The 288,358-nt window shown below is 41.5% G+C and overlaps 7 protein-coding genes and 1 pseudogene across 11 annotated transcripts; 2 read left to right on the top strand and 6 right to left on the bottom strand.

The window, feature by feature from the left end:
- Nucleotides 1-46,251: 46,251 nt before the first annotated feature.
- LOC133000334 (MICOS complex subunit mic25a-like) lies at nucleotides 46,252-103,037 on the bottom strand. 2 transcript variants are annotated; one of them, XM_061070237.1, is made up of 8 exons: nucleotides 102,765-103,037; nucleotides 100,268-100,364; nucleotides 99,152-99,206; nucleotides 97,842-97,998; nucleotides 78,937-79,020; nucleotides 70,217-70,287; nucleotides 57,977-58,112; nucleotides 46,252-46,429 (listed from the first exon to the last, which is right to left on the bottom strand). In XM_061070237.1, the coding sequence occupies exons 1-8, from the start codon at nucleotides 103,020-103,022 to the stop codon at nucleotides 46,406-46,408; spliced, it is 882 nt and encodes a 293-aa protein (XP_060926220.1). In that variant the 5' UTR covers nucleotides 103,023-103,037; the 3' UTR covers nucleotides 46,252-46,405. The 2 variants fall into 2 exon arrangements, with proteins under 2 accessions (XP_060926220.1, XP_060926221.1); XM_061070238.1 differs by lacking the exon at nucleotides 57,977-58,112.
- Nucleotides 103,038-106,525: 3,488 nt separating this feature from the next.
- On the bottom strand, nucleotides 106,526-116,488 carry tpra1 (transmembrane protein, adipocyte asscociated 1). Its single transcript, XM_061069516.1, has 11 exons — nucleotides 116,303-116,488; nucleotides 114,997-115,180; nucleotides 114,741-114,873; nucleotides 113,609-113,695; nucleotides 112,655-112,727; nucleotides 112,454-112,533; nucleotides 112,224-112,334; nucleotides 112,063-112,123; nucleotides 110,638-110,740; nucleotides 110,149-110,229; nucleotides 106,526-108,628 (listed from the first exon to the last, which is right to left on the bottom strand). Exons 2-11 carry the CDS (start codon nucleotides 115,167-115,169, stop codon nucleotides 108,358-108,360), a joined length of 1,173 nt encoding a protein of 390 aa, XP_060925499.1. The 5' UTR covers nucleotides 115,170-115,180; nucleotides 116,303-116,488; the 3' UTR covers nucleotides 106,526-108,357.
- Nucleotides 116,489-117,641: 1,153 nt separating this feature from the next.
- Nucleotides 117,642-120,294, bottom strand: trim107 (tripartite motif containing 107). Its single transcript, XM_061069853.1, has 2 exons — nucleotides 120,240-120,294; nucleotides 117,642-119,454 (listed from the first exon to the last, which is right to left on the bottom strand). The coding sequence occupies exon 2, from the start codon at nucleotides 119,441-119,443 to the stop codon at nucleotides 117,884-117,886; it is 1,560 nt and encodes a 519-aa protein (XP_060925836.1). The 5' UTR covers nucleotides 119,444-119,454; nucleotides 120,240-120,294; the 3' UTR covers nucleotides 117,642-117,883.
- Nucleotides 120,295-122,224: 1,930 nt separating this feature from the next.
- Nucleotides 122,225-134,710, bottom strand: zgc:123305. 2 transcript variants are annotated; one of them, XM_061069036.1, is made up of 20 exons: nucleotides 134,624-134,710; nucleotides 130,774-130,974; nucleotides 130,258-130,353; nucleotides 129,894-130,153; nucleotides 129,484-129,591; nucleotides 129,220-129,334; nucleotides 128,172-128,946; nucleotides 127,970-128,063; nucleotides 127,415-127,602; nucleotides 127,231-127,324; nucleotides 127,055-127,124; nucleotides 126,768-126,860; nucleotides 126,410-126,468; nucleotides 125,285-125,435; nucleotides 125,032-125,180; nucleotides 124,820-124,906; nucleotides 124,226-124,378; nucleotides 123,841-123,955; nucleotides 122,903-123,006; nucleotides 122,225-122,414 (listed from the first exon to the last, which is right to left on the bottom strand). In XM_061069036.1, exons 2-20 carry the CDS (start codon nucleotides 130,963-130,965, stop codon nucleotides 122,264-122,266), a joined length of 3,054 nt encoding a protein of 1,017 aa, XP_060925019.1. In that variant the 5' UTR covers nucleotides 130,966-130,974; nucleotides 134,624-134,710; the 3' UTR covers nucleotides 122,225-122,263. The 2 variants fall into 2 exon arrangements, with proteins under 2 accessions (XP_060925019.1, XP_060925020.1); XM_061069037.1 differs by having other exon boundaries at nucleotides 129,220-129,331.
- A 1,945-nt stretch (nucleotides 134,711-136,655) lies between these two features.
- myl9b (myosin, light chain 9b, regulatory) lies at nucleotides 136,656-140,946 on the top strand. Its single transcript, XM_061069038.1, has 4 exons — nucleotides 136,656-136,738; nucleotides 139,100-139,303; nucleotides 139,774-139,935; nucleotides 140,024-140,946. The coding sequence occupies exons 2-4, from the start codon at nucleotides 139,120-139,122 to the stop codon at nucleotides 140,197-140,199; spliced, it is 522 nt and encodes a 173-aa protein (XP_060925021.1). The 5' UTR covers nucleotides 136,656-136,738; nucleotides 139,100-139,119; the 3' UTR covers nucleotides 140,200-140,946.
- Nucleotides 140,947-144,465: 3,519 nt separating this feature from the next.
- On the bottom strand, nucleotides 144,466-149,210 carry LOC132999564 (iroquois-class homeodomain protein irx-5). Its single transcript, XM_061069257.1, has 4 exons — nucleotides 149,159-149,210; nucleotides 146,667-146,905; nucleotides 145,122-145,868; nucleotides 144,466-145,047 (listed from the first exon to the last, which is right to left on the bottom strand). The coding sequence occupies exons 1-4, from the start codon at nucleotides 149,175-149,177 to the stop codon at nucleotides 144,466-144,468; spliced, it is 1,587 nt and encodes a 528-aa protein (XP_060925240.1). The 5' UTR covers nucleotides 149,178-149,210.
- Nucleotides 149,211-155,666: 6,456 nt separating this feature from the next.
- Nucleotides 155,667-182,379, bottom strand: dlgap4b (discs, large (Drosophila) homolog-associated protein 4b). Of its 3 annotated transcripts, XM_061070277.1 has the most exons (13): nucleotides 181,371-182,379; nucleotides 181,165-181,340; nucleotides 180,782-180,993; nucleotides 179,447-179,548; nucleotides 178,588-178,738; nucleotides 176,750-177,005; nucleotides 176,254-176,406; nucleotides 166,970-167,409; nucleotides 166,430-166,518; nucleotides 165,212-165,696; nucleotides 162,751-162,842; nucleotides 157,359-157,529; nucleotides 155,667-155,903 (listed from the first exon to the last, which is right to left on the bottom strand). In XM_061070277.1, the coding sequence occupies exons 1-13, from the start codon at nucleotides 182,377-182,379 to the stop codon at nucleotides 155,667-155,669; spliced, it is 3,573 nt and encodes a 1,190-aa protein (XP_060926260.1). The 3 variants fall into 3 exon arrangements, with proteins under 3 accessions (XP_060926260.1, XP_060926259.1, XP_060926261.1); XM_061070276.1 differs by having other exon boundaries at nucleotides 181,165-182,379; XM_061070278.1 differs by lacking the exon at nucleotides 176,254-176,406 and having other exon boundaries at nucleotides 179,459-179,551; nucleotides 181,165-182,379.
- Nucleotides 182,380-228,476: 46,097 nt separating this feature from the next.
- On the top strand, nucleotides 228,477-230,177 carry LOC133000217 (tripartite motif-containing protein 16-like; annotated as a pseudogene).
- The last annotated feature ends 58,181 nt before the right edge of the window (nucleotides 230,178-288,358 follow it).

Below are 288,358 nucleotides of genomic sequence, written 5' to 3'. Positions count from 1 at the left end.
AGACTCTAGTGAGCACGGTAAACATCCAGTAGGCTCCCTCATCTAAACTGAGACTATCTGAGCATCAGCAACACACACTTCGTGCCGATTTTACTGACAGACTGGGCCAGATACAGTCTATTCATTTAGAGGTCAATAGATTTCCTCTGAACCAGTGGTTTTGGTGTGCTTCACTGAAAGGACACTTATGAAGACAGAACTACCGTAAACCATGGTTTAAGGCAAATGGTGTCCTCTGAACGTTGCTCAGAAACTGCTGACAGTAATAGAAAAATGAGTAAGAAACCATAAATGGTAAGTTTAAATTTGTAGTTGAATTAACTTTTGTTAATTAGTTAAAAATAAACATTTTTTTTATTTCTAAAGAGCGTGAACTAGCATACAAATACATAGTTGACAACGCCTTCAAAATAAATTGATTGTGGAAGTGATCAGACTGTTCAACTTCCACCTGACCATAGCTTAGTGTTACTGAGGAAATTGCAAGATCCCCTCAGTGGAGATCCACGTGCTTTAACAGTAAGCATCTTATGTATTTAAAATGCTCCTTCCTACATTACCTGTACCGCTTATCCCTTGAGGGTTTGGGGGATGGGTACGGATCCAATCCCAGATGACGTTGGGTGAGAGGTGGGGTACACCCTGGACAGGTCGCAAGCATATCACAGGGCCAACAAGTAGAGCTTAACAACTATCTATGCAAACATTCATACCTATAGGTTACTTAAAGTCTCCACTCCACCTAAGCTGTATGTCTTTGAACCGTGGGAGGAAGCTTGCGTGCCCAGAGAAAACCCACAGAGACATGGGAAGAACATGCAAACGTAGCACAAAAAGGCTTCAGTCTGCGCTCAGGTTCAACCCCAGAACCTTCTTGCTGAGAGGCAACAGATGACCCTTTAAAATACTCTCTTTACAGAAAACTACGAAGAGAGAAGAATAAATTACACACGAATGATCACCAAAACAGAAATTAGGAGGTGCAAACTACCAGACCCGCTGTCCACCACAGCAATAAAATTACAGGACCATACAGATGATAGGTTTTGTCTAATGTTACAGGAAGGAACTGTGACATCCTGATCGATAGTAGTCCCCACCTCTTCTTCACAGGAGGAAATGCAACAAGAGAGGCAATTTTTTATGTCCATGCAAATCTGAGACCCAAGCCGCCAGGCTGAGTCAGTGTCTGAGGGGAGATGGACAGAATGCTGACCAGAGCATTAGCATGCCACAGAGGGAACCTCATGTGCTGTGGCTGTGCCCACAAGTGGCAGAGGGGGTGATTTTCTACACAAGGCCACCGGGTCAGAAGTGGAACCAGGGTCAGTCCTGCATCTTTGGACCTTCAGGCAGAATCTTTATTCTGACTGTTAATTCACAGCTGTGATGTGCCACAAGAACACCTTTCAAATCCAACCAATGGCGATTTTTCTGTATTATTTGGACCAGAACCCAATTCACAAACCAGAAGGTTATCAATTTGACAGAGATAATAAATCCAATGCAGTCCTCCTGTCAATAAAAATGAGCTGCCCACAAAGCGTTGAGCAGGAGAATGTATTCATGCGCTGCTCTTCACTCTGCTTTACATTTCAACCAAACTCATCAACATCTCTCTGAACAAAGGGACACAGTGTAAATTATGTACTCCAACAGAGGACACCGAGTTTATTTTCAATTTGCAACCAGATTAGCTGGCATGTTTTTGATACTGTCAGAATGGCAGAGATTTTACTATTTCAAGTTGTCTTGAGTGAGTGGCCTTTTTAGTGCCTGCTTCAAAAAGCAACCCCGTACCCGAGCAGCTGTCACTTTCAGCAGGCACTGCCGAGGACGGAAGCGGGGGAGGGGTGCTTTGAAGGAATGGTTAAAAGTAGGCGATAAAAATAAACTGGGAGAGAAGAAAATTAATTATACATAACAGACAGTTCACTTGGATGAGCACGGCAGAGACAGAGAAACTAAAGCTGCTTCCCTCAAAATAAGCCATTTTCTGGCTGAGACATTTCTTCTCTGCCGCCACGGAGGTAATATTTAGTTGGCTGCATCTGAAGTGAGGGATGCAACAAAGAATATTTTCAGAGAAGGTCAAGCCTTCAAACAATACGGACCTCGCTTTCATTTAAAATTCAACACACTGGCAGTCCACACTTCATGCATACTCTCTAATTCAGGCGGTTTCCAGGGACCAAAATAAAGCTGCCAGCCCTGAGCGCTCCCTTCGCCTTCAAAATGTGATGAAGCTTGCAGATACCTCGGTCTACTTTTAAATTCGCTTCTGATTGGCACTGATGAGGTTTTATGCAGCTGGCTCGCCTGCAAACTCACCTCTTGATATGATTCGTAATGCACCAACGTTCTGCAGTGCAATACCACCCACTGACTCCCAATCCCAGCTTCTTACACAGGCCAAATGGAGGTCATTCCTACTCGAGCAGTCAGTCAAGACATGCCCGCCAGGTATTGGCTAGTGAGTTTATTTCATATTAAGGCTTGTCGGCTGGAGAGGTGTTAGCGCCACGAGAGCTGTGGGTGTGTGTGTCTGCAGATGTGTGCGTGTGTACAACAGCAGGGCCTCCGGGTAGAGGCCCGCTGCTGGTCCCTCTTTAGTGCGTTTTAATATAGCTGCTGCTGTGCGGCTCCTAGCCTCAGGGCACCTCGCAAACCCAGAGAGACCAAGTAAAAACACTCAAATAGAGGAAGAGATGATGGGACCAGGTTCAGGAAGAGATGGAGAGGTGACAACATGAAGAGGTAGCAGACGATATGACAGAAGCAGGGAAACATCAAACAAGAGGAAACCATGAAGAGAAAAAAAGCAAGAGACAGAGACGCACAGAATAAAACACACTTGCAGCAGAGCGCCAGCATCGCATCTAACCTCTTTAAGAAGACTGACACAAATGAAAACTTATGTAATAAAAATACGCCATCTCCACCAGCTATGATATGAAAGTAGATGTTGCATTACAGCGCAGCTGTGGCAAGGAAGCCCTCAATCACACACGGGGGACAGAGTTTAGACCATGACATAACCCACACTCTCTGATATAGCCCCTGCGCTGGTTGGGGAAGGGATCCTCTTTCGCTAGTAGTAAACGCTTCACCCTGCACCAAGCAGCAGCAAATGACTGAGACTGCCAGGCTCAGAATTGTAGCAGTGGAAAACATGTAGAAAAATGACTGCTGGAGATTGTGCTAGGGAATCTGGAGAGGCTCAGGAATAGACTGATGATGTTCAAATCCTTACATGTGGTCTTTTCTCCAGAAAGGTAAAAGAAAATCGCAGGGAGGGGGGAACCAGCATGCAACTAGAAAAGGAGTGCAGGTGCATGAGAGAGAGAGGGAGAGAACTGGGAGGTGGTTCGGAAAAAAATCCAATGTGTGGAAAAGTAAGGGAAACGACTTCGGAGCTTAATTTTGCATTCTAGCCTCACACACACACACTGCACGCCGTGAGTGTGAGCACAGTCTATATAGCGGCACGCAGCATGAAAAGCCATGAATCACAGCACAGTATGCCCTGAAGAATAGAGTTAGGCACTGAAAGTCTTTTCTCATATATAAACAATTTCACTGACCCAGTGAAGTAGATTTTCACTCCAGCTGAGAAACTCCCACGTGAGCTTGAGGGAATTTTCATTCAAATCCAGCCCTTCATCAATATATGCACTAAAACTAAATATTTAGGGCCAAGCTTAATGTGCCAACTCACAATTCAATTCTCACTCGAGCACAGCTCTTGGGCTCTGTCATCCATCTACAATCTCATTAGACCTTGAATATGCCGCTCACCGAAAAGTCCTGCGGAATGTGACAGGGGGGCAAACCACACAAAGGCAAGACCAGAGGGGTGCAAAGTGCACATGTCAGCTTGAATTCCAGAGTTTGGACACCGCCGATTTACCCTCCACGGCAGCAGACGGACCGGACAGGGCAGACTTTCAAAAATTCACGACACTGCTGGTCTATTGTGGGGCAGATCTGTATCATAATTAGGGAAGATTGAGGCAAATTGCTAGTAATTCTCTGGCTGGGTTGCCAGCTTTCATGTGAAATGCCATGCAAGGTCACAGGTTTGGAACAAAAGAAGGAACTTCTGAAGAAGTCGGCTGTATGAGGAATGGAAATAATAACGATCGAGGTGAGATTGTTGCCTGCAGATTTTCCGCAGTATGATAGTGAATTCGGTCAGATACAAATGTGTGTTTTTTGGACAGCTGTAAACAAGAACAAACACCCCTACGATCCGTGGCTATTTATTGGATAATCACTGTTTCTCTTAACGGGAGCAAATAATACCATTTGGTCATTTTGGAAATGTGCCAGCGAAATAGAAAAGGTGGGATTAAAGAGCCCTCACAAAACCCCAGCTGAAGGAGTTGGGCACACCTCTGTTGTGTGGTGGGAGAGATGTCAGCGAGTCTGTGGTCGAATGATTTAAAGCTGTGACTGGGCACCACCTCTTAAACAAACACTCATGTCATGGTTCAAATCCCACATTTACATGTGAATGCTGCCCATCACATTCAACTGTCAATAAGGAGCTGCTGCACGGGTGAGCTCGGGCTAAAATGGGTCACGTCACTTATGATAAAGAGTTGGCACATTAGTCACGTATCGCCTGCTCTCAAGTGGTGTTGGACTAGTGGCAGAAACTTGGACTATGGGCAGAAAAGGTCTCCGGTTCGACTCCACGGAGAAACAACAAAAAGACGAACCTGGATTGATCTGTCCAAAAAATCCACCCTACCCTGTCTAGTGCCCCTGAGCAAGGCACCTTACTCCCCCAACATCTGCTCTGTGTGTCCTGCACCAGATGGGTTAAAAGCAGAGGTTACATTTCCCTCCTTGCCTGAGTGTGCTTGTGCATGTCTGTGCATGTGTTTGGGACAAATAAATGTATCTTAATCTTATATGCTCCGTTCTGGCCCCACTCCTCATGCTGCTCCTCCAGAAACAAGGCTCAAATCGCGTCTCAGCCTCTGCTCGGCTAATGTGACTCACGAACACATGTTGAAAAACGCTCCGAATGAGTTCACGTAGCGTGCGTGGTGGTTGGCTGTAATTTGGTTAACTGGGATTTGATTAAAAAGCCAGAAGTGAGGAGAATCCTCTGGAGGAGCGAGGAGGTTTTCAATGCGCACTCCTCACACCCACAGACAGATCTCTACGCGCTCACACGGGGAATTCAATCGCTGTCGGACAACAAAAGCCACAGATTGCCTCCCCTTCGTTAGCAGCAGATTAACAAGCTTTTCACGCCGCGCCGACACAATTTCTAATTATTTCAAAGCTAATAAAGGAATCGATTTCTTTTAAAAGCACCTCCTCCTCGCTCCCAGCCCTCTGGAGACATCCAGCACAACTCCTCCCTGAGGTCCGTTTAGGAGAAGCCAGGACAGGCTCCGCTCAGATGGGAGGAAATAAACAAGCAGCCTCACCCGGACTGTTTACCCGGGGCACAGCGGGCGACAGCTCCGTGGACACCTGGGATCACACCGGGGGAGGTGGCGGCGTTTCAACAGCCCCATGTGCCGCCCCCCCCCCCTCCCAGCCCGGGTTCTCCAGGGGCAACACTGCACGTTAACACCCGCAAAAAGTGCGGCTTCTTACCGCAGCAACTCACCTCCCGATGCACCAAATCCCACGCAACTTCCCCCCAAAAGAGACGAGGAAAACAAGCAGCCATTCCTCAGTTTGCGCTCCAGGTGTTCGGAGTTAGATAATAACGTGTGAAAAGCAGGAAGTGTTTAGATTAATTTACTGAACTAAGAGAGCGTGTTATTTAGTTCAGTGTGGGTCAGTCACACGTTCTCCACAAGCCGACACACACACACACACACACACACACACACACACACACACACACACACACACACCTAAATAACGAGCTTCTCTCGTCTTTTCCACGACCCCCGGTTCTTCTCGGGTCTCCCGGCTCCTCCTGGAGGAGCCAGCCCCGGAGAGAGAGGGGGACTTGGTGAGACAGAAAGAGAAAAGCCCCCCACGACACGAACTCACTCCCGGAGCCGCCGACAGAAACAGAGAAGAAACCCCGTCCACCTCGACGTGTGCCCGGCTCCTCCACCCGCCGGCTCCCGCTCCACAGCTGCTCCCTCCCCGGTACTTACAGGTTCAGGTGATCCTCAGGACGCGGGTCCTCGCCATGTTGTTTGCTTTTTAAATTCCAAAACTTGCGGACGTTTCCACTCAGCTCACAAGGAGTGGAGGTGCTCTCTCCCCGGCTGCTCCCTGCGTGTGAATGGAGAGGAATGCGGCTCCGCTCGGAGCAGGAGGAGGAGGAGGAGGAGGCGCTCCGCTGCTGCAGTACCACACCGAGCCCATAGAGGGCGCCCTCAACCGAGGGTTCTGGTGGAGAGGGGGGGGGGGGACTTCAGATGAGATAAGATCGAGTTGATCGATCCACACACCGGGGAAATTCACTTGTTACAGCAGCTGACAAGAGGTGGACAAGAGCCAACTAATGTAAAGAGGCAATACAATAAAAATAAGAATTTTGGAATTTGTACCTTATATAAACATTTCACTCCAGAAATGTTATTTAGTGGCACAGGATAATTGCACGAGCATGTAACAAGTGTATCTGTGCATAAGTAGGCCACAAGGAGATATTGAGATGACGGGCCCATAAATGCGCAGATTAGACCGTTTATACGTATATAGAAAGAGATATGATCTACAAAAAGAATATGAGTATATCATGTTGTAAAACAATGGAGTCTGAGGGCCCTGCCACAGCGGTTCCTATTGGACTGAGCTTCTCTGGACAGAGGCTTCACATGTTGTACCTCAGATCTGCTTGAGCCACTCCTGAGTATGGATATAAATTCACCATTGTAAACTAAAAACAGTATATCTTATGTTAAAGTGTTATATAATTATATAGGTTTAAAACATATTTTTAATTAGAAGAAGAAGAATATATAATACATGACACTGATATTCTAAATAGTTTCCCACACTAACAACATTACAAACAGGCACTGCAGTAGTTTCATTAAAATATGAAAAAATTATCCAAGGACATTTTTTTCCCAAGCGCATACAAACTAAGTTCCCTTATCAAACTGTTCCCAGTTCATGCTGACATCCAGAGAAAACAGTTAGTTTGCAGCCTCAGATATTTGAGAATAGTGGGTGAAATAAAATGTGGTGTGTGCTCTGACCAGTCTGAAATGATAACTGCTGCAAGAACCACCCTCAAAGTTCCTGAACTTCTGAAAAATTCCCCTCCCCAACCAGGAACTTTTGTTGAGATAACATTTTTAATCCAGATCTTAATTTAGACCCCAGTTCCTGCAGTGGAAATGCAAGGAGTTCCTCCAAATTCCAGGTTAAGTTCCTGTGGTTGAAGCATTAAATTGTGCCCAGCCCCCATGGGCTTACAAGACACTTCAAGCATGGTGTAAACAAAAAGGTGTAGTAGCAGAATCACAGCAAAAGGAACAGGTTCACCTTCATGCATGTTAGACTGTCACAACCTCCAGATTAGAGCACAATCCTGCTTATATATCAGACAAATGAAGCATAACTGTGGCAACTCTTACTATTCAGATCAGGGCAGTGGTGGTGGGAAGGGGCAGAGGCTGTCTACATGTTTGCAGGACAACTGACTGACATTAATAGAAAGTAAAGCCCGACAAGCACAATTTAGCCTTGATGTGGTGCAGAACACTGAGCACCTGCAGGTTATATGTAGGGCAGAAAACATCTAAGCTAAATCTACAGTGAATGCTATTTACAATAGGAAATACCCCAGGAGTCAGGTTTGGTTCGCAAGCTCAACAAACCTATAGGCTGGCTCCTAATTAAATGAGGAGGCCCCTGGCCGGCCTGTCGCCTCCCATCAGCTGACACATTCACACAGACTAATTTACACCGAGTGACACTCTGATTTTAGATACAAGCTGTACCCATAAGGCCACTCATCCCATTTTAATTCTTACTCCTTTCTTACATGATATGCGACCTTACGGCAACAAAAGTGACTTTGAAAGCTGAATATTCATCTCACATCTAGTGAATATCAGGAGCCTGTACAATGTGTGTACATGTTCCACAATGTCTGCCCAGCGAGGAAGCTTTTGTGATAACTGAGTTATTCAAACAGGCAGCTCAGGTTACCAATTGCTCTCAGGAGAGCAGAGAGCAAGATCTGGCACTGACCACACCACCTGGTCCCATATGTTGTGTGTGAGAGAGAGTGTGTGTGTTTCTTAGAAGCTAGATGGAAAGTGTATTTTTGATTAGGAAAGATAAAGACAATTGCGTGTGTTTGTTGAATGAATAAAAGAGTAGCAGAATTTCAGCACTCGCCAGAAACTGTTCCTAGAATCTCTCACACCACGCAGCTTTCAATGGTTTGCAAAAGCCCACAGTCTGCCATTAGAAATGGTTGCTTTGGCCATACAGTAATACGAAGAGATTAGCCTCACTTACCATGCGAAAGGCCTCTGGACAAAGCCATTCACCATCTCACACTGAAACACTAGCACATTGATTTGCTGTGCGCTGGTGCAGTTCATGTCCAACCTGTTCCATATCAGGCCTTTACTGTAAGTTCCCATGGGGATATTTTCAAGAAGTCTGAATCACATCAGTCCAAGAACAAGGTAAGACTTAATGTGGACCAGGATCAAAATACCACATGCAAAATAAGCCTTGAAACACAGCAGATACATACCAACAGAGACTTGTGTAATAATAATTTCAAAATATAACACACGGTATCTTATAGATGCGTAAATAAAATGTAAAAATACTATATCCACAGTGTACAACTAAAAGTTTTTTGCATACAGTTCTCAGTGACTTTTTTTAATGAGCCAGATTAATCTTTGTTGTCATGATTTGACTACCAGACAGTGCACAGGCTGAGCAGCTTGGGTTGAAAGCACACAGAATATTAAATAAATTTACGCTTGGCTGTTTTGTGGTTGGCTGCTGTTTTGCTCTCTATTTGCTTTTGTTTTTTTATAATTCATGAACTATTAATGGGCCTGTGTTCGGAAAGAAGAGCAAACATGTTTAAGCGAGCGGAGAGATAAAAGAACTGACTGATCATGGAGACGAAAGACTCCCAGTTGTCCTTGAAAACACACACACACAAATAATGCACATAACCTGCATTAGTGCAGACACTGCACAGCACATTGTACACACAGTTGTGTGTAAACACACTTAAAGGACAGAGCACAAATGTATGCATTATAACTGTGCAAGTCGAACAGACCCTCTCACTGATTCTGCAGCTTTTCTATATGCATCATCTGAATGCTAAAGAAATAAAAGATGATCCCAGCCTCATGCATTGACACCTACTTGTGTCCCTGCGTCATTCTTGATCAAAAGACAAAAACATGTGAGGACACAATGCTGGGCATAAAAAACAACAAACATAAACCTGGGTTTTAATGCTCCAAAAAATTTTTGTTTCTTTATCAATAATCCATGCTGTATTGTAACTGGATCCTTCGAAATTTGCACCCATTAAAACTAATCCGATTCGAGGCAGCATGTGAAGTGCAGGCTTGACGGCTTTGTAACCTGAGGTGGCACAGCTCTGTCTAAACAGGTAATGGCCCATTAATTGGCTAATAACAAGGAGGCTGATTGTCAGGTGGCACAGTGACAGGATCTCATCTGGCTAAACCGATCTGACCTGTTTGTACTGTCGCCCCAATCCAATTTTCAGCACCTTGGATCCTCGGCCATGATGGAACCGCGCCATCTGTGCACGCGACCAACAGACAGTGACACATAGCGCATCTTGAAATACGTGTTGGAAACTTAAGTGCATTGCCGACAAAAATACTCATGCTGTCAATGTCTATTAAGACCATAATGAGACATTTGAAAGGTAAATTAGTACCAGGTACAATCATGAATCCAAGCTCTGGCTGTGCCCACAATGTTCTTTCTATAAAGCACAGACAAACATTTTAAGTATGAAGCCCATAACGATTTAATGATGAAAACTGTCACAATTCTTTGCTCTGTTGTTCAGTTGAAGATTTTCTAAGCATTATGCACAAGATGCAGTGAGGATGATTGGCTACCTGCACTGCTAAATTAAACTGCATTATCATTGAACCTATAATTTCAAGCTGACATGTTTATCGGTTAAAGTATTGAGTGTCTTTTCATGTACTACAGCACCTACATGGCAGCTTGGAGTGGCAGTTGTGCAGGTACATAGTAACTTTACGCATTTCTGCAAATTATAATTGTTTCACAAATTGAATTACTCTAGTCTGAAGAAATGAGACAATGGAACAAAGACCAGGATGTTTTATTTGTGATTACTAGCATACATTCACGTACACATGCGACGATGTGATACTGTAAAGAAATGTTCTTATTAACATGGGGATATATACCATATTGCCCGGCCCAATTAATACACTGTAGTAACAGGCACTATACATGATGAATGTGCTCCAGTCAATATGCTTTAAATAGGTTTTTCATTAGGAAGAAAAACTTTCTTTGCACCTGCAAACATGAAATGCAAAATGTGTGTACTGTAGGTCAATCTCTGTGGGGTGGTATTCATTGGTGGCACAAATAACCAAATCAGACATTGATTTATGTGCAACATTTTGCAGATGATTAATGTTAAACCTAAAAAAAACCCTTACATTAAAGTAAATCCCTTCTCAACAGGTGGGCTCATTAGGAAAGGCACTGATCAAACAGTAACATAAGGAGACATCAAGTCATTAGAGGCTCGAGCAACCTGGAGTTGGCAGAGGTTAGAAATGTTTATGCATTTGAATGTTATTCACATGTTTGTAACTGTGATGCCTTAAGTAAGGTAATACAAGTCAAGAATATTTCCGCCTTAATTATTCATCCAGAGTGCATTTCAGTTGTGGGAAACCTTAAGAGACTCTGGAGACTAGTTCTATAAATTGCTGCAACCTTATAGGCAGGCTCATTGGCCATGATTTAATGTGCATCTTTTCATAGACCTCAATTATCAATTAGCTGAAAGTGTATACCACTGGGAATATTATCAGTCGTGTCCTCCACATTAACATCCATTAGAAGTGAATCACCTGTCTGAACTGAAGCTCCTCAGCCGCTGAATGTTTTCCTCTGGGTTTGAATCTGTCATACTGTGGGGGAGAAAAAAAGATGTGTATGATAATATTTTGCAATTGCTCGTGAATCATCTGAAGGTACACGCAATCTCAATCCTACAGGTTTGGATCGCACCGAAAATGTGGTAAGCCTGAAAAAAAAATCTCTAATCATGAATGGGACTGAAGAGCAGGACCCCTGTGAGAATAATGCAAATTAGTGATGACATTTCCGAGACCTTAGATGTGCTGTTGCAGTGGAAAACAGAGGTTTATCACATCATCAAGCTTTTCCAACTCAATTAGAGACATAAACTGTGTGACTTTGATATTACACAAAGAGCACAATATGAACAGAATCGTGTTATACCAGAAAGCAATCCTCAAAAGACACCGAACCTTGAAGGCAACGTTATAAATTTCCCAGGTGCTGTGAATTGATTCTGGCATGCTTACCTAACAGCTAGCTATATGCTAAGCTAGTTAGCCGCTTAGCCTTCTCTCCCGTTGCCCACCTTTTTTGGGGAAGCTTGATAGAAGGTACATGGATATTGGGTGTGTAAATCTTTCATTATAATTCTTATCTAGGGTGGGGGTGGGGTGCATGTTAGCATACTAGTGCTGGTAAAAAGCACTGCTGTGACCAAGTCCAGCCTCTACAGCTGTGGATTTAGTTACAAGAGTTTAGTGTTTCTTTAAAAGCTTTACTGTGTTTTCATAAGGCGGAGGTTAACTGTAAATATGTCAAATACATAATGTAATAAAAATAGTTTGGTGCTGAATCCTTTGACCATTCTTTATGCTTTAAGACACATAACGTGAGTCATCAGTTCTGATCCTGGATCAGTTCGGCCTTTTACATCATGAGGAATAGTTATGCAGTTAGGGGACCATCAGCACTCCTGCTGCAGGAGACTTGATACGTTTTGGTCCAGACCTTTTCCTGAGTACCTGTGGGAGACAGTGTGTCAAAACATCTTCCCCTAATGACTGCTTACTGCCTACTTTGTCTTGCTCATTTTAAACTGGGGGCATTATGCCAAGCCTTTGCCCATGCCAGGTCTGGTGACAGTAACAGCTTTAGTCATATCTTGGCAGGTATGCTTATGCCGAGGGTTTTACTGAGCAGGAAGGTTGGGGTTTGGATGGAGCTTTATTAACAGGGTCTGTCATCTCAGCTGGGCCCGGAGCTGAAATCAGATCTCACACACCTCTCTGTCCACAGTGATGGATTGTGTTACCTCTGGACCATTCAGAACTTGCAGAGCAAAACCAAAACCCAAGGCACACACTGAAGTGTATAACTGAAGTGTTGCACCTGTGTTTAATGATTTTTTTTCAGGTGGACAGTTGAGTGTTTGCAAGGAGTTGCCGCTGATGCCGTCACCATTCTGAAGCTGCTTTGTGGTTATTAGGCAGTTGAGTTGAGTTCTCAACGGAAAAAAATAAAATATCGTCGCAATGCTTTTCCTCTGAAATTACCTGCAGTTACATCATCTCCCGGTGGCTGAACCTTCTCAGTACACACTGTTCCTGTCTTTCAGTCGTCTCCTGCGCTGTAAAACTCAGCCCCATCTTGCCCTTGACAGAGGAGCTTGTCGCACTCACACAGTAATTATACCAGAGCTGATGTCTCCTCTTTCCATTGAATAATTGAGAAGGTGGAGAGGACAAAAGATCCCATGTAGAGAGAGACAGCGCTGTTCTCATCCCGGTGGCCTCGGGGCAAAAACCCAAAATGGCCACTGCACAGAAACAGGCAGCCTGCACAAGATACAGTTGATTCTTTCTTTCCCTGCAGTCAGTGTAGGTCACCTGAAAAGTTATCAATCAATATTGCAAACAGTTTATAGTTGCATCCTCGACTGGGTGACAGTAATTTGAATTATAACTCATCTAATGAGAGGAGTTGTCAATTATGCACACAATCCTCTTTGTATGTATGCACGATTTATGGAACGGCAGATTATGCAGGATGTGTTTAGCTTCCCTCTGGCAACTTTAAACGACATGAGCGTAAGTGATTCCTAATCTGTGATGCCAAAAGAAATAAAGGGACTCTACAGCACAACAGCTGTAACACAATAAATATGAGACATGGTGAAATAAGATGGGAACTGCCATCCTTTTAGGATTGATATTAGAAATGTCAGCAGGCAGACCCCCTTCAAAACCACAGCATGTGCTTGTGCAGTGTCTCCAGATCGTAGCGGTGACAGTAGATATGCACGCAGCTTTCCTGAAATGCAGAGTAACCAGAGGTGCCTCAGCAAACGCTTGTTGGCAATAAGATGGAGTCCCATTTCAATGACATAATTTTATTGTAGCTCCAGCATTTGGCTCTTAATGTGTCAATTACTGAACAGATTGAACAGGCCAAGGACGTTGCATTACTGTGGAATGTTTTTTTATTTATGAGCGGATTTTCTTCTTAGTTCTAACGTTCAGCTGGCCTGGATTCAAAATCAAAGGGAAATCATTTCAACAAAAATAACAGAATTGTGAGGAACCTCCCTTGCAAAGAAAACAAAATACTGCACAGAATGACCTTACAACTACATTCACACCTTCCTCTTCTCAACCCATCTTGACATATCCTGGTTACCATGGCACCATGATGGTTGTAGTTCCTACACAGGTTCCCTTCATCCTCCCTCCTCTCTCAGTATCTGGATAATGATTTTATTTCTCATTTTGAAGTGAACCTTATGCTTATTAAGCTGTGGACTGAGGGGAAATTGAATCACTCAAAAGACTCTCCAGACAAATCAACAAGTGGTGGCAGATTTCACAGGAAGAAAAACTTCTGTTTGACAGGAACATCACTGTGGCTCAAGAGAACTGACATTTGAGCTAACGAATTTAAACAACAACAAGCTTTTTGGTGTTTTTTAAGCAAAGCCACATGAATTTAGATGTCTGAAACACTCAATCATTTCTCATACTTTCACCATTTCCCTCACCGGTAACTCAAGCTCCATATGACACATTTCATAAAACATTTTACGGTTTGGAGAATGTTGTTTTCCTTCAACCAAGGGGCGGGGGTCACATGATGTCACACTCAGTGTTTCTTATATAATCCACACAAGGGATATTACATAATCTATTCTATGGTAAAAACCTTGATGTTCCTGGCAGATTGTGCTCAAGGGCTTGGTGTTAGTTGTCCACCTGATAATTCTTCTGTATTTCTGTGGAGACACACACACAAACACACACACATACACACACACACACACACACACACACACACACACACACACACACACACACACACACACACACACACACACACACACACACACACGCACAAACACTAGAGGAATAATACAAACAAAATTCTTTCCCTCCAAGCTGTCTTCCACACAGCAAACCTACTACAGAGAGAAAAGGTGACATGGAGGAGTTTCTCAGGATTGCTGGCCTCAGTTCAGTGCCTCTGTCTCCACCCCTGACGGAGCAGTGAGTGGCCCTCACTCACAGCTGTCCTGGACTCAGTCAGCCACGCTCAGCTCCAACCTGGAAAACAACACGATATGCTAGGATGCTAAGATGCGCCTGGCAGTGCAATTTTCCTCCTGAAGGAGGCAGCGGGACGGGCAGTTATTTATATGCTAAACAATGCGACCTGTCTCTGTGACTCCAGACAGCTTCCTGATGACTTCCTGGTTGGATAGGTCACACAGGATGTGATGCATGAGGACAAAATGATTAAAGAAAGGAAGTCCTATAAAGATAATATCTCTGTGACTAATCAGAACAATTACAAATTTGTGCAAATGTCAAATGGAGATTCATTATCATAGTGACAATTACATGGAAAGCAATAGGCTAGAATATTAATAAACAACAGAATCTAAATAAAAGAGGTAATTACTATATAAATCTGTGAAAGTCTATTTGATCTTAATTGTATTGCTCTTTAAAGTCCCAGCAGCCTACATCATCTGTAGCCTGACCAGCTGAAACAAGTCGATCAACATGAGATATAACACAGAGCACAATTAATTCCATCTCTGCACAGCCTCCTCAAATGTGACAGACAGCTTTGTGCCATATGGAGGAGAAAAATACATCTTCTAAAAATAGGGAGCTTAATCAACGTTCATATATAAGAACAGTGCACAGGGCCATTAGCTGACGTTACAGCTAATGAGAGGGGAATAAATGTCATCCTGGATGGATGGATACTCACAATATTTGAGTTTTACAGCTTATTTCCTCTGACATCTGCACAGATGCACGTCCCATTACTGATGTGTTTCACGTCAGGATTCTGTGATTGATTCATTTTGTTGGGTAAATTCAGTGAATTAAACAATTTCAATTCAACATTAAGCTTTCACTTAATGGCACAAATTTGTTTCCCTCGACGGCTCAAGCTTAGAGATAGGGTGAGTAGTTTGGACATCCGAAGAGCGCTTGTAGCAGACCCTCTGTGGAAAGGTGACAATTGAGGTAGTTCGGGTTTCTAGTTAGGAGGCCTTCTGGACGCCTTTGGAGATTCACTGGGCACGCCACACTGGGATGAGACCCTTGGGTAGACACAGAATTCGCTGATACGACTACATATCCCGTGTGGCCTGTGAATGCGTCAGAGTCCCACAGGAAGAGCTGGAATGTGGGGCTGGTGAGAGGGATGTCCAGGATACCCTTCTTGGCCGGCAACCTCCACAACCGAGCCATGATAAGTCATCAAGGCAACATGTACAGGATCCCACAGTTTTTATTAAAAGGTTTAATAAACATATTGTACGGCTCAGGAAATTATAGAGAGCAAAACAAAGTTGAATGGAGACTTAATATTGGCTGTACATCAATCAGGCAGTCTGAGACATGACTCCATGTTAATGCAAAAGTTGTTCTGTATGCTGGTTCACTGAGTATAGAGAAGGGTGTGCTATCACCCAACTGACCCAAAAATGCAATGCTTGCTGTCTTAACTTTATATCTCGTAAACTCACAGAGGGCAATATGTAATGATGCCGACGAAATAGCAGAAAGGTTGAGAAATAAAGTGTGTTTATAATTGAGCCTCCGCTTCAGCTACCACTGACCCACTGCCCTCACACCGAACCCAGATGACTGCAGATATTTATAGTCAGCTCTTGAGCATAAAATATCCTCTCCTTTTTAGGTAGAGGAATAATTAACTCCCAAATCAATTAAAATCTATAAATCGTATTATCTGCCAGCTGCTCATAAAAATGTGCAAGTGCCAAAAACATTTTCTCAAGTTCGCTGCTCCATTGAAGCCAAAGAATCTTTTAGCACAAGGCATTAAAGGTAACTGCACCGATAATCCACCCTCACCACAGTTCCATATGGGTTTCACTTTGAGATAAACAGGCTGGTCAACGATCCTAAACCTGCAGCGGCAATACAATTTGAAAATGCAATTTAACAAAACACAAGTTGAAAAAAATATCAGTTGTACAGTACATGAGGATGAAATTACTTATGAATAAAAGCATATCTACACTGATTTGGTATCCACTTCCACCGAAAGGCCGAACTCTCCAAAAAGAGTCATCTGGACTGAGAACTGGTCTTTTGGTCAGAACAAATTTTGGTCCACTGGTTCTGACCACGGCCTGAGGCAACCTTCACACCTGTCCTTTTGTTTTGGACTAAACTGAAAAGCCAAAGAGTGAGAACACCCGAAGTTAGGTGTGAAAGTCTCTTAAGAAAAATCCTTTCGCCCAAGAACACCAGCACAGAGTACAGTTGAATGCGTAAGCAGTTGTTTTGCGATTGCAATGTGTTTTTAATTTGAAAAAAAATTAAAATTTTCATTTATTCTATCAGTCATTTTCCTTAGCAAGTATCCTATGACAGCAGGGAGAGGAGAAATGAAAAGCACTGGGTGTGATGAGAGGTGTGCGTACAAAGCCGATAGAGCTTTCTCTAACTGCATTTACTCGCTGTATGAAACAGAAATGATGACAAAATTGTTTTTCTATTCAGTTCTCTAAACGGAATGCAACTGCAACGAGTGTGACAAGCTGCAAATTGTCCAATCCCCAATGTTATTAAGCCACGCAGACAGGTAATCAAGACGAAGGAACTACACTGAGCTATATTGTTAAATGTTTCTATCTCATACTTTCCTTTGTCTTAACACACACACACACACACAGACACACACATGCACACACGCACACACACATTCAAATGCATGTGCAGAAAGCTCTTGAGCAACAGACGTACTTATCTAATGACCTTGTACACGTAGTAAAGATATCCCCGTTTGACAGGGCTAATTGGTCGACGTGTCAGAGGATGTTTAGCGGCTTAGGACATCACATCTGCCCATTGATTTCTGCACACTACTCCCCCTCCATCAGACATTGTGTTGCTTAATCCAGGCTACAACTCTATTGTTGTGAATCCTCAATGGATTCTCAGGGGGAGGAGGAGGAGGCGAGAGAGAAAGCGAGAGGGAGGGAGAGAGAGAGAGAAGCGATTAAGAGGCAATCGGGATGGGGGAGATAAATTAGAGACCGCAGGTTAGCGTGCGAGAGTCAAACAAGACTGTGGATGCAATCAGAGCTATCAGGATGCAGGAGCGAGGGAAGAAGGGAGTTTACAGCCACGCTCATCTTTTATGCTGAAGAATATTTAACAGCAGCAGGTTGTCATGCGGCAGTTTGCCTTCACATGCTACTGTGTCATGCCACTTGTGTGTGTGCTGAGCTGCTGTGCCAGCTGAGGCGTGCGAGGTTGTGCTGTGGCATCTGCTCCCAGCTCTGAGCCTCTCTTCCCTCCGGTTAATCAGGAGAGTTTCTGTGTCTCTCCGTCTCTATGTTGCATCATCGGATGCTTTTGAACCCACTTTCAGGGGGTCGCAGAGAACACACGCACACACGCTGAGACTGTCATCTGTGTAAATATGAGCTGAATTTCTTTAGGAACAAGTTGATTCAGCTATACGCCTTGAACAAAAACACCAACTACACACAATTCATTTCATTTCCACTTTTTGATATGGTTTTATATGTGGTGTTTTCTTGTATTTGAAGTTGTGAATTCAATAATATTTACATTTCTGTGACTTAAAATGGTAAATCATCTGTATTTCTATTGAGCTGCTCTTGATGGCCACTCAAAGTGCTCATATAACTGCATCTACGTGCAGCACCTTCTCTTTCATCAATCACACTCTGTTGGGACAACAGTCAGAGGTAATGTGGGGTTCAGTATTTCGCCCTGGTACTGGGAATGATCGACCGACTCTCTGGGGAGTGAATGACCCTCTACCTCCTGCGTCACAGCCGCCAGAAGACATTTGATGGACATTTTTGATACCTCAGTGGTGTCTATGTTAACAATCCGTGTATAGTTAGAATCTGACCTTTTTAACAATAGGCCAATCAAATCTTATTTTAGTTTTTAAAAATGTCACAAATTGAGTCTTAGTTTGATATATTATTTCATCTGTAGGAATTCTGCTATGAAAACTGAATTGTGCAAACTCTGATTCTGTTTCTTTTGGGAAGGGTGTGGATAGAGAGATATCGTAGAGATACAACATCTCAAAGCCTGGACAAACAGCATCAACACCATTTGCATGGCTTGATAACACCAGGGTTAAATGGGAAAATTATGCTTTGTTTGATTTTGGTGAAATTACACTTTTTTCTTTGTGTGTGTCATTTTGTATGCTTGCTTTGTATAGAGACACAATGCACCAAGAGAGTCACTATGACATATGCACACACATACACACACAGTCTCTTATAAGCTGCCAGCACAGTTGCTATGGAAACAAAGTTTGTCCGGTTCAAATATAAATAAAGCGTTACATCTTCTTTCCAACCTTGGCTTGGTGGCCATACTTGCCAGTTTTCCCACTGCAGCCCCCACTGCATCATGGTCCGCAGGAAAACAAAAACATGCAGTTGGTCCAAGACACAAAAAGGATTTGTTGCATCATCGCATTAAGTATAAGAGCACCATTGTGTTTTCAAAAAGCAGCAAACACAACAGTTTCTAGCCTCAACATCTGCTCGCAAACGCATTTAAAACACTTAATTCACACACACACAATAAACTAGTTTCAGGGTATTGCATTTAATTCTCATATATGTGGAAATGTAAACGTTGAGTGTGTCATAACGCGATGTGACCACTGTGGATAGATCAGACATTCTATTCCCTCTCATCATTGGGAGAAACATCGCTGGAGGAAAGCGGTAAAGTAGTAAAAAAACAACATCACAGAAGAAGCGTGTTCTGATTTTTCACACGGGCTGTTGTGAAACGTAGTGTTTTGAAACTGAGCTCGCCGTTGAATGACTGTTTACCCCCCTGGCTGATTCGCTGACATGTTGAGCGTCCCACAACTTCAAAGGGAGACGTAATAGTTTATATAAAATGGCTGATTTTTGTCCGTGATTCACAGGCAACAAGAGCATCCAAGCGTTTTCTATTCACTTTGCTTTAAAGCTGAAGCATTACAATGTCCACTGTAACTTTGCAAATGACTCTTCCAGCATAATCCACCTGTTCTCTGTCCATTCACATTCACTACTCTACTACACTGTCTATGTCCAAACTTGTTTGAGCACTGGACTGCAGACATGTCACAGAGATACCCTCAAAGAAGGGACACAAACTATTATTCAACATTTGCTTTTGATTAACTGACATAAAGATAGGATCACTTAAGTGTAAAAACATTTTATAATAACATCATTTTGTTTTCTTTTAGTTTGACTTTCAAATACAATAGTCAACCCTCCCCCTGAAATTTTGAAAGGTGAAATTCCTGAACGTTAAAGGGGATTATAAGTATGAAACACACATTTTTTCACTTTCAAAGCAATGTCTGACAAGCCAGCTATTATACAACCTCTACGTTATGATAACATATCCTGGACAGAATAAAACTTCCTCAGCGTGATAATTCAGTAAAAAAGATGAACCTTCAACATATTGAGGCGATGGAGTGTTCCAGGAATGAGTATTTGTCAGGTATTTCAAATTGTATTCCCTCACGCATGCAATATTCACCCCATATGTGTGCTGCCCAACAAATAAACATGTTTGCTGTTAGCAATGCAGTGTAAGTCAATGGCAACCACAAATACCCAACACTTGTTTACATTGGTCTTGAGTGTCCCTATACTGTAAATGTAGGGATTTTTCCATAGATTGAAATTGGACCAGACACTCTTCAGCTCTCAGACTGGATTGGGCTTAAAACGCTGTTGAGAATAGCAGCATAAGGTGTTAATATTGATGTGTGTGTCTGTGTGGGAGGGCGGCTGGGAGAAAGTTAGTGAGACAAACAGCAGTCATACATCTGGGTCATGTGCAGTGTGTGTGTGTCAAGGTTAAAGGCACTGCCAGCGGCGAGGCTGCCCTCACAGGTACTCTGCCTAGAAACACGGTGTCCGTGCATGTTTGTGTGAGTCTGGTGCAGAGCTGCTTAGACACATTCCTGAGCTGCCTGTCGGTGTGAGAGGCGTGAAGTCATGGTGCATCAATCAGCAACCTGCCGTCTGAGGTGCCAGAGCTCCTATTGAACCTGGACCATTAGAAACAGCTGAGACTGCACTTCATTCCTGGTTAAACACCATCCCCAAACCCTGAAAAACTCACTTTACAGATGCTGTCTAGAAACAAGCCTGGCTCACATGCTTTCACTAACTTTACTCAGCCCAGAGACCCCTGCTGCCCCCATTCATTTGCTCTATTTTACTAATAAAAGTAGAAATAGTTCAGAGCGAGAGGCGAATCATTTGAATCTGCATGTGTCCTTTGAGATAACGTGTCATGGTTATACCAGAAATGTCTTTACTTTAGAAGAGAGCGCTAGTGAGTGAAAGAGAGAGGGAGTGAGGAGAAATAACAAGCTCTCTGAAGTATACTGCCTACAGTTTCACATGTCCAATTTCAGGGTCAGGGGACAGATTGACCGACATGTTTTTGTTCATACTTCTATTTCATGCACATACACACAAATCCCACGCAACAGTGCATGTGCATACAGCTAAAAAAATTGGATTTGTTTGTGTGCCTGCCTTTGTAAACGTGTAAATTCACCCCCCTGCACCTGAAAACAGATTTGTTGCCTCTGATTACCTTTTTCTTTTTGATCTTTCTCTTCTGCAATATTTTTCCCTGTACAACGAAAAGCCACAGACATGATTGATAATGCATGCATGCCCTGCTGGCTGCTGGCACACTGCTTTGATCTCCAACGAAACTGAACGAGAGGAGCTGATAAAATGTAGGGCAACCCTCGTTCTGCTGGGTTAAAGGAAATTTAGAAACCTAACTGCTGTATTACTAACACACTAATACCCGATTTACGTGTTTGGTGATGGGATTGAAATCAGATTGAGCTTGAACACATGAGAATTTGGGCGTAAATGCCCCTAAACCTAAACCAAGTGTAAAACCAAATGTAAATGAAATTGCATTGTTGATCCACATACAACAACTACGTGGGTAGAAATAGTAATCGTACGCAACTGTTCCAAACTACCAATATTAGATAAATGCAGCTAGCAGCTATTAGCCTATAAACACAAAAACCATTCCCTCTCCTCAGTCCCGAACTATTATTCAAGACACTCATAGATGGAGAGTCTGCCTCATATTTGGTCTAACAAAATCATACCAGTGACATTACATCACAACCTGTTTTTATCCTCCAGCTTTAAGGACGGCCACCATCTTCTAATTTTCTTAATTAACTATTTAACTTTGCTGTTGTTTTTTGGACCCACATGAGAGCTGTGGACAATGTGAACATTAGCGACACATTAACACTTGGTGTAAATGTAATCAGGTCAAAATAACATCTAGATGTGATCGAGTCACTTCATTTCCAGTTTAAATGGAAAACATAGAGTCTTGGATATCATAGCTCTCCAACCCTGACTGAAATCCCAATCATCCTAGGGGCTGCCATGGCCTCTCCTTCACCCCAGTGGGATTTTCACCGACCACCTCAAGCACCCTCTCTCTGCTGGAGGACTAAAAGAAGCACGGGATCTGACGAGATTGTCAAAAGCCCGCATCTCCTCTTGTACACGCTGATTTAGACTGGATCTAAACTTCTGTGACAGCTTTGGCTTTTCCATAAGGGGCTTCAAGCCCAAGCAGTCCTTGGCACACTCACATACACGCAAACACACACAGCATCTCTCTCATTCCCTCTCTCTGTCGCTCCCTCCTCGCTCTCTCTCTATGTCTCTCGGTCTAACAGCGCTGCTAGAACATGCATGTATTATTCATTTAGCAACTATAGCAGGATGTGGGGCCTTGTCAAGAACTGAACCCACCACGGCAGCAAGCAGAGGAAAGCAGAGAGCAGGGGAGGGGGATGGTAAGGAGGAAGAGGAGAGGAAGAAGAAAGTGACAGAGAGACGTTTTATGTGATGAGTCAGTATCTGTTCAGCTAGTTACAGTAAACAACTTAAACTAGAGCAATGCACAGGCATGGGATGAACCTCATCTGCCATCTAGCCCTCCCTCAAGAGCAACATATCCTTATGCTCTTCTTTCCAACAGGGAGTTGAACCGACACATTTCCTCTGGCCCTCAGCAGAGCTATCGCTGCATTTGGAAATTGCTATTGAAGTTGAGGGCAGCCTCTTGTCGCACGGCGCTGTCACCAGAGCCAAATCTAGGTGGAATATTTAAACTCTCAGCAAGCAGAGATTGGCTGCTCTGTCTCCCCTGGCCAATCTTAAACAGCAATCCGACCGGCATTTTCTCCTCTCTCAGTCTGTCACTCAAGAGACGTTTGTGGTTGAAAGAGTCGTAACACTCGGTCAGAATGAGCCATTACTCTGGAGATGGGCTCGCAGGCTCCCAGTAGGGAAAGAGGCGGCTGGAGATAACAGAAAGGAAAGAAAGTGAAGAGAGGGATGCGAAAAGAGTGGAGAGCGGGGGAACGAGTGATGCAGGGAAAGGTAGTAAAAGGTCAGCAGGAGGAAGGGAAGAGAGGGGAATGATAAAGGAGAGGTATAGGGGACGAACACCACCTCCTATATGAGGATGGAAGAGATGAAAAGCTGAGCCCAAGGGAAAATAAAATTTGAAGATGGACTTTACACAGAGAGGTTTAAATAGGCTAAAGCCCAGATACCCCTGGAGGATGTTTGTGTGCACTGAGCATTTGAGCAGAAGGTGATGTGTGTTGCATGAGGTCACATTCTCTAGCAGACTTGGTTCTAAATTGAAGGCTGATGATTGACTGTTGCTGTTGTTGAGAAACTATGGATCAAAAGAAAATGTACAAGCATGCAAATAATGTTTCTTTCTGAAATTTTCCAGAGGAGACAAACGCTCTGGACATTTACCTCCTGATTTTTTCCTACCAGCCACATAGTAAAATGTCTGAGTGAGCACAAATAAAATAAAACAAGACCAGGAAAATGAACACTGGGTGCGTTGATAACACTGCTAACACGCGACAGATGTGAAACTGGAAGAATACAATTATCGCTGGTGAAGATGTCTATTTGAAAAGAGAACAAGGTGCAAGAGATTTTCGCCACTGAATTTATACAATTGTAAATAATGCCTCTAAGGTGGCCTTGGACACGAAATCATTTGTTTTCCTTATGATCTGCTTTATTGCAGCCGATAACATAACAACAAAAAGAAACAGGAGGAAGGAAGGAAGAGCAGGAGAGCTGAAATCAGAGGAAGTCACTTTTGATCAGCCTGGCTCCCCTGACAGACGACATTTGAACAAACAAAGGCCAGCACTGCTGTGAGTAAAAGCAGAGCCCAGGGGAGGGGCAGACCCAGAACCATGTGGCCCACCCTGACCCACCGCCCCCGAGAGCGAGGGCACATCAGCACAATCACATTATGCTAGATAAATGCCTGGCCTGCACTAAAATATGTATGGCCTCTTTATAACAGAAGGCTACCACATGGCCCAATTTAGAAAAACACTAACTTGTGACTATGAAGATAACACTGCATGCATGGGGGTGAGTGTCTGTTTCTGTGTGTGTGTGTGTGTGTCTGTGTGTGTGTGTGTGTGTGTGGCACCAACACATGGTTATTATGCCCCCGAGCAAGGCTGAAGACAGCTGCACAGTTGTGAAGACAGTGGAGAACAGAAAGGCCCCACTAAATGTGATTTCTCTGTACAGCGCACTAATAAAACGATGCCTTGTGGCCTGAGAAATACTTGAACTATTCCATCCACAGACAGATTGGGTGGCACAACAAAATTAATAACTTTTAGTGGCTTTTCCCCTTTTATTTTCAGGCTAAATCATAAGCAGCTTCGTCTGGTTTGGGCCGTGACATTTATCGCTGTACAGCACAGAGCAGCAGTGTGTGTGTGGTTGTGCGTTGTCGTACTGAAATGCTTTGCATGTGTACATCTTGTGCGATGAACCACTGGTGAGTCGAGGTGAGGAGCGGTACAAACCCTCCTAAGCCTGTTCAATCAGGTTCTCCCTTCAGAACAAACTGTTTGGCTTTCAACTGTTAATCTTGCCCTGAGAGTAAGTGAGAGTTGTTGGCATGTTGGCAGGTGTCATTACCCGACAGCCCACGGGGGCGAGGGATTCACAAACAGGAAGTGATGATATTACATTTCTTCTCCCCAGGCAGCGGATTCCTGTCAGGTCGGTGGGAACGCTGTTATTATCGTTACAAAAGCGCTTGTTTGCTCTTCAGCTCCAGCAGCTGAAGCTATTACTTTACACAGTGAAGATTAAAACGAGAATCACCTGCATTTTTCATAACCTTCCTCCTAATGTAATAACTCCTCTTCTGAATCATGACACACTCTTGTATGTGTAATTTGGTTTTATCTCATATTTTGAGTTGATTTTGGGGAGATTAATATTTTTGGATGAAGTGATGAGAAGCGAGAAGTGATTTCCCCCGAGTTGGACCTCCAGGCTGAAGGAAGGAGAGCTGCCGGTTGATTACCAAAGCTGGAGTGAGCCATGTGTGAGGAAGCGAGGAACGGGAGTCCCTCTGCCGGGCTTGGAGGAAGAGATCCATTCTCTGGGAATAAGTTAATCCCGTAAAGACTTCCGTGGATGGCAGGGTCGAATCGTCTTTCTTAGTTCGGAGGAGAAAAAGGAGGAAGGAGAGGCAGAGAAGGGGTGAAGCGGAGGGATAGAGGGGTTTGAAAAAGAAAGAGGGAGAGCTGGATAACTCTGCTCTACCCTGGGGCAGTGTAATTATATCTGAGGATGAGATAAATGTCCGTTTACACACACACACACACACACACACACACATACACACACACACACACACAGGATCACAGGTAACATATAGGTGTTTCAGACTTTGTGAAATTCTCCACAAGTCTCCGACTGAGTGAGTGATTTCTCTAAACTGCACCCTTGGGCCAACGTACAACCATAAGCCAGCCCGACAGGGAAGCAGGCCGCACATTTGGTTAACTTCCCAGTGCAGAAAAACACACACAAACACACACACGCACAAGCAATCTGGGCAATGTGGGCCAGCAACAGTGTGAGAGGGAAATGGGTGATAAAATCCTCATTTTCCTTTATTGCCGGGTCGTTTGTCTCCGTCGTGCAGGCGGCTCGCCAGTCATGGAAATGCTGGCCGGCAAACAAGAGCTGAGTCACGTCAGGCGATCCATCGATCATTTGACTGTTTACTGTCACGCTCACTCGCTCTTTCCTTGTTTCTTTCACTCCCTTGGTCCAGATGTCCCTCGCTTTGCCGCTGTCTCTCACTCACATGCACTCAGTAGGTTTGCAGATTGACTCCACACACCTTTTTTTATTCATTTAACACAACCCGAGACTCTAAAATGTCAGTTGAGGACATATTGAGAAAGTATTTGTTTCAGTTTACTGTATATGTGTAAAAAAATTGGCAGTAATTGTCTGAGTGAAAGTGTGAGAAAATCTGAACTGAACTCCCTCTGACGCAGGAATAACTCAGCCAACGATGGAAATGTCTCAAGCTTCTTTTTTAAATTTAACAGAATAACATGTTGATGCAACTGACTGTTCCCTAACCTACTTAGCCAGACAGTGTTTGTCAAATGATAGCTTAGCAATTGTTACTCGGCACAGCTTCCGCATGTTAGCACGGGGCTACAAGAATAACACTTACAGCTACAGTACTTTCAGACATGCACCGAACTCTCCTGACAATCTCTGGATGCGTCGTATGTGTGATTGGAAATGTCTGAGTGAGAAGTTATCTGGAGTTTCTCCTGCTAACCCCCTCATAAAACTCTGGATAATGTCCAAATCAGCCCTTGTGAGAAAACAGCAGGAGATCCTCCGGAGGATTCACCGTGAGCGAAGTGGGGGGTGTTGATGACGTCTCAAACATACGATTGGACCCTGGCCTCATTGTGCTGAAAACAAAAACCTGTGATCGCCACAGAAGAAAGAATTTGTCCTGCCTGCTGCAGCACCCATCACCTGAACATTTCAGAGATCTCTGTGTTGCTGTGTAGGCGTCAGAGTACAGAATCCTCTGCTGCATTCTTCATGTGTGAAAGCAAACCTGCGAGGAGAGTCCGGACTCAATTTTGTGGACAAGATTTATATCTGAAAGCTGTTTTAGCAAAGATTCCCTTCCGTTGATCATCTGAAAACGGGCCAGGGTTTATTCCTTTACCAAAGATCCTCCATGTACTAATTTAAAAGGTTCAAATTGAAACTAGCCACTGACAACTCGACAACTTTCATTACCTACATCTTTTCATCAAACTAAACTACACAAGGACGTCGGTTTTACACCAATTTAATTAATTCCAGTGAGAAAACGCAATGTTGTCATTTTAACAAGCAGCAAGTAAGAAAATCTGTTTTTTTTTTTCAGTTGCAGAAAAACACTGGCAGTTGCTGTGTAAAACAAACTGTTAATAAAATTACTCAGGATGAGGAGGTGGTAATTGATGAGAAAAACATAGCACAGTGATTGCTCTTTCACCACAGCGATCCATTACTGTACGACACATTTCAGACTCAGTGTTAATGTAATCAGAGGCAGACTGATAGAGTGGAGAGAGAATCTATCACCGACGTCGCTCTCATGCTGCTGCTTCAACAAGCTGCACAGGTGATGGAGTGAAAGAGAGAGCGGCTACGTGTAACACACACACACACACACACACACACACACACACACACACACACACACACAAAGAGCCTGATGTAAAACTCCCATTGGAATCCAGCTGTGTACAAGCAGGTGAGTGTATTTGGCATTCCTTTACCTGTGTGTGCGTGTGTGTGTGTGTGTGTGTATGTGTGTGTGTGTGCGTGTGTGTGTGTATGTGTGATTTTTTTAGGCTGAAGACTGAAGACTTACTGTGCTGCTCAGCTTGTACAAGATGACTCAGCAGCATTTTGCTCCCATGGGAACACGGGCTGCCTGTTAGCGCTCGGCTAATAAGACGGCTGCTTGAGGTGATGCATTACCATCCCACCTGAACACTGCGGAGAGAGAGAGAGAGGGAGAGAGGGAGAGAGAGAGAGAGAGAAAGCGAGATAGAGAGAGAGAGAGAGAGAAACAGATAGAGAGAGAGATGCAGATGTAGATATTGGAGCGAGGGAAGTGTCTTGAAGATGAGTGCATCTGTCTCCATGCACAAGCTGTGGCTCTTGTTCGCTCTATCTCTCATGCGATTGCAAACCCCAAAAAGAAATATACTGATATTTTCACTTTAACCACTCATAGGTTGTATATTCTTGCATACAATATAGCTTGTAAAACACAGGAAAGTGAAGTTGGACTTTGCTTATTTTACTGATTGTGAAAATCTCAATCCTCAACTTGGACCGGAAAAGTTGGATTTAAATGTCGGTTTTGGCCCAGAAAAAACCCCTCTGCAAACAGCCGATAACGAAAATACCTTAGAGGTTGTAAGCCACTGCCGGAACAACAGGTGACAAAATAACATTTGTGCTGAAAAGCCTGTATGACTGAGTCCCAGTGCTGCATTAAATTGCCCTTATTGAATTGAATTGACCGTAGCTGGCTCTGTGTTGTGTTGCATTGCGTAAAAAATGATGGACGCTTTGATTCCTGGGTAAAAAAACAGAATGTACCCCATGCACTGGTCAGTAATACAGTCGGCTCACAGCAGTCAGACATAGCTCACTCTCAAAAGGCAATAGCAAATCGCTCATTAACTGGCAAAGTTTCACGACCACCAGTGGCTTCTCACCTATGGAAAAAGGGACACAATAAAAACAACAGCAGAAGTTTTATTGCAAACGAAAGCACAGACTTTACAGACTCTTTCAAAGTTGACAAAAGACAAGCAAGTTCATCCCATAGAGCAGCATCAGTTCTCTATCTGGGTCGCACAATCTTTGTGGAGTACACCAAGCCTGTCAACAATTTGTAAATTAAGATCATAACACACTTCTGCTAGAATCAGAATTAGCTTAGTAAGTACGAGGTGTGCATGAAATGTGCTGTGATCACATGTCATTATCCAGACATCATATCACAGCCAGGGCCACTTTATCACCATGTTGTTTTTACATTTATTGAGATCAGATTGGTCTGGCTCATTATCCGGATCTACACCAAATGTCAACTGTTCATAGCTTTTAGCACTCTACATATTTTTTCCAAGATCCCAGCATTATAAAGAATTGCTGCATCCACCCCCTTATTCAAATCTGCTCCAAAACATAATGGTTTCTTCCTTGGCCCTAGACCCCACCCTTCCACCATCAATAAAATTGTTTTAGTATTTTTTACATGATCCTGTTAGAGAAACAGACAGCAAGAAAAACATAATCTCCTTGGCAGAGGTAATGTGTCCAGATACAGATCACACATTCAGAACAGGTAGGTGTTAATGGGTTCTTAATACAAAAAAAAAAAAAGATGCTACTTCTTGAAATGGCACTGGATTCTTACATTGAAGTTAGGCAGAAAAATATCAATCAAATAGGTTGTCAGAGAACGTCAGTGTCACCATTTTTTCTAAACTGACCAACCCAGGAATATCTCTCACAATGAACTGGCTGCATAGAAAACCTATTTGTGTAGACAAGTTTGCTGAGCACAATATGTCAAACCGGAACCAGAGAGTCAACTCAAAATGTTTCCAGAGATTATGAATTCATGTTTGCTGTTTGCCATTCCTTGACCACTGTTTTTTTCTTGCCTTCCTGAACTCCAACATGTTCATGAAGTTAATGAATAAAATGTTACAATAACTCACAGCACTTATTAAAGTCATGCCTGGATCCTTCAAAAACACCCACACACTGATACACAGTAAGACAGAAAGACAGGCTGACTGACTGACTGACTGACACACACACACACACACACACACACACACACACACACACACACACACACACACACACACACACACACACACACACACACACACACAGCCATCTTCTTGAGCCCGCCGGCAATGTCTGACACTTCCATGGACTCAGTCTCCGGATGAAGAAGACCATGTTTTCAGTTCAACCGCATGTATGTGTGTGTGTGCACAACACACCACAATGTGCTGGGGCGTTTGAGGTCATATTGGAGAAGACTATTCATAGCGCAGACGTTATCCAGCTATCCAAGTATCTGGTCCAGCAGCGAGGCACAAACCCAAATCATTTGCTCACACTGGCCTCATTCTTACTGCAGAGGAAGGGAAAAAAATGATTTTGGTGCAGCTGTGCAACAATTACACTTTTCTTGGCCGGTGGTATTCACAAAATGAAACTTTGGAGATTCCTAATTCCGAGAGGGAACACAAAAAGTTTTTCCAACCACAAAAGAAAAACAGAATCTGTGTGAATCGGACCTGGACTTTCCCACACAGATGTGTCATGGGGAAACATCTGCATTAATAAGTTTATGGACCAAAGTGAAATTTCCCTTAAAAAACTAACACACCCTGAAAAGCCAAAACAGAAATACATCACTCTGAAACACAGGCTTCTCCTCGCAGACAGTCGGTATTCCTGTCACTTCTTCACAGTCTGACAGAGAAGCAAACAAACAGAAATGTTCTAAGGTTTTTTCTTGTCACTGGTCATGTGTCGTGTTTGTGCTCCTGTCCTGTTGAAAACCTCACACACCAGTGCTGGCTTCCACATCTGTGGCTCGTTTACACCGACAGAAATTCAGATTATTTTTATATACACTTGGTGGAACAGACCTGATGTTCTCGTGGCTGACTACATCGAAAAAAGCAACAGGCCCGTGTCAAACCTTTCCATCTTCAGAGTCAGAAATAGATCAGGACTCCTGCAGGTGGGGGAAAAACAGATTCCTGTTCTAAGGGGCTTTAGTGTTCGTGACTTTTTTTTGATTTGTATAAAAATAATAAGCACTTTGAACAACCCCATTTTCTTGCATCTATCGCGTGTTAGAAGCTGCATCAACCCCCCCACTCGCTGGTGGTGAATGCAGCAGAGGACCCCCTGCTGTGTTTTCACATTGTATTATTCAGAATTTCTATGGACTTTATATTAGTGGGCCAGGTGGAGAATCCGTTTAAAACAAAGTACTGGAGATATTGTATAAATTTGACCTGATGATGTCCTAGGAGCGTTAGTGTCTGTGAGTGGCTTAAAAAGAAAATAAAAACCTCTCTGCTGTGTCGAAGAGCACCAGAGGTTAAATATGATGTGTGTGTGTGTGTGTTTGTGTGTGTGTGCGTGTGTACGTGTGTGTTTGTGTGTGGTGGACACTAGCGTCCACCTCATGAATTATAATGTATGCTGTCAAAGTGAGCATGTCTTCAGGTTGGTAAGTGGCCAGTTTATGTCAGGACAGGACAGCTCGGTGCTTTATTACAATCCTGCCTGTTAGCAGATACACACACACACACACACACACAGAGCCAGTCACACATGTGCTACCTCACTAGAAACCCGGGTACCTACAGAGCCACCAACACATTATGTCTGGTTAAACTACATCACAGCAGCAACAGTGCCACCCCAATTCTAAACTAAGTATTCTGTAACACCTCTACAACACCATTGAACACCACTGACACACATTTGTCTCCACCCTCCTCCAACCTGTCTGCCCTAGATATTCCTCTAACCCTGTAATTGTCTATATTTGTCATCTGTGTGCATGCTTGAGAGTGTATATGTGATTTGTGTTACTCACGCTCAGCTGCACCTCTGTGTTGTCTGCGAACAGCAAGTGACAGTAGGTACGAGACCAGAGCGGGGACAGACCCAAACAGGAGGAGGTGAGAGAGAGAGAGAGAGAGAGAGAGAGAGAGAGAGAGAGAGAGAGAGAGAGAGAGAGAGAGAGAGAGAGAGAGAGAGAGCACCCTGAGGGCTTTCCATGGCGCTGGGCAAGACGAGAAGGTCATGTCGCTAAGCATCAGATCAGCTGGGCCGCTGGCCTGGGCGGGGAGCATATCATGAAATGCTCTCCAGGCCTCTCAGTGTCTCTTAGTTTGTTTGGTTTGGCTGGTTGAACCTGAAGAATCAAAAAACAGATTTTATTTAAAATGCTATGAAGTTAAATAGTTAACCTAGGTTCAGGAGCAGGGCAACAACTCAACCACAACTGTAAGGCCCACTGTCGGAAAAAAGGAAATACCGACGCTTCCTTACATTTCTTTGTAATGGGTTCAATACTCATTTTTTGTTATCCAGTTGATTCTGCTCATGCAATGTGAGTCACTGTTTTGCCTAAAAGAGATTTAAACACTTTCTGGAGTGAATGAGCGGTCAGTGTTGCACATGTGCAGTAGAACACAGTGTCAAGTGTCAGGAAACATGACTTCAAATGAATGTAAATGTTGGGCTGCTGCAGAGGCAACTGTTTGCTAATAATAATTTGTGTTAACATCTTGTTCCGCTGCCTCCGTATGATAAAAACAATAAATCTATGAATCAGTCTTCAATCAGTCGTTATCTATTGAGAGTTGCTCAGTAATCAATCACAGACTTTGGGTGGAAACCTAATGAATCCAATTTGATGATTTGTATTCATGTCTGATGAACGATTACATACTTTTGGTGTGATAATCAGACTGAGTGCCATTTCATTATCACTTCATTATTCGCTGCAAATTTGGAGATATGCATGGAAACTCAGAACTCCAGTACAAAGCTAACGTGATTGTTTCCTCTGCAGCTTGGAAACATTCTCCAGCCTTTGCTCTGGATAAACTCAATTAATGTTGTATCTTGGCTTAGAGAGGGAATTTTTATCTGACAGATACAAAGTTAAATCATGGAAGGGGTTAAATCAAATTACAGGCACTTGTGACCAGATCATATTGTACCGACAGAGGCTGCACTGTGAGTCGGAGTGAGATGAGAGAAAGAAGGATGAGGACAGAAGAAAACGGCCTCGACTGCAGAGCGAAAAAAGATCTTTGCCGCATTGGACGACTGAAGTTACCTCGATTCTTCAACCCTCCTCATAAAAGTTCCCTGGGAGTGCAGGCAGAGCGTTTGTGTGCTCATCTGAGGGTGTTTGTGACTGAACCTGTCTCTGAGTCATCACGTCTCCTCTCTAGCATTTCAATAATAACCATTCCTAAAAAAATGCCCGCTTTACTCACAGGTCAATTTCCCGCAGCAGTCTGACGGAGAGGACTCCCCGGGGAGAATGGAATGAGTCAAGGAGCGCAGGCTGCTTTCCAATATCAAGAGAGGAGCTGCAGAAAAACCAGTAACGTATGACTAACCATTCAGGCAAATCTTTCTCCACCCTACCACCCTTCTGCTCTGACCTTCTCTATGAAAGATGTTTCGGCTCACAAAATCTCTATTTTTGGGTTAAGGCTGAAATAGCGTAGTCATTACACATGCATCAAATTCTACATGTATGTATGTAATTAGTGCTGCAGTGACAAGTCAATTCATCAGTTTGTCGTGCAGCTGCAAAATGAACCGTAGATGACTCTAATAATCATTGACGGTCATTGGAGTGTCCTCTCGGAACTTTTTGCCGTGTTCTGTTTCATCAGGGTTACTGCTCCTGCTGGAAACCTCCTCCCTCTCCCTTTGGGTACAGTCTTTCTAAACTGTCATACTTTTAAATACTCAAATTGATACACAAACAACAAATATCGTTCGCAAGCAGAAATGAACTGAAGTGAACTAACCTGCACTGAAAAACTGATGCAATGAAAGTGCAGTCTTACCTCCAGCTCATATACTGCACTTGGCCATCAGCTGATCATCAACACGTCAGAAGACATTCACAGGTGGAGCTTTCCTGTATGTTCTACATCATGCCTACATGTTGGTGACACAAAGGTCAAAGGGTGAACGAGATCACCTCCTGTGGCGTTGGGTGCTATACTATTTAATGGGTGACGACAGGAGAGTGCGGTAGCAGGCTGAGGGCGGTAAACCAGAGCGGGGGTCATGCAGGGGTCGAGGTCAGAGTCCTGACACTCTCACGGGGATCGGTGCCTGACCAGTACACATCATCTGCCCAAACACACTCACACACACACACACACACACGGATGTCACAGTAAAACATCTAATGAATGTGTTCCTGCTGTGAGAGCTATATTCATATTGCAGCATTGCTCAAATAGCTCAGCATATTGATAGATGTATGTATGTATCTACATATCTGTTCCTCACAAAGAAGCACACAACACATTCTCAGCTCTGCAAATAAAAACTACAAATCTAATAAGCAATCTCCGACCATGTGAATCAGAAAGCAATGATTTTTCTCACAAACGTGGGAGCAGCAAAATTAATTTTTCCAGTCATCAACTTATGTTATGTTATTTTATCAAACAGTCTGGAGTGGTTTAAGGGACTTTGGGGACCCTTGGCAAAGGGGATCTGCATTGAACAAAAAAGACCCCATTCAAAAATAAACATGATATCAAAACACATCATTCCTATCGTTCAAATGATTCTTTTAGTATCAAAAGTGACTGAATATACACATAAATAATGATGAATCTGCAGTAGACACAGGCTTTAAACGGGTCCGCCTCTGGCAGTGATGGGAAAGTGGCACCCAGGTGAACGCACTAATTTGGCACAACGGGAGGTGAGAGAATGAACTGTTGGTGCGTTTGTGTCGTTGAGGATGTCGCAGAGAACTTGCATATAAAAGAGGTATGATAGTAAAGTAGACAAATTTAAGTGCAAACCCCCACCACCATTCAGGACTCACATCATACACACACATTTAGAGATTAAGAAAAAGCTAATGGCATAAAGCTTCTTTAAGGGGTTTCTGTCGATTGTGTCATTGCAGTCTCCTGTACATCGCTGATCAGTATTATTCACAAAGAGTCTTTAAAGGTGCCATTCATGCAACAGGGCCTTAAATGAGCCAACACCTCATTAGATTATGTGGGTTTCTCTTTCAGGCAAAAGATGCAACACTGACCACAACATCCGGATTTACCTGACACAAAACTACATTTAAGTTTGTGACTGCAATGCTTTCTGAGTCCCACCACATCCACCACTGGCTTTTAGGTTTCAATCCAAACCATCTGTGGTATCTGCACCACTGCAAACTCTCCAACTGGCGTACTTAGAAAGTGGGGCAGCACATGCAGCAGTACCCTGTAAAAAAAAAACAGCTGGGAGACATGTCTTTGTGGCCTCGTCCAAGCAGAAAGCCTCATCTGCCTTTCAGGTCTGAGAAGAAGGACCAGTGTTCTCACATTAGTGTGTGACCTCCGCTGGTTGACAATGTGAGATCGAGCCACAGGCTGCAGGGAAAACACGTTGCATTTGGCTCCGCGGCGTGGATGGAGCTCCAACACACACACACACGCACACACACACACACACATGAACACACACACGCGCATTTCAAATCCTGAGAAACAAAGATGTGCACTCTTGCATTCACCAAAATGCCCACATGAACATTTTCAACACCTGCTTCCAAAGCCCCTAAAAATCACACAAAGCCACATAGGCACACACACAGACACACACAGATAATGTGTCTTGATAACATTATGGATGGATGAGTGAGCAGCTCCATAGAACAGTGATTACCGGGTGCTGTGTGTGAAAGGAAATAGATTAGTCACTGTCTCAGCTCTCTCCCTTTTAATAACACAATATATAAATACTCCTTCATGCCGTCTGAGGGGAAAAAAATAAACTCCCTATTCAATGTTAAGCTTGAAGGAAACTGCTTTCTAATAGTAGGTGCAGCACAAAGTGAAAATGATGTGAATGCAATCTCCTCTTCATCTTCTTCATCATAATGAATGTGTCTGAAAATCTCTAAAATCACCGGGGAACATGTTTATAATGTCATATTTTAAGTATTCTTTTGTAATTTGTCCTCAAAGTGTTTCGTAAGTCTTCTCTGAATGTTTCATGTAAGAGAATCATTACGGAAAGTGTTTCAAACAAAAAAAAGCAGAGACAAGGGAAAGCAGCGTCCTCACCGAGCCTGTTGGACGATGTATTCAGGGACACGAGGGGTTAATGGATGTTCCCTATAGAGCGCTCTTAAGCACCGCTCTTAGGTGTATTCTGGGCGGATGGGAGATGACCTCTGACCTTCAGCATGATTGGTGGAAATAAAACAGCAGTTCGACCCTCTCCCATGATTGTGTTGAGAAAAATTGCATCATTTTTCAATTCAAAAGTCCATTGTCTCACAATCCAAGCAGCGTCAGATTCCCTGGAAGGAGTTAAAATCCCTAAATGGGTGATGGTGAAGTTGGTAATGAGTTTGACATTATTTTCCCCCAACAGGACGGCGTGACGCTGATGATTGCGACGCAGCACCTAATCCGACACAAAGTACTGAAGGAGCACACACACACACACACAAACACGGTTAGGCTTTGGCAACAAAGGGTCTTGTTTATTAACGGAGCTCGTGTGGCGACAAATGAAGCATGAAATGAGTGTCTCGCACACAACACAGACGTAGCAGGTTACTGTGCGGTGAGGGCATGATGGGAAAGAGCCAGAGCGACCTGTGTCACGCAGGGAAAACACTCACAAACATACAGATAAAAAGAATCAATTTCATGGGTCGGGGTAGTAAAAGAAAAGCAGAGGCATCAGATCGAGTGACCCAGTTTTCACAGGTCGTGTGCAGGTTGTGTGCAGGTGTGTGCGGCCCAGCAGGCAGCCAATCAGATTCCTTTGGTTTAAAGGACTAGTTTGACATTTCTGCTGAGAGCTGATAAGATGATCGATACCGCCCTCCCGTCTGTTTGGTAAATATGTAGCATAGACTGCAGATGAAGATGGACGACATGGCAGCTCCCTGGAAGTGAAGTCTCTGGTGGCTGGCTGCAGTATCGGTCACAAACCCTGCTTCCTCCATGTCAGTGGATGGGACATAGACCAAACCAAGAAGTCAAAGAACACATTAAAAACAGATCCTCAGACATGTCATTTTAGGTGATATCACAATCACAAACAGGCTCTGGCTCCAAATGGCATCATCGGCAGCGTTCATATCAGAATATTCTGGCTTCACTTCTGGATAGTGGTAGGGAGCGGTGATGCATCAGCCATCTTTGGACATTTCCACCAATGAAATGTCGCTGAAGGCAGCAGCTGGCTAGCTTAGCTTAGCATAAAGATTGGAAACAGGGGAAGCAAACGGAACAAATTCCCTTACAATCACCTCCGACATTCATATTTTAGTGTAATATATACAAACTGAACTTTAAATCTCACATCATGATTAACATGTGTGGCAAGAGTTCTTTGCCAGGAAAAGTGACTTTGGCAAATTATTTAAATCATGATACTAACAAATGATAACAAATTGATTGTTCTGGCAAAATGATGCTGTCAAGATGCTTAAATGAGCTGTTTCCTTGTTTTAGCTTAATCACACCTAGTCCCCCTCACAGCTCTGTCAGATTGTTTCTGCAGTATCTCCCGCTGTAGAAACTGTATATCGTATAACATTTGCTGGTCACACAGAATTCATAGAACTGTAGTTACATATGTAACTCTCTTGTTAGCAGATTTATTTAAAATATATATATGTAATGTATATGTGTTGGGGCTGGGGGAGCATGTCGAGGGTGGTGTTGGATCAACATGGGAGCAGAACACTGTGTAAAATAGGTTTTGTTAAGTTCTTCGAGAAATTGAACTTTTATAAAAGCATTTTATTCTTCTGTTTTTCATAAAACCAAGTTCAAATCTCTCAAAATCCTAACCTAGTGTCTCAGCAGCCTCATGACAGGTGAGGTGGGCTGCCTTAGTGCTCTTGAGCCAGAGACTGAGACTCTAGCAACTCCAGGAACCTACAGCTTGTGTTGATGTCCCAATGGAAATCTTTATCTAGGGATCAGGAGAAAGTCTGCTGTGCTGCAATGAAACGCTTGTTAGAGGGTGTGACACGGGGACGCAGGAGTATAATGCTGCCATCTATAGGCAGAGGAAGGCTTCACTGATCGCTCCACAGCCAACACACACACACACACACACACACACACACACACACACAAACACCCACGCACACACACTCCTCTTCCTCTCATACCTGAGCATGTGTCAAAACCTGTCTGCTGCTTTCACCACAACCTTGTCCACCTGCTCCCACATGACTCTAATCTGCAGCTGCACACACACATAAAGCTCATTAAAACATTAGAAGAGTTCACACAACAGTTTACCAGCCCTCTCTCTCCAAACAACGGTTGAACACACATGACCTCCAGGCCGCTGCTGATTGGCACTCGGTTGCCCTGTTGGCACTGGTCACAGTGGCCAGAGCCTCACCTGGCAGACTCCCTGCCAGTCGGTGGAGAGGCAGAGGGCAGCATTCAGAGGTCCCTCACCCTGTCACTTAACTGCTCACTCACACACACACACACACACACACACACACACACACACACACACACACACACACACACACACACACACACACACACACACACACACACACACACACACACACACACACACGCAGAGTCACACACATCATGAAAGCACAAGAAAGCGGCTAAATATTAATTTCCCTCTGCTGTCATAACTAGTCGTGTTTGATGGATGCAGCCCACATGCCTATCAGCAGAGTTAAATTGATCACAGTGTGGCTGATGTGCATCATGTGGTGGGTAGAGAAAGCCTTTCTGCAGAGTGACTGATAGATAAAGTGAAGGCGGCTAATTGGAAGTTTAAGGTAGAATCACACTGTCAGAGGGGGAAGGAAATTGGCTGCGTTTAATTTATGCTCTGGCGATGATTCCCGGCTGAAGTTACAAGATGAGAGTCAACACGTATGGTTTTAAAGTCTGTTTTAAAGATAATTAATCACAAACAAGGAGCGGAAAAAACAAAGCAGCAGGGTTGAAGGGAATATTGGAAATGATTTGATGTACTAAAAAGTCAAATATTCTTTTAAGAGCAGTCATGCTGTGCCCGTCTGCATCACGTAATGTCACAGTGGAAATTGCAGTTTTAAGAGATATGAAGTCTACTGCCCGTCTGTGGTTAATCAAAGCTTCTATTGACATCGGAAGTCTAACAGAGGACGTCATGATACAACGGCTCAGGGTGTGTGTGTGTGTGTGTGTGTGTGTGTGTGTGTGTGTGTGTGTGTGTGTGTGTGTGTGTGTGTGTGTGTGTCGAGGGGACTGGGTGATCCACTCATACTCTCATCTCTTTGAGTGACAAACAAAGGTGATAGCACCGTCCACATGTGGAGATAGAATGATTAAAGACACTCTATGTAAGTGTGTGAGTGACAGAAAGAGAGAGAGAGAGTATGGAAATGGGAAAAGTAAGCGTGTGTGTTATAAATACGTCAGATTGTTGCCTGCAGGTCACACGTAAATTGACAGTTTGGTTCACATTCAACACAACGAATTGCACTGAGTGTGTGGCTTCACCCGTATGATTCATCAGGTGTTGCAATGCTAAGATCCACTTTTGATTATTTGATTGTTAATGTCAGGTTTAGGAGAGTAAAGTTACAGAGTGAGCAAAGGTTCATTCATCCTACAAACATCTGCTGTAGTAAAGGATTCTTCATTCATTTAAATCAAATCATCAAGTGTTCAAGATGCTGGTCATTTTTTTGAAGTGCATCAAATTGGCTCTCTCCAGGCGTTTACTTGAAAATAGCCGGGTTTATATTTTCACATCCTGGCCCTTCATAAATAAAATTACATGAATTTGTACAGTCCGTAAGCAAAGTCTCAAAGGGCAACACACTGGTTCTATATAAATGTTCTAAATAAACATAACATTCCCTCGACCCTGAACTCTCAGTTGAAATGAGCAATTGCACAAACAGGAGGAAGAAAAAAAGATTTTCAGGAGGATGTAATGGATGGAATCTTGAAGAGCCGACAAAAATTAGATGTACATCTAAAAAAAGATAAACTTGAGGCATCTGAGTGCTTTGATCACTCAGTGCACTTTTCACTTGATATTTTGAACACGAACATGTTCCGGGCAAATCTGAAAATAAATATTAAATAAGAATTAACTCACAGAGGGAAACAATAACTACGGCAAGTGAGAGTCAGAGAAAAATAAATAACTGATGAACATATTTATCTTTAGTGAGCCAATGTGAGTCTAAGACATTTGATGATGTTTGTGATAAAAAAACTGAAATTCTAGTTGCTTATCACAATGGCTTTGCTTTCATTACAGCATGTTACAGTCAAAAAAAAAAAAAAAAAACCATTTGGGACAAATCACCACAATAAATCTCAGATTCAACAATTTTTTGATTTCAGAATAAGAGTTGTGCTGAAAGGTAAACCTAAAGCAGTTGTAACTACTTTGTATATCACGTGGGCATCGCAGTGGCTGTAAACCAGTCTATGCTGTAAACACATCAGTGTCATGCAGTATTTTAGGGCCAAGGCCAAAAATCATCCAGAGATAAGAATGTTCAAATCAGTCGATATCAGTAATTATCAGGATAATTACAAGACTTTAAAGTTTAAAGGATGATTTTTTGCTCCTGAGTGAATGTTGTGTTTTAAACAGAAAAACATTTCATAAATCTGAGGTTGATTAATTATGTGTTAGACCTCGCTGTGCTTACACTATGCGTAAGTATTATATCAATATATACTTAACCTTTGTGATATTGCTATTGATGAAAATGATTTTGCAATAGTTACAATTACTCTTGTTGAGGATAAAGAACAGACGATGTTGCACATTGCTATGCCATGAGACAAATTGTGATTTGTGAATATGGGCTACACATATCAAATTTGATTGATTGATTATTGATATTGTTTTATCACCCAGCCATAATTTATGTCCTCATAAAGCCAGCAGAGTAACATTGAAGTCATGTCAGTGACCACATGAGGAATTAAAGCCCCATTTGTTTCTCAGGCTGTTTTAATCATTACACCCCGAGGGAAATAGCGTGATTCTCTGTTGCTAAGTGCTAACTCTGCCTGATGTAAGGTGTTGAGCTGGTAGTGTTCAGTGGGTTTGTTGGTGGCTTTTTTTTAAAAATATATAAAATAGCTGAACGGCTCCTTGGGGCTGAGATCCTGGTGACAAAAGCAAAAGTCAAGTTGCGTGAGTTGAAAGATGCAGAAACAGACGAATCATTTGCGACTCCCAGCCCATTTTCTTCTTCTCTTCGTTGTTAACTGTAAGACAGAAAACAGGCCATCTAACTTTAACACGTAAATCAACCCACTCAAAGAAAAGAACACAAAGGATTAGAATCACTATTGTGACATCACTGATGCTCTCTGCTCATCCTGTGGCTCTAGACCTGTTGCTCCCTTCCCAGAGGCAGCTGTAGTGACACTTCCTGTGCATAATATCACGCCTTGGCAGGAGTCGGCAGCGTGATTGCGGATGGCAGCAAAAAAAAAAAAAAAATCCTTCTTCTCCCAGAAAGCTCCTCTCAAATCCTGTTCACGACCTGGCAATAAAGAACCAAAGAAATGAAGAAGCCATGTTTTCCCCCCGTATTCTGCTGGCTGGCGCAAGAGAAGATTCCCGGCTAAATACAGAATAATGAAGCATTTAGGTCTGGGGCAGAGGAGGGTAATAATAAGAATGAAGAAAGGGAGGGGGGGGGGAGCTGTGGGGTGCGGCGGGAGAGGGGACAATAGTTTTCCCGAGGAAAGAAAGATTGAGGGAAGGAAGGGGGGGGGGGGGGGGGATAAGACTGGTGGCTTATCCTAGTAACTGGGGGAGGATTAAGTGATATGCCACTTTGGTTTGGCCAATGCGAGTGTGCATGCATGCCTACACACACAAACAGGCCCGTGCACGCCCCTTCCTCCCATTCAGATGCAGTGGGAGAGATGCACACACATGCAGGCGTGTGCTGAGGGGGTGGGGGTGGGGGGGGGGGGTGGGGTTAAGGAGCTGCGTGGCCCTCTGAGCCAGTCTTACTGGGCTGTAATGACTTTAGAGGGTGTCGGATTCTTTTTATCCAGCCGTCTAAGCAGGAAAGAGGGAGCTATCATATCTTCAAGCTGCCTCTAAAGGCCTCAGTGGACTCTCCCTCCGCTCACTCTTCTTTTTTCTACCTTCCCAACCCCCCCCGCCCCCCCGCTCCTTGTCTTTGCCCTGTTCCTCCCAGATGAAAAACGTTGTCCTCGACAACCTTGACCTATTTTCCACGTTCCCTTTCTTTACTCTGTCTCTCTGTGGTGCTCTGGTTTGTTCAGGCTTTTCTTTTTGTTTCCTCTCCTCCTCCATGACAGTGCAGGGTTCTTGAACTGCTCCACCCCAAGTCTCCGTCAGAGTTTCACTCCAGACACGTGGGTCAGCTCCCCTGCTGCTTCTGGCCCCTCTGGTTATCTCTCCAGCATCCTCTGTGTGCTGTCTCTCGCTGGATGAAGCAGAGAGAGTTTCTCCCTGGAGGTCAAATAGAGTCAGAATTCTCAGTGCAGCATCAAAGATGGACTGATGAAGGCTGATTTCACTTCATATAATCAAAGGAAAAGACGCAAAAAAAAATCAGACTAAAAACTAAGAATATGACCAAAAAACGACTGCAGATGAACCAATAAAATTACGTGGTTTGGTTAAATAAATCAGTATATACGCCATAGCCGTTAAATCTGTGTAATTATAATTATAGACTGCTATCAACTTTCTTCATGTACTCTCTTTACCCATAATATCTGTATGTAGTGAAAGGTGTAAATTATATCTCTGTATTTTTCATTTTTTATTGTATTTCTTTCATTTATATTTTGTACGTCTCAGTAGCTCCTTTGTCTCACTCTTTATGACTCTGGTGCTGTAACAAGCGGATTTCCCAGGCAATGGATCAATAAAGTTAATATCTTATCACATGTTAGTATCTGCACTGCAGAGTGAGAGGGCAGAAGCCACTGCAGTATGAGAGTAAGTGCCTGTTAGCTTTGTGCTTCATGGAGACTCTCTCATGTCTTGATAATAAGCCTTGAATCAGTTTATGTAAAATCCAACTCTCTAGTTTCGCTCCACCAGGTTGTCTATGTCAGTCGAAAAAAGTGGATCAGCAGTTTTCTACCACGTGATTCTGAGAACCTTCGACTGGGCCAAATATTTAATCGGGAAATCTGCATCAGAGTTAGAAAACAAGTGATCCACATGTGATCCGCTGCCACACACACACACACACACCTCTTTGTAGAGAGATGGACGACGTGTCTCCACTTCACCCAGTTCCCTAGACATGAACCCTAAATATGTCTCATACCGATACGTGTTTTGCCGCAGCTGATCGAGGGATGCAGCAGCTGCAGCAAAGTTTGGCCTATGTTGCATTAACGTTAACGGTTAATGACCTCTACTTCAGCCAGCCAGCAGGTGGCGATCAAGATGCTTCCGCTTTCCAATTTTGGCGAGCATTTGCGTTGGAGGTCTTGTCTATGACACACACACGTTTGTTCTTATATCTTAGTAAGGACACTCATTGACATAATACATCCCCTAGCCCCTTACACCCTAACCATAGCCATCCAAACTAAATGGCTTACGTTAACCCTAAATCCTAGTCTAACCCTTAAAACAGCCCAATGTCCTCACTCTGTAAGGTCTATGCTTAAAATGGTCCTCACTAAGATATAAGTACACACACACATACTCTCCCACTTACTAGTGGGATCTGACCAGTTTTGAATCGAGGTCCTGAGATGCAGCATGTGAGAAATAATTTGAGGCTTGTTGTGACGTGCTGTGCATAATGTGTCTTAGCCCTTTACCACCACCTGTAGATCAGTGACCCAGTGGGAAACTGTAGGTAAGAATGCGAAGGGCTTCTCCCACCCGTGTATGTGCGTCCTTATGTTTGAACAATATGAACAAATCAGGGATCTACTCACAGAAAAGCTGCTCTGTGGTGCGACTGCTTTGACAAACAATCATACAGCAGCTTTACATTCTGAGAAATATGTAACGACTCAAGTGCTAATATAAGTTTATAAGTACAGCGAACCCAACAAAACACTCACCTCTCACTTTCCTGTTTTCTCCTCCTCCTCCTCCTCGCTCTATGCTGAGGTTCCATCCATCCAACTGCTCCGCTGAGCTGCGTGTGATTCTGTGTTGGGTTGGGGATTGTAGTGGGGGGTCTAATTCAATTCACTCGCAGCCAGTTCCAGTTCACATTAACACAGTTTAATAAAAGACTATTCAATTAGCTAGAGAGCTCCATGTGAGGGTGTGCTGCATGCAGAAACAGAGTGGTGACTGTCAACGATGCAGCCACACACTCCAATAAGGCTCACTGTCGACTTATCACATACAATGCCAAGTTGGCCGAGGGGAAAGAGAAGAAAAGAGGAGAGGGAAACGGCGAGGGACGGAGAAAAGTGCAGGGGAGATACTTCGGCAGCAGGTTAACGTCATTGAGATGCAGGTGTGCATGTGTGAGAATGTGTGGATTTTATCAAAAAAGGACATGAATTCTACAAGTGTGTAAATTTTCTTTAAATTTATCCCCATTAAGTCTTTACAAAGGGCAGCGAGCCGAACAAAGGAGACGACTTGAAGCTACAAAAACACAACATTAGGCTCCGTGGCCGACCGCCCAACTCGTCTCCAGCTCGAGCCGCAGGACGTCTGACGTGTTAAAGCTGCGGCAACAACTCTGGGAATCGCTTTCCAGACAAACACCTGCACTTAAGCAGGTGGAAAAAAGGAAAACGATTACTGTGTGTTGTGCTGGAGAGTGAGAATTACACACACACACACACACACACTCTGCTTTATGCACGTTTTCTGCAAGCCGTTGTAGTCAACTCGGCCCAGTAATTGTCAAGGACTGGAAATCAATAGTGGCGCATTGAAAGGCGTGAGCAGCCATCTTCTAACCTCGCACCATGCAGCTGTCTCCCTCAGTCAAAGCTGGGCTAGTTACCATGGAAACCTCAATCCCATGTCTTTCACAGTAATAAGGCGGGAATAGAAAGGCATGGCACTGAAGGTGCGGGGTTGACATGGAACCGGAGGAGGAGGAGGAGGAGGGAGTGAAAAATAAATCAAGTTCTTAAGAGATTCTGTAAAAAAAAAAAAAAATAGAAATGCGGGCACAGAGTTTCAGCTGTGACTCATGTCCTGTGATGAGACTCGTTCGATCGAACAAACCTCAGCTTCCTAAAAAACAACATGAGCCCTCCATCAAGATTGTGTTTATCTCATTTCATCACCAAAGCACATTCAAAACATCTCATAAAGCCCAGTGTCCCTTTCTTCTCTTCTTCACCCATTGTGCTCTCTTAGCCAATATATTTGTGAAAAATCCCTGATATTTCTGTAATTCAGCCAATTTAATTAAAGTAGGTGGGTTTCTAATAAAAGCAAAAATGTCAGATAGCAGTGCCCAGGCTTTTCAGGAGCTCGTTTAATCAGAGAATTGCTGAATGCTAGGAAGCAATAACAGATTGAATAGAGGCTGATATTTGTAAAGAAATGTCACGGAGAGAGAGATGGGATATGAGAATCACTGGCTGAAACCTCTAATATGGTGCCAGCTTTAATATACGTAATATGTGCCTCACGTCTGCGAGGTGAGAGCCGGCCTAATCCCTGGAGAGGAAGTGGAGTCCGTGGTCCAAGGTGTTCATTGACTCACACAAGAAAGAGGACAGACGGGCTGATGGACGAACGCTCTCCTGAATCCATTCCTTTATCCTTTCATTAGTCTCTGTCTCTGTACTAGAGTTCGACAATAGAGCAGATATTGTATGGATCTGTCAGTAGCACTGCGCAGGTTATGTCCTGATCAATGCCTCGGCAGCACGCCGGAGTCAAACTGTGATCAATAGATCACTCCTCACAGCTATCATTAACAAATACACTCTACTACATTCATATCGACTGCCACTTGTGTGAATGTGGATTTATATCCAGGCGCAAGTACGTGGGCATATTATAAGACCATTAATATTCTCTGTGGGTCCGCTGTGTGTAAGTATGCAGTGTGTGTGTGTGTGTGTGTGTGTGTGTGTTTGTCCGATAACAAGCCTCCGTCATTCCGAGGGTGGCCAAGCATGTCCATATATAAGTGGAAATGCATCTTAACTGAGTCCCACTCTCGTTCAGGCACACACACACGGGGGGCGGTTTGGTTAAGAGTGTGTTTGCAGAGCAGTGCTGCGAGCTGTGGCTCTGTGTGCTGACCTTCAGGGTTATCTGGAAGGCTCCTCCACACCTTGCCGCGAGCATCAACCCCTGCTGTCACCATGGAAACACAGCTAGCAGGGACAATATGTGGCCTGTCCGGTGGTGTGTTGCTCACGTGCACGCATTCCGCGCCAGCACCCTTACGTGACGACACACACATACGTGTATGGGTTCACTATATAGACAGAGACACACGCACACACACACGTACGCGCACATATTAATGCATGCACACTTCACTATTCATCTGTCCTCCACTTCATTTATCCCTCATTTCCGTCCCTTTCCTCTGCCGTCGCTCTCACTTGATAAAACCATGAGCACGGCACACAATCAAGCCCCTGGGCCTGCACAGCGTGGTGAGGAGGGTGCACACGACCCCATTTTCAGTCGTGGAAGCATTATTAGGGTGCTGTGAGAGACAGCCATACGCCACCGCACCACACACACTCACACACTCACACACACACACAGGAATAAAAGACACGCAACCTGCAGTCTCATCACCGCCGGATCACTGGGATTTATTTCAGCGGTGGCAGGGATGTGCCGGCGCAACTTGACAATAAATCAACACATCATACACTCTGGAGTGACAAATCAAGATAATACACTCAAAAAAACAAGAAAGATGGTTGAGTGGGGGAGAGGAGGGGTTTATTCAGTGATGGAGACTGAAGAAATGGATGGATGGATATGAGAGGGACGGAGGGAGGGCGAGAAATGGACGGATTTGACACGCTCCCCCTTTCTTCACTTCTCTTGCTGCTCCGACTTTCTTCGGGTTCCTCAGCCGTGATTCGTCAGCGAGCTCTGGGAAGAGGTGGAGAGAGGCAAGGAGAGGGGGGAGGGTAGAGAAGAGAAGAAGGCATTCAATTATGAATTTACATCCAGAGAACCCAAGGGGAAACTCAGAAAAGTCAGGATGTATTATGGGAAATCTAGTCCCTCACAGAAAAAAACCCCACCAGGCAAAGAACTCACACTGTTTATTAAAGAAAATGCAGAGAAAGTTCCACCTTTAAATATCTAAATGTCACTTAAAAAAAACTCAGCACATATATTAGGATATAATTAAAGTGAGAGACAAAAATAGCTCCTATGGAACAGACTTGCCGATGTTTTACCAGCAGATCATAAAGGACGATGGCTCATGTGTGCTGAGGTTTTACAAAAGCCAGTCTGCAAAAGGTACAACTTCACATCCCCTGTGTCAATACACACACAAACACACACACACACTTAGAGAGAGACACAGGATGACCCAGGCTGAGTGAAGCATTAGTTTGAGGCTGATGGGTGGGCTAGTTGGCACGCTAACTAGCTCGGCTGGCACGCCAACACACTGGCGGCGGGCAGGTTAGCTGTTCACTTGCCAAGTGCATCCGAGGGCAACCAGCCTGTGCCGCTGAATCGGAGATGAGCTGCAAATGTGACAAGGGGATTTAGCTTTGCTGTTCCACTCACGTCCTCAGATATGAAAGGGGGCCAACGTGTGTGTCTTTATATGAGCATGGAAACACACTATCTGTGTGAAGGAGCCTCTGTGAGTGTAGCAGTTTATACAAGCTTTAATGTGTGTGTGTGTGTGTGTGTGTGTGTGTGTGTGTGAGTGCACAGCAGTATGACGGGATGTTATATATGCAAAGCGTATGAAGCAGTTATTGAATTCAAACTGACCCCTCGACCCTCCCCCAGTACACACAGCTCAGTCTGGTGCCCCACATCCAAATTTGGACTCTCGCCACAACCGACGCCTTTTTATGCACGCCACCTTGGGCAGAGAGGGCAGACGAGTGTTCAAGCTCAAGGTCTGCACATAACTTAAGACGCATCCGGGTTTAAATCTTTGTCTTCTGGACATCCGACTGTTTGACAGATCTCGACACTACAATGCATCATCCAGACATTACAAGGCAATACGATTATTTTCAGGTAGAAAAGTAACCACAATGTAATTTTGGGCTCTCTCATTCTTCTCTTGCTTTCTCAATCTATTGACATAGGTTGGAACGGTGCAAAGTTGAACCAGCAACTGCACTTCATTATTACTGACTTCCTGCGAGACGGAAAAGTGTCTGTGGAGATTAGGTTCAATACACACACAAAAAACAGGTTCACACACACACAAATACAGACACACAAACACATGTTTTCTTCCACCTGTCAGTTTTCTTCCAATTAGAGAGCAGCACGGCGTATAGAGCGCAGGAAGCAACAGTGTTCACACCCTGGGTATACGCTCCCACAGCCATAGTCATAAGCTAATGGGAGACATACAGGCAGCAGTCCAACATGTGGACACACATCTGTCCCACATATAATTAGACGCTGACTCACTCAGTCTCACTCACACACAGACACACGCTCACTAACTATCCATTTCTATGTGAAAAACAAAAATAATAGAGCAGTAGAAAATCAATAACTGTCTTCTCTGCTCTGTGCTAACTGCACTCACTTCTCTCTCTCTCTCTCTCTCTCTCTCTCTCTCTCTCTCTCTCTCTCTCTCTCTCTGGAGGGACAGAGACAGTTGCCAGGCAGGACTGTCAATCACACACTCACTCTAGACGCTTTATAAACACACAAGCATTCACTGATTACACAGTCACTAAGACAGCAAGACAGTCAATTAGTCAGCACGTCTGAGGAAGACTGAGTCAGTCAGTTGGTTATATGCACAGGACAGAACTAAACTGATCATTTAGTGAGTCTGCATGTCCGTCGGTCAGTCGGGGGTTTAGTTCAGTAAAGCAGACTGACTGATTGGACCAAAAACGCATCACTCACTGATTCAGTCAGACAGTTGTTAAGTCAGGTAAGCTGCAGAATAGAAGCAATCAGTGTGTCAGTCTGTAAATCATCAGCTAACTGGTTCCCTGTAATTTCATTTAAACTCTTAGTTGATGATTAAGTCGGATATAAATTATGTTGTTTATGGGGGAGCAGATAAATAAAGAGAAGGATTTAATCAGTGTACAGCACAGTGCTACTGATTTTATCATCCTCACCAACTTTCTGATCATGTTAAGCACCAGCAGCTCTCTGTCAGTTCACCACTTTCCACCAGACTATATCGTGCAGTATTATGCTTAATGTTCAAACTATTGATAAAAAAAAGTCAAATCAGGAGAAGACTCATGGCGGAAGGAGAAAAGAGCCACCTATTAAGTCTACAGGTGTCCTTCTCAACAGGTACATTTTGGGTGGAGCATCAGTTTAAAGTTGAATGGGAACCTTCAAGGACTGTTGTGTTGAGTGGTCTGAAGGACCTTCGCCACATCTCATCCCCCCCACTCTCTCCATACATTTCCTTTCTGTTTTTACCATAGACTGTAAATGGAAATGGAAGACATAACGGCGTCCTATAAGTGAAGCCAAAAGGGATGACACTGTGACTCCATCCCAAGATCACTAATGTGCACACTCTAAATGATGTCATCGGTGTAAGATGGCAGTGTTCGTATGCAGGATTTTTCAGTTTTAGATAGTGGAAGTTAAAGTACGCGTGTAGTTCATCTTTATAAACAGCCTATTGAAATTGTTCATTTTCCTAATATTGTTGTTTGTTCTTTTTTGTACTGGAATAAAATAGATTTTGTCACTTTGAACCCTGCATTTCAATCATTTGTGTTTTCCTCAGCATTTGTTTGTTTGATTGTTGGTTACCAGGATTACGCCAAAGCTACTGAACCTATATCCACGATATTTTGTGGACGGGTAGGGCATGATCCAAGGAAGAACCCATTCATTTTTGAAATTGATCCAGATAAACGGGCAGATACATGATTTTTTTCTCCCTTTTTTTAACATAGCAAGACAGGGTGTTGGCCTTGGCGGAGGTATGCACTCTCCAAGCCCCATTGTAGTTATAATTTGTTTCTATCTTACACTTCTGCACACAGAAACAAAATGCTCTCACTCAGAGTAAACACATACAATAATAATCCTGGGTAATGACAGAAAAGAAAACAAATCCTTTATCGCAAATCACATCTGTACACATGAAATGAAAAACAAATACACAGACGTCCTACAGATGAAACGGCAGCAGCAACATAATGACGAAGAAGAAAAGGACATTTCCATTCTCAGAGTAAAACAACACCTCGGTCTTCACCTAGCGAGACCCTTTGTCACAATTTACCCTGACGGCTTATCTGCAGCCAAATGAAGTAAAACACATGGCAGCTCCAACTGGACGGTGGGAGATTGATCACATGTAACCAAGATGGTGGTCAGCCAAGTGGAGCAGCACGGACCAGATGTTTAGCTAGATGCTGCTGGGAGTGTTATATAGATTTGAAAGAGAGAGAGAGAGAGAGAAAAATGGCTGTTGGACGACGGGGTAGAGGGACGTGAGAGAGAACAGATAATCTTTATGTGTGCCTTCACAGGGTGGTTGCCTTCGAGATGATGGATGTGAGGTAGAGCTGGGATGGAAGGAGGGGAAGCGAGAGATGTAAATATGTGAGCTAGTATTTGTTTGCGCGCCGTACGTAAGAGTACATATTTTTCCGCATTACTGAAGCACTATAGTGGCATGAAATGAAATGAACAGTCATATAAATAACAAGAGTGTTTTATAGAATGAAAATAGCAATGAGGAGGAACACTCCACCCAGTCTGCTCTCTGCGTAAACAGCTGGAAGCATCAAGGAGTTAAAATGATAAAAAGATATCTTGTATTTCGAGTGAAAACACTGCATAGAGTGTTTGGTGATCACCTTTATATTCACCTCAGAGTAAAAATAAATACATCATGTTCATATTGGTATAATTTGACAGTGAGAAGCTATAATCAGTGCAGGAGTCGAAGTTAGTCTTCTATGAGAGAGAGATTATTAACAGGGATATTACAACATGTATTACTGTGTGTGTGTGTGTGTGTGTGTGTGTGTGTGTGTGTGTGTGTGTGTGTGTGTGTGTGTGTGTGTGTGTGTGTGTGTGTGTGTGTGTGTGTGTGTGTGTGTGTGCGCGCTGCAGGACCAGATTGCTGCTGAGTAGCTATGTTATCAGATTAGGGTTTGCAGGCAGGCCAAGGCTCACAGTGGGGCCCCCCCACCTGCTACTACTGATAGGCGCACACACACATACACACACACACCTCTCTATAGTTGTGAGGACACTCCTTGACATAATGCATTGCCTCGCCCCTTACCCTAACCCTAACCATCACAACTAAATGCCTAACCCTAAACCGGATTCTAACCCTAATCCTAAAACCAGGTCTTAACCCTCAAACAGCCCATTGAATTTGTGAGGAGCAGACAACTTGTCTTCACAATGACGGTATTGATCCAAAATTGTCCCTCGTAACTTTAGATAGACATGCTCACAAACGCACACACACACACACACACTCCACAAAGTGAGTGACAGTTCCTCCTCCTATCCTGAATCCTTCCTGAAATTCCTTCATCTCTCCTTTTGACAACCTCTCCACTTGCGTATTCATCCTCTACATTCCTTCCATCCTCCACCCATGCTTACTGTATCTCTCTTACAGTTTTCTATTAACCCTTCCTCACTGACAGGTACTCCTAAGCCTCTTTCCCCCCCTGTTTTCCTCTCTTTCATCAGTCTCCATCCATTCCCACAGGCACCTTCTTTTCTCCTTTCATCCCCGCTACAAAGACTCTCACCTCAGCTTCTTCCCGTCTTTTTACTTGGAAATGGCAGAATTCATTCTCTTCCTATCAATCAACCTCTTCACCTGGTAAATTTGAACAGGTTCGAATGAGATGTCTTGAATTTCTGTTGCTGGGATTTTCTATGTCCAGAGTAAAAGCAGAGTGACTGAAGCCATTTCTTTTTCATGGGCAGTGGAGGTTTAAACATGTTGTTATGACTGAATGTTGTCTAAGAGGTGACCAAGATGCTCCTGGCAATACAAATAGAAATGGATGGCTTTCTGAAGATAAGCCGGTGAATTACTTTGTGGTTTAAACGTTATGAAGAGGAGGGAAAATCTCTATACTGACTGCTGCTCTGATGACATATAAATATACTGATACAGATTCATAAACATACACATGGCATTACACCGTAGCCCTAAAGGCAAGTCTTTACCTTTTTCAAAGGGTCCTCACTCTATCAGGTGACGTCCTAATTTATTTTCTGTCAATCAATAGATTTATAGATTTATCAGTGCACCTAACCAGAACCTCGTCTTAAATCCAACCCAACCTATTACACAGTTCAATGAAAATCAGCCAAATCTGTAAATTAGATGAAAACCCAAGAACCCAAACACATGTGCTCTTGTGTCATATCAGTGCACTATTCAACAGTAGCTGTACATTCTGTGTCCTTATGTTGTTGACATCACATTGCAACTCCAATTTATTCTTTATTATTGAGCAAATTCCACTTGCCTAGCATTTATCTGCAGTCGTGATTCCTCTATCCTGATTGTACCAAAATTGTCACATGACACACGCAGTTGAAAGATAATAAAGCAGGTGTAATGTTATACTTAAACAATCTGGTCCTACGTGTAAATAGAATCAGTTTTGTTGCATTAGTAAAGTAACTAATCACCTCAGGTGGATTTTTAGCTGCATTTCTTTCATGGTCCCTTCACTGTACCATTCAACTATATCAGTCATGTGTACACCAACAAAACGTGTGACAGTGACAACAAGTTTCCCTTTGATGGAGTGAGGAGAGTCAGGCTATTTTATGACAAACAGAATCATTAACATGCAAATCTTGTACTTCCAAAGTCCACCTATCAATATCCACATCAGCCAGGGCTGCAGCTACTGTTTCAGAGTGGTGTCGATTTGATCTGTGTTCATACTAAAGCAGTTGTTGGGTTTTTGTTCTTTTACATTTACATTGCACACTATCAGACCCCTACCAGGGACCCAACCACTCTACAGAGTCTATTTTTTACCTGTTGCAAATACTGATGCTGATTCTGATTACTCTTTTAAAAATCGCTCAACGAATGCACCTGTTGTTATAGCAATGCTCCGTACGCCTGGGTAATCAAGGCAGAAACAGAGTGGCACTTAACCAAGCATCAGAGGCCAGCTCACACAAACGCTGCCTTCAGAGGACCATGAGGTTCAAGTGGGTTAAGTATGTGGGATACAGTGGCAAGTGTCGCACTGGTGCGTTTGCCCCCCCCTGATGGTATTAGATCGCAAAGCGCTAGAATTAGAATTCTGCAAATAGTTGGCGCCGTGGCGTATTGATGAGCAAGGGGTATAAGGTGGACTCACAAACACACTCATAGGTTTCCACAAACACACAGGATAAAAACCTTCCCCGACAGTGACCATATAGTGTGAGATAGTTCCTGACATCACACCAAAGAGCCACAAAACCACAACACACATACACACACACACACACACACACGTAGACTTAAAGCCCCAAATGCATGACAATAGTGCAAGACCAGAGACGGTGACAGGAGAGGACCAGGATAGTGATAGTGGGGACACATTCTGAAGCAAGTATTTTTTAATGGGTGGCAGGAAGAAGAACGTGTGAGAAATGTGTGTATGTGTGTGTGTGTGTGTGTGCATCCATGATACATTGTACATAAAATAACTTTTGAGTGACATATAAGGAAAGCTGTGCCACTGTAGATAGTGAGTTGAGGGGACTTCAAGCGGGAGATAGATACTCCAGTGATGTTCAGATCGGGATGTTGGCTGAAGAAAGACAGATAAGCAACGCAGTGGTTTCAATGGCAGATTGATTGACAAACACAAAAAACCTGATGGAAAGTAACAGATATATTCGGTAGAGTTTACATGAATGAACCGTTGGAAAGTCATGAAAGCCAGCGGCAGCTGTGAGGAAGTGACAGAGCGAGACAGAAGCTGTTTCCAGACATGAACTCAGGAAAACGCAGCAGGATATTGTCCCATTCAGATGCGTTCAGAACAATAATCAACATTTGCTGAACTTTAAGGCAAGGGGTGGAGCCTAAATAGAGCATGTAGGTAGGAGGACATGACATACAAATTCTGCTGCACAAAGCACAACGCTTTTTCAGCAAGTCGAAGTTTGTGGGAGAAAAAACAACCCTGAGCTTGAACTGAAATAGTTACTAAAGGCAACATAAGCATGACTGTGCGTGCCAACACACTCTCTACATGGTTGTGGTAGCAGGTAACGTGAGCCTACCGTTGGCTACTGGCTACCTCAAATTCAAGTTGACAAAGCAACAAAATGCCAAAAGCGAGACGGTCTAAAGTGTGGCTGTATTTCATGCAAAAGTATTCTGACACTGGGACGTGCTGCAAATATTTGAAAACAATTCAGTGTAAAGGGAGGAATATGCCAACCTAATAAATCAACTAGGACGCACGGGATACATTTGAAAGCAGAGGAATGCTCCATGCTTGACTGTTTGTGTGACTCTCTGTGAAACACATCAGCCGGTGGGTGAGGGTTAGGGTTAGGAGACAATTTATGACGTGTTTGGAGCTGGTGTTTTTGCTGTAATAAGACACTGCTAACACTGCTATTTAGTGTTTTTAATTGTTGTAGTCGGGATATGTATGCAAATTTGTGAATATTTAAGGCACTGGTTCCATTTTAATAGTATAGATTTAGCACTGGTATCAGACAAAACCAAATAACACAAAACCATACATGTTTGGCAGTCCTAACGCTAACCCTGACCGGACCCATCCTGAGATACTCGGATTCTTCCAGTTTTACATCTGTTGCATGTTGGGAGAACATGCATCAACGTGCCCACTCGCTTACTGTGAATTTTCTGGAAATGTTCCTGCTGTATTCCCACATGGGATTACCAACACAGGCAGGACAATTTCCTGAAAACATCTGGAGCAACTGATTCAGGCTTTTGTGTTCTCACATACAGGTAATTTCAGGACAATGTCTGAAAGCAGCTCGAGTATGGGCCTGCAAATGTGTAATTTCTCCTTTAACTTTGCTTGAATGGGTATCCTGTGTACATGGGTGTTCTCATGTTGAAACAATGGGCAGAACATGACAGGAGAAAATAGAAAATACCAGAAAACTAAGGAAAAGAGTTGAGCTTCAAACAAACGGGATTTGATAGGTGTCAAGCTTCAAGTATAGTAAAAGAAAAAAACAGAGAGATAACTTTATGTTCAGGAAAAGTGTTTACCAAAAGGTATTAACTTCAGACAAAGATACATTTTTTTGGGGAAAATACAGCATTCTCCCTTTAATCAAAGAAAAGAAAAAGGCTGCTTTAGAAAATCCTGACAAGCACATACAGATAACAAAAGAACAGAGCTTTTAAGCTGTCTGGAGTTTTTCACCAGGCTAAAAGCTTTTTCATCTATTGAGTAGCTGTGTTATTGTTGCACAAAGCTGAGAAATGACTGCATCCAAACATTGTATGTTCTTTTCTTGCTCGCCACCTCGCTTGCTAGTTTATCTGCCCATGAGCAGCCAGTTTCTCAGCTTGTTACTTCACTTTGCTAAACAGACCTCTGTGTGGCTGGGAAGTGCATCTTGAAACATTTTGGTGGATTATTGCTGTCCTTCAGTGTGGAAGAAAGTGGTCTCTTCAAATTTACACAGCTCATGCCCATACTAAAGAAAGGGAACAGAAAGTTTTATTCCTAAATGAGATATCTAACCTTAACTAAATATGATGTTACTCTAAAAATGCCTTTACATTATACATTTTTTTGGTTATTTGTAATTAAATTATTATCTGAATGAAACAAAGGTTTGTTTCTTAATGAGTGGTGCTTTGCTATATTTTACACCAATTTTATCACCAAATCTATAGAACACACAGACACATCTGTATATGCGTTCCTATTTGCGGTATGCACTTCTATTTCACAGAATAAACAATGCAAACTTTTTACAGGAAATTTTTTTCATTTTCTTATTTATTTTCTTTTCATTCTTATATATTGGCCAACATATCTGTATCGGTAGTGTTTGCTCCCTTAATCAATTGGACTAGAAATACAAACGCTATCTGTCACATAGCATGGATGAGCTGATGCGAGGTGAATCATCAATCATAAATGTTAAAACCCTGTGTTTCACGCTGGAAACAAGCACACAAACACCCCTGTTTGGCGAAAGGTAAAACCTCCATTATTATGAAGTCTCAACCGTAACAAAATATTTCCTCAGGGCTCTGCAGAAAATGATATTTCATAATGACATACGATCCACTGCTCTCTCTCTCATGACTAAATCTGTGGAGCATATTGCTCCCTGTTGACCCTTCACAACCTGAAGCAATACTCAAACTTTTCCTAGTTAAACTCTTGTCCAAGTGCTCTGCTCCGCCAAGCTGCTGGCTCTGTCAGATCCATTTATAGACGGGCAGACAGCTGCCTGCGTGTCCAGAGGGGTCCTGGGACTGCCCACTCATTTCTTTTCATTAAGGCTGACTGGGAGCCTCCGGTGGCAGCGCTACTCGTCTCGCCTCTCGTTCTGACCCAGTCTCAGACATTTGGGTAGCGTTCCAAAGTGCTATTTGAATATTCACATATTTGACATTTTTTGAAAAGAATCAAGAAAGTCTTAAGTTCTACTGCTCATGGACAAAAGTTTTCAAAAGTAGATTTTTAATCTGTATAGTTTTACATGTTCTACATGTATGTCTCTGTCTGTGTATTTATGCCCTTATACCTTTAGTGAACCCATCTGCCTACTCATGTTGTACTACACATGACCCTAAGCAAGTTCACTGTGAATGTGTGAGTTCAACATAGAACTCCAGGCTGTGTGATTGTGCAGGTACAGATTGTGAATGAACATGCGACTGGTAGCGCCTGACATGTCAGCACATCCTAGCCAAGACCTAACAGAGCTCCACGGCCAGCAGTGCAGATCAGAGCTAATGCACTGGTTAATACACTGGTGATCGTGGTTTTAATGTAGGAACAGAGACCCGTGTAGAGCGACAACTAGAGGAGGAAGAGATGGATCAACAGTGACAGCAGCATGAAAGAACAAAGGATGAGCAGATGAAACACAAGATGGCAGGATAAGTCAGAAAGAAAGAGGTATAGGAGCGCTAACACAGGGAGGCAGCTTAATACGACATTTAAATATGAGGTCTTTCACATTTACCCGGTTATATCTTAAATCTAGGAACATTTATGTGCCTCTTTAAGTCTGAGCCTGGGACAGAGCTCTTCAGAAGACTTAAAGGTCAACCTGAATATCCCACCCTCTTCAAAAGACTCCCGCCGGTCAATCCTTTTTAGAGAAAGGTTAGATAGAAAAAGATTAAGGTGATAAAATGCTTCTGATCACGATTTTCCTTCTCCAACCATCTGAAACTAAAAAAAGAGCCACAACTTTAAGAGATATAGGAATTTAAGGAGGAAAAAGTACGTCAAAGATCTGAATATGGTTCAGAGATATTTAACAGTTTGGTGTGCAGAGCAGCCATTGTCAGACAGAATTTTATTTCTGGATTTTGTCTTTAGAATATGAAGAATACAGCAGGAGGTTCTTCAGCTTGTCTCCACTCTGCGCAACTATCTATTCTTTACACAAAAATAGACAAACTGAATTTATACAAAATGCTCACAAAAACGGACTCCTTTACAAAAGCAAAGACACTGTTTTTCCCCCCATAGTGCACCATCCCACTGGCAAATGGATCTTTTGAACCAGTTAAAAAAGACTGATTGCTTTTTATTGTGAGCCTTTGCCTTGCTTTTATCAAGTGTTTAAACTGCCAAATTCACCAGTTGTTGTTCTGTGCCTTTTATCTACTTTGGAGCCGTATCAGTGCATTTTGTCATGATAATAATGTGCAAATTGCTCCATTCATTATTGTTTTTGATGGAGAAATTGGGTAAAATAAGCACTTTGTAGATAAGCGCAGGGTCTGAGCACTATTTGGAAAAGCATCAACAGAAAGCAGAATGTATTCCAAAACTAGGGGATGCCAAAACTGATTTTAATACATTAATAACAGTGTAATCTTCCTATCAGAGAGTTCCAAAACACAGTGTGTGCCTGCTGACTTATAAATCTGCTTAATAAGCGTAACTCATTGATATTTGAGTGTCGAAGTTTGCGATTACCACAAGTTTTAAGATTTGAGGAAAGAGAGGTTTATTTGCCTCTTCACCTTTTTGTCCCACTGTCAGTGCCACTGTCAAGCTCCATCACGATCTGACGAAATACTGATAACTAATGTAACTACTTACCTTCCATTAAAAAAGGCAAGCAGCAAATGAAAAATGTATTTTCAAGGAAAGGAAGCTATACACAAAACTATTTCACTCATACAAATATTCACATATTAACACACGCACATAAACAAGAATTCACATGTAAGCATCTTAGCCCAAATAACCCTACTGACTCAGTTCTCCCACACATGTACAGTAAATAGCCCTTATGTACCTTCTTAGCTTGCTGGACGCAGGTCATGTATTGTCTGGCCAGGCTGGAGCAGTGCAGGGTCTGCTGTGGACTCTCTCTGTAGCACTGGAACACCTTGGCCTGCAGTTCAGTGCACACAGACGCAACCTGCCGAGGCCTAGAAGCAGAGGATGGAGAGGAGGGTCAGTGCGAGTACAACTCAGCTCTAGTAACTGAAAACACTAGTTATGCACTACAATCATCTTCTGGTCTTGCTCATTCAGCATTTCCTATATTTTAAACAGCAAGGTATCAGTGATAGTTTTCCTTTAAGGCCTCATTAAATTAAATGTTACAAGTTCACTATATAATATAAGTGACATATAAATAAAACATGGGAACATGACAGAGCCACTTCCACAGAAAGTGTAAATCTGGTCAGCACAGCTTTAAAGCTTACTGCAAGGGATAAGTATTATCTTCAATTCCTCTTAATGTGGGAAAACTTCCTGACAGTAAATTTGCTGTGACAGTTTTGGCTGTAAATAAAGATCGACGACTCATCTCTAACTCCACCCATTATCCTGAAATCAAGATAAAATATCCTGGATATGAACAGTGCAATCTTGGGCTGAGGATGTCATTTGAAGCCAGTCAGTAGTGATCACGAAATTGGAGCCGTGGTAACAAGGTCCCTCCAATGCCCATGCTCAACCAATCACCAGTCAGACTTAGCTGTCAATAATGACTTTTCACCCCGTTTGTTTAGAACCAAATAAGTAAACTTTTCGCAAAAAATTTGATTTCAACATAATAAGTGAAACCATGTATGAGAAAACATTTATTTGTTATGTACTTTGAATCTTTAGTTTGGTCTATGTTCCATCAACTAACATGGAGGAGACGGGGTCTATGCCCTGTAATGCAGCCAGCTAGCACCACAACAAGGGTGATCCAAATGCTTGGGATTCACTTTTGGGAAGCGGTTATGTCGTACACCATTACTTACAGTGGTTTTGCCCATCACCTTTTAAGTACCGATCTGCAATGCTGCAATCAGGCGTAACAGCCTCTTTAAAAGGACTGTTACAGTATAGGTATCAGCACAGTTAACATCAAACAGGTTGTAAAGGGCCATGAAACAATGGCTTTAGTTAGATAAAGCACTGTGACGATAAGGTTATATCATGTGCAACTGTAGTTAAATCAATATAAACTTACAGTTTAATTCACGCCAAATGGCAGCCTTTGTTGTTTTGAGGCAGTAAATTAATTAAAAAGCTATGGAAGTATCTACAAGACAGATTCTTGGCCAAATTGAAATTTCAACAGCATCCGGCTTCAAAAGACAAATAAAAAGACAACCTTGATTAGAGCTGGCTGCCCTGAATCAAGAAACAAGGTACAGGTGAGTAAACATTACTGACTCCTTGAAGTTCAGCTTAGTCAAAACTGTAGGAACGGTTTCTGGGTTGTGTCATTAAAGCTTATGACGTGCGGGACAAGAACAAAAACACATGAGATTGTTTGAGGTGGTTTGTTTTTTTAGTTGCAGTGGCTCAGATAGTTTCCGAGGCTTCAAGGTGCCGCCTGTGGAGAGCAATGAATTATGCAAAGACAAAGCAGCTTAAGAGTCAAAGTCAAACTTTCTCTTTTCTTTTTTATCTTACTCACACAAACAGTACAAGTGCATAGACAAAAGAATACAATTACACACACGCACACGCACACGCACACACACACACACACACACACACACACACACACACACACACACACACACACACACACACACACACACACAAGTGAATGCTAATCCTTCATGAGGGTAATCCTTGAGTGCTCTGTTGCAGGTGGTAATTTACCTGGTGTTGTGACAGAACTCGTAACTGGGAGAATTGGGATACGGATACGAACACATACAAATGCACCGACATACACACAACATCAGACACACATACCTCATGCAATCACTGTGTTTCAGTGATTGCATGAGGCATCTGAAATAGCCAACATGCCATACTGAAAGAAATTACACCAGTTCAGTAAATCCTTCAAACTTCAAATGTTAAATTAAAATCACATATGTGAACAGTAATAAAGCAAAGTTTCATTTCAGTTTCATTTTATGCAACAACATTGGATGTAAAATCTTAATTTCAGATAAACAAGGTAGGATAAAAAGAAATCTGCATCATATACATCATGAGTATAAAAAGCTCTGCACACAAACAAGAAAAAGTGACAGTATATTAGTTTGAGGAGGACTCACTGATGAGAAGCAGTACTCTGAAGTGGGAGCATTAACACAGGAGAGCGTGATTACAGATGTTAAAATTTTACTTTTTCCAGAGCACTTTAAGCAATTCTAATTCAAGAAACTGTTAGTGTTTTTTCAACACCTGTTCCTGAGTCATGAATTTAGTTTCAAACATGGCTGAAAAAATGTGTTTGTTTCAGAATAGAAAACTCCATCTGATGATGACCAAGTGATATGAATGAAAGCTCCAAAGCTTTTTCAACAAGGTAACGCTTTATCCATCCATAGGAAGAGAAATAACATTATGAACTTTAAACATCAACAAGATTAGAATAGAATAGGGATCTTCTGTACCTCTGTCTGCTCCATCTGTAACACTAGATATATTGTAGATATTTATTATCTTGATTTTAATTTTTTACATTTTTCTTGGTGAAACTTCGTAGAGAGTGGAGGGGTGACATGTCGATTTTATTTTCGAGACACACCTTCACTGAAATATGAAATAAATGTGTCGTCATCGAACAGTAATATTAAAGCTGCTCTTCAAGACTGAGCTGTGAAAGGAGATCCAGACAGAGAGTAGAAGACAGAGAATTATTGTTCAATTTCATAAGGTGACGCATGATTTCACTTGACATGATGGGACATGCCTTTTTATTTTGGGATGCTGACCACCTGAGAGTCACATGCGCAATCATGTGCACACACAGAGAGACAGCAAGCAATTATGTGTGTGTGCACATTAAGATAAACTGTACATAAGAAAGACTATGACAGAAATTCCTCTGCACTGAGTATGCGTGTATGAGTGTGTGCTTGTGCGTGCAGTGGAGGGATGGGATTAAAGAAATCACTGATGGAGAGAAAATTCATGAAGAGAGGAGTTAACCGCAGAGGGAGAACATGACAGAAAGAGAGAAAGAGAGAGAGAGAGAGAGAGAGAGAGAGAGAGAGAGAGAGAGAGAGAGAGAGAGAGAGAGAGAGAAACATGACAGTGACGTATTAAATGGCAATAACTCTCACAGCTTGCATTGGCAAACAGTAACCCATAGCAACCATCACTATCTGCATTGTACCTGTGCCACATCATGTGGTGTCACATTACTTTGTGCTAAGGATGGCAGCTGCACATTAGTTCTAAAAGGGATTTGACAGGGTTAGTAAAGAAATACTTTATATACAGTGAAAGCTGAAAATGGTTTTGTTGTGTTAGTCATTAGTTATGTTTTCACAGGACATGAAAAGAACCCATTCAATTTTTAATTGGGGAGAGATAAAGAATTTTGAAATGTTCCATCATTACTTTAGGAAATACTTATTTCTACTTTCATAACTGTCTTGGGAAATGTTTCTATTATTTATAGAGATGCCACATTCCAACCACAATAACTTGGTGGTGATGTGATGTGCCTAGAGGCTGATTGCCAACTGACATCAAATAACAAAAAAGCAGAAGAACATGTTACTGCCAAGCATTAGTAAAACACGCTGCTGTGACATAGATACTATTGTACAAACAGGACAAACAAGTAAAGCCAAAGACCACGACAGCAATCAAAGAGTTCCGTGTCCTTCAGAAAAAAATACACCATGAGGTGCATCGTAAATCTAGTAATTCATAACTTGTTTGTGTATTTTTCCTTGAAATGCCCATACCTAATTAAAATCATTTGTCTGGTTGATGTTTGACTTAGCGCTTTGAAAGCTGGCCAGCATTATGAATTACTCCCAAAAAGAAGGAGATAACAGCAACAATAGCCCCAAGGTATTAATCTAAGCTCAAGTTAAAAAAAAAAATTATTCTTTTCTCTATTCAACAAGAGAAACTTTCTGATAGCAGGGGAGTTTTAATAATGGAATCTGAAGCAGAAAATTGCCTCTGCTAATCTGCAGCAAATGCTTCGTTTGACTGAAATTAAAGGTGAGCTCTTATTGGAAAAACATTAGCCCCCCCTGATAGTTTGATAGCTAAATTTCGCAGGGAGAAGAAGGAATACAACCCTCCGACTGCTTTCATTCTGTGAGCAGAGTTGGGAGGGGGTTGATTAGGCTCAGATTGTTAAAGTTTCTCATTTGTTTTGTCTCACCTTGGCATCGTTTTTTTGTTTTTTTTTATGAAGAGAGCTCAAGCTTGCACGACTGCAAAGCATGACATTGGGGAATAAAGCAATAATAAGAAAAAAGAGAGGTCGTACAGGCGTCACATATTAGAATTCTTCTTCTAAATTGGCGTTATTTGTATTCTGTGCACGTATGTGCATGTGTGTGTGTTTGTGGGGGAATGGGTATCAATGACTTTAAAGCAGCAGCCACGGCATTGTTCTTTCGGTTTTTAATATTACACTGAGTGGAGGAGAAGAGAAGAGAGGATCAAAGATGTCACGGCTGGGGTGATATCAAAAGGAATGACAGAGCATGCATCTCTGTATTGTTAGAGGCTTTGTAAAGCCTTAGTGATACTACCATGAGGATGACATCCACAACATTATATTTCAGCTGACAGAAATCTTAACTTTCAGAGTCACAAAACCAGAACTACCGATTTAGTTCCTAAAGCCTGTGAAGGACTGACAGAACTCAGTCGCTGTGATTATTCTGGTAGTCATAACAATCACTTGTCCCACCTTTGCTAAGTAGCGGGGCACACTTAGATCCTAGGCTCAAGTCACCACAAAACCCTCCAATTTATCTCAACTCCAGGAAACACTTACAAAAGTCTGTGTCTCCAATGGGAATAGCAATCAAGAAAGAACAACAAGCTTTGGGCTGAAGACAGACAGAAATACGCCCGTATCTTCACATGCTGACAGCTGAAGTGCTGAGGGGAGATAGCGGCGCAGGAGAACAATTCACACTCTGTTCTCCTGGCAGATTTGATCCCCACCAAATTCACTTTGTGGGGAATACAGAGAGAGATGGGAGGGGATAAGGAGAGTGTTTCATTAAATCAGGTGACGTGCGTGAACAAGATAAGGCGCACATGTGCACATGTGGTTGCGTGCGACATCTCATCGCTGATAACTTTTCAATCAGGAAAGTGGTTGGACGACTCATTCGAGCCGGGGGGTGAATCATGCCCTTCGGAGCGTTTCGCTGCTATCGCATTCCGTTGTGTTTTTATCATCATCAATTTCAATTCCAGTTTTGTGTGTAATTAAGGTTCTTTTCTTTCAACAACTAAACTTTTCCTGTGGATGTTGTGAAGTGTGGCTTTCAAACTTTAAACACAGTGTAATGAATAGTGACCACATTATTTTAGATTTAGGGTTATATAAGGGCCATATTTCCGATGACTAAAATCGACTGTTACTACATTTATCTATAATTTTCCAGGAGCAGATTGTATAACACACAGCCTGCTTCATGTTACACAGCTGGCTGAATTCATACAGTGCATCAGGTGGGCTGTGTTTGAGGTCCTTTATCCTTCAAGCCTTTGTAAGATCACATACACTATTCAGACAAAAACACATTCATCTCCTCTAATAAGTGGAATATCCCCATTAGAGCTGATAGGTTTCCTCCTCTGATCCATTTGAGAATCACACATGAAAACATGGATCAATATCAGGGCAGATACTGATCCAGGTCCGATCCACAATTAAACACAGTACCTTTGTCAATCTTATTCTAAACTAAAGTGTTTCAACTATCATTCATTCAGTTACGGCCCAGATACATAAAATGAGCCCAATGACTTCCATACAGCGTAGTGTGCACAATTTAAATCTGTGGAATAGAGAGAGGGGGGGGGGGGGGGGGGGGAGAGGAGAGCGCTGGAATAAGATTAGGGAATGGGTATTGGCAGATTTCCCTGAGTTGATGTATCAGTATCGGGAGAGAAAAAAGTCCAAAATCACTGCATCCCTGCATCCGTTTTACTGTAATAGCAAATACACTAAATCTGATTGTATATGAATCAACAAAATAAAAGGCTTGATGAAGCCAAGTCGAGTCAATTTTATTTATACAGAGCCAAATCATGATAGAATTTATCACAAGGCTCGACATGTGGAGGACGACTAAACTGTACTCAAATGGCAAAGAGGAAAAAGAAAACAGAAAGAGTAGAAGACGAACAACGTCAAAAACTGAACAGAATACATTTTAAGTGATGCAGTGTTTTTCAGAAAGTTTACTTTAATCTCTTCTACTGTATATACTGGTTATAACTAACTAAGTTAAACTGAGACCATACTGCCAGTCTTGGAATGACAACAGGTACAAATCTGAAATAATGATGAAACTAGAAGGCATTAGCTGAAAGTTAAGGATGAAAGAAACAGATGAACACAGTCTGATGTGAGTAGGGGGATTATTCCAGTGGAAGGAGACCTGATAGAAAATGGCCCTGCAGGCATCAGATGTGACTGATGGGGACAGACGTGAGCCCTGTAGTCTGACAACACAGAGCACAGGATTGAATATCAGGTTTAAGGAGATCAGGTATATGAGAGGACAAGTCTATTTAGAATTTCTTGTATGCCATTAAAAACACCTTAAAGTCTGATCTTACATGGATAGAAGAGAGCAAATACTGTAAATGAAGCTAGTATTTGGTATAATTTGTTCACACTTTCTTTCAATCTAAATTTAAAAAGAAACAGTATTTTGAACCATTTGAGGATTTTTAGTACTTCTTGATGCAACAGATTGAAGCATTTGCCGTAAAAGACCAAAATGATGAGGGGGAAAGGTTTTGATGGTTTCTTTAGTGTGATGATGTGCTGTTTAGTAACCTGAACTACATGGGCACTGGTGTGGTCATTAAGTGCTCCCAAGATATTAGGTTTAAGCACTGTGTCACAGAGCAATCAGGTCTGCACTTGATTCAGAATGCGAGTGTGCCGAGTGCACATTACACACCATTGTTTTCCTGTTAGGAGACACTGGTCTACTTCTTCACCTGTCTGTCCCACTGCACAGACCAGTAAGTCTGACCTGCCTGGGATTGTTATCTTTTGCTGGAGTGTGTGTGTGATTTTTGATATACTGTAGTTTTAAGAGGCAGCATGTGCAAGTGACTGCAGCGGTCTGTCTTAATGGGAAATCTTTGTTGGACCACAGTGCAGACAGGCCCTGTCTCTGGTAATGACTTGCAGTCTGCTTCTTTGGGGGGCACAAAGATCCCCACAGTAAGCTACCTGTCTGTTTCACTAATTGGACACGCTACCCCCATTCACACAAGAATAGAGCAGATATAACAAGCCCACATGAAAGTAGGCTTTTAACCACAAACTGTCAGCAGTTACTTCAAGGTGAATCTTCACATAGACATCCACCTGAGGTTCACTGATTTTGTGTCTTTGCTAACACTTTGAGGGTAGCAAGGTTTTTTTTAAAGAGGATTAATGGAGTTTTTTGATCTTAAAGTAAGCTCACCTGCAATGTTGTGGGTCTCTTAAGTGAGGTATTTTATTTGGGGGAGTTTGAGAAGTCCCATACCCCAAGGCAGGACTAATGGAATGAACTGCTCTAAAATGCCACATGTAGCTGGGCAAGCTAAGTAGCAAATGGCACTAGACAACTTTTTACCACTCACTGTCTCCATTTGAGGGAAATATTTTGGAGATCGTGAACTGTCCAGTGTGTTAAAAGAACGTAAATATACCTGGGACCTTCCATGTTGTTGTCTTGTTATCAACAACATATGCTCCTCTGGGGTAAGAGTCAGCTTTTCACACTCTAACTATGCAGGGGCTGGTCCTGGAACAGGTAACAGCAGCCAAGTTCCAGTTCTGTAACTTTCACTAAACAGCAGGACTAATAGTTTTCCCTATGCGGTTCTAAAATTGGGTTTACATAGCTAGATGAATGATTTACAGTTATGTCTGCAAGGCTAATAAACTGCCACTGTCTTTAAAGAGCTATAATATTTAGCCTGTTTAATAGTATTTTCTCTGGACAAGGTGCATATGTGAACGCAAATGACAGAGTGACAGGCTCCTGATTTTCTGCGGACTTTCGCTGCCTGTCCCCTTAGTGTAAAGTCCTTAGAGAGCCCGGAGAATTCAATGTGTGACCACATCAGGGGATCCTACACTGGATTCACCCCAAGCAAGTGAAGGGGGGGTGATGCTTCTAACACTGGACAGAAGCAAAAATGGAAGAAACAAAAATAAAATAAGCATGCCCAGGTGAAAGAGATGACAGACAGAAGACACCGACAAGGATGTCAAGAGAGTGAGTCGTGATAAGAGCTGAGGACGGTGTCGGGTGCTGTAAACATGTTCACGTGATCGCCGCAGCAGAACCTTGGGAAGAACGTAATGTTAAACTATAAAACTGATAGATAACAGTCATCAGTGACTAACATTTACATCTGGAGTTTTGGACACTAAAAATTGTAGTGTCAACCAACCTGCATGGTGACCTACCTTGGGAGGGGGTTCACCGAGTTTTCACAAAATAACAACTTACTATATAATCATTATTCATAAACTAGTATTTAGACGTTAATATATCTTGTAGAATATGGAATATAATACAATAAGAGAAGGACAACTGGAGACATAGATAGATACTAAGTCAGAAGAAACACACACACGCACGCACGCACGCACGCAAGCACGCACGCACGCACGCACGCACGCACACACACACACACACAGCTTCCCCCTCCTTCAGCAGTGGGTAAATAGAATAATTACTGGGTGGTCAGTGTAGTGTGAAATGACAGCATGAACACAGCACAATGAAACACTGCCCAAATGCTGACAGAACATGATGAGCACACGGCTGCCTGAATACAAAATGCGCCTGTGTGTGTGGCAGAGATAGACCATTAAGCGGGAGTAGAAGTTTGTGTGCATGACTTTGTGTGTGTTTAAAGAATAATGAGCAACACAAGAAAATGCTCCTCATTTGGCAATCTTGAACGGAATTGATCTTCTAACCTCTTCCAGCGGTGGACGACGGCAAATCATTGATAATCTTATCATCTGCACAAAATGTTGGACTTGAATTAAATGCTGTTGAACTCAGTGGTGCAGGTGCATGAGGGTGGCAGTGTCTTGGATGAAGTCGCTGTCCATTAGTGCCAAGCCGAAAGACCATGTGTATAGTTTTTATTCTCAGACTGCACTGGACTGACCGCATCATAAGAATGGCATTCATACATTTACTTCTACGTTTTACATAGCTTGTACTTTAGAGAGGAGGATGCCATGCAGTAATGTAGAAGTCACACGTATGGATGCATTGATAGTGGATGACGGACGTGCCTGATCCTGGCAATATCATTTTAACAACAACCAATCACACTTTCCTGCTCGGGACACGCAACATATATAGGCAGCGTTCCTTCTGATGTGCCGTGCTAAATGTCAGGCAATGCTAAAGGGAAGTAAATGGAAAATATAATCCCCCAACCAGATGAACATGCACTGGGTTCCCCTGCTGCCTTTGCCTCGTCTCTCCTGCCTCACTCTGACGTTTGATGCATTTGCGTTTACATTATTTAATTTGGCTAGCACCTGCACTTAACTATTTGTTTTAACGAGATTTGATTGGCTTCTGCCTGAGCTGCAGCTTGAAAAGTTGAGGTCTTCACACAGTACAGTATGCAGGGCAATCAAAGTGAAGCAACGGAACCACAATGCATTTCAGCAACCCATGATGTCACCCTGTGCAAATTGAATTAGCAGCTTTTCCGTTGAAGCCCTGAACATGTTCTTCTGAGAGCTGTGTAAATGTGCAGGCAGATTTGAAGGTTGCCTCTACATTGTAGAACCTGAACTTGCTAATGATGCCAGTAACACACACTGTTCTTGAGTTTGTGTCTTTCCCCCCCGTTGCTATGTAAACGTTTTTGTGATGATGTAAAGAGGTTGTTGAGAAGTCTGTCATTCACCTAATTTATAAGTGAATGGAGGAAAAAACTGATTTCAGATATTGTTCTTAAATATCAATTAAAATGTACAAATCATGATCATAATACTTTTCTGTGGAGAGATTCCTCATTTTATACCAGTTTTTGTTTTGTTCCAGGTGGATTTAATGAGTCAAATTTTAAAATGAAATTCAGCAGAGCTGGCAGCACAGAGAGAAAAGACGGCTCATACATCGTGATTTTAACTGGAGATCCCATCATAATGGTGTACAGTGAAACGTAAGAGAGAGGGTAGAAAAGCAAAGGCTTTGTGTTGATGAAAAAGCAAAAGGTGTGAAATGAGCATGCGAGAATAACATCTTAAAAAAAGATCTGAATTAATTAGCCATCTTTCATCCGTTTTGCGATACTCAATGCCATGTACGTGGGAAAAGGGAAAATGAATGGCTTTCTGATTAAATTGGATTCAGGGAGCGCACAGGGCTTTCTCTCCTTGCAAAAAGGGTGAGAATAGGTGTTGTAGGAGCGCAAATTGACAAAGCACACACACTCTGGCTGTGCCTGTGTGGTACTAGTTCAATGTTGAATGAAACTAACATGCTTTTTGACAGGAGGTGACGTCTGAACTGGGGTTGAGTATCACCACTGACAATAGCAATACATTCTAAGACACAGGGTACATTTGAAGGGTGATTTGGCAAACTCAATGTATGTGATTTATCGGTGTCCTTTGACATACCAGACACTTGACTTTAGTGAAGTTATGTTTCCTGTGCTCAGACTGCCCCAGTATCAGCAGCACGAATACCACTGGGAGTCATACACTCTGATGGTCAAACAAAGCTTTTGTTGTTTTCGTTTTGTTTGAAATACAGTGATTAGGATGGACACTAATAAATACAGTGTGTATTGTGAAGAGAAATTTCCAAGTGTCTGTGGTTTGGGAATGCCACTCCACTTAAAACTTACATGGGTCTTATGTAGCCATGCGGGTTCAGAAGCCATTATTTTGAACAAGGCAGTGTGAGAACATATGTCGCATTTAAAAGTTGTGACAGCCTCAGTTATTTTTTGCGCAGGTGGAGAATTGGATGATAACTTCCACACGAATCCCTCTCACCTGCCTTTAGCCTTGGCATTGCCTTTTCTCTTTTTTCTTTCAGGTAGTCAGATCCCATGTGGGAGTAGACGGACCTCGCAAGACTAATTAGATAAAGCTTCATACATCCCCAGAAAAAGGCCATAGACTGTAAAAGGCATATTGAAATGAAATATTGATCTTGGGATTTAATATACATTGGTTCATTCAATTCATAGAGTAAATGAATTGTGGCATTAAAAAGTAATAAGATATAGGTGTGTCCTTATTAAAAAAAGGAAAGGTTAGGATGTTAATGTCGAAATCATAATTTTATAATTATAATATATAACAACTCAAGCTGTCTTTGAGCACTGTCGTGTATTTTGCATTATTCATTTTTGTATTGCTATTTGTAATTTACAGATAAAGGAAAAGGAAAGGTAGTGGACTCAAACAGAAAGAAACAAGGAAACTGAAAAAATAAGCAGTGAGTCAAATCTGTTGACTTTAATAAGGCTTCACCACTTCATGAAAAGAGTTTAACATTTTGAAGTAGGTCAATACTGCACTTTGTACACAATTAATAATAGTTTGTATTCTAGTTGGGGGGTTGATGATAGTTTGATGAAGGGTCTATTGTTATGATTCATTTTGAGAGGGGGGTTTATTGAATGTTCATGACAATTTTTTGAGGGGGGTTGATTCCTATAATTGTGAACGCACACAGCACGATACTGATGTTATGCTGAATTTGGTCTGTCTGCCGAGCACAGTAAAAAATGTATTGAGGTTTTGATGATCCACTGGTCCACTAACACGGGGAAAGAGAGAGTGTAGCAGGTGCAGAGTTCACATCAAAGCATGCTAATACTGCAAACAGCCTTCACACTGATCTCTGTCCACATCTTGTCCCTGTTCTCTGGACATCCTCCCAGTCAGAGCTGGTTTCTTTCTGCTATTCAAAGAGTCTTTGCTTCAACTAATTTACAGGTGTATTCACAAAACTAATTTAGCCTATGATAGTCTCATAAATACAAAGCAGTACTGAGGCAGAAAGGGATTGACGGCGTGATGACTTTGCAGAGTCCTTCCACAGAAAGCACTTACCTTATGTGAGCCTCAGCTTTAGTAGCTGCCTGGTTGTACTGATCAGCCGACTCCTTGTAGATGTCAAAGTTCTGCAGGCGAGGACGACAAAAATGGTGAGAATCAATTCAGGGGTATTTTTTTTTTCTGCATGAGTTCCACTTCACTTTATATTTTGAATATAAAATAGGCTGCTCAGATGTATGCTGCTTTTATGAAATGGGAGCTTGTATCCAGGCATTATTTAATTTTTAGATCACATAATCTCAGCTTGTATCTACATTATATCACCAAAATTCCATCTGAACTTCAATTCAAGCTGTAATAAGTCAGCCCTGATAAGCAAAATGTAAAAATCATCATGTTAAATGTCACATTTGTTAAATTAGCGACCTTTAAATTTTACAGCGCTGCTTACAAATCCAAATGCTGATGGACTGCTGGTACTCCATAATATTTTTTTAATGCAGTGCACAGTGGCATTTAAACACCAATTACTGCTCAGATGGAGCTCGTGCCTAGAGGGCCAGGTCACATACAGCACACCTCCACTGGAGTAATCAGTGGCCACAATGTTAACAACGTTGCATCATGGTCTGAGCTGCTCAGAAGGTGATGCACTAACAACGAGGAAGTCAAGAGAAAACAGGTTGTGCAGTATTTTGAGACATAGTGCAAAGAATGTGTTCAAAATCATCAGCTCTGTAAGAGGAATGATAATCTTACAGGTTTTGTGTCAATGACCACAATGACCCAAACACAAGCAAATCTCTATTATTGACCTTTCATGTACATTCTCTGAGCATTGATCCCCATTTCAAACCGATAACCACCATGCACATGCTCTTGCTTAATATCTCCCTGTATTCCCGATAGATGGAGTGATAGGAAAGGCAGATAACTGAATGACTGAGCATGGGATGAAATTGGATCAAGTACAAACCTCCTCCACAATCCCTACTTCTTCTTCCTAGTCATTTTCATTTCTCTTTACTTATCGTTGATCCAAAGACATACGTTTCCCGATCTTAAATGTCTGGTGCTGGAGAGTACTCAAATCATTTCACAGACATCTTTTTCCTTAATACCACTTTCTAGTATTGTCTACAATAATAATTTGTCCCTCTATCATTTCATTTTCTTAAAAGAAAAAATTGTAAAACGTTATTATCTATTACATGCAAAGTCAATGTCAGTTTCTAACATTACAAAAACTGCCGCACCTGATAAAATAAATAAACCAATTTAAGAGTAGTAATTTCTGCATATGACTGCGTTTATCATTACACTTTGATCATTTATGGGGTCATCACAAGTCTATAATGTGAGAAATCTGGAAATGAGCCATAGACAATGTGCATTGAAAGAGAAATCAATTATGTGTCCATCCACTATTTAGCCCGTCTTATATCTTCTGCTTTTGACTTTCACAGTAATTCACAAAGTCCAGATGCCAAACATCCTTGGGTTAGACTTTATCCCTGCCCGTTCAGGATTAGACTCCTGTTCCCACTAAATCTCCCTATCCCCGATGTGTGGACCAGGCTTAAATATCAAACCTTGACATGGGGGTAATGTATGTAGCTCCAAATCCTGAATGTCAAATTTACTCCATTCCAGTTGCATGAACCATTTGAATAAAATGATTTCTAGACCTCTGAACTGCTGCTAAAATGTGTTCATCTACCAAGTGTTAAAACATTACCAATTAATACTTTAATTTCAAAGTGTGAAAAACCTAGTCCCGTATTTATGGACATGCAGAGTCATGGGGAGTTCGCTCATACTTTGCCTGCAAGTTAGCCACATGTTAGCGACTTATCCTTTAGCCCCAGGTCAAGGGCTCAGTGGGTACACTCTTCAGAAGAAAGCTGAGCTGAAACTTGAAAGTCTGTGGTTGCCTTGTGGGACATCCAGTACTCGAGCCAAGATAAAAAAGGCTCCACAGGGGTATAAACCCATGGGGGCCTTAGATTATGCAGGACATGGAGAGTATGGCACCAGCGAGGATAGCAGCAAGGAGGTGGTTTAAAGGTAAAGTGAGTCTCTGTCTGACAATTGGTGGCTCCTACTGGATAAGGCTCTATCCTGAAGGTTTTGAGGGGTCAGGCAGTATTTGATATAATGTCTCCCACTTGGATGAGGATAAACAAAGGAAAACATTTAAGCTGCTTTCAGACATGCGCTGAACTCCGCAGATACTCTACTATACTACTATGAAAACCCCCGCAAAATAAATCGAAAATCTCCTGGTGAAAATGTGGTTTCATACAAAAGACACTGACGAAGATGTCTAGAGAGTTTGTTGTGATAAGAGCCGGCGTCGGGGTGCTGTAAACATGATCTTACATGATCTCTGCAGCGGAGTTAATGTAATTTAAAGCAACACTATAACTTTTACTGAGCGACAGCGCCCTCTACAGGCACATGTGGTGATTAAATCTGTTGGGCTCAGTGTCTGACAGGCTGGTTCTCATGTAGAGAGAAAACCAAGCCTAGCAATCTGTTGACCGGAGCTCTGACTGTATAGTACCACTCACTGAACTCAAACACAAACTGAACGGTGGATATAACCCATGATCCTAGCTTCCTGAACCAGAAGAGCTGCCACTGTCACAAATACACCAAACTCTGTTTAGAATTCCCGATATTTTAAAAGTTTCCTCACTGATTATAAGGGATAAACACGTTTTTTAATGACTTCTAAGTATTTTTTTCTGACCTACAGTTCACCATTCTTGAGCTTGCTGGTTCTGATGCAATTTAAGCTGCAGTCAGTCACTAACGCACCGGAGATCGTAACCACTCAAAGTAACATAGAAGAGGCATTCAAAGTGAGGAATGGGAATGACACCATTCTCTCTATTTTGAGTCTGTGATCCAATAATCTGATTTTGAAGCTGCTTTTTATGTTAAACAAGTTGCTTAGTGTTTCTTTAATGCTATGTGTCAGAAAAAAATACTTAATTGCTGCTGCTTAACAAAAACAATGCCCTTAAAGATTCTGTCTGCTGTGAGTCCAACATAAAAAAACAACATATGAAGTAAACCAAGTGCTCTGGAGAGATTCTTCTGAATGAAAACCTTTTTTCACATTTCTGGTCTTTAATGTCTATCATATAAAACACACAAATCAGAACAAAAAAACACAGGTAGTTTGATAGTTATGCGAGGGATGTTGCAGCAGATGTTACTAAACAAACTGTGACGTCTTGTCTTACAAGTCAAACGAGGGAACATGGGGATAATGAGGACAGCGGATGTGAGAGGGAAGTATTTAGACTGGCAGGTGCAGCTTATCCTGTTCTCGATGGGGGACTGCAGGGCTGTGTGTTGTTTGTTTCAACGTGTTTTTTGTGTCTATTGACAGAAGAGACCCTGAGAAACAGCTCTCATGACACCAGAGAGGTGGCAGCACTATCACTGGCATACACACTCTCTGCTCTTCCCAGTCATTTGCACCCGTGGGGACAAAAGCCCAATGTGGAGAGTCAGGGGGGGGGGGGATGATAACTCTCAATGGGGGAAAGCAAGGTTTTGGGGGTGTTGGAATGGCTCATTCAGGGGATTAGTGTAGGTGCACGTGTGTTGCATGTGTGTGTGTGTGTGTGTGTAAGCTTGCATACACGCAGGTGTGTGACTAAATCTGTCGTCTGAACACCCTCCAGGAGAAGGCCTGATGTCAGGATTTTGAGGGAGGGGTTGCTTCACGCTCCACACTTGGACGAAGGCGGATTCATTTTTTTTTCAGAGGCAGTAGTCAACAAAGGGGAGAAGATGGGATTAAAAGAGGTGAATATTAAACCGAGAGTTGTTTACAGAGTCATAGGGTATGTTGCCACAAGAAAACAGATATACTCCACCTGTACACTGCGCAGAGATTAGAGAGGCTTCCACAAATAAACAAGAGAGGGAAAGAGGGAACAGGACGGAGAGAGAGGAGATGTGGAGGATGCCCTGGAATGCTAGTTTCACTCTTGGGACGTCTTATGTTGTGTGGAAGAGGGGCAATGCTAAGTTGCTCTGTAGATTGGCCACTCTATCACAATTACTTCGGAAGTGACAGCATGAGCACAAACCTGTCACATTCACAGCTTTTTGAGTTGTGTCGGTAGCGGACTCAGGCAGCATCCACAGCCTTTAGACAAACACTAAATCTATTATCTTTGTCCAGCCCTTTGGCAAACTGGACACCAGAGAGTGTTTTATACAGGTAACACACACACACGCACACGCACACACACACACACACACACACACACACACACACACACACACACACACACATGCACACACACACACACACACACACACACATTAGCCCATTAAAAGAGGCTGCCACTAAGCCAAGGTAAAATGTTGATTCAGAGGAAGATCACACACCAATTACCAGAGGATTCTCCTTCTAATCTGGCCGCTCTTACGTTTGGTTTAAATCACTGCCTCTGATCATCCATATGCAGCAACAGAATGTGCATGAGTGCTTGTGTGTTTTTCAATACAAAAATCAATATGGAAAAGGCTCTGGCCTCTGAGATTATTAGTGGAATAAAACACAGCCAGCCATTCACAGCCAATTGCAGCCGATTGTTTTGAACTCATTCCTTTATCCAATCAGTCAGCGATGTGGCAGCAGCACAATCCATACAATCATGCAAATACAGTTCAGTGGCTTCAGGTAATGTTCACATCGAACATAATCAAACATCAAAAAGGAGAAAAAAAATGTCAAATATCAGTGAATTTGACTGTGCTATGATTGTTGGTTCCTGACAGGCTGGTTTGAGTGTACGCTCAGAACAGTGTGAAAAAATAAAAACATCCACTGGACAGCACTTGTGCAGAAGGAAAATACTTCTTGGTGAGGGAGGTCAGAGAAGAATGCTCAGGGTGTCGGAGATGACTAGAATAAATCTGAGGCTGCAGTGGGCACAGGCAGAGCAAAACTAGATGGCTTGAGACTGGCAAAAATGTAGCCTGGTCGGATTAAATCTTGATATCTATAGATGGTGGGGTCAAATCTGCATAAAACAATGTGAGCATAGACTCTACATGAATATGGGCGGGATGAATACTCCTGAAAAGTGAAGCCAAAGCAAGTAACAAACCCCGCCTCCTCTATGTCAAATAAACTGTTGGATTCTGTCACTTTAGGTCGTTGTTAATTTGTGCTCAAGTGCAAATTTAAATTAGCTAATTGTGAAATCCATGTCATTATGAACGGCGGCTGTTGTGAGATTGAGGGGATGATGTTCCTAATAGATCTCTGTAGATCTGATACAACACTGGCGGTGAGGAAGGCCCTGAGAGAGAACATGTTCAGCTTTTCTTTCCCTGCTCAGATCATTAATAATGGGAGAATTGAGACAGATAACTGTTTCAATTGGAGATTTTATTGATGCATATGGTTCTGTCACAATTCGACTCTTAAGTGGCCCTTTATTTCAACCTAACTGGAATTTGCCACAGGTATGAAAGAGGGAAATGAAGAAAGATAAGCAGCGAAAAGGCGAGTGGGAATGAAAGGAGAGCTGGATGAACGGAGTGCTGGATGGGAAAATGAAGAGTAGCAGGAAGATGGACGCCAGCTCAGGATGGACTGTTTAATGCTCAGTCCATATAGCCTCTTTATCTCTCGCTCTCAGTCCCCCTCTTTCTTACTCCCTCATCCATATGCAGGTCAGCTACGAGCAAGTGAGGGGTGAAAAAAAGCGATAGTAAAAAAAAGGGGACTGTGGCGGAGAGCGGAGAAAGATAGAGCATCCTCAACTCTTCTGCCAATCAGTCTCCTCCGTCAAGCACTGCAGTGTGTGCTGCTTGCTGCACGGTGTGCAAGGGACCCTTCCATTTAACTTGGCTATGTAAAAGGTTTTCTCAGAGGCCTAAAGGAGGCGAGTGCAAAGGACTCGATAAGGTCCCCCGTCTGCCTGATGGGCCCCGCTGGAGGAAGGGAGAGCGACAGGGAGAGGGCTGGGGGGGCAGTCAAGCCCCATAGAGCGTCTACTGAATACTGGAAGGAGAGTAGTGGGAGTGTGAAGAGATGGAGTGCAGGTTAGGGGAGAGGTGTGTGTGTGAGAGTGTATGCGTGTCTACCTTCACCCTTTCACCCTTCATTCGTTCAGTCAATGTAATGTTAAAAAAAAACTAAATATTTGTCTCATCTTTCTCTATCAGGGATTTCAATCAACATTCAAAGAGGTCGAGATAGAGACAATTTCCTCCAACAAACATGGAACATCCTTATGTCTAGCTAGCATTATCATTCAGTGTTAGATGTGTAAACATCTCAATGTCGGCAACAACTCACTGTCAAGTCAAAGAAAGTATAACGCAATAATGGCATACCGTCAGTTTTCATATTCAACTGGAGAGATTATAAATATGTACTCTAACAAAAAATGAAATTGAAATTTTTTTTTAAAAAATGCTTAATTCCAAAAATAAGAAAAAAGTGTCTTTGTGGTAGTGGGGTGTGATCAGCGTCAGCAGCAGGAGTGAGAGATCAAGGATTTTGTTCGGGGGAACGGTGCCAGGGAGGGAGTCTGATTGTGCACTGGTATTCTGTGTTGGCTAATCACTCTCTCCCCTTTATCAGCAGTAGCGTGCTGGGGCCGGGCGGCCGACACATCGGGAGACTCTCCCAGACTGTGTGCAAGACGGCCAGAAGAGGGGTTGGAGGAGGAACAGTGAAAGTGTGTGTGTGTGTGTGTGCGAAAAGACAGAATATAAGAATCACTATATTGCAACTCACAAATCCTGGTAGCAGTTCAGTGACAGGGGAACCCACAGGTAGCAGATCACGTCTGTTACAGTCGTCTCCTTTTTACTTACTAATTCTCACCTAAAGGCCGGCGCATGCTTCTGCGTTTTCACGGGCCCGGAGACGCAGGAGCCCTTCCGGGCCCCTCACGCCCCTTCGTACGTCCTTACGTGCGTCGGCCAATTTTTCTTACTAGACGGCAAAGCACCGTCACCCGGCCGCAAGGGCTGTGATTGGTCTGCTGACTACATCATTTCCGGTTCATGCCCGGAAACCACGGAAGATTTAGAAGAACGAATATGGACCAAATAGAAGAGAACTTGGCAGAAGAGATCCGAAACTATGACCACTAGTATAACCCGTCACTAACCGGCGGATTTTTCCGCCAGAAAAAGGCTCTGAGGAGCCGCCGTGGCGATGTATATAAATCGCTCCTCTTCATGCCACACAGGAAGAAGAGCCGACTTCGACAAAAAACATTACTGCGCCTAGTGTTCTGGCGGGGAATTGCATGGCAACACGTGCAACGGTTGGAAAACCATGAATGACAACGAGTCCTGCGTTACAGCTGCGTGCCTGCGGGCCCCTGACAACGCAGAAGCATGCTCCGGCCTTAAGTCTCAAGCAATTTTCGAACAATTTCCAAACATCATAATAACTGAGCAGCTTTAACACCTATATATCCCATCCATCCAGATCAGGACCGCGGGTCACCTATTAATGAACCCTTTTCTAAATTTTTACAATCTACAGTTTTTGTAATCCGTGTCTTGCAAACAATTTCTTTCCTTTATTCCCTTAACTTTCACTCTATCACTTAAATCTCATACACTCATCATTTCATCCAGCCTCTGTAGATATTTACGAGAATGAAACAGCCTTTTCTGACCTGACAATAACACACCAGTTCCAAACGGGTCTCTCACAAAGTCCCTTAACAAAAACAGGTTTACTGTGTAAAAGCAAGCAACATTTACCAAACCACTGAGCTTTAAAAGGGTGCAAAATATCAACTGTGCATTAGGGCTCAGACAGAATGAACACAGGCCATAATTTCTTAAAAGCACTCCGCAAACCGCTTTTATCCTTTTTTTCTGATTCGAGAAAAGAACCAGCGGGATGTTGGCGAAAGGACAGAGTGTTAAGAAAAGGCACAGTACATTTGATTAGGCAGCTGAAGCTCTCTGAGAGATGGAGCGCTGTGAAACCTCTCCTGAGTGCTGGTCCATCAACAGCAAGTCGTGACTCGTGTCTGTCTGCTGAAACTTTCAATTCATTTACATTTACATTCTGACACTGGTGTGTGGGCTTGACATTTCCAAGATAGGGAAGAGTCTTGTGTCTCAGCAAGATCCTACTCTCCACGGAGAGTGAATACCACACTGCTTTATTTTTACTATTCCTGATGTGTGAAGACTTCCTTTCAGTGAAAGCCTACTGGATGTTTTTATCTCATTAGTTAGGTCTCGCTATTCATGTCAAATTTTTAAAGAGCTAGTATCTTATTCTCTAAACCCCCAAAAGAAATAACTCAAAAGAAAAACCAATGAAAAAAATGCTTGTGTCATTTTGATTTGTAAAAACTAATGTCAGCTCTTCAGTGATTTCATTCGGAATTGTAGCACTTTTCAATGCTGGTTTTTTAGTGAAAATCTTGGAATTTAATGAATGCAATGCAACTAATGGACACATTCTAGGAAGCCTCATTTAGCCATATTTAGGAAGACATTCTGGTGAGCTGTGGCGATTTGATTTTGATTGTGTGAATGCTCTTAAGATGAAATAGAATTACCACCTTTGTATGCCTCCTCCAACCAGTGCAATTTCCGTGTACATATTACTACATTTCTTTTTTCCTGATTTGTATGAGGTTACTGTGACCTTTGACCACTGAAACCTACTCATGTTATCTGTGGGTCCAAGTGACAACTGATCAAGTGTTGAAGGTTGAAGAATATATATATATATAAACAGTATCTACCTTTTTCTCCAGTGTTTCTAGTTGTTCCTTATAGTAGACAGAGATGCTGGCAAGTTCCTTCTCTTTCCTCTCCAGTTGTCTGGCCTGAATAGGAAAGAAGATGAAGGAGAAGAAGAGGGATTGAAGATTCAAGACACAACATTTCTACGACACAAACGAGTGAAAAACGTAAAAATAAAAGGTAGTTAAGTAAGTAATAAAGGAATGAGTATTACAGACAGACTGTCTTTAAGTCAAATTTGGATTTACTAAATATTGCACAATAATAGAATGAAAATAAGAGTAAAGAGAAAATGAACGAATAAATGGACATTGTTTTCTCTAAATGACCTGTGTGAAAACTAAATTCACGTCCTTCATTTATCAATGTTTAAGTTGATATAGATACAAAGTGGGTGAATGATGTTTAAAGATAATGGACTTCAGCATAAACACAACGGAAGGTAAGAGGCAGGAGGAATCAAGGCAACAGATGCAGAAAGCATGAATATAACACTGGTCTCTAATAAAGTGTATCGTTTCAACTTACAAACTCTGGATACACATCTCATCTATGATATGAAATGTAATTTTAAGTACCTGACAACTCTTCTTCATATAACATAACTAAACTAAAAAAACAACATATGTAATCACTTTACAACATAAACATGTCTACATACCAGTACGTAACAGAAGTTACAGGAAGTGTTGCCACTGCTTTGTAGTCATGGTGTAAGAAAGCAATTGAGTAGCTAATAAATTTATACTTTTAGCGACTGCAGATACATCCTTTCTGCAGCCACGTGAGAACAAAACATTAAGAAGTTTCCATTAACAAAAGACTAAGTTGGTAGACCATAGTAACAAATAGCATACCCTCCACAAGTGGTCAACTACAGCATCAAATTACAGGTATGTGTTTTCAGTGCATTATTATACCAGTAACTCATCTGTGAAGCACCTTATGGGCATAATATGATAATGCTTGATTGAAATATATGATAATTTAAAAGACATCACATCTATACCTCAAAGTAAAAAATAAAGGAAGGGTTATTTGATAGTTGGTCCATCTAATGAAAGAAAACTTACAAAACTACTGAGGTGGCATGAGACCTGCACAGCGGTGGCAGGTGCTGACATGACGATGACGCCATTACGATGAAGTGAAACCATTTAAAATGCCCTCTGAGCCAAGCATCATGCAAGCAGAGGAAGAGACAGGAAGCAGACGTCAAAAAGATGCACTGTGAAAACAAGTTGCCAGTTCAGCTTGAAGTCAGAAATGCACATGCAGTAGATATTCAAATAAACGGAAACATTTACTAGGAGACATAACATGACCCCCGCATTTTCATATTATTACAGTTTCACTAATTGGTACAAACAAATTATAAATACTAATTCATCATGCAATAGAAAATAGAAGGATTATGGTAAAAAAGGAGACAGAGAGGGATAGTCAAAAAAGATGAACACAATCAAAATTTGGTTTAGCTGAACGGCAACACACAGCCGTACACTGAACTGAGTCCATCTCATTTATATCATCCAATCACAAAATAACAATCAGATTTTCTGTTGGAGCATGAAAGGATCTAAAATAATTTTCATGGACAGTCAGAGTAATTTCTCTAGCCATTACGGTATTGTGCAGTCTTTTTATATAAACATTTAATAAATTCCTTAATATATTAAAATAACAATATATTTGAACCACTAAAAGCCAAAATAAATGGCAGCGAGCTAGATTGAACTGATGCACTAAATACGTTGCGGCGTGGTTTAGGATCTGACATGCATCTGTCAGTATTTTTAGTCATGCTGTGGAGAGTGAGCAGTAGATAAAGAAAGACAGCTGCACAATCTGATCCACATAAGATGGATAAAATGCATAAAATGATAGATAGCATGCACGTGGTGTGTTTGGATTCTCTCTACAGTGTAAACAGTTGATCTGTAGATCAATCAGGCAATGATACACATTTATACACACTGTTTAAAACAATAAGGGTAATGAGTAGTGTACTGCAGCAGTATGAACAGGATATGGTGCATCAGCACAGTGAAGCTGGCAGGGAGTGAGGCAGCAAAAAGCTGCAATGAGGCACGAATTTAATGTAGTATTGAAAGTATATATTACGACATACTATAACCATATTACCCCCCCAACACACACACACACACACACACACACACACACACAGTATAATGGTGACTGATTGCTGTACCTGATTTGTGCATTAGAGGGTGTGATACAGATCAGATGGAGCAAAAACAGCATCTTCCCTGCCTGATCTACTGATCTCCTGTGCACTCAGCTGATACGCTGGATACAGGCGTGAAGACGCAAACACAGATTGGCATTACATGTATTGTAATCCAGTCTAATCTTATCCGCATTTAACAGGCCCATGCATCCCCACAACAGCACATCTGCAAATCCCTGCTGTGGCTCACTGCACTTTCTCTTTCTATCTTTCTACAGGGGCTGTTTGATGTAAGGGCATTTTGTGTGTGTGTGTGTGTGTGTGTGTGTGTGTGTGTGTGTGTGTGTGTGTGTGTGTGTGTGTGTGTGTGTGTGTGTGTGTGTGTGTGTAAAATCACATCTGCCAGCAGCACAGATGATGTGTAATTTTCTAGTTGAATACCTCCCAAAGTGTTGTTGTGCGGAATGGTGGCGGCAGCACACTCGCTTTAATGCACAATGAAAACATGACATTTGAATAGAGAAGTGAGAGAGAGAGAGAGAGAGAGAGAGAGAGAGAGAGAGAGAGAGAGAGAGAGAGAGAGAGAGAGAGAGAGAGAGAGAGAGAGAGAGAGAGAGAGAGAGAGAGAGAAAGGAGGGGGTATAGAGAAAAGGCTTAAGAAACAGGAGACACCAGCAATAGTAGTGTTGCTTACCCAGGCATCCAAATCTGCAGGCTAGGGCAGAGTGAGGAGACGGTGGTTAGTGAGACAGCAGAGGAGATACAGAGGAAGGCAAACGGCTGGAAGAGATGGCAAAAGAGACAGAGAGGAAGAGGAGACAGGTATAATGAGGAAAGAAAAAAGGGAGGAGAAGTAGAGATGAATAAAGGAGCAGATAGGAATGAGGAGAAAATGAGAGCTCAAGGAGAGATAACAGTTCAAAAGGGAACAAGTAGGTCACAGGGTTCGTACAGCCAGTCACAGAATAATCTACAGACTACGTGTTAGTAGAGATCGACTGATCGCTCAGCTGATTGAAAGTATTGATTAGAGCAGTTGGTGCCTTAATGTTGCCGTGACTCTTTGAAGTTAAATGAGGTGAACTCACAAAAGCTAGTTCTACAGTGTGTTGTGTTGAGTAATCTGGTTCAGCCGATTAAAAATCGGTCCATAGTGAGAATTGTTTTATAGTAAATCAGCATTAGCTGATGCTTTAGCTAAGAAGGCCGATAAATAGTCACCTACATTTAAGCTAATACTAACTTACAGAGTTTTGATCCCTTGTGGACACTGTTTATGTATAAATGGAGTGCAGTGTGTGTACTTGAGCAGAGACAATGCACATTTCTAATTTTAATTATTTTTCCCAGTCTTTTTTCTGTCCAGTAAAACATTAGTGTTTAAATGTGTTCAGCTAATTTTGTGTCTCATTTGTTACTATTATTATTTTTTGTATTTTATCATCTGCAAAAGAAACAATTATTAAAAAGAACAACATAAGATTGTGTTTAGTTATAAAACCTTATTTGCCAAATATATAGTATGTAATTTAAACCCCCTTCATTCTGCAGCTGCAACATGATGATAACTTTTATTTGGGCTTGAAAATAATGTTTTTGTTCTTTTTTCCTGAACACTGGTCTCTGTATCTATTACTAAATTACTAACTCCGGCATGTTGACATTAGCTATTTGTTACATATGTTCATTGATTGTGCTTTGTCCTTAACAATCAAATAAACAATAAATAAATAAATAAAACTAATGAAATCCTAATCATTAATCTCCACACTGGTCAAACTGGTGGCGCAGACAGCAAAACTGTTTTCCACACAGTGAAGATGTTGTGACACATGACTCTCACTGCCTGTCAACCTTATATCCACACTCCCTGTCCAACCATCTGCTTTGTCTCTCTTCACTGCACCGAATCTAAAGGGCCTTGAATCCTGTTCATAAATCAGTACTTGTCAAACCTATATATTCAACTGCTTGTATACATGTACTGGCATATATGACAGACTGTGTATTTGCAGAAAGCCTAACAAACACTGAATATTGATTTCTAATCACTGCCATATTTCAGTCTTTAGTAAAAGGCGAACATATAAATGTGATCGTGCAATAATATGTACTATCAGTGTAGTGTTCTTTACCCTGCAAGTTTATATTTAAAAAAGGCAGGTGTGTGTTTATTGCCTATTTTATAGCAGGACTGAGGATTACCATCTCACAATCTCTTTTCTGTGATAATTTATAGACCTGTAAACGTACGAGTCTTGAAAGTAGCCATTAAATATTTATTGAAAATACAATATGTTACAATGCATTTATCAAAAAATCAAATAACATTCAGTTTAAGCAGTATATCGGAGACACACAAGAGACCATATTTGGGTGTGTCTAGCCTTGCCCACTCAAACCAAGTGCTCCCAGTCCAGCATTAGACACGGAACCGAAAGGGGTAGATTAGAGCGGTGGGTGGTTCTAATGTTGCCATGCTTCATAAAAACACTATTCAGTTAAATGAGGTGAACTCACAAAGCCAGTTGCTACAGTGTGTGTGTTTGTGTGTGTGTGTGTGTGTGTGTGTGTGTGTGTGTGTGTGTGTCTGTGTGTCTGTGTAATGGATACAGCCGACGCCATCTGTTTAACCTCCCCTCTCTTCTGTGACTGGCCCTAAACTGCAAATGTGCCTAAGTCTGACTGTGTGTGTGTGTGTGTGTGTGTGTGTGTGTGTGTGTGTGTGTGTGTGTGTGTGTGTGTGTGTGTGTGTGTGTGTGTGTGTGTGTGTGTGTGTGGCCTCCCACAGAGTGCTCACAGGAGTGTGCTGGTCCTATTTCCATAGATGAGCGACTTTAAAAGAGAGGTACAGGGGCTCATCGTGGTACTGCTGCAGACAAACACACACCCAAGTAGTTAGGTGCAGTCTGTGGGCTGTAGCGGACATTTCAGGTAGTTTCCCCTCATTGTTTTTGTGCTCCCCAGTGACCAACAGTCAGCAGACTCATTCTGGACAATAAACGCCTGGATCGACTGAGGTAGCAAAAACACAGCCAGGGAAGTACCAAATAAACTAAGGCTCATAAATTCAGCAAGAGGTTATCCAAAGATAAAGTAGTAATGTTTTATTAAACAAAATAATTGTGACCCCTGAGTAAAAACAAATGACTCCCGCTGTAAATGTGAAATCAAACAACTGAAAACCTTTAACGGATTTCAGTTCAACGGTGCATGGACATATCAAAACATAGCAAGAACACCTGTCTTTCATCCTACATTGTCAGAAAACCTACCAAACCCCGGATGATGGTTCCAACAGATGACCTTCTTCAAATGATGCAGTCACCCTCTAAAATGACCCTGACTGTCCCCTACATAGTCATCTAAGATGTACAATAAGGAGCTGATTCTTCCCTCCTTCTAAAGCTGCTTTATGTGTTTTGGTTTGGGATGTTCAGATAGCTTTTCCTCAATTGATTGGGGGGCAACAATTTCTGGAATTTTCTAACACGCACGACACGTCTGTCTCAAGCTCCCTTTTTTCATTCTTGCCACCATTTCTGTTTCTTTACATGTAATCAACTGAGGCCATTCCCTTAAAAGCCTGAAAATTTGCGATTTTGTCCCCATATTATAAGGAATATTGCATCTCCACCCTCTCTATGATGGCTGTCTTCTCAGGGGACAGGAAGAACCACCCTATAAAGACCTATGATTACAAAACTGTTGAGCCAGCATCTTCCCATACAGCATCAAGACTGGAGCGGCACTCAGAGTGCATGCCTCTGCTAAGGCTCAACAGCCCCTTGTCAAACAAGATTTAAATTAACTACATCCAGATTTTTGTTTGGATCTGTACCAAATTACATACTAATAAATGTCTGTCCCCTAAAATACCTGATTTTCTCATCAAGATTCATTAATTATTTACTGAGAACTTAATGAAAATCTTGAAATATGCTCTATCTCAAATATTAATTCCTAAATTCACCCCCCTGGTCCAGATCCGCACCAGGGTTTAATGATAATCCGTCCAGTCGTGTATGAGTAATCTTGCTTTAAAACAAACAAACAAACACACGTCAACAATGTTTAGACCCATGTTTGTTAGGGGTGTAAACACTGTTGACGTTTGTTGGTGTGGGGTAAAGTATTGCAGCATCATCCTGGTCTAAAATCTATGCAGATGCAAAATCACAGGGGGCTAATCCCACTCATCAGTAGGGATGGGCCCAGCTTCTCCTGGGTTTATGTAATGTCATCATTATGTCATGATGACAAATGGAAGCTGAGGTCGAGGTTTGCGTTCAGCTCCTGCCACAAGAACCACAGCATCCCTGCATCTACAAAACTGATTTACAGGTCAAATGGGCAAATATTTTACCAACATAGTGGAATAAATTATGTCCCAATTCTATAAACTCACCAATATCATGGATCACAATACATTTCATTATCTATGCTTGACTGAATCATGTTTGCTGTAATTGTACCATGAGGGTCAGCAGATGCACCAGCTCGGCAACACTTCATGCTTGATTTACACTTTAGACATCAGTGCTCTGGCAACACACTGTGTGTGTGTGTGCGTGTGTGTGTGTGTGTGTGTGTGTCTCATAGGCTACCTTAGGGGACATATTTTTCCCCAATTGGGAAAAAAGCTTTGATTAGTGGTTCAAGATTAAGGTAAAGAATTCGGGTTAGGTGAGAAGTAGTTTGTTATATTAAGGATTATGGTGAGTCTCCAGAAAATGACTGCAACAAAATGTATTTGTGTGTCTGTGTGTGTATCTTTATCTGTTTGGGAGTGACACAGAATAACAGAAAAAAGAGAGGCGCAGAATGTGTGTGTGTGTGCGTGCGTGCGTGCATGTGTGTGTGTGACAGAATGAGACCTTTTGGTCTAAAACATCACCTCACCTGGTGAAGAACGCTTCCTTAAAAATAAATTATGTAAATACGGAATTATGCAAATGGTAAATTTGAATAAATCTACATGTTTGGGGAGAAGAGATTTTGTTGTTGTTTTCTATGTGGAGTCAGGAGAGGGGGAAGAAAGACAGAGATGAGGAAAGAGGGCGAAGATGAGGATTAGGCTGGAGACAAACTGTGTCACTAGCAGACACAGTTCTTGCTGTCAAACTGCCGATTTGGCTTTTTAATTAGCCGGAGAGAACGAAAAATACAGACAGAGAGGAGAAAATGAGAGCTAATCTCATGATGAAACGTTACCAGTTTGACCGTAAAACATGGTAAAATTCCCAACGGTTGCTATTAACACTTCAAATTTGAATTATCATTAAAACCATGTCCGATTACTGCAATTTGAAAAACCCAGAGTAAATACTGTCCAGCATCAACCACAGCTACCAACAGTCTCAAAGCATGCACTGTGGATTTGTTCTGCATTTACGATGACATGGTGATATGCAGTGAAATCACAGAGAACCAAATGTGAAGTGTGGCTGTTGATGAAGGTGGTCAACTCATCTTCAGAATAGAAAGAAAATCCCTGCAAAAGGGAGCCCTGGTTTATACTTCTGCATAAGGTAGACACAAAGTCGTACCCTGGTGCGTACACGTGTGCGTCACGTGTGTGAGACAATAATAATAGTCTACCTACATCAATATTCATAAAATTACAATAACACTGATGATTCCACTGTATTGAAAGATTTCAATCTTTCAGTGACAGCTTTCTCCCTGTCACCTCTCTATGGGAATATGTGTAGTAGGCCCATTCATCATGTTTGCCAATAATAAAAGCTTTTGGTTCAGCTGAGTGCTTTAATTCCTTGTGTTTGGTCGATGCTGCTGCTTGGCTAAAACTGCAGATCCCCAGTGAGGTTCACATGAAAAGTTTTCAAAAAGTGTCCGGCTTTGATAATGTACAGATTTTCTTTTACAGTGACAGATTGTTTACATCTCAACAGCTAATTTGTGTTTACATCATATTTATCTTATTTTGCATTTTATGTCAACTATCCCTCATATTTCACTGAATTAAATAACGAAAAGAGAGTGTGAACAGAATCCGAGAAAATGATTTTCCCTGTTGTAATTTGAATTCACAAGTAGGAGATGAGGTTCCTCCAACATGGAGCCAACCTGCAACATCGCACACTCTCGCTCACATATATACAGAAAAGAAACCCAATAAAGAGTCACACATATTGGAGGTGTATGATGCAAAATTTCGCACCTATTGTTTTCTATATAAGCCTCCACTGTAAGTGTCAGCTGACAAGTCAAATGATGTACACATACCCCTGTACACCTGTCCAGACCCAACTTTTGGGTTTGTTTGCTTTTCACACGTGAACAACACAGCGGGTGGTTCTCTGCACAGACGCGTGCACAACAGCAACAAATCCTCCGCATTATTCATGCGAGAGGTGGTGCAGCAGGCAGAGGCAGGAAGTAACGCAGTAACGCATGATTTTTTTGACAGCACACAGACACTGATGTCGGCTCTTATGGCCCCAAACTCTCTGAACATGTTCGTCTGTGTCCTCTACGTGAACAGAGCCAAGACAAAACAAAGACTTCCTTCTGTCTCGGGGAATTGGTTTAATCTGACACGGATCAGAAAACTCTAGTATGTAAATCCTGCCCCAGACCAGGTCACACTTGATCCTGACCTAAACAAGTTTCTGCTATGAACCCCTTCTCCCTGGCCCTTGAGCATGTAAACCATTTTCCATGGCCACACAGTCCCACCTGATACTCCGGTGCTCCCACTACAATCCTCACTCCTTTAAAACAGAGGGAGAGCTCTGCTTCATCCTCTCATTGGATTTGTGTACATTGACATCCTGATTGACACAATGAGGAAGCTGGGAATGCAACTTTTATAGTGAGTGTACAGGCCTAGCACCTATTATGCCTGATGGCCTGATGATTGTTTGTCAGGACCACAATGCAATCAAAGAGATTTTCCCTCAGTATTACAGGGTTGTTAACACATATACCACAAATGCCTCAATCAGGAAAACAGGACAACAGTCCAATACATATGCATGAATCATCACCACACTGCGGATGACTCACACACCTGCATACACACATGGACTCACGTTTAACATGCGCACCCAGTCCAATAGAAATACTAAAGGCATGAATTGGTAAGTCTAGCTCTTTGCTCATTAAATGTGTGTGCTCATCTCATAGCTTGGGGAGGTGAAATGAATTAACACTTAATCATCAGCCTGCTTTCCCACCCCAGACTGTCTCCGAGACAGAGAGAGGAAGACAGACACCGAGAGGAGGATAGAGAGATAGAAAGACTATGGAGAGAGAGAGAGAGAGAGAGAGAGAGAGAGAGAGAGAGAGAGAGAGAGAGAGAGAGAGAGAGAGAGAGAGAGAGAGAAGAGATATTTGAATAAGAGGACAGGTTTTGTTAAGAAGAGAATGAAGGATGGGGGAAATGGGAGACGAAAAAATGTAGTAGTCAGAGAGAGCAATAGAGATAAAGAGAGAGAGAGAGAGAGAGAGAGAGAGAGAGAGAGAGAGAGAGAGAGAGAGAGAGGAGAGAGAGAGAGAGCAACAATGCTCAACAATTTCCCATTTAGCTTAAAATAGTGATGTTTGGCAAAGTTATAGTTCTTAACTTCTCCACTAATCAGTTTCAAAAAACTGTGCATAACCTCTAACCTGCTTATGTCGGTTAAACCAGTAGATATTTTTCCCCAATGAGTGTATTTACAAACTAAAAGATTATGGCTACCATCATTTTGCAGTGGTGGCCCAGGACCTTGTTCAATGCCGTACTACCCTGCCGGTAGCCCTCCCTCCTCACTCCCCCACTGTTAACAATAAAAAATAACACTAATCAAAAGTTATAAGGACACATGCAATCCTTCAAGTTTACTTTGTGTTTGTTTAATTCGCTCTAGAGTTTAGAGCTGGCATAAGATAATCGTTCATTAATCCTAAACAAAGTAAAAGTTTGAAATAATCGTGACATTGATTTGAAGTCATATCGCCCCATGCAGCTCTATGTCTCATTCATTCACATTCTCTTTAACCCATCTCTTCTAATCAGCTTGCTCTTTGCTGTTCATGGTAATTTAATCAGATTTTGCCTTGATCTCAATCTGCCAATCATGTCGGTACTGTCAGACTCAAAAATCGGTTCTCCTCTCTATCACTGTCATCTCAGTGATTCGCTTCGACCCTCCTCCTCCCCTGTCACCTCCCGTCTCCATATCCAGATCCCTGGTCAATCCCAGCCGAGTCCACTCATCTTATCAGAGAGCCTCAACATTTTCTAGGTCCCATCAACCACCACCAGTGACTAGACCCCTTGATAAAATCACGAGGGGTCTACGCGCCGAATAGACTCTCATTTCATCTCTTATTGTGCATGGCAATGAATTTAGTCTAGTTCAATTGAAGTCTGATTGAACTGAACGCAGAGTTTTGATTTTGCTTCAAAACAAACAATCAATGCCCCACCGCCCCATACCAACTTTCTGATAAAGGAGGAAACCAGGGTCAACTTGTGAGAGCACTGCCTTAGTAAATAAAAAAAATAAAAACTGCATTCACCTTCTCATCTGCACATAAATGTAAGATAAAGCAATATATAGAGAGCAACCAGAAAAAAAATAACTAACATCTTCCAACAGATAATAACATAGAACAACAGTAAAATGTGTTTAATAAAAAGTATAATATGTTTCAGGGGTTAAATGTTAAGCGCCTGCGTCACTCGGTTAACATGAAACACATGTGATTCAACTTGTGACAGAAAGAGAACAAATGTTAAAACTTCTAACTTGAACAAATCACATTCAGTGACGTGATACCTGCTGCCTGTCCGATGCCTTTGTTTTCGACAGCGATGAACACGACTTTAAGACGCTCACAATTTGCTTCGGAAAACAACAAAAGCCTACAAGCTGAGAAATCTTATGTGGGAAGTTCACATCCTTTGACCCGTGCTTTGATTGCTCCAACATAAATCATCATCTCCCTATGTGAGAGCAGGCATCAGGGAAGCATTATACTTTTCCCGCAGATAATAAGTCTGGTCCAGCTGTCTCATTACATCACAACCCCTCTCTGATGGGAGAGGTATTCCACTCCTACACGTTTGTCCTCTGAAGCAGATTTATGCCCCCCCCCAACCACCATCCCACCCCCACACTGCTCTGTACTGATCAAAATCTCCTCAGCCGGTGAGCGCTCTGCTCGTCAGCAATTACCGTTGCTTCAGAAGATGGGGGAGAACTGTATGTGTGTGCATGTCTTTGTGTGTGCGCGTGTGTGTGTGTGTGAGTGAGCGCGAGCACGCACAAAGGGCTTAGCTGCTTTAACATGCAGAAAAGATGTCAAGTCTGTGATTACACTGGCTGATAACAAGTGGTTTAGTCATGTGTGAATATGTACGTCTCAACCGCTATTGTATTTTACATTGACAAGGTTTTTGAGAGCAAAATTCAGGGTTTATGACTGAATGTGTGTGTGTGTGTGTGTGTGTGTGTGTGTGTGTGTGTGTGTGTGTGTGTGTCTCCTCAGTAATGTCTAACATACAGACTCAAAGCAGTGGCTACAGTGAAGGCTGACGTTCACCAAGTCAGTTTCAATGTAAAACTCTCCCTCTACTGTTTCATGTAATTTTCTTTCTTTTTCATTGATCCATCTTTGTCCCCTCTCCTCTGGCTTTTTACACCGGTCCTTTCCTCCCTCTCTCCCACCCTCTGTTTTCTGGCAAACAAGCAGAGTTGGATATCTAACCAGCGTACATATGAAAAATACCACAATGGATTAATTACAGGAGCTTCCAGAAAAAAGTATTATAATTTCTGTGTTGTTTTTTTCAGCCGATTTCCTGAACGTGTGTGAATATGTGTGTATGCAACCAATAAACATGGGATGATGATGTAAGGGAGGACCATCTTATTGTTATCCCACTTGTATTTCCTGGGCAATTATGTGCAATCATCTGCTAAAAAACAGCAGATTCATAGTCTTAATTTAAGATAAACATTGTCGTCTTAGGTCAAATGAAAAGAAAAATCCATCCGGAGATTATTTCGGGGTTGGCTGGATGCAGCTAAACCGACATGTCCATCTGCTGCTAGAAATCAAACACTCACAGCAGCTGAGGTGATGTGAACTGACAGACTGATCTAACCACAGGCTGGTTTAATGTGGACGGACGCAATAATGAGGTAGTGATATTGGATTTGCCATTAAATCGCAACAAATCACAGATCTGGATGTGTGATGAAGTAAAGGATGTTAGTGAAACATTGGGACAAAAAAAGATTAATAAGAGTGAGAATGAGCTAGAAGAACAGCACAAATCTATAACAGAGACTTTTAATTCATGGTGACAGACAAATGTCCTTTAGGCGTAGACAGCAGGGGGCCCTGCTGGTTAGCGAGAACATCTTGTAACTGAAAGGCTGCATATTCAGTGCAAAAACACACCATTTCCACCCTTTCGAGTGACACATCCTTGTATTTCTTCTATGCAGCAGCAGCAGCAGCAGGGCCATTCTGTTAATATGTGAGGCCATCATCCGCTGTGGTCTGAGTGTTTGTCATCGCAGGTCTGACTTTAATGAATGTCGGGCTTTTCACTCTAGTTTTCATCATCTTTCTTTTGGACAGTGTCAAATGCCTTGCTCTGAGTCATCGCTCACACACACACACACACACACACACACACACACACACACACACACACACACACACACACACACATCATGCTTTCACATTCACATACCAACAGACACACACACACACACACACACATTCAAAGGAAAGGGACTGAGGGGTTGAATAGAGAAAGATAAAAAAGAAGGGAGCCGGAGGAGGAGGAATAAATGCTGCGAGAACATGTTGCCCAGGAGCACATGTAGCGGTGAAGAGCAGACACTTTATCCTGCATCACTAGCAAACCTAACACACTTCAACAATGCCATCTAGTGACTACTTATGGAATGACCTTACCACACCTTCACAAACCTTCTTCATCCAAATACAACCAACTAAATACCCGTAATACCCACCTACATGTGAAATGTGGTTTAGAAAATCAAAAGCCAAATGAAACTGCTTCAACCTCGTACTGACACAAACGTTCACGACAAACACTATAACAGAAGTGCGGCTGATTCGCTGTCTAACTGCCCACACTACAATCCGAATGAGGTGTTAAAGGAAAAGACGAGGTGTGAGACAGCAGGGACATCAGAATGACCAAATGGACGCAACAGCTCTTATCACACGTTTGAGCTTTAACTGCATGACTGACAAGATTCTCATAACAAGGTGTCATTGTTTACATTTGACGATAATTTCTCTTTCCATAGAATTTGCCACAGCCTGCAGGTGCGTGAAATCTCTGCAAAACTTTTTGAGCATTTTGTCTAATTTGCATTGCAGGAAATTCTGAACTTGGTGGGAAAAAAATTGAGGGCAGTGTCAACTTGATTCCCCTGTTCTGTGATCAGTCTGTGGGAGTCACAGAAATGTCACTTGTGGATTTGAACAGACAGCATAGAATGAAGAAGGAGCAATGCTGTGTGATGCAAGAAGAGTAACCTATTTTCCACATGAAATCGCTGTGAAAATTTCCCCCGGAGTAAATCAACTTCTGGATGAAGTATCAAAATATGTATGAATCACCACAACATGCATAATTAATATAAATCTATACACAAATATAAACACAAAGTTTCGATATATATTTGTTTGTAAAAAAGGAGAAATACAAACTCTTGAAATGTCAAATCTATTCATGATTGTTTGCCTCTGCACAAATGCACAAGGACCGATTGATTTCCACTAAACTGATTACCTGTAGTCTGTGACGCTGTCGTCCTTAAATGTTTTTTATTAGAGACAGCAGATAAAAGCTTCTTATATACAAAACAAAAACCAAGAGTAACAACCAACTGGCAGGCTACAAACACTCAACCCCCACACACAGGTAGGAAAGTCGATTTTTCTCACCCACCCAGGAAGCTTCTGAGTTCAATAGCTTAAAGCAGATGCTTGTTTTTTCAAAGTGTGTGTGTCTGTGTGTGTGTGTTGCTCAGCACTGAATGCTTGTGCATACTAATAACATTTTATTTGCAGCACAAATGTCACCTCTGAGGTAGAGAGACTGGTCCAGGGAGGAAAACAAACACAGGAGGTGCTAATGAGAATAGGAAAGCGATAGGAGGAGACACAAGGTGTTAATGTAGCTTTGTCGTCTCTTCCGTGTCTTCACTCAATGTGTAACTGTTAAGACCTAAATTCAGTCTCAGAGCAGGTTGCAAAAATGTCAAGTTGTATAAGGGCACCTTTGTAGGTGGAGTGAGAATTTGGATGATGACACAGGGGGGAAGCAGAAGAAATTGACAAAAATGAAGAACAGTGGTAGAGGTTGCAGCCTACCCTGGTGTGGGTTTACATATTTTGCATATAAGGATTGTGTCATATTTGCTTTTTTTAAATTAAAGTTAATGCAAGTAGTTTCAGCATATTAACCAAAAGTTATTAGGTGTGTATTTTGAGTATTTTACATGAGTGAAGGTATGGGGTGGGTCATATCCTGATCCTGATTTCTGTGGCTCTATATATTATATATTATATATCACTCATACTATATATTAAACTGTTTTACACTTCTCACATAACATAAAAATTCCCTAACTTGCTGTTTTGCTCTGTCGCTGCAATGTACAGCTGTGGGCTTGCCGCATGCTAGCTCGCCCTCTAATGCTATCGTCCATAAAGTTTTTAAAATAATTCATAGTTTCAGCTGCAGCTTAGCTTCATGTGGAGTTCAACTTTGGTGAACTTTGACCCACGACATTCACCTGCATTCGAGTGTGCGTGACCGTGCCCTGTGTACCTGTCAGAATCTGTTCCATGTGTGCACCTGCGTGAAAGTGAATTGTGTGCCAAACAAAAGTTTTAATATATCAAATGATAAATAAACTCGAAGACACATTCAAAAATGCTCAGAGAATATAATATTCAATGAACTGTTAATGAACCTTACCAGTAGATATCCCCCTACAACACACACATTCCTCTGCTGTAAACTGACACACAGTCTAATGTGCACACGTGCAGATACCTACAAACAAAGACGTACTGTATATAGACACACAAACAGTCCCAGTGGTGTCGATTGGCGCTGACACAGGAGTAAATGGCTAAAGTGAGTGTTGATGACAGGAGGCCTGAGGCTGTGTGGGGAGCAGCTCCTCTCTCTGACAGGTGTTGCCTCCCCCGTCTCCCTCACCTCCCTCACCTCCCTCACCTCCTCGTCAACCAAACCCTTACACACAGGCCGCCTGTTAGGGAGCCAGGAGTGCATGTGGGGAAATAGGTTGGGGGTTTACTTGCTATATATGTGTTTGTGTATTGTGATAGCATTACAGCAGTGTGTGTCTATGTGTGTGTGTGTGTGCGTGTGTGTGTGTGTCTATGTGTGTGTGTGTGTGTGTGTGTGTGTGTGTGTCTATGTGTGTGTGTGTGTGTGTGTGTGTGTGTGTGTGTGTGTGTGTGTGTGTGTGTGTGTGTGTGTGTGTGTGTGTGTGTGTGTGTGTGTGTGAGTGTGTATTTGTCTACTCTCCTGGGAAATAAGGCAGCTCTCAAACCACTCAAAGTGGAGCGCTTTAAGGTGCACTGGGGAAAGAGATGAGGGGTTGAAGAGACTTTTTCTTTAAATCTCCAGCTGTGTTTTTGCCAATAGATGCAAGGTTGATGGAAAATGCAAAGAAGAAAGGGAAGCCCACCTGCTAGTCAGAGAGATTTGATATCGGAGGGAGCTCTTGAATCAGATTTGCACTTCCTTTCAATCTCCTCAAAAGTAGAAGCAACGCCATGGGAAATATCTAAATCAAGCCCATCTATCTTTTTCATCTTAGGAGTGAATTCTTCAAAGTTTCAGCAGCAGCAAGGAGGTGAGACATTTAAGACAGCAGCTAAATCAAGCTGAGGAACAATGGATGCGTCACACAGTGGAGGTGAGACTGAAGACTGAGGACAGGTGAGAAGGAAGAAAAGGTGGGAAAGGAGCAGTGATGGAGGGGGGGGGGGTCATATAAACACTCAAAGTTGAATGCTGTCTAGACTTCTCACACGTCTACTTCAACCTGTTTTCACATGACAACAACCACCTTCAAATTCTGCTTTGCACAGGCAACAAGCTGAACTCCAGCTTCCTTTAATCCAACCGCTGACAACACGATGCTCAAACACGTCACACACTAAAGTAGAAAAAGTAGCAATCAAGAAAACAAGGAGCGAGTTGTTAAGTTCCTCATTACAATGTAACATCATTAAATGTTTGGACCCATATCAATGGAAGCTTGCCAGTGTTTGTTATAGCTGGCTGACATATCGAAAAAGACGCTGTAGTACAAATCAATTGGAGGAGAGAGGGAGAGAGGGAGAGAGGGAGAGAGACTGGGCGCTGCAGGAAATCCACAGTGTTTAATTTTCTGAATGAGCTTAGGGAGTTAAAAAAAGTGTGGGAATAACAAATTAGTGATCATTGATTAATTATTGCTCATCAATACAACATGTGCACGTACGTGTTTGTACAGTTGTCTTAGTGATTACACTTAAGGCTCTTATATGCTTCTACGTATCCGTTTCTCGGAGAGGGCTCCACGGAGGGCAAAGAGTCTTTTTGATTTTTACTTGTCCGACCACTGTACGTCGAAAAAAATTCACCGCCAAACCCATAGGTGGCGTAACGGAAGACGGCCGGTTCTTGCACTGTTACCACCGCAGTTAGCATGGTGGCTAGCCCGCTAGCCTAGCCCACTAGCGCCGTTTTGAAAGCTCGTTATAACCGTATGTGACTGTGCACACATGCCGTCAGTGCTCTAACGAGCCACCGTCAGCCGGACAACTCCACTGGCTTAACACACACGTCACATTAATCGTAGAATCGTAGTTGTGTTTGGGTTTGATGTGACACAGGGAAGGAAACAGGAAGTTTGAGGTCCGGAAATGACGTCGTAGGGAAATTACATCGTAGGGAAATGATGTCGTTCGCGGACCAATCACAGCCAAGGGCTGTCCGTGGGCTCTCCGACATGAAGACGGACAGTTAGAAAAATCAGACGTGTACGAAAAGCTCTCCGAGGCGCTCGGAGAGGGCATTCCACGACGGATAGGGCGGTCTTATCTATCCGTTTTAAAAAATACGTACAAGCATAAATTGGCCTTTACCCTAACCCTAACCCTAACCCTTACCTAAACCTGAACCTAACCCTAACCCTTAAACCAAGTCTTAACCCACAAACAGTCCATTGAAGGGGGGGTCACAAAGTGAGGACCGGACAAAATGTCCTCACTCTGTTGAATGTAGACTCAAACTGGTCCTCACAAAGATAGCTGTACAATAGCACACACACAAACACAAACCCTTGAATAGATGGAAATTACTGTTTCTCAGTGAAACATTTCTATCCAGATCCTTGAGAAACTCTCTGTCTGTGACTGGTGCCTCTGCTTCCCGCCCACACTGCACTGCTGGTTGACTCATTATCTGTCTGATTCTGAATTTGACAAGACTGTGTCAACAGGAACATTTAAAATAAGCAAAAGCAACGCTGTCATCAAGTCAACATACTGACAATCAATACAACCACTGTTCACGTGCACAGACCGGGTTAATCAGACAACAGAAACACATGTTACACTGGTGTGAGTGTAAAATGCAAAGTAGACAGACAGCTTTGTTCATGTCCCTGTTTTCCTCCATTGTTCATTTCTGTCCTTTTTGATGTGGGTGATCATATCTACACACACAAAACAGGCTACAAGCATCATGCATGTTCTCTGCTCTGCAGGTGCTGAACACAAGCCCCATCATATTCATGATTATCAGCATTACACATTACTCACATAATCAAAGAAATTTAATTGGAAAGTTTTGATGTATCGATAATGACAATTAGACACATTATTTCAATGTTAGACTAAGGTGAAAAAAGAGAAAGTCAACCAACTGAGTCTGAGTCAAAGTTAAGCAAAATGAATGATAAAAAAATGGTGCAGTTCTGAATTATGCCCCAACATGATACTGAGCATATAGCATCTCCAGCTCAGTGTCATTAGCAATGGAAAATACAGCAGAGAATCATAGTCTTATTATCCTAATTAATTTTACACCAATTTTTAGTAGTCTGCTTTTAAGAAAATGCATTGGTTTGCCTTCTGCAATACAGAAACCAGGGTTGTAAATCATGCTGCAGCCGAATCACTTTCATTTCACCAGTGGTGCATTTCACAGTATAAACAGTAGAGGGTGCTGTTAACTCACAGAAAGAATACGAGGTGTAAAGAAAAATCTACTACTTTGGTTTAGAAGGTCTTTACTCTCAAATCCAAACAAGAATGGAACAACATGTCTTTGATATGACAGTTTAAAAAAAACTTCCACTCAGGACACAACTGTTATTGAAGATTATGTGAAACTTTACTGCCAAACTTAGATGAAATAATGATGGTGCCAACTTCTGGCCTGCAAATGCTGGATTGTCCTACTGACAGAGGTTTAAAAATCGGCAAAGACATTAAGCTGGCGGTTAAATAAGCTATTTTTTGTTTTATAAAATGTCAGTTAGATGGCGCCTTTGTATCTTGTGGTTTCGGAAGAACAAGAGGAAAAGAAATGAATACATTCATTCGGGTCCTATTATTTAAGGTATATGGTTACAGCTTTGACGTTTGATGAGGGATCCACATTATTTTACTCACCAGCATCTTTGCCTTCTCTCTCTCTTCATGTGCTTTCCCTTTCTCAATGATGAGGGTGGGCAGCAGCTCATCCAGGCCTGTGGCTGCGGCCGTCTCTCTCTCTCTCTGAGCCAGACGGGCCAACTGCTCCTGCACCAGAGCCTGCTGACACTCAAAGCTGAAGCAGAGGAGGATGAGAACCGTTTTAACCTTTGCCCTTTTATTTATCCAGCAGTCAATCAGTCAGTGGGGTATTGATCAATACCAATACCCATAATTTTAGGATGAACTCTCCAAAAGTAAAAATGATGGTATATCATTTTTCATATGGTATTTATTGTTTTCTTCAGTAGTCTATGTATTCATGTATCCAGAATGGAATTGGCTGGAATCTCATTAAAATCAAATGAAGTTATGGTTTTAAGACACACTGTGAATACATGAGAGATCAAACCCAGGATACTGTTTGCTATCTGGCTTCATTAAGCCTAACATTGGTTCTCCTGAAGTCCGGCTAAGGATATACTGTGAAAAAGAACACTCCTGAGAGAGTACTTTTGTTCTTGTGCCTGATTGTTAGTTTTGAACAGTTTGTGGATAGTTTTGGGAAGAAGGACATCAGAGGGTTTAGTTTTTATTTCCTTTTATTATTAGAGTCTTCTCATGTTATTCTGAGCTGCAGTCATAGAACAAGAGTATAAGCATAAACACTGTGAGGAACCAAACAATCTTTTTAATCTAAAATGAAGCTATGATCATTGTGCATTATTTATTTAGTGTTTGTCAGAAGCTGTTTTAAAACCTGAGTGGACATGTGGAAAACCTGGAACAAATATCTAAAGCTCTTTATTATTTTTCAGTTTGTTTAAATTCTGGCCTGAGAAATTACCATAAACAGTATAACATACCAAAAAGGTTAATCTAGTATATGAGCATTCCAGTGTTGGAGCGACATGCCCGACAAAGTAAATCAGTTCAGGCAGTGTTGACAGGTCACTCACCATGTGTATATTCCCCATAAACATTACACATTAGCAGCAAGTGTTTGCAATGTTACACATCTGAAACCTGAGCTGGTTAGAAATTCTATGTGTTGACCCACAAGGCTCAACTTTGGATATGTTAAAAATTATATTGATCCAATGTTCTGCAAAATCTAAAATTTACCAAGATCAATTTGCAATAATTAAGATAAATCTTATTCCAAGTTAGTCAATATAAGTGCACTATTATAATACATGATAAATATGTACACAACTTTGCATGGCTAGTCAAATATTGCAGGATACCAACAGAAAAAATTCTGTGACTTTGACATAATGAGCACCTACTCTTTGCGCAGCTCTTCATGTATTTCTGTGATGGATGGTCCTGTTGGTTTTGGATCTGAAATTCAAAGAAGATTAACATCACAACTATGAAGGAATTAGAATATGGACAGTTTTGAGGGCAGATCAAACTAGGATAGCACTCAGTAGAGCAGATATCTCCACAAATCCATTACAAAACCACTTTAAAATTCACCAGATCCACATTTTTATTTGGATCTGTACCAATTTTATGTAAATATCAGTCCTGTATATTCCTACATATATATACTGTATATATATATATATGTAGGAATCCAAGGAAAAACGCTGTTTCACTTTCACAATGATAAAGAAAGTTAAAAGAAATTCCTAAATCTGCCCCGGATCAAGATCTGCACTAAATTGTAATGGGTTCCTCCTTGGGTCATGCCCTACCCTTCCAAAAATTTCATGGAATCAGTTGAGTAGTATTAGCGTAATTTTTGCTGACTAACAAATAAAAAACATAATCACATAGTAAACAAATAGTAATTGCTGCGAATGGTTATGGTCTGTGAGCATGACAATTTTTTAACTGTTTTTAGTTTTACTTTTAAACTCAACTTTAACAAAGTAACAGGAAATGTAATTTCAATTACATTCATAATATTTACAACGTAATAATTTCTCAAAAATCAGAAAAATATTTGCGCAACAGTGTGGCAGCTGCAGTATGCAGACAGAGATTTTAATAAAGGTGAGCAAATGACACAATGTCCTTTGTCAATCTAAAAACAGCACACAGCAGCAGAACTGACCTTTATCCTGATAACATTCTTATCAGTCAGTGTTTGTGGACATGCACTTGGTTGTCAGCTTTTCAGGTACAACCAGCACAAACTAATGTTGTCTAATCTGTAACAGTTTTGTAATAAATCCTGCCTTCATAAAAGTTTAAATGTTCAGTATTTGATAAAACTTTGTGAGCGAGCTGTTGATTTAATTGTAAACATTTTTGGGAGAATATAGTCTGAGGAGCGGATGGAGATAGCTGTATGTTTTAATAAACTGACAGGTGAGTGGTGAGACAGTGAGCATCCCAGTGGGCCTCCCAGTGGGACCTCTGTGAAAAAGGAAGAGTCTTTGACTGGGACATACTCTGTTTTGGTTTGTGACTGTCTGGCGGAGACGGTGGCCGCTGGTCGCTGTCAGTCCCCTGAGGTTGCTTCATCCACCGGAGCACATCCTCTGAGAGCTGGACAGGAACATGGGAAAAACACAGGCACATAAATACACATATAAAAGTTATCTGATGGAGATGTAGGACATTTAAATTAAGGTCATTATTAGGATCCTTATTAGCTGATGGTTTGTCTCGTCCTGGGGTCCACACACTAACCATGACCACCACACTGCGGTTGTATACCTCCGTCACTGTGACCTTTGACCACTGAAACGTAATCACTTTATCTGAAAATCTTAGTCCAAGTGGCAGCAGATCAGAAGTTGAAACAATTCACTCAAGCAGTCTTGAGATATCACATTCAAGAGGCCAAACATTTTTCTTGAGGCCACCGTGACTTTGACCTTTGACCTCCAAGCACCAAAGTCTAATCAGTTCATCTTTTAGTCCAAGTGAACACTTGTACCAAATTTGAAGATATTCACTAAAGCTGATCTTAAGATATCATGTTATCATGTCATAACATATCGTGGGAGGCTACCATGTCCTTGACCTTTGACCTTTGACCACCACAATCTGATCAGGTCATCCTTGATTCCAAGTGAATATTTGTACCAAATTTGAAGAAATCCCATCGAGGCATTCTTGACATATCGCGTTCATGTGAATGGGACGGACGAACAGACAGAAGAACAACTCGAAACCATAATGCCTCCAGTCACTGGCGGTTGCCGTCACTGAGACATTAAACAACACTTAAAGACAAACAACTATTTTTTACACATAAAGCTAAAAGAAAGGAAGAAAATGTGTGTGTATATCTTCCAACACATTCCTATATTCTTTTTTCATAAAAGCAGCTGCTTGCCAGCTCGATCAGACAACTCGTGTTTCACTGTTGTACTCGTGTCCCGTGCCTCACGTTCTTCAATCCTCTTCATAAACACCCACTCAGTCTGCTTCTCTATTTAAAGTGCCACGGTTTCCCATCCCTCCCTTTGCTTGTCAGTGCCTCCCTCAGCCCCTCCACCACCCCAGCGTCCACCAGCAGGCTCGGACAGAGGAGCTAAAGAGATTTCCCTATTATATCTGCACAATCATACCGAGGGGAGTGATGACGTCAGAGGCCGGACACCAGACTCTAGCTTTGTTCTGCTGTTTCATTTAACATTTCAAACATGAGCTGTCTATCAGACCCAGAAAGCATACATGTCATTGTAAACCCTGTAAACAACGAAATCAGAAGTGCTGCTCGGATTTGGTGCATTCAAAAACAAATGAAGAAATTAATAAGAACAACTAGAATCAAGCTATCTGACCTCCTGTATTTATCAATTGATAAATCCTTATTCCTGAATTGCCCGACTCACAACCACACTGCAGACAATACATTTCTTTATATAAATACACAAGAAGGCATTTCCAACCAATCAACAGATAAATACATATAATATATATATATAATCAATATGGTCCTATTTATCCCATTTAGAAGTAACCCCCTCTTTAGCCTTGGTAAACACCAGATTAAAAGATCACAGGTAAACTAAGGTCTCATCCATCTTGCTGATGTGCCCTTGAGCAAGTCACTGTCTTGCTAACCAGCTGCAGATGTGCTCCTGCACAGCTGTCTGACCTCTGACCTTATTCAATAGTTGAAGTGCAGCTATCTGCACAGTGGAAGTGTACTTGATCACTTGTATTTATTCTAATACTATACAATGTGCAGGTTCACAGGTGGGACACAAATGCAAATTGTGAGTCGACAAAACTCAAATGAACATATTTTGTGACGTACGAAATTAAATATAAAGAAAAAGAATAACTTTACTCTAACGAGGAGGGAGGTATACAAGATTCAAGAACTTTATTGTCATTGTGCAAGCACAACAAAATTACGACAGTGTCATCCTCAAATTAAATTGTGCCTGTTATTAAAAAGTACACAGGATAATATACAAAGAAAAACAATGAACTAAATAAATAAAACAACGAAACAACAAACACTTATATGATCAAATGTAAGAAAATAACGTTTAAAATAGGTCCTTCTATCAAATATAAGTGAACATAAGTTGAGAGTTAACAATAACAATTGTTAACAATAAGTTAACAATAGTAGTAAAGTGATATAAATACTCATGATGAATAATATTACACAGGTTACTGTACACACACTCACTCACATATTGATGACGCAGCTGCTTTATAACGCATGTCACCTCTACAATATCCTTAGATTTGTGTCAATGTGCGCATGTTATTGTTATTCCTCAAGCTTTTGAGGTGACCTGTTGACCTCGGGCTGCGGTACGTGTCCCCAGAGAGGGGGGGGCGGGGTCGTCTGAGGACAAGGGACCTGTCACCGGACACGTTAGCCTGCTAAGCTAACACCTCTATTAGCGCTGCTGGCTGCGGCTCAGCTAAGTCAAACTTCACCACAGCAGGCGACATGCGCGGGTATAGATCTACCTTCACCCCCTCGATGACCGTGACCTTCTCGTCCTCGTCCAGACCGAAGGACACCCTCCGGCTCCCGGTTCCTCCCATGTTCCCCCGCCGGACAGGGAAGCGGCCAGGCAGCGACAGAGGCTCCTCAGCGCGGAGGTCACCCGGGGACACAGGGAGAGGTGAGGGCGGCAGGAGTCTCCTCCAGGGTCTCTGCTGGTCCTCCGCAGACTGTGGCTGGTCCTCACTGTGAAGCGCCGCCTCAGTGTTCTCAAAGCTCATTGGCTGCGAGAATTAAAGACATAATTCCCGATCCAACTGTTTATCGTGATGCATCAGAGTGGACGCAGGGCAGATGGGAGTTGTAGTTTTGGATGCTGACTGAGCGATGACAGGTCTGAGTGAGCAGCCCTGTACCTTCTGTCTCCAAAGAAAAAATACAGGAGATCTGTCCTGTCTACAGCAACAACACTGCACAGCTTCTGTCCATAACTGTGAATCTGCACAGCTTATATTCGTTTTTTTTATTTTGAGTACTTTACTGTGTATTCTAGTACTTTATTGTGTATGATTTACTGGGGAGTAATCAAAGAATAAAAAAAACAATCACAAGGACAGATGGATCCTGGAGATATGACACAACCGTCACGTTGAGCAGATAAATCAATTTTTAAGATTTGTTTTTAATATATCATGTAATGTTTCAATATATACAAAAACAATATTTGTATATATTTGTTTTTATTGTGTTTTTCTCACTTCCAATTTTTTTCCTTACAATGTTAGTTATGCTATAAGCAGCGATGGATCAGGGCCGGGCATTTTATTGCATTTTTCTTGAAGCAGAGTTATTGTACATCACCCAAGGTTTAAACTCTTAACCTTAGACACACAGGGCAAGTCATGAGTCACTACTACTGTAATTCAGTTATCAAGATTAAATTTTTTATCATTTCTTGACTTCATCTAGACCAGTGATGCCAGGGTTACGGCCCGCGGGCCGGACCCGGCCCGACTGTACATCACATCCGGCCCGAGGGTGATAAGGGGAGAATATCAATTTTAATTTAATTTTGATGGAATTTAAAAAAAAAAAAAAAATTAAAATTTTCGGTGGACTCCGTTAGTTGGTCTGTTGCTGCTGCCCGCCTCAGCTGCAGCAGCGCCGGTAGTGCTGATCGAGATGTTGTCAAATAAGAGGAAGGTCGACACTGAAGCTCGCATCTTTCAGGATAGATGGAGAGAAAATTATTTCTTTTGGGAAGTAGGAGGCAAACCCGTGTGTCTTATCTGTCGTGAACAAGTGGCTGTACTAAAGGAGTACAACATCAAACGACACTACGAGACCCACGCCGAGAAATACGGCGAGTACACAGGGCAACTCCGGACTCAAAAGCTAAACGAGCTAGCATCATCGCTACAGAAACAGCAAGCCGTATTCTCCAAATGTCGAGATACACACGAAGGTTCGTTTTATTTTAATACATATTGTAACGAACTGATAGTTGAGTTCTGCTCTGTTTGACTGCTTGATATGTGGTTGTTATGAATGTTCCGCTAAGTACACCGTGTTGAATAAGTACTGAGATGTCCTGAGTGTCTGTGAATAGGTCGGGGTCGGACATGTGACAGTTCTTGACCAATGGCTGTGTGGGATGACAGGCTCTCATTGGCTGGTTCGATGGCGTGTCAGGGGTGAATGAGGAAGTGGAGGGAGAGGATGGATGGATGGATGGATGGATGGATGGATGGATGGATGGATGGATGGATGGATGGATGGATGGATGGATGGATGGATGGATGGATGGATGGATGGATGGATGGATGGATGGATGGATGGATGGATGGATGGATGGATGGATGGATGGATGGATGGATGGATGGATGGATGGATGGGTAAAAAGATGGACGGATAGATAGATAGATAGATAGATAGATAGATAGATTACTTTCCGAAGGGAAATTAAGTTGTCATAGCAGCCGGTACATTTGAATACAATAAAATACAAAAATACAATACAATAGAATAAAATAAAAAATATTGAGGTAGAAAGAATAAAAAACAGATGGTAATGTTATTGTTAGACAGTATATAAGAATAGAACAGTATATATAGTATATAATATAACATAATATATATTTATATATGATAGTAATTATACCAATATAAAAGCAGTACATAGTAATAATGGCAGCAACAGTATATATAATAATAATAGTAATAGAGATATAATAATAGTAATTATAACATGTACACATGTATAAATATGTGTATATAGACTTATGTATACAAAGAATATACAGAGAGTATGATATATTTTATAATTTCCAGTGTGATATGGGGGGGAGGGAATAAAAGGGGCTGGGGTTGACTGATAGCCAGGCTAGTGCCATAAAGGCACATGGGTGTGTGGAAATATGGGTTGGTGACTGGTGATGACTGGCAAAGTTAATGTGCCCCATCTGTTATTGAGCCAATTTAGTTTTTAGATAGCTCATATTTGCCTATTTTTTCAAGAACCGTTTTGTTTTACTAATTCCTACTGGATATTCAATCACATGGTCTAATGTTGGACTACTTTATTCTGGCGCTTTCTTTCTGTGACTCGTTTAGGCCTACTTGGCCTGGCCTTCTTTTAATTGGCCTTATTTTGCATTGACTTGTTTTGTGTATGTGCAAGCCTTCAATAAATATAATAAAAGTAATTAACAGTTTACACTTGTGTTATTTATAGGAAATGTGTTTTGTTGGCACCTAGTCTATTTTGTTGCATTTCTAATTTATAAATGTAGGCTACTTGCATGGATAGGAAAATGTAACGTTTTTAGAGGGTAACTGTCTCCTGCTTTAGGCTATGTAATTTTAGGCCTCATTGTGAGGCTATTTTGGTGCCGATGCAATTTCTTATTGATGTGTAGGCCTTCATGAATAATTTCAAATAACCTACCTATCCATGTGTTGAGTCAGTGTTTGGCCTTTTCAGTCCGAAAGTGTAATCCGGCCCCCTGAGGTCTTGCTTGAAAAAATCTGGCCCCCTGTCCAATTTCACCCTGGCATCCCTGATCTAGACAGTATAGAGATGTTTGCAATTTATTTTCAAAAAGTTGAATTGCTGCATGAGTGAGAAACTGATGTTTAAAGATGCTGTATTATCATTGACTGCAATAGATGACTTGATACATTTCGAAACATTTCTAAAATTCTGTTATTGAGATAACATTTTTGGCAAGATCTTTCGGGGAAGACAATCTGATAATATACTGTAGCAAGTTTAGTGTGCATCGTTCCACAATTATGGGAGGAGATAGGTTTAATTAGATTTGTAGAGTATTTACTTCATAATTGCTTCTAATTTAAAGTCAATATAAGTTTTTGCTGAATTGGGCCAACAATTTGGCGATAGCAGTTTGAAGGTGAAAGTTTTAGTGCTTACTGTTAATTTGCTATGAATTTTCAAACTTTTAAACTTTAGAGCGTTGTTACAGTGCGACCATCAAGACTATTGGACCACAAAGCCAGTTGAGGACTTTTGGAATAGGACTGGACCCGTGTGCTTAATTTGGTTTATTTTAATTTATGGGAGGATGGATTTACTGGGATACTAATAACATTGACAAAAACAAGATAATAAATGACAAACGATTCTGACTCAGAAATAAATAAATAACTTGGGTGTAGTTGCCACAAGAAACCTCCAGGTGGAGTCCTATACCACACTTCAATATGTTATATTGCCAAAGCAGCCCTGGATATGGTGTCCAATCGCCCTAAAACAAACACATGACAGAGTCCATGTTTTATTCTGATGCTCATGCAATGCTCATCACATTGCATTATAACGAGTTGAATATTATACAATCAATGCAGTTAAATTAAAAAAGGCCATTTACATGTCATTTGCAAAATGATTTCATAAACATCTTGTGTATCCACACCAATGAACCCACGTAATAAAACAGAAAGCTAATTTTCCCAATCACTCTTTCAACTCTGAGTAATACAGCAGTGTTCACCAGTACTCAAATATGAATATATAATATTGTCAAGAGATTGGTAAATACTGTATTTTCTTTGTAATATGTCGCTTCTTAACAGTTTTTCTTTATCATGGTGAAAAAATAAATGCAATCTTACATTTTCTGCCGTTATCTATGAACCCATATAGCTTGAATTCAGTAATCTCAGCTAACATAATAGTATTTTCAGGGGAAAACCAACCTCATAATATCCACTTGGTAGGCATAAGTACATGTGATGTGGTTTCAAAATAATCAAGTATATTATTGTAATAATACTGCGCATGGCAGGTATGATTTCATGAATTGAGCCAAGACACAAACAGTGCAGTTACTTTATCCTCGACATTGTCTAAATTATCTATCATCCATCGCTGACTTAACTGCCTGAGCTGTTATTGCTCATTAGAAATGAGAATTATATTTATTTCATTAAATTAAATACCACCACTCGATACTAAAAAATTGAGCAATATTTTCTTTTTGGTCTAATTTTACCACTCTTCATAACATTTATAAAAACTCTTAAGAGATCAGCAGCAAAATAAAAACTCAACTTTGCATCAGTATCCTATGATGCAGCAAGGAAAGCTGAATTAGATATGCTGATGCGAAAGCAGCACAGGTCGGAATTTGAAGCTTTCTGCACATTTGTTGTTTAAATCACACACATGACGACACTTCCTAAAGGACTATGAAGCAAACAACTGTGGTTTCAGTAGCAGGAATGATTAATGAGGTGCAAGAAATTTAAGGAAAACCAAATGAATAAATAAAGAAGGAAAGACATGAGAGAAGAGAGCTTATGCCTGAGTTGCTATTTAACTTGTTAGAGAATTATTCTTGTCTCTGCCTCACAGATGTCTTGTGGTCTTTAAAATAAATGCAACGGCTGCATTTAGGAGACACCAATTTCTTCATTACATTGCCGTGACACACATCACGCTAACACGGTTCACATGATAACAGGATGGAACCGCACCTATTTCAGAAGACAAAGTACACGCGAGTTGTTGCCCTGGATAAAGAGGCACGGTGACACAAATCTAGAACAAGGCAGCAGATAACAAAGTCAGTAGAGATGCAGTTATTCAAAGGCTTCAGTGGGAATGTACAGATGCTGAGTTGCCATCAAAAGAATGTTAGATAGATTTGAAAGACTTGGGTGCTTAAAATGGGGCAAAAACACGTCATCACCGAAGATGCTGGAATGACAGAAAACGTGACGAGATGAGTCTGAAAGTCCCCACATCTAAAAAGCCAGTGGAACACAATCGATATGGAGTCTCTCGGGGGCCACAATCGGGGACAGTACTCCGAGTGTGGAGCTACAGCAGCAGTGCACTCTGGCAACAGTGTTAGGAAAGCAGTTGCTTAATTCAGTCCACCATGTAAATGCTTAGCAAAGGTTCCTCCTCAAGTGTCAACTTGTCAACTCATCTTGGCCTCACAGAAAGAACAAGAACCTTTCCTTGATGTCCAAATACTTTGCTCTGCTTTGCTTTTTTGGGGCAACTCCACTGGATGCCTCCCTGTCTAACACACGCCATGTGCATAACATTTAAATCAATCTGGAAAACCATCTCTCCTCTTCATTCTTTCACGCATTGATAGGTCTCCAGCGGTCAGCTTCAATGCTGTTAATGCTGCTGGAGCCGTAGGGTCCAGAGGCAACATCGTCCAGGTGTGCTCCCACCATGCGAGAGCTGCTGGGACCAGAGCCATCGATCTGTGTAGAGGAGTAGAACAGGCCCTGGTCGGTCAGCTCCTTACGACCAAGAGCAGTAGCCACTGTGGGGGGAAGGTGGACGTCGCTTTCGTCCGGCTCATCTACCTGCGACTTGTAGGAAAACAGTATCTTTGGTTCTGAGCTGTGGGAGAGGAAAAATAGGTCACATGCAGGAAGAAACAGGTTCAACTGATAATAGCACGTTTAATAATAATAAGCACTTTTCAGACAGTTATATAGTGCTTAACATGGTTGGAATAAGATTAAAGCATTACGGGACTAAGGCAAAAATAAGATCAGGGAATAAAATAATACAGAAACTACAATGTCCCTAAGTGGAGCGCATACCTTCTCCAAGGCCCAATAGTCCCTTTAAATTCAAACAAGCTGCACCGAATTTCACACACTCATAAACATCAGATCTTAAATGTGCCTGATTTTTTGATCAAGATCCGTTTATTATTCTCTGGGAAAATGTCGTAAAACACAATGATCAAGAATGTGGGGGAAAAAAAGGCCCTGGATCGCCCTCTGATCTGGATCTAGAACAAAATTTAATATGTTCTTCCCTGATCCATACCACATCCTTCCACCAAGTTTAAGGGAAATCAGTTCAGTTATTTTTGTGTAAACTTGCTTAAACCAACCAACAAACTAAACGACATAACCTCCTTGGCTGAGGGGATAATACTGTAACGGGCTTGGTTTATGTTTATGTGTGATTTTGATGTTGTGCAGTAAAACACTTAGTTTAAGGAGTGTTCTCACGTCCTAAGGTCGGTGAAGGGGTCAGGGGTGGGACATGTGATTGTGTAGACCAATAGGATGGGTTCTTTGGTGAAGAGGCTCTCTCATTGGCTGGTTTTGCGGGGGATAGCGAGTCAAGGAGGAAGTGGTGTTGTGATGAGTGCGAGTTACCGAGTGAAGCAAAAAGTGCACATGTTCGTGTAAAGGTTAAATAAAAGTTGTTAACGTCGAAGAAGCTTCCTGTCCTCTCTAAGTGAGGACGTTACAATACATTAAAATACACCATTAAAACAATAATAAAACAAACACCTCTAGGTGATGAAAATGTGAACTAGGATTAATAAGGTAAGTTAATATGTTTTTTTTCATTATTAGGGCCCGAGCACAGACATCAAAGGTGTCTGGTGAGACCCTATTGAAATTGTAAGGATTATTATTTCTTATTATTATTATTATTATTATTATTATTATTATTCAGGCAAATGAATTGGCTTTTTGAGGGCTTTAACATGCTCAACTTCTTACCAAAATTTGCAGAAAGTTAGAAAGTGGTGTAAATTTACATATTCTGAAGGAATTTTCAATGGGCGTCGCAAAATGGCTCAACGGTGCCCCCCGAGACAGCCCGAGACCCCCGGAAGGTGTTCCCATTGACCGATCTTCACAAAAATCAATACACAGGTGTATCATGACCAGACAAACAAAAAAGTCTCTTGGTGCAATTGTAAAAACAAAACAGGAAGCCTGCTATTTTGTATTTAGTGGCCATTTTGGCCATATTCCACATTTTTTCTTTGATACACTTGTACTTAAATATATGTTTTAAGAAGTCCCTGATTCTGCAATCCTCCAAGTTCCTGGTGCTGCATCAAGTGCGGTATTTAGGGTTTATTTCTCATGATTCGCTGTACTTACCCAAAGAAGCCTTTGAGGAATGTGACATAGATGAGCGGAGCAAATGTAGAGAAATACAGGAAGGTGGTGACATCCACACAGCTACATAAGGAAAGACAAAAAGCCCAATCAATAATTTGCTGCTTAAAGGATAAATGTGTCTTGTTCATATCCTCTCACTTTAACTCTAGTAAACATCATGGATCCCATCAAAATCAATGTCAAGCAATGACAAATAAGGTTTATAAACAGCCAGTAAGCTCCAGATCCTTAATATTTGCTTTAATAGATTACCCCGTATAATCCCCCCCAAAAGCTGTAGCTGCTCTCAATCCAAAAAATACAACGTAGATTATATTTCTCTTCGTACAACAGTGACAATAGCAGAACAATTTACTCAAAATTCCGATCATGCAAACACATAAATCATTTTTATATCCATAGTTATGTCATGACTGTTCTGTAAACAAATAAGCTGCTACACACAATGTTCATGAGAATGATACTGACCAGAGTCCCTCTATGATTTCAGCACAGAGCAGAGCGCTGCCCAGGCCTTGGACCAGGTTCAGTAAGGACAGGATGGCAGCATACACGTAGAAACTCCTCTTAGCTAAACGGAGGAAGCAAAACAAAGTGTAATGCACAGCATTGAACAAGTGCTTTCAATTACAGTCCAGACCATAACTATTTGAACAGCAGCCCTTTTTTTGTTCTTCAGGCTTTCCTGCTTATGTACATTCAATGTGAAGTAGGATAATGGAAACTAAATGAAAGTACCAAGTCTCAGCTTCCTTCAATATTGAAAGAATTGTGTGTGGGACACAAACCGTTTAACACATAGCAACAAAGATTCTAAAAGGGTACTGAAAGGTGTTTTGGTAGATGTGCGTTTCGATATTAGTTATGTACAAAAGAGCAGAGATGTGGCTCAATGTTGACTGAGAGTTTAAAGTTGCTCTTGAGAAGATAAAAAGCTTGTAAAAAGTTGGCTTGCCCCAAAAATTTGTTGAGTACTTTCTAAAAATAAAAGCAGATATGTGCAGGACGAGACACACATATTGGTGATAAGCAGAAAATCGATGGCGTGAGAAAAAAAAAGCGTGACTGCAGAGCTGGTCAAATACACTCTCCAGGATGCAGACTGTCATGTTTCCTTGTCAACAATCAAGAGAGGAATTCTCACTGGTCTTAAAAGGCAATTATATCACCTGATCCTCACTTCTCTCCATTTGCTCCCTATCCGTTTTAGAATTGATTTGATGATTTTACTGGCCCCAAGCTACATCACAGAATTTTTGACCCCTTATGTGCCTGCATGGAGCTTTAGATCCTCAGGTGAAGCCCTGCTGGCTGTTCCAAAGTCGAGGTTGAAAGCTAAAGGTGGCCGTGCATTTGCCATCAGGACCCCTCGGCTTTGGAACGGCCTACCTGAGGAGATAGGGCTGGCAGAGTCAGTGACTTCTTTTAAATCACCTCTTAAACCCCATTTTTATTGACTTGCTTTCATATGATTTCATGATTTTTATCGTTTTCTTTTACTTGTTCATTTATTTTTAAAGTCATTTTACTGCTTTTATACGTTCAAGTTTTAATGTGACATAGCTCTATATTTATTCATTTAATTTAATACCTTGTTACCAACCTAAACGTGGTTGTCTGGCCTCCTTGCTACATTGCATCTTGCTGGTTGTTATTTCTCATATATTTATTTTCTTGCTTTGCTGTCAAAGCACTTTGTAAGCTCTGTTTTAAAAAGTTCATTATTTTATTCCAAACTGAATGTGCCGATAGTCTAAAGAACCAAACGTGTATCTATCCAAATATTTATGGTCTGGATTGTCAGAGGGGTACAGTACATTATTGTTTCCATTCATTTACTTGAAATATAATAAATACCTTTTAAGATCTAACGTAATGAAATGTGTAACTTACATGGCAGAGATATCCTGTCCCTTATTGGAGTTTTAGGCAAGATCACAATCAAAGAGTACACCTATAAAAAAAAAAATGACATTGTCAATTAAACATTATTAATTTTGAGTTTTAACATGTTTCTTTATGTACCTAATGCTGCAGAGCTACAGGTTACTGACCAGGAAGAAGAAGATGGAACTGGCTAACCAGAAGTGGCGTCCCCCGTGGCCGTAGATGTTGAAGTCCTCAGCTGAGAGGTGACTGTCTGGATAAAGGATCTCTAGTGTGCCCTAAAATGTATAATTATGAATTTGAATGCATACATGGCACAATGATAAATATAGAATGTTTCGTGTAATATTATCATCATATATATGTCATTATTTAATCTCTCATCCTGTATCGTTACCTGTGTAATGGAGTAGCCCAGAGCGAGCACAGCAGTGATAGCCAGCACACGCTTAATGCTGGAATTGCTCTCCAGGTGACCTGATAAACACACAAAGAAAGAGGCTTGAAAATCCTCTTCTGAAGGAAGTACTGACATTACACAGAAACACCACAAAGGTTTGAACATAAATGAGAACTGAAACCAGCATAACAAACCAACCGAAAGCGAGTCCCAAGATCACAACGCTGAGCTCAATAGCCAACAAGAAGAATCGGGTGATTTCCCACAGCACCTACAGAGACAACAAACATCTTGAGAATCCAGTGTGGCAAAGACAACAAGCTGTGCTTTCACACACCACGTGCATGTGCATTACTTTACAGTAGAGATAACACTAAAGACTATTAAGTTACACATTTGTTTTTTTCCCTTCCAACAGCGCAGCCATGACAGAGTTCTGCGGGAACATTATGTCCGTCAGTGTGACCCTCATAGGGACCTATCTGGTATGTGAAGAATTTCAGCTATGCTTTTGCTTCTAGACATGAAAGCTCTGCAAAGTCATGCTGCAGCTCATATCACGGCCTCTGGCCACTGCATGAAAAAGACATCTGTGACAGGATATGGTGCCTGCTACTTCAACGAGGGTGAAGAATTTATGCGTCAATGCTGCATTCCGTCACACACAACATGAACAGTAAAGACAGCATGTGATTGGAAACCCTATCAAGTTCTTACATCAAATAAATAACATTACTTAGAAAGGAATGCCTTGGTTTCAACCCACTTGCCCCAGATTACATGTTCCCACAAATTAAAATCTGTCACTGTAGTTAGCAGAAAACATGGACATCTTGTGATGAGTGCAGATATGTTATATATATATATATATACTCTCATGTCTAGTATAATCAAAAGGTTTGACTTATTGATTTGGTTTTTTTTACCTCTGATTGTACCTGAGCATTCAGCTCCGTTTTACAGATTCATTTGAAAACATAACTGATGTTAAACAAACTTTTAACACCTTTAAAGACCTGTCAATCTGTTTAACACAGAAGGCACCAATACTGTGCTTTGAAATTTGGCCGTGGTGTCCTCACCCGTTTGTTTTTCATGTACAGACTTAAAAAACAAAACAAAGACAAGTTTACTTTACTTTTCCATGCTTACTTTGTCTATGATGGTGGCAGCACTGGATGCACTGACAGTCATGGACACTATGGCCCGGGTGATTCCAACTCCTGCTACGACAAAAACCTAAGAAATACAGAACACAACATGTTAGACGTCTTCTATTGTGTTCTACTGAATCAATATAACCTGTCCTGGATCCTGGAGTCACAGGGTAAGTATACATGATAGCAACAATGCACTGTTTTACACTGGTGACAAACAATGAGCAGTGTTCCTCTGTTGCCGGACACAACACGGCTGAGGTATCTCCTTCTTTAGAGTCTTGGTTTGTTATCATAGGAAAGAAAACCTGAGCAGACAGGTGCAGAACATTTTGGAAACAATAGTGTAAGCACCTGTCACTGAGAATGGACAGATAATACAGCAGAGCATCAAAAATAAAGAACCTTTTCAGTACGTGGTTCATTTGTCTTTGCTGTTAGGCAAAAGTGAAAGTTAAAGTCACTAACAACTGAATTACCACAAAGGATTTTTGATGGGAAGTCCACATTTCTTCTGAGTTTCGTTTTGCCATTTCAAAGAATAGAACATACACAATCACTGGTGTGAGCACAATTTCAAGCTTGATTCAATATCTTGAACTGGATCAAAAATACCAATGATATTATGCCTCTTTTACATACTCCTCAATAAGATTGTACACTATTGTGAATTTGTAAATACTTAATATAGTTATATTTTACTACAGTGAAATTATATAACAATAGCATTTTATAATAATATTCATATTGCCTACACACTTATAGCAGTCAAAGTTTGCACATGTTTATATCAATATCTCCTTATACATCGTGCACAAAAATACAGTATGTACATTCCGATGCAATCATCCTGTACCACTGCACTTCGCTCAAGTACATTTCTCTACTAATATTATTTGTGTCTGTAGGGAAAGGTAAATATTGTGTACATATTCTAAAAAAAAATGTATATCTATATGTTATTCTATTGCCTTTCTTATTGTATTTTGTACTTTCACGTTTTTTTCTCTACTTTTTTTTTACTATCTGCTGCTGTAGCAATTTCCCCGGCATGGTATCACTAAAGTCTTATCTTATCTCGTTACTCTGAATACTGTATATTGGTGTTTGTGTAATTTGTATCCTACCAGCAAGTAAAAGGTGACAAAGATGGGGCTCGAGGTGAGTCGAATCTTTGCCCTGGCCGACGGCAGCTTCCACATCAGGAAGACAAAGAAGGCCACATTAGGCACCAGCAGTAAAATGTCCCAGAACCGAACCCTAGGACAGAGAGAGGTGTGTCAGGGGATAGACAGTGTTGTGTAGACTGCCAGCCAAAGTCATTTTGATGCATTCAGGTTTTACTGAACAATTCCCTCTGCAGTATATTACTCCTTTGGTTACCTGGACTCTCCGATGTCCTCGTACAGAACTTGCAGACATTTGTGAGGCCTGGTGATGTTCTCTTCAGGAGCGGGTCTCCAGGTGGGGAATGCTGAAGTGTTCTCAAAGGGTGTGGGCGTGACACTCCCATTGTATTGAGCAAACCTAACCACAGCTGTCACTGTGGCTAGCATGGTGTCGGAGACTGAGGGAAAACAAAATCAGATATTCATTGGAAGTGACTCTTCACAGCAGCTGGGGCAGTCATGTTACTTCACACAAGACTAAGACTGAGGAGGGCAGAGCTTTTGAAATAAAGAGCTCAGAGACTCTGGAACACCCTGCCTGAGGAAATATGGCACTGGTTGCCAGTATCTTTATTCAAATCCAAGCTTTAATGTACTTTCATCACACCACATTTTTTACAAAATTCTATATCATTTCAAAGTTTTTATTTGTTTGCAAGTTCAAGTTCATTTTTAGGCAGGTTACTTTAAATTTTGTATGCACTTTGCAACTTTGTTTGGGAAAAGGCCATACAAATAAACATATGGTTATATTATTTCAACAATGAAACGTTTCCTCATCTAGGTGAATACAGGAAGGGGGTGACATCAGAAAAGGCAAAAAGCCCAATCAATAGTTTGTTGCAAAAAGGATAAATGTGTTATGTTCATATCCTCTCACTTTAACTCTAGTACACATCATGGATGCCATCAAGGTTTAGCTTTTGAAGTAGGGTTTGAGAAGAGAACATCCTTCAGGTCTACTCTTCTCTGAATGAAAGCGAATATGAACTGGATCATATTAGCACAGCACACAGACATTTCACAGACAGGGGGAGTTTAACTCTTGTGCTGTTGAACCATGGAGGGTTCCTGTCACAGCTTCCACCTCTGGACAAACATTATGTAACACGACTGGCTGCTTTCCCGAGCTGTGTTGTGTGAACACAGTAAAACGAATCTAACGCCATTAACATTTACTTACACGTATTCCACATGACTCTACCCACATGATCCCCTCTCGTCCTGAATGAAAACACTTTCAGTTCGGGTTTAACAGATGCTAGCTAACGATGCTACCTCCAGTTTGCTAGCTGTGGTCGGGAAGACCGGTTTTCAAATTAAAATCACATCCTCCTGGTGATTCTGACGGAGACAAACACAGCAGCGATAGCGTTGTTGACAGTAAACATGGCTCAGTGAATAACATCAGCTGCCCCTGGCTCAACGTTAGCATCAAAACAAACGTGATACTAGAGCAAGTGCAGTGACGCTGAGTGGACGGAGCGGAGCCGCGGCTGGTAAACAAGACAACATCTTACCGACTCAGCAGCACCGGGGTCCCAGGCAGCGACGGGTCGTGGAATGTTGATGGAAAGTGTAGAAGTTCAGCGCATGCTCACAGTGGCTGTAAGCGATCGACACATCGATCACCGATAGGAAACATGGCTGTTCCATAGGGCTGTTCCGGATAGTTTCGTTCACTAATTTCTCCGGGATCACCTGACACAGGCTCCACACAAGCGCCAAGTCTCGCGAGATCACCGTGTGACGTAGGGGGTGCTTTCAGAGGCTGGCTCGTGGTTTTATGTATTTTAGATAAATGTTTTACGTTTCATTTGACTTTTTGTTAACAATTTTATTGCTGTGTTGCTGTCATTTCTGTTTTGAAAAATAAAAAATTATTGTGTCTCCATCCATAGACTTAAAATGTACTATTATATGTATTTATTTATCATAATTTTATATTATTTTTTATAAATTTATAATATTAGATTTGACTTATTTATGATCATTTATTTTATTTGTTTTCATGTATCCATTGTTGTGGGACCATAAGTTTATATTTGTGTACATCTGTTTGTTAGCAATAACATGTTTGAGTAAATTTTAAAAAGCATTAAAAACAGACGGTGGATCTACTTCAGTTTGTTTAGATTACTTCAAATGAAGACATGTAAAATGCCTATTATGAGAGTCAAATCTCCGAAGGATGTCATAATAGAAACATTATGATAATATATTATAAAAACTTAAAATTTTCTTAGAAATCGTTTCATTAATTTGTCTGACAGAAAACATAATATATTTCAGTCTTCTTGCCATTACTCTAGGAGTGCATTAGTCTGTCTCGTGTTTTTATGTATTTTATATTTTTTAGATAAATGTTTTATGTTTCATTTGACTTTGAGTTAACAACTTTTTGTTGTGTTGTTATATCTGTTGTGACAAATACATATTTATTGTGACTCCATCCATAGACTTAAAAGGCACTATTATATGTATTTATTTATCATAATTTAATATTATTATTGTGAAAAAACTTCATGTATCCATTGTTGAGGGACCATAAGTTTCTATTTTTGTTCATCTGTTTGTTAGCAATAAAATGTTCGAATCCATTTTTAAAAGCATAAAAAAATATAGATCATAGATCTACTTCAGCTTGTTTAGATTAGTTCAAATTAAGAAATGCCTATTATGAGTCACATCTCGCAAGGATGTAATCATATTAACATGATTATATTTTATAATAACGTACAATTTTCTTATAAATCTTTTCATTAATTTATTTGTCTGACAGAAAACATAATATATATTTCAGTCTTCTTGCCATTACATTAGGAGTGCATTGGCAAAATAAATACATTTCTAGACAAATCATTTAAAGCACTGTATTTCATAATCACACAAAACAAAACCGATCTTATAAACAGGGGTTCCATCAGAATTTATAAATTATTTGAAACAAGTTATCTGAGGAACGAGGAAAGAGTTCTAAAGTATCAAACATTCTGTCATCGTACATTTCAAGTCTCAGATTTAATTTTTAAATATTATTACATTGTTCTTCAATGCAGAACATTTGCTAAGAAGTAAACCACATAGGTAATAGAAATGTATTAAGAATAAACAGTGACACGTGCTTTTGGGTGCCCTGACATCATCCTGTAAGCCATGTGTACAGGCTCGGTCAGGTTGGCCTTAAACGTGTACACATGAGTCTTCCCACTGATGGCGCTGATGTTGTAGAAGCTCAGCGTATGGGTCTTGAAGCTCAGCTTGATCTCCAGCTTGCTTGACACTGAGGTCTTCTTCAGCGGCACGTCGTGACCCTGCTCAAAGGCCGTCAGCAGGTTGTTGAACCACATCAGACACCAGGAGCTCCGGCTGCTTTCCAGGGCAGACGGCAGCCCGGTGCGTGCCAGCTTCCCACTGTAGCACACACCGATGATCCATGGGGAGCCTTCAAGCTCCACCTCCCAGCTGTGGTCACCTTCAGAGAAACTCTGAGTGCTGAGGACCTGATAGAAGCTGTTGAACCTCTGAGGGGAGGAGGGGTAGGGCTGTTTTGTAGCGCTGAAAGTGACCGTCTTCAAGTCCTCTGAGAGAACGAGGTTGGGATGGGCCGTGTCCTGGTCAAAGGTCACCTCTGAAGGGTTGAGGGTGCTGCGAAGAGAGCAATGAAGCTCTCCAAGTCTTTCCCGCAGCTCAGCGTTCATGTTCTCCAGCTTGGGACAGACTCGGGCAGGGTTGACTTTTGTCTGCACACAGTCTTTCTCTTCATCCACTGGTCTGGCCATTAACTCCACAATGTGCGGTTGGAGGCTTTGGAGCTCGTCATTGAATGCAGACTCATCTCCTTCAGTCAACAGGGACTCAGCCCTGAGCATCGCCCGCCTCAGCTGCTTAGTCAGCTCAGAGGCTTGACTGACTCGACCAACTATCGTGGCCTCATCTGGACCCAGCTCCTCCTCAATGATCTGCGTCACCTCTGCCACATAGCCCTGGGACAAATCCGTTATCTTCTCTAACAGCTTGGATGTTCTCTCCCTCAGGTGAGCATTAGCAGTGGCCACTTCTAACTCCCATTCCTTCTCTTTCTTCAAAACACCCTCTGCCATCTCCAACTTCAGGTTCAACTCTGTGACCTGGGTTGCCAGTCTGAATTTAGGTTCATCCATTTCCATTTTGGCTTTTTCACTGCTTTGTTCTTGGTCCACAGGAAGAGGACACCCTGTGGATCCAGACCCGATTTGAAAGCCATCATGCCCCTTGCCATCATGGCTCCCCCCGGCTGTTGTGGAGTCCTGGTGGTATTTTGTGTTTGATTTGTCCGTGTCTGAGTTTTCCTGACTCCTGACTGCTACCTGGCCAACGTTAGAAGTGGCAGTGGAGCCAATTTTCACAGCAGTGGCTTTGTAGGTCTCCACCATGCTGCGCATTTTGAAGCTTTTCACGAGGGCTGTGGTTCCCTGATACGCTGACTGGCACTCAGGGCAGCTGTGTTGGTCAAGGCCTTCTCCCATGGTCTGGAGGCAGGCAAAGCAGTAGACATGACCACAGGGAAGAGAAACCGGCACAGAGAAGAGCTGCAAGCAGATGGGGCAGGTGAGCTCCAGCTCCATAGCTTCTAAATGATTCATGTTAGGAGGGGTTGCTTCAGTCTCACTCGCAGACATGGGGTCAGGTACTGGAGGAAAAGAAAACTCATGGTAAGACATATTAACTAAATGGTACTAAAAAATTACATATATATATATATATACACTCCACTTAAGATTTGATCAGAGACAAAAAATGCTCATTGCTCCAGTTTTTATTTATTTATTAATTTCCTTTATTGTAACAGCCTAAAACACAAATCAATACCAAGGACTTAACCTTTTGTCTTCAGTGGTAACTTATCAACGTAGTAACTACTTCTGCATCATTTCCACCAGGAAACGCCACCAGCAAGCGTCACACAGCACAACGTGAGGTAACAGTACTGGATTTGCATGCATGGAAAGTAGCACTCAAAAATACATATTTCAAAATGTGGGTTTCCAGGCCAGAACAAGGTCGCATTCACTTATTTTCTATTCTGCATGATGGACCCAAGTTGAAGGAAAATGTCTCTAATGGCTATGACTTGCAAAGAGCCTCTACAGGTCAAACCTATTTCTGCATCTGTTTACTTATTGGTCGAGTTTCGTTTTCCTGGATTTCCAACGGGACCTCAAAGCGACTGAGATCTCTGTTAAATCAACCAGCTTTACCTCGTCAGCCTGACTCTGCTGCTTTAGAACACAAATCTCATTTCAATCTAACGTGGCGTTGATTCCGTGTAATAACAGGACATTTACTTTAATATTCGTAAACACGTGCGCACAACTACACGCACATCGCAGCTGCGTAATTGTTTACGAAAGTCTAAATATAGAATGTCCGTCATGAAAAGGAAAGAATAACACATCAAACGCTTCAAAGACTTACCTGAAACAACAGCACTGTCTCGTGTCAACTCTTCCTGGTCTGAAGAGTCAATAAAACGCACTGACGCAGGCGTGCGCATTCAAATCATCAACGTCTTTATCAACAGGACCTCAGTCAGTCCCAATGGAGTAGTCAACTTTAACTCCTCATTACTGCCTGACTTCTTTTATGCGAGTTAACGAGAGCTTTGTTCACTCTGCTCCACCATCTAGATTAATAATAATAATCATAAATATTATTATTTCACAACCAAATAAAAAATACAAATTACCTCACCAAAGGATAAAAACAACAATAATATTTAACTAAAAATTAACTAATTTTAAAATTAACTCACAGAAGTCAATATTCACACAGATGTAAGCTCCTTTTACATAATATTTTTCCGGACAATGTATTGCACAACAAGGTCCTCTACTGTTTTTCTCGTCGTTTCCCTTGTCTCAGTTTTTTTCCTCTCTTTTTTACATGTGTTTTGAATAAAGGCATATAAGCAATAAAGACTAAGGAGTGAATGTCATGGCCAATAAATTACTTTAAAATAAACATGTTTTTTCATCATATATGCACAAAATTTGAAGCACTTGTTAATTGAATGTATGCAGTGTCAATGAAAATGTATATTGAATGTAAATATTAACATTATCCCTCATTTCACATTTAAACAGGACAATAAAGACAGCAGGCATTGTTTGTGTTTTCATTTAATTTATATTTCTTTAAATTGGTTTTAAAATAACATCATTCGTCTCTAATGCATCCCCACACAGTTTGATGATGAAAGATATGCAAAGACAATAAATAAAACATTGTTGTGGTAGTATAAAGGCACAGCGCCAGGATAAATCACTACTTTAAACCCCACCACTCCCTCCTTGTACACATCTGGAGTAAAAGTCATTGTCAGGCTGACCCACCTCGCCTCATGTAGTGCACAAACATTTCTAAACATGGTGGTGCCGAAGCTTGTAGGAAGAGTTGAAATGTGCTTTGTGTTACTTGACAATGATCAGCTTTGTTTTAACAGTCCTTGTGTTCTGAATCCAAAATAAATCTATTGCACTTTACAAGCAGCTCTAACTCCATATTGAGCTCTGACTCAGTCCTTATTGCTCTTAAAGGGTCTTCACTACTGAGGCTACTGCTACTTTAAGACTGAACTAATCAGGACGAATTCCACCTACTGCATCTCATACTTATTGTAGACAAACAAGACTAAAAGAAGAAGAATAAAGAATAAATCAAATTGTTTTAAATACACACACACCATATTTGGTTGCCTGGTACATGCAGCTATAAAAACTCCTCCTCCTCCTCACAACACTAAAACACAAAGACATTCTCTGTTGTCATGAATACACAAACACAATCGAAACAATGTCCATGGTATAAAGGGACAGTTGGTCTTGCAGCTACGTGTGGGTGGGTCTGTTTCAGTTAGTCACATCATGGTGATTTGGTATAAGCATTTAATTTCAAGGTCTGTTCGCAGGAATTTAGGCATAAATTAAAATGTTCTAGTCTGATTTCTCTATTTCCGTACAAAAATATTTTGGTCCATGTCAAATGTATGAATGACAGTGTTGAGGTTATAAAACAATAATTCTGCTTGAATTAACATTTAGGAAAGACTTTGATAGTGCTACACACAATATCAGTCAGTGAAACAGTCTAAAGCCATATTTGTCCATTTAGGTCAATGTGAAAACAGCTATAGCCAATATAAGGGCACTGAGATGAACGCATGACGGTTTGTTTTATTGTATAAATGCAGAATCCATGCATTTTACGACTTCATCTGCATTTGACTGTAGTGTAAAAAAGAACGGGTGCCTCTCTATGTCCCAGTTTATCCAGTGGCTCATAATAGAGGCTCCACAGTTGGCAGGTCTATCAAAGGCAACATTCAGGCAGGCTGGGGACGATCCATTGAAATACCTTTCTGGAAAATGAGAGAACTGAGCAAGAGTGGTGATGCTTGTGTGTGTGTCTGTGTGTGTGTTTTGTTAAATGTGGGCATGTTTCTACAGTAGTGCATCCAGGTCCAGTTCTGGCAGAGGATCCTTCCAATAGGAGCAACTGCTGTACTCAGGATAGTCAAAGGCAGAGGACAGGCTGCCCTCAGCAGAGAGCACAGGAAAGAAATGCTCCACCAGTTCACTGAGGTGACAGTACCTGCAAAATAAACACACACTATTATAATAAACAGAATGATTGGAACTTTTACTTACTAAATTAGATTCAATTTAAATGCGGAAACCTGTTTTATGTTTGAATATGAATGTAATGTTCAGACTAAGAGCCCTTTCCCACAAAAGGTGCCAACAAACATTCCCTTTAGCACAATTACACAAAATAGGTTTAAGTGTTTGAGTGACAAAACAGAAAAGGAGAGGACAGAGATCCTTTAGTTCTATACAAGACACCTAATTTGATTTAAAGTTTTGAATTGATGGTGAGTATCGTGAACATAAGTCTAGAGTCAAGCCAAAACTCTTAAGTATTTTAACAAGACCAATGCAAGTGCCATTTACAGTTTCAATAGTGGGATGGTTAGAGAGGGGGAAATCAAGCACTTCATCTGAATTTAAAAACTAGTCTGGGATTAAGAAGTGATAACTGGAAGTCATCCCATTCATTTCTGATATTATCCCTGCACTTACGAGGACTTGTTGCCTTTGGTCTTCTCCTGGATGAGCTCTCCTTTTGGGTTGACAGTAAATATCCTGGTGTCAGGCACTCCAACCTGCTTATAGGCGTAAGCATCCTGCAAAAGAGAGGGCAGCAACGTACAGTGCATTCAGAGAATGTTCAGACCTCTTTACTTTTTGCAAATTTTTTATGTTGCAGCCTTGAGCTAAGATTAAAAAAGAACTCCCTTGGCACTGTACCAATTAGAGCTGTGTAGTGACCTCAGTGACAGACACATTAAACCACCTAAAATAATCTGTCTGTGAGACTAAAATGTATGTAGCCAGTCTGTAGACTATAAGTAGCAGTGTTGGTTCATGTGTAAATCTACCACTAACCAGCAAAAAGTAATTGAAGCGAGTAAAATAACCACAGAACCTAAATGGACCAACAACCTGGGTTTATAAGATCAATTAGATGATGGGCATTAAACAGTTTTCAAATGAAAATTCAGCCCCGGTGTTACAGCGGAGAAGCGCAGGCTATTTCAGAACAGCAAATTATCACCTTATTCCCACTGGCTGTGTGCGACAGTGATGAGTGAAACGGTGCTAAAAGGTGCAGAAAGGAGGCTTTATGAGTACTGCCACTGGTTTTTCATGGGGGTCTCTGTGCATCTTGGGAATTCACAACCCTGTGCCTGAGCTCTGCAGAAAACTCCGTCCACCTCATGTGGAAGTTGTTGCTCTGACAGAGTCAGCTGTGAGACCTTATATAGACGGTGCGTGTGGCTTTCCACGTCATGTTGACTTTACCACCAATGGGCTCCAGTCAGTGTGTAGAAACAGCTAATAGATGTGTTATAGCCAATACATTCAGTTGTATTTGTATAGGGCCAAATCACAAGATGCATTTCCTGAAGGGACTTTACAAAAAAAAAAGTGATATTTCAGGTTTTCATTTTACTCACGTTGGTCCTGTTGCCGAAGGCGGCGTAGAACGGCCATTTCTGCTGGCTGAACAGGTCCTTGATGTCACTGAGACAAGCAACTTTAAACACCTCTGGCTTCTTCTCAATCACCTCTCTGTACAGGTTAAGAGGGACAGTGAATCATTCAGATGTTTTTCTTCCTTGAACACATTTATTTATTTCACAGTGTAGTCACCGAGCATAATCTGTACATCTCCGTCTCAGAGGAGTGACCCGGAGAGGTAATGAGCAGTGCCAACTATTCTGTACATTGGGGATTTCACGAGATATGTAATGACAACAAAACAGAAGTAAATCTCTACATCCTATATATTAATGTGAATCAGAACATTGGGAATGCATATTAGTGGTATGCATTATTTACCTGTGTAGAGCTGAAAAGAGGCTGCTGGGAGCCAGCAGTACAGGGCCTTTAGGAAGCACAGTGCCTCTGTCATTGACCCACTGCAGGTACTCCTTTGTGATGGCAGCCATACCTATAGCCCTCGCTGAACAATACAGGATTTTATAACCGTTTCTGCAAGGAAACAAACATTTGCATTTTAGTTTCACAAAATGAACAAAACATGTTTTCCAGTTCTTGTGGGTGTAACTGATGTGGAGCATTAGTCCGCGAAATACTTTCATCATCACGTTCAACATCACACATGTTGTAGTGTATCTCTTTTCTTCAGATATGTGTGAGAAAATATGAGCACCCCAAATGGAATTGTGTCTTCTTTCAATTAACTGAACAGCTGCCCTCATTTTAAGAGCTCAACATAAGACGCATGAAAATGAGGAAAACAGGCAAACTGGGTGATGCAGATTAGACAAATCAGCTGCATCTAGAATGACATCAGGATGAAATCACCAGCAGGAGGTGTCTCCCATCTGTTTTTACTTGTTATGGTGTGAGTCATGTGAGGGAAAAATCTGTTTAAAACAGTAACAAAAGAACAACTTTAATTTCCCTTACTGGTGTATTTTGTGGTAGAGTTTGGCAATGCCTTTGTGCGTCCAGTCTTTTCCAAACTGAGGTAGAATATGGCCGAGAGCATCAGACCTGCAAGACAAAGGAAGTCAAGACTACTCATAACATGGTGACAGTGCATCTTTCATAGGAGGAAATGACGTTTCTATTTTTTTATTGTCTATTGGACTTCTTGTATGCAATCACGGTTGTTTTACTTGGTGATGGTGCCGTCTATGTCTGATATGATGACCCGGTCGTCCCAGTTCCACAGGTAGATAGCAGCCTCACAGCGACATGTGCCTTGGTATTGTGTAGTCACGCTGAACACCACCTTGTTGGCTCCCTCACGCAGGTTTAAGTGTTCCTGGGTGAGTCAGCAGAAAAGTGCACAAAACCATAAATACACTCGTAAACCTCTGAATGTGTATTTGACAGTAGAATGAGTGTGTAGTTGAAAGCATCTTTTACTATCTGTTTAGAGGTCAGGCGGAGGGATTTGCGGTACATCTGGCTGATACACTGAGTCGCAATAAGGGTGTCTGTTGATTCGCTGGAAACGAGCGTTGCTTTCCGTCCGAGCCCCGCGACCTCATCACTCTCAATGTCATCCAGTGTGGCTCTAGGGAAACAACACATATGATTCAGAATAAGTTATGTTTCTTTTTAAATCATTGTTCATTATTAATAATCCTGACAGAAACACTGACAAATTAAATTATTTGTACATGAAAGTAAAATAATATAACTATTTTAAGCTTTTAGTTTGTCACATGTTGATGTAGATACTTAAAGTTTGTGATCATCAACAGTCATGACAGTTGTTTTTGAGAATATTCATAGAGCAACATCCTTTTATCGATGTAGCTTTGGCGTATCCTGGAGGCCCACATTTGAACTACAGGATGATGCTTTTAATTGATTCAGAAATATCTTTCTCAATTAAAAACAAAACCATCGATTAATTTCTCTAAATTTCCCCCTAATTCATTAGTTTAAGTATTGTGGTGCCTATATGAGGAGGTTCTTCAGCTGAATAGATAATTAATCTTAAGATGAGACATCTTCTCAAAAATATAGCTACATAATTTCAACAACAAGCCGTGAGCAGAGTTTGTAAAATCTTTGAAAGGTCTGCTTGAGCTGGTTTGGGTTTTTCCTTACTGTTGCTTCCGTTATTGTCTTTGTCAAAACAGGATCCTTACAATGTAAAGACATCAGAAGATGTGACACTGTCCCTACATAGCTCTAAAGTCGATGACAACGATAAATTGATGAGGACTATATAACACCACAGCTAATGTCATACAACAATCCTCTTTTGTTACTGCTTGTAGCTTTACTTAATTCTTAGTTCATGTTTTTTACCTCTGTCTAGGAGCTACAACCACAGGAGTTTATTAGCATTCAAATACACAAAATACAGGTTAATACAAAATGTACTGGAGGTATGTGTCTGTCCAGCCACCAGACTGAATATCTAAGCTCAAACATAAGAAATCTGTCGAGCATCTGAACATGTGCAGGACTGGCTGAAACAGATAATACAGGATTTGATAACTTGTGTTTGATCATTGCTTTTGTGAGGTGCCTTACTTCACTGTGGAAGAAACACTGACCAGCTGCTCCTCTTGTGCCTCCTTAGAGTTGGTTAGCTGTAAAACAAATAAATTATATTATCAGCAACATAACTACCTAATAACCAAAATAACAGACTAAGAAGTGAACAGGTTGCTTATAATCTAATCTGTGCATCTCTATGCTGTTATTTCTTCTAAAAACCAACCGGAGCTAACAAGCCCACTCCTCAAATAAACAACCCTGTTTAACTCTCTGTTTTGTGGTTATTGTGTATAGTTATTATTTGGTTCCTAACATGTATCATTCCTTTCTGGGCAGCTCCACCATCATATTCCAATGAATAACCATTAACAGGAGCTCTTAAGTATCTTACTTGGTTTTTGTCAATGTCTCTTCTCCTCCAGGAAAACCACCAGCGTCCAGACTTCTTGGGCATCTTGTCCTTCACCAAGCGCTCTATCGACGTCTGTATGACACACATCCACAAAGAGAGCAACGATTAAATGAATCCTCGCATCATAGTCATCACCTAACTAAGATCTTGTCTGTCTGTAATTATATCATGTAGAACAATAAAATAGAACTTGATGAAAACATTGATTATAATTACAGAACTTAATAAGTATGTTAATGTGGTCTGATTTAGAAACAATAAAATACCGTGGGAAGGCTTTTCTGGAAAGTTGTCATTGATAAGACCATTGGGGCAGCGACTGCCCAGTTATAATAGCTGTGGAAGATTAAAACAGCTCATGAACAATCATAGACATTAATTAGCTTGTTGACAATTTGAGTCACTTCATTAGCTCATTTCATTTCATTTCATTATTTCTTACTTGGAGTTGATGCAGATGACAAGACTTGGATCCTCAATGATCCCTGGATTTTTAGCAAAATCCTGGTAGGTCACAATGTGCTCCATAAACTTTTCTGGAGTAAGAGAAAAAGCATCATGATGACTGATTTCACTCTGTCCCATTTCCTCATGTAGCAGCATAAACACAGTAAAAACGCATTTACCTTTGGTGATCTGGCTGGTGCCGCCCTCTCGTCCGCAGAGGGACATGCTGATGTCCATGTTGTAGGAGGTGGAGTCTGACAGGTACTCTGTGCCGCTGTCTACGGCCCCGCTGCCCACTGAGTGAGGGGATTGACTCCCTGAGAGTGAGCCCTGCTCCGCCCCTTGCAGAGATGCTCCCTCTGCTTCACTGCAGAGACAACACACAGTTATATTATTTCAATGAGGAAACATTATACAGAAACCACAGCACTATAGCCGTTTCAATGGAAACCATTCACTGTGGACACTGTGGCAATTACTAAATGTCTTTTAGTGTCTTTCAATTGATTTGTCTATGATCGTTGAAAAAACCATACACATTTAATATGATTTCAAAGATCACTAAAGATGGTATATGGTATACATGGTCTGTATTTATTTATTTGCTTTTCTAGTCTTTATGACCACTCAAAATGATGTACAGTCTCGTTTTTACATTCACACACACACATTCATGACACAGCCACAACAAGATGAGTGTAAAATGGGAGGAATATTAATATGTGACTTCTCACCTCTTTGGGAAATAGAGTGCAGCCACATCTGGGTCCAGTGAGGTCAAATCATCCAAGTAAATATCTGTTGGTTCTAGATGGGGATTCCGTTTGCCTGTGACCGATTGACACAGGAAAACAATTAGTGAACAAAAGTGACATTAAGATATTTCTTTAGTCTAAAATGAGGCTTGAAATGTTTCCTGAATGAAAAAGCAACAACCTTTCTTTTTGCCCTCTTGCTCCACTTTGGAAGACACCTCAGATGAGTTTGCTGACCCCTCTGCAGCCGTCGAGTCGTCCCTCACGTCTCCAGCTTCATCTTTTGGTGCAGTGCTGTTGGACAGAGTGTCTCCGTTTGATGCCTGCAACACTCCCGCTCCGTTGACCTCTTCCCCTCCATCGGCACAGGGATCAATCCCACTGTCCCCCTCACTGACAGGGGCACTACAGGTTGAACCCCGTTCACTTTGTTCAGAGGAAGCTCCCTGCTGTTGTAGATGTGACAACACTGTACTACTTGCACTTGTTTCTACGGTGATCACACCGGCCGCCATAACTGTACCAACTGTTTCAGTCAAAGTGCTAACGTGCTCAATAGCAACTGTGCTTTCTTTGCTATCAAGGGAGTCAGTACCATTATTCAGACTAGCAGAATAAAGAGATGAGTCTCTGTTCCCTTCTTCTCCTGATGTGGTTTCAAGTGTTTGTCTTGAGTCCACATCCGTCTTCCCTGATGATGAAGACTTAGAGGTGGAGAGTTCACTGAGAGAGTTTGTCTCAATGTATAAAGGAGTGCTGTGCATGGCGTGGCTGAGGTCGAGGGACTGAGTCCTGGGTTGTGGTCTGACCACTGTTACGCTGCCCACTCTTCCACAGCTGATCACAGGCTCCAAGCCCATATCAAAGGAGTCCTGTCTCTCAATTGTGCAGAAATGAGAACTCCCAGAATGGGAGATGGGCTGTAAGTCCACTGGTGTCCTCTCTGTCTCACACAGCTGTGAGGAGGGAGCAAAGAGAGAAATATGAGTGTCTTATATCTACAGTATTCATCACAGCACAGACAGGACATGAAAGCTTCAACTGTGTGTGAGTGTGAGTGTGAGTGTGAGTGTGTGTGTGTGTGTGTGTGTGTGTGTGTGTGTGTGTGTGTGTGTGTGTGTGTGTGTGTGTGTGTGTGTCGGTGTGTGTCGGTGTGTGTCGGTGTGTGTCGGTGTGTGTCGGTGTGTGTGCGTGCGTGCGTGCGTGCGTGCGTGCTTTGCTTGGCGTACCATGGGAAACCCTCCCCAGTTCCACTGCATCTGAAGTCCAGGGGAATCTTCGGGTTTAACCAAAAGCTCTGAGTCGCTCTTAGGAGAAGACGGCCGACTGTAAAACACGCTGCTGCTAATGAGAAGGAAATACAGAAAACTTTTTAAGTACGGAAGAGACACCGCATAAATCAGTGAGCACTGATTTCAAACTGCCTGCCAGTGAAACTGCTAAACACAAACAAATCAATACACTTATTTATTGTGAAAACTAATCTTCCTCACCTTTCCAAGGGTGACTGTTCTCCGTCCGAGTGCGAGCGAGTGTCTCTGGTCTTCGTGGGACTCAACTCTTCACTTAGCTCTTCAGACAGCGAGTAGTACACTGATTTACTTTACACAAACACAAGACAGTTTTTCATTTCAGCAAATAGATCAGATATATTTGCAAAAAAATACATTGTAGCCATATAATATGCTCACAAGTTACTAGTGACAATTCCAAGCAGAATCTCTTTACTCACAAGATTTGAAGAAGAGAACGCAGAGATACAGGACATATGATGAAAGGAGTTCTATGTTTACTGGCAACTTCAGCCATAAAGTGTCAGTGGTTACTGGTACTCACAGTAGATGTTGAGAAGATAAGACACAAAACATATGATATGATTCACCATGAAAACCCAACTACTGACCTGAGTTGTAACGGTGAGACGAGATCCTCTTGACCAGGACTCTCCTGTCCACCCTGATCACTTTCTCTCTCCCACTCCTTCTCTCGTTCTCTCTCATCTGATGACGAGTTCTCTTCTCTCAGAGGAGTATCCGAGCGCATGCGTTTGCGGCGGCGTTTCTTCCTACGAGCACCAGACCCGGCAGAGGAGGATCCCTCCTCTGGCTCCTCAGGGACCTCAGTGGGAATTGGAGAGGTGCAGAGATGCGCTGGGACCTGGGCCTGAGGGGGACCAAAAGAAAATTATCAAATGTTAAAAATGTCACATAAGGTAAAAATGTGTTTACAGAGTTTGAACTAATGGCAAGTAATGTTGGCTGTCTTACCTCCATATTTCCATTTTGTTCCACAAAAAAAGCTTCTCCATTGTCTCCCAGCTTCATGTGCAGGTCAACACATTCTCCATTTATCTCAATGTCCACCTAAAAAAAAATGATGAACATAGTGATATGGATTTGGAAATGGATTTGTATTTATATAGCGCTTTTCTAGTCTGATGATGACCACTCAAAGCGCTTTACAGTACAGTTTCACATTCACCCATTCACACACACATTCATACAGTGCATCTACTTGCAGCACTTTGTTATTCTATGGGGGGCTATTGAGGGTTCAGCATCTTGCCCAAGGACACTTCGGCATGCAGATGGTTCAGACTGGGGATCGAACCGCCGACCTTCAGGTTGGAGGACGACCACTCTACCCCTCAGCCACAGCCGCCCACCGCCCCTCAGCCACAGCCCCTCAGCCACAGCCGCCCAGCCGCCCACTGATATAAAAGCAAACAGACCACGAAGCAGCAGAAAATGAAGATCTGAGTTCAGAGAATCAAAAAAACTCACAATTTTCTCCTTCGAGCGCAGAACTCCGAGCTTGCCAAAGCGGACGTGGAAGGGGGAACACTGGAACGATCCATCGGGCTGCCGGACCACGATGACATCGATCCCTCCGGTGAGCGTGGCAGGGTTAAGGCCACGGTACAGCTCCTTCACAGTCACAAACACCGTCTCTGCTAACTGGCCCACAATATTCATGGTCTGGGACTGTAAGCAAAACAAAAAAACAAGAAGTGAGACTAGTGAGGCCCAGTGGCATGAAACAGAATGAAAAAGTCTTTACATTCAGGACTTTGTGTAGACTGGTGCTTGTTCCTACACTCTTTTTACAATGTCAGCAACAATCAATAGCAATGTCCTCCATTTATAGTGAATAGAACTCAACATGTCACAGTGGTCATTCAATAAAAAACATGTAGTACACTTGAAAAGGCTTTACACAGCAAACATTAAACATTTGCAAAAGAGAATACCTGTTTCCCCTAAAGAAAAGAGACAATATCAATATAATTTTAAGGTCAAAGAACCACAGACGTTTCCCCTGAATGACTGCAAATCGAGGAACCTCTAATGTTTTGACTAAACAATACTGACCTTTGAAATCAGATCTTGATCCCTGATCATGAATAATGGTCTAAAGGTCAGCAGCTGGGAGGTGAGATCTGATAAAGGCACTTATCTAGAGTTTTGTCACAGACAAAAGGAACTACTGAAGTCATTATTCTGAGTCAGTCATGATGATTATGTGAAAGGATTCACTAAGTGGAGTAACATCATATGCTCAAAATGTGACTCATTCGGCCATAAATGTCCACACAGTTAACAGTTTATGATAAAAACGTTCAAACGCTGGTTGATAGTTAAAAAGAATGGTCAATAAACTCTGTTCATTAGGCATCAGTTTCTCTGCAACAGGACAGAACATGTCTCAGCGAGTCAAGAAGAGAAACTTGGCCAAAGGTGGCGAAAAACATCACATGGCCTAGTTTGTACCTGCATCAACACGGATAAATCATCACATGAGCTCCTCTGAGGCGTAAGAGAAGTATGTTTCCCTAGGTGGCCTAACGAGTGCCTGTTGTATCTGTACAGCGCTTATTTAAAGCAGATACCATCACAGCCTGCGACCTCGAAATACTTAATATTTCAAAAGTTCTGAGGTGAGTATTTTGATTCTGCAGAAAAAAGGCTAACTGGATGTAACTTACTGGAATTTTTGCACTTTTTTTAACTTGAATAGTTGTCAGATAGTGCAAACCTTAGGCAAGGCCCAACAGTCCCCTTATGAAATCACATTTAAATTTCACTAGATGCAGATTTGTATTTGGATCAACAAATAAACACACTCATAACTTCTGTCCCCTAAACTTGCTTGATTTTTCATCAAGATCCATGAATTATTCTCTGAGAAATCCATAAAAAGGTGGAATAGAAAGTGAAAAAAAAATCCCACATTCACTCCAAAATTTGATGGGTTCCTTCCTGACCCCTATCGCATCCTTCCAAAAAGGCTTGAGGCAATCCGTCCAGTAGTTTTTACGTAATCTTGCTCACAAACAGACCAACAAACAGAAAAACTAATAAAACACTGAACTGTGATGTATCACTTTGCACACACCTACACAATGGACACATGGTCTCATGCCTTACCCACAGAGAAGGATGCAGATGTCCCTTCCCAAACCGGCTGTGTTCCCTTGACCTCCTCTCGGCCATACGCCACCAATATAAAGAATTTTCCCGCCACAGGAACTCAGGAACGGTGTCAAGGAACTTTATCTCCATTTCCACCACAGGAACCTGTCAGCTCCATTCCCCACAATTCTCGGCTGCCTCTCAAAGCTCGGGGTACTCAACCCCACGACCCACGGGCACTCTCACACGTTTTTCAGAGGCTGTAAGGCTAAATTAAATTAGCTCTGGCTAAACAAAACCAACAAGCTAAGTCATAGATACATAAGTCTAGCTAAATCAGATCAGTGGTTATTAGAAATGACAGCACTTCAGTCCTCTGTGTTTTCAGCTCGGATGCAAAATATAACAAACGACGAGAGAGTCCTAGTATATTCAGTCACACACCAATGCTTCCGCTTGCTCACACAAGTTGACAGGCACACGCTATACACACTCACACAAACCCCGCTGTCACACCGAATTCATACTTCCTCACTTTGCACTGCACATGACAGCCAGACCAGCAGTTTCTGAAAGGCCTGGACGGTCTATTCAAACAGACTTGGCATGAGAATCCACTCACACACAAACCGATGGACCACACTCTTTCTGGGCTTGACCACAGCTCTCTGGGCCATCAAAGATGAGGGGACTCTCTGGCGGTCATGCTCTGTCAACACCGGGAGGAAAAAAAATCCTTCACAGGCCCTGGGAGGAAGTCAAGCATGTAACTCGCTAATTTTGATGGATGGCGCTGCCTGTGCTGCCGGACGGGGAGGACATGATACAAAGGTAAGTCTGATAGGAAAAATGATGTCTAACATTAGAGTTGATGTGGCTAGTCAGCCCTGTTATGTAGTAAAAAGAAAACACCATTCGGGTCTGTCCTGTAACTTATTCACTGGCTGAAGAACTCAATGTATAACACACATGGACCCTTTCAGTGTCTGTTCCATCTTTTCTAATTGTATATGATTGAAAGTAATACATCAATGAAACTGCCAAGTCAGCATTATTTCAAAAGCAGAAAGAACAAAAGCTAAGAGGAGACAATGGTTGTGAAACTGTCGTGTTGTAGACGGATGACAGGAGGGAAAAGTGTGGCGGATAATACTGGTGTCCATGGCTCAAATGTTGGATCTGTAGTTGATGTATTAAACCAATTTCTCTCTGTATCACAACAGGGCAAATTAGCATAATTCCAATATTCACAGACTTTAATGTTACTTCTCATTGAGGAATTCAAACTGATGTCGACAACACTAGGGCTGCAAAAGAAAAACTAAACAGTGCCGAAAGTCCAGTGTGACGTCTCCAGACCCAGAACTAAAAAACATTCAGTTTAAATAGATCCAAAATTCTGAGCATCGATTAGGAAGAAAAGTCAATGGACTTTTGCTTGATTAAAGCCTTTAGTATGCGATCAAGAATTTAAGTTCTGGATGATTCGTTTTCTGTCGAGTTTCATCACGAGTAGACAGTATTTCATCTGTCATAACATAAGTCACAGGTCACACACTGAGCCAAGTGTGTGCTGTGTCAAGGATGTGGAAAGAGATGTCTGGGCTCTGACCTCTGTCTCCAAGCAGACAGGTTACCTCCCCCTAAAGCTAGACAGTACGTGGCATCTGCTGTTTATCACTGTTAAAATAAAACGTCTATAACTTCAGATTGTATGATCATACAAACTATAACTTCAGATTGTATGATCAGACAGAGTCTTGGGTGGGGTGGGGACTAGTTTAGTGAGAGAGAAAACACAATCCAAAAAAAGGAAATGAATTATATCCCATAGTATCCAGTGTGTCCTACCTGAGTGTGGTAGGACAAATGCACGCAGGTGACTGTTTACCACAAACTCTACGTAACTTCCGCAACAGTTTGAACACGTATGGTTCCCATATCAAAAACCGTGCGTCACAGTCCAGCGTCAGGGACCGAAAACTATCGACTATCTCACTTCTAACAATAATAAACTCTAAAAAACCATTGAAACCACTGCAGCTAAGAGACAGAGGGGAAAACACCCGAAGTACATTTACACGTCATTAGCAAATTAGCTTGAGTTGACAGCGAAGTGTTGTAACTTCTCCTCGAAGGGTCAGAAAGCGACGTTTGAAGTCACAGCAAGTGAAAAGGAATCTTTGACATGTTTCCCACCACACTGCCCCGGACTACTCACCGAGCTGGAGGTGAGCTGGACCTGTCAGAGAGTGTATTCCTCTGGTGTGGGTGATGAGGGCAGTTTAGCTTCCGGCCAGCTCGTCAGATGGACAAAACAACAGCCAGCCCGAACGCTTCCAGGTCCACTGCGCATGCGCACCACGCCGGTCGATCACTGCGGCAGCCAATGAGCGAACGGGAAAAGCAAGTAGGCCCCGCCTCCAGCTTTATTACGTAAGCAAAATTATCAAAGGACGCTAAAGTTTTCAGGTTTTTATTTTTCTCTGTTAAATTCGGGACCCACGCAGTGAGGTTATGCTATTTTTAGATTCATAAAATCATAAACCTGTTAAAACTGTTTAATATGATTTTATGTGAGGAAAGAGTGTCACAGTTAACTATACACAAATAAGTGACAAACCCCTTAAACTGACTAGTAATGTTTAACCTTAAGTTTCTTATACAAACGAAAAACAAGCACAAAATCCACATGATAATGAAAGTCTCTGTTCCCACTGTGTGATGGTAAAATCAATCTCTGAGGAGCTTCAGTTAATTATCTTTAAATCTTTGTTTATATTTGGCCTCAATACTCGGCCTCGGGTTACTTGAGTCTTTCAATCACCTGATACTTAAAATATGTGTATTGTCAATATCTCCATTAGCACATACTTTGTTTTTAGTGACACCTTTGTAGCAGTTCTAGTGGCAGTAGTCCTTCATATCACTGCAGTTTACTTATTCTTTACTCATTGTGACCTTTTATTATTCTTATGCTCTTGTGTTTGACTGTTTGACTGTTTTGTTGGCTCCTGGATGCCTAAATCTATATGTCTCTACTTGCTTTTTACGTTATTTTATATTCTAAAGGACAATGGAATATGTGGGTGTGCCTGTATAAAAAATGTCATGGGCCGCCAACATTGTTATTTTTGTCCTCATCATTTATTGAAGGTTTCAGTGTTTCGGAAACAATACTTGGTTTCGTCCAGTAGGGGGCATCACTGCCCCTGCACGGAGAGCCGTTCATGTTTCTGTTGGTTGAATTCTTTCATTCATCTTCTGTCTTTGTATTATTTAATCCCAGTCAAAGAAAGTTACGTTTTACTGCTATAAAACAAATTAAAACAGACAATGCACCGTTTTAAAGTGAAAAAGATAATTTTTTTATATATTGCTGGAAACACATGATATAACGGTTAACAGATTAGAGACATAAATATGGAGATGAAGTAGTAAATGTATTATCCAGTTTATTAAGTATGTAGAAAGCATCTGTGTCAAAATATCTTATCACCACCAACTCAAATCAACAAGAAAATCCTAAATAGTAGTTTTACTATTAAATACAGACACTTACGGATAATGGACAAGCTCAAAAAGGGAAAGGATTGTTCAAATAAAATGTATTATCTACAATTAAAGATAACCAACCCAAGAGCCGTACACTCCTCCAACAACATACATTCTGCACTGCCCAATTAAGGACATGAAATACATATTATGAACGTGAAAACAAAGCTTTGTCAAAGTAAGCTGCCCAAACAGGAAACACTTTTTATTAATGTCTAGAAGGTTTCCCTTTGTGTTTAATGTGAAAAACTCTGGGCCACCACAAACCAGATGTTGCCTCCATGACATAAATGAAGGTGTTCCCTGCACATTCAGGCCCCAGGCACAGCCAGATTGCCTATTTAAGGAAAGCCATAGTCTTGCAGCTGCCTTTCAAAACTGCTCTGCATCTGCTCACAACTCTCTCCCCCATGTTTCCACACTCCAGCCGTACAGAGCGTTCCTCTAAATGTTTAGGCCCTTTTCTCTAAATAAGGCAGCCTTATCGTAGTTCCTGTCATTTCTGCCTTTTCCCAAACATCCCGGCCCGCGTCTGTGGCCGTAGCAGCCTGCAGCCCGTGCATTCTTTTCCCTTGTATGGAGAAATGGCCTGGCCTGGGTTGTCTTTGTATGGGACCGGCCGGCCTCTCCATTGGCTGGGGTGGAAAGGGGAGTAGCCCACCAGGAGTCTGATTCTTTAAACAAACTTTTCAGTAGGACTGGCTGCTTCCCTTCATCTGCTGTGTGCGACCCAGACAAAAGGAGTTAGAAGGACTCCGAAACACTTGTACCTGAAGCCAAGGTGAGAAAGACAGCAGCTTTTTGAACCACTGGGTTGTATGACTAGATTTTAAATGTGTATGTTTGATGGCTTTTAAGGAGTCTGAGAGTGTGATGTCTGTGAGTCCAGGAGTACAATGCTCAGCTGTCAGTGCTTAGGATGAAGGAGAGGACAGAATTACAGGGAGCGTCTGAAGTGCAGCTTTGATGAACAGAACCAGATAAGATACAACAGACCTTTATTCATCTGTTGAAGAAGGCGAAGAGAGACCTGTGGCGCACGTGCACCTTAGATTGACTCCATGCCTAGTTGTTTACTTCCATCTCATCACTATGACACATTAGACAGAGGAATTCCTGAATGCAGCTTTTTCACTGCACATTGTCTTTAACACACATGCATGCACACAGAAAACACACACACACACTTATACACACACTCATCTGATATCTTTTTATAGACAGCGAGAGCTTAACTTGCACTTCACTCTGTTTGTTTTGGGAATTCCTGACCCGTCAGCCTTCTTAGTCATCACCTCAGTGGTGATGATCTACATGACCTGCATGAGTGAGGGATGATAACATTCTGACTGTTTGGTGACACCAGTGTGTGTGTGCGTGTGTGTTCTTGCAGGACAGAGAAACAGAGGAGCTCTGTCATCAGGGGGATAAGAAGGGGACAGGGGAACTGTGGTGGTCAGGGAACAAATAGAGTTGTTAGTACGAGCCAAGCTGAGGCATGTGAGCTAGATGATTATGTTGCTGGGATCAAAAATAGTTGGATTTTGTTTTTTTGCACCTTGAAAAAAGTCAGTTGTGAATTAATTACTCTAGTCTAAGAATCTTTCAGCAATATCACTTATAGATTGCTTGCAACAGAACCTCTGATGAAACGTTAAAACGCCCACAGGTCCCAGGAGACAGAGCAGTGCTGCATCACCGGAGCTAAACAAGAATTCATGTAGAGATAACTAAAATCCAGTCTCTCGAACTGTTTACACTGGAGCAAGTTCATTTGAACAGACTGGAGGAAATCCTCTGTTTCTGAAATCGTAAATATGAGCTGTAGAGGCTATTTGTTTTTCCAGCTTCCTCAGTGACTGTGAGGTGGAGAATGGGAGAGGCTGCGAGCCAGCAGCAAACACCTTCCATGTTTTTCCTTATGTCTGGCACATAGAGAGAGAGAAGCAGCCAAACAGTAGAAGAATGAAATGAAAGACTCCTGCAACATGTGTGCATAGTGAGAGAAAGGAAGGAGAGAATCGGCTGCTGACAACCCAAACAAACATATAATTGTTTGAGGGATTTAAAGTTTTCTTAATAGAGTGTTAGAATTGATATAATGTATTTTAGAACTCTGGACTCAACCCTGGTCAAACTGCTTTGCATTGACAATAAAAATTAGACTGTTGCTTAATTTGCACAGAGATCACACAAGGAAAGTAGGAAGGCAAGATAGGCAAATCTGCCGTGACGCCTTTGTGAACCATACAGGAAACGGCAGCACACAAACTAAGTTTGTTTGCTTACTGACAGATTTAAATAAAGAAGAATTATATTCCCAAAAAATAATATTGAAAGGTCTTCAAATGTACCGGAATCAGTCATACCTACCTGCTCATATCATCACAGTTTAGTTGCTGATTAATAAATAAAATGTATGTCTCATCTCGACAGTGCACACTCTAACCCCCTCCCACTGAAGTCTCATTATAAGTCTTACAAAAATACAATATACATCTACACCTACTGCCTAAATCCAGATGTTAAATTACAGTTCACCTGAGAAATGATGTCATCGTGAGCTGGTAGCTCATACGGTATATTCCCATCACCTCGGTGCTGCTCATGGCATGATGTCACACCTCTGTGGGATTCATCAGACACATTCACCCCCACCCTCCCTCCTGTCTGTCCAACCTGTCCTCTGTCTGCTATTCCCCACTGGGTATAACACAATCAAAGAGTCACACACACACATGCACACACACGAATGACAATACCTTGCAGATGTGAATGACAGGTCTAATTGTGGAAGGAGCCGAAGTTAGCTGCAGTGTGCACCATGGAGACATGCCGTTTTCACACAATCACTATACCCGACGTTCAGGGAGCATCTCAAGAGAGAGACAGACAGACAGACAGAGAGAGAGAGAGAGAGAGAGGAAGCAAGGAAGATTATCTTGCTTGTGGCAGATACAAGAGAGAAGATTAAAGGGCGTCATGGATACAGTGCTCCAGTTTTTAGACAGTGTAATGCAAAAATATACATAAAATTAAGCTCCCCTTTTCAAATGGGTGCTGAAAGTCCTGCTACCGTTGGCAATACAGCCTAAGCACAGTCTTATCTAACCTCTGAATCATGTCTCTTGAATGTGCACAGGCCCAGATCCAGCCGCCACCATGTCGAGCAAGCGCGCCAAGGGAAAGACCACCAAGAAGCGCCCCCAGAGGGCCACCTCAAACGTGTTCGCCATGTTCGACCAGTCTCAGATCCAGGAGTTCAAGGAGGCGTTCAACATGATCGACCAGAACAGAGACGGGTTCATTGACAAGGAGGATCTGCACGACATGCTGGCCTCTCTGGGTAAACAGCTTTGGCTACAAGAGATGACCTGAGGTTCAAAAACAGAGAAGCACAGCTGGTTTTTAAAGGGGCAAACCACCAATTTTACACGTAAACCTTAGTCTACTCATCATGAGGAGTACAACTCCACCTGTAAGCAGCTGCATGATTTCTGTAGCTCCACCAAGAGCTGCTGAGGTATCCTCTAATGATGTCATCAGAGAGTGGAGACCACAAATTCATGACAGTTAGCCTGCTTTACTAACTGGAAGGGAGTGTTTGAAAGACATATGCATTTATATAATTGGAGCTAAGCATAGACCGTATATAAAGATGGACAATGTATCTCCATTTCCTCCTTCTATCCAGAAATGAAGCCAAAATACTCGAGCGCAACCATCTTGTTGCACACTTACAACAGCAGTGTAGAGAATGTATTGCATAGTCCCAACCAAACGTATGGTGGCTGTAACCATGTTGCTCGTCCTCAGGTAAGAACCCCTCTGATGAATACCTGGAGGGGATGATGAGCGAAGCACCAGGACCAATCAACTTCACCATGTTCCTCACCATGTTTGGAGAGAGGCTCAATGGAACCGACCCCGAGGACGTCATCCGCAACGCCTTCGCCTGCTTCGATGAGGAGGGATCTGGTGAGAGTATAACCCAAAAAATTATATGCACAGATGACGGCACTGTCAGTGTTTTGTCAACTTCACAGAGGTTATTTGCCTCGGTCAGGTGTGATCCATGAAGACCATCTGAGAGAGCTGCTGACCACCATGGGTGACCGCTTCACAGATGAAGAGGTGGACGAGCTGTTCCGCGAAGCCCCCATCGACAAGAAGGGCAACTTCAACTACGCAGAGTTCACCCGCATCCTGAAACACGGGGCCAAAGACAAGGATGACGAGTAGAGGAGAGGAAACAACTGCCTCAGGCCCCCCCCACACACACAACACAAGTCAATCCCCAGCTCCTACCTTTGAGCACCTCGTAGGTTTTAGAGAAATTGAATAGGAAAGCATGTAGGAATATAAATGTCAGAAGTTAAATGTGTTGCCTTTCATTACATTTACACGTTTCTCAAAGGTAGGAACTTGGGATTGAAATATTTTGCAATACAACACTTTTCAGTTTTGAATCGTCATTGAATGGTTTAACCATGAAGGAGAGGTGTTTCACAGCATATGCGTCTCGACTGCAGCTTCATCCACTTTGACTGCAGCTCTCCGACCTGTTGGAGGGAGCGTGGTCGGACGGTCAGTGTGTGCAGGGGCTGCTTGGACTGCCGGATTCAGGGCTACATCCAGCACCAGCTATGTTTACCTCTTCCTGCCAATTAGCTACCACACCTGTACAAGCACGGCAACAAAATCTCCTTCTCTGTTACAAGTGTGTCCCTGTATGTTGGAAATGGATAAAAGTGATTCTTATATTTGTGTTTATAATTTTTTTGACAATCAAAAGGGGAAAGTACGTCCACTTGAAGAAATGGTAACTAGAGCTTTTAGTCTTAACTCATATTTCTCTCTCCCATCAGCTGGTTGCGTGTATTGGTTGAAGGATCAGGTATGTCTGTACTGTTAGAAGGAATTCAGTCTTGATATTGTTCAGGCTAATAAAGTAAGTTTGTTAATGCCATTGACCGTAAAAAGTGAAAATGCGCGTGTTTTTGAGTCATTATTAAGTCATATTTAATTCATTAGGTTAAAATGCCATTAGTGCATTCATAGTTTTAGCCCTTAGAAATGCAAAGCCAGATATACCAGAGCATAAAAGCAGCCACCTGGAATATTCATCTAAAGTATTTCTTCTCCGTTACATTACATCACAACGATGGCGAAACCGACACCAACTAAATATTAATTACTGCAAGAATTTGTCAGTGATATATTTTTATATCACTGACAAACTGAATTGTAGGTCTCTTTCCCCAAAAAATGTTTGAGCACTGTGTGCAGTTTGCAGTAAATAGGCTTACACCTTCAATAGGAAGTTCTGCGTCCAACAAAACTTGATACATTTCACATGAGATCAGTTGATAATTTAAAGTCAAACTAATTTTTCCTACTTTGCTTAAATCAGCTTTAAAGCAGCAATTTCAAATCCATTTCTGCAGGTTTCAACACGTTGAATCTAAGATCATAAAGAATGCAATTTAACATCTATATGATATGAAGGAATATGAGAGCCCCAGAATTATTTACACTAAAATAAGGTTAAATATCCTGGTAGAGAATAATCCTTGAAACACCATTTTATCTCACAAACGACAGACAGTAGGTATCACAGTCTTTACCACAGCCAAGCGGACTGATGTTTAAAAGTTATCAGTTAAAATTTGGCCTGTTAAAAGGAATAATATCTGATTTGGGGTTACAAAGAAAATTCAAAGCACAACGGAAGTACCCTCAAATGAACATCAACATAATTAAGACCTACCATAACATAGTTAAGGCCTGTACATACATTTTAAACATAATTTCAACTAAAACTTTGTACAGCCTAAAATTTTTAATGTTGACTTGAGACCCCGTACCTAGTTTACCACAATTTAGCATTATTAGGACTCTGTGGATCGTCACAGTAGGAAATGCACGGGTTTAAATTATAAATTGTCCCAGTAAGTTAGATTGCAGGTTACCAGGAGCCAGCAGTGAAAAGTCAAAATGTTTCCCATGAATAAACAAGCCTACTCTAAGACGACGAGAGAGAATGTTTTTTAAGCCCTCTGACATCCAGTGATGATGCAGATGGATTATTCTTACAAATTACCTACTTACTAATGCAACAAAAGACTGACAGGAAACAGCATTTATGAAAAACTGAACTTTTATTCTTTGAAATGCTGATACAAAACACACATTTAAACTTTAAGGCATATATTGCACGACTATCTTTTTATATATATAAAAAAAAATGGGAACATGGGGGTTATCCCTCAGTCGTATTAAGGCACAGCAGCCAGTCGGTACGACCGTCAGTCCCGACTCGCCACATGAACTTGAAAAAACATTTTCGAATGCATCTGGCTGAGAAGACACTACACAGTTTGAGATAAAGATCATGCCAATACATACAAAAAAAAAAATATTTACATGCATCAATACATTGTCGGCTCTGATTGGAGCGTCGGTTTGCGCCTAAAACCCAAAATAAACAACTCTATAAAACCTGCCTGCCTAATCTTTAGCCTTTAGCTTTAACTGATAGGTGTCGTCAAAGTGGCATTAAGTAGAATGAATAACAAAAATATTACTGTAATACTTAGTATCATGACTACTCTTCAACAACATATTACTCATAAGACCCAAACCTGACATGACCTGTGTAAATTGAGGTATAAATGCACATCAGTCTGGTACCTGTGACAATAAAGAAAAAACCCTCCACTGACATGTACTGATGATAACTGGCAGTGAGAAGACCCAGTACAAAAAGAAAGTTTCCACATCTGCCAGGAACAAGAAGATGGAGCGATTTGCTGGGGTCAGTGCTCAGCAGTATAACGACCTCACATTAGATGTTGGGTCCGTGCACATGCTAAATGTAACCGTTTGAACCTAACAAAGGCTCAGAGACTCTGGTAAACATGGTATTTCTGCTACAGTATTATTCCCATGGGAACCTGATTATTCCACACGATGCTACCGCTAATAGACCTACAGCCGGAATTCAGTCAGATGCTGTGGTTTATGCTAAGACAGTTTCATAGAAACTACAGCTTCAGGAATGATTAGAACAAAAACAACAGAACCCATTTCTAAACGGGCTGGGATAAAAAGGAATGACAGAAAAAACTACACATGTATGCTGCTGAATCTTCCTGGAATAAAGAAGAGCGTCACATCAGCTACTTTAGTACAACTGCTACATTTGCTTTAGCGCTATTAAGACATCCGAGGTTTGAATGAGGTTGACCCAATCAATAGAAAGGGGAATATGTATAATTTAGCTTTCCTCTGAATGAGGGATAAAAGATAAAAAGGTGCCACGTCTCACAGCAGGTGTAACATTTCATTCAGGAGCCGTGAGAGCTCGATGTCATCGGATCACTAGGGCTGCTCACCTCTCTGCTGAAATTGATTTGTGTAACAGATCCAATGTGACCTTCTCCCCTATGTCCTATACCCCCCCCCCCCCCCCCACAACAATCCTTGCAAGGTCATACATGCAAGTGACAGATATGCTTTAAACAGTAAGAGAAAATATTACTGTTTGGCCGAATACACGTGGAGAACTGAAACGACACAGAAAGACAGATGTGGGGCTTGTTGAGTGGTTGAGATGACTAATCCTGAGAGTCAAAGAATCCCCTCAGCTAATAAAAAAACAGGAAGATGGAGACATGGTGACAGACACATTGAGGCGAGTCAGTCAAAGTTGCTGCAGTACAATCACTTTCTGTTTTGCTCTTCGTGCTACAAAGAAAGAAAAAAGGAATATGTAGTGGATTAAAAAAAGACTAAATTTGAATTGCACAGCTACTGAGGAGTTGTTGCTGTGCGTAGAGAAAACCCCAGAAACATCCTCCTTTGTATCCTGGGTGTATAATGGGTGAAAGGCAGCTTAGCCATCGATGTCAGTGCCTTTTGTACATTCATCAAAGTCCAGTACTGTTACTGAAGAGGCCAACTGTGCTGGTGCTGGTAATTACACCGATTTAAATTTTGTACAATTACGGGATATTTTCCTCCTCGTTCATGAATTGGAACTCGGAAAGTTGTTTTGAAAATGGCATCAAAAACTTTGCACGATACATTTACTCTGCACTGGAGAGAAATGGCGCCGCAAAAGCGTCCTTCAAGAACAGCATAATAAAAACAATAAAAGCTGCTTGAAACAGCAAGTCTCTAAAAACACCTCATGTACGACACTTCATTTCTTTGCTGCTTGTCCTGCAGGCACAGGTTCTAATGCAGAAAGAGGACTGGTGATGAAGAAGATACATTCTCATATATACAGTGTTGTCCAGCCTCCTTTGCAGAAATACAAAAGGGTTCTTGTCCAGTCCCAGCTCCTAGTTAACAGTTTCACTCACTGTGTGCAGACTGTGCTGTTGGCCCCACGCTGCAGTGATAGGGGTCTTTACCACTTGAAGAGAAGTGGGTTGCCTGGTGTCAGCGTGGACCATGCTCCACACACTGGGTGCCACCGCTGAATTCCTCTGGGTATTACTGCTAATGCCGCTTGTGGAAGAGGGCTGAAGAGGAGGAGAGCGCTGGGAGATGAGGCCTGCGAGAGGTGTGATCGTTGGAGAGGCGGAGGACGTCAGGGCTGAAGCTGGGACATGAACTGAAGCCTGGGCAGAGGGAAAGACTGGGGGGGCAGCAGGGGCTGGAGACATTGCTGAGGTTGAGACGGTTGATGGACTCGGAACTCTGACGGGGATTAGAGGGGATTTGTGGAATGGCAGGTAAAGTGGGAATCCTCTGGGGGATGCGAGAGAGGTAATGGCCGCGGCAGGAGATGTTGAAACAAGCGCTACAGTTTGATGTGAAGCCAAGACAGAGGTGGGACTTATTAGGACTGGTGATGGCACAGAGACTGGGCTTGTAGCTGGCACTGTTGCACTGATAGAAGTGGGCAGTGGAGCTGGAGCTAAGCTCGAGACTGGCGCTGATGAAGGAGCAGCCGCTGCTTTCTGAGAATCCAGCTGTCCGAAAACAGAAGCCGACAGTTGCATTAAGGTTGGCAGATGGGCCGGCATGAGCTGAGGCTGGTTTGGGCTGGAGGATCTGGCTGTGTCCTTGTCCAAGGGGCTCCAGATGACTTTATTCATGGGGAGAGGAGAGAGCCTGGGGGCCGAGACCAAGACAGAAGCTGGAACCAGTACCGGGGCTGCTGGGGACTGAGCCACTGGAGTCTTGCCCGAAGTTACAGCAGACACCGCAACTGCCATCGCCTTTTCCATCAGACTCTGAGCTCTGGAGGCATCCATCACCTGTTGGCTGTCTTCTGGAGGTGGCGTGGGGCCCATTTCACTGCTGTAGGCACTGCACTGTGCTTCCACTGGTTCAGTCTTTACAACCTCTGCTGGTTTGCTCTGGCTCTCCTGCAGCCTCTTCAGGTTCTCTTGCTCCGCTGCCCTCTGTAGAGCTGCGTCCACTAGGAGCCTCAAGTCGCTGAAGTCCTGCGTGGGGAACAGCTCGGGGGGAGTTGGGGGAGGCGTGTTGAAGAGGCCGCTGTTGGGGCTAGCTGCCATTGTTGTGCTGGTAAGACAAGCTTGATTAAACCCTTGCTCCTCTGCTTCCCTAAGCAAACTTTGTGTGTCCAGCCTCAGGAGCGCCTGCACGGATCCTTCTATACCCGGGTAGCCTGCTCCCGTCAAGATGGCCGTCGCCGTGTTGCCAAGAAGACTGAGGTCCAGCGTGGGCCCGGAGCGGATGACAGACGGGCGCTGTTGAGATGAACTCGGGGAAGAGTTTCTCTCAGGGGAACTGGCGCCCCCTCCGTTAGATGAGTGGCCATCGCTTTTACCACCAACCTTTCTGGAGATGGTGAACTTGGTGGGGTCTTTTCCGTCCTTGCGAAGCAGGTCAGGGAGGAGGCGGCGACGTGCGTTGATGAACCAGTTGCATATCTGGGGAAATAGGTCAAATGGCATGAGCAGAGCTGATTCTGAAAACTGACATTTTCACTTTCAAAATAATTAAACTAACCTCAAAGATGCACTTTCAGATTTTTCTTTTTCGTGTAATTTACTGCAACATTTTGATGCTTGATTAATGACAGCCTAATTCTGCTCTCAATTAGCCAGATCCCCTAAAACACATTCAGAATCTAAAAAACGACCTGAGCCCCTTGATTTCAGCAACCAACTACAATTTCTTCTTCATCTCCGTCCGTGACATGAGGCCTTACTTAACACCCTCTAGTGGTACCAGCCCCCCACATAATGAAGAGACGGATGACAGACATCAGGAAGCTGGCAGTAATGAGGGCCTGAGCTCAAATATGCTGAGCCACAGAGAAGGCAGCCAAAGGCATTCCAGTGAACAGACTACAAAACAAGAAAGTGTGCTGCTGCCTCATGCTGATCTGTAATGCTTTATCTAAGGCAGTCTGTGTTTGTGTGGGCCCGCATGGAAAGAGGAAACGCTTACTAGTGATGCAATGAAGTGAAAGGGAAGCATGGAAGTGTCCTCCAGTTTATTGTGACAGTAACATGTGATTACCGTTTTGCTGCCACTTGAGAGCATTATTATGCTATTTCATGTTAAATTTGTATAAAATGTATGATTCAACATAAATAGTTGAATAAGAGCAAGTTGAACATAAATATATATTAAACAAGAATGGGATACTTCCTGAGTGCTGCTGGAAAAAATCTATCAAAAAATAAATTAAAGGAATAGAAGAGTGAATGAAGGCTCCTCACCTGCAGCACTGAGAGGTTGGTCTGGCCTGACAGGCTGAGTTTCTCCTGCTCCGACGGGTAGGCGTTGAAGCGGTGCTCGTAAAGCCAGCTCCGCAGAATCTGCACCGCCTCCTTGGGCAGGTTGCCACGGCGACGGCGCTTCCCTAGGAGCCCCCTTCCTGACAGGTCGAGTGGGGCTCCGTCATCGCTGTCCGACATGGCCGAGGAGTGCTCCTGCTCCGGGCGCTCTTCCTCCAGAGCTGAGGGAGAGGAGGCCGGTCGTTAGTCATGTTCACCGCCACAGCTATCTGACTGTTGTCATTTACCAGAACATGTCAGACCACTTCTACAGTAGATTATATTAAACATGGTACTTATTTTAGGTATCATTTTGATATATTAAGAGCCGATAGATAGAAGAATATACATGAATATATGGCTTAATAGTTATATGCTCAGCTGGGCCTCTACAGAAAAGGGGTACAGCCTAATTTCCTCACAGTGGTAGAAGCCGTGTGAGCTCAGGCCGGTCAGAAAAATAAACAGTTTGTTTGAACTGCTCCCGCTGTCTCAGTTCACGAGTGTCAGTGACTTTTCACCTCCAGTCCCACCCCGGTCTGGAGTGAGGTACACCGGGGCTTCATGTACACACCGAACATGTTCATACAACAGCTCTGGGGTTTGAACTCTGTTGGGAGTCTCCTTTTCAATCCACGTTTGGCCACTGGAGGGAATCTCCCCCTCAAAATGGAGCATGCCTGGTCCCAGGGGTGGGCCACAGAATGCAGTAAATGTCTTTCTCTGGAGCTGGGTGAAACCTGACCCCCCGGGGCAGCGCCTGTCTCCACAAAGGAGATTGTGTGCATATCAACATCACAGTAGCCAGTGGCCCAGGAATCTATTGACCATGCAGGAGGAGGCCGTTTTCACCTCATGCCAGCTCTGACGATGAGACTGCTGGAGCGGCTGACAAAATCTTTTCAGTGCTGCATTCCTCTAGGACGAGCCATGAACAAGACTGAGTTGGAGTAGTTAGCGTGTGGTGGGGGGGCTCAAAACATGCACATGCTAATTTAAATTGAATGGACCCCCCCCCCTGCCCCCAACTTCTGTAAATTAGCAAACTTCTACCAGCACCTACATTTACTGTGTTAGAGCTGGACCAGTTTGTCAGATGGATACTAGTGGGACCTCATCATGACAGTTACACCACAACTTATAAACTTTCTGTTCCCAATGAATGACTTAAAAACAACAACCACTGATTCCATATATAGTACTGAAAAGAAGTTTTTTTTCATCTGATCAAATTAACTCACTGGGTGACGTTTTAATACTAGGTGCATCGCACTGCAGTTGGATTTCTGAATTTGATTTGTAAACTATATATATTATATAAAGCTTTCAAATGTATAATAAATAATGAAACACTGATTTCAGTTGCAGTAGGTATGTCATACCCTGTTATTAATTTACTACTTTCTATTGCTCTTTTAGTTTAGTGTTAGTTTACGGTATCGTGTAATTCATTTTATTTCCTGTGTTATTTCAATTAGCCACTGGTTCAGCATTTACTCCAAATGGGATACACTTTATATTGTCCTTTTGACTTTTAATATAGGTTTAGACTTAATCCTCCATGGTTTTAGACTCTTGTGATCTATTGTACATTGTGTTATTTTGATGTTGAAGCAAAACTGTAATTTCTTACATAACACACGAGTACACAAACTCGAGTGGGCCATTTGTTGGACTCAGAGTTTGACAGTCGGCTCAGGTCGTCCCTGTGTAGCAGCCTCACCTCCACTGGATTTATATCTGGTGCAATAAAACATCTGCACCCATCCAACGTGTGGGGGGGGGGGGGGGTGGAAGCTGGGTGTGATGGATCTGATCAGAGCAGCAGGGGCAGATTTCAGACAGATGTCACATCCCTGAGACAGCAGAGGCCGAACTGTCAAACCGGACAACTTGTTGTTTACAAAACCATCTCGTCTACGAACACGAGCCCCGGGAGGGAACCGAGCACATGTTCCTCTCAGACTCTTGAGAACTCTCCCGACCTCCAGCTGCAGGTTTCTGAACGCGACCGTGAACAACAACACTCCACTCGCACCAGACACCAAACTTTTTTTCACAGCGGGAGCGATGCACGACAAACAAAGCTTCGACGAAGAAGAACCAAATGTTGCGTTTCGAACGCGCACGAAAGTGAAATTGGCACAAAGGAGGCGGACAGGCACCGCGCAGCCTCCCGCATGTCGCCCAGCCTCTCTCTCTCCGCCAGATGGACACCATGCCTCCTCCTCTCCTCCTCCTCCTGCTCCTCACACAACTAGCAGCTAGCTCTCCTCTCCCTCCACATTCAAACACACAAAGCCCCCGCACAGCCACGCACAGCGAGGACGCGGCGGTCAGACACTTTTTGTTGTTGCGGGCGGTGAAACGTGCGCGGCGGTGATTAAAAAACGTATGTGTGTGTGTGTAGTGAGAGTGTGTGTGTGTGTGCTCACCTCGTTTGAATGCTTTCATTCTTTGTTGTGCGCTGGAGACACGCAGCTGTCCAACTTGCTCCCCGGACAAAACGTGCCCGAGACGATGGTTGACGCGGCGGCACTTTGACGCACACGCGGTGTTGCTCTTTCTTCTTCTTTTTGTTTGTTTGTTTTCCTTCTTCCCGCACAAACACCTTCTTCTTCTTCTTCTTTCTCCCGCAGCTCCACCAGGCTTCACGTCCCCGCACAATCCGCGTCCATCGTGAGGGTTTCCTTCGTGTTTTACCTGCAGCAGCAGCAGCAGCTCACTGCCAATCTTGACAGTCGCAGCTGAAGAGGTCCCGCCTCCTCCACAGCCACCGGCCAATCCGCACGCTCCATTCCGCATCCCTGGGCAGCGGGCAGCCAATCAGCGCGCTCCGCCACACAAGGCAGACAGGAGCCTCGTCTCATTGTGACGGACGGAGAGAAGCGTTTCATTCAAAAGATAGTGCGGCCATTGAAAGGCACGTTGTTGTGACAACGACGCGCATTTGATTTTTTTCGAACTGGTTCCATCGCGCTGGTTTTATTCGACTCGGCGGGTTCGGGTGGGGGGGTTTCTTCCTGTGGGCGCCTCGGTGTGTGATCAGGCTTTTACGTAACAAAATGTTCTGGTTACGTAAATCATAAACGTCGACTGGTCGCCACATCTGACTGGTTCCTGAGAGAATCCCCCACATGTTTCACACTGGTATTAAAGTCCTTTCTGAACCAACGTGAGGAAACTGAAAACTCAGGGGGGATGTTGGGAATCCTTAAAACTCTAGTTTTTAAACAAAATACCGTTAAAATGTAGAACAATTATGTGTCTAAATCGTTCTTATATTTTTCGATAATACGTTTTACACAAACACGTAATAATCTTCTAACGCTTCTCAGGTTTCTCCAAGAAAACATAAAGAAATTCCCACAAACCAAAGATGAGTCAAGATTTAAAAATAAAGCCACTATAATATAAAACTCAAATATACGATTAAAACTAGTTGAATGTAGTCTATAAAGTATTGTGCGTCTAAATACTCCTTATATTAAGTCACATAGACATTTCTTACATATTTCTTATGTTTTTCTAAAAATATGTGTGGTGAATCCTAAAAATCAAAGATCCCCTAAAACCTAATTAGAGTGAGTCAGGATTTAAAAACAAATCCTCTAGAGGATAGGATAATATGAAACTGTAGTATATATTTAGAATGTAGAGCTAGTATGTAATCTAAAGAGAACTGTATATGTATTGACAAATTGACACAATACTCCGAATATATCTTATGTTCCTTTGCGAAAATAAAAATAAATGAGGGATATGGAAAATCTTGACAGCCTCCAGGAGTTTGTCTCAAACCTAATGAGGATCATGATTTCAAAATGAAGCCACTGGAGGATAACAAAGTATTATGTGTCATGTGTATTATGTGTACACATAATACTTACTCACACACAATATACACTTTCTTCTATTATTCCTTAAAAGATGACCCGGAATGAGTCATGATTTAAAAATGTGAAACTTAAGTATTATGTGTGTATATTGTTCTTATATTTATACTGATAACACTTCTATGTCTACACATAATACTTGTTCATCTGATATTTCTTAAAATAAAATGAATGAGAGCTTAGTCATTCAAATGTAGCACTAAAGTATAATGTGTCTAAATACATTATCTGTCACTGTGGCAGTCAACACAAGGCAGAGAAAATACGTGTGTGTGACTGAAACACAGATTTGCAGTTAAAACGAAATACATCAATTTCTGAAATGTAACTTTTTCAATTTCAGTTGAACAAACTTTCTGTGTTACCTATTAAATGTTGTTTTTAAAGGCAATTACAATCAATATGAATTATTATCTTTAAAAAAGAAAAACACACAATCACGATAACTTATGCACAAGACAGGAGGCAAGTTTTTTTGAGAAAGTACTGTGTTCATTTTATTGAATGTTGCGTCTCTCTGTTATACATTTGAACAACCTCGAAACAGTATAAATATCTAGAGCATTGTAAAAGAGGAGGATTTTCAGTCTGGGTTTGTTCTTATTTACAGAAGACAACTTTAAGAAGCAAAGAGTGGGGAAGAAAATGCAAGATTATCAGTTTCATCTTAATATCAAAGAATCTTTTTTTACTCAGTATTGCACATATCTTTTTAAATGTTACCAGAGTTTAGTGACGTGAATCTAGAAAGTTTCATTTTATGAAAGATACGCACGCACAAAACTTAGTCTCAAACATAATAACCCTTTTATTCTAAACCCCCACAAACCCTGATATACACACAGCCTATATAATAATATACAGAACAGACCCTATTCTTTAAAATATGTGCTTGCCTCATAAAATATTTGATCTAGACACTTTTTTGCTACATCATGTATGTGTGATAAACTCTGCCCCTCACCCTTTCCCCAGGTTTATGCCTCTGCAAACAAAAGCAGAGATGCTAATGACCCATTTGTGTTTTTGCAGGCAGGGGTCTGGACGACTGTGTGTGGGAGGGAATTCACTGCTCAACCAGCTGAGGCAAACTCTCTTTTCTGGGTTTGTTTTTGTCTGTCACTCACGGTGAAGCCACTTCTTGTCTGTCCTGGAATGTGGAAAAGGTGGCAAGGACATGAAACAATTCATATATGTGATGATGCCAAAACTATGTGTGGAGGGAAAAGTAAAGCTATACAAGTGTGACATTTCCCTCCGCTTGTTTAACAGACTATTGCTTTTTCTTCACATTTTAGGGACAATAACATAACCAGAGAACTACTGTCTACTGCGGCTCGAGGAAGCTCCTAAGAGAGTTCAGCTGAACACAAGTCTTAAATTGTAAATGAAGCTCCACCTAAACAAACTGCTGCTTAAGCAAATGCTTCTGAAATGGAAGTTTTGACTATAAAAGGCCAAATCTATCAACTCTATACGGGGCCATTATCACCTCAAATCAATGGCTTTGCAGTGAGCAACCCCCCTGTCTCTCTCCTGATAGTGCAGCTGTTTGGATCATGTATAACCCAACCCAGGAAATAGGCCGAGGTGTGTCCCGGTGATGCGTGTGTGTGTGTGTGTGTGTATTGGAGGGAGAAGTCTTGTCAAAATGTATCAGACGAGCTGGCTTTCATCTCCCTAAGTATGCCACTGACATCTCTTGGCATTTCGCACATCCCCAATTTTCAGAGGACTGGAAGAAGTAAGAAGAAGCATCGCTTTTCAGAGTGTGATGCTCGGGTCATAGAACAGCTTTTTCTGTGTCTTCCTGCCCTCCCCCCCTCAGCGTATTTCAGATGCCACACTGCGTTTGATCTGCGTTCCTGTCAGGCACAGGCCTACAGATTTGTGTGTGTGCGTGTGTGTGTGTGTGTGTGTGTGTGTGTGTGCGAGGAGGGTTGACAGCAGGGCCTGAAAACACAATCTGCAGTCAATGGAGGAGACATGAAACGGAAAATGATATGATCCATGCAATGCTTTCAACATATTCTTAAAAATATGGAGGGTGGATGTAGTGAGGAAATTTCAACCGACAAAAAGCTAACCTGTTCACACAAACAAGAGACAACTACACTATGCTTATTTGGGAAAAACGACTTGTCATACACTCACATACGGCCCCTTCCTGGCAGTCAGAAATCAAATCAAGCCCCTCGGCTGAGTCAAACAAAAGGCCTTCAGGTGCTAACGATACCATCCACCTCCTTCAAATGGACGGGGCCATTGACAGCAGCCAGGGAACAGGCTATTGACACCCCTGAGTCATTTTCCCTTGCTGAGAGTCATCCCCTGCAGGCAAACACAACAGGCAAACAAAGAGCCCAGAGAAAGCTCTGGCCTAAGATAAAGAAAGAATGGCGGTGATCTGGCTTTTTCCAATTCAAAGCCCCAGGCTGCATTTTTCCCCTGTCACAGTGGGTGAGGAGGCGGCAGGGGAAGCAGTGGAATGACAGTGCTGCAGTTTAACATAAGTAATCCGGAAGAGGAGGCTTGGTTGAGTTTACTATTGATTACTACTGTATTTGGAAAAAATCAAACGTTAGCGGAAGACAGGAAAACAACTGTGGCTGATCTGAGGCGTGTTGGAGCTGTCGTTACTTCCAGTGTGAAATACTACACTTCAAAATACACCAGGGGATTCTGTAAATATGTGTAAACCAGTGCTGTCAGCAGAATTATGGAAAATATTTGTTACACATCATGGTGAAAAGATTGGACGTGAGCCAAGAAAGAACCTGTTACCTGTTGGGGCAAATCCAGGATTTTCTTTTCACTTTCTTTAACATTGTGAGATACTGTTTTTTAAGATTTTCACAAATTTCCCAGAGAACTTCAATGGCACTCAGCAGTACCCCTCAAATTCAATCAAGTTGCACCAAATATCACACAAGCATAAACATGCCTGATTTCATCAAGATCGAGGAATTAAGCCTCGGAAAACAGTGAAAATATCAAAATATCTCCTAAAGTTGAAATAAAATAATCCTGGATTCACCCCTGATCTGGATCCACACCACATTTAATGGGTTCTTCCATGACCCATACAACATCATTCCATCAAGATTTGTGAAATTGTGTCAGTTTTTTCCGTTTAAAAAAAATCTTGCTCACAAACCCACCGACAGTTAAATTGACAGGAGTGAAAACAGAACCTCCTTGGCTAAGACGATAAGTCATGAATCATTACTTCAGTCATAAATCAGTCATGTTTAGGGAACTGATATATGAGTGTGCAATCTGGTGCAGCTTGATTTGATATAAGGTGACTGTTGGTGGAGGTATGCGCTCTGTCTTTCTTTGTTATTACTCACAGTAAATGCTTTTTCATTGTATGCATACGATGTTGATTGAGACACAAACTCTGTTCAGTCTTTTCGAGCCTTATTTCATTTTTGCACTTAATCTGTGTTGTTCCTGAACTTCCCAGCTCCCTTTGACCTTGAGCTCTCCACAAACAATGTGTCCTTTACTGATACAGCTCTGCTCAGGCTCCTGGACATGTGCATATCTAGACGTTGAATCTGGAATACACACTGGGCTACAGTCCTCCACTCCATCTATTTTCACAGTGAGCAGTTACCACTGGGCTCCCTGCTGTTGACATTTAAACACACGATATGAATTTGAATCAGCGAATTCATCTTTGGCTTGTGCAGTCTTCCATGGGAAAATAAAAGCAAGCAGCATTCAATAAAAGATGAAAACACAATGGCTAATGTATGTAATGCTTTAATTAAATACTTTCTCTTTCAATAAAAAAAGTGCAGATACTTTGAATGATGTCCAATGGAGGGAAAAACAATAATAGTAACAAAAAAATTTTGTTGAGTGATGGTGGCAAAATAAATCAAATGCTTTTGAAACAGTATAAAAAACAGTAGGACCCAAGTTCTACCGTGTGTCCCCACAAACAAAAACACACAGTATCCTTCATACTCAGCCGGGTTGCGTTAATTTAATAAAAGCCCTAGATTGATTCAAAATGTTGTGATTTGAATGCTAAGTTATTTTAGTAAAAGCACTTAAAAGAAGCCTTGCACAGGGTTACAGCACAAACAGGAAGTTAAGGGAACAGAGACAAGCAAAAGAAATGTGAGAGGGCGTTTTACCTACAGAAGAAAGTATTTAGTAAATGTTGTGACTAAGCTCTGACTCAATCTGAGATCCTCATGTTCGTTCACGGATCTCCTAATGATCGGATGTGCTTTCATTTCAACCAATAACAGATCCTCACCATTGTTCTAAAAAATATTTTGGCGTAAAAACACACAAACATAAAAGAGTTAATTGCTAGGAACTAGGTAATATCCACTCAAACCTGACTTTCAATTTCGTCATCCCAAAAATATTCACAATAATCTGATCTAATCGGATTTTTATACAAATCAAAGGATGAGTAAACAAATGAATAGAAGGAAGACTGACATAGATAAGTGGTGGTGTGTCGAGTGTCGTGCAGTGGAATGTAGTGTGGACGGTGTGTGGGACGGCCACAAGGCGGCGCTGTGCAAAGCTACAAGATGGCCCATGATCTGGGAAGAGAAGACGATGACGTACCGGAGAGGAGCCGGGCTCTCGTCTCCTGTCCACAAAATAGATCTTATAGCCAAGACAGAGGAACATTTAAAACAGTCTTCATATAGATTCTTTAGGATATAATCGTCGTAGTAACAATATCTTCATTAACAATTGTATAATATCAAGAGTAGTAACGAGAAAGACATGAGTCCGTCGACCGAGGCCTCCTGCTGTCAGGTCCACGAGATAAAAATCATTATGTGATAGTGTATGACGTCACCAGGACCAGCCTTTAAACTTCTGAATGTGTCAAAAATGCCCAAATTGACCCCCCCACCACCCCATCGCTCCTCTCCCCCCCACCTCCACCCATGTTTACTCTGAGTCGCTCGTTTGCATCGCATAAGTCCTCCTCTACTTTCTGCAGGTACTTCACCGACCCTTCTCCATCTCTCTGAAACATCCTTCCCTGTGTCACTGTCTCTTCTCAGAGGCGAGTCTGGGCCTCGGGGACGTAGATCTCGATGCTGTCGGAGCTCTCCGTGGCCGAGTTCTGCCGAAACGACGCCGCCTTCTTGGCAGCCAGCAGGCGCTTGCGAGCCTCCTGCCTCTGCTTCTCCGCCGAGGATGAGGTGGACGAGCTGTCGGCGCTCTTCTCGCGGCCCAGCGAGGGGCGACCCTTACCAGGCTTCTTTGACGCCGGAGAGGCCACCTTCTCTCCGTCCTGTGGGAGTGAGGAGACACGGTTGGACAGAGGAGGACAGAGGGAGAGGGATGCAGGGGACAAAAAGACAGATGTGAGGCAATGAGAGAAGGTAACAAGGACACTTTCCTCAACAGGTTCTGGTTGTTTGGGCAGGTTTGGCAGACAGGACTCTGACAAAGACATTAGTGCAGTGCTCATTGTTTCTGTTTATGCTTTTGTAAAAAAGAGAAACACAGAGAACACAGAGCGTATAGACAAAAAAACAGGCAGACATTGAGGAAAAGGTTAATTGAATGACAAGATTCAAAGAAAAGAGAAACATGAAATGATGGGTACATGTGTCAAACATGAAGGCAGCAAAAGAATCACAAGACGCAGTTAGTATGCAGCAGGCAGACAGACACGCAGACAGACAGGCCCTGTCCACACCCGGCATTAACATCCATCCTGACAGATCCGATCTCAAGTTCACGGCCATAAGTTCATCTGTTCCCACCTGACAATAAAATGTGTCCTAAATGTGTCTCAATGACCACTTGTGACTGGATCTCACTTCTCGGCTCTATAAGCAAATAAACAGCTACGTCATTCGTGCCTGCGAAGACCCAATTATGTTGTTTGTGTTTACCGGTGAGTCTGATGTCACTGTGTAGGTGTGTGTTGGCCCGCGCGAGAGAGAAGAAGAGGCTGAATCTCATGCAGCTGTGCTATGATAATACATTTTTCGCAATTAAACGAATAGTAACACTCATTATGTGTTGGTCAGTGTTGATATTGTGGTGTGGAACAAATACAAATCAATGTATGGACACTGAGAACCTGGAAACACACTTGATTCATAGTGAAATTGCAGTAGGTCAGATACATCAGCTGAGTAGGCGGTTCCTTTATATGTGGCACAGTGGAAAGATTGTGGCCACATCCGACCCAGACCACCTCAGTATGTGGTCTGAGGCACAGATCTCAGGAAGCATTGAGGACACATCCACTTGTGATCAGATCACTCAGGACGGATGTTAATACCAGGTCTGAATCCCGTCTTAGACACAGATACGACCACAATTCAACAAGCAATAACCAACAAAGACACATAAACACACACACAGAAATGTAAACAGAACAGGAGCAGAAGCCAGAAGACTGCATTCTGTCCCGGTGTATCTCAGCCATGCTCCACATCAGACCGACCCATGCATGCTCAAAGTGGGGATCACTTCAAAACCACACCAACGACAGCCCACTTTGAGATGAATATTTCCATGCATGCTGAAAGGGGTTTCTCTAGCCCCTTTGCGTCGCACAGGGAAGCCCTGTTAGAGTTCATCCCACGCAGGGATGAGGGCAGGAAGTTGAAGGGAGGCGGGGGGGTAAAAAAGAGTGGGAGCAATGGTTGGTGGTGGTGGGAGGAGAGAGGCCGGTTACGGCGGCTTTCCTACCCCAGCCAGGGCACTGGGCAGCAGGGATGGGAAGTACCTTCCGCTCAGGGGGCGACTGGGCGGCTGCCGACGGCACGGGCTGCCAGTCATTGGACTTGAGGTGGTAGAGCTCGTCGAACTTGAGGCTGATGTCCTCGATGGAGAGCTGCAGCAGGTCCCAGAAACCAGCCAGGTCTTGGGCTGTGGGTCGTGGATTGGCAGTCACATTCTGAGGGAGAGAGGGATGAAATGAATTATGATGAGAGAGGACAAAGTGCATGTTGAAGTGTGGATTATAGGAAATATATTGAAAGCTGCTCTCAACACATGCACTGAAATCCGGATGTTTTTCAGAAATTTTACGAAATGTGAGAACGCAAATGTCTGATTCAGTCGCTCCAGCTTTTTCCCAGAACTTTTCTTAGATGTTTCTTAGTAAAATGTGTGCATGATGTCTACGTGGGCCCATGTGAGAACACGGCAGCAAAATGTCACAGCAAGCGAGTGGGCGTGATGAAGACATTTCAAAAATGCAGATGTGAACCAAAAAGAAGTAAAAGAGTACAAATATCTAAGGGTGAAAAAGAGGAGCCACACAGATAGGGCGCTGACGAAGAAGTTAACTTTTAAAGACAAGGAGATTAAAGAGCTCTTGGTGATGAGGGCCGACGCCCACGTCACAGCGTTGTAAACAAAAACATGTGATCCCCGAAATGGAAGTTATACATCATGTTTTGCCTTCTGCACACTCCACCCAGAGGTCACTTTGAATGTTGTAGATGTTTATTTACTGTGGCTGTAAACACGTAGGACAATCTCCTGCTGTGTTCTTCATATGTGAAAGATAAATAATGCTTTTTAATCTTTGGCCATTTTCAGACTTGAACTCTTTATGTCTGAAGAGTGAAAAGCATTGGAGCTGAAGGATAATTTTTCTGAATTTCTTTACCTACTGAGATCAAAACTTAATGAATTAATTCGACACATGCTGGTATAGGATGCAAACTATATTGATGTACTTAAATTAAATAGAAAAATACAGATCAACAGTGTTTACTCTGCCCTTTCTTCTTTCTTTCTCCTTGGATGTCAGTAGGTGGTCCCTTTGGTCTGGCATTACAAGCAGCCGTCAGAACCCATTACCCCACTGCAGGTCTGTGTCACTTCTTGTTATGAGGCTACTTCATGTAGTTAGTTTGTCTTTCAGTGAGTGTACTGTCATTGTGTGGAGGGGACATTCAAGGCTCAGCAAATTGAGCTTTGGTTTCAGACAAATCAGCCGTGAAATGATTCTTTGGCCTTGACACGACAGGAAAAAGATGAATGAGTCTTCTTTCACTGCGAGTAAGGTGGTTGGCAGCAGAGATGGATTAGGTGCGCAATACATAATAAAAGAAAATATTAACTTAGCAAATAAAGCTGAATAAACTTTGACTAGTCAATAAAAACTAGGATGATCCTTAAATACAGTCAGTGCAGTAGGTGGGGGATATGGTCATTGATTTAGGTCACGGCCCCCACCTCAAGTTATGTTTATGAGGAAGATTAGGCAAAAACTTCAGGACAGATTACCATAAAACTTGGTGGAAGAATCCAGGTCTTCCTACTTTTTTTAAACATTGTTTGTCAACATTTTCATTGATTTCTGAGAGAATCATGTCTGAGTTAAGATAAAAAAATACCAGTATATTTAGGGGGTTAGTATCGATGAATGTGTGCAATTTGATCCAAATAAAAATCTAGATCTTGTGGATGTAAATATGGTTTCATAGGTTAGGAGGATTTCTTCAATGACAAAAACAAGATTTTTTTATTATTTCTTATCACCGCTAAAAATAGAAATAATAATACATAAAAGAAAAACTTTAAATAAAATAATGGCGGTTCTGGTGTTGGTTGTTTACTGTTACTGGCTGTTGATTATTGACTATTTTAATTGTGGCCTATTATTACTGTACCATAAACAAATACTGCTCTTTTCGTATTCACCACTAGAGGGAGCCATGTTCACATCAAGAAAAGGATCACAGTCGCCTTTTATCCTCTCCAATGAAGAAAGATTCAGAAAAGAAAACATTTTGATTGCTTCATCACTTCCATGTGAACTCGTTCTATATATCGAGACAGATGTAAAGTAAAGCCTGCTCTGACATCTCTTGTTTTTGCAGCTCTACTCTGTTCTTCACAATTTGTTGTGAGCTATGTCCAGACAATGCAGATAAATCATTTGTCTGTAAAGTCTTATGTTAATTGACCGTTGAAGATCAGTGAAGAGGAGGATAGTACTGTATTCCTTTTTAGTAGAAGTACAGATGAAGATATGCATCGTGTACAAAATATTAATATAAATCAGGGGTCTCAAACTCGCGGCCCGCGGGCCAATAGCGGCCCGCGGGACGATATTTTGTGGCCCCCACCTTAATATGAAAGTTTAATGTTAGTGCGGCCCGCACAAACATTGTAGCAGCTCCGCTGTTAGCTGCTGTGTGGGACAATGTTATGATGTTCTGGTTTCCTACTGTGTGCCTGACCAGTGAACGCAGCATGCAAGTGAGTGACATGGGGGGCGGGGTCGTGTGTGTGTGTGTACGTGTGAGAGTGAGTGAGAGAGAGAGCCGGGAGAGAAAAGAGTGGCTTTGGATGTGCGGTGCAGGAGGGTGAAATTCATAGTTTTCTGCCCTCTTTCGCGCAGGTCATGATGTATCTAGTGCTTCATTTATAAATCACAAGGTGCCGGAACGCTAAGTACATATCACAGCGCAGGTACGACGAGCACAGGTCCCGGAACGCACATAAAACGCCGCTTAAAACAGCACACACATGCCACCTACAATGCAGTGGGACTTATTTAGGCTATACTGCAGTGACGGTATCAGTCTTTATGTCAGTGATTAATAAAGTGGCGTCTTGAGCAAAGGCGACTTCTGTGTCCAGCGGAACGGAACACACACACATACACACACACACACACACACACAATTTGTTAAATTGAAGGCAAATTCAAGGGACACCACGGCTCCTTTACGCACACGCTGCGCTGTGAGGTTTTGGGAGCTTCTTTACGCAGACAGATTATTCTAAACCGCAGCAGTTTATAACACGTCATTGAGCTAATATCTACATTTTACAGTCTGGGCTGTTTTACATTATTATTTACACCTGATATGTGTGGATGAATTTTAATGATTTAAATTCCCTCATCCTCTGGTGGTGACATTTACGCACCGAGCCACGAACTGTACTTGACGATGTGCTAGTTATTTTGGTTCATCTTAGAAGTCTGCATTTGTTATTATTTTGTGAAATTGTGATGCTGTTGTTAAGAAAGCTTTATATATAATTTATTAGATTATCTTGTTATTGCGTGGCCACAAATTAGTAATTCATCCACCGATGTCAACAGGGGCTCCGTAATTTTCTAGTGATTACATTATATTGTTATATTTTATTTTAATCATTTCTTAAAAAACTTTTTTTAATGTTCATATTTTTTTCGATACGAGAGGTACCGGATCTGCTCAAATAAGTCCCAGAACGCAGGCAAGCCAACACGCCGGCACAAAGTAAGCACAAAAATGTTTAGAAAAATGTGAGGCTACAGGAGGAATTTGATCATAGATTTGCAGACTTCAAGACGCACAGAGCGACTTTTACAAAAATTTTGCGGATCCCTTCTACTTTGATGTGCAAGATGCCCCTCCTGTGCTTCAAATGGAGCTCATTGGCCTGCAGTGCAACTCTGACCTCAAAGCCAAGTTCAGGGAGGTGAGTGGAAAGGAAGACAAGCTTGGGCAATTTTTGTGAGAATTGAACCCCAGCTTCCTTGAGCTTTCCCGAATGTTCAAGCGGACCATGTGCCTTTTTTGTAGCACATATTTGTGTGAAAAGCTCTTCTCCACCTTGAACTTCATTAAGTCCAGGTACAGGTCCAGGCTTACTGATAATCATCTTCAAGCCATACTGAGGGTCTCAACTGCTTCCTCCCTCAAGCCAAATGTGGCTCAGCTATGTGAGAGGAAGCGCTGCCAGGTCTCTGGCAGCAAGAAGTAGGCAAGAGAAGCCATGTTTACAAGAACTGTTCGTGTTCTTCAATATTCTATTCATGTTCAGAAGAACCCATTGAAGTTAAATAACTGTTAGTAATGACATTAGAGAAGTTTGGATTTTTTTAGCAAATTTTTTTTTTTTTGTGGAATACCTGATGCGGCCCAGCCTCACCCAGATACTGCCTCCAGCGGCCCCCAGGTAATTTGAGTTTGAGACCCCTGATATAAATCGTCTTCGTCATTGCAAAGCAGTGAAAGACCCGAAGACAGTTGGGCGACAGGCTGTGACACAGTTACATCAACACATATTAAGCACTCATTGCTGATTTCCTTAACTAATGAGGCTGACATAATTTCAACCTCTAAATAGAACACTAATAATGAAAGCATTTAGCAGTCTGAAAGAAAAGTGTTGACGTGGTCTTGAAATCCTCTTATGATGTGTGATGTGGGCGTCAGCCTGAAGGGTCTGAAACACCATCATAGTTTGGTTACTTTTATGTCCGTGTACAATTTTATGCTCAAATGTTAAATCCAATGTTTTGCTCTTACTGAACTGGATTTCCATATTTCAATCAAAGGGAGCAGGATATGTTTTCACTTCTTCCTCCTTTTGGGACGTGATTTGTTCACTTGATTGCTTTTTTCCTATTTGCACGTATTGATATTTCTATTTTATTCAACATATTCCAAATAAAAACCTCTCCTAAGATAAGTTCAGTGAAGCTGGAAAAGAGACCAGGATTTGGCAAGTTGAACATCATATTCACTGACAGAGCAGACTGTTATTTATGACCTCTGCTTACTTGTTTTCACATGTATTTGTTTGTTTTTTGCAAGATTACATAAAAACAACTGGAAAGATAGCCCCAAAACGTTTTTTGCTTTCTTTAACACTGTGAGGATATTTTATATATGGATTTTAATGGAAAAAGAAACATATTTAGGGAACTGATATCTATCTGTCTATGAGCGTGTGGAATTTGGTGCAGCTTGATTGAGGACTGTTGGACTTCGGCGGAGGAATGTGCTCACTGAGTTCTGCTCTAGTTTGAGATGCTTAATTGTTTTGGTGTCATGTGCTGGTATTTGTCTGCAATTTGTATAATTCCAGTTTCAGTAAATCACGTCACCTGAGAGGAATGGCTTACTGGCTTATCATAAGCTCCCTTTATTCTGTGATGGTGGGACCCTGTGCCTTAACCTGCTGTGTATCATGATGTATTAGTCAGTTTTCATTTGTGTGAAAGCCTTCATGTGTATCAAGGAAAGAAAATCTTGGAAAATAAACAATAACCCAAATAAAGCCATTAGTTTAACTTAATGGGACTTTGTATTTGAGTTTCCGTTTCTCGCTTGTGCAAACCTGTACAGTGGAAGTGTCACAGAAAGGAAAATACACACCACGTTTTGTTCACACAGGCCCCGGAACTGCTGGAACTTCTGGGATATTAGGAGCTGGGCGCTTCCCACTGCACTGCGAACTTTTCCCAGCACTGAAGACACAACACAAGGAAAAAAAACAAAAAAAAAACATTATAAATTTGTCAGAATTTGTACTTGATTGTTCATCTCAGAAACATCCGGTTGTCTCTGCTATGGATGATACACAAATCCAGATAGTTCTGCTTTAAGACAGGAAACATGGCAGAACACACTGAGTATCATATCCTGCCTCTTGCATGCTCTACCCTGGTTGTTGTGAACACGTCTGATCCAGACGATCTGATGTGTTCCTCATAAGTCAGGAAAAGAGTTTATGTCTGAAAACAGCTTACTGTATGTTGTCTGTTGCTATGTCAAAACTAGGACAAACATCTGCCCTGACAAAATTGCAAGTCCTCTCTGATCACTGGACTGCAAAGTTATATTAATGTGATTATTGTGTTGTGACACCCGGCCCTGGACGTCAGATTTGCATTAGATTTGAAGCCAACACTAAAAACATCACACACATGCACGACTAATTTCTAAAACTAAAAAAATAGTAAACACATGGATGTTGAGCTTTGTTGATCTATTGATCCAGCACTTCTGAGAAAAAACTGAGCATCCAAAGCCTTTCCAATGTTTGTTTGTTTGTGTGTACAGTCTGGATTTGTGTGTGTGTGTGTGTGTGTGTGTGTATCCACTGCTGTATGCCCTGTCAGGCTGATGTTGAAGCACTAATCTAATCTGGAGGTTTAATCAGTTCCAGAGTAGATTTGTGTAATTCTGGGGATTAGAGGCCTTGTGTGTGTTAACCTCAGGTATTACTGGCTCATCCCCTCCATGCTGTGGATGTCTGATGGAGCGATTGTCGGGCCTGAGGCAGAACCTTATCAGGGAGCTGTAGACCATGTGCTGAGGTCAGACAGATGTATCAGACCTCTGGTGGGAGGCTCAAGACGCTGGGTTCATTCAGAGTGCCTCCACTTGTCTGACTGTCGACTGTATATGAAGATAGACCATGCATCTCCACTTCCTACCACTATCCAGAAATTAAGCTAAAATATCCCGGATATGAACCAACCATCTTGCACATTTGAAGCCAGCGTATAGCGATGGTGAGAAGGAGCTGCAGTGTTGAGGTTCCATTGATACATACTCTTGACCAATTACGAGTCGGTTTCAGCTGTCAACCACGATGTTTTGCCCCATTTTTATAGCATCAAATAACTAATTAAAAACAAACTTACTGGAAATGAACAGTTGGATAACAACTACCTATAACCACCAGGTTGGCTTCACTATTGGGAGGCTGTTATGCCCATCTTCGCATACAGTCTATGGTTTGAGCTCACAATTGTATAATAAATTAATTTAGGTGGTGGACAATCACTTTTCAATGTGGCAAATTGCAGTTTCTTATGAGAAGCCTTTTTAAGGGAGTCTGCTCCCATTGCAACTTGTGAGCTCCCGCAGCTGGCAATTTAATTTGGAGGCAATTTAATAAAAAGGACCAGGGGCCGTATTCACAACAACTCTGAGCTGATTCGATTCCGATTAAATGACACCGTTCGAGTCAAATATGAATATCGGGCTTGCGGACACTTGGATGACACCACACGAGCAGCTGAGACGAACCCTGAGACTCCAAAAGTGTTTTATGGACTCAAATACTTGACCCACCACCCTATTAGCATAGTGGTCAGAGAATTAAACATTTTTCGGTGAACTATCGCTATAAAGTCGCATGTGCAAGAGTGTTTTCTCTTTGTATATATGAATTGCCTCGCAGGCCAGATCAAACAATCTTGGAGGCTGGACATTCCCCCGACTCATGGCTTAGAAGAAGCTGTGTTGGTTGGCATGTAAATCTACCGTACACCAGGAAGCAGTAAGGGAAGCCAGTAAAAGAACCACAAAACCCAACTGGGCAGATGACCAGTGTTTACAATTACCTCAAATATATGACGAGCTTAAAGACATTTTAAGAGGGAAATTCAGTCCCTGTGTTGGAGCACAGGCCAAGAGGCAAGCGTGGGAGAGTAGAGCTCAGCAAACTGACACCTTGTTCCCTCTGGTTGTGTGCACCAGTGAGGAGAGTGAACAGCAGCTGTTTGTGATGCAGTCGAAAAGCGAGAGCGGAGATTGCTGCACACAGACAATTTTTTTTTCTCCAATTGGCTAGGAATTTATTTTTTTTAATAATAACTTTATGTCCTTTCTCCTCTGTTCAAGAAAGTTTACTCTCCTAAAAGTTCTCAAAACACTTTTTCATCTTGGGATCTCTCTTCAGGGCAGAGATTTATAAAAATGTTATACCAGGATCTGGTCTTAACTGTAATAAAATACTTAAATTTCTGTCATGAGGAGCTGATCTTTGTAGGAGGAGGCTTTATGAATACAGCTCTAGTTTCTGCGATTGCCGTGCCAGCCTTACCCTCCTCGGAGAGCTGGTTGTCTTTGGTCTCCTGCTCCATCTGCTGGCACCAGCCTTCCATGCGTCCCGTCTCGGCCTGCAGCAGCTTGAGGAACCAGTGGCCGTCTCTCCGACACAGCGTCCCCCCTCCGCTGCTCTGGGGTACGCTGCTGTTGCTGCCGTTCCCGCTCTCCAACCAGGGGTCCGGGGGCGGCAGAGACGAGGGGTCGAGTGCTGGGTCCAAACTTTCTGAGAAGGAGGATGAGCTACTTCGTGTGGTGGAGCGTTTGAGGATCTGCCTGGGTGGAGGCGGTGAGGAGATTTCACCTGTGGTGTCCCCGTTATCTAAAGATTCCTTTCTAGGAGGGGAGCTCATGGATTGGCTGGCACTACTGACCATGATTTTATTTTCTGAGGGTTTGGTATAATTGATGTGGGAAATAAAAATGTCCTGTGTGCCTGAGTCTATTTCTTGTTTTGAGGCCATGCTACTGGAGCGACTGGTCCTGAAACACATAAGGCAAGACTCACTGTTACAAAGCGGCTTTTCAACACAACAAATTTCATCTTTGTCAAACATTTAAGACCAAGTCACTTCTACTGGTCAACAGAGTTATAAATAACCAGGAAGGATCAGAGACTGAGTCTTGCATATTTGATATATGATGACCTCACATCACATCACTTAAGGCCAGCTTCTTGTTTTTAAATGGATACACATTTCACATTATTTCCAGTAGTGCTTAATTGAAGAATATTAACCAATATCAAGGAAGGATAAGACTGGAAGGCACAGGATAAGGCCATATTATTGAACCTGAGGGATTGTCATGTGTGTACAACATCAAGACAATCCAATGTAAGAAATTAGTAAATAATATTATGTTATATACAAAACTCTAAATGCAGCATGCAAAAAAAGTGAAAATACAAAAGGAAGTCTTCCTCATAACTTCCTGGAATTCAATTCATTAAACGTACAGAATGTAAACTTCACCGCAACAGCCAAGAAGTAAATACACAAATATACAGTAAGAAGAGAAACGTTTATATGGTAATGTCATTACCAAAACCTCACAACACACACACACAGATGGTTTTCAGACAAAAAGATGGCATATGAAAACAATGTGATTTCACATCTACAGAGCTCCTGCAAAGAGAATGAATAGTCAGAACAGTGTGTGTGGCTATAATATAAATTCCTCACGTTGTTACAAGGACAGGAAGAGGACTTACTGCCACCCGTCCTCCACCTGTACTCCGATTGACTGATACTTGGCCAGTGGTGGGGTCTCCTCTCGTGGAACTTCCTGGATACAATCAACCTTAGGAGAAAAATAAAAGGTGATATGGAGAAAAAATGTATAGTCACTAGCTGGTTAAAGCTATAAGCTATATATTCAGAAAAACATTGTGGCATCTGTGATCTGATAGGTCCCTAACCAGTGAGTTCTAGTTATGGCCAAAATGGCTTTTGTGAGGTCACAGTAACCTTGACCATTAAATTATAATCTGTTCATCCTTCAGTTGTGCTAAATTAAAATAAATTTTCATTCCAAGATTTGAGCGGACGAATGGATCGACGGATTACAGTTTTAGGCTTTAAGTGACACACCATAGAATATTGTTTGTCCTAATTAAACTGTACAGGTGGAATAACCCAGACCTCAAAAACACTGTGACCAAGGCACTACTTTGACAGTGTCAGTTTTTCGTATGTAGTAAGAGCTCTGACACAACTGTACCAGCCCTGGATAGTACAGTTCCACTGCCTACCTGTATGCCGATGGAGGAGAGTTTCCGTCTGGGCACTGGGGCCACTAAGGGCTCCTCTGCCACTAGATTCCCTCTATTTAGTCCTGATTTCAGGGATTCGATCTGGACTACTGAGTCACTCGTCTCCGTGGAAGCATTGGCCTTACTGGGGACAATTGGGTCTCTCGGGATGGCAATAGGAGTGGGGATGATGTGCGGGTGGCGGGGAATACTGCGGGCCAGGCTGTTGGCACGGGTGCTATCAAGGCTGTCGGAGGAGTTGCTGTGAGCGTGGCTTGACTGGCTGTTGACCTCTGACCGCCGGTCGTGCTGATCCAGGTAGTTGTCCTGGGCTGACTCCGTGCTGCTCTGCACCGTCACAGAGATGTAGGGCTTAGACGTTGTACGGGGTGGAACTGGTGGAGGAGCAATCTTCTTACAGGTGGTTATGCAGGTGGAGACTGAGGGAGGAAAGAGATAATGGAGTGGGGGATAGAGATGAAAGATGAGAGAGAGAAAAAAAATTTTACTAATGACAGTGGAAGAGATGTTCGTTTCAGCAAACCTTTGAGGTGCAGTAAAAGACCGAACTAAATGCAGAAGATATCTTAGTTGTATCGTATAATTGTATGGATGTAGTCAAGGCTCTTCCTGGCATTCCATTGATTATAAAAAAAAAGTCAGACACCCCCTTCACCCCATAATTAATGTTAACAAAATGTTTACTTTAAGTTTGTTCCAAACTTATTGACACTGTGCCTGACTTAGTTAATCTAGAGATAACGTGTCAAATGTCCCCCTGTGATTCCATGATTGGTTGAAGAGTGGCTACAATTTCAGTTTCTAAAGCAACATTGCACCATAGACCGTATACAAAGATGGATGACATGGCTGCTACCCAAGCTCAATCGCCACCTGGTGGCTGGCTGCAGCATTGGTCAAAAAGCCCACCTCCTCCATGTTAGCAGAGGGAATGTGGATCAGAGTAAAAAGTCTAAACAAACACATTTTTGGTCGTTATCTTCACACTGATGTTTGTTTAGGTGCTCCATCCAGATGTTTAAGTGTTCTGTCCAGATGAGCGTTTATGTTCACTATCAGAAATAATCATCATCAATACACTTAAAACCACATATCACATGTGTACATTGGTCATGCACATAGCATTGTAAACAGGTAGCAGATTGGTTGCTTATTTGCAGAAAATACTATGAATGAGAACCAGTCCTACTAGGGATAAAGGTCAGCAATGCTTTGCAGTCACTGCTGGTTGTAGAGTTGTGCCTGGTCCAGAGTAGTATGGACACCAGGAGTAATAATAGCCAAAGTGATCTCAAATATGTGGACATAGCCTATTAATACATATTCTTAGCATGTCCTGAGCTCTTCATACTGGTCAGAAACATGCAAGGACATTGCTGCAGGGAACACCAGCAAATCAGAGGCCTAAAGCAGAAAATCTAATCAGAGGAGCACTAACCAAACGTTATCGTTCACACAGGTGACCAATGGAATCACACACTGCACTTCAAAGCCTTGATCATGAGACGGGTGATAAAATCAGTAAATCAAGTTAGCTGAGCATCTGACTCTGAAGAGCCAATATGGTTGAGAATGTGCCAATCAGATATAAAGGACACAAGAGCCGGGTGCAGGACATTAAACATGAGAGAAAGAAACTGCTCAGATATCAGAAGAGCTTTATGTGATCTGCACAGTATAATAAACACCTTCCATTCTCTTATATTGTGAATATGGTTGCTGTTCAAGTGGCTTGGTGTGATATAATGTTAAAAATATATCAATAATGATAATTTGACAAACCACAAAACAACTCACAGAGCTGGTGAAGCTAAATGCCAGTGCACACAAACTGCTAAGCTTTATCAGAGTTGGACTGTTACACACTGCTTAGTCGCGTGGTCACATGCTAGCATATATACATGGTTAAAAATCTAAAGCTGAGCTTAGAGAGGGAACTTATATGTGGGCTTACATGAAATCCACACAGCATGTGTCCAGCACGCAACTTTTAAAAGATGATTTTATTGTGCAAAAAAAATAAAAGATCTAGTGAACATTCACATTCATTGCTTTTCCTTCTGCCAGGACAGCCACTCATCCCTCGGCTCATCCATCGACCACATCTGCCGTGTGTGATGGGGTCCATGGAAACTTTCCCATACAGACTGCATGTGTATCAGCGAGAGCAGAAATAAATGGCCTGTCTGTGAAGAGGAATCCACCCAGTGACGTAAACAGTGCATCAGAAGAGATCCAGTTAATGGGCTGCACAGTCGTGCAGAGTCTCTGGTGTGTGTAGTTGAGACACATAAGACACATTGCATAGATTTCATTCACACGAAATGCACATTTCAAAATGCTCACACTGTTAATATGCGTAGAGATCATATAAAAGATCTGTTGGCTGTAGGGAAATTCACTCTAATGAGACCACAGAAATCCCACTCATACTACACACACAGTAAATGTGATGCTGCACCACTAAAGCCTATAATCTAAACAGGGACTTTTACTGTATTATTATGAACCCTGCCGCTTCCACATAGTCTCTCCAACAGATGCTTTATTTCACACCACATTGGAAAAACAGTGGAAAGCTTGTGAAATCCACACATTAAGCTTTCCACTGTACCAACAGTTGTTTCTTTAGAAGAGTCGGCACAGAGACGGTAAAGCAGTTGGCCAGCACAATAACTTTTCAAATGTGAACAGCATGGGGTTTCCATTCCATAAGACCTGATATCAAATAGATTTAAGACTTATGAACTTTCTGCCAGTGACATTTTTTTTTCAAGTTCGACAAAACATGTGTCAGAAAGCATTTATAGAGATGCGGATTCCGTTGATTCCCTATCCCTAATGAAGTGAAATTAATACTTCTCAAATGAACTGGGGAGATGATGTGCCAGATATAATTTCAAAACGTTTGTCTCGATACCTGACCCCACAAGATGTGCCATGCTTCCACACTGTAATTCATAACCATAATTTGTATACAAGTGACATATATGTTAGGAAAAATCTATTTTACTGTTATGTAAGTCTATTGTTGTCTGTTCGATTGGTTTGAAGCTCAGCCATTATAGAGTAAAATGCCCACAAGCCTGCACAGACACAATACACGCCTAATCATAATACATCAAGGATTTTGAAAAGCCCTGCAGCAAACATGTGAGCAGCTGAGAAAACAGTCAAACAAAAGGCTTGTTGTTCTCTGTAATCCACAACTTTCACCTCCGATGTGTGTGCAACCTCACCTGACAACAATCTCGTATGACCACATGCATACACATCATTCTCTCACACTGAACTGTGAACTGAGCTGTCAGTCTCTTGTCAGAGACGTTCTCCAGTCTGAGCTACTGAAACATTACTGGCCTCAAGGTCCCCCTGGTTCCAGTAGCTAAGGGCACTTTCACACCTATCTTGTTTGTTATGGACCTGCTGACAAAATGACAGGTGTCAAAGGTGCATCGGACAACGACCTGAACCAAAATTTTGTACAACCAAAAGACAACCACAGCTCAGTACGTTTTCAGTGTGGAAACACTTTTCATGAAAGTTTGAATAGACAGAATGAGATCCCAGCAACAAGGGTCGAAACTGAGTTTCCTGTTGGGTCCATTGGACCAAACAATACAGGCAACTAGTCTATTATCCATTATACACCAGCCTCTGACCACTATAGCCTTAGGAAAACCTGCTGAGACAGCTTTTCACTGTCCATGTTCCTGCTCATGACAGAGAGATAGATGCTGGACAGAATAAGGTCACCACTGTTGTGGCTGCTAAGCACTGTCAACACTCCTTTGCCCCAGTGTGCAGGATAACTGTCTCTGTGACTGGATGTTTGGACACCTGCCCTGCAGTTCTTCAAGTGTCACACTGTGCTTTCATCATTCTGAACAGAATTCCCCCCTAAGTCTTAATATGACTGAATCTGCTTTATCCATGAAAAACAAGCCCCCAAACCATGTCTGACATCTGCCTCTGAGATTAGGCAGGAGATAAAGTAGTGGAGCTGGACACAATAAGGGCCGATGACTGCCTCTAATAACTCAATTCGTTGGCAAATAGCCTATTGTTGGTCAGTCGGTCCACTGCTTTGGCCCAGAACACCATACTGTAGCTCTAGTACAACAAAATGGATTGCCAGGCAGTTTGGAACGGACCCCCCTCAGGGTATTTTGGGAGATCAAGTCTTTCCCTTTGGTCTATGGTTAATACTGCGTTTGATTCACATGAGTTTGGAAATTCCAAAATTGAAAATTGCGAGGAAAAATGAAGGATGCTAAGTTGTTGCGATGGATGCCAACATGCTAAACTAAGACATCCGCATGTTAGCACTGTGACCATTGTTTTTAACCATTCATGTCATTGTGTCTGCAGCATAGACAGTAAATGATGCAATGTTATTGTGAATATAAAAGCATGGTGGATTTAGCATTCAGCTCCAATCAAAATGCTAACAATGGTTAAGTCTCATAGAGCGTAGATGAATACACTCAGCCATGTTCTTTTCTAAAATATTCTGCAAATATCTTTCTTGATCAGAAATCAACACATGTAAGGGATCCTTAACAGTAATGTTTGCGTAGCAGCCATATCACTGTGAGTTGTTTTCTCATGTTACATGATACAGGGATTCAGTTATTCTCCCATAGAAAACATTGCCACCACATGAGTGATCAGACAGGTTTCTGACATGTCTGGAGTTCATCCACTGTTCACACTGTTCACACTGTTCACACTGTTCCATGGCTGTGGCCACTGGTATGGTTATAGCACAGACGTCAGCAGTGAAACTTGTAAATAACTGGTGACATAACAATCACCAGAACTACAAATCTCTGCTTGTAAAAGAAAATTTGAAGAGATAACATGATTTTAAAGCAGATAATATATCGCAGCTTTGTGAAATGCTGGAAATTGCAGCCATGGCAGAAACTTCCCACAGACAGATGGATCGCAAGTGGCACAAGCTCTTAATCAGACAGTCTGGTGCATTTGCTTACTCTACAGGACTCCACCACACAAACATACGCAGCTGTTTCAGCATAAAACACATCCTTCAAATGTGAACTACTACTGACAAACGCACAAACACTGACAAGGCCTTTTATGAACTTCAACACTTGACATACCTCTGTAGCTATAAAATGGACTTGAAGCCAAGTACAGTTTCTGCTTCATTAAGCTGAATCTGTGTAGGAGCTGTTCAGTAGAACATATTGGTTGCTCTACAGATGGAACAGTAACAACCACATGCTTTGTGCCAGAATGTTAAAGTGGAATCTGGAGTGGGCACTGAGCGCTGCTGTTTTCGTGCCATCTGGACAGTGGTGTTGTTGTCCACTGCCAGAAATGGTTCAAGATGTGATTTTCAAGGAAGGAAAACAATTAGCCGCGAGAGACCACATCTGCTGAAAACCGTTTCCAACAAGCCAGTGACCACTCTCCACTAAGCAGCGTAAAATGTGGGATTTTTCACCACTTTATGAAATCGTTCCAAGTCACCATTTCAGGAATGAAATGCATTAACAGATTAGATGCTGGCTACATTCTCAAACAGTGAAAGAGCAACGATGAAAATAGTAAATTCTAATGTGCTAGAACCCAAACAGAAGTCTCCATCCATCTATTGTCCATACAGTTTATCCTTTGAGGATTGAAGTGGGGCCGGAGCCAATCCCAGCCGACAGCCGAGAGGCAAGATACACTGGGACAAATCTCCAGAGCATCACAGGGCCGACATATAGGGAGAAATCCCCAATCACCAACTTAAGAGCCGTGTCTTTCAACTGGCTTATGAGGCCCGAGTACCCGAAAAAAACCACACACACATAACAGGAGAACATGCAAACCCCCCACAGGACGTCGTCAGGTTTGAACCACCGTGCCACCCACAGCAGTTTGCTCTATCTGTTTTAGTGTTTTCCCGAGGGAGACTATGGAGACATGATTAATTAAACACAGACCCCGCAACGATGACATCACCACTGGTAGTGCATGTCATTTTGGTTCCAAAGACCCAGGATTTATTTAAATAAAAACATTTTGCCTATTTATTATAGAATTTCCATGTAAGGAAATTCTGCTGCTCTGACAGAAGTGCAGATGAAGCCAACAGAGACATCAAGGTGTCGTTATTTTTACCCAAAGTCGGAAAGAGTAAATTGATCTAATAGAAAGACAGAGCAGATTTTAATGTAGTTTAAATGCCTGTATCATACCATCCTTGAACCTTCATAATACTAGCAATAATTCAGTTCCTTTACTGAGAAATGGGTACATAACAGAATGAATCATATCTTCTCTGTGTTCAACCCTAGCCTATATACCATCTTGCTTATTCAAGACACTGTGGAGGCAGAAACTAGGATAACTAGGAAGATATTTATCGGAAAACGCCTGAATTGGAACAACTCAGATAGTCAGCACAAATTTTAGAAAATATTAGAAACTGTTTAAAAATTCATGTGTTGCCTATCAGTTTTTGCATACTTTCATATGGTATTGGGTTGCATTATACATAGAGTGAACTTATTATTACATTTATTTATTAGCGGTAACTCTGATTAGTTACTCAGTTAAAACAATATTTCAATATTTAAAAAGTTGTTTAAATGCTCCGAGCAATAAAATATATCTATTTTTATAGCATCCATGTTGTTTTCAATCTGTGACTTTAATTGAACAAACCAGTCAGAAGAGCAGCAGCCAAGTAAGGTAATTAGATCATTGGAAGAGCACATGAATGCAGCATGAGTGCACTGGCTGGTGTGTGTCTGTGTCCTCAAACAGTCCCATCAACTGTGAGACAGATCAGACAATGAGGCTGATAGTTTTCACCCAAGTTTGCAAGTGTTATAAAGCTGGATGATCAATTTGACAAGTATTATGAAGTATAATCTCATTTAATCAAGTGGTGCTGCGCTGCAGTCCGTTGAAACAGGACAACAGGAAACAATGGGAGACAAAAGGTGGATTGTGATGCTTTATTAAACAGTTCAGTGCTGCTGGCCAACTTGTCTGCTGCCTGTCAGTTGACCCATCTGTATTGTTTAATCCAACAACTGCCGTAAAGACAAAGACAAGCTTGCCTGAAACCATCACCACTCCCTCGTCACCAAAACCAGTATCACAATGAATTATTACACTCGATGTGTTCAACAACAACACTGCGATATGACTGAATAGCCTTCTTCTTGTTTAATAATGTGACCTGAAAATGGGATTTGCAGTCGTCCGAGTTGGACAAAAGCGGGGCAGCCCACAAATAATCCAGCGTGGAGGCCAATTTTCCATTTCAGCAACCAGAGAGAAGCAGCTTTACGAAGACGTGCAAATACATTATAAAGTGAAGGCAGCTAAATGGTCCCACACACAAGTGGATTTAATATATTCTCGATTCGGTTTAACTGCAAATCTCCTCTTTTATCCTGACTCTCACCACAAATGAATGGCTGAAGCATTATGGGAAGAAAAGTTTCCTGAAGCTTTGCAGTTGTTGGAGAATACTCAATGGTTCACAGCACATCACTGAAAGCATGACTTGAATTATTTCAATTATGGCCACAATCAGGGCTGAGCAATTAAACAATCCATAATTAACGAAAAATATCATTTTAATCAAAAGCAATATAATAAAGATTCAATAAAATCAATATATTGCTTATGCATTGTGCAGCACAGTCAGGGGGTAAAACACATTATTAATCTACAGCTGATCTGTCACGTTTGGCTGTTTATTAAGAGTTTGTGATTATGTGAGTTTGAATAAGCACAACCTCCACTCAGGAGCAACAATCTGATTTTAAACTTAAATAATAATGGGACATTTATCCTGATTATTATAAAAATCGACTGATATGAACATCTTTATCTTGATAGAATTTCTGTCCATATCCTCCAGTCCTGACAGCGAATGTGAAAAAGTAAGTTAACATGATCTCAGCAGAAGACATCATATGAACTCATCCCATAAACACTGTTAGCCTCAGTTACATCCCACTTTTTATTCGCCACATATTTCCTACAGTGAATAGGTGAGATATCCTCCAAATGAGTTACAGTAGAGCAACACACATTCTTAGGTCTGAGAGTCAACACAGTTTTTAAGAGTAAAGGAATGAGTGACATGCTGAACCAGCAGCTCCATGTTTATTAAGATATTATTGCTGAAATCCTCAAATTCTGCTACACTAATATGAAGTTGTATTCTGAAAAGGACCAGTGAAAAGACTCACCCTGCTGTCAGCCGCAGACAGAGATGTTGACCAGTGTCCACATGTTCTCACACTGTCTAACTGACTCTCTGTCTTTTGTGTGGACTCTGTTTCAGAGCCTGAGGGAGGCGTGGAGCCATGTCTGCTGCTGCCTTCACTGAGCCTCGGACAAAGCAGCTCCACAGAGAAAATGTAGCTTTTGGTGCACTTAAGGGATAGTTCACCCAGAAATTATAATTCACTCATGATCTACTCACCACTTTGCCGAATGAGGGGTGGGTTAAATTTTTTTCTGTTTACAGCAGATATTTAGGCTAAAATTATGATGTAAATGACCTTGTTTCGAGTCAAATTTAAATGTTGGAGCTTCCAGACACTTTACGCCTGAAACTCCAAAAGTGTTTACTGGACTCAAACACTTCAGCATTTTTTAAAATTAATAATTAAATAATTTGCTGACCATTTGCACAGACTTTAACTTTTGCCTCTTTAATCTCTTAAATGCTTTCCTTGCGTTGCGTATGTGTTTGAAGTTCCTGAATAGTAGAAAAATACTACTCTGTTGAAGGCAGCTCAGAGGATTTTGAAGAGTGGTGAAAAGCGCCACCATGTGGATGCTCAGTGACATTAACAAGCACATGATATATCCAGGCTCTCTTTCTGAAATGGGGAGTAGTCAGATGTCAACAAACAAAGCTTCTAATGTGTCTCATCTCATACATCCACAGTTCCTCTGGTGAAGCAAACTAAACAAGGTGGAAAGGCAATTGCACAGTGAATGTTTGAGCTGTTATCTTCTGTCATAATTTGAATTGTAATACATTTATTTGAGGTTGTATGATACTGTCAACCCTCCTGAACCACAGAAAGCTTTATTTGGAGGAGCAGCGTTATGCATATATAATCGTTTTTCTCCCATGAAAAGCCATCATCCAACTACTGTGACCATGTGTGCCTCACTGGCCAATAGCTTTTTGGTTAAGAGAGTGATTTTGCAGTCCATGATAAACATCTTTTTTCTTAGTAGAGAGTAGCTGGTTGTCAGATTGTTACCTGTGTGTGGGGGTCGGATGCGTGGTCTGTCTGTCCCAAAACGCTGCAGAAAAAGTGCAAGTTGTTTCTCCTTTGGGGCTTTGTCCAAGCCTGTTGCTATCAGGTAAGAGCCAAACTGCTCTTTCCACGTCTGCCATTGGGTGGAAAGGTCGTCTAGCGTGGGCAAAAGAGGCTGCGTTTGAGCTAAGAATACTGTTGTGTGCATGTTGGAGGACTAGTGTCCACCCAGGACCGCTGCTATGAAGATCATTCAAAGTAATGTTATGGGGAAAAAAAATGTGGGCCCGTGTGTCTGAGTCAGTCTGAAAAAGGGTGAAAACCTCGCAGAAATGATCAAGATTTAATTATCAAATGAATAACCATTACATTTACAGTATATTTAATTTATTATAAATCTTGACGATCTCAGCTGGGCAACACATAACAATGCTTCATGTTAGAACTCTTCTATTGTCCCTATTTATATGGTTTCTGAGGAATTCAGCCAGTGACTCACCGGTACTGGCGCTGTAGGTGCGGACGGTGGTGTCAATCGGAGGGTGTGAGCAGCTCGAGTCTATGGAAGCCGTGTCGTCGTCTTGGGAACAGCCGGCCTGGATGGCTCTCAGGTAGCTGTGGCTGCGAGATCGGAAGCATGTGGGCATGGGCAGGTCTGGAGGCTCTGGGTTGTCCTGAGAATGGGAGCGGGAGTCTCTGTATGTGGAGTCGGAGCTGCGGTCCTCATAATTACGACTCAATTCCAGGTCCCGTAGCTGAAAAAAAAAAGAATACATCCCATTTGAAGTTACATCCTCCTGCCGGATCTAATCAGACCCTGCCCCTCGCCTGAATCCTCAGATTTTCCTGTTGTTGTGAACGTGTCTGATCTGGACAATCTCCTGCTACGTTCCTCATGTCAAAGGAACAGTCTGGAGAATGTTCGGACACAATTGTCCGGACATTCTCCTGCGGCTATGTCTGAAAACGGCTACAGTGGTGTGTGTAAAAATAAAGAAAGTGAGTGAATGGGTTGATTTTGACCACGGTAACTGGAGGTGACCAGCAGCTGCTCAGCTGAGTGTGTCTGTAAATGACACTCTCCACCTGGGAAGCAGAGTTTATGGGATCCAGTAAAAATAGCAAAGGATTGTCAAAGGTTTAACTGTAGTGGAATAATAGTGGAAGCACAGAGTTGCACCAGTGTTGCTCTTGTCATTTACCTCAGGCTCGGTCTGTGGATGAGATGTCAGTTCACTATTAAAATGCATTTTCCTCTTTTGTTTGACATTTCTTACTTGGCCTAGTCTCTAAGAGCTGTCAACTTAAAGAAAATGAAAGAAATTCCAAGGCAGCAGACAAGACTTTGAAAAGTTTTAGTACGGTTGTATGTTTTACACAGCAACTGCAGGCTCCGAAAGAGTGAGTCATTTCTGAGGCTTCTTTTGTAGAGCAGCCTCTCAGATGAAAGGTTTCATATTCTGTTGGTCGACAGAAGCAGCTCGAGCAAGACTCTGAAAATGTGTGTAGCAAAAGTATTTTGTCGGTTCACTGACTGGTAATAAAAAGATCAAAGGGTGTAAGAGCAGCAAGAGAAGATGTGGGGTTACAGCTACACACATTTTGAAGTCGTTTTATAGTTGTGGCTATGGATGATTGTCAGTTTTCTCTCTTTAAATTAATTTAGTTATAAAAACACAAGTTGACCTCAGCCGGTTCGAGTGAAAATGAATATTAAATGTGCTTGGGATGCCGCTGTGCATGCAAATTAAGGCAATAAATTAGAGCACATTTGTCATAATGCGGAGACGTGTCAGAGATCGGGTGCAAATCCTTCACTAATAGCTCGCACTGCCTCATTGGACTGGTTCATTGAAAAAAGATCAGAGCTGCTCCGCACAGCTGTTCATCATCCCTGTGACCTTGTCAGCAGGAGGCTAACAGCTCTTATGTAAGTCCATGAATTAAACTTAAAACTACCAATGTCACTCATTTGGCTCCCAGGTTTATAACGTTAATGTGTGATACGGTAGGAAAACAGGGTTGCTTTGTTCATATGACGCTGGTTTTATGACTGTCAATCAGGCTGCGTCTGTGAAAATGCTGATTCTACGATGGTGAACGAGTGCAGCTCACGGCAGACAAAGGGGCTCTTTGAAAACCACTGGTGATTTGAAAGAAGAACGTTTATCAAGAACTAAGTGATGCAAATTATAAGCATGAACAAATGTACCAATAACTCTTTAGAAAGAAAATGTATATGCAAAGCTAGAAAGAAAAGGGGGAATCATTATTTGGCGTCTGCTCGATCGTGCACACACAGCATGATGCGATCCGGGTCTCCAGATCAGCACTGACCTGTCCCATGCAGCTGCGCCGGCCCAAGGTGCTGCAGGCCTGGCTTAATTCATCATCGTCCCAGCGTGGCAGAGACAAGCCTGTACCCTCGATGCAGTCGAGGTTGTCAAGGCTGCGGTTATTGGAGAGCTCTTGGAGAGATGGAAGACAGCTGGACAGAGAGTGGGAGGAGAGGAGAAACAAGAGAAATGAGATAAAGGAGATGTGTTAAAGATATGAAACATAAGGAGGGAAATTAAAAGCAATGTCAGGAGCGCATGGGGAAAACAGAAGGTATCTGAGGACATGCAGGGAAACATGAAAGATCAGCAAAATCGGGAATTGAAAGAGCGATAGGAGCGTAGGGATGTCACTCAACTCAATCCTTTCATTTCCATTCTCATTTGGAAGCGTTAATGTCCCCAAATGTAATCTGAATAACTAATTGTTGCATCTGATCTGCATGCAAAACCAGACCCGTGCACAGCTTGCAGTGTTATCATGGTGCCAAAGCCAAAGAACAGGTGCAGGTTTAATTGAATTGTCTCTAAAGTCATGTTTTACATTATTCTTTGTTGGCACACAGTGATTGTAAGATCTCAGTAGACCTCCGGCCATGTTCTATGCACAAAGATGTCACTTCAGTCCCTCATCTAAATAATGTCAGACCCACTTAACACCTAAAAGCGCCTGGCAGATAGGTACAAGCTTAATGGTAATTGTCAGTTGTTGGAAACATGGCATGAATCTGGCAGCTGGAGTTGCTACATACATCTGAGGGGGGCAGTGCAAAGCCAGCAGTGACAGATCATCCAAATCAGACAGAAGTGTTTTGCACCGCGCCCCTGAGATGTGACTTAAAGACCTATCCACCACTGACCTGCTCATTGACCTGCCCAGCTGGTGCAGAGAGGACACACTGTGGAGCGGAGACCACAGGGCGTCCAGCTCCCCCTGCAACAAGGCGTAATCCAGGGTTCTGCTGCTCACACCAATCAGGGGGCAGCAGACCAGGAAGTGGGGTTGGATGGTCAGGGATTGGCAGCGGGAGGAGGATTAGTCAGGTACCCAATGCGTCAGGTAAGAATGAATTCTTAAATGTCTAAACACAGACTTAAAAATGTTCTAGAAACTATTATTTATGTTTGAAGGTGTGTGTATGTGAACAAAATAACTCAACTATGAATTGATGGATTTTCACAAAACTTGGTGTGAATATTACCTGGGGGGAGGTATCTTTAGATTAATATATTTTTAAGCTGACTGTGGTCAAAAGTCAAGGTCAACCTTATGTTGATCAGAAATTGAATAGCCATTATATAGCATTGCCTGATTGTTTATACACACAATCATTGCATGAATCAGCCCTCTGATGTTTTTCATGTATCCGGTGGAGGGGAGGTGTTTGAAACAAAAATTGAATTAAAGAGTCAGTATATTGTGTGGATTGGACATTTGAACAGGGGATATAGTCAGTGAAAGCATGAAACCATGTGGCACCAGCCCAAAATACCTTGAATCATTAAGCTTTTGTACATTTCCGGGACCATGGTGATTTCAGATAGAAATTTAGAAGCATATTTATCTCAGACAGCAGATGTCAACGCAGTCTGCTCTGTGTGGAAATGGCAGTAAGAAGGTGAGTCATCGCTGAGGTATGTGACATGTGGAGGACAAAGGGAGTCTGACACCACTTAATTCCATACATGAGTAAGCACAGCTGGGATTATGTGTGCCCATGTTGAATGCATTTGTATTTTCCTGCTTTCTGTTGTAGTGAGGCTGTGTGAAGTGGTCTCCTTCTCTTTCACCACCACGAAAGAAATGTCGACAGGTTATACCAATTAGTATTCATAACTGCGTGTCCTTTGAAAATAAACACTTTTTTAGCCCACGATTTAAAGACTCAATCATTAGCATTTCATTCAGGTGTATTTACATAGAGATTATAACTGAAGCCTTTAACTTTTAACATAATTTTCTTTTACCTGACTGTTTTATAGCTGTTTCCAAACAATAATTTACATCATTACACATATTTCTTCTTATCCATTTTTTTTTACGACAGCCTTTTACATTTGAAGGTCTGTCCATCATATTAAAACTGATAGCAGGCCACAACCCTGTCTAATGTAATCAGTTTCTCCCTTAACGTTGAGCGTTAATATGTACTGCATAATAAAGCACAGCTCTGTGTCTCGGTCTGTTCTCTTACTTGCGTGGGGGCAGCTGGTCGCTCAGAGACTGCTGCGTAGCCCTGAGGTAGCTCTGGCGGCGAGCAGCAGATTTCGGAGAGGGTTTGGGGCTTCCCTCCGAGTCGTCGCTGTCTTCTATGTCTCCCATGGCCTTTACGTAGCTACCGCTGCGCATCCGCCGACATGGGATTTCATTGGCACCCCCGCTGTGGCCTAATGTGCTCCAATCACCCTATAGGCAGCATTAAGAGGCTCAAATTAGTCTTTATCTATCATAAATCTGTATCACTGCACTATAGCATACTTTGAAATTCTTATTAACTCACACATTGGAATAGTCTGCAAATATAAATACAATGTACAGTATACAATGCAACTTTTATGAAGCACTACATTCACTCACCCTTCGGCCAACCTGTAGGTAGTTGCAGGTTAGTTCTTGTTGGCAGGATTTGGACTTGAGCATGGACCTGTCCAGAGTAGCTGAGCCCTTCTGGATCACCGGCCTCGGCTGGCCCATGGTCAACGCGGACCAGGTTCCTCCTTTCATATAGTCATTTTCATTTATCACCATAGCACCTGTTCTACCTTGTCCTCCACCTCCTCCACCTCCTCCACCTCCTCCACCTCCTCCACCCCCAGGCCCAGGAGGTCCCTGATACCTCATCTCATTGCTGCTTTTGGAGGAGCTGATGGTGTTGTAGCCGCTGTGGATGTACCTGCTCTGGCTCTCGTGGCCACTTGGACGCCCTAGAGTCATCATGGCCATGGTGTTGTGGTAGCTGCTCAGATCACTGCTGTCCAAATCATCTGAGCTCCAGTAACCCGACATGTTGGAGCGTGGCCGTCTCTTGGCAGTCGTCTCTGATTTTGTACCGCGATCTTTACTTTTGGATCTGCGACTCTGTTTCCCTCCGTCCTCAGTGCTTGACGAGCCTCCACCGCTGCCGGTGGAGCGTCCATTGATATTTCCTTTCATGTTTTGGCTTTCCAGTGACTGGGACTTTGCAAAGAGCTTCTGCACTGAGTGCAGCATGTAACGGATGCGACCAGGACTGTCTGTGCGCTGCTTTGCGGCAGTAGCAGCAGACGACCGATGGAACTGCAATGTGCTGAATCCATCACGCCCTGCAGATAGCTGCTTGTCAAACTCCATCAGACTGGTGGGTGCCTGGCTCTTGGTCATATGATGTGATATGGTTGCTGAGCCGCTTGTTATCATGGGTGTTCGTCCACTCAACCCTGCCATGCCCATGCTTGTTCCCATGCCCATAGACATGGATGGCCCCATGGTCCCTGTACTTATGCCCCCAATACTGTCCCCAGGTGGGGAGAAGTCGGACTGGTCGTAGGAGTTGTAATGAATCCTGGGGAAGGTACTGCTGTTTGACAGCTGGTTGTTGAGCGGCAGCATGCAGTCTTGTGGAAAAGAGTCTAGGTTGGCTGAAGGGTAGTGGTGGGGGTCCATGGTGCCATAGTGGTCCATTGCGGGGCTCAGCAGATAAGGGCTGCGTGGCAGGGTGCTCGTCTTGTGAGGGTAGTGGGCCTCTGGGTGGCCTGAGGAGGGATCACGGGATTCAGACAGGTGTCTGTTACGGTTGGTCCCCAACCCTTTCATGGTGGTGAGGAGGCCCGACCCTCTAGAAGACCCCCAGGCCAAGAAGAGTTGACTGATGACCTTGAGTGTTACTCCTAGAAAACAGAGACAAAAACAGGACAGGAAAATTCGGCATGAAAAAGTGAGAAAAGGCTCTGAATTCGTAAAAGTAGACACTCAATAGCGCCTCTCAGCTCAGCCACACAATCACGCCCACTGATGTGCCAGACCAGCCAACAAACCAGCGAGCTGTGGGGCTGTGGGGGAAACACTGTGGACAGTGAATGAGACAGATTTCCACTTCCTCCCACAGCAAACATCTGTTACGCTGCTGCAAATGAATAGAAAAACAACATGTGGAAGAAAGACAAGCTACCGCTAATGTGAGAGGGCACATATCATGCGTAAAAGAACAACTGCTTGCAGTCATCTGTAACTCCAGACACCTCCACAGCAATGTGGAGCTTCACAGCAGCCGGTTAACAAGTATCTCATCTTTTTTTTAATTATATTCAGAAAAAGGACAACAGAAGTAGAAGAATTATTCACTGTCCAAACATGTGCAAAAAAAAATACACTTGTAGCATTTTATATTGAATTATGTGCCAGCAAAATAATCCAAAAAACATACCCGCTGCCTCTCTGCATATTCTACAGGTTAGCTGTCATACAAAACAGTCACATTTTTGGGAGATCCCTTTCTTTCAGCCTGTCGCACTCTGTCTCTGCCCAATAATCCATCTGTTTCTGTTTCTCTCCTCCTGCTTCTCTGGTTCCCTCTCTCTCCTGTTCCCGTCTCCGGTGGGGATCCGCTGGCACTGGTCACTGAGCTCCGGTCCTATCTTTGCATGGCGAGCCAAGGATGCAACGCAGACTGTCACAGTGAGACCAGGGAAAAGGATTTGACCAGCAGGTAGTGGGCGGCGGGAGTTGGCAGCTACAGTTTTCCTTGTCCTCTGTAGTAAAGCTGTGCTAATGCCCTGGCAGACAGGGCTGTGAGGATGGCACGATGGATGACAATGGGAGGGGAATATTATGTCAAGGTAAAGCAAAGATGGATACAGGCTTTTATGGAATTAATTTATTGAAAAATATATTTGTCTGTAAATGAAATCAGAGAGAAACAACTGATTCAGGCCTCCTATCAGAGAAGGGAGACATTTACATTTTCATCAAAACAAACTCTCATTATTAATCAGTGTTCTGGTTTGAGAGGTTTATTTAACTTTATATTATTTTATTGGATTTTCGATAACTTCTCCTCATTCCTGCTGGACTAAAGGAAATCTTTTATTTTACTGCAGTAGCTTGTGGACTATAACCAGGGAGAATTTGAGGATATTAATGATTGCCTTTGATATTAAAATGTTCCCTGAATCCATTTCTTATTAGTTTTGGGAGCTATTGGGACTCGAAGAACCCTGGCAGCGCTCTGACATTATCAGTTTCCATAATTCAAATATCTAATACAGTTTCATACATATTTAATACAGTACACACTTACCTATCCTCTCTATGGTTGATAATTAATAAAACGCACAACATAAGATTCTGATTGGAATGAAAATATATAAATATATAATTTATTGTTGGGCTAATTTCTGCAGATTTCCATGAAGTAAATTAAATATTTTTTGTAGATATCTTTGGCCACTGTGGCAGGACAGCCTTTAGGTGTGATTCACACCTGTGAAAAAGCGAGAGAGAACGGGGAAAGACATGCAGCAAAGTTATAGGTCGTAACTCACGCCTCTCTATGTGGGGCGCCCACTCGTCCCAAATTACATTTTATCTTAATTTTCCAGAGGAAATTAGATGAGTATGACAACGAATTAATGAAGATTAATATACATGCATTTGCGGATATATCCTCTTGTTGCAAAATGCTATGCAACAACCAAAGCTACAACTAGGGAACAGTAATACCAACTACTTTCGACCACTATCCCATTCTTTAATAATAAAAATCAAATAGGAAAACCGGCAGCAGTCCAAAAAATGCCATGTCTGGGTCTTGTCCTGTCTCAAGGAAACAAATGTACATCTGCTTTGCAGTGGAGCAAAAGGGCAATCTGAGTTTATAAAACAATATATATATCATCATTTCTTTGTCAAAACTCTGTAGGAAGGATGTTTTGTGAAAAATATATATTCTCCCCTTCATTTAGATAAAACCAGGAAAAAGGAGAGAATTATAACAGTGCGCTGCTCAACAGGAAGCAGCTCACGTTTTAGATTCCACTTCATTTGCATGCCGGTGTGACCTGATTGTGATTCGCTGTGTCAGAGGAGGAACTGAACTGTATTGTGTTACCTTGCCTTTAAATAATGTCTGCACACATCCCATTACTTCTACACACTTCTAGCAATTAGGTGAAAAAAAAAATTAACTCCATATAAATTATAAGCCTGGCTTTCATGTCCCCATCATCAGCATGCTGCAGGCACAGACTCATTTAGTGTCATTAACAGAGCCTCTCTGAGTGCCATCTCCGCTGATAGGGTCAAATCCTCTAAATCCTTTTACACCACATTAGCTAACTGCCTCATATCCCGCCGTGACACGCCACTCAGCTGAGCTTAGCATACCCTCCTCAATGTGTCAGCCATCGCAACTCGGAATTACAGTGATAGAGGCATTATTAATGGAGGCGGGATCGTAAACTTTTACGCTGCCAGTCATACATGGAAAACGTCTTACCACATTCAGATTTCCCATTTGTAGCACTTTATGTTTATGATCTGTAATTGAATACTGTAACTGTAAAACACAAGTAATGTATAGGTAGAAGAAATATTATGGAATTAATAGAATATGACCTAGAAATGGCCATGGTTAAAATAACTTTTTGAAGCAAAATAACAACCCAATAAAATATATATTTTTTTGACTGTTTGAAAATGTTTTAATCAATAATGAAACTCTAGGTAGAACCGTAGGTTATTTAACAAAAAATATTAAATTATAAAGATGTAAGGTGTTCATAATTTCAATGACGTGTACTGAAAAAAAAGCTTGTTTTGCTCAGTGGTTTATTGCTCCCTTTGTCAAATAATGTCTAAATTCAACGTGTCCACTGGACCCAGCTCCTTTTGGAAAATGGTTATGTTCAGTCGTGGTTGAACAACATGGCGACTTGAACACACCAGTATGAATCAACATGCCTGGAAGTAACTGCAGGTTAATATGGTTTATGTTACACAGGGTAAAAGGAGCACTGAGAAAATCCCTCCTACAGCCGCTAATGTTTATGCGTCATGTATTACCACTGGTGTCAGCACCTGCAGTTGTAATCCTCATACAGCAGCACTACAATGTAATGTTAATAGAGGTCGAGAGGCATTGACCCTCAGGGAGAAGAGAGAGAAAAGGATTTAGGTCGAGCTTCACACAACTCCCTGAATGTGTCTGTTTGTGTGTGTTTTAACGCCCTGCTTGGATCGTCTGGTGGCTGCATCTCCCTGCCTCGTGCACCGGGGGGAGCTGCCATCTGCTCCTTCAGTGGGGAATGGGGCGTTTGGATCCGTGTCCAATTCATGACCTGATACTCATTCCCTCAGCAACCCACAACCTGGGAGCCACAGGCAATTCATAACACCAACCAGAAGAGGGTGATCACGGTCAATACAAGTTGGAGTGTGTATTTGCCAAGTTCTATCATCTTTTGATGTTTTCATACAGAAAGTAGGGAGGTTATCGGAATACGGGGAATACACGTCAGAATGAACAGAATCAATAATCAGTCATAGATCATGTCAGAGCATTGGAGATGTGAATGTCTAATAATTTTTGGGGTTAGGATTCTTAAAATGTAAAGTAAATGTAAAATAGACTGCAAAATTCAAATTTGAACATTTTATCAAGAAAATCAAGACAATTATAATAAAAGTAAAATCAATTGTTCTGCAGAAAATAGGCCCATCTAAGTGTCATATAATTTTACATATGACATTATCAGATTGTTAATACTGATGCATCACTGAATAAGCAGATTTTTACCGTTGTGGCAAGTTATGGCAGAGTTAGTTTTTACTTCTTATATCACCTATTGTTTTAGTACAGCGGTTTGACGTTGGGCCTTCTACAAGAAGTCTGACTATGAGATGAATAATGGGGTAGAGATGAAATAATAAGCTGTCTCAATGTTTTGGGATGAAAATGCTTGGATGGAATAAAAAACAGTTGTTAAATAGCCCATCAAAAATAGTTTAATCAATACTTGGATCAATTTTGATTTTAAAAAGCTAAACCAGTTGAACCATAACAAGAATCTTCATGACAACCCTTATACTTTCCTCTATTTCCCTTCAGTAAACATCCATTTGTCAATTTGACAAGCAGTAAAAACAGATTTCATCCGTTCCATTGACACGATTCACATATTTCCGGGCATGAAATTTGTCCTAATTGAAACTGAAAGTGAAAATGTATTTTTTCCAAACTAAGCCACATTGCCACATAGTAAAACTGATCGAAATGTCTCCGTTTGGTCGATGTCATAACTTGTGAGTGGCCAGATTTTTCAACTAGCGTCCGGTTTGTAGATTGACAAGCCCTTGGGCGGGCAGATTTAGATTAGAGGCTGTGCAAAGGACATCATCCTCTCATCTGAGCAACACAGGCGGTTTGTCAGAGCACAGCTCAGTCATTCAGCCCTGAGCCCATCTGCTCCATATAGGCTTACAGCGATGCTCGGGAAGACAGGAGGCAGTTCTGTTTGTGTGTGTGTGTGTGTGTGTGTGTGTGTGTGTGTGTGTGTGTGTGTGTGTGTGTGTGTGTGTGTGTGTGTGTGTGTGTGTGTGTGTGCATCCACTGGCGGTGTGTGTTACATGTAACAAGACAGACGAATGCAACCAGGCTGCTGGTGATGAGGAAGGGACAGGAGAAGGTGAGGGAAAAGCTGTAGGGAGAAAGGTGTGGCTTTTGACGGCACAGAAAATGAAAGCAATCTAAAGGGAACGACAAGGTGTGAAAATGAGTAAATGTGCCATAAACTGGGGAGATGGAGAGGAGGTATAAAGAGGCAGAGTGAGACGAGGGAGGGGGAGCGGCAAGAAAGGCTGCTCGGAGGAGGAAGAATAAAAAGAGCGATGACACCTTTTTGCATATGAAAAGGCCAATTTTTGTGGTTGATTCGAGGTAATCAGACAATAGCGGAGGAGGAGATGTGTGTCAGTTAGCGGTGTTCTTTGCATGTGTTTATCCCAGAGAGAAGTGTGAGCTATAACTGAGTGTGAATATGTCAGGCGTATGTGTGTGTGTCTCGGACTACTTGAGAAATGACAAATTCCTTTTGCTTTGATTCAAGTTATGGTGCTTCGTTCCTTCAAGTGAGAAGTAATTGAATAATTTGTCAGTCACTGAACGCCTCTGAGTGTTTGCGAGCGAGCACACGCACACACACACGCCCTTATATGTATGTGTGACATGTAATTAATAATAAATGGCGTACGTGTGCACGTGTGCGTGTGCATGTGAAGCAGGCTAACCTTGTCCTAATTACACTCTATCTATTCCATCAGTGCTGTGCCGTGGCCTATTTTCACAGCTATAAATTTACCACTCTCCCCTCTGTTGTGATAGATGACCCACTCATTTTAGCCCATCTCTGAAGACTGCGAGCCAGAAAGAAGTCAGTGGAAGACAGTGGCACCACTTCACTACCTATTATGGCTAACTATTTCTGGCTTGGAAGTTGGTACATTAAGGGAGTATGGTGTTGTTGGGGTTTTCTTAGGATGAGGAAAAATCTGGTATTAGAAATCAGTGAATACATTTAGAGCTGAAGCTAAATGTGCCACCTGGAGATCTTCAGAGTGTTACGGGTGTTTCACATTTAAAAGAGCGGCTCTGTCTTGTTGCTATCGTGTAGAGATTATTTATGAATTTGCAGAACTGATTCTCACAAAACGTGTTAGCAAACTTGTGGGAGACAAGAATCTTCTCTCTTTAAAAACACTGAACAACTGAGTTTATAGTTATTCTCTGTCACTGTTGCTAACCTCTAATATGCCTGCAGGGGGGGCAAGCGAAAAGGCAAGAGGTCAATTAAATGTATGTAGATCAGGTCTGTAAATACAATGTTGCTGTCCAGTAAATACACTGTGTGTAGTTTTCTGACTACATCGTAAATCCCTCTTGGAACAATGTAATAATCTAATTTTAGACACCAGGATGTGTTGTTCTTTTAATCCAGTAAGATGTCAAATATTCTACGCAAATGTTGGTTCATACTAACTTGAATTTGGGGTTCATTCTACTTAATAAATAGGTTATTCCTAAAGTTTCTTATAATAAAATCTTTACTCTTCAAGTCTCATTCATCTATTCTATCACACATCTTTCACACATGTCACATCTGTCAGGGGTAATCTGGGGTTCAGTTTCTTGCCCAAGGACACTTACAGACTGAAGAAGGCGGGATTCAAACCAACCCTCTGATTAATGGACAACCTGCAAATGTCCGAGTGAGAGTCTCCAGACTGTCTGCAGAGTTTCTGGCCTTCTAGTAAAGACTAAGCAGAATGTCCGAAAGATACAAAGATTTCAGATTTTTGATGTCATACATCACAAGAGATTGCTACGCCAGCAGCTAGGTTACACAAAACTATCCAACTCCCAATAAATAACCCAGAAAATTGTCCAAACAAGATCAGCCTCACATTTATGTGGACAAAGTAACATTTTAGTTTAATAATAAAGCACTGAGGTGCTATCTGCAGAACCTGGATAGGATAACCTATCGTTTTGCATGTAAACTAGAGTTGATTTTAGTGGTTTCTCCATTGACTTTATAATCCACACAGTCCACAAACACAGATTTGCTCTGTAAATATTTGCTCTATGGTTCAGGTCCAAAGCCCAAAACAATACATTTGTATAAACCACAGCTACTGTGGTCGGCGCCAGTAATGGTGGCCATGTTCCAATATAACCATTCCACTCCCCCCACTCTGACATTGTCCGTGTCCCTTTGTGATTCTGCTGGGACAACCTGCCTGGAAGTGTGAAGACAACTACAAGTAATAATAAACAAAGGAAGGGTCACAACGAAAATAATCGCTTCAAATGAACTAGCGCAAGCACAGCTATTTAATAAGAGATTGTGATAAAACATAAAAGGGTAATTTCAGATCTGATTGTCTTAATACAACACTCAAGTGTCCATATGTTAATTATCTTTGTGATCATTCCTCATGTACTTGCTGCTGATCCCTTAAGAGCATATTAAGACATTTTCAGACATGGACTCAATGAAACGTCCTCAAAATTAAGTTTGGACATTTTGAGATTACCTTTCACATATGAAGAACACAGCAGGTGATTGCCTGGGTCAAACATTAGTAACAACAGAAACATCTCCAGAACATTCAGGCAACAGGAGGCATCTCGGTAGACCATGCAGGAGACAGGACATGATTTGTTTTTGTTTACAAAAACATTGACGTCGGCCCTCATCGTCAAAAGCTCTTAAATCTTGTTGTCTTTTCAAGTTGACAGCTTCTACGTGTATGACTCCTCTACTTGATCCTGCGATACTTGTTTTCTTCCAGTTTTTGTATTCGTCACGTGTTAGAAACACCATCAACATGCCAATTTGCTTGTGGTGAATTTTCGGTACATTTACTTGCTGTATTCTCACATGGGCTCAGTCTGACATTTTCCGGACATTTTCCTTGCGGGCTAGCAGTAACATGTCTGGAGTAACTGACTCAGAGATTTGCGTTCTCATTTGCAGGCCCTCTGAAAAATTTTAGGAAAAAAGGTCCAGAGTTCACTGACTTCAGTGTAAGAGAGTGGTCACAAAATCCAGTCTTTGATTCTGCACCAACACACTGACATGTTGTTCAGTAGAAGCTAATAAGTTGCGTCAGCAGTGTAAGATATGGCGAAATCAAGTGGAGTTCTTCCAAGGTTACTTCTAAGTCTTCTGAGGATGAAAGGCCTCTTTGTGTTTCCACAGTTTTTTTTTGCTGAGCTGCTGCAGAGAGAGAGTGAGAAAAACCAAGAAATCATTTAAAAATGTCTTTTAACTTTGGAGGATACCAACTTGATTTGCAGAGAAAAACACAGAAGTACTCAGCGAAAGTGGATCAATAAATTATAGATATGCAGCAGGCAAGAGCAGTGGGTTATCTTATTGAATTAGGGTCACGTTAGAAAGGATCATACACTGAACTATTTACTAATATCAATAATTTTAAGGTGAAGACATTGTGGGCATACGTGGTCTAGTGCAACTTAATTTGAGAGTGGTTGTTTTTTTATAGCTGGGAGTGACACAGGGGTGGGTGTCTCTGGCTGGGTGCAGTGAAGCACAGGGTGAGAGAGGGAGGGAGGGAGGGAGAGAGAGGGTTGTGGGCTACAGCTGTGGCCTCTGTCTCTGGACTTAGGGCAAATCAGAAGGACTAATGCAAACAGACACAGAGACGTGCACATATGCACACACGCTAACCCATTTTTATGAATGCACATATATTAAGAAGCCTGGATGCAAGGACACCATTCAAACATTCTCTCACAAACACAGCAGGGAGCCACTTTGAAGCCTACATCAATATGACTACGTTTCAATTTCAAAATTCATCGACTCATTTGGAGGTACGTCTGGCATCCACGCTTCTCCTGAGTTTTAGAGAAGCTAGGACGTAGATATTTGGCGACGCTGCTAGCCCCGTTTTTAGTTTAAAAACACCAGGGCTTCATTTTAGTCTGGACACGCAGAAACGATGAGCGCTTGTGAGTGGTCACATGATATCAGTTTCAGGCGTATTAGTATGGACAGGTATTCAAACTGAAACAGAGCCAAAACTGTTGTGTGGACACGGTTGTTGCTTGTTCTTGTTGTTTATGTTGCCTACAATTTGATGTGAACCAGAATACAGGACATAGTTGAAATAAGGGGGAATAAGAGGTTAGATATGTTGAGTGTAAAACTTTGCAAGACCTGAAAGCTTTAATGAAAGCTGCCTTCATGTGTTCGAGCTACGAAGCAGTCACCCACACTCTGTTGTGATCAACGACAGCACAGCTATAAATCCCACCAGGATAAGCCCTAAACCCTCACCCACTTCAAAATGCCCTTGGCCTGACAGACAATAGCCATAGTTAAATCTAACACATCCACGCGGCCTTGATCCCTGCGGAGGAAGATGCGGTGCAATGAGATTTCCTGCTTTGGACGGAAAGGGCGAAAAGTCACTTCCTGTCGAGATGCGCAGGGTGGTCACGTGACGAGAGGGGGACATTTGTCCCCTCTGGATGCCAAGTGGGTCAACGCTGCGTCCGTGCCACTCAATCGCCATGTGACATCACAATAATACCCTAATGGCCATCTTTCAACCTATCAACCAGTCAACTGCCCAGGGATGAGCCGTTGTCCTGACAACAGTCATAAAGCCAGCAGGACGGGTAAAGAGGGTCCGTCCTCTCTTTTATATCACACGGAGCTCTGACATTTAGAAGACGGGATCCACAGGCCTCAGAATATGCAATAAAGTCACATGGATGTATCACACAACATGCCCCTGTGTGGGCAACATGCATTAGGAAAGAATCCTCTTTGTGTCTGAGCACAACACATCCTGGAGAAGGAGAACGTCCTTTTCGAGCAGGTTGTGATAACAACATGATTTTCTGGCCCCACACAGGCTGTGGCTGAGTGTTTGTTGGACCGAAGCCACATGAATCCATTTCCAGAAAACGTGCTCAGACGAGTGGAATGTTTTCTGTCCAGCTGAGAGTCAAAGTAAACTGGTGGCTGATGAACAAAGCAGAGTGTCGAGCAAGTCAAAGACACAGACACATCACTCGGCTGTTTCTCGGTGCCAGCTGGATACGTAAGTGGGCTGTTGATGGATGACGAGCCTTCATTTCCTCCCACTGTCCAGAAATGAAGCTAAAATATCCTGGATATGAACGCTGCCATCTTCGGCTGTCAACCATAACGATTCACCCCGTTTTCAGAATCAGAATTCTTTTAATTTTCATGTATATTTACACAGACAGGAAATTGCATTGGTGTGGTTGGTGCATTGGACATAAAACAACAATCTGACATAACAATATTTAACAATTAACAATAATTTTAGCATCAAATAACAATTATCACTTATATCAGTGTGATAAGAACTACCTAAACTGACAGAAACCATCTTCGAGAAAAAAATATTTGATGTATGTTTTGACCTTTCAGTTTGGTCCAAGTCCAATTAGATCCACTGAGCTCACTTTACAAGTTAACAATACACCATCACAAGTTATTCGGATCTGAACAGAACTGAAGTTTACTTTGAGTTTGTTTGACTCGCTCTTGAGCTTATGAGACACATATTTGAACTTATTGAAACAACATTTTTTGCGTGCAGGCAATTCCCCTGCTACACACAACGGGAGATGTGAGGCCCACAGCCAGGTCATCATGGTTAAATTTATTTGAATGATCCAGATTCATGATCCAACATCATTGACTAATAATTCAATAAATGTGATCGTTTCGCTGTGATCGTCGGCGTGCTAAGAAAAATCCTGAACACTGACGAAGCAAGATTTCGGACCTACACGGCAGCCAGCCACCAGGTGGGGATCAAGGTGCTTCATATTCATATTGTCCAGACGCAGTCTGTGGTTTGAAATAAAATTTCACAGAAACTCACAGAATTGAGGCTTGAGAGCTTGAGAAATAATTTCTAAGTAAACTTAAGAAAGCATTGTTGCTCCTTCGAGGTAAACAAAATACTGCAGTTGAACACTGTCATGGAAGTAAGATGTAAAGGAGAATAAAAAGGATTATAGGAAGACTTGCACTCGGCACTTACACAATGTAAATATTTGATGACAGACGTTATTGACATGGGTTGCTCTAAATGTAGCTGCCAGAGTGAATTGATAAGACAGCATTTTCTCCTTTCCCTTTTAAAAAAGATGGTCCAGTGTCCCTGATGCTACTGGCATTGAAGCACTTTTCCTTATGCGTCTAGAGAAGCGGAGCAGCTCTTATCATGGCTGTCACTGCCATATACTTCTGGGTCATTTCACAGTGAGGGTTGCAGTGCGTCCTGAGCTCAAATAGTCTTAATCATCTTTACGAGTTCATCTCTGATTTCTAGATAATTTCTTGCCACACTTCTTTCTCTCTCAACTCCTTTTCGTAAAACCAAATCAAGCAAAGTACACTGTGTCATGATATAAAACACAAGCCCTGTTCCTGTTTTTCAGGCAGGTGAAATGACTCTAATCATTATTTAGAACCCATGGACATGTTCCCCGAGAGAAGTTTAACAGGAGGCAGTTAAAAGGGGTTTGCTCACAAGAAAAAAAAGGAGAATGTTATTCACATTTTTTCAGCAAAGGAATAACTAACAATATCTGGATTTACAAGCCAACAACAAACAGCTGTAAACTTGAAATAAAGGTGTGTTACTCTGCTGTGTGATTTGTACCTTAAGAGTAATTTTCATTACTTTATCAACAGTCTCCTATAAACTTTCCCTCCCACTGTGCTTTGAATATCACCACTGAGGCTCATCACCTTGTTAAACTGCACTGAAGAAGGTAATGTGAATCTCTGCTGAAAAAACCTTGCAGTCAGTGACGATGTTGACCTTGACAAAGTAACACGGAGTGACATTAATAAATGTTCTATTATACGTTCTATTCGCGGTGTGAGTGGGCCGTGTGCTAGCGAGCGAGTTTATCCTCACACATATCCAGAACATATCCATCTATCAAATGTTTTCTCTGCAGTGACTAATCTAAAAATACACAAATTTCAGAGGTAGCAGCACCTCTCGTCTCTTGGGAAAACCAGCTGTTCATCTATGCTTTTTAGGCATCATAAATAACAAAAGGCAAGAGGAATGGGGGGAAAACAGGATGGGTCATGCCATATATTAAATCTGTTTGTGCATGTGCAGTGCAAATTAAGGCGCACCCGATCTGAAAGTTATGTGTCATCAACACACATCTGTCCCATACATATGGGCTACAGGGACCTATTAAACCAACCAGTATGTTCAGGTGGCTGTTATCACCCTTTTATTTGATGGATACATAGATGAATGGATATATGGATATGATGGGTTGAAGGATGGATGGATGGATGGATGGATGGATGGATAAATGGATAGATAGATAGATAGATAGATAGATAGATAGATAGATAGATAGATAGATAGATAGATAGATAGATAGATAGATAGATAGATAGATAGATAGATAGATAGATAGATAGATAGATAGATAGATAGATAGATAGATAGATAGATAGATAGATAGATAGATAGATAGATAGATAGATAGATAGATAGATAGATAGATAGATAGATAAGCTCCATCGACCAATAAGATCGCTAGTTACACTGATAGATAAATAGATAGATGATAGACAGACAAACAGGAAGAAAGACATACAGAAAGTTTTGTAAAGCCATGAAGTAATACCAAATAAACTGAAATCAGTTTGAAACCCTATTTTGTAAACTGGGAGAATAATGTCGTGGATTTCTGATTTGTGTCAAGCAGCTCTAAAAATATTTGAAATAAAACAAGATTTTTACTTTCTGTCAACATAAATCAACAAAAATCCCTGACATTTGAAATATTCAGTAGATATACATTTGTAACCAACTTAAAATCTTATTTTGGAAACTGGAAAAACTAACGTAGTGTGTTACTGCACGACTCGAAACATATTTGAAATAAAAAATCTTTACTTAATCTTTATCGTACGGAAAAACATTGGAATGCCTGTTTCTTACTGTCTGCACACACAAATGCTTTTACGTAGCACAGAATGAAGCAAGTGTTCAACCCGAGGAAAATGCACGTGTGTTGAGAGATGAGAGAAGAGACAAAAGAAGTTCTACACTGTGATTCAGAGAAAGTGCCACAGCCTCCTTGTGTTTGTGTGCAGACAGCTATAGACAGTTCTGCATCAATCACTGCTGTCCTTTGCAGCCCCGCTCTGCTCCCGACATTCTCATTCACACCGCAAGCTCAGCTTTGATCATAGTGTTTCAGCAATCCATTCTGCCTTTCCTGTGTGAAGCTACCTATCGATTTGATCATCCCCTGGCAAACGAGCACGTCTCACCTCCTGAAAGACGAGAGCATGCATCCACCACAGTGAGAGTTGTATTATTCATTTGTTATCGTGTGCACTTTTCGTGCTACTGTAACTGCAACCTCCAGATCCAGTCCTAACACCTCGCGCATGGCCTATAGTGAGTGCGATGTCAGCTACACCCTCTCATGCTCCATCCTATGAAGACTCCCATCTGGGGTCTAATGGGAAGGAGTGAGCGGAGACCTGTGATTGGAGGGTTCTGTTATCTTCTAACCACAGCAACACGGCTGGCAGGACCCCCTGTTCCTGCAGAGAACTGGCGATATGTGCATGTGTGTGTGTGTGTGTGTGTGTGGGTCTAATGAGGTGTCTGTGTGTGCATGTGGGTGAATGCCAACAAGTATATGTTAATGCATGTATCTCCGAGTGCACGTGTTCTGATGTGATATAGAACGTGTGGCAGCTGTTCATATCTGAGGAAACTACAGAGGACAGAATCTTGTGTGTGTATGTGTCTATGTATGTGTGTGTGTGTGTGTGTGTGTGTGTGTGTGTCTGTGTGTGTCTGTGTCTGTGTGTGTAGGGATGAAGGACAGTGGCTTTGACATTGTATGTGAGGTTTGCTCATGTGTGGGTGTAATCCTTACATTGAATCTGGTTCAGGACTAAGTGCACAGGTTTACCGCTCCACTCCAATGACAGATCGGAGAAACAGCCAAATAAAAACCTTCTCAAACCAAACTGAAGAGGCAGATTCACATGTTCATGATGATGTTGATGGTGTTTGTGCAACTTGTACAACTTGTACAACCCCATCAAACACATTCACTCCTACGAGGCCCCAGAACGGTCATAGGCGAGGATTACTTTAGCTTTATCATGTCATACCTTTGCTTGATGTTGCCCATTCCCATTATGCAACATCTTCATTTCATTAAAGGTGAAATTTCATTGCATTATAGTGCGCAGACACCTGCATCTGTGCCGTTGTCCTGTATTGTAAATAACGCAAGGGTGTTGCAAAATAATGTATTTCAGTATAAAGTATTTCAAAAGTATTGCAAGGAAATGCAAAAGTAAGTAAAACCTCACTATGACCCTTCAGGGATGCCATACACTCTTATACCAAACACATGATCCACACAAGGTGCAATTTATGATGTTGTTATAATTTCAGTGAGTTGATTTGGTTTTACACCAATAAACTTTTCTTTTGTGGTTCAGTTTCATTAGTGTGTTTCCCGCTCCTGCAAGAAATGATGACTTGTCAGTGATGTGTATTTGTATTTACATCAGTGCTCCCCCATCCCATATCTACACAGCAAAGTGCATCCAGCCTTCCTTCCTTTGTTTTCGGGTAAAATTGTCTCAATTCTGGTCAACTGTTGGGCTGAACTTGCCTGGATTTAAATTAAAAAACAAATATATTAATGTTTTATCATTTATGTACAGACTTTGACTAATGAATACCTAATTTATTTTTGGGATGATTTATGTGATGTATAAAATATATTTGACTATATTTGATTGAGATATTTCAAGCTGCTTTCCGACCAGAGGAACCCTCTCCCTGGGAAGGAGGAACCTCAGCAGGAGCTGTGTATGTTTCCACCGCAGGGATCGGGATCTACACAAAGTTCCAGGGAAATCGTTCTGCTCTGTCCCCCATGAGACAGTAACTGTCCAACTCTACTTTGAGCAGGCTGACTTCTTGTCATGCAGTTTCCTGAGTGATAAATGTGTTTGTGTCTATGCTTTTAATTGCTTGTTCTGCTTCCGATGACGATTTGACGAAGCCTGACGAGGATCTCTGGTGTAGATCTAAACACTGCTCAATTCCACTTGTGCAGATTCATGCCTTTAGTTTGATTATTGATGCAGCACCTATGTGAAAGTTTTTCCCCAGGACTTTCCTATGAACGTCACTTCACATTAAAGAGAATAAACTATAGAACATTTTTCTGTCAACTTGTTCCCAACATCTCACATTCTTATCCGCACATAGTCACTGAGAGCTGCAGATTCTCATCTTTGCTGTAAGCGGCTCTGACCGACTACACTGCCTGGAGAGGAAAAGCTCCAACAACCAGTTTCCAGGTGTATAGAGAGCCTGGTCCTGCCAGGTTTTTTCAACGCAAGCACTGAAGCTTCAGGAAAAAAAGGAAAAAAAAGCTGTAAAGTCATTCATTATTGATAACGCCTCGAGCCTTCCTTGTGCGTGGGATGACAAACTAAAGCCCCAAAGTGGCAACTCGGTAGCATAATGCAGAAGGGAAGGTTTGTGTTTGAAATTTGAATTTGTGACTCAGGGTCTGATGTCCCGTCAGTGGGTTTGCAGGGAATAGCAATTAGCTTCTGGAAGTTGATGTCATGAGTGAATCCCACCCCCTGATGGAGAGCGAGGGGGTTAAAGGTTCTGCGTTCAAGGCTACGACTCTGTTTATGAGTGTTTGTGTGATTTTCGCTTTGTTAATTAGTTTAAAAGCAAGTGAGTGCTGAGGTCGAGACTTACATTGGCAGCTCATTTCTCCAAAGGCTCGATCAGAGCTGGGCGAGGTTTCCTGAAAGAGATAAAAGGAGGAAAACTGTGTCAGCGTTTTATTTTACATTCTATGAATCCGTACAACCGTGATATGCTTAACTTGAGGAAAAGACAACAGAACCTGAGCATACTTTGCTTCACACACGCACACACACACACACATGTGCAAACACACTCACACACACACACACACAGCTGAAGATCAGGCTTTACCATGCTGCATTGCGAATCGGGTTAAAATAATCTGATGGAGAGCCAGCGCCTGAGGGCAACTCGTGTGCAGGCTCAGGCGAGCAAAGTATCAGTAAGCAGCTCCACCTTGTTGTCTACTTTACTCTTCTCTGCCCTACTTTCTCTATCTCTCATCTGCCTCTCACACACACACACCTTGGAGTGCAGCACAAAGGCAGTGGCTTTAGCATATTATAATCACGACAGGATCCCACTCATCCATATTCCAGTCACTTATTTTTTTATTATAACACCCCTCAGTGGAATGGAAGCTCTGACAATGTTGGATCAGGGCTCTTTTCACCACGGGCCTCTGCAAATAGTCATACACTCTCCATGTGTCCTGTCTGATAACACTGCAGAGTCCACACTGAGGAGTTTGATCAGTGCTTGGACACAATATTGTGTGTGTGTGTGTGTGTGTGTGGGGTGTACCTCTGCACAATTATTTATTTATGTGAGTGCAGCCTTTGTGTGTGGAGTTTACATACACTCCCTGTCTCCGTCTTTCTGCCAAAGCCCAAAGACATGCAGATAGGGGTGAGGTTAATTGAAGACTTGTGTGAATGTGAATGTGAGTGTGAATGGTTGTTTGTCTCTTTACGTTGGCTGGGATAAGCTCCAGCTCACCCCACGACCCTCAAAGGATAAACGGTATAGATAATGGATGGATGCATGCTTGAGTATATTTCATTTATCTCTTGTTGTCCCTAATAGGTGTAGATTAAAACCCGTCAAACATTCTCTCTCTTTTATATTTGCCGTGTCCACTGTCGCCGTCTGAGCCAGCTAGCGCAGACTACAAAAGACTCGTACTCTGGCAAGTGCCATCTAAAATCTTTTGGGCAATCTCCGAGGCAACACATCAAACTGCATACTTGAAATCATGTTTTGCATTATGGATTATTTTTTCCTCGAATATCGAGAGAGAAGGCGCCTTTGTTCGTCAGTCCCAAAAGTTGTCAAATATACAGTGCGTGGACAGGTAGAACTTTGATATTAATATTTAAATTCTGCTGCATTCAGCATGTTTTAAGCTTCGCACACACACACAACTCACAGTGGGAAACCTGTTTGCCATTCTCTTTGATATTTTGAGCTTTCGTCTGTTGTTCATCTGTGAAATAGTTGATGGTATCACACAAACAACACAAGTATTCACTGTAAAAGCAACACACAGAATCCACATAGAAACATTTTTGTGAATGATTGTAGATGACATATGCTTAAATAAAGGGTGTTTCTTATTTTGTTTCTACAGTTCATCATCTTGCAACAGATCCATTAGCAAGGATTTAGGAGAAAAAGCTCAGTTCAAGGTCAAATTATTTAATGGACCCCATAATTTAAGAATAAAGTTATGCTAAAACTAATCTCTCTAAACAGATTTTACATGTGAATGCACACAATTTGTAGGCGAGGGACTAGATTTTGGTTTCTTCTGGTTTCTGTTTCTAGTTTGACCAATCATGTTTGAGCATGTTTTGGTTACTCACATGTAAACAGTCCTTGTGGAGAGCAAAAAGGATGGAATGTATTATCAGCTTTTTCATTTATCTGCATTCATCTGCAGATAGCTTTTAATTGAAATGAGCCAAAATGTTTCCTGGACCCAAAACAACCACAGAAAAAAGTTTGTGTCATTTGTGGAGAAACATTCGGCTTCTGTGATAAAATAAACCAGTCAGGTTTTAAACAGAGCAAAATGAAGACAAGGAGTCTTGGCCTCAATAGTTGCTGTTAAAACCGGAAGCTGCTTCTTGGATATAAAACCAGGTTTGTAACTTCTATGAACGCACTGGAAGGTGGGCTGAGAACCTGACCATCACTAATGGCAGCTGTGGCTCAAGAGATAGAGTGGGTCGTCCACTAACCAGAAGAATGATGGTTTAATCCCCTGGTTGTTCTTGGGCAAGATACTTAACCCCCAAAACTGTCTGACAGCGAAGTCGGAGTCTGCAGTGTGTGAATGGTGTGCAACAGAATAGTATATGTTGTGCAATAATGGTTAGGAGTTATACCATAAGCTAGTGTGCCTTTAGGCGTTCAATAAATTTGGTTATCAAAAATAGAAAATAAAACATTCATATTTAACATATTAATATTAAATCATAACTTTAGTTTGACTAAGTTCTCGCGGGGCACCACCCTTCATAGAAGGGAAAAGATAGCCAATTTATTGATTAAGATCAGTCTCATTTAGATCTAGTTCAATTAGAAATCTTAATATTTACTATTAAAGATTATATAATGAACAGTTAAGGTTTATCGAGTTCTTGACAGTGTAGAGGTTGGCAAACTTCACTTATGCAACATTAATGACAGGACAAGGTTAAAAGAAAGCATTTATTATAAACATAAGTATAAAACACCAATTACTAAACAATATACTAACTAATAAAGATGTGTGTGTGTGTGTGTGTGTGTGTGAGGGTCTCTCTGGTGGCTAACAAAGAGAGTCACACCGTCCTGTGATCTTTTAAGATCTCTAAGCTAGCAGGCCCCCCCCCCCCTCCTTCTGGTCGGGGGACGTAGCTAAGTAGGTGAAGAGATATGCGGGGTCTGTGAGAATGCTAATCAGAAAATGGCAGGGTCTTTGTAGAGCCCAACTCACATTAACCTTGATTTAACTTGTAACACAATATCACCACATATATCAAACTTATAAACACCACACAGAATCAATTAAACAGTCTTGCTTAGCCTAGTAAAATTATTAAGCCCAGATTAGGTTACCAGTCCAAGGACAGGGAGAAAGTTGCTGTGCAGTTCGGTTAGCAGTTCTGGCTTTTGAAAGTCTCTGGTTCGTGTGGTCTCTGCTTCCGCGGTTCTGTTGATCTGTGCAGTTCAGTTGCTTATTGAATCTGTAGTTCTTACCTGCAGGACACCGAGTCGCTGCAAGGAGTTTAGAAGAAGCTTGAGATGCGTGGAGGTTTTCTTGAGAAGATGAGCTGGAAGCTCGACCTTTGACCTCCAGTTGTTGGAAAAATAATATTTGAGCTGGAGGAATCCGGTTCCTCCACTCGCCGATGCAGGAGGAAAGGCCAGCGGCCTGCTGTCCTCAGTGGTGGTCGGTGGAGAAGAGCGCTGCTGGAGCAGCCTTCGGCCCTCCGAGGGATTGGAGAAAGAGAAAGACTTTGGGGGAGGCCTGCTATTATATAGGCCCAGTGGCCTCCAGGTCATGTGGCCAGATTTGACCAATTGGCAGCTGATCCTGGTAGAAATTCGCACCTATGTGCGAAGATGCTGAAACAAAGGGGACATGTTGCCTCCTGGGAGACGGAGTTATTTGACCTTCTCAGGACAAAGAGAACACATTGCACTCTGGGAGATTGAGTATTCTCCAGCCCATGCGGCTTGTCAGGACAAAGGACATGTGCTTTCAGGTTTTTACTTCGAATACAGGCCTGAAAGAGAGACCTGCCTTTTTGTACAAAAACCATGTCCCAACATATAGTACAGTGGTCACCGACCGTTTCAAGCCCAACATCACTTTTTAATTCCGGAAATATGTTCTGCAGAAGAGCCGCTACTGCAGCACAATGTTTTTACACAGGCATTGACTTGAATATGGCCACAAATATGACTCTTTCTTTGTGTAAAAGTAGTCTTGTGTACTCAAATGAATACCAGTACGACACAGTCTGAAGCACTATTTCACAATAATACCTTTTTAAGAGAGAAACATTAAAACTCAGGTGAAAGATCATTTTCTGTTTATCACTGCTGCAAACCAAAGAGCTGAGCAAAGAGCTAAATCAAACGTGATTACGTTAGAAAGATTGCTCTGAACATTTCAATCAGCAAGTCTTAAATTCCTGGCTGAAGTAATGTTGGCTATATTTTATGGTCATGTTTCCATAAAGCCAGTGTTGACAGCTGGTAAGAAACAAGAGATTCTCCCATTTAAACCGTGGTGGAACACCATGGCTCCTCTGCCTTTGCTCCTGAGTTGCGGCATTAACAGTCATTTTTCATCGAGCCACTGAAGAGATAGAAAGACGTCAACACTGGTTGCAACAAACTGAACTGAATCAAATCAAGATGTGGGTGACTGTAGCTCAGGTGGCACAGTGAGTCATTCATTAATCGCAAGGTTTCGGTTTTCAAAGTCTCGTTGAGCAAGAAGCTGAACCCAATGTGCAGCCCAGGCAGCTCTGCCACCATCTGCCTGTGTGTTTATCGGTAAATGAGAGTGTTGTTTAAGTGCAGACCATTTCCCAGTTTAAGTGATGAAAGATAAAAGATCTCTTCTATGTGAGGGCAAGCCTGAACATTCAGAATTGTGTTTCAAAAGGCTGAAAACATTATGACAGAGTTTAAAGAGTGTCCTGGTATCTTTATCTTATTCACTCTTATTCAGTCTGTTTGCTCAAGTAATCTTTACTGTCTAAACATTTGGATGCAAAAAATTCTGAGCTGCTATTCAGAAGCAATCACTGCACCATTTTTTTCTGTAAATATTGCTCATCATACTACAGCTGCTTCTATTTTCCTGCATCCTGTCGATGTACATTCCATTACTTTAGTATATTTGCACTTTCTAATCTATTTTTGCACTTTTCCGGTTTGCACTACTCATCCTTTCCATCGTGTGCCTTTTGACTACATACATGTTATACTATGTACTGCAATTTTTGAGGACTTGATATGTTGCGTACTTATATGTTCTGTCCACTCGCATGTTTACACTGGGGATCAGGCATGAACCGGCATTTCAATCCCTCCCATGCTCTGTGCATGTGGCAGAATTGACAATAAAGTTGTCGTACATCGAGGTAATAAAGAGATTTAAATGGTATTAAGTGTATCGTACCACAATAAGTGTAATCATTTTTGAGTCAATGGCATTTTTTGTACAAAATTAGTATAATTTGAATGAGTTTATTTTGGTCACACTGCAAAATGTTACGTTGTCCCTCTGGTTGGTTTTAATAACACGATCAACACTCAACATGTCAAGTTCCTCAACTACCATCAGAACGGCCGAGAGACGCATCACTTTTCACTGAACATCCACAACCCTTGTCAAATTGAAAGAAAACAGTTTCACCACTGTAGTCATAGTTATGATTTTTGGTTCAGTATCACCAAAAAAAAAAACTCAAAAGTGCTGCGACCTTTACAATTAAAAGTCAAGTGAAATTATACACACATACACAGGCGTGCCCACACAAACACAAACCTCTTAGCAGTGTTAAAGGTCATCTCTTATTGGCTTCGAAGTTTTATTCAGAAGAAGTTAAATAACAAACAAAAACACAATCCACCTTCCCCTGTTAGTTGCTAATATCAATATACACAGAGTAAAACAGAGGAGGTTTTATATTAAGCGGTAACTCTTAATGTATCAGATACAAATAGCGAAAGGTAACGGCTAAAGCTGATTCTCCTTCGTCTCTTCCATGTAGAGCTGAGGCTACATCAAGAAGCCATTAGGATTCCTCACACTTCCCGGCGGAGCAAATCCTCACACGTTTTAAAGCTCGTTCATAAAGCTCAGATGAACTTGAACAGAAGACAAATGAAAAGCACTTCATGGAGTTTTGGGGATTGACTCGGGAATGGGACCCTTGCCAATCCGCTCTTTTCTCGCTTCGTCGCCCACTGCAACTTTGAAGGACTAATGTCAAATTGCACTTCACGGCACCACATGTGTTGGGGAAGAGCAAGATAAATTAAAAATGAGATTGGCAAGCAGATTGAGGCATCGGACTGGAGGGATCTGCTGATGGGGCTCTTCATTTAAGGAATGCATTATAAATGTCTGTTCCCTGGCTGTGGAAAATCCCTCTCACTGATGGATGCATGGACTCTAAAGTCCAGCTGGAGATTGGCCTCAATTGAGAAACAGTTACTTTGGATGATATGTTTCCTATTTTACAGCTAAATTGATTCCGTCAATGAATGAGGGTTAATCTGTTAATTAATTTGTTATACCACTGAGAGGAGGTTTGCAGGTTGTTTTTTTTGTGTGTGTTTGTAAACAAGATAACACAAAAACAGCTGAACTGATTTCAAAGAAACTTTGTGGAAGGATGGGTTATGGATCAGGGAGAACTGATTACTTTTGGTATGGATCTGGATCAGGGGGCAGAGCCAGACATTTTTTATCACTTTTTTTAAACATTGCGAGATGGGGCATTCTCGATATTTTCACAATTTTACCAGGAAATATTTCCCGGACATTCATGAAAATAATCAGGCATTTTTAGGTAGCTGATATCTATGGGTGTGAGAAATGTGGTGCAGCTTGATTGAATTCGAGGGGACTGTTGGCCTTTGGCAGAGGTATGCGCCATGATTCTGTTCGTCAGCAGGATTACACAAAAACTACAGAGGGGATATCCACTGTAGGATGAATACCGGACATTCATGAGTGATTTGTTTGTTTTCATAGGAGGGTTAGACCTTTTTTCAGGCACTGTGCGGTAAAACATTTTGTTGTGATGGCCGGCAAATGGGCAGATACCGAATTGTTTGTATTGAGAGGTAGGGAGGGCCCTACGTGGAGTTATGATCTCTACTGAGTTCTATTCTAGTTTCCTTTTTTCTATTTAGCACAGATACAAGAAAAGTGCAGATTATAATTGGATAAAAGCTTTAATTTTGATGACGCAGTATATATTCATAAACTGGGGGGATCACATGAGCCGACATAATCCTATAGCCTAAATCTTTTTTTCCTCTGTGGACTTTCAGAGATCACGAGCGAGCTCAAGGGCCTGTCCCAATTCCCCCCTTAGTCCTACCACTTGGCACTGCCCCTTTGTTTTGTGCGTGCAGTGAAGGGGTAGTGTTATTCCATTTCTCTTTGTGATCTAGGGGAAGCGGCCATCAATCCCTTCAAACACCCCTTCAATCGTAGTGTATTCAGGACCCCTCTAAAAACAAAGAGGTAGACATTATTCCCAGAATGCTATATGAACAGAGGAAGCCAATCAACATGACGACCGCCGCGGGAAAAAATCTCATAAATGTTGCTAATGACAGAGAGCAGGAAGAACGCTTTATTTATACGCCCACAGCTTCAACAGTATATGACCACTACAAACCTGTATTATACATCAGAAGTTTCTCATGAGGATGACTTGTCTCTTCCCTAGACTTTCTTTATCTTACTCTAGTTGCTAAAGTGATGGCCACCTTCCTTGTCCAATAAATATTTTAATTTTTGTAATAACACAAGTGTGTTTTAATGCCACCTAGTTAGTTATTCAGAAATGGAGGGATGAGAACCACAGTAATGGGCTCGAAGTCAAATCCCTTGTTGTCAGTTCTCGACCATGAAATCCAATTACTGCCTCACCTAAAGGTCACTGTGTGTAAAGGTGTGTTATCAAGCCAACCTGGATGGTTCCAAGGCTCTAAGTGCACAGTGTGAAGTGTGCACACAGTTATATAGATGTTGTAGAAACTATATCGAGCTGAAGAGGAGGAAAAAGCTGGTGAAAAGGCCAACAGACAGCCTGCTCCTTTAGAAACCCTTCATTGAGAGGATGGACTCCTCCAATTATGCAATTTATAGTATTCAGGGAGCAGATGGGATTGTGACTGAGGATGGATCCCACAAGTGAGGCAGTGTGACAACGCTTTTGGAGAGAATGACACGCTCATCCCCTCTCAGCTTGTTATAATTATGTGTGTGTGTGAGAGAGAGAGAGAGAGAGAGAGAGAGAGAGAGAGAGAGAGAGAGGGAGAGAGAGAGAGAGGTGTGAGTGCATCATTGTGTTCATCATTTGGAGTCCCTTTGATTTTGAGATACTGACATATTGGTGATATTACTTTGCAACTGATCTGCTGAGGTAACTTTAAAAAGAGTCGATGACGTGATGATTGACAGATGTAACAGAAAATGTCATCAGCATTTACTGAAGAATATGGAGCCAGTACGTCACCTTCCTTTGTCTTCAGCATTTTGCATCTAGAGGAAAACTGTAGAGATTGTCTGAGTCAGACATGTTCGCAAAAACCAGGAGCATTTGTGAAACATTCAGGTGAAGGGTGGCACATGGTAGAGCAGCAGGAGGCAGAACACAATGTTTAAACTCTGCTGCGGCAATCACATGCTTTTGTTTCCAGGACATCTACACTGGTGTCAGTGTTTCCAAGTTGACATCTCCTGCACTGTGTATTGCACCTCTCTTCCAGCCTTTTCCCCCCAGTTTTTACCAATCACAATCACATTTTTTTCCTACTTAGGTCAAATTAAAGAGTTCTTCAAATCGAACACATACACATTTGTGTCCTCAACAACACGTCAATGATTGCATTGAACTGCTCTCAGCAGGTCAGACGCTGTTTCAGGACTCATGTCTGTTTCCCCTCCCTCCATGCTCTGAGTGAGGGGGTGAAGAATACAGAGAATGTTTTTGCGCACGTTCTTAGCGCTAAGAAGTCAGACACAACCATAAGTTGAAAATGAAAGTATTTGAGTAGAAGCCAAGTTTCTGTTCATACTGCTGTAATATATCATAATGATTTGAGCGATACTGAGTCAGTTCCATTAGTCTGCTAACTATTATAATACTAATAACTACGAATAAATAATTCCATTAGGAAATGCAATTCAAATATATTCATATTATATATGTAGATTTTATTTCTTTGTCATGCCAATGCATTTGGACTATAATTATATATACAAAACAGGGAAGAAAGACACACACACACACACCCACACAAACACACACACACACACACACACACACACACACACACACACACAGAGAGAAAGAAAAATCAAGAGAAATGCAAATACAAAATAGGTTTTTCCTCCTCCCCCAGATTACTGACTAACCTATATATTTCATACGCAAACTGATACTTACTTCTTTATTGATTCGAATAATTAACACATAAAAAAATACATAAGACAAATTATTTTTGTGTCACAATTTTAATCATATGAGTAAATTATTCTCAAACTGAAAGGTACTGTATTAATAGCTGAGCAGAAAGTTAGATTTTCTGCATGGATTAACTTTTCTTTCATGGCCATATCTTTATGGTCCCTTTGCAGGTGGTTTAGTTTTGCTTCAGGCAGGTTTTTTATAAAATGTTTAAAGAGCAAGATCAGGGAACATTTTGAGAGAGTTTTTCACAACCTCTGTTTCATTTCCTTCTGTTCCCTGCATGTTTGAATGGAATCACCAGAGGTTTCCTCGAGGCAGGATCTCTTTGAATATAATTGCTTTAACCTGATGTCAAATTTGCCCTCAATCATTTCTGACTCCGCTCTTAATCAGCTGTTGTATTTCAAACCACTTTTCAGCTTCCTGATGGATAATATTAGCAGAGAGGTGTGAGCTGAACGTGTAATATTTGTTTTACTTAGTTTTGCTTTGTCTTAATGTTTAAAATAATTACTCTCATTCCTCCAGAGATTAATCAACTAAATTACTTCAATATTCTCAAACTAGCACAAATCACAGTCTCCAACACATTAATATATTATTTTGATATTTTGTAAATCATTTTGCTTAAAACTAATTTCAAATACATAGTACATTTTCTGATACAGTTTTTTGTACATTTATGACTTCAACAACTATTGACCTTATTCTGAATAAGAAATTATTTTGATTATGAAGTTTAAATGAGTTGCTTGTAGAATATTACATTAATTTTCCCTGTAGATGTTACTGAGCATAGTCAGATTACAATTCACTTCATTCCCTCGCCTACACCAACCTGACATACTTTAACATACCAAGGTCAATGATTCACAGTGGAATGGTGTTAAGTTAACTACTAACAATAATAATTAGTCCTTCAAATGTATTTCTCTTTTCACAGAAATGGAATTAAAATATATGTTAAATATAAGATAGCACAATTTAAAACTCTTACAGAGCCTGCACACTTTTCCTGCATCTCGTCAAAGTCACATTGTTCTTTGCCTGTGTCATTAATGGATGAAGAAGTTGAAGAACCTCCAAAGGAAACTGGTTGATGACAATGAAATTGGTTTCGAAATTGGTTGCTTTTATTTCCGAGAACTGAAAGGGTACAAGTATATTGGTTGTCCAAATTAATTAGACATGGACCACTCCGTTAAAATAAATTCATCCTGACACACTAGTCTCTTGTCTTGTAAACTCAGTCTCACCTCAAATCGATAAACCTTCTTCAGCTCTTATTACCTCGGCCAAGACGTTAATGTTTTCACCCGATTCCTTTTGCATGTTGATTGGATTGTTTATTCGTTAATTAGCGAGACAACACAAACACAAATGAACCAATTTTCATGACATTTTGTGGAGGGGTTTGACCTGACCCACGGAAGAACTCATTAAATTTAGTGCAGCTTACTTGGGGAGGATCCAGGAATCTTTTCATGGTGTTTTTCAACATTTCATTGATTTATCAGAGATGAATTTATGGCTCCTGATGAATGTGGTTTCATGAGGGGACTGTTGGACACTGGCAGAGGTATGGACGCGGTGCCATTCGAGTTGTTTATGGAACATAATAAAAGACAGAGTCTGCTGTAGAACAAGATAAACTACATACAGCTTATTGGTTTGTCACACATACGCTGCAAAAAATAGACCAATCAATGTTCTACTCAATCACGTGAGGCTGCTTGTATGGTTTAGCATATTTGTGTTTATATTCCATATTGAACCTTCTCTTTTATGACGTGTTCTTAGAAGTCTGAATATTAAGACTTTACATTAATCTTGCAGGACGCTGCCATCAGTTGTACCTGTCATAAACAAGAGGATCCATTTATGTTTCATCCAAGGACAGTCGAGTGGCAGACGGTGTAAATGGAGACTGCTGGTAAAAACGCAGGCCGACTGTGAACGCTGCACGCTAACTCTGCAGGTCCTGGCTCAAGAGAGAGATGCAATGCCTTCAGCTAATACACATGCACACACTCACTCACTCTCACACACACACACACACACACACACACACACACACACACACACACACACACACACACACACACACACACAAGGGACATAGAAGCAGGCACTGGAGGAAGAGACACCTGTCTTCTTCTATGCTCCGTCTGTCTCTCTCTCCAGGGCTGTAGTTATAGCACGTGGTAAAGAAGTCAGGGGCATAAAAAATGAAAGGAACCTTCATCTTCTACCACCGGCCAAAGCCACACTCATACACATTAAACACACACATACACACATGCATACAACACCCCGTGCATATAAAAATATGAGCATAATCTGGGCCTCCACTAACAGATGGGAAGAGGGAGCAGTGAGGGACCACATGTCATTTCATCAAACTGCTTTTAAGAGTGAGAAACAAATGTATCTCTGCTGCCCACGTGCATGAGCATGAAGAGGTGAGGGGATGATAATGTACCTGCTTTAAATTAACATTGAGGCTCATGAAAGCTCACCTTTCTTTACATTTTATTGAAATTAAATATGTGCGTTTATGTCTGTGGGTATGCGAATAATACAGTCTGACTTCAGAGCATCATCTTCGACTCAGACGCTTGTGTGTGTTTTTGTGCGTATGTCTGTATGGGTGAGTCCTTTGGTGCGTTTATTTGTCTGAGAGTTGTTTAATCAGGGATTTATCTTTACTGCTGCCACTGTTCAATGAGGATATCATTCAGTCTATTATTGATTCATTGATGTATCACACAAATAGAAGGTTCCAGGGGAAGTCTCATGTAGGAGAGAAATGGCAGGAATTTAAAACTGCTTCTTGCTTTACTGCCAGAAGTGTCTGGAGCCGGGCTACATGCATTATTAACCACTAGAGAGGCTGGCATGCAAATCACAGTCGTCTCCACAAATACAAAGACTCTGACGTGGGATTTCACTCACAGGAACATTGTTGATCTATTTCTAATTAACATTTACTAATAACTGCTATCAATAATATAGACCAGAGGTTTTGATCCAGGACGAGATAGGAATTTTTTTTAATACCGCCCTTTCTAACACTTTGTAATGTGAAAGAACAGCACAAGAGAAATGTTTTGAAAATATATTAAACATGTATTTAAATTATTTTCACCATGTCAGATAATACCCATATATTATTATGATCATTTTATTGAGTGAACCTGGAAGCTTTTCACAAATCCCCTGACAGTATGTGATAGACCCTTAGGGATCTGCGGACCCCCGTTTGGGAACCAATGACCATGTTACACCTGCATTACCCACAGAAGCTGCCACAGCCCTTAACTGGTGCGTTTCCAAAGTAACCATGAACCCTGCAAAATAATGACTTACCCCTTAAGGTGAAACAATAATCTTTCCAGAAATTCCAGAAATCTCTGTCTGTCTGTGTCTCACATATCTCGAGAACTTTGCATCTTATCAGCTTCATACTAAGCATGTGTATTGTTAAAGGCCGGATAAAGTGCAGTATTCAATTTGGTGTGATCTGGACCATACGTTCAATATACATCAAGTTTGAATAAACAGGCGAACAGCGCTCTGCGGTATTGGCGGCTGGGATTCATGGATGTAAGTGACATTGCCGATCATGACAACAGAGTGTTCACAACAACGGCGATAATAACCGATTCACTAGTTGTGCGAACTGATTCGGTGCAGCAGCGCTGGCTTCAGGGTTCTGTGGACTTCACTCGCTGCAGCTCAATTACTGCAGGTCACTTTTACAGTTTTAGAAAGAAATCTGCAACCAGCATCATCACAGGAGAAGCAAGAAACTGATTCCACACAGGCAGGCCACTGCGCTAAAAATACTAATGACAAAAATCTTTATTTATAGAGCACTCTCTGATAAACAAACATCTGTGCAGCAGCATACAGATGTTTGCTGCCCCTGTACTTTGTTTAATGACTGGACAACCTAACCTGTGGAAAAATACTAGTTTACTCCTGCAGGAATAAACTTACAGTTGCATCCATTCCTTACACTTTTTCTCTTGTTTTTTAAAGAGACACAACCCTTTAATCTCTTTACTACTAAGTATCGCTCCTCTTAGAACCCCATTAAAGCCAGCTTCAGCATGTTGACGAATGCAAAGCCTGACAGAGTTGGCATTCTTTGTTATGAAGGCTGAGCAATGATTTGGTCCCAGGGTTAATTAACTGCAGATATTCTAATGAAGTATTAGTAATTTGAATATAAGCTGCAAATACAGGTAGTCAGGGAGCTGCTGTAATCAACACATATCTGTACGGTAGCTTTAGGAGCTGCAGGCCTGTTCTGAGCAGTGTGAACTATATAATAGTGCAACAACAGGTTAGCGCCACCAGCCGAGTTCTGCAACCACCCAAGATGAATTAATGTCAGTGAAGCTACCAGAGAACAATGTGGCCATTCTGCCTATGAGCAGTGTTGGTGAATGGCAATGTGGGTAACAGGAAGCGAGCCCGAGGTTAACAAGTGTCCACATTAGGCGGACCAATGTATGTGATCCCTGGGTCTAACTGGTAACTTGATTATTTCCCGTGTTGTGATGGGACTGGGCCGTAAAAGCTTCACAGAGGAAGATGTGTTAAGATTTTTTTTTTTAACTGGGGAATTCAATCGCATCTGTGAGCCATGAAAACAAACGCAAATATGACACCTCAAATTTTCAATTAGGCTGGCAGGTAGCAGCCATTAAGCTGCCATTACTGTGATTACACCCTCTGCGGTTTTAACTGCAGGATGAAACTCAGGAGACACTTTCCAAGCCCCAGTGGGAAACATAGATATATAGATGTAACACAATAAGTGGCATTCAATTACAGCCCGTTGGGACCCACTGCATTTACCGCTGTCTGGAATATGGCTGACGCCACCGCCAACAACCTGGCTACAGCAATGATTCTCAATTTATCATCCTGTTTATTGGCTTAGAGCAGCTGCTGATGGCAAAAAGTGGAACCTTAACCCTGCCGCTGCGATATTGAACATATCATGGCAGGGACTGGCCATTTGAAAGAGAAAGAGAACAGTACAAAAGAGAGTGGACCCGGGGGGGACAAAATAAAACCTAACTGAAACAAATGATGTGCTTGGACCACCTGACCAGACAGCTCAGATTCACGGGGAGCCAGATATGGATGAGAGTCTGTGGGGATACTTGTCCGAGAGGAGGGAATCGGACTAAACAGAGGAAAACGCAATGGATGGATGGATGCAGACCAGGCCGCCCTGTCTCCAAAGCTCGTGGCTTCGCTGCCTGGTGCCTCAGAGAGGTGGGTGGAGGGAGGGCTGGCTCCTCACATTCAACAGACAGCGAGGAGGGAGGACAGGCAGCCACCGCTGGAAAGTAGGACAAGAACAGGCTGGCCTACTGTAAAAGCCCATGGGATGGTCATAGACAAAGAGAGACCACTCAGACTGACAGCAGTGCTGCAGCTACTGAACCACGACAATGGTCTGTAAAGACTTCAGCACAGCAGCACGTGAACAAGAAGCTGGTTAAAGTTGCTATTTGTATTTGACAATGCATTTGTTACAAGCTGTATTATATTATTTATCTCTCTTCCTTTTCACTACAGCAGTGATTTAGGCTACATTTGCACGTGAGTGGTCAAATGGTCTGCATTATCAGGTGTGTTAGAACCGAAACTGATACAGAGCCAAAACACTTAAACAGACAGAGAACATTTTAGTTTGAAATTTAATAATACGGGTATTGAGGCCTAAAGCCTGAGCCACACTGTTTGCATAAGCAGCACGTGTGCGATGGAAAACGGCTTACTTTTCATTTTAGGTGTCAATGTTAACAGATTAGGGCGTCCACACTGTCTGCTCGAGCAGATCGTTTTTTCTCTGAAGAGTCGAGAACTCGCCTATTTTCTCAAATGACCTTGACATGCAGCAGAACCTCGGCGAATCCGTCACGCGCCGCTCACCAGGCAGTGTGGCCCAGGCACAAGACACCACTGCAGGAAGGTTACAAACGCTGCATATGTTCACGGCCCTTTGCAGAAACTTGACGTGCACCACACTGACATGTCATTAATTTAACAGCCTCAAGGTTGTTACAATTTAAAGTCCCACAAGACAAAAGGTGCCAGAAATTAATTTGTTAATACCAGATTGACCTGGAAAGGAAAGCACCGATAAGAAAAAGTTCACTTCACAGGATTAAAAAATGTGTGTTTTTTCATCCGACACTGTTTTATCAACTATGCAAACAATCCAATTATATTTATCCTACCACTTTCACAGAGATAATGCAACAGAATAAGCAGCTGCAGTAAAACCACTGTAAGTGAAGAAAGCGGGACAGGAGGGCACAAAGAGGAATCTAGGCTAAGCACAGAATGGTCTCAATATGCTTTTCCCCCCCGAGAGTAATAGTCTCTAACTGGCCCATGTTTGCCCTGTAGTCTGCTTTGTGGTTCTCCTCTCACTCAAAGTGGGCTCGGAGCAGACATCTGGACGGTCTTCGATTGCTGTCACAAACATCTGCTGCGGCTCGGCGGCAACGTGATTGTGCGTCCACACCTGTGTGCGTGCTGGAAATTGATATAATCATTTCATTTGCGCGGCCATTTGGCTGCGAGGGAACAGCAGATGATCAGCAGCTACCATTACTGAGGACAATTGGAGTCATCTGTTACCATCTAGATGAGAAGACTATTGAAGTCATCATGAAATAATTTCTAATACTCTGAGGCAAATAGAAATAATGATATCTCAGTGACACTTAGTGGCACTGTGAGTCCAGTCAAATTTGCATCATATTTATGGAAATGCTGGATGGATTTGTCTGATTACACTTTGTTGTTCTATAAACAAACATCTGTGCAGCAGCATACAGATGTTTGCTGCCCCTGTACTTTGTGTAATGACTGGTGTAACTATAACACATGTGAGGCAGTTAATGTTACAGCTGGTCCACTCTCGTTCTTCCATGTGAGCATTAGCTTATCATGTGAGATGTTAAGTGAAGATAGATTCAATCAAAGATACATTTAGTGGATGTCCACGTGTGTGTCAGGTAAAACAGAGACAGAGTTCGTCACGGAAACATGATCATGTTGTGAGCTTGATGGCATTTGAAGCCGAGAATGACTCAGTATTAGAACATTAACACAATAACCCAAATCGTTAGCTCGACAAGACGCCAGCTCAAACTAAAGTTGGTGGGAAACCTATTTTGAAACAAAATCTGATGAATGTATTGCCACTTAGGCCCAAAATAACCCTTGCTATATAAAATATGAAAGGAAACTAAATAAAACCAGAGATGCTATAGGGCCTTTACAGTAGGAACAGCCTTCACTTGATTATGACTAAGATCGTTAATAAAATATTTATGATAGCATTTTCACTTACATACTGAAATATGATACGACCTGACTGCTACTCAGTGCAATACTTTAACAAGGGAATATGGGAATTAGGTGGACACATGAGGCTAAAGTTCAACTTTTATAATCATTTGAGTGCATATATCAGATTTATTCATGATAGATTAATTTTAAAAAGTGTTGCGGGTTCACTGAGGTTAAAAACTGCAGTTCTTATCATCTTAACAAACGAGCAGACATTGCAGTGACTTCCATGATCAATGCTGTAAAGGCTCAGATCTTTTTTCAAGGCACATCACAAGGTCCCTGAGCTTCACAAGGCGTCAGCTGCCTAGTATCACTTCATACAGGAGTCCCAGAATCACAATAAGGTTATTGTAATGCAGAAAAAAAAGAGATATGGATTCTACCATTGAAATGCTGTCTTCTGCCTCTTTTGGGTTAATTAGGATTCAGGGAACTCTTTGCTTTTTGATCACACTTAAAACAATGTGCCCTGCTCCCCTCTCTGATCACTGATCTGATCTCTGACAGCCGTTTCCCCTCGTGAAAGTAAGTGCCATACTTTAACAAAGGACATTTCATGCTAATTTGGTGGAAATGATGGGGAAGGGTGGGACCAGGTGATGGATGATATGCTGGACCTGTGGAGTTTCAGGAAATGAGAACAGGCTGCGATTGATTTTCTTAGCTGAGAATATGGAGCACTGTGTGATGAATTTCTCTGTTGCACCAGGTTTTTTTCTTGGAATCCTTGTGAGGATGAAACACAATTTAACACAAAAACAACACATGTTGTGATTTACGTGCGATAGGTTTTGTCTCAGCTGTGGTTGTGAGTGACTGACGTTTGTAAGTCTATATTTGACAGAACAAGAACAGTTTGACAGCCTGGAACCAAAATATTTGTATTTAATGTCAGAAAGAGGAACTCCTCCTTCCCAAATCACCAATGTTATATTCTTTTTGTAAATCTGGGCTGTAGAAAACACAATATCCTCCAGAACATTTTGTACCCGTTCTCTTTGCTTTTGTAAAAGGTATTCATCAGTTTTACAGGATGTAACAATAGAAAGATTTCTCTCTGAGGTCTGTGAAGCGGCTTTCAGACATTCTTCAAAGGGGCCGTATGTGAGAGCATAAATTCACCGCAATAAAAACAACAGACCCGAACCTGACGAAAACAAAAGGGAAACTAATTTTTTGAGATAAAAAAACGCAGAAGATGACGCAGACGAAGATGGACAGTGAGCTTTTGGCGATGAGGGAAGACGCTGGTGTCGATGGGCTGTGAACAAAAACACTTGATCTCTACATTACAGTACATTACGTCCTGCCACACCCTGCTGCACCCCTCCTCACCTGGAAGGAAAATTCCTGTGCTGATGAAAACGTGTCCGAGTGAAGACTCTCCCGCTGCGCTGCTCATAAGGTAAAGGCAACTGCGTAGAGACAGTCCGGACCCATTATGCGGACATTCTTCAGAGTTAATGTCTTAAAATTGCTTGTAGTATCTTTTTTTTGGGCCAAAGCCTTTGCTGCTTCTCAGTAATGCAGAGCTAAACGACAGCTTAGTCTGTCCTGCAGTTGAGCCTACGAAGACTTATTGTGATTCGTCCAGGAAAATACCTGTAGCACCCGTCCCTTTGCACACATAACCTCCCAAGACAGTCTTTATCATTTCACATCATCATCAGAGAAATAATGTTGACTTTATCTGGGTTTAATCATTGTCTCTGCAGTCGAGACGGTCTAAGCTGAATTACAAGGTGTCCCACTTCTCTATTTTTCACATCTGTGACTCGGCCCCAGAGGAGCCTTCAGAACGGCACCGACGTGCTGCAGTGGCTCCGTCTGCGCCAGTGTTCCCAGTCACCGCAGCTGACACACTTCTTTCCGCTCACTGCACCAGCGAGGAGGGGAGTCCCAAACAAAAAACATGATGTGATGCTTTAATAATTCATTGTTCTCTCGAGGTCTATATTTGTTATCCTCTGTTGACATAAGCCGAACCTGTGCTATTGCTTTTCTGTGATGAACTTTATTAAACTCTGCCTCACGTACTGCATGTCAGCCCAAAAACAACGAGATACAGAGCAGGGAGAGTCAAACCATCAAGACCAAAAACTCGAAACAGCCACAAAAAGGGACCCTCCTTAACCTCGACAGTCTCCATCTTGGCTTCGTAGCGGAAGGTGTGGGATCACTAATGCATTTGTGTCAGAGTAGAAAGCTGAACAGCTACTGTGTGGCTATTCTCATCTGGATAGAAATACACTGCTCCCACTGTAATTTGTCATTGTCTCATCTCCTGCTGTGCCCTGTTGGGTGTGTCAGTGATGCGCTGTCAGGGCCAGCAAGGCTAGCAGTGCTTGACCCGTTCAAGCTGTTAAAGCTATAATTCAATTTGACGTCAATTAGACAATACAGGATTGGACCCAAACTTAAAATTACCATTGGACCGTCTCTTAAATGCAGAACTGACCTGTGAATCAATGTTAGCTGATTTTGCTCTGCTGTGGATGCTTACAAGTCAATGTTCTCACATGGTGAAAGACTAACAATTGAGAAGAGGAGACAGAGCAGCAAAGAGACACATTAGCCAGATAATCATTTAAAATCTTATATTTTAGTCGAGCTGTGTGCATTGATTCACTCAGCCCCTCCTGGCTCCACTCTCTCACTCATGCCTACGCACAAAAACATCAGACACATCTGTAAACTGAGACTGGCTAAAAACATAATTTTGTCTTCGGTGAGAAATTACATTTATATTTGCTAATAGAGCTGGGAAGTAAGATCCAATCACAAGTCATCAAAAGAGACACATTCTGAATCCATCTTAATTATCAGGTGAGATCTGATCCCTCTGACACTAGGTCAGAGCAAAGTCTCCTTCTCTCTCACCCTGATACTTTCTTATGATTCCCAACAAGGAGTTATTTGGTGTGCCTTTGCAAAATCATGAATGGAACTGTACCTCGTTACTGAAACCAGGTAAAAGGGTGTAACATAATTTATCATTTTCTGTAACATGATACAGGGTTGTAATGTTTCTCAAATCATCAGAGTTGTGCATTGAACGACAAAAACCGCATCAGGGCTTGGTGTTAAAGAAATGGTTTTGGGATTAGATTCTGGCTTTTGTACTCCACTGCAGTTGTTTAACTTTGAAGATGCCTTTTTGATAAACAGCAGCCTACGGGCTGAACGTTATTTTAATCAGGTTTGGTTATTGAAACACACTGTGATGTTTATTTAATTTATCAATGTTTGACCTTGAAGATTTCAGAGTAGCCTGCAACCTACCACCATTTTAGGCTGGATGTTTATTTCTATACAAATTATTTTTAAAAATGAAATATTAATTTTTTCTCAAAATAATTTCCTGCCTATTTTGATACTGTTATTTTGGGCACAAAACCAAGATACTTCATGACATGCAAAAGGAGTATTGCCATAAAGTCTCAATAAAAAATATCTAACAACATATTTTTAGTATTTATTAATGAAATTAGTGTTTAACACAGGTATTTATGATAGATGCACTTCAACAGTTTTTACAGTTTGTAATTCGTATGGCTTCCTGTTGCTGATCAGTCTGAAGGACATGTTGTACTGAAGCAACATCAACTACAACACTGACAACAGCTGAAGTTGCATTAACACTAAGGCAGTGAGAGGCTGCACAGAAACAACTGAGTCCTCATTCTGTTTGGCTGCTATGGCTTTATCTTTGTGTTGGGATTAAGAAAATCCTGAGCATGCTCTGGATTGTATTTAAGCGAATCAACTAAATAGTATTGTTTCCTCCAAGCATTAAAACATGCATTCTTAACTAAATCTGGAATGATGTAATGAGGTCTGTGTTTTTCACATATAAGAAACTGATGTTACAATAATGAAAAACAAGACAGATTACATGGTCATATGAGGTAGACCGGAAAAAAAAACAATTTACAAAGACGGACAAAAATTGAAATAACGCAGCAGTCAGCATTTCTAACACTATAACTAAGACTGTTAAGACGTATCATCTTGACATAAACTTACTGTAGCAGGAACATTTAATGTATGGAGCCATAAACCTTAAACAAAACTGAACAAACTATAGAAATAAAACAGTATCACAGCAGTTTCTATTTTGAGGAAAAATGTCGCAGTTTTCTTACTCATACATAATTCATTCAGGAACGCCTTCCTGTTCCTGTGGTTAAAATAAATAGAACTGCTCCTGCTCCTCGAGGCCCTCCTTCCAATTTTCATTCTTCAATTTCATTCATATCCATGTGTCAAGCTCTGTAAATAAGACAAACCCCCATGCCGGCTGGTGCTCCCACCTGCACGCTGTCATTCATGTGCTGGAGCCCTCACTTAATGACAACAAGTCAGCCCGAATCCTCGCCTCTCCTGAAGCGAGTCAGAGAGCCAGAGAGTCATCTCTCGGACGTGAATGGGTGATTCACTGACAGATGTGTCACTGCGATGTGTTCCCAGGGCTTAGGTTATACATGATTTAACTGATTCATGGAGAGGACAAGGTGGAGATGAGTTGGCATATTTTTCTGACCTCAGCAGCTCATTAATAAGCTGTGTTGTGCTCCTGGGTGTTTGGCTGAGGCTGAAGATTCACAGGTGAGGAGAATGTAATTAGCGTGGATGGAAGGAGCGGTAGGAGCAGCGCAGCTTGAGCCCTGCTCTACTTTTACCTGCATAACTTTTGTACACTTGGATGTAGGCCATGTCGAGCTGAGCTGTGCTAAAGAGTGAGCCGTGGCAGCGCACTAGCCTTTGCTGTGGTCCGGGCTTTGTGTCAGAGGCAAGTGCACGCCTCCTCCAAACAAGCAGAACTTCAGACGCGTCAGGATTGCTCTCTTTTTTCACCGCCCACCGCGATTTAACACATCGTATTTAAACTGCTCAGCAGAATTGAATATGTCCATAACCACTCAAGAGATGTTGGGAGATTCTTTTGAAGAGTGAGAACAGCACTGCGTCACTGCCAGAGGCTTTAAAGGAGCAAGCCAAATCCACAAAAACACAGCTCAGTCAGGTGTGTAGTTTGGCACGTGAGAGCACTGACTTCCTCTTCTTTCTCTCATCACCACCCGGGTTATCTGTTGTTCTTCTTCCTCACTGCTACTGTAAGTCGCTTGAGCCTAATGAGACGTCTTTCCTCCACCTCTCTCATATGTGCTGGAGGGTCTCTGCACTCTAGGTCTGGTGCTTTCTTTATCTCTCCCTCCGGCTCCTCCCTCTCTCCCCCCTCGTCTGCCCCCCTGGTCGGCTGATGAAAGCTCTTTAAAGACGCCCGGGGGCTTAACCACTTTGACAATATTACATGAGCCTTTCTCACTCAAACCAATCCCAAGCCAATTGAGAAGCTTACTGTACGTCTTTGCCACAGCAGCTTTATGAAGAGGAGGGAAGCTCCTCCTGTCCACTGACACGACCAACCATGGCAGTCTGCAGACTTCCACACATACAGCTCGGCTCATCTGTGCATTCCTGCTGTTTTTTCATCAGCTGGATGTTTAAAATGTGCATTCTAAAAATATTAAATCTAATTTACATTCCCTGTTTGTTTTCACCACAGTGCATTTCTATTGAAGAGCAGATACAGCAAAGGGGCCATCTAATATAATCCTCAACTTAAATATTCCATACGTGCTGTACATTATATGCTGTGTAATGAGAATCCTAATCGGCTTATGCAAAAGTGGAAATATCTAATATCTGCACATCCTTAGAGGTGCTCAGGAGGAACAGCCCTACTAGTCTGGCTGTGCACCTCCTTTCCAGCCTGAGTTTTGATATAGACGGTATAAAAAGATGGACGACATGACTGCTCCCCAAAAGGGAAGAGAAAACTTCTTGATCGCCTGATGTCTGGCTGCCATATAGGTAATATAGTCATGCCTCCTCCAAGTTAGTGAATGGGACATGGACCAAACAAAACAGTCAAAGTACACGTCAAATTATCGGATCTCAAATATGATCTAATTTTTGGTTGTTCTTATGAAAATGATTTGCTCAAATGATAATTTTTCCACTACATTTGATATTAACTAATTATTTGGTTTCACAAAATAGGGTGAAACATCATGATTGACAGCTGAGATTGATTCGTGATTGTTCACGGCTGAATCCTTCAAACGCTATTGCACAAAGTCTGCTTCCAAATGCTTAAGATGGGAGCTTTCGTGTCGGATATTTTGGCTTAGTTTGGAAGAAGTGGTGACACCATTTATCTCTCTATACAGTCTATTACTATTTTTAAGTCTTTTTAATACTGTAGCCTACATGTTTCAAGGAAAGTCATGTAAATTGTGCACCACCCTGTCCTGCACACGACCATCGTTTGAATCTAAGAGCAACAGGAGACCGGTCAATCGTCATAAGTAAAGTAATGAATCACAATATGTGTGGCTAGTCCCATGTGCACAATTTCCCGGGCAACAGCTTTCATGTTGTTATAAATTTCCAGCTGGTGGTGACATAAAAAGAGGAAAATAAATAAAAAAACACAAAACATGCAGATGCTTCCATACAGGACTCAAAGGGACACTGAATAATTTAATGAGCCTCCTGTGGCCTGAGCCCAAGCTACCAGATATCAATCATCAGGGAAACTGACCTTTACACCAATAAATCACAAATGGTGTCAGAAAAAGGAAAAAGACAGAATCCTTTATTCTTATAACATAAACAAAATTCCACAGTGATTCTGTATTCGGAGCTCGAACAACGGCTCGTCTCTCTGCTCCACTGCACCAGTCCCAAATGTACATTAGCCTATTCATTACCACAGGGCCTCGATTCCTTTTATGCATTTTGATATTAACTGAATCAACACAGCTATCACTCAAAAACTGTGTAGAGGCCCCCCCAAGTTACCGCTCAGTAAAGTTTAAAAATTAAATAAAGGAGAGCGAGTCACTTTCCTGGAAGTATCCATATTTGTCAGAGTGCGCTGGGTTCAGTTGACCTGTCAGCCCGATTTGACTCTGACATGAACTGGAACATGGAGGAAATGAACGGCGGCAAAAGGAGGAAGAGGAACAGTTTCACATACACACGAAACAGTATAAAGTAGTGTTGGGTGTTTTTGTGTACTTTATGGCCCTTCTGAAACAATTAGGGGACCTCATCAGCCTATTCTAGGATCTTTCCCTTTGTTTCTTTCTATTTTTAAATTCTCGATCTTGATGTGATGTCTCTTGCAGACTTTTTAAAACCCGATCTGAGTCATATTTCCCACACTGCTGTTCCTCTCTCTCACATTTAATACCATTGCAACGCTGTGACCCACACAATGTGATAGCACCGCTTCCCGTGCAAAGTACACAGTGTGTCTCTGCGTGTGGGCGAGGACGGGAGGACTGTGGCATGCAGGAAAGATCTTATGAAATCTATGGAGGAACAGCGATTCAAAACACAGTCTGAGTGAGCTATCATCCTTTAATAACTTTGACAGTGCGCTCAAAATAGCAGCAGGTCTGTGGGATTTTCAGCCCAATAGCCAGTAATAGTTGTAATGAAATGAAAGAGATATTGTGCTGCGCCATCTAAACAGACCTATGACTCACATATTTCAGGCAGGTAACCACATTTTTCTGCAGCAGAGGAATGTTACATAATAAATGATCCTATGTCGTCTTTCTTGGGAGTGAGTGATGAAAAGAAAATTTAAAACATTGATTTGTAACCAGCCCTCTAATTGGCTTATTCAGCTCCTAACGATGTGCTCAATAAAAAACTAAATAATTCAGGCTCACATCTCAGCACATCTCATAATTTTTATCTTAAAAAAAAATCCATATATGTATTTTGACATGTAATTTGTTAGTCACTTTGCAACTGTTGCAAGGCAAGGCAATTCTATTTATGAAGCCCCTACAGAGACTAGTCAAAATGCTGTACAGGCACATAAAAAAACAAAAACAACGTTTAGAGAAAACTTTTTAAAATCTTAAAACCAATTAAAATTAAAGATTAAAAGGAGTACAATAAAAGAGGTAAAGAGATTAAGAGAGGTAAAAGAAATTAATTTGCGATTTCGAAACCCTTCAAACTTCCTAGGGCAGATCTATCATTAAAGTCATCTTAATATTTTTTTAAATAATTAATCCTTGATTTCAGAAATAGGGAGATAAAAGCAGTTTTCTAATATGCAGCCTTAGAACACCGACATTGATCAAATGACAACAGAAGAAGATTTAGCAGTAATTACCTAGTTAATTAAACGATTAGCTCCCAGAGTTGTCTGAGAAATCAATTTCCATTGGACTTTTTAGTATTTGAACTGTGCAAAGATGTATAAATAAGTACTCAATGGCTACAAACACGATATGCAGCATGTCCCAAAAATCGGTATCCTTACCGACTCATGATCTAGACATAAAAATGAAGGTACAGCTCAGTTTTGCAGTGTAAACATACTTGGTCTTAATATTGTGAGTATAAGGCGTTTGAGAGGAGGACTAAGGATATGTTTATTTAAAATAAGATAAATCTGTCTGGTATTGCTGTGTAAACATCCTGAAATTCCATCAAAACAGAACTATTGTTAGCCTACACTCTAATAAAATCAGTTCAGTTAATAGCACTATTTAAAGTCAATGTAAGATTTGCTGTCTAATGAAAAAACCCTCAATATAACAAAATACCATAATGAAAGTCATAGCATCATCTTCTTTTAAAATCATATTGCAAGGTGATGAGTAATTAATTTGGATCTGGAAATTAAATTGACGATCAGCCATTACATAGTAACCATCCCATGAAGACTCACCACAAGCTCTGAGATGTGAAACAGTTATATGCTCTCGTAGAAGCCATGGTCCGTATCTTATCGAGTACGTCCCTGATCGGTGGAGCTCACTCATATGGAAATGTTAATCACAACTGCGAAAATGATGTCGGCTCACGTCTGCCGTTACAATACATGATGCAACACACAGCGACCTTTCCTAGTCTTACATGCTGCAGTTATTTAGAGATTAAAAAACAAAACTAACTTTAAACTTCCTCGCTTCAATGGAATGCTACATATACACATACATGACACAAACTCCAATACGTTACAACACTTTATCAACAACAATGTTAAAAATACGAAGATGCACTCTACATTGGACAGGGATAATTTTCAATTGTTTATAGGATATCAAACTCTTTTTGTAAGGATTTTCTGAAACGGAGAAAATGAATGGGAAATTGACTTCCAGAACCAGGGCCGTTCTCAAAGTGGGCGGTCGCTGTTGCGCTCTCTACGGGTGAATCATGTGCATATCGTCTGCCTCAGTGACGTCAATGCAAATCCCATTACAATGTAATATTCTCGGTCATGGTTCGTTTGGCAACATTCAGCAGGAGGTTAACTAAACACGAGTTGCGACGAGAAGAAGGAGCAGTGATTTATGAGAGGTTATTCAAGAGATGGAGTCAATGTGAATGCAAGTGTGCGTGTGTTTGTGAACAAATGCTATTTTTGCTTCTCTTTTCTTCAGGGCAGGACACCTGCCTAAGGCCAATATGGTGCGTTCAGCATAAGATATGCATGTCATGGGCTATAACAGCTGTGTGAGCGGATGCTAAGCTGCAGTAGAAAAATTAGCTTGATGAAACAGCAAATGTAATTAAATTTCCCCAAATATTGCTGCTTACATTTGTATTTTTATTTACTTTCCAGTATATGTGAGGAAGAGAAACAGATGTGAGTTTCTTCACAGAACTGCAGGACACTGCACGCTCCAGGCTTCAGTCCTGTTTTTTTCTTTGCATGGCCAGATGGGATGCTCAACATACACACAAGCCACAAACACACACACACACACACACACACACACACACACACACACACACACACACACACACACACACACACACACACACACACACACACACACACACACACACACACACACACACACACACAGAGAAGCAGACGTGTACACACATCTAAACACCAGATGTGTTCCCCCTGCTCCCTTGGAATAGACCACTGGAGGTCATGGTCAACTGTGGCTCAAAGACAACAAAAAAATGAGGGAAATAAACAACAAAAAATGCCACACTTGCATGAATATAACCTCCACCACTCCCCCTATAATTCTCCATGTCATTATTATTTCTACCATCCAACACAGAGTTTGAGCAGACAGCAGGTGGTTTCAAATCCTAAACCAGTGACACTCACATGTCTCAGTTTTCGGGAAAGACTGGAGCGTACCGTTGTAATGGGCCCGGGAAGGCCACTGTCGCTCAGTGAATAGGGTTGGGACACAATGCTACAGAGGCAGTTAATGACAGATATGGGGGGAGGGTTGACACAGGGGTGGACAACAGAGGACAGACGACAGACAGAGGTCGGGGGGATATTGATATTAGTGGGCTGAGCAGAGTAGCGATAGAAGGAAAAAAGGTGAGGGATTGAGACTGTAACAATGGAATGTGACCCAGTGACCTTAGTTTGGTCCTGCTGACAACCTGATTGGATGTATGTGTGTGTGTGTGTGTGTGACGCACAAAGAAAGACAGTGCTTTAATAAAGCTGAGCACATGGGCTAACATGTTGACATCCTGTAGTGACGTGTTGATGCCAAAGCTGGAGCTGCAGCCAGTTGACGTGGCCTTAATCTCCTCGCAGCACCCCCAGGGTCTATTTACTATTTCAGAGTGTGTTAGCCTTATTGCAAACCACAGCCTTAGATCAGGAGGACACGGCGAACTTCTTGGCGAAAGGTGCTTGTTGATTATAATTGAAAGAAGAGTTCACCCTCTGTGTATTCAGTCTTAATATAGTTTGTTCTGGTGCAAAGGAATGCATTAGTATAGTTTCAGAGAAAAAGTGGTACAAACTGGTCCAGCGTAATAAATTTTAAAAAAGCATTGTTGAGGTGACATGTTGATAACGCTAAAGTTAGCAAAGCACGGCAGCTTTGGAGAGGGGATTAAACCTTTATTTCTTCCAGAGGATTAATTCTGCATGGTGTCTTAAAAACGTTTTCTTTGTGCAGTTTTTTATTCCCAGACACGGAGCCTGTTCTGTGTTCATCCTCGGAAGGAGAATAAGAGGAAAACAATGTCACAGCCATGCGTGATTTAGGAGGGAATCTAAAATACATGGTGTCATGTATTATAAAATGTACCAAAATATACAAATAATCTTTGCCCTAAAGCGTTAACACGAGTTCTATTTCCTGAAATAATGGTACAATTTTGGCAAGAAGGGTTTATTGTAGCTTTTTATAGCTTTCCGATGTCCTCTCTTTTTTTGAGGATAAAAAAAAGTTCCTGTTGACTCAGATGTTGTCAGACTAAAATATAACAAAGTTGTTAATCACTTAAAATGTTGATGAGGAGACAATAGTTGACCAAAAAAATAACACTGTAAATAAGATGTGCTCCCATCTGGTTTGCAGAGACCAGCTGAAGCATCAAACCCACCAGAGGTGGGAAACCTCAAGCCCCCAGGACGTATACGACCCACAAGACAGTTTGATCTGTCCCAAGAGGGGCAATTTACAAACCATCATAAGATCTACTACGTTAAAATAATAGCAACGAAACTGCAACCTCACTCAGAAGGAGCTTGAGAAAGGATCTTGTTGCCCCTGTGGAGCTGCAGCACTGGACAAAGTTAAATTGTTCTGAAGAGTCTGTTTTTCTTGAAGAACTGTCACAGAGCAGATAACTGATACAGCACAAGATATGGTATTTTCAGTTAAGCTCTCTGGTCTGCAGTGAAACAACGGACGTAAAAAATTTCTCCAATTTCAGTACAATTGCCAAACTATACAAATAGTTCCCAGTTTGTGTGTGGGAATAATGTATTGTTTGAATCTTGAAGCTTGAATCTTAAAACTCCTGAAACATACTAACCCTATTTGTCAATGAGCCTCTCCACTGCTGCATGTATAGTCCGTCAGTTATTTACACATTCACATTACAGTTGGAGCCTGACATATACCAGGGTTAATCACTGCTAAGTCCCTATATTCTATTCTTCAGAACAAAAGCATTAATATAGCGTACTATATTCCCCACCTATCGATTACTGACGCAGAATAAAGGTCCCTGTCTGCACAGTCCCTGTCTCCCAATTAAAAAGAAGTAAGCCTGTAAAAAGCTGCCTGTCAGAAGAGTTGTGGAGGTGAGTAGCCTGCTGTTACAGTTTCTGCTGCAGAGCTGTAAAGGTCTGAGTCATAGTACCACAGCACAAAGGGATGTGAAATGATATTCATAGATTCACATCTGTTGTCGAATATAATACTATCCATTCATGTCTTTCTTGTCAGCCACGTCCTTGTCTGCAATAATGCTGGAGTTTCAAGCACATGCAGCAGTTACACAGCCTTATGAATCACTGTATGTCATGCATAGCAGGCAACCAGAACTCAAGGAAATTAACATATTAATGAACTGGAAATACCAAGAAAAAGCCGTCATGGCCCTGAGGCCACGATAGTCTTCAGCATTATTGTCTTTTAACAACAATGGTGCATTAATGAACATGCGGAATGGACATTACAAGCTTGTAGAGAAATATCTTCAGTTGACTGGGGTAAACGTGATTTTGCAAATTAACAACTCAAGGGATTGTATCCTTCAGTAATGAAAACCCATAACAAAATTAATTTAAGTTACAATAACGGGTTATACAAAAATTCATAAGCGATTTTTAAAGTTAAATTTAACATGAAAGTGAAGAGATTTTTCCCAAATAAAAGGAGCCACGTTCACAAGCTTTCTCCTCTAGGCGAGATCTCGAGATCAGCGAGAACTCGCAACTTCTGCAACTTGTGCGTGTGAAAGCAGCTCCAGGCTTGAAGTACACATTTAAGAGGACATTTATGCTAAATTCATGGTGAGAATGACGCTGTTTTGAGTCGAATTAGAATGTCGGAGCTTAAGGACACTTGGATGACACCACATGAGGAGTATGGAGGCATTATTGAAACTGTAAGGATTTTTATTATTTCCCTTTGGCAGAGTTATACGGGGTCTAGACATGCTCAAAAAGTTATGAAACTTTGCAAGAAATTCAAGACCTACGGATATTTTACTATACTGGAGTAATTTGAAATGGGCGTGGCAAAATGGCTCAACAGCGCACCCTGGAAAGCAGCCCCTAGGTTTCCCTTTGACCGATCAACACAAAAATCGTGGCCCACGTGTATCATGACCAGACAAACAAAAAAGTCTCAAGGGGCATTATGAAAAAGGCAACAGGAAGCCCGCCATTTTGGATTTAGTTGCCATTTTGGCCATATTCCACATTTTTACTTTGACGTACTTGTCCCAGGGCTTTCATCAGATCAACTTCAAATTTAGATGAGTGTCATCACAACAAGATGGAGATAAAAACTGATTTAGAGATCGATTTTCGTCACACCGTGTGACCGTGGCGTCAAAGTTTGATTAAACGCCATCAAAACTCGAGGTTCTGTATCTCGGACATATTTGGTTCAATCGTGTCCAAACTAGACACATTAGACAAGAGACCCGGCCTGATGACATCTACACAGAAAGGGCAGCCCAGGCACTACGATTGGTCTACATCTACAAAAATCGATGGGGACATGTGTCTTTACATTACAAAGAAATACGTCTTTTGGATACATATGCTAGACCCAACAGGAAGCCCACCAATTTGGGATTTGGTGGCTATTTTCAGCTTTTTCAGGGCCTTGACCAGGGGTGTCCAAACTACGGCCCTGCGGGCCAACTGCGGCCCGCCATCCACTTTTAATTGGCCCGCATCAAAGTCAAAAAATACAACAGTATGTCACACTGTTTAAAGGCAGCTACAGTAAAGGCAGCTGTACTAAAGGTAGCTGCCTTTAAACAGTTTGTTTAAAGGCAGCTACAGTAAAGGCAGCTGCACTAAAGGTAGCTGCCTTTAAACAGTTTGACATAAAGGCAGCAGCTGCTGACGGACCATACTGTTGCTCTTTTCAATAGTGTGTTAAAACGTGGTAAAAAGAGGAAGTGAACGAGAGAGGGAGGAGCAGAGATCTGTTTCTGTTCGGAGGAAGTGAATCTGTTCTACAGTCTCTGGCAGCTGCGGAAATGGAGCAGCAAGAAAATCAACTGGACAGAGAAAGACTCTCCTGTTTGATCTGTGTGGATCAACTGAAGGATCCTGTGACTACTGGCTGTGGACACAGCTACTGCCTGAGCTGTATTAACACCCACTGGGACAAAGAGGAGGAGAGAGGAAGCTACAGCTGTCCTCAGTGTAGACAGACCTTCACACCGAGGCTTGTCCTGGAGACAAGCACCATGTTAGCTGATTTAGTGGAGGAGCTGAAGAAGACTGGACTCCAAGCTGGTCCTGCTGATCACTGCTATGCTGGACCTGAAGATGTGGCCTGTGATGTCTGCACTGGGAGAAAACTGAAAGCTCTCAAGTCCTGTTTGAATTGTTTGGCCTCTTATTGTGAAAAACACCTCCAGCGTCATCTTCAGTCAGCTCCATTGAATAAGCACACGCTGGTGGAGCCCTCGGAGAAGCTCCAGGAGAACATCTGCTCTCGTCACAACGAGGTGATGAAGATGTTCTGCCGCACTGATCAGCAGTGTATCTGTTATCTCTGCTCTGTGGAGGAACATAAAGACCACGACACAGTGTCAGCTGTAGCAGAAAGGACTAAGAGGCAGAGAGAACTCGGGCTGAGGAGACAAACAATCCAGCAGAGAGTCCAGGACACAGAGAAATACGTGAAGCTGCTTCAACAGGAGGAGGAGGCCGTCAATGGCTCTGCTGATAAAGCAGTGGAGGACAGTGAGGAGATCTTCACTGAGCTGATCCCTCTGCTGGAGAAAAGAAGCTCTGATGTGGAGCAGCAGATCAGATCCCAGCAGGACACTGAAGTGAGTCGAGTCAGAGAGCTTCAGGAGAGACTGGAGCAGGAGATCACTGAGCTGAAGAGGAAAGACCATGAACTGAAGCAGCTCTCAGACACAGAGGGTCACAACCAGTTTCTACACAACTACCCCTCACTGTCACCACTCAGTGAATCTACACACTCATCCAGCTTCAGGATCCGTTCTCTGAGGAACTTTGAGGACGTGACAGCAGCTGTGTCACAGGTCAGAGGTCGACTACAGGACATTCTGAGTGAGACAGAGACACAGATTTTACAGATTGTGTCTCAAGTGGATGTTTTACTGCGACAACCAGAGCCACAGACCAGAGCTGACTTCTTAATATATTCACAGGAAATCACACTGGATCCCAACACAGCATACACACATCTGTTATTATCTAAGGGAAACAGAAAAGTAAGATGGACGAAAAAACATCAGTCTTATTCTTATCACCCAGACAGATTCAATGTATGGCCTCAGGTGCTGAGTAGAGAGAGTCTGACTGGACGTTGTTACTGGGAGGTGGAGCTGGAGATGGAGGTGGGGGGAGGATTTTTTGTAGCAGTCACATACAAGAATATCAGCAGAGCAGGAAGCAAAAGTGAATGTAGATTTGGATACAATGATAAATCTTAGGTATTATATTGTGATGGAGACAGTTATGATTTTACTTACAAAAGCATCAAGACTCCAGTGTCAGGTCCTGTGTCCTCCAGAGTAGGAGTGTACCTGGATCACAGTGCAGGTGTTCTGTCCTTCTACAGCGTCTCTGACACCATGACTCTCCTCCACAGAGTCCAGACCACATTCACTCAGCCTCTCTATGCTGGAGTTATGGTTCATTATTCTAGATCCACAGCTGAGTTCTGTAAACTCAAATAGACTTGAGTAATTAAAAACAGTGATTTAGATTCTGTGTGTAAATCTTTAACTTCTTTTGTCTCCATGTTTGTTGATCAAAGTTCATCGTGGTGACGTTTCTGCTCCGCACAGAGATCAGCTGTCAATCAAACACTGACCTTCCTTTATCATATTTAGTTCTCACTTTGTAAAGACAGAAATCTATAATTACACTGACATGAATATGTTTGAAAGAACCCAAGCACCAAGCGATGGGGGGCCCTATTGTATTGTATATGGGTCTATCTCCCTCAAACCACCACCCCCCCCCCCCCCCCCCCAACAGACATTCAGATGGTTTTAAGGAATGGGCCTCGCAATATAACTGACTAGCACCCCCTAAAGGGCAGCCCCGGCACTACGATTGGCCGACATCTACAAAAATATATAGGGACATATGTCTTTTCATAAAAAACAAATAAGTCTCTTGGATAGACATGCTAGACCAAACAGGAAGCCCGCCATTTTGACTTTAATGGCTATTTTGGCCATTTTCCTCATTTGTACTTTGACGAACTCATAGGGCTTTCATCAGATCAACTTCAACTTCTGGGAATGTGAAGCGTTTATCCTCGCCGCAGAGCGTAAAACGCATTCAACGCGGAGACGTGCGCTTGGTCATCGTTCGCTCTCTCCCCCGACCGCAACAGGCTTCAACGTGCGGGTGCTCGGGCCCGCAAGTGCTACAACGTAGCCCTAGTTTACTTTTGTTTTTCTTTACTTTTTAAGAAGTGGTAGCCCAGTTACTTCGATTGTATTTGATTTGGATGCAACACTGTTTACCCCTGAAGCTCCAAACAGGTTTTTTGGACACCCGCCCCTCCATCTGCATAGTGGTGATTATATAATGAGTGAATTTTAATTTTTGGGTGAACTATCCCTTTAAGGTACTATACGTGCTCCATTTTCTGTCAAAGGCTTCTGTCTCATGTTCTATATAACATATTTGGTTAAAAAGGGTACGTGCAACTGCTGTGTTGGGCTTTATAAATCAGGAAATTCTGTACCACAAATTGTCACATAAATAGCTGGAGAAGACTTTAAGTCTTAAAAATGCTAGTAAAAGAAAAAAAATGTAAATCCTAAAACTCACACGGGGCTTAATATGGCACCAAAGTATTTATTGATAAATAAAGGGTTCACCTGCAAAAGCAAGAAGTAAAGCAGCTGTGTAACAAGGGATATTTTTTTTGCCAAACAAATCTTATTAAACGGAATCAATTCTGTAGCCAAAACAAACTTCACTTAGAAATAATAGAAGGTCCTCACAAGAGCATAAAGACAGTTTGTCCATGATGTCTCTCCCTTTGGATTTTCCATATGGTCCAATTATCAATTTAATTGAGGCCACCCTCGTTAATTAGCATGCATGATAAATTGGTTTGCTGGAAAAGAAAAATAGAAGTCGAGGTTGAGAAGAGACGAGTGGGAGAAAATCAAAGAACTGAGTATTTCTGGATGGGCAGAAACCCTAATTTGGCAAATAAACACAGAAAAGGCAGTTAAATGTTTAAATCATGTGTGAATCAGGATTTGCTCTGGTTTGAATGACAAATCTTCATTTCCAAGAGGAGAGCATGTGCTGTGAGTGTGATGTAATAAAATAAAAAATATATACTTTATCCTATTTTGAAAATGAATCAGAGAAAAACAGGACAGAGACAGGAGTAAGCAGGAGTGAGCAATTTGGGTTCACAAGTCAACTATTGAGCATTGGCATCCACGCTGGTGGTGGGATCTCTTATGTCACAGGATGTACTAAGATAATGAACCGAAAGGGACAAAGGACTACTACACACAATTTTTTAATATAAATATAAAGAAGAAAAACAAATGTATGGCTTAGTCTTAAAATGTTGACTGGCAAAGTGCACATTCACACCGGGCATGTTTACATTAGTATGTTAAAACTGTGAAGCAGTTGCTGAAATTAGGACAGGTCAATTAGCAGTGGGGAACCACCAGCCTGCAGATTGTGTATGACCTGTGACACAATTCATAAATGCATAAAAAGCACCTTGGACAGACCATTACTCAGTCAAGCCCTCTCATCCTGAGTGATACTTACTAAAGACTGTTACAGAAAGTGTCACATTTATACCACAGCACTGATATTACTTTTTCAATATAACATACACACAGAGTGACAACATTTTAAGGTACAACCACACCATCTATTGCACTTTAATGTAACAGCTCTGCCATAAATTCGACCTTTATGACCTTAACAATCAGTATTTGTGGACATTGTCAAAAATGTGTAAATTCAGTTATTTGTTTATTATTAAACACTGAATATAATGCTGCAAGTACTTACTATGACATTAATATATCGCTCAATGAATGGCTCTTTCCAGTCATGTAAAACCTGGTACAGTAAACTTAATGGCAGAGAATTTATATTGAATTAGATTCAAAAGTCAACATATTTGAATTATTTCTTTTGGCCTGAAGTCTTTTGGAAAGATTTATTTGTTCTGTTTGACATGATCTCTTCCTAAGGGCCTAAGACCTGAAGTTTTTGTGAAACGATTTTTGTAGTTTAAACTAAAAATTATCACAGGGGAATAAACTTTTGACTGACACACAGTGCAGAGAAATCCTTAGAAATTCATTTTCTTAAATAAAAACTGTAATGATTCCTGATGTTCCTGATTATAAAGATTGGTATTTGACAATATAAAGGTTTCAAAGACATGACATGTGCTTAGCAGTTGATATATTCCATATATTCCACACTGTCCCCATCACAACATCACAGCTGATCTCAGACCTGGCAGCAGTATATAATCCGACTACAGTTTATCCTGCCAACTGAGTGGTTTCAGTGAGTCTTCGACCTCGGCTGACACTGGGAGAAAAAAGGGGTCACTCTTGTTTGCTTGACATGCGTCCATATCAAACAAGAAACATCACAATGATATATCGTTTCCCTCTCAGATTAATTCTATGTTAAATCTGTAGTTTGTATTACCATGAATCCTTCTGATTGGCCAGGTGAGCTGCCATTGAGGGAAAGAAGAAAAAGAAAAAGCCTGCTCATCTGCTCACAATGAGCTCTGAACCCATCCCCTCCCCACGATCCCTATCCAAATGAGCAGCTTATATCTGTCTGAGGTTCAGTCTATTAATCTTGTCAAATGGATTCAGAGAGCAAAGATATTGCAGACAGACTGAGGCTGAGGACAGAGGACCAGATGGCCTCGCAGATTGCGGGGAAAAATACAGAGCAGTCACTAGATAGAAAGAGAGGGGCAAGTTTTATCGCGCAGAGTAAAGAAAGGGTTGCATGTGAAAGGGAGAGTGCAGAATGGGCAGGGAGAAGTATTTGCAGGAGTGAGACATCATGAAGAGAGATTCTCAGAGGGGAAGGAGTCAGGGAAAATGACAGGATGTGGCTCCTGCTTGCACCGGCTCTCACATGTGAAGTCGCAGTGCTTTCTTTTACAGCTTGCCATTGTTACATGTAGCATCAGGTATAAAATAAAAAATGTTTTCTATATCACTGGTTGTTAGTGCTAAAAATAATGTGTAAACCAGCCTTATGGTGGGAGCAACGATAAAACTGTTGCACACGCCTGTAGATAAATGAATTACTCAAGAGATTAGGCCCTTTCAGACAAACGGCCAAAAGTGTTTCTGACCAAAAGAGGGGTTCTCGGTTTAGATCAACTTCAGATTTTGGATGGTTCGGACCAGTGGCAGTTAGTTGAAACATCATTTAAAAGTAGTAGAAGAAAAATAAGTGAAGACTGTTATATGCTGACGACATAATTCAATTTGTTGACAATGAGCAGACACATTTTTTATGTGTTTACCTTAAATCCATAGAGCAACTTATTTTGTATAGCATAACATCGATGATATACATAACAGTAGGTCATGGCCTCCTTGTGGTGCTTTTAACATTTAATAAAGCCTTTTCTTAATTACCCCTCTGCTCAAGTTGACATTAACACATAGTTTCTCTCTTCAAATATTATCTGTAATGAAATCATACATGAGAAATTATAGCATCTGTCTCTGCCAAGTTAATTAGGTCACACTGTGTGATACTGATATTGAAGAACTCCAGTAATTGGTGCTGAGGCTATTAAAATAGAATCCCAGGTTAATAATAGGCACATTAACCTGATATTAATTTGCTCTGAGAAACTCTTATGACCAAGTCAGACATTCAGACTAAAAAATAGGAACAGAAGATAATTTAATTTTCTCTTTTCATTGGCCAACATGAATATGAGCAGGAAATAGTCCTCTCACTGTTAAATGATTTTCTATTCCTGTTCCAGTCCCTTCATAGACAGATGAGTGTTTGAGATGAAGGAGCTGTAGAGATTCGTGAAGGTTAACACTTACATTTACTTTACACAGACATTACTGTGCATGGTGGAAGTCGAAGGCTAATCAGGACACTGTGGGCACCAAACAGTTACAGAAACACAGAGAAAATGCTTTGCTACTTAAGTACTATGTCATTTTCTGACCAAAGAGAGGTACTTGCTGAGACAAGACCAAATGTATTAGGTTCTGTTTACGTAGATACTCATATGTAGTAACATCTGGACAAAGGGCTGCAGATGAAAAGAAGCCAGCTGTCTATCACTGGCACATTCACAGAAATGTTGATTAAATTAAATTATATTGTAGTTGTGGGCACATGAATTATGGTATTTCATAAAGTTTGGCCAAGTAACAGCACATTCCGATGTACAATTGGGTTTGTAAAAACTCACTAATGCTTACACAAGAGGGTTTCTACAGACACTGTTTCACTGTGTATTACACTGTGCACTGAGAGTCCTGAGGATTGATTCCTCATTGATGATCCAGCAGCAGTTTCTCTCTGTTAATTGCCAATGAGAAAAGCAACCTCCTGTATTTTGCTCTAGTTGGTTTTGTCACTCATGTTTCACTCCTTACTTTAAAAATTAAATCCCATCCATGACTGCAAGGTCAAAGACAGTACGAAAGTAAACAGTAAAACAGTAAAACAGTAAAGGCCTGATGAATGTTTTCAAAATAAGAACAAATTATAAAAGATATTGGTTGAAGTCATGAGTATTTCTGAAAAATATGTATTTATATTTGCTTACTATGTGCAAAACATGACCAGACATCAGGTGCTTATAGTGTTATAAATCAGCTTAATCAAAACTGATGGTGTTAAATCGTGCCACAGATTAATGAAAAAATTACAGGAAGGTAGTTAAACAGTTATTACTTAAGCTTATTGCAGTGCTGAAACTCGTATTATCATGGCCAAAATAATAAAATGTCAATTAGGAAATGGCCAATATTTAAAATTACACAGTGAAACCATCATCGGATGTGGTTTGATTATAAAAGTGAAGATGTTGTGAAATGAGAGGCACTGAGAGATTGAGAGAGAGAGAGAGAGAGAGAGAGAGAGAGAGAGAGAGAGAGAGAGAGAGAGAGAGAGAGAGAGAGAGAGAGAGAGAGAGAGAATGAAAAGGAGCTTTTAAAGCTTTGGGAAGGATTTGTATCCAATAAGCCAAGCAGGGGATTAAACCATGTTAATGCAATGCCTACACAAACTGGACTACACACAGACACACACACACAGACACACACACATATACAGAAAAGACGAAACGAGAGAGACAGAGAGAAAGAGAGAGAGAGACAGAGAGATGGCATGTCAGCATAATGACATGAATAAGCCTTTATAGGCAACATTGTATGCCACTTTCCTTTAGTCATGTACACTTTTATCTTGTGCAGGAACAGAAGTCACTTTAAGGGATGGGAATGACAATTATTATGTGCATTAATAAACGTCATCTTGCATTGCTTTTTTTAAGATGTGGGTTGTATGATTATGTTTATGTACATTTGAGTAATTAGTTCCTTAATGGCCTTTTCATTTGATCCTGAATATTGAGGCACTGTGAAGTCTGTTTCTCTATAGATGAGTCATTTATCAACCATGTGACATTTAATAAGGATATGTGAGATATTAAAGTGATGATGGTTTACTGTTACATGTGATGAATTAGTGGTTCAGGTGCCAAAGCAGTCAAGCACACTCAGAGAGTGCATATGGGTTTGTTTAGTCAGATTTATAAAGTCACACATACTCTTGATTATATTTTATAAATCTCAGTCATTGTTGAATCGGGTACATGTGTTCCACAACAGGCCTTTTTCTCTGCGGACATTTTGACATGTCATAGTATGAAAAGCACCCAGTAAGACTTGACAGTGTGACAGTGAGCTCACAGTAAAAATACCAGGTACTTGGCGCAAAAGCAGTGAAAGTGCTGCACTCTTTGTGTGGGGGAATGGCAAAAAATATACTGTAGTCTTTAAGACTAGAAAAGTGCTATATACAGTGAATACAGACCAATATAATGTCTTCTTTCCCCAGTGATGGTCCCGCAAATGAAACAAGAAGATGACCCATGGCACAGAATCCTTTTTAGAGTCTAATAACTCACTGTTCCAGTATCAGGCTCAGTAATGAAGCGCTGCATTTCAAAATCTAATAGACACTTCCTCTTGCACTAGTGTCAGCACTTTTGTTCTTTTGGCTAAAGCAGAAACAAGATATACATATTTTGAAAGGTCCTCGCATGAGGAGTTGCGCTGCAAATTCATTAAAACCAAAGCAGAGCCTCTATGCAAATGAACAGAGCACAGGGATCTCATGAGATATAGAATCTACGGTGCTGATTCCAAAAGATTTTTAAAGTGCTATTTTTTTACACATCCAATTATAAACATAGGGCCCAGGTTGAAAAAAAGATCAGATGTCCCCTTTACTGTGCAAAATGCAGAACTAGTCGTTTCACTTGTTCCACCTCATATGTGAAATGATTTTCTTTATATCTCTGAATATCATTAGGTGTTTTTTGAAGAATAATTTGAAGACAAAATCTTAAGCTCTGAGAAAAAAACTGAGATATTTGTTTTCTTCATTCATGATTCCAAAGTCTATACTCACAGTTGCAGTGATAGAATAACTTTATCAGTAGAGCAAAAAAAATGTTTATTTGGATTCCAAATGAATATTTTTTCTTCGGTGCTGCAGATGAATTGTACATTCTTCCCTGACACATGAAAGCAAAACATAATCACATCGACAATGCATCACAGATAAGATGTACCACTGTGACTCTCAGGAGATAGAGGGGCAAATTGATTGTGGGTTGAATGAAAGCAATGGGTTCATGGCTTGGGGGACAGTGTGTCTCTCTGGCATTTAGTGATGGATACCTTTCAGGCTGTGGAGACATTAACCACATGGACTATGATGCCATATTGTCAGAAACATGGACGCTCCCTGTTCTCACTGCTAAACCATGCATGTGGACAGTTAACTCACCTTGGTTTCGAGCACACATACTGGATGTATTTGTGCAACAGCTTCATGTACAATAGCTTCTCCTGCATGCGTAATTACAAGCACTCTTTCGGCTCTGTCCTTTCCCTCTGACATACTGAAATGCTTTACATAAACAATGGAAGATAAATACATGTTATCTAAGACCGACAGAGACTGCATAATTAGCATCTATGTTTTATAACAATAATCATTTGAATTTCAAATCAAATGTTTTGTGCATATGCACACTTAGCATTTAAAATTGAATTCAAATGTCATTAATGCAACTCAAGCCCACTCACAGAAGATATGAAAATAAACACAGTATTTAATATCCATTGTTCACTAACATGGAATATAATGTACACAGATCAGCCACATTGAAACCACTTACCTATTTTATTGTTGGTTTTGGTGTGTATATAAAAAGCATATATTGTAAGCTATAATATTTAGCCTAGGCTAGTATTAGATGCCACTTTATATACAGTCTAATGTATTTATAAGCTCACTATTTTTATAATCCTACTCTGATCGGCCACAGTCACGACAACAAGCAAATGGTTCTAATCTTGTGTTTGATTGGTATATGTTGGTGATTCTTATGGCCATTTATTTGTAAAAAGTGAGGTCTAACAGAGAGATTGTAATAAGTTTGAAGAAATTGGTGTGACTGAGCTTTTGATTAGTTTAAAAGGTGTGAAAAGATTCTTATAAAAGTCTAAAAGTGTTTCAGTGACTGCAAATACCTGTGAAAGTTTTGTTGGCTGATATTTCTTCTCCTGCTCACGCCAACACAGTGAAAACGATTTTCTTATTTTGAGGAGCTCCTGCCCTCTGCTGCTTTCTATATGATCCCTCCCTACAGTGTAGTTATTTGAGGTAATATTGATCCAATCAATATGTGCAGAGGTCAGCATTTGCTCAAATGTTATTAAAGGTACTTCTTTTGAATGCCAGACTGTAAAAATAGTTCAGCTTTTAAACTTTTCACCCTTTGATGCTTTCAGTGTGCCCGGATGAATGGGTCACTGTTATGTAGGACTTTGTGCAGCGAACAGCTCGGTGGAACAAAAACATCACTAATGCATCAGCTGCAGAAAGGTTATTGATCTGTTTTTAGGAAGCATGAAAAAAGCAAGAAAAAAACCCCAGAGGGATTATCAATGTCACTGGAAATTTAACAAGGTACACGGTCATGACTCCTCCCAGCACTCTCTCCGTTGCCCCTCAGGTCCGTTCCACAAATCTACAGTTTAATTTTGTAGTGCAAACAAAGGGCTTGTTTCAATATGAAGAAGTGAAAGCAGTGGCTCTACTGTGAGTAAAGAAGGCTGAGTTCCTTCACATAGTTGTCTGCTCAGCACTGTGCTCTCCCATAGACAGTATTACAGAAGAGATATTTGCTCAGATTGAAATTAATCCAGTGTGAAATCAAGAGTTCAGAGTCGGACCTCAGGGAAGCCCACAGAGGACACTCATGATGCTGAGCACCGTGGCTTTGTTCCATCAGCGCTCGCTGCTCTGCAGGCAACATTGTGCATGCGTCTGCATGACAAAACATGCCCTTTCATAGATACAACCACACGGCAGCGGTGTAGCTACTGTATCTCATGTTACATTCAAACGACTTAACATCAAATACACTGACATTTCCATTCCGATCAGTTTTTGATCCAAGCAAACAAAAGCCCCGAGAGATTTATTAGCTTGCACAAAGGACGACAAGTTCTGCCTTCCACAGCTTCGGACTCATTTTCTGTTTGACGGCCGAGTTCAGAATTGATGCCCTGAAGACCCATCGTAGTGCAATCTGGACAAGGTCAAGGCGTGCCATCTTTCTGAAGCCTATGAGCTAATTCCACTGGCGGTTAAGGCCTTTCAATATGTCAAGTAACAACATCAAGGCTAACACTGTCTCATTAGCACTAGCTCTATAGTCACGTTCGCAACTGGGCTGAAGATGTAAACAAAGTCATTAAAAGAAGACAGAATATCACAGCCCATGGGTAGAAGAAAGACAGAGGCTCAGATGTGCCGTACCTTGTTGTTGGGACTGGAGGGTCTGTCGCTGACGTCAGAGAAGAACCAGGCTCCAAGAGGAAGAAATCCTACAACACAAAGACGACTCATCAGGTTCACTCATCATAACAATCTGTACATCTACCACAGAAAATGTCTTCAGGCTCCGTCAGTTAAAATTTAGTGCCTACAAAGTCTATCTTGGGATTTTTGATCTGCAAATATGGACATTCTTATAGTCCTTTGATAATATGTTTCATTGTCTCCAAGACTGTTTATTTTCCTGATAACTTTTTAATTTGTTTGGAAAATCAGATATTCGAGATAGGCAACAGGCACATCTTGAGAGATAAAGTATTTCAATTAAAAACCATAGATTAGATTAGGAACATGCTTCCTGAGGCAATAAGACTCCAGGAAACCACATCATGAATCAGCAGAAATATAAAATAACTTTTGGATATTGTTGATCAACAGTAAAAAGGCAAAGCTTCACTGTGTACATTAAAAAGAATAAACAGGGTGGTCTCTAATGTCTTATTTTATCTTTTTAATTATGTTTCATACCTGGGGTTCATATTCAGAGACTGTGACACAACAGACTTTCACTAAGATAAAAACGAATGCCTCTATCAACAGATGCTCAAACAAAATACTGCAGAGGTCCATAGTGAAGTTTCAGGGCAAACATACCACTGACAGCATAAAACAGACCCTGATTTTGGCCCCCATTGCACTCTGTCATTAAATATTACAGCCTTCATCTATTGCAGCCGAGTGTGACGCAGGCCCAACAGTAAACTACAGTCTATTTGACACGAGCATAAAATATTGGCCTGTGGTTCATTTGGACCTGCTGCACCATAAAGGGTATCCTCTGTTATTTAAGATTTTTCCTGCTCTATTCTGCAGTCATCTTTTTCTGATCTGATTATATCTGAATCCTTCTAGTAACTGGTGTGAATGAGCCGTTCCGATAGCTGAGTCACAATACGTCAGACGAGAGACACTGTGACCACTCTACATCAGGACTGAAAAATGTGCATTATCAAAGCACCGTTTAATGAAAATTCCCAGTGACCTGTGGGATATTTCATCTACCTAATGTTTTTCAAATTATAAACAAACAGGTTCGTGCCTGAATTATTGTTTCAGTCCGCACCTGCAACTGATACGATCACTGTAATATGCCCAGCTCAATGTGAAATAAAGTTTCCTTTTGTCTCACCACTCACACTTGGTTAAAGTAGAGAACCTGCCTCGTTTAATGTGTATCTGTGAAGTAAGTCCACCATAAGAGATGTGGAGCACCACTACATTTGTCAAGCAGTGGGTCAGGGGCATTAGGTCAGAGAGTATGTCGCCTGCAGAGAGAGAGCGAGGTAGGAGGAATCTGTTTGGAAGATAATGAATTCATTTTGTTTGCCTTGCTCACTCGTTCTCACACATACACAAATACTGGCTCTTGGTCAGTGCTGTCTGGACGCAAATGAAAAATGAAATGACTGTGTAGCTACCACATGTGAAATCAGGGTGTGAAATGTAAATAAATTGCTCTAGAAGATTTTGAGCATTGGCAGTAATAAGTTCTCAAAGTCTCTCCCTCATCGAAACCTAATTTAACCTTTGTGTGTGTCACAGAGCTGCGATTGATCAGCGACCCTCACCTCACCTCACTACCTCATGAAGCTGCAGCTCCCCAGTGGTTTCTGATGGGGGATAAATGTCTGACCTCATTCGCTCCTTAGATCATTTTGTGCTCCACCACTGGGTTGATCTTTCATTAGCCAGAAGTCAGCCGGGTGTCCATATGTATATGTGCATAGACTGCACTGTTCCACTATGACAATATTTGCGAAGGACTTAATGGTTTCATTTATCTACATGACAATGGTATATACAAATTTTAAAAAAAGTAAGATCACATATACAGTGCACTGGATGACAGAGAGAGCAGGTGTTATGACGAGTTCTGCCTGCCTGCCTACCGAGGATTGTAAAACATTTACTGATGTTTTAAAAGTCCAGTGGGCAACTTTATTTCTCCAGCTGCTGCCGATGACCATTTGGTAGCCCCCACCCAGACTGCTAGGAACCTGGTTGTGACACTCGACAGTCAACTCTCCCTAACTGCCAACAGTACTGCAACAACCCGATTGTGTATATACAAGCTGCACAACATCAGGAGAATACGTCCCCTCCTCTCTCAGAAGGCGTTGAGGTTCAGGTCCAGGCTCTGGTCATCTCACGCCTAGACTACTGTAACTTCCTCCTGGCTGCTCTACCAGCTAGTGCCATCCGACCTCTGCAGCTCATCCAGAATGCAGCAGCTCGACTGATCTTTAACCTAAATTCACTCGCACTACTCTGCTCCTCCGCTCCCTTCACTGGTTACCAGTGGCTGCCCATGTCCGTTTCAAAAGATAGGTACTCGCGTACCGTGCTGTGAACAGATCGGGTCCAGTCTACATCCAGGACATGGTCAAACGTTACACTCCAGTCCGTTCACTCCGCTCTACATCTGCCAATCGGCTTGTTGCTCCCTCACAGCGAGGGACACCTTGCCACTCAACAAAATCACCACTCTTTGCTGTCCTGGCTCCTAAATGGTGGAACAAGCTCCCCATTGACATCAGGAGAGCAGAAAGTCTAAACATCTTCCACTGCAGACTAAAGACACATCTTTTCCGACTACACCTTGGATAAAAAAGTTTATAATTAAAAAACATATATATATATATAATAGCACTTATATGGCACTTACATATAGGACTTTGTAGTTTGGCTTTCTTGAAGGAAATTGTACTGACTTGATTCTTGTTGTTCTGGGTTTGTACCCTCATGGTTAAATGCACTTGATGAAATGTACATTTGCTTTAGATTACCTTAGTATCTAAAGCAATGTGTTGATGTGGTGCAGCTTCATTCATTGTCATTAATTCTGATGAAATTGCGCATAGCTCTAAAGTTTAGAGGGTCATCCGAGGCAGAAATAAGAAATAAAAACTTACTACTGACTGAGCAGCGATTAATGACACTGCAGATGCCCCCAGCAGAGTCTGACTGCAGGCTTGGTTTGCCCGTGTGGACGAGCTAAACTCTTCATTGTGGCTCATGCTGTTTTGATTTCTCAAGGCGTGAGTTGTGCTAACAGTAACAGAACTTAGAGGCCTGCATGCAGCAGAGGAAACATTAGCCCAGCTTTCCTGTGATACATAAGCATTAGCCTAGCTTTCCTGTGTCTGATCCAGCCAGAACTACAGTAAATGTTTTAACTAGAGGCCATACAGTGTCTCTGATGCTCCTCACCAGCTTCTCTACCTCCCATCATCTCTGCTGCTTTCCCGTTAACATACTGACGTCTCTCTTTTACCACTTTAACTGACTGCTTTACCATAAACCCTGGGCATCCATCTTGTTTAATCCATCTGATTGTCGTACATCCTGCTTTGATCTGACTGACTGCTTTGTAAATCAACACAGAAAAACCTTTGCCTCTTTTCTCTTCATACTCATATTCCAAAAGGAAGGAAGTCTATTTTCAGAAAAAACTAATATGAGATCATACTCCATTTTCTCGCTCTTTCCTGCATGCCGTCATTCTTTTTTATTTCCCAGTTGGGCCGTCTATAAAGGTAGTCTGACTCAGGCAGTGCAGCAAGGGAGTCATGCCCCATAATCTACTTTGGATGTGGAGTATTTATTTACCCACTGTTGCTCTCCTATCTTATATCAGTGACAGGAATGGAGCCTCAGCTGGGGTAACCAGTTGGCCAGAGCCAAATTGGTGGGTCATGCCTAGGTGAAGCGTCTGATAAAACCACCCAGGCACCGGATGAGGACAATTGTCTTTCGAAGTGTTTTGGAAAAGCACTGAGGGAGAAGCTGGAGGGTGAACTCTTTGAGTCAGAGTGTGATTAAATTAAGGGTCAGTCGGGAAGCAACTGCAAAGGACTTGGTCGATACTTCATATCACTCAACAGATATTTTATCAGCTTCTCTATTTACAGAAGAAGTGGCTACTACCGCCTCACATATTTTCATGCACACAGGACACTTTAAGGTCACCGGGATGCAGTTATACAGGGTCCGCCCCACGTTCCCACTGGGCAACTACCTCGTAATTACAACACTTCCATGTCAGCAAAGCTCATTTCTTCAACACACAGTGCTCAATTTGTTCTGGCAGAGCATGAGCACGGGTCAGAGTTCACCTAGTGTTTCCTCATTCTTTCTGTTGTGAGAGTAGATAATTGGTGTATCATGGTCAAATATCTCACTGGTCACTGTTAAAATGTAAGTGAAGCTAACTCCAGGGGGAGTACTCAGAGATCCTCACTTTAGTGCAGCTGTGCTCCGAGTGCCACTTTCCTGCTCTACTTCCTGCTCCACTTTGTGTCCCCAGTATAAGTTTTGATGTTCTGGCATAGTTTACTTCTTTAACTGGTCCATCACTACTTTTTTAAAGCAAAAGGATGTTCTCAAAATTGGTCAAAACAATTATAATTAAACTGTTATTTTAGGATGATATCAAGCTATTCTAAATATAAAATGTATTGTTGATGCATAAAGCAACGTATCATAATCATACATTGAATTGGTATTTGTAGATATGCGAAGCAGTGTGGCTCTAGGGATGGAAATGTCAGTGGGGTGGCTGGTCCATCTGCTTTCGGTTGGACGTTTTACTCTAGCTACACCAAGAGGATGATATTTCTGTCAGGATGAATAGAAGGTAATTTATTTGTACAACAAATTCCCATCCTCAGTTGCACTTTGGATTTAATGCATATTTAGCAAAAAATGGAAGTGAACAAACACCGGCTAAACATCACCATGTTAGCATTATTCTTTTGACATGTAATTTTAAAGCAACGTATGTCAGTAGAGTGTCAAGAACCTCTGGTATGGCTTAAGACTCTTAACACGGAGATATGCTTGATGGATTTGTCATTGCCATCACCAACTGTGATATTGACGCCTTCCCTTTCATACTTCCAATAGAGGCACAGTGTCTCTGCTGTCTTCTCCTAATGCCAAAAACACAATCACACTTGTGAAAACTTCTTTGTCTTTACAAGTGCTATTGTGTTTTTTCATTGTTTCCTGCAGAATGCCTTGTCAATGAGCAGGGATCATAAGCGCTTTGGTCCTGCTTGAGAAAATACTGCTATGGCATCCCGTCTTGCACCTGTGCACTTAAATCAAACTCATGAAATATATATTATTTTTCATATATATATTATATATCTATATTCACAATTTCTTTTATTATTATTATACTGATAATATAAAACACTGCAGCTGCAGAGTCAAAGAAGAAACATACAATGCAGTTTAATTAAAGTCCCACTCTGAGAACGTTTAAGAAATTACAACCTTTTTCATTACACACGTTTTATAAGCTCATGGGTCAGTAAAAGATCATGTTTCATTTCTAACTTGCTACAATGATCTGTTTGAATTTACAGGCTTAAAACAACATGAACGTATCGATCATCACTGAGGGTGCAGCGGGTCTCCTCTGATTGCCCCCGGGAACCTCCTCGCTATGGTAACGACCCCCTAATGACCACCACTGTGGTAACAGCTGTAGTCGTAGCAACAGTGTTCTTGTGAAGCTCTTTCACGCTGACTAAAAGGATGAGAGGGACGGAGCAGGAGGGGGCAGGAAGCTCGCTGTCATCATCCATTTTTTCTGTCTGTTCCGTGGTTCATCAGTCTCTTGCCCACTTCTCCCCTCTGTTCTCCTCTGCCCCTGGATGTTACTGCCTTGTTTTCAAGATAATTAAACACTTAATGTTTGCCTCATGCAAATGGATTTTCAGAGTCATAAATACGCACATTGTTACCATCATCACAATTATCCTTGTATCTTTCTCTCACTCTTTTCTCCAAGATTTAATATCCAGTTCATCTAGCACTGACGCAGCTAGATGAACATCCCTGATAAAATCGACGGCCATTCATCCAAAAACAAAGCAGAATAATTACTTCATCTTTTCACCCTCACGATTCTTCCATTCTCCTTTTCTTCTCTCATCCATCTTTCTATAATGCACACTCTCATTTCCCCCTTTATATCCATTCAACCCTCTCAATGTTTTTTCTTCTCCTTCCTACAATATCATTTACCCTCCCATATCATACCCGCACTGTTCACCTATCAGACTTCAGCTCTAACCTTCTCCCTCCCACTCTGTCTCTCCATCACCACGTCTCCCCTGGGCTCCAAGTGGCCCATGTAACCCCATGAGCCCAGAGGGCCTGAAATATTGATGTCCCTAGGCGAGTGCCACCTCCAGCACACTCTGCAGGAGGTGCAGACCAGGACTGCAGTCAGGTAGAGTCAGAATGACTGAACTTTGGCGAGGAGGACGGGTGCGCCATGGCAGATGGAGGCAAAATGGAAAGAAGCAAATGAGGAAAAATGATGGTGTGCGAATGTGTGTTAAAAACCATGATATCCCAGCTGCCAGCTGGTCCCTTCACATGCATACTGTGATTTATATCCAGGTGATCTGAAGCTTCCTCCAAAGAGATGCACGTGTGATGGGACTGATGCTTAACAGAGCTGTTAGTTTGTTTATGCACCCCTCCCCCTTTCCTGCTCCTCTATCCTGTTGTTTTCCACCATCTACTTCCATCTGTCTTGACATCTCTCTCCCCCACAGTCAAACCCTCCATTTGCGTCCCATCTCATTTTCTGCTTGTTAGTCACACTTCATCCCTTTCCTGTTGAAGTTCCCACATTTTTTTCTACATTCTGTGAAGACGCCTGCCTTGCTTCTCCTCTGGGTGACTTTCTCTCGCTGGTGAAGGTGACCTTGCCAAAGAGACCCATAAGAATCACCATGGCGACAGCATCCAGATAGGTGATGCTTATGGGGAGAGAGGGGGAAGGGGGTTATAAAGAAAGAGACAAGGGAAGAGAAAGCAATGGTGTGAAGGCAGCATCACCACTAAGATTCATGGTCTCATCACTCTGGTTTAGATTACTGTTATATTCCCTTCCTCCATATTTCTCTCTGTGTGTGCTTTTTTGTCTTTTTTTCCTCAGGAGCAAACATAAAAACTGTCCAATTAAAAAAGCAATGAAATTAAATCAATGTGAAACAATGTGTTTGGTTTTAGTTTAGTTTCTGTTCTATCAAAGGTAGTTTATACTGGACAGAAGTTGGATTCTCATCTTTTCAAGCAAAGTTTCAAGGGGAGATGTTCCGAGATCAGCATCCGAAATGCCTATGATTCTGCTGAAAAATTGAGGTTTGGGTTTTGGCGACTAGTTACCCTATGCACTAAACGTGTGTGTATGTGTGTGTGTGAGCATCAAAAAAGTCTGGCCTGTGCCAAACGCTATATGAGAAAAATGTTTTCAAACAGCTAAGTGTGTAAGATGGATGGAAGTTACTTTGTGTGTATCTCTGCCCCATCACTGATAAAGAGCAGTAGTGGTCGCTCCACAGAGTGGGAGCGAGGAGCAGGAACACAGATAGTGGCAGAGAGGAGAGACAGTGACAGAGCAGCATCATGGACAGTTTGAAACATGCAGAGGGAAAGTTTGGACATACACTCAGCAGTTGTTGCTGAGCTTTGTATGCTGAGAATGTAACACAGATAATCAGTGTATGAAGCTGCACTGCATGACCTGCATGTTAACACACAGAGAGAAATTATTCAAAGCTCTTCAGAGCAGGACTACCAATGAAATCTCCCCACAATACTGTTATTAGAGTAAAACCCTTACGACAAATTACATTCTTAATTAGTCTCATTCCAATTCATAATGCTGATTAGTGTGATGGTGCTCAGTTGTTGATCCCTGGACAGAGTGTGTGCTTGCAGGATTTACCCCGACAATGTGTACAGCACAAAATGAGACTTAAACAAATAATGTTATTTACAGTGAATATAGGTAATAATTGGAGGGGTAATAAAGCCAGACACCATCATTATGTGCTTTTAAGAAACTAATCACAACAAACTTCCTCTTCTTATAATAATATAATATATATAGCATATGGAGAAGCATGATTTAAATGAATTCTCTATTACTGTGACACTATCATTGGTCAATATATAGAACATTCATAGTAAAATAGAGTAAATGGAAAATGAAAAACGTATCTTTTGTTATTGCGTGCTCAGATTCACTCACACTCAAAGTTGCAAAAGCTTGTTTAGAGATGTTTTGACTTGAGGCACATGCATATTTTGCCAGGTTTGTTGTGGAGGTGTCAACTATGCAAATACAGAGCAAACAAAATTAGCATGATGAAACACACAAAACTGGGCCTGGGGTGCACAAAATTACAATGACATGGAATTAGCAGCACAGGCTCTTACTCTTTGAAAAAGTTCACGTCGGGAGATTAGACATCGCAAACCTCTGCCTGCAAACGCTCCAGCGTGCAAAGTCTCATCTCAGGCTCCTGCCACTTCTTATATCTGATTTGTTAAAGTCACAGGGTTTGATTATGACTGGCAAAGAAAATACATTATCACGCTGCAGAGTTGCAGTGAAAATGGACGGAAACATTTGCTAATCATCGAAGACGCTGTAGAGTTCAGCTCAGGTGATCTGAGCTGCAGAGCGAAAGCATCTTCACATAATGTTCTCACGTCGAGGCCCTCGTCTCACATCCTCTTTTTTAACACGCAACATTAATCAGGATGGAAAACCACTGATGTCACCTCCTCGTTGCCAACAAAAGTTCCTCAGCCTCATTTAAACAACAATTTTCCATAAATACATAAAATGTCATTCGTCACCAAATGAGGTCAGTGCTTGATGAACCAAGGGAAGTTGACTCACAGGTTTTCAACACAGGCCTGCTGCAGTACAGGCACAGTCTTCTAATGAGCTAAATGAGTCTGTGTGACCTCTTGTTGACCTCAGATAAGGTTCTGGTCAGCCCGAGTAGTGTTGTGGTGAGCGAGGCCTTCAGCTGGTATGTTGCATGAGCACATCTATGAATAGACACAGGAGGGTCAATGAGGTCAGGCTAATTACCTCTGCCTAGGAGGTAGAGGTAATGATAGTCACAACAGATTTACTTGAAACTTGGTGGAGGAGTGTGGTATGGGCCTGTCCAAAGTTTGGGGTATGAGCCAAAGAAGAACTAATTAACTTTGCAGCAGGTTTGATTATGGGGCTAGAGACAGGAATTCCTTTTTCCAGAATCCAGGAACATGTTTGTGAATCTCTCACTTTCTTTAACATTAATAGATCGGATTATTATTTAATTTTTTTACATTTCACTGATTTTAATAGGGAAGAGTTAATGGATCTTGATGAAAATATAGGGAACTAATATTTATGAGAGTGTACAATTTGGTTCAGCTTGATTTAATTCAAGGGGCCTTGGTACAGGTATGCTCTTTACTGAGTCCATATAGCTTGTCTTGTTAGCAGGATTACACAAAAAACACTGAATCAGTTTTTCAAGTTGGTGGAAGGATGCAGAATGGGCCAACAAAGAAGCTATTGACTTTTGCAGTGGATTCAATCAATTTTCATTTTCTTTAACATTGTCTGATACTGTGTTTATGAATTTCTCAAGAAATGAACGGAGAGGTCTTTATGAAAAAAAATCCGGCATGTGTAGACTGCTAATATCTATGAACAGGGGGAGTTTTGTGTGGAGTTGGATAATGATCTGGATATGTCTGATCTCCAAAAAATCAATTAAATGGTGATTAAGAAACCAATGATCCTATGCAGAGGTACGTGCTCTGCAAGTGTCCTTCTGGCTATAAGCAAATTGATCTTTGAAGTTACGTCCGCTTATTTTTAGTTTACTTAAAAAATCTGATGTTTGAAATTTTCCTGTGCAACAATATCATAAGAAAAGTCTATAAATAAACTTCATCCAGCAAAGGACAGAGGCCTCCACAAAACCATGACTGTGCAGGAGTCACACTCTTTATCTGTCACACTCAGACCTGCAGCAAAGCATTTTGCACATTCTCTGCGGCTGAGATGCTTTTGTCACTGAGACAAACAGTCGACACTTGAGTCTCTCGCAGGAATTTTTGAAAGCCCAATACATTTACAGATCAGAGAAGATCTTCAGGCTTCAACAGCTGGTTTCTAATGAACGATTACAAAATAGGAAGTTAGCTGTGGTGCAGACTGAATGAAATGTGAGCTAATGATGCAGGTAATTGATGATATTTATTATTCATCAGGAACTGTGTATATGAGTCTGTGCATGATCAGTGATTGTAATGAGCCATTAGTGGGCTTTGTCTTTGCACATCATCACTACCTGGTGGGTAATGTTCCTGCCACAGATCTCCAGACCCAAATTCTATCTCCTGTTTGTAGTGTCAACTGAAGTGAGCTGTTATCTCAAAGCATCATGGGCAAATCCCTGAGGCTTGAACAACTGCCAATCCATCTTAAATCTGCCCTCCACGTAAAAACCATGACACACACGGTTGGTGCAGCACAAACATTTGTAATAATACCAACAGGCACTGTCAGGACCCCATCACTATCAGCTATCAGCTGCCTCACTTTGCCAGCTAGCCCTACCCCAGGGTTCAAATGTCAGACTGTCACAGCGATTTGCTAATCCTGCAGCAGACGCCACGCTGAGAAGCTGAAAGCTGCTGTTGTTCTGTGGAGTTCTGCTTTTTCATGTGTCTGCTCAGGAGATTAATCTTCTTTTAAACATTCTTAAATTAGAACAAACTGATCTGCTGTAATGGATCAACAAGACAAGACAGAAAAACTGACTTATAGCTGAGACTCAGTCGAGAATCTCACAGTGCTTTTCCTTCCATGCAAATTTAACAAATGTCCCCAGGTATGGCAGCGTATGCCACTTGAGATTGTTCTGTGATGTTCATGCAAACTAGTGCATGAAATCCTGCAGGAGGAAAAAACAAATTTTGGTGGCACGAGTCACATCAGTGGTAACAGTTTATATATTCTCTTAAGCAAACCGTCACTGCCATGATAACACTCCTGTTGCTGGATTCACATGCTCGCTGAATAAGACAATATCGTTAAAAGACGCAGTTATATGAGCTGGCTCAGAAAAAAGTCAAAGTTCTCTCTCTTTCTCTCTCTCTCTCTCTCTCTCTCTCTCTCTCTCTCTCTCCCTCTCTCTCTCTCTCTCTCTCTCTCTCTCTCTCTCTCTCTCTCTCTCTCTCTCTCTCTCTCTCTCTCTCTCTCTCTCTCTCTCTCTCACACACACACACTATCCTGTGCCTTTCCATTACCAGAAGGTCAACAGTTCACCATTGTGCACTCACATCTCTTTCTATTCTCTGCTTAATAAAACCTGTCATTCTGTCATGGCTGCAGATTAACTGAAGAACCGTTTCCTTCTCAAGTCAATTTTACTGAGGTAGCGTGGAAATAGCCGTGCTATTTTTGGCCTGAGTGTGTGTGCCTATTAGTGTGTGTTTGTATGTGGTGACCATGTGCTGCAATTTCCACAATAAAGAAAACCTAGACACAGTCCTCCAGCAGTCCACACACCCTTCTCGTTATTCTCCCTCAACTGTGGAGTTCTTCATTACTTTTTTTCATCCATTACTTGTCTTTTTCACCCTCAAGTAACCTATTTCCTCCTCTCCTCTTCTCTCTTTGTACTATACTCCCATTTCCACCAAAAGCAGTACTGACAATTAGGTCAGCATTTGGCCTATTTAAAGCAATGGGGCCAAGAATTGCTCTGTCACTTAAGATCATGAAAGATGCAGTGGATTACACATAAATGACATGTACCACAGAGCTTTTAGAGACAAACGCATCCAAATATGCCCAAATTTGAGGAGGATTGTTCTGTCTGTTGTACTTTCGAAGAGGTGGAGTGAGGTTTTGCATCAAATATGTATCGGCTCTTGTTGCTGGCTTCCAGTCCAGGACAAGTGCAAACTGTACGGCTGTAATGAAGGTCAACCTCCTCTTACAGTATCATTGACACTCGCAGCAAGTGTCCAGGTATTTACTTTCAATATCCAGTCCCGTGACTTCAGAGTATGACCTTGGTCTTGTGACACGACCTGCGAGATGTTAAATAAGTCAGTGGATTGACTGACGCGTTAAGTCTGAGGGGTGATTACCACTTGCATCATTGATCTTCAAACAGTGGAGTGACCTTAGATTTCATCTGACTAAATTGGCACTCAAAGAGCACATACTGTACCTCCACCATGGCTGATTGGCCACTTTATCACAATGTATATATCATAGAAATTAATTGACTAGGTTTTGCATGATCCCGCTAATTAAAAAACGAATGGAAACGAAAACATTAGTTTGGTCCATGGTGGGGGTTAGAAATGTATTAACATGTTCACTGTGAAGACATTTTTACTAATATTCATTGTCAGTTCATACACCTGGGTGCTTATAGGAATATATGAAACACTGGGACTTTATTTAGAGCAGATACTGGGTAGAGTCTGGGTAGCGAGCTTCTCTTTGCTCTCAAAACAACCTTATGGTTTCTAACACATATTCTAAAAGAAAACATTCCTTCGAATGATTCTGCTCCATGTCGACGTGACTGAATCACAACATTACTGAAGGTCTGTATCTTTATATTCATGTTACAAAGCTCCAGTTCCACCACATCTCCCAGGGGCTCTACGGAAGTCATTGTCATGTTCATTAAACCAGTTTGAGGCCAATTTGGCTTTAGGACATTTGGGTGCACAAGCTAAAAACAACTTCCTATCTATTTTATTAAGCTGTAAAATGGCCATAATGGTATCATTAAAAATTGCTTAAAATTGCCCTGCACCACATTGTAACTGCATGGCTCAGTAATTGATAAAATGATTTGGGGGATTTAATGTGATAAACTTATTACACCGCTGTTGGGCACATACAATGATTCTTCTACTTGTATGCAGTCAGGTCCCAAAGATACATCGGATCCTTACTTACTTACTTATACAATGTTCCTACAGTATTACAGCATTTTGCTATATATTGCAACCACTTACTTGAGGCAGTGCAGCCTCTGTTGCCAAAGAGTGTAGGGCAAGATTCATGAGCATTACTGCTGGGGATTTCACTTCAGGATAAGCACATGTCACGACAGGAGGTGGAAGATACATGTCTGACAGTATAAAACAGCCTTAAGGCAACAATAACCAGCTTTTTACAGGCGGTTATATATCGTAATATGGCTCCACGTGGTGCTCCGAGTGCAAAATGTTACATTGCGCCACTTTATCTGCCAACAAACTTTATTCAAGATTTATTTCCCATTTATTCATTTCAGAGCTCGCTGTGTGCAGTAACAATTCTCAGGGGAACTTCATCATCTTAAGCACAAAAGCATTGAGTGTGACCTCCTTCACTTCTGGTTGCAGCTCTGCTGGGGCCCTGGTGCAACACAATACAAGTTCGCCTCCAGTGGTTTGTCACAGAGTCTCTGACAAACAAACCTGATCAGACTCACACATGTTGCTTGACTACAATAGACCATGAACTAAAACTCGCTGGCTTCCCATATGGATATCGCAGGTTGGACAAGCTGTTCCCTCATTTTACGGCCTTGGACTGAATTATCTCAATAGCTACTGTCATGGAATTTGGTACAGACTGTGTATAAAGATGGATGACATGACAGATCGCAAAATGAGGAAATAAAGGCTCCATTATGCTACTCCGTAATCCGTTACGGACGGACGAACGGACGGATCGGACGGACACTTTTTCATTTATAGTTGTCCGTGAAAACAATTCACCCCCAGAACAGTAGGTGGCGCAACGAAAGACAAGCTTGGAGAAGCCTACCTCACGAGTAATCAGAAGACGTCCACGCTGTTTATTTACTTACTCCCCACTTCCCTCACACACAGTGTAGGCTACGATGGCAACTAAATAAAATAAAGTGACACCCAGCAGGTCAAAATGCTGATGTAATCGTTTCTTAGCGCAGCGGTTCCCCGATCTTGTTTCCGAACTGTGTTGCTAATTCCACAGCTTGAAGCTACACGGAGCTAGCTATCTTCCCCCCCAGCTAGATTCAACCCCAGCTTCCACACACAGTCAGCAGGTACTCCCGATACTAACTACTACCCAGTGTTTGCTTCTAACCTGACGGTATTGTAGAAACAGTGTCATGATAGAAGTGGAGTTAAAGTCGTGACAGCGGTTTTTGCACTGTTACCGCCGCAGTCAGCATGGTTGCTAGCCAGCTAGCCTAGCCCGCTAGCGCAGTTTTGAAAGCTCGTTATAACCGTATGTGACCGTGCACACATGCCGTCAGTGCTCTAGCCAGCCACCGTCAGCCGGACAACTCAGCTAGCTTAACACACATGTCACATTAATCGTATAATCATAGTTGTGTTTGTGTTTAATGTGATACAGAAAAGAAGCAGGAAGTTTAGGGTCCGGAAATGACGTCGTACGGAAATGACGTCGTACGGAAATGACGTCGTTAGCAGACCAATCACAGCCAAGGGCTGTCCGTAGGCTATCCGAAATAAACACGGACAGTTAGAAAAATCCGAGGTGCACGAAAAGCTCGGAGAGGGCGTTCCACGGCGGATAGTACGGTCCTATCTGTCCGTGTCCGTCAAAAACGGAGAAGCATATATCGGCCCTAAGGATTTTGATTGCCCACTCGTGGCTGGCTACAGAATAGGTCACAAACCCTACCCTCTCTACGTTAGTGGATGAACCAAACTAAAAATCAAAGTACACGTTAAATACATTATTCTCAAAAATGGTTTCCATCATTTTAGGTAGATGTTATCACAAATTATTCAGGCAAGTTTGGTTTTAATTTGTTAAGTGATGCTATAAAAGAGGAGTGAGACATGATTGACAGCTAAGACTGACTCGTGATTGGTTGACAAATCTCACTACTGCGCAGACAAATGCAAAAGATGGCAGAGTTGCACATAATACGTTGCACATAATACCCACAAGACCATCTTCTTGAAGGGCCACGCCTGGCTCATAATAATAGCTAAGGAGTTGGTTGAGAGGTAAGTGTTACATAACACACGAGTGGAACATAGAACTGTCACAAATGTTTGTGTACCTACACCACGCACAGGCACAAAAGACAAGACAAGAGGCTCAGTCAGCTTAAGCTGCTGCTGTGTTGCATTCAGTGCTACTCTCCCACCTGAAATCAGTTGATTTGCTATGCTAGTGATTTAGCATCATTCCCTGAACCAATTTGTCATTCTGTCTTTGTTAGCCTGACACAGCCAGCGAACAAGTTTAGGTGCCATTGACGAGACACAGGGCACGACTGCTGGCTAGATGCACAGAGACCACAAGCCACACACAGCCATAAGCTCACAGGCACGAGCCCTATATTATTACTGCCCCATTTTAAATGTGTTCACATGAAATGCATTTAGCATCAGTGGCAGCGTTGAGTGAACTGCCCAATGATTCAGCCGAAGCACAGTCATTAATAAAGATTACAGTCCTTTGCTCTGAAAGCCATTTGTCTGTTTTCATTTTATTGTATAAACAATTGCTCATGTTCCACCATGATTTCATTATAATCTGTTCTGTTATGGCATTAAGTTATATGGGCCAAATTCAAGCTGGCTGTGAGCTGCTGGTGCGCCTGCAAAGCCCAACACATACAACTAGCAAAACAGGTCACTGGCACTTAATATGGTTACATGATTTACATGATACTAGTAAATAATACACTGACATGACTTACAATATCGGACAGTCAGAAAGAACTATTATATTTTAATCCGAGTGATGAATTCATTTTAAATGGGCCTCAGTCAGCCAGTTTAAAATTACAGCCACCAGAGAGCAAAGTTATTGTGGCCATGGAACATAAAGCATAGATCATGCAGCATTTCAAAGGTTAATGATCAGTACAGTAGTAATAATATGTATTATATGCTATTAGGTAGCCATTACATTGCATGACTGCACATTTAATGGCATAGCAAACTCAAAGGCCAGGCATTTCAGTTCATTCTTTCGAATTTTCATATTTTGGATTATTTATGTAGCATATTTTACAAAATTGATCCCATGACAACTCTCAGCGTAGCCCAAAGGAAAAAAACATGACGAGACAAAAGCCTAAAATGTATTAATTAAGCTTGGATCAAATTAAAATGAATGGAGTCGGGGATAAATGTTTTCAATGTAGTAACATTAACTCATTGTATGAATTAACTGAAAGGCTTGCCTGCTCTCACTGACAATACTCCAGTTATACGCAAGGCCTCTTACTCTTTTACTATTATGTCATTAAGCTCTTTTTTTACAAATGATTGTTTAATGCATTGTATTCATGAATAACAGCTCTTTCCCTCCCTGAATACTTTGGTTTAAATTAGGGATGAGCGAGTACAGCATTATCTGTATCTGTATCTGTTAACCATATGAATTATCCGTATCCGTACTCTGAGTGGGCGGGGCCTAACCCGGAAGTGGGTGTGATTTAACCCGGAAGTGGGCTGGTTCAACATAACTTTCTTTATTAACTTTGAAATTTTTTTATGATTTTTATGATTTTTATTTTTTTTAAATTTATTTCCACACCAGGTGTGTGTGTGTGTGTGTGTGTGTGTGTGTGTGTGTGTGAGTGAGATGCGAGGGACGTTCACTGTCTCCCGGAGAAATGAACACTCTGTGTTTTTAGTATAGAAAGACGTGAATTATATTCGTTCACAAGTCATACAGACTGGTTTTGTTATTTTCACTTTACATTAACACTTAAAGTTTAGTGCAGTGTAATTGTTTGCCGTGATAATTAAATGCCAGTGTGATAATAGATGACAATTTCAAACCATACAAACTGTCATGTTGTACTGTATTTAATAGAGGTTTACTTTACTGTAAAGTAAGTGTAAATGTAAAGTGAAAATAACAAAACCAGTCATTATGACTTGTGAACAAATATAATTCACGTCTTTCTATACTAAAAACACAGAGTGTTCATTTCTCTGGGAGACAGTGAACGTCCCTCGCATCTCCAGCGCTCCTCTACTGAGCCATTGCAGGTCTCGTGAACATTTTTCCAAAGACTCGTACCCGAAGACCCAGTCGGGAAATGAACGAATCATTTCTGCTTCCTTGACTGAGCCTATGGAACAGTCCCGATGCGCAGTGAACCTGAGTGACTGAGAGACAGAGAGCTGTTCTGTGAGTGAGTGAGCAGAGCCGTGTGTGACGGGAGGAGCGCTGTGACGCTGTGTGAGGATTTTCATTCAGTCCGAGCACAGATAATGATGCTCGGTGCTTTATCCGTACCGGATACTCGTTTCAGCCGAGTATCCGGCTCATCTCTAGTTTCAATGTCTTTTAAATGAATACTTCAATCAGTGTACATACTTTAATCCTATGAACCCCACATTTGAGCTTTTTCATATACCAAATACAACAAAAAACAAATTGATTGCCACAAGGTAAAATGGCAAGTATAGCGAGTAGTAATATTTAAAAGTTGTGGTTGATTGCTTCCCGACAGAAACCTGAAAATATCTTTTATTCTTATTGCTCACACCTGTCATTGGTGCAGTAACAAAGCTGGTGTAATATGATAAGTGCTCCAGTGCCAACAGGGCTTATTCCTCCCTTCACAACTTCTCAAATACACTGACAAGTTGTCAGTGACTCAGCCCGACCAGAGTGAATGAGAAGGGTAAGCATGAATTAGCGCTCTGCTGCTAAGCTACTGTGATGCTGCAAAAAAAGACGATATAATTAGCTGCGCTCTCCTCAGACAAGGGAAGGACGCTTCAGGCCATTCAGTCAAGACCTGCTTATGATTTTCACTGGCAGAGATATGCTTGTTAATCTTCTATGACTGGATGAGCACTCAGTGATGCAGGGCTAAGGTTACAAAGTAAAAAGTTGAGCTTTTAACGGATGGTTGGTATGGCTGTTAGGGTTACTGAGCAGGTACATTTATAGTTTCAGTCTATCGTAGATCTCTTGCTATAATATTTTCTTACATTGCTCTGTAACTCTTGCTTATCCTGTAAAATGGTCAAAAAGGTCTGCAAAATAAACTGAATGCTGCTCTTGAACCACTTCAGCTGCTTTGGAGAACCTCCAGACACTCTCTGGAGGGGCTCTATGTGTTACGCACATGTATGATTGACAGCTTCCGGACTTTCAGCAGAATTTCCGAGCCAAACCCCCTAGTCTGCAGAATGTTTTTCCGTGAACTATCCCTTTAAGTCTGGCTTATGGTAGAATCCAGTATATCTCTGCAACTATAGGGTCTTTATGAAAAATCTTCTATCAATCTATATCTATATAAAGGTAACACTAATGCGATTTCTGCAGAGGTATAAGCATTAGTAGAGAAGCTGCCACTCTTAAAACCAAGAGAGATTTCTAATCTCATGGAAATTGTACTTTGATTTGCAGCCATAAAAAAGTCCCTATATAAAGACATCCAAGAAAGACTTGATTGACACTGACAGAAAACAATACATGAGAATATCTGTGAAATCGGTTGCATACTGGGAACAACCTTTTTTATGTTGTAGGCATTGCCATAATATATAGAATTTTACTCCTTTTGTACATGCATATGTGCCCCCGAGTTTCAGCGCTCATCATTGCTCATTTGTTTTCTGGTGCTGGCAGCTTCCCTCTCTGTCTGCTTATCTCCACTATCCTCACCATCCTCCCTTCTACTGTTTTCTCTCTCTGTGATATCCTTTATGAGTCACCTGCAGTTCTGTGCTGCCGAGGACTCCAGTAATTAATCCAAAACAACACATATCAGAAGGCATGGCAGGTTTATTTATATTTCAAACCCAGGGCACATCAAACTGCATCACAAATGTATATAAGAATTCACAACTCCAAATAGCCTAAAAGAAAGCAGAGCGATGAATTAATATGAAAAGAGTAAATAAAGAAGAAGAGATAAAAACTGTAAGAGGGGATTTAGGAGTAGAGAGGGAAAACTGCCTTCTTTTAATCAAAATCAGACCTTGGCTATACAACTGCTGACATTTTCACGTCTGTTCTTACTTCTTTTTTTTACCTTTGTTTCATCTCGATCCAGACGAGAACACAAAAACCACTACAAACTAGCATACCGGGCCAGTAGGTGGCGATATATTCTACACTAACCATCTTTCAGACTGAAGAATTTTGTGAGCATGCACAGTGATCTTATACTAAGCTACAGCATCATCATCTCCCAAATGTTCCATTTTACATACCTAAATACTTGAACCAGAGCTTTTGAAAATCTGCACTTTTTAAAAACCTCGATGTTAGTGATTTAAAACAGTGTTTGAACTCAGGGGAGAGTCCGAACTGAGGGGGAAATTGTTGATTTTACTAAATATTTGATAGATGGCCATGTTGTAGGGTTGACAAGTGAAGTAACCATACAAATCCTACCATGCCAGAACATGCATTGCTGCTGAACATAGAGTATGTGCATAAAGTCTCCTATAAACACTAATGAACACATTTTGAAGCTTACCTTCTCCAAATTCCATTCCCGAAACAAGCACTTGAACATGAATCTGATTTGAGACTATAAATGTATCAACGCTGCAAAAATCAATCAAATCCAAAACAAAGGGCCAGGTCTGATGAAACACGTGCCCCAGTTATACAGCATCTAATACGGCGTGTGGTGGTGTACCAGCAAACAGCAGAGTGCCAACTCAGTCAGCATCATGCCAGGCAATTAGTGAGGAAAACCAGACTCTCTGTGTATTCTTTTCTTTTGCAGCCTGGTTCCCTGTGTCTTTTCTTGTCAGTGTCATTAAATTGTGCCACACTGTGTCATTTCTCCTGTGGTGAATGGTGTATCTGTTCATTTAAAATCGACGCTAAAAAAGACGCAACTGTGCAATTATGCATCATTATTTGTCACCGTTAATCTGACATTTCATAAGTGCATCCTCCAGTTTTACCACTTAATACCGTAGAGCTGTTTGCAGACATGAACTCCGGAGTTTGCTTTTCTTATGAAGAACGCAGCAGGAGATTGTCCGAGTGAGACACACTCACAACAATAGAAACATTTCTGGAATATTACTACATGTACGGCACTTTTTTTTGCATCGTGAGATATTTCTATTCTTCCAGTATTGGGTCTGTCACATGTACGAAATGTCATCAACATGCCCACCAGACATCTTCTGGAAAAGATCAGGAAAGGTTCAAGAGCAACAGACTCGGACATTTGGATTCTCACTTACAACCTCTCCAGAAAATTTCAGGAAAATAGAAAAGAAAAGGGTATCATCCACTGGAAAGCACTAAGACGTGATCAAGTAGCTGAGGAGGGATACATGTGCTTCACAACTCATGGATTTTGCAGCTGCTTAGGAGTGGCGGTGAACTTCTCATTATATTGGATCACTGCCTTATTTAAATAGCAAATTCATATATCTTCAGTGAATGCAAACATGAGGTTTAGAGAGAGAGAGTGGGCGGGTGGGCAATCAGTTTGTCGGTAAATAGAAGTTATAAGTGCTCAAGACCCAAGACACGTCTCACTGCTGTCACATGCCCTGTTCAACAACCCTGCTCTCATGTACCATAGATCCCAGTAATTGCTCTGACATATTCTGGTCCATCATCAACAACAACTGTCAAATGCAGCAAGATAATAATTTACAGTGTAAAACACTCATTTACTCATTGACTTTTAACCCACAGGAACTCTAATTATGCACAACTGTCACACATTGTTCTGCTTCACTTCTGTGTGGTTCCCCTGTCAGTTGTTCTGCAGGGCTGCTTAGCTCTGTGTGAAAGTCACACACACACATACACACACACACACACACACAAACGAGAGAGGAGAGGGATTAAGAGTGAAAGCGGTTGTTTCTGTGGGCACAGTAAAGCAATGGAGTACCATAAAAGTGTTTAAAAGCATGTTACAAGTCACTGCTGAGGTCAAGTCCTGGATAATTAGAGCAAACACCACCACGTCGACAGTGATAGATCAAACTCAATAACATTCACATTCATGATCCATTCTAGGCCCTAGTTGCCACCCACCTTTTGAGATTCAGAGAAAAGTTTGACTAAGATCTATCTGAGACTGTGTGCAACATTTTGATTCTTTGGGTAACAACTGTAATCAAAAGTAAAATGGTCAATTTATCAGTCAGACATGTTCTCTGCCTGCGCTGTACAAGCAACACAGATCAGCTTAGCATGCAGCATTCACAAACAATATCGAAGGGAGTCCATTCATCTCAACCCAATGTGCTTGTGTGCGTGCACGTGTGTGTGAAACAGAGTAGGAGAGATAATTGCAGAGGCACAGTGAGTATATTTAAGTAAATTGAACACAGAGGTGGGCCTCCTCTCCGCTTGTTCTTGTGTCCTCTAATTTAATTGTTTCACCCTGTTCTCTGACAGAAGGAAGTGGCCTCGCCTCTAGCCAAGAGCAATTCCCTCACGCTATTAGGAAACTGGCTGGAAAGAAGGGTGGGGCTTCAGGGGCAAGTACTATCAGGGAAGTGTGTGGTGGTTTTTCTTTAAAGAGGGATGAAGTGCTGATGGTGTTCCTCGGCTCAGCTAACTGTCTCCAACATAGACTGTTTATATAGAAAACATTTCCTCCGATTAACCAGAAACGAGGCAAAAATAACCTGAATACAAACGCTGTCATCCTGCACATTTGGAGAAAGTCTGCACGGTGGCGAACAAGTTTATATATCATCGAAAAAATAATTAAAAACAAACTTACCAGAAAAACTATCACTTTGACATACACCAGCGTGATGACAAATAACCAAAATTACAGAAACCATCTTCCTAGTAAAATTTTATCTGTTTTTTAAGTTTCTACTTTCTAATTTTTATTTTTTAATTTTCTACTACTAGCCTATGTCCCATCTGCTCACACGTAGGAGGGGGGGGGGAGTCTGTCCAGCCACCAGGGGGCGATCAAGATGATTTGGCTCCACTTTTGGGGAGCAGTCATATCGTCCATGTTATTATACAGTCTATCCAAACAAATGAGCGCAAATTAACTTCATTTTCATGGAGCTAAATATTTTTTTTTCTATTTTACAATATTTAAATAATTATTTTGTTTAAATATTAAATGTCTGCTAATGCAGATGCATATACGGATTTGGTTAATTACCACATTGAGATGGACCCTATAGTTATAATTTGGCAGTACACAAAAAAGTTAATTAATTTCTTTAAAATGAATGGATGCAAATCTTGCACAATCAAATTCAAACTTCTGGTCTGAAATAAATACATAAAAAACAACTAACAACCTTCAAGACTCCCAGATCTGCAGAATATCCTGGATCAAAGGATGTAAACCTGAACCAGAGCTAACACACTGTCTGCTGACAGGAACCTTTTCACTGTGCTGGGTTTCCAGGTCCCTGCTCCCTCCGTTATAACTGAGCAGTTGACAGCTTGACCTCTCCTCACCAAGACACATCTTTTGACTGTGGCCATTTCTCACCATTTTGTTTAGCGATGGGCCTGTGCCTGCCAGAGACGGGGGGGGGGCTAGGTGCTGAGGCTATCATTCATAGCAGAGAGAGGAGGGAAGGATTAGGGCCATTGAGTAGAAGCAGGCGAGATGGGGGTCTGCATCTTAATGCAGGGCCGAGTGTGGAACAGCCTTGTTAGGTGGCTCGGTGGAGAGAAAGGTTGGGTGGGTGAGTGACGACTGGTGGGAGGCAGGAGAAGGGTGAAGGGGGGGAAAAGCAGAAATTGAGAGAAAGAACAGTAGAGGAAAAAAATAAAAGGCAGTGCAAAAAGAACATAATGTACAAATAAGACCAGCCCTTGTTAAACGAGGACTGTACAATCGTGAAATGGTTTGAATAAACAAATCCCTCTCATCATTTATTTGACCTCCATTCACTCTACTTTGCAAACACTGATGATTCAGAAAGATTCATTACTTTCTTAATAATAATAACCAAAATGTATTAATATCTGAGCTGATATGTGACCAATACGAGTGCATGCCAAATACACAGCTACACTAAGCGACACTTTCTTTTAAATTCACAAACATACAACTTACACTGTAAAAGTAGTCACAGAAACTTGACATTAATCCATTGCAACAGTATCTCACACTTAACTGAAGTTAACCTGACCATAACTTCACTGACAAAGCCACAAAAACATCTGTTAAGACGGAAATTAAATTAATGTCCCGCATTATGTCGTGATCTGTGGGAAGAAATTCTGTCTGAAGGAGTGTGTGTCTGTGTGAGGGTATGTGTGATGTTTGTGTCTGTCTGTCTGTGTGAGGGTGTGTGTGTGTCTGTCTCTCTGTGTGAGGGTGTGTGTGTCTGCTCGTCTCTGTCCCTCTTCACACAAACTGATAATCACATGTATTTAGTTATAAATTGATGATGTTGGATCATGACTCCGGATTGTTCCACTCACTTGAATCCTGATGTCCTGACTGGGCGCGTCAGGTTACGTCTCGTATAGTGTAGCAGGTTTAAGCATGTGTCTCATAAACTCTAGAACGAATCAAACACAAAGTACACCGTACGTGTCCTAATAACTTGTGATCACTGATGGTGTTTATTTTAAAGTGAGCGCAGGTCAGAGGGGGAGTGAGGAGGAAACTGACTCAGACAGATGTGGGTCTGTTATGATCCTTAAGCAGTGCTGGGCGTTATTATTAAGCGACGGGCTTAAACAATGAACGTAGCGGAAAAACACGAATCGATTACGTTCCATCTCTGCATCGATGCCAAGTCGGCAAAGTCTGCATTGCGATGCATCTTAGAATCAAAAAATGTCCACACCTCTAGTAACTATAAACACATTCACACATGCAAAAACAACCACAACATCTTTGAAATGAAACCCTAGAATAATTTTAATTTCTGCCAGGTATACCTTTGTTGACCTTCGGTGGGCGTTTTGCATTATTTCATATGGTCGTTAGCGAAGCTTTGAGAAGTGCATAATTATCCTGAGGGGTTCCACAGAGTTAAAGCTTTGCAGAATAGAACATTTGGAGTGAGAAGATTTTTCTGTGGATGTTTATTTGAGTGCATGACTTGCATTTTAAACAGGCAGCAGATAAACATTTTACAAATCAGTATGCAAACTCTGCACTGTTTGTCTTATTACCACCCCTGACTGACATACAGACTGAATCTTTAACTGATTCACTGCATTAATGTCATGTACTGATCCTAACCTAACTTTGAAGTGTTTTAGTTGCCTAAAGGCCTCTGCAGACTAGAGGATAATCGGGCCAATTTTAGACCCGATTTGCCCCTTCCGACAACTACAGGGGCGTCCCCGACTGTAGGTCAATCGGCGCTGATTATCTGCCGAAATAATCCTTTACAATGAGAGCGAGCTTACAAGGAAGTGTCACCAACCGGATGTTGCGTATTTGTACAGCTGCGACTAAAAACAATAATATGTTTCCAACTGACCTCAAGTCCGACTGCAAAATGTGTTCTCAGCCATGAATTCATCCATTGTTTTTTTTGCTACAAAACAGACAGCAGAACTGAAGAAGAAGAATATAGATAGATAGATAGATAGATAGATAGATAGATAGATAGATAGATAGATAGATAGATAGATAGATAGATAGATAGATAGATAGATAGATAGATAGATAGATAGATAGATAGATAGATAGATAGATAGATAGATAGATAGATAGATAGATAGATAGATAGATAGATAGATAGATAGATAGATAGATAGATAGATAGATAGATAGATAGATAGATAGATAGATAGATAGATAGATAGATAGATAGATAGATAGATAGATAGATAGATAGATAGATAGATAGATAGATAGATAGATAGATAGATAGATAGATAGATAGATAGATAGATAGATAGATAGATAGATAGATAGATAGATAGATAGATAGATAGATAGATTTCTATAGATAGGTTTCGCACCTTTTTAAAATCTGTCAAGAGTTGAAAATCCTCTAGTGTGCAGCAATCTCGGTTATCATCAGACAACGAATTAGCCTCTGGGGGAAACAGCCATTATTTTGGTGATTCCAGTGTTGACAATTAATTTCTGGGTCAAGAATCCTTCTTCCATTCACTGCGCACTGTTAACAGTTTCTTTTATCGCATGAGTCGAAGATTTCTCCACACAAAACACAAACAGTGATACTTTTTGTAGTTGTTTTGGGTCCAGACAACATTTTTGGCTAATCTCTATTTACAGATATCTGCATATGAATGCAGATAAATCAAATAGTCGATAGCTGATGCATTTTGGTCAATATGTTTTGCCTCTTTTGCTCTCTACAATGACTGTGGAAAACCAAAGCCTGCTCAAACATGATCGGTGGAATTAGAAGAGGAACCTCACGGCTTCTGGCCACAAAATCCTGTCCCTGCATATTCAAATGCAGAATTTGTTTTTAGAGATTAACCTTGCATAATCTCCTGTAATGAACAGCAACACAGTGAAGATTGAAAAATATCACTTATAAACCAGGAGTTTACGGAATCCTTCCAATTGATAAACCGGGTTGTGATCCCTCCCTGTATTCTGGACATGTGGCTCCAGGACTCCTTCTGCATTGTTAAAGAGTGTTTCCTAGCATCATATGGAACATCGTAGCAAGACATGTTGTGTGCAGAATTACAACAGCCTCACTGATAAAGGTCCCCCTTGCTACTCTGACTCCCTGCCAACCCTGGTATCACACCACAGCACAGCACAGCTAGCACCACTATTATCTACAGGCCAGGTGAAATGACAGTTTGTCACCCATTACCAAGCCTGCACTCTCCCGGGGAAGTCAGACGTAAGGTCTAATTAGAGGATTGTTTTTTTTCTTGGAAGAGTAGAAGTGGCGGTAATTGATGTCAAAAGTTCTTGTCTTCATGTCAGCGATGTCCACACTAAACTGTTTTGATTTCAGGAGAGAAAGTGGAAGATAGAGAGACAGAGAGGGAGAGGCTCGTGACCTTTTTCCAACTGGTTTTAAAGTGACGACACTGTTGATTTGCTGTAACAAAAATATGTGATTTGCACAGCAGAATTTACTCCTTTTGTCGTGTCCCGGCTTGCTCTGCTTAGGCTGAATGTTCTGGACATTTTCCTGCTGTTGTCAACATGTCTGAACTGGACAATATCCTGTTGCGTTCTTCATATTTTAATGTTGTCATACTCTTTAACATACTCTGGACTGTGGCCTTTACAGCTCAAAAGACCTTCTACATGAACAAAAAGCTAAATGATCGACAAGAGGAAGGGCAAAGACCCGAAAAGCATGACACTGGCTCAGTGAAGACAGAATCAGCAAGTTGTGTGACACCTGAACTGTGAATGTCTGACAGGTGAGAGCAAGAAAAAGTTCGAGAAAAGAGCCATGCTGACACTCTGACATGATAATTTTCTTAAATTACACTTTTTGTGTTTTGTGACTGTTCGTGTAATTTTCAGGTAACAAGCGGAAGAATGTGAAATGTGCCAGAACATAATGTGAATGACAAATGATGCTTTCATTTACTTCTATTACATTTCGTGGCAAACACTGCCGTTTCCAAAACAAATGACTAATGGTGAGCTTTGTCTAAATTCTCCTTGTTGATTTTCATGCACCACAACTATTTTATGATAACAACAATTCCTTGTTGTCCTCCCAGTCAACTGTCAACAAAGACTTCACATTTTCGCTGTCAATTATTCTGTTTTGACATTCCTGGTTTGACTTGTCACCTGCTACGCATCAAAACAGGCACACACTCTTCATCCAGCACAACCTGTAAAAATATTGTAAACATATTTACAAGATGATGTGATCAGATTCAAAAAAGCTTTGCTGTGAATAAGCACTAAAAAAGACGCAGGGATAAGAAAGATTTGGTTCCTTCAGCAGACTCAGTTTCCAACTGGGAGGGATGACGACATCTTATCTCTGTAGCAAGGCCATTTAAATATAGACTTCTACGACTTTATCTGTTTCTGCAGAATCAGAGTCTGCTGATCATAGACTTCTATTTCTGTTTTCATCTTTGAACTGCAGGTTTTTGTCTTTAAGATTCATATTTACTGCAGTATGATGAAAGTCTAATTATCACCGAGCCCCACACACTCCTCCAGACTGTCACAACATCCGGGAAAACTTTCTGCAAAGATACAAGCAGGAGAATATTTTTCTCATCTCCCCCATATTGCCTTCATTCCCCTATTGATGCAATATGGTGTAACAAAGCCCCCCTCCTGAGCGCTGGAATACACACCCCCGACGCTGCAGATATTTAATACAGGACTGCTCTATACATTATACATTATAAATGATCCTTTGCCCTTGTAATGGGGTTCAGAAGTTCCATTATGCTGTTCTCTCTTTTTACCAATATATATATATATATATATATATATATATGACATGAGAACGCAGGTATTTATAATAGACTTAAATACACAGAGCCCCTTGTATTGAGTTCAATGAGGTCATAATGCTCAGCTGTAATTTACAGAATGAATGCAGAAAAGAAAGAAGGTTCGTCGACAAACGTATACCGAAGAATACACAAACTACCAAATTGTGATAGAAGAAAGATGCACATAATTTATCAAATATAACCAACACGGCTGTGGGCGGGTTTGCCTCTTTGGGTGTGTGCGTGTACATGTGCATGCGCATGCACGTGTGAGGGAGACAAGCAGAGAGGGCAGAGAGCTGCTGAGAGTGATGAGATGCGATGAGACACAGTTTGAGTGAGTGCATACTAGCAGGGGGGGGGGGGGTAGTGTGTGTGACAGTGGATAAGAGAGCTTTTTTTTGCAGTTGAAGCAAATTGAGGCCACTAACACAGCAGTTAGGCTGCTTTTCAGGTCACTCAAAAAGCTGTGCTAAAAGGGTAGCTAGACCTAAATCCATTGTTAATTTGATGGCATGAAAGACACCGCAACCTACTAAAGCATGTTGTGCCACATGGAGAGACTACGACATGTCATCTGCGCAGGAGTTGACTTGATTAAACTGTTGGGAGAAACCCTATTGATTAATCCTGACTGGTATCTCTGGCTGAGCACAGCTGTGTCTCGATCAGTTATTAATAAAGTGTCCTTTTTCTCTTACCTCTTATTATTCATGACAACAACATATTTGCAGAAATCTGTCTTCTTATATCCTCAGTACAGCGAGCCGGCCCTGCTCAGCAGTGCTGTGGGGAAGTGACTGCTGAGTGGACGGAGCTGGACGAGTGATTCATTCGAGTTTGTGGAGTAATTGACCTTGTAAACACGGGACTGAGAGTCTGAGCTAAATCATCATCTGTGGCATCAGGCTAACTGTTGGGATGCTCCAGTGGTGATTTAGCTTTTTAATCACTTCAGAGAGTCATACATGTATCATTCTTTACGAAAAACTAACTTGTCATTGAATATAATGTTTTCCATTCCATTCTCAGCAGAGTGAGGTAATAGACTACTTGATTCAGGACTGTGAACATTTCCTGATTTGGAAGGTGAAGTGAAATGATGCCTCTTGATGTTAAACAGAGGACAGAGTGAGACATAAAAATTCTAAGCTTCCGCAAGGCCACCTGATATTGTGGTGGATCTCCTATTTCTCAAATCTTACTGACAGATGAGACTTGCTGGGCAATGTTTAGCACAATGTATTGCTTTGAAATACATTACACTGTGAGTACAGCCTCCTGTCATATAATAAACTACAGCACACCTAGGCCTGGGTTAGATGGATATCAAGATAAAAATGTTCAGTTTGGTCAATAGATATTAATCAGGAAAAATGTCACGTTATTATTTCTTTTCAAAGTTTAAAGACTGATTGTTGCTCCTGAGTGAAGGCTGTGGTTTGGAACTCTTTATGAACAGAGAATCAGAAACATTTGATGAACACCTAAATATTTAACAAATATGAGGTAGATCAATTATACGTTATTCCACATTACTGTGCTTACACAATGTATACATATATACACATAAAATTGCCTTTCTTCATATTGCTACTGATGACAAGTATATTGTTATTAAGCAAGAATACACAAAAGCTACTGGACGGATAACCATTCGTGGAAGGTTTCATGAGTTTCAGAATACCCTGATATGAGTCAGGAAAGAAACCACTACATTTTGGTGTGGATCCAATCAGAAGGCATCTCCAGAATAATTTTTTCCCTTTCTTTAACAGTGTGTTCTGGAGGTAGTGAATTTTAATTTTTTTGATTCTCTGAGTGTCGGGTCTGAAATTAAATTATTACATCATCCAGCCTTAAGCTCACTGATGAACATAACTTAACGTTCTTTAAAAGAAATACACCAACCCTCCAGGAAAAATAAGCAGATATCATTAAGATACCACATCAATCATAATATAGATTACTATGTCCAATGTGTTTGCAAAAATTAACTATGTACTTGCATTTAATAGTAAACACAGGACAGTCTTAAATATTTGTATAGGAATATAACTTATTCTTATATTCTCAGAGAGTGTGATAAACATGTCTTTAAAGGTTCAGTGTGTAGAATTTAGTGACATCTAGTGGTGAAGTTTCGTGTTGCAGCTGAATACCCCTCCCTCTCACCCTCTCCTTCCAGACATGAAAGAGAACCTGTGGTAGCCTTCATTTGTCATAAAAACTCAGAAGGCGTTTAGTTTGTCCAGTCTGTAAAAAACATCACCTTAATTATTGCCAATAGATCCCTTTCACCTAAATCGTACACACTGGACCTTTAACTCAATGTGACAAAACGGTCAATGTCACCGACCATTGCAAAACATCAATTTCTTTACCTGTCAAACATAATACAGCTGAGAGGAGCGTGGGGGGGGGGGGGGGGGGGGGGGCTGAACACGCACACACATACACTCACGCACACGTACACTCACGCACAGGCACGCACGCACACACACACACACACACACACACACACACACACACACACACACACACGTCCTGTGACAGTGACATGTTAAAGAGGAATAGTCGTGTGTGTGTTTAAACCCTGCAGAGACGCAGCGTAAACACTGACTCCTCCGTTTGAGTCAGCATGAGTCACCTTCCTCCCACTTTGGACGAAATGTTCACTCCTCACACATTTGACTTTTCATGTAAATAATGAAACAGACACACAATACATGCTGTGCATAAACATCTCGAAGCAATTCACCAGTTCCAGCCTCCCACTGCCTGCTGTTTGTTTGTTTGTTTGTTTTTTTACCTTTGGCGGAGCGCGCCGCTTGGAAACAGGAGACTTGGAGGATGTATCCGTGTTTGGTGTGTAACTTCCCGAGCAGACGAGGAGGAGGAGGACGACGAGGAAGGAAGGAAGGAAGAGGAGGTGAAGAAAAGGACACCGACGGGCGACACTGTGCGATCTCCGTGGGCAAGAGGTAAACGATGTATCGTCCTTTAACGCATCATGTGTCCGGCGAGTTGGCGGGTCTCCGGTGGCGGGAGGAAGCGACAGACCCGGTCCAAGACAGTCTCCATTACCGAGCTCCGTGCTCCATCAGAGACGAGAGACAGATACACGCAGAGGCAGACACACTGCCAGACAGACAGACAGGCGGTGAAACAGAGAGGCAGACAGGCAGAGAGGAGGACTGCCTCTGTCCGTCGGTCAGGAGAGCCGGGATAGACAGTGAGACACTGCTGCAACCCACCAACTAAGTCCAGAGAGAGGGAGGGAGAGATAGACAGAGAGAGAGAGAGAGAGAGAGAGAGAGAGACAGAGAGAGAGAGAGAGAGATGAGAGAGAGAGAGAGAGAGAGAGTCGGAGGGGAGGGAGAGAGAGAAAGAGAGTCAGAGAGAGGGAGATGGAGAGAGAGAGAGAGAGTCGGAGATGGAGGGAGAAAGAGAGTCAGAAGGAGAGAGAGAGAGTGGAGAGAGAGGGTGAGGGAGATAGTGGAGAGAGAGAGCCAGAGAAGGAGAGAGAGTGGAGGGGGGTTGGTCGAGAGAGATGGTAAATCACAAGTGAAAGGCTTCAGTGTATTTAGGCTACCAGTCATTCCCTGTTAGATGTATGTGTTCACTTGCCTCCTCACATGAGCTCAGTTTGAGCCCAACACACAGTGTGGCCGTGGTTCGAAGATTTGTATTTTAACATTAAAAGAACGTGCAAAGTAAAAATAAAAATGAAGTTACTAATTTAGAATTTAAAATCTGCTACACTAACGAGAGTGAATGTCACTCCTGCTGGTAAATAGGATCACGGCTGTGCTCGAGATCAGTCCCACGTTCACTCCTTCACCGCTGCTTTACTCTAGTGAGTGTTACTTGAAATTGTTTACATCTTCACTGAGCCTGGTAGAATACATAAGAGAACTAATCAACAACATGGAAGATGATAAATGTTGTACACTCTACTCTATAGTTATTTTGGACATATTTGGTCTCCTGGCTCAAGCTGCGCAAATCACACTGATGACATCATCATCAAATAACCATCATCAGGGCCTTAAAAAAATATCAAATGCATGAGAATATTTCGACTAGATCTTAAAGGGATAGTTCACCCAAAAAAGAAAGTTCACTCATTATCTACTCACTACTATGCCGATGAAGGGGTGAGTGAAGTGTTTGAGTCAACAAAACACTCGTTGGGTTATGCCTCCAATACTGCTCCTGTGGTGCCTTCCAAGTGTCTGAAAGCCCTGACATTCAAATTCAGCTCTAAACGACTACATTTACAACATGTTTTCAGCCTTAATGTCCTCTGATATCCTCCTCTGGAGCCATTCGTGGATCACACCGAACATTTAGGCTTAAATCATGGCCAATTTAAGAAGTGGTCAATAGTTAATTATGTTAACATTCATTTAGCGCAGCTTGCATCAGAATCTGATATTCTTTCATATTAGTTGTCTTCAAGTCTTAAAGTCAATTCGTAGAAACCTGCAGAAACCCTGCACTGAAGCGATTACATATTTGCATTGTGATTACAAATCTACACATTAAATTTACGGCACACATTACTGAAAATGTGAAAGAAAAAAGAAAATAAATGAAATGCAGGGAATGCAGACTTGATGTATACATGCAGTGATGGATTACAATAGAATAGAGAGAGAGAAAAATGTACTGAGACCTGGTTTTCTTTCTACAAGATGTGCTGATATTTGTCTCATGTTCCGGGAAACAGGCGACTGTAATGGATACAAAATAGCACTGCAGATCTGCCCATCTGTTCTTATCAGACTGCTCTTTCTGTGCACGGAATGTAATTCATTTTGTCACCCTCTGTTTAGATCTGTATGGAGCGTGCACGTCATGTCAACAAAGCTCAGACTGAGGTGAATGGAGACTGAGGAGTAGACAGAGCTTTTAAATGGATTCAGCACCATGGACAGCTCACTGTGTGTCCTATCTAGGCCAAGCACTTTGTTCTTTCTACCGCTTCTTTTACTGTGTCGCTCTGTCTAAAGTGAACTTGGAAGAAAATTAAAATAAACTGAGATTAGTGTTATAACTAATTCATCGCATCCTGAAAACTAGAAGGAAAACAGGAAACATACACCATTGTCTGTGGACAGAAAAAGACAGTGAGGCATATGAAGTGTTGTGAGACACCAAACAAGATTTGGTCAAGCAAATGCCACAGGACGACTGCAGGGTTATTGCTTTATAATAGGCCTGCTTCCACCTGTCACATCCCATCACTCTCATCGCCAGGAGGTGAAGGCCGAGGGGAAAATACGAGTATTTCTTAAAAGGTCGACATTTACCTATAAAGCTGGGTCAAACTAAAGAGCTCTTTCTCTCTCACACACACTGTTAGTGAGGCTAACCCCATTCCCGATTCTCATTAGCACTGCCGCTACACAATGCTTCCTGTGACAGAATCATTTTGGCCACAGACACTTTGAGTGAACTTTTAATTTGTTCAGTTCTAAACAGATCTCAGACTAAAAAAGCCAAACTAATCGCTGCAGTAAAATAATCAGTATTTGGTTTGAGGGCTGCTAGTGGGAGATCTACAGTGCGGATTTATTGCACTCTCTATCAATTTGTGTAGACGACAGTTACCACCTCTCCCTAAAGCAGGGCAAAGTTGTTGCTTATCGATCACATCAGACGTCCTTTCAAGTGCTCTGAGTCAAAATATGTGAACTGAACTGCTAACAGGGATTAAAGTTCTCAGTCCTTATGACGGAAAACTGGGACAAATCCCATTGGGCTGCCATATTGTTAGGCTGTCTAAAAATCTATGATATGTATACTGACCCTTCAGCCTATTTATCAGCACTTGTTATGTGCCTGTCATTCAGAGTGCACATCTGAGCATGCATGATCTGTGCTTGGGCTCATGGGCCAATCACAACCTTGTGGATGATAGTAAGTAAAATAGCATGACACAGTGCAAGCAACATTTTATCATCCAACACCGACCGGATGGTAAAAGCTCTCAAGATTAATGGTAGGCAGACACTTCAACGTGTATTCTGATCATGTCCTCTGCAATATGAAACTGCAGATAAGCACAAATCTTTCGCATTTGAAACCAAGCGGCTCTCTGCTGCTCTCTTCCTCTCTGAGCATGTCTTTCAGCAGCATCTGTGCCGTGTGAGGGGGGAATATAAGATAGGATTACTTGCTTAATTAGAAGGGGAGGTGAGTTTTGGGTGTATGCGAGGGCGTTATGTGCACAGCACACATGAGGGAGAGAGTAATCACAAGTAATCAAACACCTTAATAGGCGTTTATTTCAGCCTTCCCAAAGGATTTGCTTTACAAGATAGTGAGTAATCGCACCATTACACCTTGTTATACATATATATAGAATATCTGATGATTTAGATAATTTGGGTCATGCTAAAATCAATGGTTAATGGTTAATATGCATTGAATGATGATAATATGAATACATTTTATTCCCATAGCACTCAGAAACCCATTGAAACCCTCCTTGTAGGGCATACACAATTTTGAACATGACCAAAAATACATATATATATATCAAACTGCATTAAGCCCATACATAGACAATTGGCTGTGCAAGCACAATACAGAAGAATACAACAAAAATATGCATGCTATTCAATTCAAAGAGATATAATGATAAAATAATTTGAACATATGTATTTACGTAATTTATAGTATTATTTTTAAGTATCAAATTTAAACAAATGCTGGTATCAATGTATTTATTTTCATTTCATTTATATATAAAACTTTAAGATATATCAACATTTTATGGGCAATCGATGAAGTGATGCTAAAAGTAATAATATGTCTAAACTCTGGATGATTTGCAGTTGTGAGACAGGATGGGAATTTAAACATGTGACTTTTTTTGCATCATAAAAATTCGTCCAAACTTGGAGATGTTTCATAATTGATAATGACAATCTCGGGTGATGGTTCTGATGTGATGTTCAAAGGTCAAATGTTACCCCAAGGTTCTTTACCACAGATTTAACCACCAAAGTAAACAACACTAAACCTCTGCTTGTTTTGAAGAAAGGAAGGAATTGAAGGAAATTAGCTGCCAACCAGTCTTTGACAATGGTTCAATAAGAATGCAATGTAGCTAGATTGTGGAGTTCATATGGTTAAAATGAGAGCTATAACTGTGTGTCATCTGCATAACAGTACGGAGGCACTAAAGTCCAAAACGATGATGATCCTTTATCATATGCGTACAAGATAAATAATTTGAATGTTCACAGTTAATATCTGCATGATATGACTAGCCGATGCTCTGAAGTCAACACTAAGTTGACTTTATAGCTTTTAAGAGTTTGTTCATTTCCCTTTCAAATTTCAAATGATTCCTGACAATTCATTGTTTCTGTGCAAGAGCAACAAGAATTCCATTGTTTGACATTCTCAGGTGAAATTAAAACTTGATAAGCTGAGTCGTCTCCATACACTGTAACAAATCATCGTGGCTATGTGCATCTGAGTGATTTAAACACAAACACCCTCTTAAAATAAATATCTTGTGTACAAAAGATAGTAACTTTTTCCCACAAGATAATAACGTGTGCACACCAGATTAAAAAATATAACACTTCAGGGAAATGTATGCATGTACAGTGAGAATTAAATCCATCCCATAATACAATAATTAAAACAGTCCACAGGTAAAGCTTATTGCCGTTTTACATTTAAAACCCTGGATGGAGATACAACTTAGTTTTGTTGTCTGTGGAGAAATTAAAATTCAAATAAAGGAGAGCTGTTTCTGTTCTTAGTGACTTACTAAATCTTCTCTAGAATTTCTCAAACATATTATCGTTCCTGAGTGTTTCTTAAAATTAAGTCATCATTACTGTAATGCTTTGCAAATGAGTGATAACTTGGAATTATTGAAAGTTTTTAATATATTTGTTCGCAATTCAAAAATGGGTTTTAAAATGAAAGATGTAGAGAATGATTGTGGAATAACAATACGTGAAGGTCCAACAGATGCTCTCTTTCTTATTTCCTCTCTTTTCCTATCTCTCTCTCAGGCACACACACAAACACACACACACACACACACACACACTAGAAAAGCAGGAAGTTACCAGTTAAAACAGCGTGTCAGAATCAGTCGTAGCGTTTCACTCTGTTCCATGAACGCTGGTCCAACTGTGTCCTGGACCAATTAAGGAGATGATCCTGTGGGTGCATCACGTCTGCACCTGCTCATCAAGGACCCTGACAACACTCATTAACTGTATGCAGCTCTATATCCATTGAAACAAAGGTTGGAGGGCAGTTATCTTGTGCAAATCAGAGCTGTTTTTCTCTGTATGTTGAGCTTTGACTCCTGAAGAAAAAGATTGCAGAACATGATTTACTTTCAAAAAATGTACAGCCAGTTTACTTTGTCGTACATTTTATGGCACTGGATGACAAAGACAAAAGGGTAGAGGGAGGAGAGATGCCATCATTATACTATTATGTCCTAAGCCTGGTAGTTGTTTCTCTCTGGCTTTAGAGTGCAATTAGCTAGATAATAGGTCGAACTGACTTACTACTCTTAATACTGTAGCTTTTATTTTTGATTTGGTATATCTGAACTAGGGCTGCATTGCACATATTTTGCTTCTGATAATTATCTGTTGCTTATTTAGTTGTTGTCCATCTCAGTTTCCCAGAGCCCAAAGTGATGTCTTCAACTGTTTTGTCCAATCAACAGAAAAAAGCACAAGGTTAAGGAAGGAAAGATATTTACTTAGGACAAGCTGGAGCAAATGCCATTTTGGTGAAAATATTGAATGATTAATTTTTTACCATTTTCGTGGGAATGAAACCACCTTCCATTTGATTTGGTTCTGGGGGAAGGACATCAGTGGTAATTCTCTAAAAGTCACAGAGTGCAGCACTATTTATTAGCCTAGCATTAGCTGTCAAATGTATGTTTTCTTGTTTCCATTAAATCACAATCTTTTATACTTCACTGACTCCACAGCAAACATAACAAAGACCTGGTCCTGCACAGCCTGAGTGGTCTTTCAGAAACAAAATCTTGATAGTGTATTTCTCCGGGCATACATTAAGCATCATTACCGCACAACACAGTTTCACAACACATCTAGTGGGGACTTCCGTGCTATATTTAGCCCTGTCAACGCCTCTCAAATGTGATACAAACGAGATCTCGAAATATACCCCGGCTCATTTGATTCATTATCACCTGCTGTAGTTGTAGTATGGCAATTACGTGACAGAAAATACCCAGGGTGTGAGTGTGTGTGTGTAGTCTTCAATTAGTTTGGACCAGTTTTAGACTAACATCTTTGCAAACCACAATTTAATATGAATCTATCTTAGTATATGGGCTCAAATCTGTTGCTGACTTAGAATATCAGAAAGTGTAAGTTCATATCACCTCATATAACCTCTGCTATAATGAAATGTCTTTATTTGTTTATTATTTATTTATTTATCCTCCAGAACTCACTGACTCATACAGTCTCTGCCGACTCCCACACAAAGGAGCTGGAGAACATCTTCAGATTTGGGCATTATGAAAATAAAATAGAAATAGCTGTACATTCCTGATGTAGCTCATGGCCATGACACAAAATAAGATTATAAAAATAAATGTGAACTGGTGTATTATAGAGCTTATTGCAAATAAATTACCACTCTATGCTTTATCAGCATGCTAAAGTTTATTGAGCAGTGATAATGACAAGATAACATGATAATGTTTAGCAGATTATGTTGTGTCTGATTTGCTCATAAACCAAATGATGGGACAAATCGATGTTACTACTTGAAAAGAGAACGGGAAACCAAAGCTATAATTCCTGTAGAGGCCAAGCCAAAATCATTCTTCATGTAAATCAGCCCATGAGTTTAGATATTTAGGCTGACTCACCCACTGATAGACAGAAATACCTGCACCGACATCCGTAGAGCCGAGCCATGCTGTGGCTGAAAACATCACTTCTCAAGAAAGGTCTTGGCGCCCTGAAGAGCAGGAGGCTGACTGAGTGGGGTTTTTATATGCACATAAAGAAACAAACATTGTGATTAATGACTGAACACGGACAAGGGAATCCAGGGAGCAGAGTATTAAAAGAGATCTCTGTGTGGTCACTCAGGTGATGATTGCTGAGCCTTTGTAGCTTTATAACCTCCTGTGCCGCCAGTCAGGTCTGTTCAAATGGTGCTCATCAAATCCAGCCACTCACACACAGTATATTTTGACAGCATGCATATGAAAGAAAAACGGATACTTTAATCATTGATCATACAGATGTTAATACAAGCAGTTGAATCCTTCAATTGATAGAATTGCTGCAGTGCCTGTTCTGAATATGTCTGTTTGGAATGTGTTTGCTTGGCCTGTGGTGATGCTGAATGCAGATTTTTTCTGTAACATTGAGACCTGCAGTAATTAAGACCTGTCAAATAGAGACCTGCTGCTGTTCATGTGTCTATTCAAAGTTCGGTGAAGCTCGAGTCTGAATCCTGAACTGGACAATTCTCGCTATCGCCATGATCGAATATGTCACTTACATAGTCCTAGCCGCTGCAGCTACAGAGCGCTGGTCGTCTGTTTATTCAGTTTATTAACAGTGAACACATCACTGCAGTTCCTTGGGTTACTACCAATACAATTGCAAACTGTTAAGACAATAAGAAGATATGTGCTCCACAGGCAAACAGATTATCAGACAGATGTCTGAGCTTTTCAGAGCAGAGTTGCAGGTGGTCACTGCAGGTCTGTGAGGACATTGATTCTAGTTCTGTTTGCACCGACTCTGAACCCTGCACTGAATGCAGACGAATGAGGCTTGAGGCCAGTGACAGGAACACAGTGGAGTTTACAAGCTGCTGGGAGAAGCTGCTGGCTGATGATGTCCAGAGGAGGCTGCTGCCTCAGACTAAACCTTGGCTTTTAGCAATCAGAACTGCATTGTAGTGCAGAAATGTCACATGATAGGGATACGAGAAAAACGTTTTATCTTTGTGCAATCAGATGAAAGCACTCGGGGTATTATTATATGGCATGCATGTCTTAAAAATACATGAATGTGTAGGATTTATGCTTAATATAATAGAAATGATACATTAAATGATAATGAATGAAATCCCATGAAGATTACGAATTAAATGAATGAATCTCTCAGCTACTACTGAGCAGCCATCTCCTTTTTGAATCAGAGCAAATGGAGATCAGTTGATAAGTATATATTTTTTTCTATTAAGCTACATTCTCAACCAATTTGATCCCACTCCCCAGATAAATAAATAAAAAATCCACACACGAGGCCACACTGTAGCCTTCAAACTCCCTATTCTGCTTGTTACAGCGACACATTGTCTCATTCATCCTCCTGCTGTGTCTGTACTTCTGTAAATTACTCTCCATGCCACCACAATCAGAGAACTCCCTATGTCTTTTGAAATGAAACCAAAGACGTGCTGGGATTATAGTGACCATGCTACAAGCCCATTCTGAGCACAAAACTAATCTCATGTTGTAAGGCCTTCTTACTTTCACCTGCTACTCAGACGTATCACCGCCTCGCCCACATTACGCCGCTGAGTGGATTCCACCTGCCTCTCTGACCTTTGCCTCAGTCAGGCTGTAACAAGACGGCTCTGACACAAAAACATAGTTAATTGATCTGAGTTAGACTGCCAGAGGTCGTACCAATTATTTCCTGTGAAAGCTTAGCAAAGGAGGACCGGCTTCCAAAGTCAGTGAGGAGAAATGGAGCTGAAATGCTGCACTCTTTTGTTTCTACATTTCCTTTTCTCTTTGTTTGCGTTTTTACCTCCATCAGACTGGAAATGTCACAAGAGGAAATGTCAGAGAAATGTCCTGCCTGCCTCTCACTCACTTCAAAGCAAACTGGTTTATTTCACTTTACAGTTTTCTCAAGCTTGTGTCTCTATCATCACACTGAAGACGTCAACATATGCCCACATAATGTGTGACTCAAGACCAGAGAGACACTGACATGAACTGGAATGTACACATATATACTTAACAGGCAAGTTAAAGATCCTGAAACATACACTGTTAGAATACACATGCACACGTACATTTAAGGACTTAAATGTGTGGGAGAGAAAGAGCTGGTAAGAGTTCACTCTTGCCCATAAAGACCATATTTAAATGTAAAAAAATAATCTTATGTGGTAATGATGTTATTTTATGTTGAAGGTCTTTTTTCCTCTACTGTCCTAGACATCTTCCTGCCCCACATTATTCCTCATACTCTACATGAAAGCTTTAAATGTGGTCATCAAGACAAGAAAAGCACATTATAAATACAGACCATTTACAATTACCATTTAAATCTTCAGCTGTCTCTCAAACAGTCGCACACACTCAATCATGTTAGTATTAGTAATATATGTGTCCCTGTGCTCCCTTGGGCATTTCAGTCACTTTCAAAGATCTGTCCCTCTCTAAACAAGATTTAAGTTTATTAGACTTGCTTCCATAAAAAAATCATTAAAGTGAACAACGATCATAATTACAATTGACATTTCTTGTTTACGCCTGTAATATGGAGCATTATATACATAATCTAATATGAATTGTGTCACTGGATGAATGATTCCAAATGTGAACACAAATATTTAATATTTCACCATAAAAATCAGAGCATCACAAGATTTGCATACACCATATCCATAATATGTTGGATGTCGAGATACCACAAGGAGACTGCAAGGACTGTTGATGTAAGCACATGTAATGCCCCCCCCCCCCCCCCCCCCGTATCAGAAGGTACTATAAGGAGCTAAGGTGCCGGTGGGAGCTGCTGCTCCTTTGCGTTGAAAGGAGCCTGTGGAGGTAATAAGTTCAGCTTCCAGGCACTGGTAGGAAGCTCTGGTGATTGACCCAGAACATGCTGAGGAAACCATTTGTCTCCTTTAGCTTGAGAATGTCTCAGGAGCTCTGAGGAAATGCAGGAAAAAGGTGATGGGGAAAGGTACATGTGGATAACTGTGGCTGACCTGCTGCCACTGCTGTCTGACCCTGCATAAGCAGCATCTGGCATGGTTCTGTCCATGGCAAAACTCAAATCTCCATTTTCTATCAGATTAAAAGAATGTAAATATATGACCTGCATGGCAGAAGAAATAGAAATGTTTGGATGTATCTCTATATTTATGAATAGACCACCTTGCATTAAGCTATAAGAATAATGCAAATACCATGACTATACTGTGGGGTGTACAGATAAAGCATGAAATTACTTGGGCTGTTTGCTGACTTGACTTACATATTGACATTTTTTTGTGATAATTGAGCTGTACCTGGTCCCAAGTGAACCGCTCTTGTTTTTATCACATCCTCTTGGAGGACAAATTGCCACACTCCTTAATGCTAATATGGACATTTCCAAATGGGGCAGGGTGGTTGGGGGGGAAATGAAACAGCTTCACAACAAATGTTGAGATTTGACAGATTAGCGTATCTGATAAAGTGCAACAATCAACGGTAATGAATGATTTTGTCATTCTGTAAAGAAAGTGACAACAAAGTCCTCCTCTTTAACACTGTGGTCAAGGTTGTTTGTAGATGGAGCCTATCTGAAACTGCAGGATTAGCTTTGCAATAGAGTAAACTACTAAAAGGCCTTTGCACCATTAACTAACTGTGTCAATGGAAAATATCAAAGCAAAGATCATATGTGAAATGTTTATCCAGTAACAGACTGAGGCCTTTGTGGCCATGTGCTTTTTTGGTCCAAACAGTTAAAGGACCCTTTCCTGAGGGCCTGGCAACCCTACAAATGCTCTTCGAAAGCAGTTTGCAACTAGATTAAAACAAACTCTCCAACACACAATACCAAATCACAAAGAAAACCTTTAATTTGGATTGAAATACCTATAGGATAATATGGAATATACAATCTGACTGTGGAAAAATCCACATGAATGTGGGATTGACAAGCAGGATTCAGCTGGAAAAACCAACACCAGCTGCCAGTTCATTCTCTGAATGGTCTGTTATGTATTATAAATACATAGGCTACTATGCATCTGTTCTGCACTGGTGCATTAATGCATTATTCAGACCTACAAGCCATTGGAAACACTTCATGCTAGTGTTTCTAAGCCTTTGTGGAAACACTACAGACCTTGTTGGTCTCTTTTTCTTCACTGCCTCTTTACGCCTTCATAATCTGAACTACTCACACTATAGAGTACAATATATTTATTGTAATTGGCCATTAGAGTCATTGTAATCTATGCGGTTCTCAGTATGGTATTGCTAATGATTCATTCAAAGGTTAAATGAGTGTCATGGTATGATTTGGCGTGTTGGTTATCGTGTCACTGATCTTGTGCATGACCTTGCTTGTGTTAATAAGCTTGGACATATGCCATGTTCAGACATGCTTACTCACCAACTCACACAAGCAAGCTTGTGTTACTGTACTTCAGAGGACATAGTGTTGATTTACAGCACAAGGTGGTCGTTAAATGTATGGTTGATAACTCAACTGTCTCCTCCTGCCTGCGTGTCATTTTGGTCTTAAGAGTCATTGGAGAGGTCAAGGAAACAATTTCCTTGACCAACAGCATTTGCCAAATAAATCTGGTTTAATTCTTGTTTGAAATAAAAATACTACATTCCTCAACCTCAACCTGCAGTAAACATATAACATATAACGCACCTTCAAGCATAGGTTTGAACTGCAATAGGAGTTTAAATCTGTATGAAGGATTGTTTGAGTAAAAATACAACGTGTACTTTAAAACATGGACTAGTTATAAGCTAGTACAAAGTCTGTCTATAAACTGCACGTGACTCGGGAAAAGGAAGCACAGTTTTCTACTGATACTGAATTATCATCCTCATCACAATCTTGTTTTAGTAAGAAGTCAAGTTCTTATGCAACATGTCTGCGTTGGAATCGTTTCCGGGGTTTTTGCCAATTCAGTATCTGTTCATGTGAGTGCAAAGTAGAGTCGGACTCTGTCATAAGTTTTTGTGTATACACTGTGTGTGCATGTGTGTAGATGCATTCATGTAGGCTTGTGTCTTTATCTTCCCATCTCTTCTCAGGAGTCATCCCCCCTGTTTTGACACCATGTTGAAAACAGCTGTATTCCCAACTGTGTATCTAATGCAAATGGCCTGAATCCAGATAAAATAATACAGCAGTTGCAGTCCTATGGATAAATCTTGATTTTCTATTTCATCAAGGATATGGCCCCTTAGTTGAGACACAGTTAGGGATAAGGCCAATTCATGGTTCTGCTTCTAAGCTACGCTACGCTATACATGTAGGTATACACACGTAGCTATGCAGGGGGCTTACGCCATTGTGAGCATTGATAGTTGTGTGTAGGTGTGTGTGTCGCTCTTTGATTACACAGCTGAAACATGAGTGGTCATGGAGCCGAGACTCTAGTGGTCGCAGAGTTTCTATGCTACTGTGTTGAGTTTCTTTCCAGTTTCCAGTCCGCTTATTTACAAACTCTGTGGCGTCTCTGTTTACTTCAGAACAATGTCTAGTGTTATCACGTTGGAGTTAATAGATGTTGAAGAGCAATTACTTTTCTTAAAGAACTGCAACTAAGACAAGAAAAACATCAGAGAAGATGGTACGTAAGGCTATTAAACCAAGTGAGGCAAAGCAGGAGATTCCGGAAATACTGTCTGCCAGAAATGCAATGCTACCAAGAGGACCAATCACAGCTTCTTCAGTCTGCGTAGCCTCGACACGTAGCTTCATTTATGGGGGCGGGGTGGGGGGGGGGTTGCACATCAGGGTAGGATGTAGAGTTATGTGAAGTGTACACGTTTACGCGTTTGACACAGAGTCAAAAATCTGCGATTTATCAAGAGCAATACACTTTCCAAGACACTAATAGCTGAATGGAAGTGACTGGTAATGTTTTTGTTATTAAAATGTTTTAAACAGACATTTATCATAGACATTTATTAAAGAGAAGACAATTCAGGTAATTCAATTTTTGGCTTAGTCATTGTTTGGATTGTCTAGTCTATTTTGTGAGTTTTAAATAAGCCTCTGTGTTTTGTTTTACAGGAAACTGGCCATTTGACATCTGTGTTTAGGAGAACAATCTGGTGTTTACAGCCTTCATGAGGCACAACATAAATGCTCAATCTGAACATTAAAATATGTTTTCCATCATTAATAAGCTATTTGTCAATGAACTTAAGGTTTCAGCTCCCGTTTGAGACATTTAGAGGAACCTCGTTCATATATTGCTGTACTGGTTTTTAATCCCTTTTCAATTTGGACCTGACCACTTATGAAAACTCACTATTTACATTCAAAATGTTAGCATGTCATTTCAAGCGATGTTTATGGAGCTGGTGTGTTCGGTATGAAGCAATAATTCATCACTTTCCCTCGCCATGATGTGCATATTCAGAATTTTACACTGTCAGCAATCATCCGCAGTAGAACGGCATTTAATAATATCTTGAAACACTATTCTGTGTTTGTTTAATCCTGTATGTGTTGGGGGAATTTTTATGAGTCTAAATATATAATACATTAAAATGAAGAAACATTTTGGCAGAGCTGAAATAACACAGGGTATTTGCTTTGCAGGAAATAAATAACAACCATGGAGGAGCTCTTGAAATCCAGGTAGGTGGGTGTCACAGTCTGTAAAGATTATTTCTGAAGACAAACTTGTTACCATCTCTGGTAGAGTTTAAAGAGGCCCATATCGATCGAGAGCACATAGCGACCGTCCAAATCTGCTTTCGCTGCCACAGACATAGGTTTCAAAAGGTTTTTCTCTGAATTAGTAGTGAGTGTGACTTGCGTGCAGCATGCATTAAACCAATCAGAGTCATCTTTCATGAGCCAGGTTTGCTTGCGATTTGGCAGATTATAATGGCAGATTTGACAGGTAATAAAAGCAACACTTATTTGCAGACCATCTTTGTGTGTATCAACAGTTTGCACTCACTTATGTTAGTGTATATTACCGACCTTTTTCTGCCTTGCACTCATGTGCTAATATGCACCTGACCACACAACATTTAAAACCCAACATGCTTATTGGTTCTCAGATTTGTTTACACAATGTGGACAAAGGACAGTGTCGGCCTGGAATGAGATGTCTGCATTTAACTGGTAGCTGCCCAGGGATTCAGTATTTGATTATGTTATTCTATTTGTTTTGTTTTTCCTTTTCATTCAGTGATATCCAGGTCTTAATTTCAAAATTATAACCTCTTATTATATGCAAATTGGTGTTAACTAATCCTGTGTGGATGATTTTCTGAATCGATCAGAGAGAAAACACTTTTCTCTGGAAATTAACTGGCTGATGTCTTACAAAATAATATTTTGCCTCGTTTGAGTTTTACAAAAAGATTTGTGTTTTTCTGGATTTAGGTATATACATGGTTTGCTGCCATATAGGTGGCCTGGGCACTGTACAAAAGACTTTACAACTATCCGAGCCAAGGACTTTCCAATCTGAGAGAAGAATCCAAGTGAGAATTAGTTGTTTTTTTATGGACATTTTTTCCCCCTTTACTTTGATCTCTGTTACATCTCTGTCGACTGAAAACTGTTCTGCTCTTTCATGGATAGTTTCTCTACGTGTACGTGTCTCTTTATTTGTGCATGTTCAGTTTGCCTCGGGCAGATCAGCGGTTGTAATGTGTTGTTTTGTTATTGTTACATTTAAGTTAGCACTAGATTATGATTTTTTCCAAGTTGCTATATGGCTTTTAATATAAAACACACTGAGGAACAATATTATATTAAATTGCCCTTACCTTTCCAGGCCCCACATCTTCATTTTGTGACTGCTTTTCTACTTTTCACCTGTCTGGAGAAATATTTTATTTTCAGATGAAAAAAGGAGCAGACATCTGATAGAAATGAAGTCTCAGTGCATCATTCATGTCTCCTCACAGCCTTGCAGCTGGAAGTGTGTAGATGTGCTCATTCAATACTCCACTGTCTCTGCTGCAGACATATGAGTCACATGTGACATACAATAAATTAACAAGTTAACACTTTGGAAGTTATTAGCATCTTCTGATGAAACCTCTGACATCTGCATTTGTAAATGTCAGGGACAGCAATTAACACTGAATCTGCTGAGAAGGGCTCGAAAAAGTTTAATCCCAGAGAAAGTGATGAGAGTTACACATACTGTGCAACCACAGTACTGAACTTACTGAGTACAGTACTGAGTGCAAATGATATCAAATGCTTTACAATTTTATTCAGACAAAAACCTAATACCCTCCATCTCCAGCCAGCACGTGTGTGTGTACAATGCACATGGTGCGTGGAGCCACATTTCTAGGTTACATTTTGTGAGCTGTGGAGGTTCACACCCACACTTTAACAGCATATGCATGACGCACACACACACACAGACACACACAAACCCACATACGCACTTCAACAATCCACCAAGTGGCTGCCCACCCACCCAGACCCTGTGATCCACTAGAGGCTGCTATTGCTCATGTATTACACACCTTTGCATTGTCCCAGATTTAACTTGCATCCGCTGTCATTTGCCCAGCACCTACTTTTTCTTTTAGCCTTTGCAGATTTTATAAATCACCCCCTTCCGTTTGCAATTACTCAAGACTGGTCTTTCTAAAAACAACATTCAACAGCTCAGCACTTTTGGAGCAAAGCAGCCATTTTCACAAAGAACTGTTTCCTTTGGGTAAAGTAACTGAGGCAGCCGTGCACTTTCTGGAAATAAGAACAGATGACAATAATTGTTATTGTTTTGGTAATGCTCATTAAGTGATACAGATATACACAGTGCAGACAGGGTCATTCAGGGTTGTATCAGAGAGAGAGTGGGAAGACAGAATTGTGTGAAGTGTAAGAGTGGGAATGACATTTATGCTATGAAGCTTTGGATCAACTGTTCCAATTTGGAAAAGAGTGTGTATTTCAGTTTGCCAAATGATCATAATGCCAAAGCAAAATTAGCTTTTAAATTTGCATACCTTACCCAGCTGACTTAACAACATCAAGAATGAAGAGATTAATTTGGGAAATCGAAACTTGTTTAGAAAATTAAATCAAATGTTTAATGATTGAATCCAAAAAGTATTTCCTAAGATCTTTCATAACTTGAAAGGAGCTCCTTAATTATTTTCATCTACCAACAAAACATTATCAAATATTTATCTAGTTTTAGATGAATCTTATCAACTCTATCTTAAGTCACCTTTTGTTCTACTAGGACTTTGTCCTGTGGATGTTCTTTATCTGAATCGAGGGTCTAAGGAGAGATGATTTCATGTGGTGTAGGAAACTCAAGCCCTTTGAGTTAAATCTGTTATTTGAGATCTTGGGTTAAATATATAAAATATACTTGTATTGACAAGTGAGGAGATGCTCAATGTCTGGATACATTATATTGTGTGGGTAAGCAAGCGTAGTTAAGGTGAAGTAGAGAGACTGCTATATTTTCATGAAGCTGAAGATGTTTTAGTTGCTCTCGCAGGCTACAAGTCACTGTTCCTGTTGTGATCGTTTTTTAGGATAGTGGCAGTGGAAGATGTTTGAGGAAATGCTTCAACTTCAACAGTGGCCTATGTCAACCTGCTAGTTTGGAATGGCCTGTTTTCTTGCTTATGCCTATTAATGGCCTATGTTAAAGCTCCAGAGCTACTCAGAATTAGTCCATGTCATCGGTGAGTCCTCAGTTCTACAATATACTGTCACTTTTTTTGTGTGTGTGCTGGATGTTGTGTGCAGAGCTTTTTATAAACAGTCTAAGTTGCAGAGTGATGTTAGAAAACTTCATCCTACCTAGGGATGGGAATCGAAAACCGGTTCTTGTTTAGAACCGGTTCCCAGCGAACCAATTCCTTGGAATTGTTAGCGAAATTCTTTAACGATTCTGCTAACGGTTCCCTGTGCCGTTGCGCATGCGCAAACTTTTTCATTCAGACGGCAGCAAACATGTCATGGCGGCAACCCGGAGTAAGTCGGCGGCTACTGCGGCTTCGCCGAGCAACTGCGGCTTCGCTCGGCAGTAGCTCGCCGGCTACTGCGGCTTCGCTCGGCAGTAACGTCGCAGTAGCTCGCCGGCTACTGCGGCTTCGCTCGGCAGTAACGTCGCAGTAGCTCGCCGGCTACTGCGGCTTCGCTCGGTAGTAGCTCGCCGGCTGCTACTGCCGAGCGAAGCCGCAGTAGCTCGCCGGCTACCGCGGCTTCGCTCGGCAGTAACGTCGCAGTAGCTCGGCGGCTACTGCAGCTTCGCTCGGCGGTAACGTCGCAGTCCCTGCAACAACAACAGCTCCCTGAGTCCATGGCCCAGAGAGTGCATCAAGAGGTCCAGCTGTACAGAAGTCTGCCCTCCATCCCCTCTACGAATAACGCCACCCTTTGGTGGTGGGACCAGAGACACACTTTACCCCTGCTGTCAGGTCTAGCTGAGTCCTATCTGTGTGTTCAGGCATCCTCCACCCCATCTGAGTTCTCCACGGCTGGAGACACAATTAGTCCTGAGAGATCCCGTATCCTTCCGGAGAAAGCAGACATGCTTATTTTTCTGCACAAGAATTGTTGATTTTGTTGATTACAATTGCTGGTGCAGACTTGATGGTATTTGCCACTGCTAGTTTAATTTTTGGCAGCTCAGTTTTCATATACCCTTTTTAAAAAAGGAAGGAGCATTGTAGTTTCTAGTAACATGTTTAAATTAAACAGAGTAAGTTTTATTTAAGTTATATAAGTTTTATTTTATCGTAATTTCTACAGAAGAATGTCAGGTTTATCTTTAGTTCAAGAGGAATACGTGAATGTTTTTGGTTATTTAAAAAATGTAAATGTTTATGTATACATACTGTATATGGTGTGCATCATTATAGAAAATTATATAAAAGAAAATGAATGTAAATGAACCCGTTTGTGCTCTTTTTTCCCCCCCTTGCCCAAAAATAATCGATAAGAGAATCGATAAGGAATCGAATCGATAAGCAGGAATCGATAAGGAATCGGAATCGTTAAAATCTTATCAATACTCATCCCTAATCCTACCTGGTTTATCTACACTTTTTTTTTGTAAATGTTTTTCATAAAATGAAATTTCTGTTCAACTGTTTGCACATGTTTGATCTGAACTGCTATGTTGGCTATTTCAAAATAAATGCCTGATATAAGGCATTATAGCAACAACACAACATTGTGCCTTTACTTTGAAGACAAACAGGAAGTGATTCTGTCTGTGTCAGTCCGATGTGGTGAAATAAAAATAATCTGTTAACTAAATTGACAATGTTAAACTGCAGTTTGACCCAGTTGCCAACCTCTACTGTAGTTTCCCAGAGGACATAGACAAAGACATGTTCAAATCGGTCCACAGACTGAAGACAAACCAACCTGCCTCCACTGACAGCTACAGTTTGTTAAATTTTGATTCATATTGAACATATGTATCAAAATTGCACCAACTTCAATATTGCCCTTCTTGGGGCCACCAGAAATACACATG

This window comes from Limanda limanda, chromosome 4 (genome assembly GCF_963576545.1).
Source record: "Limanda limanda chromosome 4, fLimLim1.1, whole genome shotgun sequence".
Lineage (NCBI taxonomy): Eukaryota > Metazoa > Chordata > Actinopteri > Pleuronectiformes > Pleuronectidae > Limanda > Limanda limanda.
The sequence above is the reverse complement of the archived record's forward strand: the minus strand, read 5'-3'. Positions and strand labels throughout refer to the sequence as shown.

What these genes read in the sequence shown, in the direction of transcription:
- myl9b (XM_061069038.1), top strand. Translation starts at nt 139,120, where the DNA reads ATGTCGAGCAAGCGCGCCAAGGGAAAGACCACCAAGAAGCGCCCCCAG. An exon ending in CGACATGCTGGCCTCTCTGG is followed by an intron (nt 139,304 to 139,773) that starts GTAAACAGCTTT and finishes GCTCGTCCTCAG; the next exon opens with GTAAGAACCCCTCTGATGAA. An exon ending in CTTCGATGAGGAGGGATCTG is followed by an intron (nt 139,936 to 140,023) that starts GTGAGAGTATAA and finishes TGCCTCGGTCAG; the next exon opens with GTGTGATCCATGAAGACCAT.
- trim107 (XM_061069853.1), bottom strand. Translation starts at nt 119,443, where the DNA reads ATGTCTGCGAGTGAGACTGAAGCAACCCCTCCTAACATGAATCATTTA.
- LOC132999564 (XM_061069257.1), bottom strand. An exon ending in CCAACCTCTCAGTGCTGCAG is followed by an intron (nt 145,869 to 146,666) that starts GTGAGGAGCCTT and finishes CTATTTCCCCAG; the next exon opens with ATATGCAACTGGTTCATCAA. An exon ending in CTCAGTCCCCAGCAGCCCCG is followed by an intron (nt 145,048 to 145,121) that starts GTACTGGTTCCA and finishes AGTCATCTGGAG; the next exon opens with CCCCTTGGACAAGGACACAG.
- dlgap4b (XM_061070276.1), bottom strand. Translation starts at nt 182,379, where the DNA reads ATGAAAGGGTTGGGGACCAACCGTAACAGACACCTGTCTGAATCCCGT. An exon ending in CTGGGCAGGTCAATGAGCAG is followed by an intron (nt 178,739 to 179,446) that starts GTCAGTGGTGGA and finishes CTCTCTGTCCAG; the next exon opens with CTGTCTTCCATCTCTCCAAG. An exon ending in AGTCGCCCCCTGAGCGGAAG is followed by an intron (nt 155,904 to 157,358) that starts GTACTTCCCATC and finishes TCACTCCCACAG; the next exon opens with GACGGAGAGAAGGTGGCCTC.
- LOC133000334 (XM_061070237.1), bottom strand. Translation starts at nt 103,022, where the DNA reads ATGAGCTTTGAGAACACTGAGGCGGCGCTTCACAGTGAGGACCAGCCA. An exon ending in AAAGCTGAGGCTCACATAAG is followed by an intron (nt 58,113 to 70,216) that starts GTAAGTGCTTTC and finishes CTCTGCTTCTAG; the next exon opens with GCCTCGGCAGGTTGCGTCTG. An exon ending in GCGTCCAGCAAGCTAAGAAG is followed by an intron (nt 46,430 to 57,976) that starts GTACATAAGGGC and finishes ACCTCTTCCCAG; the next exon opens with AGCTCGCTGACGAATCACGG.
- zgc:123305 (XM_061069036.1), bottom strand. Translation starts at nt 130,965, where the DNA reads ATGAATATTGTGGGCCAGTTAGCAGAGACGGTGTTTGTGACTGTGAAG. An exon ending in AACAAAATGGAAATATGGAG is followed by an intron (nt 130,154 to 130,257) that starts GTAAGACAGCCA and finishes GGTCCCCCTCAG; the next exon opens with GCCCAGGTCCCAGCGCATCT. An exon ending in TCCAGAAAAGCCTTCCCACG is followed by an intron (nt 126,861 to 127,054) that starts GTATTTTATTGT and finishes TGTGTCATACAG; the next exon opens with ACGTCGATAGAGCGCTTGGT.
- tpra1 (XM_061069516.1), bottom strand. Translation starts at nt 115,169, where the DNA reads ATGCTAGCCACAGTGACAGCTGTGGTTAGGTTTGCTCAATACAATGGG. An exon ending in GTTCCATCTTCTTCTTCCTG is followed by an intron (nt 112,124 to 112,223) that starts GTCAGTAACCTG and finishes TTTTTTTTATAG; the next exon opens with GTGTACTCTTTGATTGTGAT. An exon ending in GAAATCATAGAGGGACTCTG is followed by an intron (nt 110,230 to 110,637) that starts GTCAGTATCATT and finishes TTCCTTATGTAG; the next exon opens with CTGTGTGGATGTCACCACCT.